Below are 288358 nucleotides of genomic sequence, written 5' to 3' on the forward strand. Positions count from 1 at the left end.
TCCCAATCATTACTTTTTGTGCCATTAATGTTCCCAATGGCTGGATGTCGTGCTAGTCAACACCTACCAAGTGGAAGGTTGGTGGCTAGAGCATCGGCTTCCCCAGACATTTCCCAAGTGTCTTTTAGCAGTATATTTACTCCTGAGCCTCCATCGATAATGGTGTTCTTCAACTTCTTCCCCATTATTTCCATCTTGATGACCGCCAGCTTCCTCCCAATGCTCATCGTCAGCAACAATGGATGACTAGCCTCATTCCCTTTGGATGGTGGTTTTCCTATCAATTCCTCCTCTTGTGGCTTAGATTGTTTTTGGATTACTCTGTCGTCATTGACTGTGTTGGCAATTGCCATCCTCAATTGCGGCATAGTTTGAAGAAGGTCTGCCACCTTGATGGCTATGGTTGTTTGTAGCACTTGCTAATGACGTACCTGCAGTTCCATTGGAGGTTACTCATTCCTTCGCCAACGCTTGTTCTACTTAAGCTCTGGCTTCTCGGAGTCGTTCCTTCTTCATACAAGCATCTGAGTACATCAACTTCTTCATTTGTGCTCTTGTAATTGCCAAAACTACCTCGTCTTGTTCCTCTACATCCAACATATTAATACCCTTTTGCTTTGGGTAGTCGGTGTCTTCATGATTCCCAAGTCCACACCATTTGCACAATAGTTGTATGTTGTCTTTCTTATTTTGGCAGTCTCTCACAAAGTATCCCCATTCACTACATTATCGACACTATGTGATAGGATGTCCTTTGGAGTCATACTATATTTGATTTCGCCCTTGATAACTACTTGGCGATGCATTATGTGGTTCCAATAGAGTGGACTCTCCCTATGTGAAGAGTACTTGTGTACTTCTTGTCTTCAAATTGTATGTGCACTCCTTGGTTGAATGCCCCAACACTTGGCAAATCTCACAAAACATATTTCTAGGACAATTACCTTTCATGTGCCCCTCAATTTTGCACTTAGTAGACCATAGTTCATTACATTCTTTATTGGTTCCTTTCTTGGCCTTCAATTCTTTCATCATTCTTAACATATTTCATTGAAGGGCCTGTACAGTTTTGGATTCTTCATCACTGCTACCTTCAATGTTGTCATTGTCATCGGTCTTCCTCTTCCATCAGGAGGAGGTTTTGTTTTCATTCTCGATGTCCATCGCCCGGTTTTAAGCATTGGCGTGCGAGGACGGAGGCACTACTTTCATCTTCTTGTGTAGTGAAGGGATCAATCCCTCGGTGAACCACCTCTTCAACCAGTTAGTTGGTTGGTTCTCCATCTTGTTCAACAGTTCTTTGAGCCTACGATTGTAAGCGTGTACACTCTCATTTTTACCCTGCTTGGTATTATAGATTTGTGCTACAATCTTGGTGTCATCCCTCAACAGTTTGAACTCCTTGAACAGCTTCTTTAGATCAGTCCATCTTGCCTTATGCTTAGCGTCAAGGTCTATGTACCAATCAATGGCAATCCCTTGAAGGGTGGCAGGAAACACCCTTAGCCAACAGTCCTTGTCATCTTGGCCATTCACCTCCCATATTGTTATACATGTCTTGTAATGGCGTACAGGATCCTCCGATCCAACCCTTGTAAATTTAGGGAGTTTTGGCTTCTCCTGGGTGTTCATCATTGTTTTCACTCGGAAGCTACTATAGGAGTCTTCAACTCAGGCTCCCTTATTCTTAGTTCCTGGTTTCTCGCCTACTTACTCCCTTGAGTGTCGGACCTGGGGGATTGTTTCGATCTCTACGTTCTGGTGATTTCCATGCACTCTCAACCATGCACACGTCCTCTATACATCCACCTCTAGCGTCACCAACACTTCAGGTTCTTCTAGGTGTGTTGGACCTGGGTGGGCTATTCTGACTGCCACGTTCTGGTGCTTTCCTTGCACTCTTGGCCATGCACACATCCTGTACATGTCCGCCTCCAATGTCCCAACACTCTAGGTACTTCTAGGCTTTGACTCGTCCTTGTGACTCCCTCCAGCCGAGGGTCGGCAGATCACCTAATCACTTGGTCTTGACCACCTTGTGGCCTCTAATCACTTTTATTAGGGTCTATGGGCATGAATCACTCAAGACTGACTCGACTTCTTTTAAGGCAACGGTGCTAAAGTGTTTATTGCTACAATTGATAAATTAAATATAGGAAATAATAATGTACTTGATAGTGCATACCAGACACAATAGTAAAATATATCTTTATTTTGCACATGCAATTATTACAGAGAAGAGACCAGGGATGGTCGGCCAAGGATTGCAATAGACCCGACTATACCGTACTACCTTCCTTGGCGGTATACAACATATTTAAAGGACCCAACGATTGCCAACAAGAAAATAACAATCAACCAAACGACACATTAACTACCGGAGAGTGACAACCCACTTAATACAATTAATTAATAGATTGGCAGATAACAAATATTTTCAAACATAACAATGGACATTTTATGCCGACTACAAGACTCATAAAAATGTAAATATTAAAATCTCATAAATGGTGAAGTGGGTCTTAATGAAAATTGGCCCCATAACTCAAAACGGTATTAGAAACATGTCCGTAGGACAGTTTTCCTCGATGCCTCATAATTTTTAAAATTTTAATGTTTTCTAGTATTGACTATACATGACAAGTTTGTACATGACAGAGCTCATAGATGACGACTTTGAGTTGAAACCATACTATTGCATATCCTAAATTTTTTGGACAAGTACACACTTCAAGTAAACCAGATTTGGATGTAATGTAAAAGTTCAAAATTAGTTTGTTTAAACATTGGGGCAACAGACATTAATGACAACCTTCTAACAATCTCATCCATACATCAATGATAATATACTTAAGCAAAACCCTTCTTGAGATGACTTTGACATCAATGATGACATCTCGAACAAATTTTCCGTGAGTTTGAAGAGTCGTGTTGTTATGAATAGGTGTGCCCTTTATTAACAACACTTGAGAAACATACACTATATAAAGTATCAAACAGTTCAAGGTTCAGAAAAAAAATAGGCATTGATGAGCTAGAAGACAAATTATCCATTTTAAGTTTTGAAAGTTTATGTTGATATTCTAAGACGTGCACCTTATGGAAGAGATTGGAGAACACTTCAATGTGTTAAAAATTGCAATCAATACACATGGGCAAATGCAATGGGTTGGCTCAGGATGGAAGATGGGTCAATAGCATGTGAGTGTGCATTTATTGGCTCGGAATGGAGTTTTCTACTATTGTTGTTCTTATTGTGGTGGTTTTGGTTACAGAGTTCATAAAGGCCTGTCCCTGTGCTGGATGAATGAGGCAGAAAGATTTGGTGGTCTTGTTTTGGTGACTGCTATCTTCGTGTTCTTGTATGGGGCCACCACAATTGTTCCTGCAAATTCTCCATTTGAGGAGGAAAGTGATTGTTTGCCAAAATCCTTGCTATGGCCTTTTATTGAAGTGGAGACGATTTGGGGGTTCTTGGAGTCTCTTGGAAAGGAGGGAGTTGGCCCTCTCTTAGTTTTAGTTGTTAGCGGCCTATTTTGGCCCGTCTGTAAGTGGCCTTTTTGGCCTTGTGTCTCAACACTGGTGGTTTGAGTTTGTAACTTGTCTTACTGCTTTACTAGTCTATGATCAATGTGTTGTTAGTGGCCTATTTGTCATTTGTGTTGTTAATGGCTTTTTGGCTTGGCTGTGAACGACCTTTTTTTGGTTTAGTCTCTTGGCCCTTGGGTCTTTGTGATAAAGTCAGTACCCTTGCGTTGCTGCTTTTAATATTAAAAAACAATCAATTTCACCTTAAATATACTATTATGACAAGTGGCACAAACACTCATTCGAGATTGTTCTACATCTTCAAAAAGTGTCATTATTACCAAAATAATGATTGCCCCATTGTGTAAATAAATTTGGATCATACTCCATAAAGAAAATAAAAAAGACCTGATAGAATCATTTAAAAGAAATTAACATTCAATAAGGAAACAAATTGGAGAAAAAGAAGTCCATATTATATAAGACAGGCAAAGGAGAAAGCCCACTACTATTGCAACTTAGAACCAAAAAGAAAAACTGTTTCAAAGTGCCTTATGTTCTATGTCTAAATACACAAAAGAAAATGGTGAAAAAAGGGAATATGGTATATATAAAATAAAATAAACGATGGCTTAATTTGCATGTTAACCCAATGTACTTTGATCACCATTATAGTGCTTCCCACTTCATTGAAAACTATTTCCCATCTATCTCCTCCATTTTGGTCATTTGACTACATGGTTTCCTAAGGCTTTTAGCTATTGCATTATCTCTAATCATTCTATAAGGTGCATGCTTTAATGTTAACTTGTTAAAATTCCAACTTGTTTCCTCCTTCATCCTTCCAAGCACACCAAGTGTGTTGTCACCTTTGACTATGGAATTTTTTTTTGACATACTCGATGCACACTACTTGCATAAAAAAATTTAAATTTCAAACCTCAATTTACACATACTCAAGCACACTACTATACTAATATAATTTTAAAAAACTTTGATCTCTCCCATCAGTTGTGTGTGCTAATACATGCTCCTTGACTCTCTTATGTCATATGTATTTGTGGTTAAATCCATTTCGTCTACAACTAGCTTTCCCATATCAAGATTTTCAAATTTAAATTCAATGGTAATCATTTTTCTCAAACCTTCTCTTTCCAAATTGAGAAATGAATGAAAAGCAAATTGAGTTTGAATAATAAGAATAATTACATCATAAGTTGATAAGCTCCTTGATTCTACCAATCAAGAAAAGATCACCTTCCTCATCAAGATAATCAATATCTCCCATGTGAAACCACCCAAATTGAAAGGCAATTTTATTGGCCTTTGGATTTTTCTAATATCCCTTTATAATGTTTTGTCATAGATGCAAACCTTTCCACTACTACCTACCAATTATGCCATGCCACTTTCATTGAGAATTGTGATTCCCAATCTTGTGGTTTTGCCAAAGGAAGTCAATCTATGCTATCCATAATGTGGCAATACGTAGAGTACAATATTTCAAGAAATTTGAAATGATCTCATAATTTAAAGTTGATTTGCCATCATTTTATTAAAATGTGTGGAAAGAAATTATTTTATTTGTGTTATCAAGCTTCCATTAGCACTACATCACATTTACCTCATTCTTGTTAAGGTTGGATAGCATATAACTTAGCCAACATGATTATACAACTTTTCTCCCTTTATGATATTGAGTAAATACTTGTCTTATGAATGGGGTGCAATCTATATTTCTTCTTGATGGGGCATTAATAGTTCCTCTAGGAGATACAACCTATAAATTATGCGTGTTTATCAAACATGAAGTTACATAATTGTAACCATCTACACTTTGGTTAACCACCACCCGTTTTCTTGTGAGGGTGCTACATATCAGATTGTGTGGCATGCTACACTATAGGATATATAAGATTAAAATTTGAGGATCTCTGCAACTATTAGAAATAATCCCAATGTGATAACACCCTAGAGTAGCATAGTTCTTTATGTTGAAAACACCACAAGACTGGGAGAGGGGGTGAATCGGTCTTGAGAAAATCCTTAAACCTTTTCAATCACAAACACTTATCAATTATCTTTAGCCTTCCAAACACATGAATACTAGACATTTACATGGAAAACTTGATATGGGAAAAACCACGGTCAGAATCACACTCACTATATGAATAATTGAATATAATGTTTTAGGCACAAGGCCAAGGAAGCTCATTGCTCTTGATTTGGACTTGTAGGCTAAGGCACACAATCTTAGGGAAATATACAATGGACTTGCAAGTTGAGATGTACGATCCCAAAGCAAAATAAAAATCTACACAAGCCACCAAAAGGACTCACTATATTTTGACGAGCATAGAGGAAAGAGGAATGAGGAATTGAAATGAATAAGGTCTCCTAATCATGAGACTATCCTTGAATCTCTAATTCAAGTGACCAATATCATGACAAGCACAACACACACATTTGCTACCTCAAAACTTTGTCATACTAAAAGATATGATCATCAAAGCTCATCACAAATTGATATTCGCACTTCGGCTTCCCACATACACTTCCACCTCACTTTCAATCAATCCACACACAAATTCAAACATCTGCACATCTATTTGCATCAGCTTATTCACCAAAACTATCAACTAGGTCGGTCATAAACAAAATAAACATAAATTACGCCAAGTCGGCCATCATGAGCAAGTATGTTAAATGCACTCCACTCTAGAAAATAAAGGGGACCCAAACATGTCACAACATTTCATCCTAAGTTGATTTCAACGAACCACACACAACAACACATCCTCCAAAGTCGACATTAAACCTAACATGTAGATAAGCAGTAAACCACATCAACCGGTTGGCCCAAACACATTATCCAATGCAAATGACTTAATGTGGATCTTCACACACCAGTAAGATCCATAACGACACCTTAAACAACCTCCAATATATATCTAGGCCAAAAGAGTATGATCCAAATAAGACGAACAAATTGAGTCAACCAGAGACCAACACAAATGATAACGTTAAACAACAAAACAACATAACTTTAGTTGCAGAGCAAATCGAAACTTGAACTTTGAACTAGAACACTGCACGAGCAATATGAGCATTTGCTCGAAGCCACAACACATGAAACAACATTACAGAGCAATGTAGGGCACTCTCCAAACTAGCCCTAATAGATAGCCTCACTATCATCAAATTGCAACAACCAACTTCACCATCTAAATTGTTGAGGATCTGAAAAAATAATAGTGCAACATTCACATAACATAGACATTAAGTCCAAAACAACAAGCCATCATATTCAAAAGTGGAGGAATGCGAAGCACTCTGATAAAGACTTTAAATACTCTTTCTCGTTCAACTTCCAATAATGTCACCTTCTGAAAACACCACATACTCACTCAATATCATCATCAAACATCAAAACAACATCTGAACGCTCATTTTCAGATCTTTACATATCAAGCAACAATCCACACACATCAAGTCGACGTCAATGACAATGTTGAACTCACATTGCTAACAGTCTGCCCCTTTGTCATTAATGGCAACACCAATGACAAACACAACTAACAACTTCCTCTTATTGTTCTCTTTTTTCATCAATGCACACAAGTTTGACATCAATGACAACACAATGCAAACTACCAACAATCTCCCCATTTGTCATTGATGACAAGACTTGTACCACCAATCAACAACTAGTTATCCAACTATAACTCTCTCCCCCTTTGACATCAAGGAAAAAGGACACAACACTTCAAACCATGGCTATCAAAGCAATTCTCCCCTTTCTGAGTCTATCTTTGATATCTGCAACACGCCCCCTATCAAGGTTATCTTTGTTCTATAATATTTTCTGGCAATCAAGATAACACAACTTTCATTGCTCCTCTTAAGAGCAACCACCACATCAATCTGGGAGACAAAATATAGACTTTGAATCTCCCCTTGGAAAGATGCTTTGCTTCTATGCACCTAGTTTGAAGTAGGAGGGGCAATAACCCCTAACTTTTGCTGGAGATACTAAAAAATATCCTTTGATAGTGTCTTGGTGAAAATATCTACAACCTAATCCTTTGTAGACACATTTCAATTTGACTTCCTTCTTTGCAAACTTCTCTCTTAAGAAGTGATATCAGATAGAGATTTGTTTAGTCCTTGAATGCATCACTGGATTCTTTGAAATGTTAATTGCACTTGTATTATTACACATAATAAGAATTGTCCCATCATACATAACCTTTATATCTTTGAGAGTTTGCTTTATCCACATTACTTGAGTGCAATAGGATGTTGTTGCAATATATTTAGAATCTGTTGTAGATAATGACACTGAGTTCCGCTTCTTGCTCAATCAAGAGACCATTCTATCTCCCAAGAAAATGCACGACCACTTGTACCTCTCCTATGATCAACACATTCGACCCAATCAACATCTGTGTAAAATTTCAAAGACAAATCATTAGCCTTCTTATATCACAACCCAAAATATAGAGTCCCTTTCAAATAGCTGAATATCCTTTTCACTGCTTTATCACGAGACCACTTTGGATTAGCTTGATGTATGACAACCAAACAAATTGCATGCATAATATCTAATTTTGAAGCACTCAAATGCAACAATCCACACCAATCATAGATCTATAAAGTTTCTGATCCACTATTGAAGATTCATCATCTTTGCTCAAATGACAACCAGTAACCATGGGGGTTCCAACTAGCTTAAAATTCTCCATACCAAACTTCTTCAACATCTCCTTGATATACATGACCTAAGAGATGAAAATACCATATTCTAACTATGCTTCTTGAAGACCAAGGAAAAATGACAACTCACCAATCATTGACATCTCAAATTCCTTCTACAAACCTCTTGCAAACATCATCATCTCCACCAAAAATGATATCATCAACATATACAACTACTATCAATAGTTGTCTTTCAACCTTGAAATACAAAATACTATTTGTGGTACCTTTCTTAAAGTATTGTTGCAGCAAATATCTATCCAACCTTGCATAGTAAGCTCTAGGAGCTCACTTGAGTCCATAAAGTGTCTTCTTGAGTCTGTAGAATATATCCAAAAAGTGCCTTATTGAGTTTGTAGACTATATCCAAATCTTCTGACAACTAAAACCTATTGATGTGTTTTTTAGAAACCTCTAACACAGAATAAAATACACAAAGTATTCTATCCTCTCTTGATCAAAATCTTCTTCGATGCTAAATGATGTGATCAACCAAGATGACTCCAATGTTTCTATAATCAGGTCATGACATGTGGATATATCAATTGGTTAATGTGATTGTTGGTAATCCAAGGGGACTTGCATTGAATATTTGAATGTTGAACGTTTGGATGTTGCTAGAACTTAGATTCTACCTACTTGCTTGGAAAATAAAATGGCAAAAGACATAAGGTTTGAGGAGTCTAATCTAATCCTAAGAAGGCAAGAGACAATGAGCGATTGAGTGAAACTCAACTAAGCTCTACTTTGCCATCAAAGAACAACTCTACAAGGCTAGTGCGATCTTCTAAGGAGAGAAAAATGATGTTCAAATCACCACCAACAACATAGACACCATCAAGACGATGCATATCAATGAGGCAAGTAGCAATTGAAGTTAAGCTCATTTAAGGATTCCAATTGACCACACAAGGGAAACTTACAATCAACAAATTGCTAGTAGTATGAATAAACGAATTTTACCATCAACCATTTACAATTCCTTTCATTCATCTAATCAACATGGAAACAAATGAGAAGTAGAAATCAAGCAACTTGTTGAAATGACACATTTCACCATATCTTCAATGAAAAGAGTACTTCCATTTACAACTATTAGCAACAATTTCTTGTTCTCCTACTATATTCTAACTTCTAACTTCTAATCTATCTATTTTTCTATTGTTGTTAACCCGCTATTAACTATTAACCTTTACAAATGACAAGAGTGAACCATTAATAGATAGCTCCTTGCAATGGGTGGCTTAGATTGATTCACAATCAATCGCCGAGATTACAAGATGAAAACCTTAATTAGAGTTTGTTACAACAACTCCTTCTAGCCAATGAGAGGTGCATTTAGGTTCAATATTGAATGGTGAACCAATAGAAAATGAGGTTAGGTATTGTGCCTCTATGGATGAGTTGGGTATATTGCATCTGGACGTGCTGATGTAGAACCCTTTTATTGGTTACTGATGACAAGAATGCCACCTCAACTTGCTTGGTAGACTTGATACTCAACATCACAAGCAAGTGTTGATCCCTCCAACAATATCTCTTGATACTCAACATCTCAAGCTTGCTCAATATGGTAATGATGATGGAAAGCATTGTTATAGTTAAGTCAATCCTCTATCTTTGCTTGCTTATCTTGCCTTGAGATGATTTGCCTTTGCTTTGTTGAAGTGTTTCTTATCTTGGGGTGATTGATTTCTCGTTATCCCTTATGTCGAGAATGTCTTGGAGCTTCCTCGATCTTCATTCGAACACCTTAGTGTTGTAAGCTTTGCATGTTACAGACCAATAACTTGTGGAGTAACCTCTTGTATTGTATCCCATCTTGATGTAATCTTGAATGTGTATCCTCAATCCTCGCTATGATTCTCCAAACCTGAAAAAAGAAAACATAATGAATCGTATTGATGAAGTAATAAAATGGACTTAATCCAACACACTCTTATCACATCAAAACATCATCAATTAAGTGTGAAAAAACCCCTTTCAAATCCAGAAATGTATTTTGCTATCTAGAAACATCTAATTCTGAGTTTAATTTTAGGTGAATTCTCACAAAATTCTACCTAGATTGCCTTCAAAAGTGGGCTAGAAATGAGTTCACAATCCCTCTAATCAGAATCACCAACCTTGAATGTGTATTTCGATCAATAAAATGATCAAAATAGTTGCAAAAATTGTCGCCTTGTAAAAATGAAATTCACTTTGTCCTCAAATGCAGATCAAAATTTTGATTGCTTTGGATGATGTTTTAAAATGAAATGAAACACCTCCTTTTATAAGCATTGAATGCTAAGGGTTGTATCTTTTCATCTTTACCTCATTAGGCCGACTTGATTGCACCTCAAATGTCCTTTTGAAAATTTAAAACCGAACCTCCTTCATTTTGGCGCTAATACTTCCTTATCCTTATTGTGGATTAGCATGGTCAAGGGAAGAATTTCGAGATATTTGATAAGCAAAGGAAGTTTTTCGTAGATCTTAAAAGGTAAAAGAAATTTTTTGGGGTTTCAAGAGGGCAAAGGAAGTTACCTTAGGCAAAATCGTAGATTGGAAGGGGCAAAGGAAATCATCATCCTAATCACCTCTTTCACCCAAGTCAAGCAAGATGCAACCTCATCAAAGGCAATATAACCTCAGCTATCCAAGAGGACTTTGTCATCCAGATCGTGAATTTTGAAGGGCAAAGACAGTACCCTTTAAGCAAGTCATGGGCATGACAGACCAAAGGAAATGCCAAAGACACTTGCCTTATTTGCTTAAGCTCTACCTCTCATTGCAAGAACATCAAAATATCACCTTCAATTAGCATTCAAACAACCCTTTTGTCCAAATCGAACTCTAAGAGGACACAATAAATGCACTCTAGGCCAGATCGGAGCTTGGAGGGGTCAAAGGAATCGATAGCAAAGGAAGGATAGCGTAGATCTTAGAGAGCAAAGGAAGTTTTTTGGGGTTTTGAGAGGGCAAAGGAAGTAATCTCCAACTCATTAGCTCAGCCTTCTAAGCACCAAGAAACCACAAAAAGCACGTCTTCCATTCAAATTTTTACTGTCTCATGCTGATCGGACATCTTAAAGAGCAAAGGAAATGATCCTTGTTTGCCACATATGGGTAAACGATTAAATGCAGAAAGTAAATGCACAAAACATAATGGAAATATATTAAATAACCAGTCTTTGTATTAATTCAACAGTCCATGTACATCAAGTGCTTATAACATTACATCAGACACGACTATCATGATGATACTAAGAAGGAATGGTATGCAATATATAATACCCGAAGGGGTGCGACCAACCGTCACGTCCAATTGCCCTTCGAGACAACTAACTAACTGACCGTTGTAACTCATTATTACCGACGACAACATAAACATAATATGACAACATAACATAATGATTATTCCCAACAACAATCCTAGCCAATTCGTGGATTTTGGGGGTCAAAGTAAATGACCCAAGGCTAGATCGTGGATTCAAGGGGTCAAAGGAAATGACCCAACACTTATTCAAATTTTTCTTTCATTTGTATTGTCACACTTGTATTTGCAAACTCGATAAGCTTTTCTTCTCTCATTTGCACTATATGTTTGCAGCAATTGAGGCTCCATTTGTATGTAATGAATTGACCTATCTAATTTTGATTGTCTTTTGCAATGTATCTTGTCAAGACAAATAGGTGCTTATGTGTTCATCCGTCTTAAATAGTTTGTTTGTACTGACAACTTAGTCAGTCATCACCTTTTGTTTTGCACAAGCAAGCCTGATCTACCCTTGCATAAACCAATCAAAATTTCTCCTTAGATTTGCATCTTCATTCGGTCCAAGACAAACTGTCAATACCATTATGAATAATGCACACTAGCTTGCAACTAATTGCATCAGATTTATGAGAATCTTTTTGCTTCTGTATCTGGTCTTTCATGTCTATCAACTGGTACCAAAATATAGGGTATTGACAAGCAAAAAGCTTTATCATTTCTTTTTGCAGAATTTCAATCCAATAAAGCCACCCACTTGCTCAACAAATTGTTTTGTCATGCTGAATCCTGATCCAGAAAGTCTAGAATTTGGAACACAACTTGTTGCTAATGAGTGTGGCTCAAATAACTTTGTCTGATCTTGAGAAGATATTCATCATCCTGAGGCAAATATAATGTTGAAAACTCTACATATGTCTGATCCAAACCTCCACTTAATGTTGTTTGCTTGAATTTGATATTGTTGATGTGGCTGATCAAGTTCTTGGAATTACAACCTTACTGCTTGCTGAAATCCTTATCTCTGCTCTGATTTTAAATCTCCAGTGTTTTATTTATGTGACATGTTTTTTACTTCAAAGGTTGTCAGATTCTTTTCTATTTGATTCATCTTTTCTTCCATTGCCTTCATCCATCCATCATCTTTGCAAGCCTCTACAAAGGTCTTTGGCTCCACCTTAAATAAGAAACAAAAATTTGCTTATTCACTAGCATTGGCTAGTCTTCTTCTAGTCTGAACTCCTCTGTCTTTATCTCTAATGATCTAATCTTCTGAATGATTCTTTTGCAGATACTTTGGAGGTGTCTTTGAAGCTTGTCCAGGTTCCTTCTCTTCTACATCTCATTTTGCTTTAACTTCCAGAACATCTCACTCTTCTACAGTAGAGGGGGTATCTTCTATCTCAATCTCAAGTTCCGAAGCAACCTGATTCCATTCTTCACTTACTCTAACATTTGTACTTCCCACAATCCTTTTCAACCTCATCTTGTAGGACCGGTATGCCTTGCTCTTTTTAGAGTATCCTAGAAATATTCCTTCATCAAATCTTGCATCAAACTTTCCCAAATCTTCTTCATCTCTTCTGATATAGCACTTGCTTCCAAAGATTCTAAAATATTTGACCGTAGAGATCTTCCAAACCATAGCTCATAAGGTGTCTTTGTATGATTCACTCTCACTTGTACCCTGTTAAGAATATAGATAGCAGTATGCACAACTTCTTTCCAATACACATTAGGAAATTTAGCATCTTTTAACATGGTTCTAAACATTTCAACAACAGTCCTATTTTTCCTTTCAACAACTCCATTTTGTTGTGAAGTCCTAGGTGTAGACAATTGTCTTCTAATACCATGCTCTTCGCAAAATCTATCAAATTCATTTGACGTAAATTCTCCACCTCTATCAGACCTTAAACATTTGATCTTAGCTTCTACTTGATTTTCAATCATAGATTTGAACACTTAAAATCTATCTAGGGCTTTTGATTTTCGTTTTAAGAAATTAACCCATGTCATTCTAGAATAATAATCAATGAGCAACATAAAATACCTTTCACAATTTAGTTATCTTGTCATTGTAGGTCTGCACAAGTCTGTATGAATCAACTCTAAAGGTTTTGTAGTAGAATACTCATTGTTTTTTAATTTGTTCCTTGTTTGCTTTCCCATCTGACATTCCTTGCACACTGTATTGGTAGGTTTGGCAATCTTTGGCAAATCTCTCACTGCATGAGTAGAACTGATTGTATATGGTGAAAATGGATAACAACAATAACGATATTGAAAGGCTAAATAGATTCAACCACAAAACCCTAGCCTAACAACAACAAAGATCCACCATAACATATGAAGATTACCTAAGACAATGCAAATCAAATGAAATCACAAAGATTATACCATCACATATCCAATAGGGTTTGGATCTCCATTCTTCCTATCTTCATTGATTTTGTTTGATATATTTGCTTTCAGATTTTATGTGCACAAGAGCTCAACAAAGAACGGAATGTGGTTGCAAGTAGGATCGCATATGCCAAGTAGTCAATTGATCAAGTAGTTAGGGTGATTGATTAGAATGATTGATTAGCCAGAGTTTGATAATGAAGAAAGCATCTCCTTATATAGAAGACACTATATGAAATGGAGGGATAAGATTGAGAGGTGTAAAAGGAGGTCAGCTATGATTAGAGGGTAGGTAAAAGAAATAATAAAATAATGATAGGGGTAGGTAGTGTATGAATTAAGAGATGAATGACATGTGTCATGGGTAGAAAAGGTTAATAAATTAATTAACTAAATAAAGATTTATTTAATTAATAGAAGAAGTGGGATCAATTAAATAAATAAGATATTTATTTAATTTAGGAAAAAGATAATTTAAATAAATAAATGTATTTATTTAAATGAGAAATAAGGCTAAAAGAGGATAAATGAATTAATTAAATAAATAAAAATTTATTTAATTAATAGAAGAATTAAGCTTAGATAATTAAATAAATAAAATTTATTTATTTAGACTGGACAATTTTGGGTGTCTACACTGATATTCACCACGTTCTCAAAATTAATGTGTCTCATTCTTTTGTGCCACAACCAACATTCACTATTTTGCGCCAACAGACAACTACTTCCTCTATTTTCCTTTATGTAATAGACATTGCCATTAGTTTTTATACCTTCTGCAAATAACCCTCCAAAATCTCATTTTTTGATTACACATCCAGACTAATGAAATATGGGATTGTAACCTTTATTGCACATTTGACTCACACTCAAAAGATTATGTCTTCAACCCTTAACATAATAAACATCATTTATCTTATGCTTACCATCAACAAACAAGCTTCCTTTACCATGGATATGTGCAATCTCTTCACCATCAAACTTCATTGTCCACCATCATAATTCTCAAAGTCAAGGAACCCCCTTTTGCCACCTATCATATGATTTGAACATCTAGAATCAATTATCCAAGCTTTAGGTTCTTCATTTGCATTTAGTGCAGTCCTTACAGTCATTGATCTTTCACTGTTCTCTTCATCATGTAGAGTACCAAACCTTTCATTATTCTTTTAATTTATAGCTAAAAATAACAATTCATCATTTGACTCATCACAATCTTCATCTTTAGATGAATGGGTCTCCATTGAATAAAAATTCTTCTTAGGCTTGTCTATGTCATTTTATATCATCTCTTCTATAATTATCCTTTCTCTTGTTATCATCATCAGGACTCTTATAGTTATCTTTCTTGAAAGTATATCTAACAACATAATGACCAATTCTTCCACAATTAAAACATTTAAAGGGCAACATACTTTTGTATTTTCTCGATCCTTTCTTTAGTCTTCTCACAAAGTTTGCTTCTTAATCATCTGGATCATAGTTTGTTTCAGGTACATCTCCAATCTTCTTGGTAGCTTTGAATATGTAACATCATAAATTGCACATTGTGCAATTCCACGTCACATAAGCACCTTCACTTTAAGCTGATTGGAATCATTTGTTACTTATTTGTCTTTTTGTCCACATGGATTGCCTTGTCAACTTAGAATTTGGCTTCTTATCAAACATGTTGACCGTTTTGTTGGTTGAAAATTTTGTACACTTGGGGAAATATACAAAATTGCGGTTTCAACCACAACACACAAGTAAAAACTCTCCTAATTAAGGGAAGGCTCCCCCTATCTAACTAAAACTGAAATAAAAACAGGATGGGACAGCAGTCTTCCTTCTTTCTTCAAGAAAGACAATATCCTTTTCTCTTCACAGAAAAGGATAGCGATTGAATATGAATAGCAATAACCACTTTCAAGTAAAATGAGAGAAAGGAAATGAAGTTTCCTGAAAGTGCAAAGACTTTCGTCACTTCCTTCGGGATGGGACAACAATATCAAGTTCAAAGACTTGACTATTAGAAGTCCTATCTACCCTTTGCTATACTAAATTTTACAACGAATAAAAGACAACAGCTCAAAGACTGGAATAATTTATTCTTTCAACACAAAGACAAGAACTAATGCAAGCTCAAAGACTTGCTTCTATTTCTCATCAAACAATAACTTTTCCCTCAAGAATAGACGCAAGCTCAAAGACTTGCTGCTCCTTCTAGATATTTCCTATTTTAATTAATCTTCTCTACTTGCAGCTCAAAGACTTCAAATCAGATTGGACTAAGCTCCTTTAGAGACACTTTGCATAGAATAAATAAAAAGAGTCAAACTCAAACTTGTAGCTCAAAGACTCAAAACTTGAGTAATGCTTCTTTATTATTCTTCAAAACCTTCAATTCACATACATAAGCTCAAAGACTTCTTGCTGTAAATTTGGCAGAGTTTTTTGCTTGCTTTCCCAAAAGATAAAGATTACAAAGGACCCTCTCTTCTATTTATAGGAGAGGAGGCTTGAGAAAAAGGTGGGAGGATCCTAACTAACTTGAGAAATTCCCTCAACCACCAAGACCTATTCAACAACTAATTATGACTTCATTAACTAACTAAGACTTATTCCAACTACAGTCCTAATCAGACACAACTTGTAGTTGCCTTACAAGTAATTACAAAAGTGCAAGTAAGGAGTTAACTTGCAATTACAAAAATGCAAGTGATGACAACTTGCAATTACAAAAACGTTTTTACTAGTAAACTTGCCGAAAGGGAAACTACAATTATGAAATTACAATTTTAAAATTTTACAACAAGTGTTAAAAACACTTAAGTTGCACCTCTTGAAGATATGAACAATTCAAACTTCTGAATAACTTTATGCAATTCATCAGGATCTGGTTCATGAGTGTTCATATCCACCACCCTAGTCTTTACGATAACATCATGGCATTGGCATAGCATGGAGTTGCCCTTTTCCAATGCGGACCGGATTTCCTGCAACTCAGTTTGATACTTAATCAATATTTGAATGGAAGCGACTGAGAATTGCTCACTTCTCCATTCATCATGAATCTTGAGTTGCAGATCTGCAAGAACTTCTTCCTCAGGCAGCAACTCATCATTCTGATTTAAAATGTCGCAGGATGCCTTTTTACAACGGGAGGTAACATCTTGAAAGACTGCTTCACGCAACTTTAAGGTCTCATCAATTTCTTCAATGAGTGACGTGAGAACAAGAGATTTGTTCTCCAGAAGTTCCTCATATTCAATGTACATGACTCTGGAAGGAATTACGTCATGCACCTGAAGAATGCCCAACTGATGTTGAGGCATCTTTCACCAAGAAACTAAATTTCTCTCAACCTTCTCCAAATTTAGTTTGAAAGCACCCAAGATTTGATTCAACTTATCTTCAATGGTTTCCAATTTAACCATTGTTTCAAATACCTGTCTTATGACTTGTGAACATAAGTCATGCAATTGATCAACCCAGGTGTCTAAGGCTTGAACCTTTTGGGCGGCTCTCTCGATACCTTGGATTGGTTCACCGGCCTCAGAAGAAACAGGCACTTGGCCTTCTCCATTTGAAGGTAGAGTAATACTTTGGATGGCTGCCATGAGTCTTTGATTCTCTACTTCCAATTGATCTTTCTTGGTCAAAACCTCATCATACCGTTGTACCAATGTAGCCACTGTTTGTTGAGCATCATGTTTGACAACCTCATGAGTTTTCTTACCCAATTGCACTTTGGTGATCCAATAATCAGCTGCTTGCATTTCTTCAACTGGTTTATCTGATATTGGTTCAACGATTTCTGCCACTCTCATCTGATTTTCATCAACGATCACCCTCGAAATTGTCTTTGCCCTCTTAATAGCTTTAGGTTTTAATTGTTTCAACTGTTGGTAGTCAAAGGCATCAGGTGAGATCACCTGCTTCTTCCTCTTTGTAGTGAAAGAACTGAGCCATGGAGGTAAAGCCATTAACTCTGATTCTGGGATAGAGGGAGAAGCAGTTTCTGTTTGAACAATTGTGGTGATCTTGGGAGAAGTGTCCGTCTGGATAGCCACCATAGTCTGCTGAGTGACGACAGGATGTGATGAAGATGTCATGAACTCATCAAAACAGGTCATAGAAGTATCAATATCAGACACAGGTACATATGAAGGATCATTTGAAAAGATATTCAACAAATTTTCCTTAGAACGACCTTGAGATGGTTCTGTTGCTGAAAGTGGAAGGACGTTCTACAAGAGATTCTGAAACTGAAGGGGCAGATTGAGAGCTCACATCTATCACAGGAGGAAACATGAGTACCTCAACGGGAAGTAAAGAAAAATAATTATGTGGGGACTCTGTAGAAAGCGACTGAGGAGCATTATCAGATTGAGTTTCTTCCTCTGAAGCTTCAGGATCAATCACATGAATTTCCAACTGTGGCTTCTCCTTGCCTTGAACTATTATTTCCTAAGGAGGAAGCACCATTGCATGGTTGACTCGCAATTTAATCCTCATACTAGAAGAGGATGCACCTTCTTTATTGTCTAGTTGAATTTCAAACTTCCGCCCAAGAGGACCTGTAGAATCATCTTCTTTCCCAACCTTAATCTTAAGGAGCTTGACACCATTGTTCTTAAGCCAGATATTGGTATTGGCAAGAAATGACTGAAATCTATCCAAGATAGAAGTGCCTTCCTTATGGGACCAATGGATAGAAGGAAGTGGAGCCTCATCAACATTTTGATTGACAAACTCAGGATCAAGAATGTTGCCATCATCAATCATCCCTTGTGGCACGTTCACAAGGTTTAGATCCACAATTTGTTCTGCAGTGAGTCAGCAGTAATCCATCTTGCGAATCTCCTTTTCGGTACGGAGATCAACCTAGATATCTTCTATCCGATGTACATGGATGAAGGTCTTCTTGATGTTCTCCTTCATGCCTTGGTAATCGAAATCAGCTCTAGGTTTGAATCTTTTGAGTCTAATTTCCTGCAACTTGGTCTCCATAGCCTTGGCCTTGATTGAAGTCATTAGAGAATATTGACCAATCTTCAATGGGTTGTTGGAAGAAATACCCATGCCAACCTTGTGCTTAACTGACTGATGTGTATGCACAACCATGATCTGCCTTCCCAATTCCATGAGAATAATCTTATTTGTTGGGTATCGTGGGAGCATGTAAGGCTGCCCGCCATAGCATCCAACTCTCATGTAGGTAAAAGTTGGAAACTGGAGAAACAAACAACCATATTCTTTCACCCTTTCCCATGCTTCATCTGAGACTCTTTTGTTCTTCAGGTTCTTGTCAAATTGACACAAGTAATGACCAAAGAAAGCGCCCTGAACCCTTTTGAAATGAGACCTACTTGATCTTAGAGGCAATTGATCATAGTATTCCCAAACCGGTACAAGCATGCGGTCACCCTTGGTGGAAAGACCTGGGAAATTTCTAAGTGACGCAACAATATACACGAGATATGAATTCATGTAGAAGGTGAAAGTAGTAGAGACGACTGCAAGTTGTTCACACAAAGCATCACTGATGATCTCACCCCAACAGATGTGCTGAGACTGCCTTATTAACATAATAAATTGGTACATCCAAGGTTCAAAAACATTGGAATGCTCCAATCCCAACATATGGCTCAGAAGAGTAATAGTATCACCGATCTCATTCTTGAAATCAGATCAATATAACTTTGCCCATCTGGTAAGCACAGTGCAAGGTTCATGAATCCATTTGTTGATATGATGCTTACAGTCTTTCTCCCTTTTGGCAAAGTATTCAACTACACTTTGCTTGGAGATCTCTATATAAATGGTTTCAGAAGGTATTTTGAAAACCCTCTCTATAACTTCTGCATCCAGGCGAATAATCACTTCTCCATCATCATTTTTAATAACTTGTGTCTCTTTATCAAAATGATGGGCACATGCTAGAACAAATTCTGGTTCTAGGGCAACAACTGGAAAGGATGTGGCATGATGGATATGGCTGTCCAACAACCGTTGCATATCCCTCTCCTTCGGATCTTCAATCCTTTGTATGAATTCAGACATGTCAACATGCCCTATCTCAGTATCCTTGATATGATCAAGGGAGGAGGAAACCTGTGACTGCAGAACTTCATTTTGATATTTATCATACCTGTATTTCATCTTTTTTGGAGTGGGAGATGATGGTACACCTGTCATCTGGAAACAACTGGAAATGCTACAATGTAAATCCAAGAGTATCAAGGCAACATCAAAGTCAGTACCTTTCAACATTTTTACTCCTCCAAATGGGAAAGTTCAACTTTTGTACTTTGGCTTTGTGAGAGGAAATATAAGAGGTGGAAAAAATAAGCTTTTGACTTATTTCGAGTTTTGAAACATGTTTTGCAAGTACACAAGAAGGAAGTACAAACGTGTAATCAGGTTTCCAAATTCCGAATGCAATTATACTTGCAAAACACGAAGCATGAATAAATGGAAGGAGAATGAATTTTCAGTTTGGAAGTTGGGAAGAACACATTTGCAATTGGTTTTCTAAATCCAAATGCAAACTTATTTACAAACTGAAAATCGAAGGAATGGATGAAAAAATAGTATTTAGGCAAGTAGGAAATGGCGAGGATGATAAGTACGGATGAGAGAATTGGAAACGGATAGGTAAAAATGAATTTCAAGAAGATCACTTGGAACTTTATCATGCCAAAATGAAAAGAACTTTCAACTTGCAATCTGGATTTCAAAACCCGAAATTGGGAAGAACTTGATTTTTTTGTCATTGAAACTTGATTTTTGGACTAAAGAAGGTTAAGTTTTTGTCCAAAAAGGGAATAACACATCTTGAGGTAGAACTTTTCACACTTGCAAATTTCTTTACAAATTGGGAAGAGCACATCTTTCTTATTTTGAAACTTGATTTTTTTTGGACCAAAGAAGGTTAAGTCTTTGTTCAAAAAGGGGAAGAACACAAATTTTCCTCTTACTTGCAATCGGGTTTCTAAAACCGGAATGCAAGTAAAGAAGGAGAATTACAAAGGGGAAGAACAACTTTACTTTACAAATTTCTTTGTAAAATGGGGAATTTCCTCTCATAAACCCGTTACGAACATAACCAAAACTAAAACTAAACAAGAAAATGCAAGGAAAGAAATAAGAAAGAAATACAAAAATAAAAATTACCTTGAAAGGTTGAGAAGAAATCCAAACTTGGAGAATCAACCCAACATGGAAGATGATGCCCTTTAAATAGAATTTACACAATGGGAAAAACTTAGCCACGCATTGTGACAAAAGCAAAACCGATTTGCTATGAAAATGCCAAGGAAGTAGTTCGAAATTGATTTCATTCATCATTAAATACAAGACAAAGCAAAAACGATTTAGGATTGAAAGCATACCTTATAGGCAAAGAATGCATTTTTGGCAAAAAAACGTGACTGGTTTTGAAGGCCTTTTTGCAAATCTGAAACCAAAAATGTGCATAAAATGGTTTGATAAATGCTTAGAATCCAACGCATTTATGGTTGAGTTAAAAACGCCTTAGAAATAGATGGATTGAAACCCCCAAACCATGGCAAATCGCATAAATGCATGATTAAGAAAAAATGCTTTGAAGAAGACAAATGACGAAAAAATGGTTTAATGAATGCATGGAAAATGGGTTTGAATCCTTCAAAGTTGCAGCAAATCCACACTTGGAAGGAATCCCTACATTTCCTCCAAAAAATTCGAACCCAAATCAGCTTGCAATGGCATGGAAGAATTTCGGGTTTTGGAAACAAAACAACAAGTTTTATAAAATGTTCATATTTTTGCCTCTAAGGCAAATTTCGGGTTTTAGAAAAGAAATTACAAGTTAAATTACTTGTAATAGGGAAATAGAATTCCCCTTACAAGTGATTTCACTTAAAACATGTAAAGGGGTTTTAAAATCCCATTTACAAGTTTTATTTTAACATTATAAAAATAACTTTAAGTTACAAAGACATGTAAAGGGTTTTAAAATCCCATTTACAAGTTTTAATTTAACTTAAAGTCAAACTATTGGTAATGGGGGTTTTAAAACCCTCATTACAAGTTTTATAAAAACTTGTAGTTGGAGAAAAATTCCCCTACAAGCCAAAAAAAGCTTCAAGGGGGTTTTGAAAAACAAATTACCAGTTACTGGTAATTATCGAAAAATTCCCCTACATTGAAGCAAAAACATAGCAAACGGATTCGAAACGTGACGAAATTCGAAACGTAGCTTAGGGATGGATCAACGATCGATCCAGTCCAAGGATGGGGTAAATTTTTGCCTTAGGAAGCGTGCCATAGAGTAAAATTTTTCATTTTTTTTAACAAAAATTTATATATGATAGTCCAATTTTTGAAATAAAAAATTGAGGACAACACGTTTGACTAATAGATTCTAGCGCGCTGCAGAGACCTCTACGCGTCGTGCTAGCATCTCATGAATATGTCAGTCTGCAAGTGGTCGTTTGAGCATTACGCTTGTACCCGGAAGAGTTTGTAATGCCTGTGTTTGCAACCACCGACGTCAGGATTCTTCCTTGAGCGCTATATCTCACTCATTTGAGAGTTTTTTGGGACTTCTTGATCACTTGGTGAATTTCTTAAGTTCTTGTTACGTTTTCTACATCTTTTATAGTTTTCTATCAAGCATCCGCCATTATCGCAATCTTCAAAGAACTCTTGGGACTCAATTCCGCTCATCTAAGTGAAGGTTTTTGAGTGCTAAAGGAGAGTTTCTCTCTTTCTTTCTCTACTTGCATTTTCATTACTTCTATCTAGCATATCAATCACTCTATTCAATTTATTTCATCTTTATCTCTTTCTTTCAAATTGTGGCTATCATCTGGGTCATCCGTGGAGGTGGATAAATCGAAACGAGGTTCTGAATGAGGCAAACCTCTAAACACAACCCCCAACATTTTCCCTTTTTATTTGTGTGCAGATTTGTGATCAAGGGAAGGAGCTTACTTTGTTGGAGGCTTCAATTGTGGATCAATTGTGAGTTTCCTTCACCTTTTCTCTTTCTCCCTTTAGCTATTCATGTCATGTACTTGTTAAGTTTACTTATCATTATATTGCTATCTTAGTCCTACTATTGCATCTATGTCCATTATACGATCTTTGTACTCCGCTTGTACAGGGCATTAGCATGTCGCACTGGTGTCCCAGTTTTGCATGTTTGTCCCAAAGACAGAGGCTTAGCAGAGTTGTCCAAAAGTTTTGTTTGTGGTTTGTTTGCTTAATATTGAAGTTTGCATCCCCTGGCTCATCTTTAGCGCCAATTTAAGTGAGGTAGAGCAAAGGTAGATTTGCTCCTCGAGGCTTATCACTTCGAGGGTGGCAAATATCATCCTCTACAAAATACAGCTTCCTTCTTAACATTGTGTTGATCTCCAAATTTTGATATCTCAAAGGCAGAGATTGATCCGTAGAGCTGATCCAAGGTATATATATCCATATTATGACTTTCCTCAATAGCATACAACTTAGGTCTATAGGATATAGATAGTGTTCTCATTACTTTTCTCACAACCTCATTTTCTTCCATAGTTTTGCCAATACCTCTAATTGAACTTACTATCTCATTCACTCAGTGCAGGTAACTATCAATGTTCTCATCTTCAGACATCCTTCAAGCTGCAACACATGAAACAACAATGCAAAGCATTCTCTAGACAAACCCTAATAGATAGCCTCACTTTTAGCAAACTGCAACAACCAACTTCAAAACCTCAACTACTGAGGATCTAAAAAAATAACTGTGCAACATCCATAGAAATAGACATTAAATCTAGAACCGCAAGTCATCATCTTCAAAAGTGCAAGAATGCAAAGCATTCTCCCTTAAAGACTTTAAATACTCTTTCTTGCATAATTCAACTTCTAATACTGTCACATTCTAGAAACACCACATACTCACTCAATATCACCGTGAGACATTAAAACATCATCTAAACACTCATTTCTAGACCTTTACATATCAGCCAACAATCGAAACATATTAGGTCGACATCAATGAAAACACTAAACTCACATCGCTAACGCTTTCAATGGATTGATAATGTATTATCAATTTACTGACATACACAAAATTGAAACCATGGTATTAAAATAAAATCAACCTGTAACTACTCATGGCATGCTCGAAGGACTGTGCGTTATAGATTTAAACAATAGAGCAGAAAGTACACAGTCGAAAACCAATAATTATTTGATTATTGTCTCACCTTGAGTAAATGTCATCACATTGGGTGATCTCAATTCTAATCATTGTTCCATTAACAGATTTTTGGGCCTATGACTTGTAACAATGATAATACCAATCAAATTTATATTTTTGGAGTGACGTAGGAGTTCACAAGTGTTTTCATTTGATATTGCCTTGTGTAAAAGACATTTCCCTTGCTTCTACTGTGCAAGGTGACTTCAATTAATGCAGTCCAACTCTTCTTTCCTAATGCAGACCTTTGAAACTAGCCACCTCTAATTGATGGCAAAGCTTGTGGATAATGCTAGTCACTTAAAATTAAGTTGGGCTGCACATTTAACATTGCTCAATGTATACGAGAACTTTCATACTTGGGTCTAATGGGAATGCATTAAGTTCCAATACACTCCTCTAAAATGATCTTAGCAAAAATATAATAACTTGAGTAGGGTTTTCATCCTACCTAAGGGCGTAGTAGTGGGGGTTTCATCCCAATCCAACAAATTGTAGAGCAACTTCAAATTGTTAACCTCCCATACCTAAAACAAGAGGGATGAAGCTACCTATATACTATAGTCCAGACCAAGAGCAGGACAACCTAGGAGTTTGAATTTTCCCTTTTGGCACCAATACAAACAAGAAGTTGGCTAAAATGTTATTATTAAAAATTATTATTATTTTATTTTATAATATAATGCTTAAAAACACTCAGTTGATTATAAAAAACCAACATTTATTTAAGCCCAACAAAAGGAGCATGACACTATTAAGAGCATTTTTACCAACAAGACTAGAATCTGAAAAATTTGTATGTAGAGTTTGCTAAATCACATGAGTTCAATGAAATATTATTTTTGAATGGAAGAGTCTAAATAAAGGTCGAGTAACAACATAGAACAAAGTTGAGCCCATTATGACTCTATTACTATAATGAAAATAAATTTTTGGGACTTAAACGATATAGCAAAATCCCTAACTCAAGTAAGAATGAAATTGGTGTTACATGTCACACATGGAAGAGTGGCTCTTTATAACTAATAAGGAATTCACTATTCTTTGTTTTTTCTTGGACATCTAATTTGATCAAGTAGAGATGGATTTTATGGTCACCCACAATCAGGGGTGCCTTAAGGTTTCAAGTGCATTTACAATGCCATCTTTAGATTCAGGGATCTTGGTGCAAGCTAAGCAAAGGGTGGACATGTTTGACAACATTATGTTCCTTAGTCTAGTTGCTTATTATGGAGGTTCAATTTTGGGTAGCGTTGTTACAAGGAAGGGTTCAAACATAGTAGTAGATTTAACTGGATGGGGTATTGATCCTTTAGTGAGGTGGGTAGATGGGATGCTTGTGCGTAGTTGGTGGTTGGTATGTTCCACTTGTGATTTTTTAGGTTGTAGTTCTCTCAGGTTTGGGTTATTTTTTGTTGTCTTTCATTTTCGATCAGTGTGGTTTATTTTGTAACAACTTGTTGGTTTCTTAGCATCTATTTTCTTGATAAGAAAACATCCCTATAGATCCCCCTCTGATTAACCCAAAAAAAAAGATGCAAAGAGCCCAAGTTAAGTTTCTCTTCCTCTATCCTTCTTCTATCCAACAATAAATTTTATGACCAATTGTATTAAATGTTTTTTGAGTTGCCATAGAAGTTGTTTGCTACGCAAATTCATTTCAATAACTAAACAACATTGTCCAAGGATAATGTCAACTATTAGAATAATGTTTAATTATTAAAATATAAGGCTTATAGTTGTAATAAAGTCACCTTAGTGGCAAGTTTTATTTCTATTTTTTTAAGTTCACTTTTTAGCTTTAAGTAGATCATGTAACAGTTGGTTCCGGATTAGCTATGTATGTTTTTTTGATAGGCGTTCTCAGTGATCCAAAACACCGATAAAAAAAGCATACACAACTAATTGAGAAGAAACTCTTACAATATGGACTATGGAAAACTTATACCTATTAAATCATGTAAAGTTTATTCATTTGAATGATTTCATTCCCCAATCTCTATATAAGGAGATGAATCTCATCACAATTGTATCCTCTTAATTAATATTGAAATATTATGTTCTATAACTTTTTGCAATATGGTATCAAATTAGGCGGTCAAGTGAAAGGAAGTTGAATCTTGTGGAAAAACTCGTGCGGGTTTCAAGATTAAATCATAAGTTGACTTTTTTGTTCGGGCAGATATTTTTCAAAGAATCATGTAAGAAATTTCAAACAAATTTGTTTGCATGTGCTTGCATATCATTACATGTAAAGGATTCATCATGTTTAAAGTTCCAAGTATTTCTTTCATTATATTTTTTTAGCCTGGCCAACTTTTAGGAATCTATTAGAAGGAATTGCATATTGTTAAAGGCTTGTGGATTGTAGTGAATGTTTTATGTGATGCTTTTATGCAGATCAACGTCCTAAAGTTATTTAAAATTTCAGCAACAAGTTGCTAAGAGTTTAGTTTTATTACATTTTTTGAAAATGGAAACACACTTGGTTTCCATGTCGAAGATCCTCCATATGCATTTCCAGGACAGCCTATAAAGATTACTATGTCAAATGAATTGCACGTATTTTAAGAACTCCACACTTTGAAGACATAAATGAATCCAATATAGATAAAACTCAAAATGGATGGTTGCCTAGTTAGCTTGGGAGATTGTGATCTTGAGAATTACTCTTACAAGGGTTATGAGATAAACAACTTGATGGAGCACAATATGGATTGTTGTCCAATGGTTCAGGAGATCTATGATTCAATATTTTGAGGTGATAATGTGAGAACTCAGGAATTCAGCTTGGGAGCTATACCTTTACGAAGGCTCAAGTCAGCTTGATGGAGTTCTACCTGGTGTATGGTCTTTTTGCAAAGAAAAGCTTCTAAAGAATGGCATATTCATGGTTCAAGATGTTTCTAGTTTGTGATGTTTTGTTTTTGGTGAAGTAAACCTTAAGAAGGGGCATTAGAATAATATTAAATTATTAAAATAAAGCTTACAGTTGTAATAAAGTCATCTTAGTGACAAGCTTTATGTCTTTTTTTTTAAAGTTCACTTTTTAGTTTTAAGTGTTTATCCATTTGGATGGTTTCATTCTCCAATCTCTATGTAAGGAGACGAACCTCATTGTAATTGGATCCTCTTAATTAATAGAATATTAGAATATTGTGTTCTATTAATTTTTGCAATATCAACTACTTTCCTTTGAAAAGAACAATATTATGTCGAATTTCTGTGAATATAATTCAATCAATGTAGACATAGACTGTGAAAGTTGCATTCCACAATTAAAGTTATTTTTCTAATTAAGATATTGCTTCAAATTGAAAAGTGTAAACAAAATAAACTTTGAGAATTCATCTAGAGCTACAAAACTCCTACTAGCTAAGTAATTTTCTAATCATAAATTTACCTGTAATAAAATAATGACTAAATTTTGGCTTCTTGGTGCTTCTCACGTGGATGGATCATATACCATATTATCTTAACGATCAGTTTGTGAAATACCTTCTAAATGTAGTTGAGTGAACTGGGAAGTCATACTTCAGTCATTAAAACATGCCAATTGAAATTTTTCCACATGTTCTCAGTTTGATTTAGAGCCTAACTGTCAACACTATTTCCATTTTCTTTGAGATCAAAGTATCTCCATAACAAACCTCCAATAAGATTGTTTAGGGAGTGAGCAGCTATTGGTACAATGAGACTTGAGGAAGAAACTGCTGCAAAGCCATATACAATCCCAACAAAGGAAGCCCTGAACAGATGACAGAACCATCCACAGTATCAGAGGAGAATGTCATTAAATGTTCCATGCTAGAATTCATTATAACCTCATTCTGGTTTCTGAGTCACTTTGACCTACTTTGGTCGACTGAGGAGATTAATATATTATATAAATTATTTCTTTTTATACAGTTGCCTTTTACTTTATAATCATTAACACTTCCATTTCCATGCACAATCACCGAAAAAGCTTGGAAAAAAGGAAAATCTCAACCATGAAAGTTTGACTGCACAGATGTGGTTTTTAGATACATGTGCTAATCATTAGATGATATTTTCTGAGTGAAAAAGTCTTAAAGATATTCCAACAATTGAAAACATGGTAAATGAAGCCCAATTCAATGGATATATATTTTACCACAATGCAAAAGCAGATTTCCTGCCCCCTCCTAAATGCAAGGCTCCAAAAGTTAATCCCACTACCGTCACACCCTTCCAGTCAATCCCAATGATAGGAAGCAACGCCCCACGAAAAAGCAGTTCCTTTGATAGAACAAAATTAATGTGCACAAAAGAAAAAGCCATTGAATTTAGCTATCCAAAAAATTCATGCTAAGATATAAACTCCAAAACAATGAAGATCTACAATTTTAACCTTAATTTACCTCACCAATGCCAGGCAAGAATGACACAACAGCATAATCCCATATGTCCAAGGACCCAAGCACCTGGAAAAGAAACAGAAGTAAAGACAAATCAGAGATCTAGACACTAATGTGATTACAGTGAGGCAGAACTTTCTTACAATAATGAAAAGCATCATGTCATTTAAAAGATCCTTCAAGAGAGTCCAACATTATAACTAATTAGAACCAAAGAAACAGCTGTTAAATAAATGGCTCTCTAAAATTTGGCTATGCACTGAAGAATTTTACAAAAGACACAACCCATGCCACAAAATTTCATTTGAGAAACCTGGTATTCAAGTCATGCTATGAGGAGAAACGAAAGTATTATATTGTATCTATTGGATGCAGTCTTGCATCAGATATTGTGGAAAACTGATCCTGAGGAAAGTTTATTATCAAAGAATGGGTAAATGCAATAAATGATAGAATACCAAGAGACACGTGTTGCCTCTTCCAAGCACCGACTTGGAGAAGCCCAACAGTCACTCATTTGTCCACTTGTTATTAACCATCCCATTCTAAGTGTCCACATGTGGGCAAAACTATATTAAATAATTATGTCCATAAGTCACCTTTACAGCTGCTAATGGAACCCATCACCCCTTATGAATAAATTAAAAACAATAGTGAGAATATTGTAATGTCCCCATTTTTGGCCCAAGTATTCAAAGGGAAAATAGTTTAATTAATTAAATTTTGTTGTCAAAATTGATATTTTTGAGCAACTTGTGTTTAATTAATTATATTTATAAGTTGAAAATTTTATTTTAATTGAGTGACTTTGTCTGGTGCCAAAAGTAAAATAAAATAAATTGCTTCTAAATATCAATTAATTCTAGAAGCTTATTATTAAAAGTGAATTTAAATTAGATCTTTAGAAAGTTCCTGTAAAGATTATGAAAACCATAGTTACGGAGATTGAATAGAATTGTTCAAGCACAACCTAGGATGAAAACCTTATGATGAAGATCGGGTTCGGTGGTAAAAGATCTTTCCTAGTTGATGCTATGAAATCCATTCGAGGTTTTAGTTTGCATGAAAAAGACTTGCACGTGGAATCATACAAGTTTCACACTTGGGTTGAATGATTGAAGATTTATAGATTGTGAAATCTAGCAGAAAAGTCAATTTATATGAGTATTTGATAAGGATTTCTGAAAATTGGTGCCATATTTGGATATTGATGTTGAGTGATGGAATATCTTATTTCTAGCCACTATATTTTGTTCTACTGTTGGGAAATAGCATTTGCTTGTTGGTGCAGCCATAACCGGTGGATCCTCAAACAGAACTAACCGGCTCATGCAGCAAGAGTAACACAACGGAAGCAACAATAAAACATTGAAAGATTACAGAATCAGATCATATTATCATCTTATAACCTCCGGTTATCATCATACATTCATCATAGAACATCCGGTAATCAACCAGTTACATGCAGGCTAACATGCCAGATACAATCCATCCGGAACTCTCAAAGTCATCCGGATCTCTAATCATGAATCTAAATCCTCATTCTGATCTCTACCCTACAAAGGATTACATAACACCATATATATACCCTTCGGAACATATCCGGGTTGGCCACAAAAGATTACATTTACCAATGCAGGAAAATGAAACGTGTAAATATGTAATATCCCAGTTTTTTTTTTTTGAATTTTTAACAATAAGAGATACAAGCAATCACCACAACCCGTTAAGGTTAGAGAAATAATCCAAACTGCTGAAAGGGAACCCTTCCACCTTTTGTTCACCGAGAGCCCAGTCTAGGAGGGTGAGAGCATACGGTGTTCCGAGGATCGTTAGCAACAATAATCAAATTGAAATTACAATGCCTAGGTGGCAAGCCAACCCCTTCTGCTTATCCAGTAGGATAGAAACCAAACTCTTGGCGGTAAACCGGCCAAGGGAAAATGACAAGAAACTGAAATTCAATCACTCTACCGCATATTTCAGCGAGAGGACATTACATTAAACTATCACTCTACCGCATATTTCAGCGGGAGGATAATTGCATTAAACTAACACTCGACCACTTATTCAATGGGAGGACTGAGTACATAACTGAATTTCAAAGTAAGAAGGCGGCTAAGCCAGCCTCTTCCACTTATGCAGTGGGAATTACAAAATAAGGTCAGCAAGAATGATTGATCAGTTCTACTGAACAACCTTACAAAATTAGAGATGAAAGAAGGAGAGTAATGCAGATTTCTATAGCAAGAATATAATTCTATTACTATCAATCTGCAAGCTGAAAGTACAAAACAGCAGCCCATGGAAACACCCAAATGCTCATAACTCCATCATTTTTCATCCAATTTGACTCAAACAAGTCCCAAACCCACCGTAATTCACTCACAACAACAACCAATCAAAACCACAACCCAAACAACCCAACAATTATTTGGCACACATCCCAATGCAAGCACAAAACCCAACGCTAGATCTAGGAAGTTCAATTTTGTCTAGAAAAATCATTGCTGAATTAAACTTGCTAAAAACTTACACAATGTATCGCCATGGCTAGGAAGGAAGGATGAGCCAGTACCCAGAATGATGGAGTCGCCTGGTTAAGAGGTGTGAGAAAAATATACTTTCAGCAATCCTATGACCAGCAACCAGAAAACACTCAAATCCCACATAGAACACTCCACAATCTGCAACTCATTCACCCACAACACTAGGAACAAGGACACAACTAGGTACTATCTTTCAAGTATGAAACTGAGACTTAGCTAGGAAGCCATACTTCGAAGCTCAAATTTTCTATAGCCAAACTGGTAGCATAACGATGCAATTTTCAAAGATTTCCCAAATGAGAGCCCAAGGCTCTTATTTATAACTCTTCAACAACCAAAATCAAATGCAAATTCCTCCAAACGCCACTCCTTCATTTGCATTTCATTTCACCCAAGTGTAGCGCCACTTTTCATAAGTCAAACCTCATGCCAAAAGGAAAGGGACCCACGTTAATTACTTGGCAAACAATGGAGATGCAATATAACATAATATTCCTCTAAAATATTTCGCCATCCCATAGTACACATGAGTTTCGCCAAACACTTAGGATAAAATAGGCATTAATCCCAATTTTAATAAATCAGTTGCAAATAATCAGATTAATTAAATATTAAACCTTAGGATAAGGAAATAATATTTAATTATGTCGCATATGACTCCCGTACTGATTATTAACACAACTAAGATGAAACTGAGCCCGGACGACCACAAAACTGCTGCAGAATCAGAGCCCTGTCTACTGCCAAAAATAGAATTTTGCCACACTGCCACTTACTAAAAATAGTAAGTCAAGAACTAATGCTCAGAAAAGCGTGATCATCGCGTCCAGAGGCAAAACATGGAGAGCTCAGTAGGACAGTAACACCAGATTGGCCATTCCCTGACTTACTAAAAATAGTAAATTCTTGTTTCATCAATGTTGGACCCCTAATTCTTCATTCCACCTAGCCTACGGGTCTCATGAATAGGCTAATGGACCACTGGAAGGTCATCAGTGAGAAGGGGACATTACAGTCCGCCCTCCCCAAAATTGTTTGTCCTCAAGCAACTGTAAGGCTGGATGCAATAAAATCTCCTCATTTTCCCACGTAGCATCCTCTACTGGTAGATTCTTCCATTTGATCAAGTATTCTCTGATCACTCTTCTCCTCAAAGATCGTTCCCTGAATTCAAGGATAGCTTCCGGAACAGGAACCAAAACCAACTCTCCCTCCTCATCAAGCGGAGGTAACTCAGCTGAAGCAACAACATTATGTCCCAAAGCCTTCTTAAGGCAAGACACATGAAATACGTTATGGATCCTGTTGCTTGCTGGTAATTCCAACTCATAAGCCACTTCTCCAACCCTTCTGCTGACTCTGAAAGGCCCATAGAATCGAGGCTTCAATTTCTCAACCCCACTCTTCTTGAGAGTAGATTGTCTGTAGGGCTGGAGCCTCAAATAAACCATGTCGCCCACCTCAAAGGTGCGCTCAATTCGCTGCTGATCAGCATATAACTTCTGCTGATTCTGTGCATGCTGGAGATTGTCCCTCAAAATCCTCAAAATATCTTGACTTTGCTTCATCATATCCTTTGCCTGAGGGGTTCTGCTATCACCAAATACCAAGCCCGCGAAGCTAGGAGCTTCATAACCATATAGTGCCATGAATGGTGACATCCGAATGGACATGTGATAGGAAGAATTGTAACAATTCCCCTAGGTGAAGCCATCTCACCCAAGTATTTTGCTGCTCCGAGACATAGTTTCTGAGATAACCTTCCAACCACTTATTCACTATCTTGGTCTGCCCATCAGTTTGAGGGTGATAACTAGTGCTTGGAGTGACCACAATACCACACAATCTGAAAATCTCCTGCCAAAAAGCACTTAGGAACTTGCTGTCCCTATCACTCACAATGTTCTTTGGTAAACCATGTAATCTGAACACCTCGCGGAAGAACACTTCAGCAACTTGTGCTGTTGTAAAAGAGCTGGTGATGGCGAAGAAATGAACAAACTTTGTAAGTCTGTCCACCACCACATAGATACTATCCTTCCCTTGAGCCCGAGGCAGCCCCATGATGAAATCCATGGAGATACTCTCCCATTTTTGACCAGGAATAGGCAAGGGTTGTAACAAACCAGCTGGTAGAGTGTGCTCATCTTTGTTCTTTTGACATGTAAGACACTCCTTAATGTACTTCAAAACATCACTTTTAAGTCCCTTCCAAGAGAATCTCTCCTGGATCTGCCTATATGTTTTGAAATAACCTTGGTGACCAGCAAGGGGGATGTCATGGAAAGTCTTCAAGATCTTCTCTTTTAACTTAGATTCGGCTACTATGAAGATTCTTCCCTTGTATAGTATCAATCCCTCAACCAATTTGTACCTTTCATCATGAAAAGTACCTTGTATAAGGCTGGTTGCAAATTGATTTTTGGCATAATCAGCAAGCAACAACTTCCTCCAATCAGCAGTAAGCTCACAAAGTGAACTTAAATGGGGCCTTCTGGACAAAGCATCTGCCACAACATTGTTTTCCCCCTTAACATATTCAATATCGAAATCGTAAGCCTGCAACTTACTCACCCATTTATGTTGTCTCTCATTTAAATCCTTTTGATGCATGAAGTGTTTAAGACTATTGTAATCAGTCTTAACAATGAATTTACTCCCCACCAGATACTGCCTGAATTTTGCAAGGGCATGCATTATGACAAGCATTTCCTTGTCATAAATGGAATACAGTCTCTCCAGACCTCTCAACTTTCTGCTCTCAAAGACTATAGGATGCTTATCCTGCATGAGGACTGCACCAACACCTTCTCCAAATGCATCACACTGTAGCTCAAATGGCTTGGTGAAATCAGGTAATGCTAAAACAGGGCAGGAACTCATGATCCTTTTAAACTGCTCAAATGTTGTTTGTGCCTTTTCGGACCATTCAAAAGCTCCTTTCTTTGTAAGATCTGTAAGGGGGCAGCCAACTGAGAATATCCCTTCACAAACCTCCGATAGAATCCACACAACCCCAAAAATCCCCTCAAATGTGTTATGTTTTCGGGAGTAGGCCAATCAATGATGGCTCTAATCTTTTCGGGATCCACCTTCACACCACCAGCACTGATAATGTGACTGAGGTAGAGCAACTCTTCCATCCCAAACTCACATTTGGACTCCTTGGCAAATAGGGACTCAGATTCTAATATGCCTAACACTTCATCCAACTGCTGTGAATGTTCTTTCCAAGATTTGCTGAATATTAGGATGTCATCAAAAAATATCAAAACAAACTTCCTTAACTGTTCTTGGAAGATTCTGTTCATGCATGACTGAAATGTAGCAGAGCATTAGTCAAACCAAAGGGCATGACTAGGAACTCAAAATGCCCAAAGTGGCATTTGAAACCAGTCTTCTCCACATCTGAAGCTATCATTCTAATCTGATGGTACCCCAATCTGAGGTCAATCTTGAAAAAGAACATTACCCCATGTAGCTCGTCAATGAGCTCATCAATTCTCGGAATAGGATACCGATTCTTGATGATCTTCTGATTCAGGGCTCTGTAATCAACACACATGCGCATGGTCCCATCCTTCTTTCTCACCAAAACAACAGCCGAAGCAAAGGGGCTTTTGCTAGGCCGTATGTAACCCATGTTAAGCAATTCCTGAATTTCTTTCTCAATCTCATCCTTCTGCTTCTTCGGATATTGGTAAGGAGTAGTCATGACTGGCTTAGCTCCTTCCTCAAGCTCAATAATGTGTTCGGCACCTCTTTCAGGAGGCTTGCCAGGAGGTGGATTTTCGAACACCTTGCTTCTCTTGGTTATCAAAGCTTGAATGTCTTCAGGATAATCTTTGTGCTCCTTTTGTGGTTCTGAAGGCATGACCATGATCTTGCTTCTATCCTTGATCATTGTTGAAATATCTGAGGAATAGCTGCCCTTATCTACCAATGGATTGGAAGGCATTATCAAACACTCTGCTGCCCACTCCACCTGATTATGGCGGATCAGCCTTTCCATTCTTTTCAAGGATACAACTTTAAGTCCCCCATGCGACATTCCTCTCAAAACTACCTTCTTCCCTTCAGACATGAATTTCAGCTCCATGGTTTGTAGGTTTAGTGTGATCTCACCAAGAGATCTCAGCCATTGAATCCCAAGGACTGCATCAATAGTCCCTCCAATACTCACCACAAAGAAATCATCTCTAATTTCATGATTTCCCAACTTCAGAGACATGTTGGAAATCATTCGGTTACAGGATATAGTGGAGCCATCTGCTACCATGACTTTGAAGCCCTCAACTTCCTCTGCCACTAATCCCTTTTTTGCAACAATCCTCTCATCAATGAAGTTGTGTGTTGCACCTGTGTCAATGAGAGCAATGACACGATGCTCTCCAATCACACCCCGAACTCTGAAGGATTCATTTTTGTGAATACTCGAGAGTTGAGCAACCACTCCTCTATCTTCTGACCCAAATTCAGGCCCTTCAAGAGCCTCTTCATACTCGCTGTCCTCAACTTCAGTTTGCTGTTCTGAAATTTCAAAATCTGATCCATCTTCGGAATAACATTCCATCTGATGCAAATTCCCTTTTCCATCGTACCTTTGTCCGGGGACCCAAGGTTCTCTGCAAGAATAACATTGATTCTTTCTCCGGAGCTCTTGACGGAGCCCGTCATCCATACACGGAGGGAACCTCTTGGTCTGATTCGTGAACTTCTTCTTGTCCTTTCTGAAAGGGAAAGGCTTGGACTGAGTTTTACTCTTTGGGGCAGCCAACTCCATGCTTCGAGATTTTTTCATAGCTTCTGCCAGGGTGGGTGGATCAAAAGCTTTGACCCATCCTCTCAATGGTTCTTCAAGTTCTTCAGTGAAAAGGACAACCAACCGCTTCTTTGAGATGCTACTCACCATGACTGTCAGGTTTTGGAATTCAGTCACGTAAGTGTCCAATGAACCTTGCTGCCTCAGTTGTGCAAGTTCTCTAAACTTCACCTCTGGATCCCTGGTGTCAAATCTCTCAATCAGCTTGTTGGTGAAATCAGCGTATGTGGTGACTAAGTTGTGACCAAGGGTGACCAACCCATGGTACCACCATTCGTGGGCCACTCCATCCAAGTGCAAGGTAGCAAACTTGATGGCGTCCTCCTCCGGCGTCAGTCTCAAGGACAAGTAATTGTCCAACTTCTGTACCCATGCTCTAGCTGTACTCTTAGCACTTCCATCAAAGTGTGCTAAGGTCACTCTTCCAAGAGCTTGCTGGAAATCTCTTGGGGCAGCAGACTTGTAGTCATTCCTCCTTCCTCTCTTCATTTTTTGATTCATGAATTGATCCAGAGTTAGGATATCTCGGATCTCACCAAGCAGGGAAGCATACTCCATGTAGTTGTTTCTTATTTCATCAGCTGTGGGTATCTCTGTTTCAATTTGTTGTACTTCTTTTGGCAAAAAGACAGGTTGTAAAGGCCTTGGGGCTGAACCTCCATTGTTACTCCCGTTGTTAGTCCCGTTTCCATTGCCTACAGGAGCGTTAGAAGTGTTGGCTTCCGGACCATTGTTGGGTTGACTAGGGGTCCCAACAACGTTTTGGTTAAGCTTGGCCAGCAGTAGAGACATCATGTCCATCATGGTAGCAAATTGTCTATCTGCCTTCTTATCACGTGCCTCATTCGGGTCTGTGGTCCTATCTGCCATTGAATCCACTGAATCTAAAGGATCTATATCCTTTCCTCTGTTTCACAGTACTTCTAAGAAAGTATCATCTTCCGGCACTATTGGAACCTGAAACTGCTATCTCTTCTGCTCTCTGTTATAGTATCTGATGTCTCTGTCACTCATGGAGACTTTTGAACCCACTGACTCTCATAGGCTGGTAGGAAAACCAGCTATGATACCACCGTAATATCCCAGTTTTTTTTTTTTGAATTTTTAACAATAAGAGATACAAGCAATCACCACAACTTGTTAAGGTTAGAGAAATAATCCAAACTGTTGAAAGAGAACCCTTCCACCTTTTGTTCACCGAGAGCCCAGTCTGGGAGGGTGAGAGCATACGGTGTTCCGAGGATCGTTAGCAACAATAATCAAACTGAAATTACAATGCTTGGGCGGCAAGCCAACCCCTTCTGCTTATCCAGCAGGATAGAAACCAAACTCTTGGCGGTAAACCGGCCAAGGGAAAATGACAAGAAACTGAAATTCAATCACTCTGCCGCATATTTTAGCGAGAGGACATTACATTAAACTATCACTCTACCGCATATTTCAGCGGGAGGATAATTGCATTAAACTAACACTCGACCACTTATTCAATGGGAGGACTGAGTACATAACTGAATTTTAAAGTAAGAAGGCGGCTAAGCCAGCCTCTTCCACTTATGCAATGGGAATTACAAAATAAGGTCAGCAAGAATGATTGATCAGTACTACTGAACAACCTTACAAAATTAGAGATGAAAGGAGGAGAGTAATGCAGATTTCTACAGCAAGAATATAATTTTCTATTACAATCAATCTGCAAGCTGAACAAAACAGCAGCCCATGGAAACACCCAAATGCTCATAACTCCATCATTTTTCATCCAATTTGACTCAAACAAGTCCCAAACCCACCGTAATTCACTCACAACAACAACCAATCAAAACCACAACCCAAACAACCCAACAATTATTTGGCACACATCCCAATGCAAGCACAAAACCCAACGCTAGATCTAGGAAGTTCAATTTTGTCTAGAAAAATCATTGCTGAATTAAACTTGCTAAAAAATTACACAATGTATCGCCATGGCTAGGAAGGAAGGATGAGCCAGTACCCAGAATGATGGAGTCGCCTGGTTAAGAGGTGTGAGAAAAATATACTTTCAGCAATCCTATGACCAGCAACCAGAAAACACTCAAATCCCACATAGAACACTCCACAATCTGCAACTCATTCACCCACAACACTAGGAACAAGGACACAACTAGGTACTATCTTTCAAGTATGAAACTGAGACTTAGCTAGGAAGCCATACTTCGAAGCTCAAATTTTCTATAGCCAAACTGGCAGCATAACGATGCAATTTTCAAAGATTTCCCAAATGAGAGCCCAAGGCTCTTATTTATAACTCTTCAACAACCAAAATCAAATGCAAATTCCTCCAAACGCCACTCCTTCATTTGCATTTCATTTCACCCAAGTGTAGCGCCACTTTTCATAAGTCAAACCTCATGCCAAAAGGAAATGGACCCACGTTAATTACTTGGCAAACAATGGAGATGCAATATAACATAATATTCCTCTAAAATATTTCGCCATCCCATAGTACACATGAGTTTCGCCAAACACTTAGGATAAAATAGGCATTAATCCCAATTTTAATAAATCAGTTGCAAATAATCAGATTAATTAAATATTAAACCTTAGGATAAGGAAATAATATTTAATTATGTCGCATATGACTCCCGTACTGATTATTAACACAACTAAGATGAAACTGAGCCCGGACGACCACAAAACTGCTGCAGAATCAGAGCCCTGTCTACTGCCAAAAATAGAATTTTGCCACACTGCCACTTACTAAAAATAGTAAGTCAAGAACTAATGCTCAGAAAAGCGTGATCATCGCGTCCAGAGGCAAAACATGGAGAGCTCAGTAGGACAGTAACACCAGATTGGCCATTCCCTGACTTACTAAAAATAGTAAATTCTTGTTTCATCAATGTTGGACCCCTAATTCTTCATTCCACCTAGCCTACAGGTCTCAGGAATAGGCTAATGGACCACTGGAAGGTCATCAGTGAGAAGGGAACATTACAAAATAGGTGGGCCCCAAGAATGAAAGAAATTCCTCCGGAAAAGAACAACCAAGAAGTGTGGATCAACAGGAAGGTCGACCAAGGACTTAGGAACATCTAGCAAGACCCAAAATAGATCCACACGCCAAGAAACCACTTAGGAAAAGAAGAAATCTCCAACCGGTAAGTCCAAAACTGCTCCGGAACCCAGAAACAATCAAGCCGGAAGCAATATCTTGCCGAAAAAGAATCCAAATGGATTGAGAATCTGGAATTAAGCACGTAAACAAGCCTGGAAACCGAAAATCTAATCTGCAATGAAAAGCAAGAAACTACTAGAACATACCGATAGGAACACACAAAACTGCACACTGAATTGAACAAGAACTAAACTGAAAGGAAATATTTTTGGTTGATGCAAGATTGCTCATAGACCAGGGATACTCCTGCATCACTTGTTGAGGCATGGGTTCATGACATAGATGGTGGGTGAGTGATTGCATACATGTAGCTGCCATTTTCTTTGTTGAATATTGGAGATTGTAACCACGGCTAGGCATGAGTGTTGAAGATTGAGCTATTGGAAAGATCAGGTTTTTGGTCATTGAACCTTCCTTGTTGGTGTGGTAAACTTCATGTGTTGGTCGCATCCCAAGGAAGAGCACATCGCCTTCTTTATTTGGTGATAGAGGCTGAAATCACAGTTTTGTCTAGCCACCAAGGCAGAAAGGATAGACGCAAGCTTTTTAGGGAGATGTGTGAGACTTTAAAGAGCTATTTGGCACCAAGCTTGATCATTTCTGGTGTCTTCAAACTATTCCAATTTCTGTAGACCTGATTTTTCATGTACAAAAATCGTTGAGTGCAAACTACAATAAAAAGGTCAGATTTTGATAGTTATATATCTTTGTAATCTGTTATTTTACTGCAGCATTATGTATGAAATTCTCTTTGGCATCAGCTGTTACTTTGTTATTACCATCTCTCATTCATGAATGTCAAAGTTTGGTTATATTTGTTCATATACTATCATTGCAATACAATCTCAATCGTTATACACACAAACTGTTTTTCAAAATGTCTAGTCTCTAAACATTGAGCGAGAGTGAAAAATTGGGTATAAATTGGCAAAGGATTTTACAAATATATATTACAAATTATTTTCCCAATACACCCTAAGTTCCTAAGGACACTTTCCAAGGATGTTGGAACCATGCACTATGACATAGGATTTACAAGGTAGATGGCACCTTAATGTTAATGCATAATAGCTTCGGTAAGATAAATGATTGAATGAGAGATAAATGAAGTCTCTCATTCAATCATTTATCCTATCGATAAACTATTAGGAAAAACTTCAAGCTATTTCATTTGATGATCATTCTTCATTTGTATATGTTCAATCTACTTAGTTCGATCAATGTTCAAACTATCATAGCATAGTATACCGATTAATATCAGTTTGCATTATAATTGTGATCACCGATTATTATCGGGTTAACCAAGTATCCCGATTTATATCGGTTGATTTATTGACAGTAAACTAATGATGGTTATTGGGATTAACCGATTGCTTTCGGGTGGCAAAGCATACACCGCTTGGTATCACTTAAGCGATCACCAATTAGTATTGGTTAATAAGTTACATAGACACTGATTGGTGTTAAATAACAAGTTACGTAGACACCAATTGGTGTCAAATGATAAGTTACGTAGACCCCGATTTGTATCGGGTTGTTGATTAATGTATACACCGATTAGTAATTATAAGTCAAAGGGTGCGATCAAGTAATATCTTGACCGGTCAAGGCATTGCTTGATCCTCCCCTCTTGCATATATATATTAATCGATATTTGTGAGAAGATCATCGAAATCAATAAATGCTTCTCTCACCTGCCATACAAAAGAAGATAATCAGATTTATCATATAAATATATAATACATAGATCAAGAAAATATAAACTAGAATATATCTTGCATATTGAATTGAGAATTGAACATCATTTACATGGTATCAGAGCTATAGTTAAATCGAACCTAAGGCTGTTCAATTTTGTGGAAAATTCAAAACAAGCATATATTTAACATCACAATTCTTCTAATGGCTAGCGCTATCAAATTTGAAGATAGACTCGGAGGAGGTGATGACTTCTCAACATGGAAGTTCAGAATTCAAATGATTCTAAAAGAAAATAAAGTTGAATCATTTGTAAAAACTGAAACTGCAGAACCTGAGACTGAACCTGACAAAACAACTTGGAGAGAGGGAAATGAAAAGGCCATCAAAATCATAGTTGATGGGGTGAGAAATAATATTATGCCTATCATAAGGAAACATGAAACAGCCTACAACATGTTCAAAGCACTTGAAGATGCATTTGAGACGTCTAATGCCAGTAGAACCTTGGCTTTAAAAAGAGAAATAAATCACATAGCCATGATCAAAGGAGAATCAATCAATGCCTACTTCATGCGAATATCAACCCTAAGGGATGAACTAGCAACCCTTGGATATGAGATCTAAAGCAAAGAATTAACACTCATTGCTCTAGATGGGTTGGCTAGCATATGGGAAACATTCATCCAAGGCATTAGTGCAAGGGATGAATTTCCAAAATTCGATAGGCTAAAGGCTGACTGTCTCCAAGAGGAATCAAGGCAAAATAAGAAAGGGATCAAGCAAAAGAATATAGATGAAGATCTCCAAATTCTAAATACAAACCCAAACAAAAAAAGCAAGAAGAAAAAATTTAGAAAGAGAAAGGGTCGTCACGGCAAGAACACCTTCAAGAAGGACCTTTCTCAGATTCAATGTTACAGATGTGACAAATTTGGGCACTATGTTGCCAAATGTCCAAAAAGAGCTAAGCAACAAGCCACATTTGCCAAAATAGGAAAATCTAAAAGGGAAGAGGACCCCAAGAAGTATGTACTCTATTCACCACTCACAAGCCAAGCATCAAACAAAGTTAATTTTTGGGTGATCGACAGTGGCTCATCCATACACATTACAGGATTCAGAGAAGTGCTAGACTCCATGAAAGAGGAGAATGATGAGGAAGTAACTATCGAGATGACTCTACACATCCAGTCAAAGGAGTTGGAACCTACACCATCAAACTAAAGTCAGGTGTATCATTACAACTTAAAGGAGTACTATATGTTCCAGACACCAAGAGAAACCTAGTCTCAATATCAGCATTGGAGGACAATGGATACAGAGTGACCCTCATGGACAAAAGAGTGTTGGCTGGGCCAAAGAATTCATCCATCAAGAAACCTAAAACTATTGGTCAAAGACAAGGCAACTTGTATGAGCTATTCACAGAGCCCAACCTAGTCCTAATCCATGAAACTACAGATGCTAATGAAGTCTGGCATAGAAGACTAGGCCACCTGAATTTTAGAGCTTTATAATCAATGGGAGACCTTGTCACAGGTTTACCTAAGTTAAAGCAATATCATTCAGGGGCATGCAAAGGATGTGCCCTAGGTAAAAATACTAAGGGTGCTTTTCAAAATAGTACTAGGAAAACAAGTAAAATTTTAGAGTTAGTTCATTTTGATGTATGTGGACCCATGTCTGTACCTTCTTTGGGGGGATTTTTGTATTATGTAATATTTGTTGATGACTAATCTAGGAAAACTTGGATCTACTTTCTGAAATGTAAAAAATCAGAAGAGATCTTTAATAGGTTTAAAGAATTCAAATCACTAATAGAGAACTACTCAGGAAATAAAATTAAAACCCCAAGCATTGATAATGGGGGGGAATACACATCAGAATTATTTAAAGAGTTTTGTAAAAATTCAGGGATTAAGAGGGAGTTAACAATACCTTATATTCTGTAAATTGAACATCATTTACATGGTATCAGAGCTATAGTTAAATCGAACCTAAGGCTGTTCAATTTTGTGGTAAATTCAAAACAAGTATATATTCAACATCACAATTCTTCTAATGGCTAGCGCTATCAGATTTGAAGATAGACTCGGAGGAGGTGATGACTTCTCAGCATGGAAGTTCAGAATTCAGATGATTCTAAAAGAAAATAAAGTCGAATCATTTGTAAGATAAATGATTGAATGAGAGATAAGTGAAGTCTCTCATTCAATCATTTATCCTATCGATAAACTATCAGGAAAACTCCAAGCTATTGATCTTTCAATTGATGTCCAACCTACTTAGTCGATCAATGTTAAAACTATCGATAATCATATCATAGCATTGTTTGCATTATAACTATGATCACCGATTATTATCGGGTTAACCAGGTATCCCGATTAGCATTGTTTGATTTATCAACAGTAAACAAATAATGATTAACGGGATTAACCGATTGTTATCGGGTGGCAAAGCATACACCGCTTGGTATCTAACTATTAGTTAAGTGATTGGTATCGGTTAACAAGTCACGTAGACACCAATTGGTATTGGTTAACATGTCACGTAGACACTGATTGGCATCGGTTAACATGTCACGTAGACACCGATTGGCATCGGTTAACATGTCACGTAAACACCGATTGGCATTGGATACTAAGTTACGTAGACCCCGATTAGTATCGGGCCGTTGATTAGAATAAACACCAATTGGTAATTATAAATCAAAGGGTGCGATCACGTAATGTCTTGATCGGTCATGTCTACATGACCGGTCAAGGCATTGCTTGATCCTCCCCTCTTGTATATATATATCAATCGATATTTGTGAGAAGGACATTGAAATCCATAAATGCTCCTCTCACCTGCCATACAAAAGAAGATAATCAGATTTATAATATAAATAGATAATACATAGATTGAGAAAATATAAATTAGAATACATCTTGCATATTGAATTGAAAATTGAACATCACTTTACATGGTATCAGAGCTATAGTTAAATCGAACCTGAGGCTGTTCAATTTTGCGGAAAATTCAAAACAAGCATATATTCAACATCACAATTCTTTTAATGGCTAGCGCTATAAGATTTGAAGATAGACTTGGAGGAGGTGATGACTTCTCAGCATGGAAGTTCAAAATTCAAATGATTCTAAAATAAAATAAAGTCGAATCATTTGTAAAAACTGAAACTGCAGAACTTGAGACTGAACCTGACAAAACAACTTGGAGAGAAGGAAATGAAAAGGCCATCAAAATCATAGTTGATGGGGTGAGAAATAATATTATGCCCATCATAAGGAAACATGAAACAACCTACAACATGTTCAAAGCACTTGAAGATGCATTTGAGATATCTAATGCCAGTAGAACCTTGGATTTAAAAAGAGAAATAAATCACATAGCCATGATCAAAGGAGAATCAGTCAATGCCTACTTCATGCGAATATCTACCCTAAGGGATGAACTGGCAACCCTTGGATATGAGATCCAAAGCAAAGAATTAACACTCATTGCTCTGGATGGGTTGCCTAGCATATGGGAAACATTCGTCCAAGGCATCAGTGCAAGGGATGAATTTTCAAAATTCGATAGGCTAAAGGCTGACTGTCTCCAAGAGGAATCAAGGCAAAATAAGAAAGGGATCAAGCATAAGAATATAGATGAAGATCTCCAAGTTCTAAATATGAACTCAAACAAGAAAAGCAAGCAGAAACAATTCAGAAAGAGAAAAGGTCGTCACGGCAAGAACACCTTCAAGAAGGACCTTTCTCAGATTCAATGTTACGGATGTGACAAATTTGGGCACTATGTTGCCAAATGTCCAGAAAGAGCTAAGCAACAAGCCACATTTGCAAAAATAGGAAAATCTAAAAGGGAAGAGGACCCCAAGAAGTATGTAATCTATTCAACACTCACAAACCAAGCATCAAACAAAGTTAACTCCTGGGTGATCGACAATGGCTCATCCAGACACATTACAGGATTTAGAGAAGTGCTAGACTCCATGAAAGAGGAGAATGATGAGGAAGTAACTATCGGAGATGACTCTACACATCCAGTCATAGGAGTTGGAACCTCCACCATCAAACTAAAGTCAAGTGTATCATTACAACTTAAAGGAGTTCTATATGTTCCAGGCATCAAGAGAAATCTAGTCTCAATATCAGCGCTGGAGGACAATGGATACAGAGTGACCTTCATGGACAACAGAATATTGGCTTTGTAATGTCCCCTTCTCATTGATGTTCTTTCAGTGGTCCATTAGCCTATTCTTGAGACCCGTAGGCTAGGTGGAATGAGTAATCAGGGTCTAGCATCGATGAAACAAGGACTTACTATTTTTAGTAAGTCACGGGATGACCATTCTGGTGCCACTGTCCTACTGAGCACTCCTTGCTTTGCCTCTGGACGCGATGATCATATTTTTCTGACCATTAATTCTTGACTTACTATTTTTAGTAAGTGGCTGGGTGGCACATTTCTATTTTTGGCAGTAGACAGGGGTCTGAATTCTACAGCAGTCTGTGGTTGTCTGGGCTCAGTTTCATCTTGGTGGTGATAATAATCAGTGCGGGAGACATTTGCAACATAATTAAATATTATTTCCTTATCCTAAGGTTAATATTTAATTAATCTATTTATTGGCTACTGGTTTATTAAATTTGGGATTAATGCCTGTTTAATCCTAAGTTTGGGCGAAATTCAGTTATTTTATGGAATGTGAAATATTTTTAAAAGGGATATTATTTCACTTTACATCGCCATTATGTGCCTAAGTGTCCAACGTGGGTCCTCCCCCTTCTTGGGCATGAGTTTGACTTAGGAGAATGGGTGCTACACTTGGGTCCACATGTAAGTGGAAATGAAATTCAAATGCAAGCGAGGAATTTGGAGGGATGTCATTTGAATTTGATGAATGAAGTTATAAATATGAGGCTTGGGTTCCCATTTGGATCATCTTGAAAATCTGTAATGTTATGCTGCCGGATTGGCGACAGAACTTGAGGCTTCGGAGTGGGTCTCCCTAGTGCTACCCGGTTTCGTACTTGAAATACAGTACCTAGCTGTGCCTTGTATTCCTCTACTGTTTCCAAAGCTTTGCCATTGACATCTTGGTGTTGCAACGATTCTATACTTGCTGGTTTTGCCTGTGGCTGAAGCATATTTTTGCTCACATCTCTCTGCTAGAGCGTCTGACAGTTATGGGTATCAATCCTATCTTCCTTCCCAGCACTGGCGAATAAGTTTGTAAGTTTTTAGCACGTTTGTTTGAGTTTTGAATTAATTATGCAAAATCGAAATTCTTAGTCTAGGCGTGGGTTTTCTGCCTTGCATTGGGATGCGTGCAAAATAAATAAGGGTCTTGTTGGGATGTTGTTTTGATTGGTTAGCATTGCATATGTTGTACGGTGGGTTTGGGACTAGTTTGAGCTAAATCAGATGTAAAATGAGGGAGATATGAATATTTTGGCATTTATCTGGGCTGCTGGTCTGTGTTTCCAGCCTGCAAATTTGGTTGTAACAGAAATTTATACCTTTACTACAGAAATCTGCATTACTCTCCTTCTATCTTTTATATTATTGTTGTTTGCCCTCTCGAGTGAATAACTTACGACATAAAGAACATAACGCAGAATAATGCCGTAAATAGCAGACAAAGTATATCAGATGTTCTATTCATAAATAAGTGTTTGTTACAAGTTACATTCCGAAGTATAAAAGGGTACCGAGGGGGTGCGAGCGCCCAACCGTTGCACCGCGACTTCCACCCCTTAGTTGCCAACTAACCAAAACAATTACACATAATTAACTAATGTTATTCTCGTGTACCATAATGCCGCCAACATCATCCCCCCCAAAAAGAAAAGTCGTCTCCAAGCGACTTACAAAAATGGAGATAATGCAACCTATACAATATATCTGAAAGACTAGGGAGGGGGCTGAGAAAGCGTCCCTGAAGCAGAAGTGTGAGATGTCGGTGTCTGGGTCGCCAAGCGGGCACGAAGCTCATACACCTGCTGAGTACGTGTAGCCACATCCCGTTCCACCACCAGTACCTTCTCTAAAGCTGTCTTCACCATGTGTGCGGCTTCCAGCAACTCCTCTTTTGTATCCACTGCCTCCATCGCGCAGACCAACCGAGTCTGCTCGGCTGCCAGACGAGTCTCTACCTCGACCTTCGCTACCCGGGTCTCAATCGTCTCTGTGCGGGCCATCTCTAGCTGTGCCAACAACTGCGCCCTCTCGGCTGCCCATGAGGCCTGCTGACTGGCCACCTCTCTCTCCAGCGCTACTCGGGCAGCCTCCCTGACTACAGACTCCTGCTGTGTACACCTCAATGTATAATAGGCATCTCGGTAGACCTGCTCGATCTCGCGGACAACTGCCGTCACCTGACTCTCCACAATGGGCTGACGTAGCCTCCAAGCCTGGAGCATCTCCTCTGTCTCCGCAGTCGGCCACCCCTGAGACTCAAAGCAGGTAGCAAAGGCTGTCGGGCAGCCCACTCGCATAAACTGTAAGACCTGCTCTAGCTCCACCACCACCTGCTGCAATGCTTGCGTCTGGGCGGCGGCCACCACCCGCCTACCCCTCGTCACCATATCAGCCATGTCAGCGAGATAGGTCTCAACATCCTCCCCCGTCTGTGCCGAAGGCTGTGAAGTCCCTGGTGGAACGGTCACTGCTATATCCTGTTGTGAAGGTACCGCCTCCGCCACTGAAGGTGCACCATCTCCTGGTGCCTGCCCAGCAGAGGCGACCTCCCCCGCCTCGTTCCCCACTGTGAGTCCATGTGCCTCCCCTGACGAGTCATCCAAGTCGACTACCTCCGCTCCAGTCTCTCGACACGGTGAGAATACAACAACTCCCTCCGACTGTGCCAGTGTCATCTGAAACCGCTCTGTGAGCCAGCTCTGCATAGCCTCGAGGTCAGCACGCATCTCCGTGACCGGGGGATGGTTCGCTATCATCGGCTCCTCCAACAACGAAGCAGAAACAGTCACCACAGCGTCACTACCCATGACGTCCAACCGCACGTGAGGCTCGGTATCCTCCACCTCCATCGGCCCCTGCTCCTCAACGACCACTACCCGATGCGGTTACTCCTCCGTCCCTGACTCTGCCATGTCCTCGATAAGTGCCGCTGTGGTTGGGCCCGACGGTGCTCCCTGGTGCTCGTGCTGGAGGGGACCAAGTGTAACAGGCGTATGGCTCTACCCGAAGGCCGGAATACAGGTGCCACCTACTCTAGATGCTGGCACAGTCGTGCCCATCGGTAATAGAGGTGGGGCAAACCGGACTCGTACAAGCTCCTCCATTGCTTGACTGCTATCGTCCTCCTCATCTTCCGCCTCCAAATCCTCCGTGCTGCTAGAATCCCTCCCGCTGTCAGGCTCCCCTGAGGCCGAGGCCCTATCCACCGCCCGTTTCCGCTTCACGGAAGAGTGCCCAATGTCCAAGTGCCTCCAATACATTATTGGAGGCTCTCCTGCTGTCAACGGTCCCTGCGGCCGTACCTCCAACTCGTCCTCCGGCACTACTTCCCGCGTGGCCTCCAGGAATAACCCTATAGCGTAATGAGGCATATAGAATGTGCGATGTTGGAGCATCAAAAACTCATACATACGCTCTGCCGGTAACGCGGCCCAGTCATATACGATGCCATTCATCAGCCCATTCATCAGCATAATGTGAGGGAGGGCAATGTCCGACGCCCTACCCGACCCTGTCAATCTGCTCTTGATAACATCCATAATGCATCTCCAGTGGCCCTCCACAACAAAAGTCTTACGGATTCCACGACTCTTCGTGGCTCTAGCCACGCTATCCAACTCCGCTGTCGTCAAATTCCGGGAGACTAATTTAATCCACTGCTCCTTCTCCTGTGTCATCTTTTTGGCCTTCAAGTCTATTTTCTTGCCCTGGCTGCCCGGAATGCTGAATACCCTTGTGAAATCCCCTGCTTTGAAGGATATAGTGACATCCCTCCGGAGGTATTCAAACGTCCTGGTGCATGTATGTCTGTCGAAGGTGTCCACCATGAAGCGTAGGGCACCCTCGTACTCCCAGATAGGGAACACGGGCATCTGAATAGCCCACTCTACTTGTGCCTTCCGGAGGTTTTGCTTTACCAGGTCATTATCGGGGGTGTCCTGCCACCATTTTCGGCATTCCAATCCATTCAGGCCTTCAAAAGTAACATTCTGTGGCGTCACTCTGTTTTTCGCACTTGCGGCAGCCTGTGGTGCTTTCTGTTTTTGTTTTTGCCGAGCGCTGGCATCCATGGTGCCGCCTGCAACACGTACTCCTGAAGCTAAAATCCTGATATTGCTACCCCTATCCCTCTGGCCGCTACTGGAAGAAGCATGCAGCTGTTTCTTCCAACTCCTTTTCCCTGTTGAATCCATCGATCTCCCTGTAAATGATTTGTTTAGGAAAAATCTACCCTTCGTAACGGCCCTCTTTTTTTGGTTGCCGCCGTGCGGCTGCTTCTTTTTCTCTCCTGTGCGTGGCCTGTGTGATGTCTTTTGGCGTGGCTGCGTGGGATTGTGCGGGCGTGGTCTCTTTTTCCCCCTTGCTGTGCGTATTGATCGGGCCGTGCGGTGTGCGGTGCGGTGTCTTCTTCCTCCGCGAGGGGTTTACTTGCCAAGGTTGGGCTGTGCAGTGTGCGGTGCGGTGTCTTCTTCCTCCGCAAGGGGTTTACTTGCCAAGGTCGGGCTATGCGGTGTGCGGCTTCTTCCTTGTTGCGCGGGGTGTTTTGTTCTTCATCGGCGGTGTTTTCATCTTCCGCGGGTTGCTCGATGACTACCTTCGGTGGCCCCACCGTCGGTGTGATCACCGCACGATGGTTCCACCGCACAATGGTTCCACCGTCGGTGGTTCCATCGTACGGTGATGCCACCTTCGGTGGTCCCACTGTACGGTGGCCACTTTCTTTTTATCTTTTTATCTTTTTTTTTTTTTTTTTGTTTAAATTTAAATTCTTTTATTTTTCCTCCAATTTTTCAATTTTTAGCGAGCTGACTGACTGGAGGGTCCCGGTTCCCTCCGTTCGTGATAGATCTTTAATTTTGACCCGTTGACTGCGTCTGGTATCTCCTTCCCGTTCAGCGTCCACAACTTTATCGCCCCGTTCGTTTTGACCTCACATATCCGGAAGGGCCCTAACAATGGGACTTTGAATTTCCCAGCTTTAATTTCGTTCTTCCCATTGAATTTTAACACCAGCTGTCTGGGAGTAAACTTCATTCGCCGGAGGTGCTTGTCGTGCCACACCTTCCGTCTTTGTTGGGCTGTTTCTGTCGCCCACTGAGCCATCATCCTTCATTCGTCCAATTTGTTCAAAGCGTATAGCCTCTCCCTCAGGCTTTCCATGTCGCCAAGGCGATTATCGATGGCAATCCGTAGACTCGGCACCATGAATTCAACTGGCACCACGGCTTCTTGTCCATACATTAGCTGGAAGGGAGTCTGTCCAGTAGTTACCTTGTAAGTTGTTCGGTATGCCCAAAGTACTGACGGTAGGCGCTCCTCCCAGTCATCCTTCTCCACTCCGCAAGACTTATATATCACCGACATTATTATTTTATTTGTGGCCTCCGCCTGGCAATTGGCACGTGGGTAGTACAGGCTTGAAAATGAGTGAAAAATCTTGAAGTCTGATGTCAACTGCCGTATGACATGGTTCACGAAGTGGCCTCCCCGGTCACTGGTCAACTGAATAGGTATACCATATCGTGTAATGATTTGTTCATAAATAAATTTCGCTGTGCTTACTGTCGAATTATCTTGGAGAGCCCTTGCCTCCACCCACTTGGTCAAGTATTCTATCGCGACTATAATGTACCGGCACCGTCGTGTGCGGCTGGCCTTAAGAGGACCCACAAAGTCGAGTCCCCATCGCTCAAAGAGTTCTTGCGCATGCGACGGGTTGAGGGGCATGAAGTCCTGCTTCAGAGGTTTGCCCGCCTGTTGGCAAGTGTCACACCTCACGACCCACTCCCTGGCGTTGTGATGTACCGTTGGCCACCATAGTCCTGCGAGAAGCACCTTTCAGGCTGTGGTGTCTGGACCCATATGTCCACCTGCGGGCCTTCGTGTGCCTCCCTTAGTACACTCGAGACTTCTTCCTCCATGACACAACGCCTTAATATCTGGTCCGGCCCCATTTTGTAGAGTAACCCGTTAATGAGCGAAAAAGTCTTGCTCCTTAATACGAGCTTTCTTCATTCCCCTGGAGGCATACCCTCCGGAAATCGGGACGTCGATAGGTACTCTCCAATCTTTCTGTACCATGACGGGAGTACGGCTATTTGGAACAAGTGTGCATCCGGAAAATCGTCATTTACTCCCTCTAGAGGTTCCCCCGACTTAATCCGGGACAGCTGGTCGGCTATGACATGGCTTCGCCCTGGTCTTACCACAATTAAAAATGTGAACTCTTGTAGTAGCAATAGCCAACGACTTATCCTCCCCTGGATAATGGGCTTGTTTACTAAATACATGAGCGCCTGGTGATCTACGTAAAATGTGAATGGTGTGGCCAGGAGGTAATGACGGAATTTCTGTACAGCATAGACCATACCGAGTGCTTCACGTTCTGTGGTACTATAGTTTTTTTCCGCCTTCGAGAGCAACCTGCTAGCAAAATAAATGGGGTGGTCCAGCCCGTGTCCTCCTACTTGGGCTAATGTAGCCCCAATGGCATAATTTGAGGCATCCACGTGAACGTGGAATTCCTTATTCCTATTCGAGTATGCTAGTATGGGTGCTCCCATCAACCTTGTCTTTAGCTCTTCAAAGGCCTTGCTCTGTGGCTCTGCCCAAATGTATGGTTCCCCTTTCCTTGTCAACTTATCCAACGGGTGGGACACCTCAGTGAAGTTCTTGATGAACCTCCTGTAGTACCCCACATGACCAAGAAAGGACTTTACCCCCGTGACGTCCGTAGGAGGTTCCATTTCTACTATTACCCGAATCTTGTCCGGGTCCATTTTCAATCCTTCTTTACACACAATGTGTCCTAGCAATCTTCCCTGTGGTACCATGAATCTACATTTCTTCGGGTTGAGGGCCAATCGTGCCCTCCGACACCTCTCCAGGCACTCTTCGAGAGTTTTTAAGTGGATGTCCTATTCGCTGTAAATAGACCAATCATCCAGGAATGCTTTGAAGTTCCCCACCGACATCTTGTCGAAGATGTGCAAGATGATGCGCTGAAAGGTGGCAGGCGCATTGCATAGACCGAAGGGCATTCGGTTGTATGCGTACACACTATCCTCCACCACGAAGGTTGTTTTCAGCTTATCTTCCTCCGCGATGGATATCTGGTTGTAACCAGAGAACCCATCCATGAAGAAATAGATTTCATGTCAAGCTACTTCCTCCAAGATGCTGTCTGTGAAGGGTATGGGAAACGGGTCTTTAACGGTGACAGCGTTTAGGCACCGGAAGTCTACACAGATCCAGATCTGATTGGCCTCTTTCTTGAGGGAAATCACAATGGGGGACACCCATTCGCTTGTCTGCACTCTGAAGATTATGCCCGCTTCCAACATCCGCTCAATTTCGTCGTTCACCCGTACAGCATAATTTTTGTTCATTCGGTACGGCTGCTTCCTCACTGGCTGGGCTCCTGGTACCAACGTTATTCGGTGCACACATAGCTCTGGGGGCACGCCCTTCAAGTCCTTGTATGTCCATGCAAAGACATCCTTGTATTCAAGGAAAATTTTGAAGGCTACGGCCTTCAACACTGGATTCCAGTCATCTCCGACAAGGATGGTCTTGGGGTCACTTGTCTCCCCGAGATTCATTTCCTTTAACTTGGCTTCCTGATACTTAATAGGCTCCCCCTTCAGGAATTGGTGTGCCGGCGTCTCATTCACTGCTGCCTCCCCTTCCTTATACTCGCCATATTCTGGGGGAAATATATCTGGTTCTTCTTCGATGCTCAATACATTGCACGAGGGTGTAAATAGTTCATAATCTCCCATTTGCCAATGGAAGAGGCCATTTAAGGAGTCCCCATCATCCCCTGAGCATGCCTCCAGTTCTAACACCCCTTCATCACTAGGCTCCATGCGACATCCATTTCCACCCTCCACTAACTGGTGTCCCTCAGATTCCGAGTCGAAGGAAGAGGCTAACTCCTCGCTCACCATTTGCGTACGGAGATCGATTACGTACTTCCTCCCGACGTTTTCCAAAGAAAGGGTATTCCGCTTCCAGTTATGGTTCGCTTTTGCTACAATGAGCCACCCCCGCCCCAGGATGGCGTCATATCCTTTCTGCTTCAGGGGGATTACCACAAAATCCAGCACGAATGGCTGCGTGCCAACCATCACCTGCTGGCCTATGAGGGTACCAAGGGGTTTAATCCCATGTTGATCTGCCCCTAGCAGGTTGAACGTAGGGGGCCAAAACGTAAGCTTTCCCAATTTTTTCCATGTCGCTTCTGGGAGTACATTTACTCCTGACCCTCCGTCCACAATAGTGTCTGTTAAGGTAGTCCCTAGTATACCCATTTCTACCACCGCCGGGTGGCGTCTGCTGTTGACTACCAACAACATGGGGTCGACCACGGGGCTCACGACCTCCCTAAGCCCGGGGTTGGTTGTGGTGCTCACGACCTCCCTCGTTTTTACTTGTGGGAGTACAGAGTTTAAACTAGCCGTTTTAAGCTGCAGCATAGTCTCCAGGAGGTCTTGAATTCTCACGGGTACCTCTACCCTTCGTCCGTGGTGGACTTGCTGTCTGGTGACTGTTCTGTCCTTGTGCGGCCATTTCCTTTGTGATCTCGTTTCTGGCCTCTCGCACTCTCTCGGTCTCCGTGTGGGGATTTGGGTAGGCAATCTTTTTAGCCTGTACCCTTGTGATTGCCAATACTTTTGCCTTTGTAGGTTCTATGTTTAGAAGGTTTACACCAGGCTTCGGGCAATTTGCATCCTCATGGTCGCCTAGCCCGCACCATCGGCAGAGGTGCTGAAGGTTGGCTTCCTTCGTGCAATCGCGGGCGAAATGTCCCCACTGGTTGCAGGCCCTACATTGAATCATTGGCCGTCCCTTGGCATCATACTGGATCTGGTTTCTGTTGTTGCTATTGTTATTATTTCTTCCGCCGCCGCCTCTATTATCCCGGTATCCTCCAGATGATGCCGTTGTGTTAGTCTGCTGGCCCGTACCCGCTGGTGCAGATGTTGTGGCCTGCTCCGTGAACAACACCTGGTTCGTGCTTCGGGTTTTCATGTTGTATGGGCACTCCTTGGTGGAGTGTCCCATCACTTGGCAAATCTCACAGAATGCCTTCTTCGGGCAAGTACCCTTTGTGTGTCCATCACTCCTACAGTCTGTACACCACACTTCATTTTCTTCCGTCTTACTTGTACTCCCTTTCATGGCTTTGAATTCTTTCAGCATTCGTTCCATGTCCTTTTGGAGGGCGTGTACCTTTTTACTTGATTCGCCCCCGCTACTGCTCTCCCCGTCAGAATCTTCATCATCGTCAGATGAATATTTATTACTTTTCTTCTTCCTTGATGTTTTGTATTCGCTTTCTAGATCCATCGCCCTGTTATAGGCGTCGTCATATGACGTTGGGGGTACAATCTTCATTTTTTTCCGTAGGGAGGATTTCAATCTTTCCACAAACCATCGTTTTTTTAAGCCCTCAGCAGGTTGGCTTTCCATTTTACCCAAGAGTTCTTTTAGCCTCCGACTGTATGCCCGTACTGTCTCCTTAGTACCTTGCTCGGTACTATATATCTCTGTTACAATTTCGTTGTCATCACAGAGCAACCGAAACTCCTCCGTGAATTCCTTCTGTAGGGTAGCCCATGTGGCCACTTTTTGCTTATCTACATCGAAGTACCAATCTATGGCGACTCCACGTAACGTGGCTGGAAACTGCTATACCCAGTCATCCTGGTCTGTTACTCCGTTGGCAGACCAAATGGTTTCACATGTACGGCAGTGCCGTAAGGGGTCTTCCTTGCCGTCCCCTGTGAACTTTGGTAATTTTTGTTTGCTCGCCATCCCTGGTCGTCTTCCTGGAGGCAGTTGTGTCTGTGTCTGTGGCCCTACGCTGCTTCCTCCGGTGGTGTTGGTGGTGTGTCCTGGAGGTACAGTGTTTTGCCTGTCGCGTGCAGCACCTACACCCGTACTGTTGCCCTCCCCTTCGCTCTGACACGCTCCTACTCCTGCTTCCCGTTGGTGATCTTCACTCCGTGGCGTAAGGGATAAGTTCCTAAACTGATCCCGAGTCTCCTCGACTAGATTTCGCCGTAACCTTGTTTCTTCTGAAATTCTTCGTGGCTCCACGTCCTACGATGATCTGGCGACGTGTAGAAATTTCTGTCGGCCTCTGCACCTTCCGTGACACCTCCTTGGTTCCCCTCGGGCCCCCCTTCGGTAGGTCGTCCTTCAGCAAGTTGCCTCAGCCTCCGCCTACATTGTACTTGTTGCTCCAGAATCAAAGCCCTCCGCGCAGCCTCCCACTCGTTCATTTCCGGTTTTCTATTTCTATCTTTATTCAATAGGTTTGACATTAATTGTCGCACATTTCCATAACTCTCAATTCTTAGATCAAAACATGTCTTTATTAATTCATCTGCTCAAGTACAACTCGTGTCAATGACACTTTTATTTGAAAATAAGAAGTTCACGGTTCAATTCCCTCCTGGCCTGGCACCATCTCTTTCCGTTTCCCGTCGGCAGTTCTCTTCGTAGCGTTGCAGGATTTGTTGTCGTCGCTCTTCCTGGGCAATCTCCTCCAGGCGGGCCTGTTGTGCCAGCGATGCCTGTGCAAGCAACCGGGGGAGGTGGTTCATCAACCGACTTACTGACGGGCTAACCTCCAGCGCTGTCCACATGGCACTTGGTGGGATTTCTGCCTCCGCTGCTTCTCGTTGAATGTATGTCTGAATGGCTACCTGGAGCAAAATTGAAAATTCTCGCGTTGCCATGTCTTCTCCTGTGTACAGTTCTGTTCGGGCGTCGTCGGCCTCCGGGTTTACTTCACCAACGGGTAGGCTTATTATGTCTGTGCGCCATCCATGTCTTCCGTTCCCGAGTTCATCTAGGCAGCGGCGCCAAATGTTTGCCCTCTCGAGTGAATAACTTAAGACATAAAGAACGTAACGCAGAATAATGCCGTAAATAGCAGACAAAGTATATCAGATGTTCTATTCATAAATAAGTGTCTGTTACAAGTTACATTCCGAAGTATAAAAGGGTACCGAGGGGGTGCGAGTGCCAATCGTCGCACCGTGACTTCCACCCCTCGGTTGCCAACTAACCAAAACAATTACACATAATTAACTAATGTTATTCCCGTGTACCATAATGCCGCCAACAATTGTAAGGTTAGGTAGTAGTACTACTAACCAGTTCTCTCTTTGTAATTCTCATCCCGCTGAATAAGTGGAAGAGGCTGGCTTGCCGCCTGATATGCAATAATTTGTAATTTTCAGTCCTCCCGCTGAATAAGTGGTCGAGTGATAAGTTCAATGTTTTTGGTCCTCCCGCTGAAATATGCGGTAGAGTGATTGTTAATGTAATGTCCTCCCGCTGAAATACGCGGTAGAGTGATTGAACTTCTGTTTCTTATAATCTTTCTCTTGGTCGGTTCACCGCCAAGAAGTTTAGTTTCTATCCTGCTGGATAAGCAGAAAGGGATGGCTTGCCGCCCATGCAATTGTAATTTTCAGTTTTTTTATTGATGCTGACGATCCCCGGAACACCGTATGCTCTCACCCTCCAAGTCTAGGCTCTCGGTGAACAAAAGGTGGAAGGGTTCCCTTTCAGTTGTTTTGCTTATTACTCTAACCTTAACGGGTTAATTGTTGTAGATGAATTGCTATTGGCCTGAAAAAACAAAAAAAAATTAGAGGGATATTACAGGCTTGGCCAAAGAATTCATCCATCAAGAAAGCTAAAACGATTGGTCAAAGACAAGGCTACTTGTATGAGCTATGCAGAGAGCCCAACTTAGTCCTAATCCATGAAACTACAGATGCTAATGAAGTCTGGCATAGAAGACTAGGCCACCTAAATTTTCGAGCTTTATCATCAATGGGAGACCTTGTCACAGGTCTACCTAAGTTAAAGCAATATCATTCAGGGGCATGCAAAGGATGTGCCTTGGGTAAAAATACTAAGGGTTCTTTTCAAAATAGTACTAGGAAAACAAGTAAAATTTTAGAGTTAGTTCATTTTGATGTATGTGGACCCATGTCTGTACCTTCTTTGGGGGAATTTTTGTATTATGTAATATTTGTTGATGACTACTCTAGGAAAACTTTGATCTACTTTCTGAGATGTAAAGAATCAGAAGAGATCCTTAATAGGTTTAAAGAATTCAAATCACTAATAGAGAACTACTCAGGAAATAAAATTAAAACCCTAAGAACTGATAATGGGGGGGAATACACATCAGAATTATTTAAAGAGTTTTGTAAAAATTCAGGGATTAAGAGGGAGTTAGCAATACCTTACAACCCTCAACAAAATGGGGTAGCTGAGAGGAAAAATAGGACAATCGTTGAAGCTGCCAAAGCTATGATTCTTGATTAGAATCTAAATGTCAATCTTTGGGCAGAAGCAAGTAGCACTGCAGTATATATTCAAAACAGATGTCCTCACTCCCATCTTGAAGATAAGACCCCTGAGGAAGTCTTTACTAAATCAAAACTAGATATTAGCCACCTTAAGATATTTGGATGCCCTGTCTATATTCATGTACCTAAGGAGAAAAGATTAAAATTAGAGCCTTTTGGAAAAAGGGGAATCCTTATAGGATATAGTGAAACCTCCAAAGCCTACAGGATCTATACACCTGGTCAAAAGAATATTGAACTAAGTAGGTATGTGATCTTTGAAGAAGACTTAGCCTTCAAAAGAGCCCAAAGCTCTCTAGACCCTGAAGTCTATATCCCTACCCCTAGCATAGATAAAGATCCTACTCCTGAGCTTCAGAGGGAGAATCCTGAGGAAACTATAAGTGAAACTCAAAGTCCACCTAGAGAAAACCTCAAGAAAAGACCACTATGGGCCACCAAGACTGTAGCAAAAGCTCAGAAGTTTGTTGCTCCTTCAGGAACCTTCAGGGAAAGCAAAAGGCCTAATAAATTTACTAGCTCTGTTGCCCTTATGAATGATCTCTCTAAAGCCGAACCAAACAATATATCAGATGCACTTGAACATCAAGTATGGAAGGATGCCATGTCTGAAGAGTATCAATCCATTATGAAAAATGATGTTTGGCAGATTGTTCCTAGGCCAACTAAGAAATCTGTTGTTTCATCTAAATGGCTTTTCAAGATCAAGCATGCTGCAGATGACAGTATTGAAAAACACAAGGCCAGATTTGTAGCTAGAGGGTTCTCACAAAGGGAAGGAATAGATTATGAAGAAACTTTTGCACCTATTGCCAGGTATACATCAGTAAGAACTGTATTAGCCATTGCAACAACAAAGGGGTGGAAGGTACACCAGATGGATGTTAAGACAACATTTCCAAATGGTGAGATCTCAGAAGAAGTCTACCTAGAGTAACTTGAAGGGTTTGAAATTCATGATGCAGAGTCTCATGTGTGTAGACTCAAGAAAGCTCTCTATGGGCTTAAACAGGCTCCCAGGGCCTGGTATGAAAGAATTGACACCTATCTCTCAGGACTAGGCTTCTCTAAGAATGATGCGGATCCTAATTTCTACTACAAAAGAAATAAAGGTGATATGTTAATATTGATTTTATATGTTGATGACTTATTAATCACAGGAAATAATCACCTTATAGATCAATGCAAGAAAGATCTATCCAAAAAATTTGATATGAAGGACTTGGGTCTCCTTCATTACTTCCTAGGATTGGAAGTATGGCAGAATTCTGACAACATATACTAAACCAAGGAAAGTATACCTTGGATATTTTGAAGAGATTCAGAATGCTGAACTGTAGGTCCATGACCTCTCCTATGGAAGCCAATTAACATAAACTCAAAAAAGTAGCAACAGAGTCACAACCCACTGACCCTACTCAATACAGACAGATGATTGGGTCCCTGATGTACCTGGTAAATACAAGACCAGATATCTGTTATGCAGTTAATGCTCTAAGTTAGTTTATGTGTGAACCTAAGGAGATACACCCGGTTGCAGTAAAACACATCATGAGATACCTACAAGGTACCCTAAAACTCGATCTCAAATATGAGAAAGTTGATATAGACCTACATGGATTTACAGATTCAGATTGGGCCGGAAGTGTGACTGACAGAAAAAGCACTTAAGGGTGTTGCTTCAATCTAGGTTCAGCTATGATATCTTGGATCAGCAGAAAGCAGTCTTCTGTAGCTCAAAGCTCCACCGAGGCAGAATACATTGCAGCTTCTATGGCTGCCCGAGAGGCAGTATGGCTTAGGAAGTTGCTTGTGGGGTTGTTTGGAGAACCTATGAAACCCACTGTTATACATTGTGACAATCAAAGCTGCATAAAACTTTCAGTAAATCCAGTGTTCCATGACAGATCCAAGCATATTGAGATTCCATGCCACTATGTGCGAGATATGGTAGACAAAAATGTGATACAATTAGAATATGTTTGTACAGGAGATCAAACTGCAGATATTCTGACCAAACCTCTTTCCAGAGTGAAGGTTGATCACTTCAGAAAAGGTTTAGGTATGATAGAAAGGTAATTTGCTTTGTAATCTGTATTTACATATCAATAAGATGTTTAAAGTGTAAACTTCTTTGTCATGATAGGACATTTTGGATTTTATCCCCTGGGTTCATATCTAAGAGGTGACGATCTCTGAAGATAATGAACACTTGTATGTAGACATTATAAGGTGACGATCTTATGATGTCCAAACCAGTTATCATGTTGGATCTCTGGTGTGTCATGGATGTGCCATGATTATGTTGTGGTAAAACATTTGTATAAGATGTTAGTGCACATACCACAACTTCGATAAGATGAGAATTTAATCTTTTCTCATATAATTATCCTTAAGTATTGCGTGTTTAGGCAATACTGATATCACATGCTTAGGTGATATCCTGTCATCACAAGATTGACATGATGGGCATTTGTATCACGTTTTTAGGTGATACTACATATCATGTGATTAGGTGATATGATTTTCTAGAAAGTCAGATTGTGTACCAACCATCATTTGAATTGTGATGCTTGATATATTGTTTTCGTTTATCTTACCTAGCTAAGAGGGAGTGTTAATGCATGATAGCTTCCGTAAGATAAATGATTGAATGAGAGATAAATGAAGTCTCTCATTCAATCATTTATCCTATCGATAAACTATCTGGAAAACTTCAAGCTATTGATCTTTCAATTGATGTCCAATCTACTTAGTCGATCAATGTTCAAACTATCGATAATCATATCATAGCATAGTATACCGATTAATATCGGTTTGCATTATAACTGTGATCACCGATTATTATCAGGTTAACCATGTATCCTGATTTATATCGGTTGATTTATCAATAGTAAACAAATGATGATTATCGGGATTAACCGATTGTTATCGGGTGGCAAAGCATACACCGCTTGGTATCTAACTATTAGTTAAGTGATTGGTATCTATTAACAAGTCACGTAGACACCGATTGGCATCGGTTAACATGTCACGTAAACACCGATTGGCATTGGATACTAAGTTACGTAGACCCCGATTAGTATCGGGTTGTTGATTAGAATAAATACTGATTGGTAATTATAAATCAAAGGGTGCGATCAAGTAATGTCTTGATCGGTCATGTCCATAAGACATGACCGGTCAAGGCATTGCTTGATCCTCCCCTCTTGCATATATATATCAATCGACACTAGTGAGAAGGACATTGAAATCCATAGAGCCCTTACAAAAAGGTACCCATACCCATAAACGGAGGGTAAATATCAGCAACCACCCAAAAGGGGAGCAATAACTACCTAAAAAGGTAATTAAATAAAGCTATCCATAATAATTCAAAAAGTGCACATGCACAAAGTTTTAAAGTTTACAGTTGCCTGGTAGTCAAATATGAACTTTGGCCAAAAAGTGACTTTCAAATTTAAAAGAAAAAAGTACTTTAGGAAAGCACTTTCTCTTTTCCAGCTCTAGATTCCTCGGTGATGAACTCGACCTCGTCATGCAGGTACTCTCCCCAGCTATCCCGATCGGCTGCACACTCTACCCGAACGTAGTCCTGAAATCTCAGGCATAACTTGAATAATTTGGTTGTCAGCGGCATAGGTGGATTGAACATTTTGTAATGGATACCCTGAAGGAGGCTATCCAAATTCTCTAGCTCCTCTCTCCAGTATGACTTGTGATTTTCAAAACATGATATGTCTGCTTGAAGCCCAGCAACAAAATCTAGATCCTCTACGGAGTAAGTGACCCTGGGATTAAGCCTATCCTCCCACTGTGGTTGCACTTCACTATCCTCCATACTATTTTTCCAACCGGGAACCATGGATTTGAGGATCCTTTCACCAAGGTCCTTCACATTTGATAAAGTGTCATCGCACTTATCATGCATCTTATTGATATTATCCCTCATGTCGTCCTTCATGCTGAGGGTCCAATACCACTCTTTGAAGGTATTGACACTATAAGGATTTAGGATAGTATCAATAGCAGGGATCTGAGAGCAGGTCCAAAATAGAGCCCTAATAAGGGGCAATGCCCTGGCAATCGCCTCATGAGTGTTATAGCATTCTTTCTTTAGCTTACACATTTTGATAATAATGGCTTCCCTATGGGGCAATGCCTTGGCAATCGCCTCATGAGTGTTATAGCATTCTTTCTTTAGCTTACACATTTTGATAATAATGGCTTCCCTATGGAGGGCCATTTCGCGCAGATCCTTGAAGATTTGCTCTCCTCTTTCTTTAATGCCTCGCATCCACTCTTTGACGGCCTTGGCAGTATCTCAGACTCCTTCAAATTCTGTGGTGGTCCTCTGTGCCAATGCTGTAGGGGGAATGTGGGATTCAGAAGCATTATGCAATGGTCTTAGGAGTTGATCAATGTATCCCTTAGCCTATTCAGCACGGACTCGATACATGTTCTTTTCAGCTGTTATCTCTTCGAGTTGTCTGAGCACGTTTTGCATGGAGTCTTTGAATTCCTCCCTTTCCTACTCCTTAGTGGCTCGTCCGATGGGGACAGTTGTGATGCTATAATCAGCCATTGTAACTTGATCTGCTAGCTTATTGACAGGCGGGTGGCAATATGAAGGGTACGGTTCCTTTGCTCATCATAGGTTATCCGGGAATATGCCTTAGGCTTTTTCTTTCCCTTGGCCTTGGCTTGGTCTATGCGTGAGAAGATGTCCTCCAAGTCAATGGGTGGCTTGGTGGCTGCCTTACGCTGAGCTCGAGCAATTAACCAATCTTGAGGTACAGTCTGGGTTGATGATATGGTTAAATTGGCACTCTGTTCTTTAATGTTTTCAGCCAGCTCATTGCATATTTGCAACTACTCGATTAATGGAGGAGTGGAGGAAGTGTCAAGTTCCTTGCTCGCAACTGAATTCTCTCCCACTTCACTGAACAACTGTCTAGTATTTTCATGTGATGGTTGCTCTTTTGTCCTTTCAGGCTCGCGGGTCTCATCTGTCAACAATGGAGTCATCCTTGGCAGTATTACGTAGCTGTAATTCATGGCGGCTCTGCTAGGTGGGTTCATGCATCTCCAGTCCCTGAATGGATGGAATCTCTCCTTCCTCCACTTGATTATTAGGTTCGGTGGGTTCAATGGCTCTTACCTCGGTATCTAGCCTGTCTTGTTCAGGAGGATCATCAGCTCCGAATGCCTCGATATCGCTCTGGGAAGGTGGAGCAGGTATATAATCTAGTTCAACTACATCATCAGACGAACTGGGGTCCTTTGATGATGAAGTGACCTCTGGTCTCCTAATAGGGATCTTTTCCCTTCTTGTTCTTTTAGATGTCCGAATCCCTCTGCTGGCCTTAGCCTTCTTCCTTTTTTCAGGCTTTTCAACCTCTTCCTTTGGTGCACTGGATGTTCCCTCATCTTCAGAGGACTGAGAATCAAGGCTACCCATCATCTGGTGGGTGAATTGGACTCCCTCATGAATCAGTCGCTCAACTTGCTGGTGCAACCACTGGTCAGTGTATTGGGGCTGCCATAACCGCCTCAAAATCAGTGATTGGATCCTGCGACCAATCGATGCCTGGCAAAAGATGTCTTACCGCCTCAAATTCCCAGACTTGTAGGCAATTTCCTGAATCTGTTAGTTGATCTGAGACCCGACGGTATTCATAGAGTCGCATTTGCTGCACACTCAGCCTTGAATATTCGCGTCGTCAGACTTCATAGTCATCAGAGCAATTCTTCCAATAATCTTCAATTGATTCCTTTGCTCTGTATCGCCTGCCATAGGCTCTCTTTGCCAGATTGTCGTGATCAAAGCATTTCCTTGGAAAATGCTCTTGTAGGCCGTAGGAGGCTAGTTCTGCAAAGGATTCCTCTGCCTGGGTTGTGTTCTTTAGATGGACATCAAGGTTACCTATAATAATAGGGAAGGTGAATCTAGACTGCTTCTTGTCTCTGAGTAAATTGTTCGCCGGATGTGACTGCCTTGCGACTTCCAGGAGAACTATCTTGTCGATTGGGTATCACGGAAGTCGGAAAGAACCACCCTCAAAGCCAGCTATCCAAATGTAGGAGAACCTTGGGAACTGGATGAACCAGGCACCATACCTCTGGAGAACCTTGGGAACTGGATGAACTAGGCACCAGATGTAGTCCTCCTTGCATCAGCCTGACCAGGCGCATTGTGAAGGCGTCATTGACGCACTCATACTGACCAACTACATAGGCAGGGCTGTTCTTTTCCCTTTGAGCTATGTCCTGATAGTGTAGTTGTGGATAACAATCATATACCTTCACCTAATTGGGTCCATTCCCAATTTCATCCTTCATGATTAAACCTGGCAGTCGCTGGTTCCTGGCGAACATGTAGACTAGATAGGATGTCATAGTGAAGTACTTCTTTGCCTCGAGTTCGATCAATTGGGTATGAATGTTGTCACTTATGATCTGGGCCCAGTCAAACTTGGATTTCCCAACGAAGACCTATTCTGTGAAGCAGAACATCCACTCTTCAAAGTAGTTGGATTGGGGGAGCCCCATAATCCTGCTGAGCAATGTGACCATGTCTCCATGCTCGTTGTGAAAGTCGCTCCTAGGGGTCTTTTTCCCAATCCTGATGCTTGGAGGTCTTCTCTCCTTGTACCACTCCTCATTTATTAGTGTTCTGCATTTGGTAGGGTTCATATCATACACACCTGCGCCTCATCTATAGTTGTTGCTATGGGGTTGTTTGGGAGGGGAATATTAAATGCGTCACCAATGGCCTCAGGAGTGAAGTCAGCAAGGACCATATTCTCGAGGAGCACCAATTTGGAGTTTGGTTGGTAATGTCGGGCAGCCTCTACTACTAGCTCATAGTTTTGTACTTACGGGGGAAATTCCGTTGCTTGGGCGATTCCACTTTCCATCATCCGCCTAGGCTTGCCATAGGCATTAGGGGAGAAAACTCGGTCCCTGAAATCTTGAATATCAATATGCCCCAAGTCAGTATCACCTACATTTTCCTAGACACTCTGAACTTTTGATTCCCTCAGTCCTCCTCTCTGATATTGATACTTCATCTTTTCGACTCTGCGAGGGATATTTGACTTGGACGCTCGTGATGTCTCGGTTGCAGCAGGTGTCTTTGATGATTCTACCGCCGATTTAGGCATTTATCCTGCACAGCCCGATGCGGATTACAACGAAACGAGGCGGTTTAGATAAAGGGATACGCCAGCATACAAAGACTAATTTGAAAACCGAATTTTAAAGAATAGCATGATACTTTTAGCTAAAAAGCTTGATTGATTTAGACATGAATATTTATGAAGCTTTTCGACTACGAATTTATTCATTCGGCTACGGTTAAAGGATTTAGGCGATTTCGACTACTGAATTCAGACTTAGGCATTCTAGGATCAATTTTCAAAATGGACGAAGTTTTAAAATTTTCCTAAGTCTGAAAATGCGTTTTCTGGTTAACTCATGCAAACAAACTCTGATTTCAATTGCGTTGCTTGACGTCCTATAAATGGGAAAAGATGCGGTTTTAAGATTTAATCGTTTTAATCAACTTTTGCACACACATCTATCACATTCTGCATATATTTCAAACGATTTCAAGAGGGACAAGGCAAACTTACTTGGCGAAATGAATGGCGTGAATCCGCACAACTTGCCTTGCAAGAATGATTTCCTTTGGATTCGAAAAAAGATGCCTCTTATGCCCTGCATTTTGCAAAGACAAACTCACAATTTATAAATTTGGAATGGGAGAGTTCTTGTAATTTCGAATTTCAACGGTTAATTCCCTATTCCCAATTTTCGCGCCTAAGGTTTGGAGAGAAAATGCAGCTTAGAAACACTTAAATTTAGCAATTTATTACCTAGGTTGGAATGGCGATTTTACCTCTTGTGTGATTTTGAAATTTACTTAATCACCTTCTTCCGCGATTTTACCTTGGGCAATTTTGGCTTGGGCGTGATTAGGTTAAACGCAATTTTGAAAAGGGGGTGCAATGCTAAGAAATCGCGATTTTGAGCTTTGAAGGGCTTTTAGACTTCACGCCACAACATTCATGCGATTTTGGGCGAATTTCAGAGAATGGGGAAGGGTTTGAAAACTTCGACGATTGGAGGTCTCTTTGAAAACTTTGCAAAAACCACGACTTCCTTCAGTTGCCGAACTTCGACGATTCGGTGCCTTTTGCAAACTACAAGCTTCGCATGATCTCTAGAGAGTCTTCCAATTTTAACTTAGCAATTTTCTGTATGGCGCGATTAGGGATTATGACGTGGTTTACAAACTTTTGAAATTGCACATCCTTGCAACTTCGGCAAATAGAGAGAGGGTTTGAAAACTTCGGCATTTGGTAGGAGTTTGCAAACTCTATAAACTTTACACTTTTTCCCCATTGTGCGATTTTCGGGATTTAGAGGCATTTTGCCAACTTCAGAGTTTTTAGGAGTTTTTTCAAACTTTTAACTTCACTCGCTTATCCTCCGAAGTGGGAACTTCGGCAAATGGGAGGTTCTGAAAACTTGGGACTTTTAAGGCATTTTCCAAACTTTGGCACTTTTGAGTGCTTTGCAAACTTTCGACTTTCTTTCACTTATCGCTTGGAATGCAATTTTCGGCGTTTTTATGCAATTTTCAAACCTTTTAACTTTTACGCACTTATGATGCCATTTTCAAGGTTTTGACCCACTTTGCAAACTTTTCAACTTTTGCGATTTACCTCCATAATGCGAACTTCGGCGATTGGAGGAGGATTGCCAACTTCGGCGATTTGGAGAGGTTTGTCAAGTTTATACTTTTTAAAACTTATCCCTTATATTGCGAATTCCGAGGTTTTGACCCACTTTGCCAATTTCGGCACTTTAGAGTGCTTTGCAAACTTCGCACTTTTTAGGCGTTTTTCAAACTTCGGCATTTTTAAGTGCTTTGCAAGTTTTGAAAACTTTTAATTTTTTACGCACCATTCCTCCAAATGCGAATTTCGGGGCTTAGGGAGGATTTGAAAACTTTTACTCCCTCTCGCAATTACCCTCTGATTGGCGAAAATCGCTATTTTCATCCATTTTGCAAACTTTCAGAAACTCACGTAATTTCTTCCTTAGTGCAAATTTCAGGATTTGGAGGAGTTTTGAAACTTTAAACCTTTTGCATCCTTTTGTCTCTCCTATATCCTTGACGAAAAATTGACACTTTGGGTCCTCATGCGACCTTCAGACGCTTTATCCTTTTACTTGGCGGATTTCGCCAGTTTCTATCATTCTACGCCTATCTCAGGTGATTTTACAAGTCTGAACGATCTCTTGGAATTTCAATGCCTTACGGCTCAACTAACTTTGCAAACTCACAGGGTTTTGCTCATAACTTCATCCTCTCATGGACTGATTACGGGCACGCTCAAAAGGATGCGAGACACCCCGCGCGGAACTCAACACGGCGAAGGCGAAAAGACCAAAAAAAGGAAAGGGGACCCTGTCGGCGACAGGGAGTGTGTGCAACGCACAATAGTTATGTATGCTGAAATACAAGGGAGACTTACGCTCAACTGATATTGATCACAAGTTAGAACTAAGACGAATATAACAATGAATGCTCTTTTTTTATTTTAGATTTTTAGTTTTGGACTTCAAAAAAAGGATAAAAAGGATGAGGGTTTAGAATTTATGCTACTCCTATGAACTCAAGAGACGGTAAAGACTAGGTGAAACCAATAACAACACTTTGTTTCGCCACACTAGGACAACTACGCAAAGCAGGTGCAATCTTCTATGGTTGTGCTCAAGATTTTCATACTTATGAATAATACCATCAATCGAACAATATTTACTCAAAGTAGAAGTTAAAGCATCCACATCATAAGCTCAAGCTAACTTTACAAATTGAACAAAAATCATCCATCCAAAGAAAGTATGAGCTAGAGTTTCACCAATCTAAACTATCAGATCCTTCATTCATCTAACAACTTTGAAAGTAAAATTTACTCCAAGGAAATCTATTCTATTGTTGAAGAAAGTATGTAATCATGCAACCACTTAATAACAATAAGACTTCAAAGCAAAATCTGCAAATGAACTTTTTATTATTCAAGTAGCTCTAAGCAACAATTTCATAAATCTCTCCACAACAAAATGAAATGAGAGAATGAAAATTTATATAGAGTTTCTGAAAACAAATGAAAGGTTGAGATCGATCTAAGATCAAGGGCTGAGATTAAGACAACACAACCCTAATTAGGGTTTCCCAAAATAACATCAAAGACAAATATTTGCTAGACAAGTGGCGTGAAGAGCTATCTCCTAGGAAGGCACATCCCTATCCTCGCAAGTGGCAGTGTGTTCAACGAATTTGGACACGATCAGGCCGACCTCTTCCATGGTGACATGTGGCAGCATATTGACCCTGAATTCCCATCCATCCAATTCATTTGCACACACTGCAAAAGCAATCTCCCACTCCAATTCTTGTCTTTGTAAGGCATCTCGGATGGACAAGAAATTCGAAGCCTTAGTCAAATTCTGTTTCAAGACTGGTCCAGTGATGGCAAAGAAAATTTCTTGAGTTCTGAGCTTTAGACTTTCCAACTACATTTCATTTTCTTGGATGGTCTCCTTCTCAAGTAAATCTGCAGCTACAAGGAAAATATTATTCTGAATTTCTTTTATTTGTTCTTCAGCTTTGACATCATTGCCTTCACCTTTTCCAAGACTTTGCTTCGTGCAACCAACGCCCAATGCCATGTGTTGAAATCATATGCAGCTCCTGCTGCAATTATCTTTCCATCAATCAATTCCTGTTTAGGAATCCCTTTCAATATTCTAAGGCACGGGATAATTCTGTCCTGAACGTCTTGAAGGTCAGCCCATGCTTCTGCCATGCTTGCAATTCTAGAGAGTAAAGAGGAAGTTTGTTCATATGTCAGCATCAATTTGTCCATGAATATGGTTGTTTCTTCTCTTTTGCTTGCCATCCATTCTTTAGTCCCTCTTGCTATCACTTTTTCTTCTTCAAAATTTTCAATCGCTTCTTGAGAGGAATCCAAGAGTGGAGGAGCTGATGGATTGGCTTGGTTAAGCGGCTTGGTCAAGTGCTGAATGTATTCCTTCAGGTGCTCAACTTCCCTCTTGTATTCTCTCTTCTTTCCTACCTCTTTGTCTACTCTTACCTTCATGGAAGCAACTGAATTGTCTAAGTCTTCCACCTCTTGACCCTTTGTAGTTGGTACCAAGTCAAAAGTGGTAATTTCATAATCCTGATGAGTAATATCTTCTTTTGACTTGTCCACTTTCAGTACAGCAATTTGGACCATTCGGCAGGTTGTCTCATCTCTCTGGATTGTTGAAAACTTCTTGGTTGGCTTCTTTGTTGCAACCTTTTCCGACCTAGCCAAGAAATCGGTTGTGTCATCTTCATCCTAGACTATTTCCATAGGTACCTTTATCTTCAATCTTTCCCTCAACCAATCAGAAATCATAGGTTGTTCAATGCCTTCTTCTTCCTGATTACTTTCCTCACATGGAATATTTTGAACTCCTTTAAGAGCGGAGATCATTCCCTTTTTAAATTCCCCGTCCAAAATTTCCATCTCATTATCTGATTCCAATATTTTTGTATCTATAGGAGACGGTGGTTCTTCCTCCTGCTGGATTGACATTACATTTCCCTCATGGATTGGAGAAGGAATTTTTATTTCATCAAGTGGTTGATCATCGTTCACATTCCTGGATGATGCAGAATGGGATGGCTCTGATGATCTGATCTTTGCTTCTTTTGAATAGGTTGCTCAACGTTCTTTCCTTTTGTCGTCAAAGAGCCCTCAACTGCTTCCCTCTTTTAACGAGTTGATACTTTCAATTGGCTCGCCATTTTGGGATGCTTCCACATTCAAAGAATATGACTCCATTTTGCCCATCAAGTTATAAGTGAGGGTCAAATTTCTTCGCCTTAGCACTTGGACTTGCTGATCAACCCACCACTGTGAATATTTGACAACTGGCTGCATCAAGGTGTTTACATCTGCGAGCTTTGGTTTTGACAATCGTACAGGAGGAGGCCAATTTTCATCAAAGCGCGGCTGAACATATTCTCCATCATCCTCTAACTAATCTGGCACACGGAAGAGATCAGTTGTTCTGATCAAGCTTACTGGAAATCTAGACCATAATCTTTTCCTGATGTCATACTCATCTGCAACATTCGCCCAAAAATCTTCCGAATCAACCCTATGTCTATATCTTTCTCCATTCATCGATCCAATATGATTGTGTGGATCGAAATCAGCCCTAGATCAGTAAAGTGTGAATGGATACCACTACATCTCCAACCTAGCACTCTCAGCTACCTGTGTTGTTGGACAAGACTCCAGCATATTTCCGATGAAAAATGGAAAGGAAATGGCTGCTTTTTGCTTGGTTCTTTGGAAGCCTTGATACGTTTCCAATTGCCTCAAAACTTCTAGCAAGATCATTCTATTAGTGGGATAGATTGGAAGTTGATAAGGACATCTGGTAAATCCATGGACTCTTATGTATGTGAATCTTGGAAACTAGATAAACCAGGATCCATACTTGCTTATCAAACTTTTGGCTTCCTAAGTGAGCCTCTGATGAGTTCCTCCTTGTAATGTTCTAGTGATATACATCAAGAATGCATCATTTACCCACTTGAAGTGGGCCTTCTCGCTCAGCTGCAGCTGCAGATAGCAATCATAGGACTTGAATTCGTTTTCACCATCGCCTACTATGCCTTTACAAATCAATCCAATGTATCTGTAGTTTCTTGCCAATACATAGACAATGTAGGAGCTCATGTAAAAGGACTTCATCCTTTCCAAATTCTTCAGTTGTTCATGAAGATTATCACTGCTTATTCGGGACCAATTGAACATTTTAACCCCTGAGGTGATCTCATCAATGAAGTAGTACATCCATGTTTCAAATGGCGCACCCTGAGGGCTGCCCATTACTCTATTTGGTAGTAAGATGATGTCACCATATTCTTCTTTGAAGTCCGTGCACAACAGCTTCTTTGGTACTTTCTTGAGGCTGGGCCTTGGCTTCTCTAGCCACAACTTATTGACATTTGTTGCATAGAGTTCAAGCTGGTCCTCATAAACTTTTTGGGTGTCTTCTTTGGTTTTATAGGAAGTCCCGTTGTAATTTGGTATCTGTTGTGACGTTTTCACACATCGCCCCATTGCAAATGGGGACCCATGTTTTTTGCTTTTTAGGGTTTGTTTTCTAGGTTTTTAGGGTTTTGTTAGCTAGCCTTTGCATTTTGAGTATCGCCCAAGGGATCACATGGATAAGTAAGTCCGGCTTGAGTAAGGTCCTGATCCTGAAATTTGGCTAAGTCTGGAATGTCCTGATCCTGAATTTGACTAAGTCTGGAAACTGAAAAACCTCCAAAAACTAGATTTTGCAATATAACTCCTGGAGGTCTGAAACCACTCTCAAACATCCTGAAAGTATATATGGAATATAACTTAAAGTATAAGAACACTTATACTTAAATGTTATATTCCATAAAAATTATCCTGATAGAGAGTGCGAAAAGTCAAATTTCGCTCGTGTCCTTCTCCAAGGGTCCAGACCGAAAAGCGCTCCTGTCCCTCTCCAAGGGACCAAGGCGAATCGCTCCTGTCCCTCAGGAAGGGACCTGAGCGAAAATACTTATTTAAGCCATTCCTGACCGTGTTTGGACGAATCGAGACATCAAAGGCATGGTGAAGGATGAAATGAGCATGATAGAGCATCCAGACTTGATCAAAAACAACGAAATGATGAAGTTTTTGCCTAGAGGGTCAAATTCGCTCCTGTCCCTCACTGAAGGACCAGAGCGAAATTCTTCATAAGGTACGATCTGGGCAAAGATCAAGCAAGTTTTATGTTTGAAGGCAAGAAAGGAGATGAATTGAACCCATTGAAGACAAATTGAAGATTATCAAACGTCAACAAGGGACCCAAATGCCCAAGTTCGCTCCTGTCCCTCTCCAAGGGACCAGAGCGATTTTTGTCTTAGACAAATTTCTTGCCAAGTTACAATGAATTCCAAGGCATGGATGAATGAAAGGGGACATTACGAGACCGTTGAAGATAAATTTGGAAGTTGGCGAAGTGTGATGGAGACTACAAGTACAAATTCGCTCCTGTCCCTCTCCAAGGGACCAGGGCGATATGATGATTATATTGCCTTTTCCTCCAAGTTCAATCACTCCAAGTCAAGGTGAAGGGTGGCGTGGACGTTTTAAGGCATCTCATTGAAGAACAAAGCATCAAAAATTGCCAAAGATGAAGAATTTGCACCAAGACATCTAATTCGCTCCTGTCCCTCAGGAAGGGACCAGAGCGAAATTCTTATAAAGGCCTAGACTTTGAAGGTTTAACACATATCAAGCGACCAAGGAGGATCGAGAGACTTCATTTTACACGATGATAGCAATGGCAAGTTGAAGAAGGCAAAGACAAGCTCAAAATCTTGAAATTCGCTCCTGTCCCTCTCCAAGGGACCAGAGCGATATTGATCATATTGGCCAAATCTCTCAAAAAATTACGTTAAGTCAAGGTTTTGCGAGGTCATACAAGGTCTAAGGTGTCTTGAAAAGATGATATACAAAGGTTTTGAACGTCAAAAGGCTATCATTTGAGCTAAAGAACTTATATCGCTCCTGTCCTTTGGACAAGGACCAAAGCGATTTCTATTAAAACACTCATGCTCCTTCAAAATCAAGACAATGCAAGGGTGGGCAAGATCGAGGACGCCATTTGAAAGATAATGAACGAGGAACAAAGGTTGAAAGGTGGCAAATTCTAGCTAGAACACATGGATCGCTCCTGTCCCTCTCCAAGGGACCAGGGCGATATCACATCTTAAAGACATTCCTTCGCACAAACAAGTCAATCAAACTTGAAGGACCTAGCTAAAATGCCGATTTGAACGTAAGGATCAAGATTTTGGACGTCAAAAATGCAAGGATCAAGACCAAATTGATGGATCGCTCCTATCCCTCAGTCAGGGACCAGGGCGATGAGGTACGTATTATTTCATTTTCAAAAATTTGGCGCTCAAACACATTTCTTTAAATTTATTTTAAATGCTAAAATCGATGGATTGCAAATTTAATTAAAAATGGCATTTAAAATTTGCGCTTGATATTTATTAATTATTTTTGCCTTTATAAAAATCGAAATTTATTAATTTAAATAATAAAGGCATTTAATAATTAATTATTAATTAATAAAAAATCAAATGAGGCGCTTGATTTAAAATTTGTTTCATTTTACAAGGGTCGGCCTTTTAAGTTTATTTTAAATTTGTCTTATTTACCAAAGTCGGCCTAAGATCAATATGAAGGTAAGCGCCTATAAAGGGAAGGTGGTTTATTCATTTCAAATCATCATTTAACATCCTTCATTAGCATGCGATTTGGAGAATACAAAGGAGGTGCGAAATTGTCATTCAAGAGGAGGGCGCAGACATCATCAAAGGAGTGCGAGCTTAGTCTCAAGTTGGGCGAACTTGCCAAAGACCACGTCAAAGATATCCTCAAGGGTGATGAATTGATAAAGGGATCGTTCATTTAAAGGAGATCACGTTGAAGCCATCTAATTTTGATTTTGCCTAGGCGATTTCCTTGTTTTTGCATTCTAGAGTTAGTTCTCAAGAGAGGTATGGCGATATGGATTTATTGTTTTGATTTTGAACGTTGATCGTCATAGCTTAAATTTTGAATTCATAGCTCAATAGTCGTTTTTAGGAAATGATTAATAAAGGACGTATCATTAAGTTTCCTAAAATTTGCTCTCTAATTTATGTTATGTATTGCAAAATCATGGTACTAATTTTGAAATGTTGTGTAGGCATCAAATGGAGATCTCATCAAAGAAAAAATCAAGCCGGATCAAGGACGGTCTTCGCCGGGACGATCAAGCCAGGACAGGGGCGACCTCTTTCAATCCAACGTTCCAAGGCGAGGTACATCATCATCTTGCAAATCAAGGACAAAAGGAGTTAGAACAAGAGTTAATTAAAGCAAGCCTCTCAACGACATCAAATTGAATATCTAGCAAGTTACAAGTGTCAGATGAGGTGGCGTCCTAGTCATCATTTCTCCAGTCAGTGTGGTCCATCTCAGCATGTCCAGATTCAATGTACTTAACTCATGGAAGGTGGCACAAACTCCGATGTACCTACCCTGGCTATCCATTGGTCGATTTTTCTAGAAGGGACATGTGTCCAAGCAATACAATTTTATCATTGGTCAAGCATTAAATGTTATGTAATGGTTGTAACAAACCCTAATTAGGGTTTTCATTGTAAAATCTTGGCCATTGATCTTGAATTGATCTAAGCCACCAAATTGTATTGTGGGCACTATATAAGCCCAGGCATTTCATTTGTAAAGGCTAATTAGCAATAGCTAGAGAGTTAGAATATAGTTGATAGAATAGCAATTAGAGTAGAATAGGAGGACAAGGCAAGAAATTGTTGCCATTGATTGTAAACAAACTCCATTTTCATTGAAGTAATGGTGAAGTGTGTCGTTTCTTGCAATTTGCATGGTTTCTTGTTGAGTCTTCAATCTTAGATGGTAGATGATTAGATGAATGGAGGAAATGTGATTGATTGATGGTGGAATTCGTATATCCATACTACTAGCAGTTTGTTGATTGCAGACTTGCCTTGTGTAGTCAACTGGAATCGTTCAGCTTAAGCTCAATTTCAATTTGTTGCCTCTTCATTGATATGCATCAACTTGGATGGTATCTATGCCTGCGGTGATGATTTGAACATCATAAAGCTTCCCTTAGAAGATCGCACTAGTCTTGTGTAGATGTTCCATTGATGTCAAAACAAGATCTAGTTAGAGTTTCATCAAAAATCAAGTCATTGCTCCTACATTCTTAGTATTAGGATTAGATCCTCTCTTCGCCCTTATCCTTTTTTCATTTTTTTTTTCAAATCCAAGTTAGTAAGAGCCTGTGTCCAGCAAAGCAGATCGGAAGTTCAAACATCAGATGTAAGTCCCCTTGTGATTCCAGCAAATCACATCATACCACGGCGAGCTTATCCACATGTAGAGACCCTACTAAAAGGAACCTTGGAGTCATCCTAACTGATCCTTTATGCGAATCTTCAGCAGTTAGAGACTTTTTCTCAAGAGAGGATAAGATACCCTTAGGTATTTTATTCTGTGTTAGGCTGTGTACAAAATACACGTCAACAGTATCCCAAATGCTTCTTGAATGGCTAACTCTCCAAGATGAACCAATATTCTCCCATCTGGCACAACGATTTGTCTTTCTTGTCATTCAACCATAAGCTCGGCACATTCCATGGCTAGTGGAAATACAGTTGCTTAGACGATGCCATTTCTCATCATCCGGCGAGCAATAGGTATTGGCAAAAATCCATCTTGCCCATACATTCTTCTCTTGAAATCTTTGAAGTCCACTTGCCTGAGGTTGGTATCTATGACATTTTTCCACTTGGAATTGATCTTTGACTCTGGCTACAACCCTGTACTGGCGAACTTCATTTGAGTCTTTCTTGAAGGTCCTCCCCTTTGGTGGTCATTAACCTGCGAAACACATGAAAATTTAACATTATTTTCGAGAAAATTGAAGATTCTAACTGTGATTTTTGGACCTTTTACTAAAAAATTTCACCTTCAATCTGTCAAAAATCTAAATTTCTATGAAAAATCAGACTGAAAACGGAAGAATTTGGCTAAATACTTAGTGTTGACATGTCTAAAATCGCTGAACTTGCGACTTCATCCAACCAACGCAAAATAGAATGTACTCGTCGAGTATCCTATCCTCTCTTGAGATAAGGAAATCCCTAATGCTGTTTCGATTTGATCAATGGGGACGACCTCAAGGTTTCGATTGTCAGGTCTTGACTGCAGGATATCTCAACGATCGATGTGATTTGTTGGGAGCACAAGGGGACTTACGATTTGCAACAAGCCAGTCTGTTGTGATTCTCAGACTACGAAATAAAATCAAAAGGGAAGGGTTCAGGAAGCCTAAGGACAAGGATGATAACAGTTGATGTAGTGGGCAGATAGATTTCGATAAACCAGTTCTTGTTTCGCCAGAGCTACCCTCACAACTAGACAAAAACGGTGCAAGCTCCAAGGGATGAAGGATTTTCAGATCGGAGACACTCGTTTTAGGCACCCTAAGACGAACACCAACAGTTGAACTAAGCACAGTTTGGGTTCAGACTAACCATGCACGATGACCTACAATCAGCAGACCCCCAATGGTATGAACCGGAAATGCATCAAATACCCCTCCACACTTCACCATTAAAATCCCTGCACTCTAAAATTAACCAGCTAAAAGAAACCATGCAAACAAACTAAAACAAAGACAACAAACACCATATTTCAATGTTCATATATTTGCTTTAGCTGCCATTACAACAATTTCTACAGCATCTCTATGCTATGCTTAAAATCTAATCTATTCTAACTTCTAAAATCTAACTACAAAATTCTAACCAACTGTCTGACTATCTAACAAAAATCTCTAACCCTTTACAAAAGAAAGGCCTCTGCCTTTTATAGAATTTACAATATTGAATCGAAGGCTAGGATGGACTGCGTCCAAGGGTCCTGATCTGCCTTCCAGAAGCTAGCAGCTTTAACCTATGCCCAATCAATTCTCAGTAATCCAACCAACTATAATTTCAACTACCTACAACTGTTTTGGCATTATTTTGAGTCTATCCGGTAGTTGGACATAAATGTCCACAAAAATATCTTGCCCGGGACCCATAGGCAGTTTTTTTAATAAAACAGTTTCAGTTTACAGAAACTGAACTTTCGGAATTAAATCCAGTTGTGTGCTTTCTCTAAGAACACATGCTTTGTAGCATTCAGAGTGTTCGTTGGTCTTTGGTGGTGAACTTTAACTTGTTGCCCGGGTGGCATGCTTCCCAATGCTTCATCGCTTTGATCTTGCGTTGCATCTTTTATCCTCCAGCTTCCAGCACCTGGCCTTGGTTGCGATCCTTCTTCGATTTGCATTTTCAGGCCTTTGCCTGGTTCTCTGTGATGGCGTCCTACGACCTACAAACCATTAATCCCATTTTAATAAATTAATTTGAAAAATTAAAATTAATTTAACAAACATTAAATTTAATGCCTGGAGGGTGATTTGAAAATTTCCCAAGTTTAACGCTTTTACTCCTTCCGCGAATTTAGTTGTCCCTGGCAATTTCGGGCAAGAGGGGCATTCAAAAAGTTTTTAAAAAGTTCATACTTAGACGTTTTCGAAATTCGGCCTAAATGGCACTTCCACAAACTTTAAGTTAACGCCTTACTATTTTATTTTCACATTTTCAAGGGGGTTTGAGAGCAATTGCAAGGTTTTAAAACTTTAACATCGTGACTTCCACGCTATATGCGAACTTCGGCGAAATAGGATAGTTTGCAAACTTTAAACTTCAAAACTTTACGCCTTATTGGCGAATTTCGGGATTTTGGGCACTTTTGCAAACTTCGAAAATTTTGGGCGCTTTTGAAAGGTTTAAAACTTTGACATTTACCCCCCTTTATGGCAAATTTCAGGATTTTGGGCACTTTTGCAAACTACGGAAATTTTAGCCACTTTGCAAACTTTGGAGATTTTAGACTTTTTGCAAACTTCGGAGATTTTAGACTTTTTGCAAACTTCGGAGATCTTAGCCACTTTGCAAACTTCAGAGATTTTAGCCACTTTGCAAACTTCGGAGATTTTAGCCCTTTTGCAAACTTCGGAGATTTTAGCCACTTTGCAAACTTCGGAGATTTTAGCCACTTTGCAAACTTCAGAGATTTTAGACATTTTGCGAAGTTCGGAGATTTTAGCCACTTTGCAAAGTTCGGAGATTTTAGACATTTTGCAAAGTTCGGAGATTTTGGCCACTTTGCAAAGTTTTAAAACTTTAACATTTTTCCTCCTTTCAATCTCCCTTTGGCGAAAATCGCCATTTTGGGTCTTCTGCGACCTTTAGACGCTTCATCATATTTGGGGGATTTTGCAAGCTTCTGCCATTTCTCACCTAACTTAGGCGATTTTACAAGTCAAAAAATAAAAGGGACACTTTGAAGCTTCAAACTTAGCGTTTTACCAGCTTAAGTGATCTTTTGAAATTTTAACGCCCGAACGTTAAACTCACCCTGCGGATCCCAGGCTTACGCTCAAAAAGACACGAGACACCCTGTGCAAAACTCAACAGGGCAAAGGCGAAAAGACCAAAAAGAGGGGGACCCTATCGGCAACAAGGAGTGTGTGCAACGCACAACACTTAGTAGATTTCACAAGAATAAGTGAATAAGACAGAAGGAGGGTGTAAGTAATCAGTCAGACTCAGATTTTAAACCTTCAAAATTGTACTTTTGATTTAAAATTTGTCTTCAATTCTGAAAATTGCGTCTTCAACTCAAAAAAGCACTTTATAAACTCAGAAATTTTATTTCTTCAAAAATTATTTTTCAAAAATCAATCTTTCATAACTTCGAGAGAGAAAAAACCACTTCACAATTGAACTCCAATCTTCAAACTTGATAATGAATTTGAAAGTGACAAGTTGAATAGATATAGAGTTGAAGAGTTCAATTCTTAGAAACTTCATGTTTTTTTTGTTTTTTTTATTATTTTTTTCCCTAGGTTCATCGAACTTGGACTTGTTTTATCTCTTCCAAAATGGAAACTCAATCTTCTCCTCAAGCAAGTTGGCATAGAACCTTCTAGATTCTTCTCTTGAATTCCAAAAATTTTGTTGAACTTATTTTCCGTTTGAAAATCATTCTAATTGTTGGATTGATTTTTAACCCTCCTTTCAATTTTAATCAATCTTTCAATGGTGGATCCCATGTGCTTCTTGTCCAATTTATTTGTTCTTTAGCCATTTCTTCTTTTTCCTTGGCGAACTTGATCATCTTCATGCCAATTTGTTCTAGGCGAACTTCTTATTTTTCAAGCCATTTGTCATTGATGGCATGGCGAACTTTATTTGAACATTATTTTTCACTTTGGCATACTTCACCTTGGGCTAACCACCTTCACATTCATCCTAGGCGGACTTCATGAATGTTAGGCCTTCACAACTTCATGCCATTTTACCTTGCTACCTTCAATTTCTCCTAGTCAAACTTTGTAGATGTCTAGCCATGTGTAGGGAAGACTTTAACCTCTTCAAGCCATCTTTTCTTTCTCCTTGGCGGACTTCAAACTTGCTTTGCCATCTTTCTCTAGTCTTTTCTTGGCAGACTTTACCTTGGTTTGGACATCATCCTAGAGGGCGGATTTGTTGGATATTGTGCCAGACAACTTTGGGTGGGCTTCAAGACCTCATAGGACATCCTTGGGCAGGGTTCAACCTTCATGTGCCATGTATAGGGCGGACTTGAGCTTGGCTGGCCAACTTCACTTCCAAAGGAGGGCGGATTTTGTCTTCTTTATTCCATTCCTAACCTTTCTAGGCAGACTTGACACTTAGCAAGCCATTTGCATGTGCAAGGTGGAATTGGAGGTTGGTTTGCCATCTCCCCTTGGGCAGATTTGACCATGCCTTTGGATGTTGTCTTTGCTTAGGATGGCGGACTTTGACATTGCTTTGCCATCTCCTTCTTGCCTAGATCGGACTTCAAGAGTGTTTAGAGAGCCTAGGGCGGACTTGGCCATTGGCTTGCCATGTCCTCTTGGACGTTGTCTTGGCGGACTTCACCCTTAGGCGGCCATCTTACTACCTTGGATGGGGCGGACTTTGTGTTTGGCTAGCCATCCTTCTTAGCTGGGGCGGACTTTAGGCTTCATTGGACATCCATGGGTGGACTTGGAGAGTCTTTTGCCATTCCCTCTTGACTCCTTTCGCCATGTTTGATGATCACGTCCTTGGTACAAACACTTGATAGACTTTCTTGTTCAACCATGCATGCTTATCTGGAACATCTGGAACAAACCCTTGCTTGGAGATTTTAACCTACTTTTTACACTTGGAGACAAAAAAAATTTATTCTGAAGACATGAATGTTGATGCCATGACCTGTGGGACCCAATCCTAGGTCTACTTTCAAAAAAGCAAAAAGCAAGCCAAAAAAGATGCTTCTTGGATTGGTCCCAAAGTGGCAAAAAGCAAAAAAGCAAAAAAGCAAAATTCCTTAAAAATAGGAAGGTGTCAGAATTGACCCTAAGCAATTGCAATTTTTGTCCTTCGAGTCTTCTAAGCACTTTGACGATGTCCTAAAACTGTTTTGAGCATGAATTCCCTAATTGACTCGAATAATTTCTCAAAAACCCTAACTCTAAACTCTCAAAAAATAAAGGCTTATGAAATTGCAAAACTAAGACAAAACCCTAAAAAGCAAACTACTTCGGGTCCCCATTTGCAATGGGGCAATGTGTGAAATAGGTCACAACACTACCTAGTCAAATGTTATTCTTAATTTAATGGCAAGGCCTAGACATGTTTTAACTGATGTCAATTTGGCCTAGATACACAAAATGTAAGTTCTATACTCATATTTTCACATTATTCAATGTCATGTCATATGATGATGTGATAAAGAATTTTAATGTTACCATATACAATGTCATAAAGGATATCATTACTTCTCTTTTCTTGTTTAGATGTTTTGTTTTGCCCCTACTCTAATGACATGTAGGCCTTCTCTAGGATCTAACAGCACTCATCCAAGGATTGTCTCTCTTGATGAATCCAAATTTTCAAGAAATGGCTAATGATTCTCAATAGCCCCTCTATAGTTTATCGAACAACTCAATAATATATTGCTTGGTTTCCCCATTTCTTCGTTTCCCTATACTTTCTTCTAGAGGGTTTGTTGGCAATTTCCACATCCATGTATGTCAAGAAAACAATAAGCTTTGTTTTTTTCTTTAAAAGTTTAAAAGATACACTAACCTGTCTTTTTTATGTGGTATATCATGTAGCCTCAACTTGCTACATACCTGTTGACGTGTATTTTGTACACAATCAAACACAGAATAAAATACCCAAGGGTACCTTATCCTCTCTTGAGTAAAGCCTCTGAATGCTGGAGATATCGCGAAAAGGATCAATCAGGGTGACTTCAAGGTTCTTCGCTGTAGGATCTCTACGTGTGGATAAGCACCAGTGGTCGTTGTGAATGTTGTTTCTTCAAGGGGTCTTACACACTTTGAAAGCTGGTCCGTGTTGCCCTATCTTGACTGCAGGGACAGGATTTTCCCTAGTACTAACAAATTCTCAAAAAAGATCAAAAGATAGGGTTTTCAAGAGATGAATCCTACTCTAATCCTAAGAATGACTCAATGTTGGCTAGACTTGGTAAGATTCTACCAACTTCAGTATTGCCAAGGAATTACAACTCTACTAGAATTGATGCGATCTTCTAAGGTGATTAGTGGTTTTCAAATCATCAAGGATTATGGATACTATCATGAAGATACATATCAATATTTCAATAATGATTGAATGTTCAAGCAATTTCAATATCTCCAGTCCACACAAGGCGTCCTTACAATCAGTAAGAAGCTAGTGGTATGGATATGAATCTCACCAAAAATCAAGCATAACACTAGTCCTTCAAACTTAAATACTACTTCGACTGAGAATGATTCAAGAAGATAAACAACCATGAAGATAGCCACGAGTATTGCAATAAAACACCATAACTTCAATATTTTATTGATCTCAAAGCCAAATGGACAACAATTGTTCAAAATTCTTTCTTCACTACTCAATCTTGCTACAAAATAACTTTCTCTCTAAGCTCTTCTAATTTCTCATCTGATCTAATATCTTCTTCTAATTTCTAATGACAAAATGAAAATGAGTGAGGGTATATATAGCATCCTCAATTACAATGAACGGCCTAGATCGAAAGAAGATCAATGGCTGAGATTCTGACACCTAAACCCTAATTAGGGTCTATTACAAAAAGTTCCCTTTTTAGATGAACATTATTAAATGCATAGCCAAATATTTAATTGGCACAAAAGTCGAGGAAACATAGACCAATGATAATTAAGATGCCACATCATCTTATAACAACCTTTCCTTTAGAACCTTGTTCCCTTTCCTATGCTCTTTCTTAGCATATCCAACGAATCTGGACACAATTCCTTCGATCTCAGTAATAGGAATCTCGGGAACATTCTTCATTCGTTCCTCCAAGCGAATGACCTGATCAAAGGCAGTGAGAAGAGTTGTTTCCCATCCAAGTTCGAGTTCTTTGATCTTCTCAATCAGGAGCATGGTAGTGAACATCAGGTCCCGTTGCTCATCTATGATGATATTTTCCTCCTTGCAAAAGATGACCTTGATTCTATCCTCCAACTCTTGGATGTCCACATCTGTCTCAATCTCGATTCGTCGGCCGAGGATGGTACATAACACTTCAAACACTTTATCCTGAATTGGATGGATGACACCTTCAACTTGACCGCATTTGGAGCTGATGTCTTCAAAAAGGACCTCTTTTATTTGGAGCAGAGCTGACCACTATAGTAGGTTATGAGATCCTCCATCCATTATCTTTTCTTGTGCCAGTATCCGTCTTGGTGTTTGCCTTATTACTTGCAGGACAGGAATGATAACATCTCTAGTATGAGCAAAAGCGGCTACAGTAATCAATAAATTATGAATAATCTCAAGGACTTGGATAGCTCGATGGATTGTCTTCATCATCCTTGTCACAAACTCGACGGCTACTGTGTGGGATTTATCAATCCAAGAACTCATAAGCTGAACCAAGCTTTTGACCCTTTCTGCTTCTACAACTGATTCAAGAGGAAGTGCTTGCACAAGAGATACTGCTGGATCCTAACGTCTCAAGGGCTGATTGAGATGACTAAAGTAGCCTCTCCAAGCACCGACCTCTCTCTCAAGCCTCTTATTCTTTTCCACTTCTTCCTTGAGTTTGTCCTTAAGTGCCTCAAATGAGTCGGTTGCCTCATCCATTGCCTGTTCAGTAGTGAGTGGACCAAGCTCAAATGTTTCCACATGATACTCCTCTGCAAGAATTTCGTCTTCATACTTATCCACTACTGGTGTAGCTATTTGCAATTTCCTGGATCCTGCCTCATCTCTTATCATCTTGGACATCTTGGACATCTTGGTGGCCTTCTTCTTTTTCGTTACTTCTTGAGAATTTCCTATAAGGCTCTCCAAATCAATCACATTTTCTTCCTCCTCGAGCACGATCACCCTTGTCAGTCTCTCCTTTAGCCAATCTGGGATGGCGGATCTAGTCTCTCTAACCTGTATTTCCTTGAGCAGTGGTTCATCTTCTCGGAGAGGAGATGTCGCTTCATCATCATTTCCCTGATCTTCCTGTAGCTCATCAATTTGTAGAGGTTGACTTGATGAATGTTGAGGTGTTTGTCCCTTCTCTGGCTTATCATTCTGTACCATGGATTCCATAGATTCATCAATCTCAGGTACCATCTTCTCTTGACCTTCAGCTTGACTTGCTTTCTTTCCATGTCGAGAAGATGTGTCTGATGGGCGATCTCGATTGGCCTCTTGCTTCTTCTTGGAGGATTCTCTTTTCTCAAGTCTTTCTTTCCTCTTTGCGCCTCTAGGATGAGAAGTGTCTTCACTTATGCTTGCTCCTCCTTCTTCTGGTCTTTCCTCCAAAGTAAAAGTCATTGGTATGTTCTACTCTCTTAACTTCTGATGTTGTATATCCACCCATCTACGAGTACATGATAAAACTAGAGCCATCAAAGCCCTCAAGTCCAAAATCTCAGGCTCGTTCCAATCTATCTTCACTCTCTTATCTTCTTTGTCATAAGATGACTGGACGTATCTGCAGTTGTCCTAGGCTTGATCTGCTACTCTGTAAACCTTGCATTTTCTGATGAAATCTAAAGGCAATCTAGAATGCATCTTCCTTTTAACTTCTAAATCATTTGAGAGATTCATCCAAAAGTCTTCCACCTGAAACTCATGTCCGTACTTCCTAGCGACTGTCTCCTCCATATAACCATAAGGATCAAAATTCTCTCGTGGGGCAAAGAGGGTGAATGAATACAAGGCTAATTCCTTCTCTGCATCCTCTAAAGCTTGAGTATTAGGACATACCTCAATTGAATTCCCCAATATGATAGGTACGGGAACTCCATTTCCATGTTTGTGCCTGGATACCTTTGCACAAGCTACCAATTGTCTGGTTACCTCAAGTAACACTATTTTGTCTGTCGGATATCTTGGCAACATGTAGGGAGGTGAAGGACATCCCTGAACTCTGATGTATGTAAACTTTTGAAATTGGATGAACCATGCACCATACCTCTTCACAAGCTCGTGTGCATCCAGAGATAGTCGATTGTGAATCCCGCCTTGCAATATCCTAGTGATGTTCATCGTGAAGGTATCATTGACTAACTTGTAGTCACTTCCAGGTGGATGATGCAGATGAACATAAGAGTCACAAACTCTCACTTCTCTGGGTCCTCTTCCGATCACACCTCTATGAGGTAGCCCCGCATACTCGAAACTCCTAATCAAGGCATATATGACATATGAGCTCATGTGGAATGACTTGGTAGGCCTTAGTCTTCTCAACTGCACATCCAGGCTATTGCTAATAATTCTGGCCCAATGAAGTGTTCCTTTCCCTTGGACTATCACTTAAATGAAGAAGAACATCCACTTCTCGAAGTAGAAGGCTTGAGGAGCCCCTGTAACTCGATTGAGCAAAATTATCAAATCTCTGTACTCCTCCTGGAAATCAATCCTATGGGGTGTGTTAGGAATCTTGTTCAGACGAGGACGACTTTTGGGCAACCAATTCTTATTGATGAGGTTCAAACAGGTGTCAGGGTCATCTTCGTACATCGACTTGGCTCCTTCTAAACTTTTGTAAATCATATCTTTATGCTCTGGAAGATGAAGAGCCTCACTTATAGCCTCCTCTGAAAGGTAAGCTAAAGTGTTTCCTTCCTTGGATACGATCGATCTCGATTGTGAGTCATAATGGCGGGCACACTCGATCATCAGCTCATGACACTAGACTGCTGGAGGGAATCCTGCCGCCTTGATGATGCCACTTTCAATTATTCTCTTCGCGACAGGTGATGGCTTGCCAATGTAGGGGACCTCTCGAAACTTCTTCACACTGAAGTTTCCCAAGTTGGTATCTCCGATATTACTCCATTTGGACACAATCTTGGTCTCCAATTCTTCATTCTTCTGATCTTCCTTGATGAGAGCTGGACGACTAGTGGATGCTCCTGCCTTTGGAGTCGCCATCTTGACACCTACACAACATTTCACAATTAGCAATAAATCTTGAAGTGTAGAAATTAAACTTAAAAGGGAGATATAAGATTTTAATTAGGAAACTTCATGATAAATCTTGAGTTATCATTTCCTAATTAACCTTGCGATACTTAGATTTTTCCAAAACAAATGTTCAAAAATCAAATCTTCAACAAGGGTGTCAAGATGATTTTGCCATACCTCCTCTTGGGTATTAAACTCTAAGAAATGATGCAAAAATAGATGAATTTCGCTAGGCAAAGTGTAAGATCAAAGCCTTCTCTTGAATGAATTGCGCCTCTTCTAGCTTGGGAAGGAATAAAACTCCACCTCCTTCTAGTCTTCAACGCTTGAAAGAAATTCGCTCCAAGTACACCAGATTTCGCACCTCCTTCTAGCTCCCCAAATTCGCACTTAAGGCAAAGATTGAATGATTTGAAATGTGAAAAAACTCCTCCAATATATAGAGCGCTCACCCTTTTGCTCCCTCTAGGCCGACTTGGCAAAAAGAGGTTAAAAAATAAATAAAATTCCAAAAAAGGGGGCTGACTTGGCAAAATAAATCAAAATAAGGCCTTGAGCGCTTTATATTTAATTTTTAATTTAATAAAAATTAATTTTAAATGCCTCCAAGATAGAAGTTCGATTTTTTAAGGCTTAAAATTAATTTATTAAATGCCAAAATATTTTAATTTAATGTCAATTTAATCTTAATTTTCCAAAACGCCTCAAAATTAGCAATGTTGGCGATCAAGTGCAATTTGGAGAATATGAATTTTTAAAACAAGGCTTAGTGAGATTTCATGAGGATTTCGACCTGGACCCTCTCTGAGGGTCAGGAGCGATTTTTGAATCTTAGCCTTGAATATTTCACATTTTGACTTGAAAATCTCCTGGAGGGTAGATTGATATCTAGTTAACGCATTGCACTTCTAAACTGACATTTTTTATGAGGAAAGATAGGTGAAAATGTAAATTTCGCCCTAGACCTTCACTGAGGGTCAGGAGCGATTTTTTGATTTTGAGCTTTATTATCCACCATTTTTCATTGAAACTTCATTCATCACTTGGCAATGTTCCTCCTTCATCCATCTCATCAAACTCGCTTTGTTGTTGCAAGGTAAAATGAGGATTTTTAATAATTTCGCTCTGGGCCCTCTCTGAGGGTCAGGAGCGATTTTTCATTTTCTGACCAAAATCATCAAGTTTCAAAGGCAAAACAATATTCATCATGTTTTTGGAGGTCTCTTCGCCTTATCCTAACCTTGCCTTAGCACCATTTTGAAGAAAACATGCATTTTTTGAAAATCTCACTCTGGACCTTCAGTGAGGGTCAGGAGCGACTTTTTGGTTTTAGGCAAATTCCTTCATCTTTTAATCTTCAAATCACCTCCAAGGTATAACACATCACGTTCTCCTCTTGTCCAAGCAATATTTTGTCTCAATTCTTCAAACAAAGGAGAGAAAACTGGAAAATCGCTATGGGCCCTCTCTGAGGGTCCGGAGCGATTTTTGTAATTGCCTTCAAAATTTTGATTCTCAACGATTTCTTTTCACTTCAAGGCCTTTCAAACGTTGTTTCAAACCCATGCCTAACCCTAGCTTTCCTCAAACTTGGATGAAAAGTTCCCATATTAGGTTTTTCGTTGTGGGCCCTCTCTGAGGGTCAGGAGCGATTTTTGAATTTTAGGTTGATTTGATCTTGTGTTGATCCTCCAAGTTATATTCAACGGATAGAGCATGCTTTCCTTCACCCCTTCCAATCATAAAACATACTTTGATCTTGTAAGAATAGTGCATATTTGAAAATCTCGTTGTGGGGCCTCTCTGAGGGTCAGGAGCGATTTTTGCTACCTGGACCAAAATGCTTCACTTTTCACCTAAAAATCACTTTGCCAAGGAAGATGTCATCTTGTTCTTTGCTATGAATAAAAATTCATGTCCAAGAAAGGTCCAAAAATGTGCACACAAAGAAAATCGCTGTGGGCCCTCTCTGAGGGTCAGGAGCGATTTTACCTTTCCTGGGCAAAACTCCTTCAATTCATCATCTTTGATCAAGTCTGGATACTTCATTGTGCTCATTTCATCCATCCCCATGCCTTTGACATCTTAAGTCGACCAAATAAGGCTAGCAATGACCCCTATAAGATTTCTCGTTGTGGGCCCTCTCTGAGGGTCAGGAGCGATTTTTGTGATTTCCACAAGGTCCTTCATCGTTTCAGGTCAAAACCTCTTCAGGCGGGTGGAGAAAGTCCTTTATTTTCCATTTATGATCAAAACTTGGTCTCTTTCTATTGCAAAATGAAGGAAATCAAAATCTCGCTATGGGCCCGCTCTGAGGGTCAGGAGCGATTTTTCCCTTAGTTTCCAAAATTCACCATCTTTCACGTCTCCAAACCGTCCAAAGCATCAAGTCACATTCAATCATCCTTCCAGGAGACCCTGCGCAAAGCAATTTAGAAAAGTCAGTGACAAACATGACTTAAACAACATTTTCGCCCTGGACCTTCACTGAGGGTCAGGAGCGATTTTACCCTTTTTGGCCAAACTGCTTCAAATTTAAGTCTCAAACTGCTTCACAAGGCAAAGTCAGGTCATTTTCAAGGCCAAGAACTAGTTAGCAAGTCCATCAAAAACAAGAAATTGCACTCAGGATAAATTTCGCCCTGGGCCTTCTCTGAGGGTTAGGAGTGATTTGTCTGTTTTAGGCATCATCTTGCTTCAAAAATTTGATCAAAACTCACCTAGGCAAGAACACACAATTTCTCCTTCAAAAATGCTAACACTTAGCCAAAATTGGATTTTACCCTAAAAACCTTTATTAGACCTAACCTGAGACCTATTTGACTCTCCTAAAAGACTTACCTAATTTCAACCATCTCAATTCTTCGGGAGGACACTTAACAATTCTCCAAAATTTGACTGGACTTAGCCTGAATGACATCCAAAAGAACCCCTAAGGTTTAGCCCTAGTCCAGACAAACAACTCACTCACTCATAACCCTAAAAACAGAGAGAAGAACAAGCAGAGAGAAGCAAAAAACAAAGCAAAAAAGAGGGGGTCCCCATTCTAATGGGGCGATGTGTGAAATGGTCACAACAATACCACATGAAGAATTAAGAATAACGAAGTGTGCAGAGAAGAACAGAGGTGTTAGGTGAATCACTAAAAGGAGATATTTAAGTACACATGAGATTCAATGTTCATTTATGCAGGAGAATTGATCTGCTTTCCTTAATTTACATAGCCTATACACTATCTTAATGATTATTCTTTATAGTAATTTTCTAATTAAAAAGTACAAATATGACGATTATCATTTTAATCAAACAAATCCTGCGTGCTAAGGATTCAACCTTTTAAGGTTTTTCACATCAACAGAATTCTCGTCTATTAAAAAAAGTCTAACAGTATCATAACAATCTTCTAACTGTTTCCATATTGAATGTAAAGCTGCTGGAAATAACTGTGTTAAGTTGCATAAGCTTTATACTCAATTTTCAGGAGTTCTGAAACCCTCATGCTCAGTGTCAATACTGGCATACCTGTCTATTTGCTGCTTTGCTAGAATCTGCAAATTCAGGCCAGAACTTCAGGAGCACTTGCCGACATGCAGAGATCAACACAACTAAAGCCACAATTGTCTCAGCTTGAGACCATTCAATATCATCTGTAAGGAATATCACATAAGTCAGATGCCATCAGACATTAACAAAAGGTAAGATATAACGCATCCAAATATATGGTAATAAAATCATTCAAGACAGGAGAATACTTAGAATTATAGAACTACCCCAGACAAAAAATCAAAATATTGGAAATTCAACAGTATTTCCAACACGGGGGAAAAGAATCTTAGCCAACATATGTATTAGAATACCATTTGCTTATTGGATCAACTTAATAAATACAATTGGATCAAAAGAAGTCTGCACTTGCATTACAAAAATATAATTACATCAGATAACCATGCAGAGCATCACTCAAGCAAATTATAAAAACAAAGCAAAGCATACAATAAGTACATGCTCCAAAAATGCAGCATTAAGTAGCCAAAAGCCCATATAGTCAATGATAGTTGTATATAGCAAGCTTGAAAAACTCGGATTTTGCAATAACTCGGCAAGGCCAAAAAAAAATTAAAACTTGAGACTCGCCAAAACTCGGCGAAAAACTCAGCAAAACTCGGCAACTTTATCAAACATTTGAAAATACATTTTTTTTATATATAATTCAAAAACACACATTTACACCAAATTTGTATAACATATATGATTTCCATGATATATAAATCAAAGTTTTTTTGGTAATACATAGCAACAAATGCAAGTATCATAGCATAAACCAAAAACCAAGTGCAACATATGAATAAGAGTTCAATACATATCAACGTATCATAGTGACATAGACTCATAGAGTCATAGACCACAAAACAAGAACCTCTGAAATTCTGATTACATATCAAGTTCAAAGTTTGGTATCAATGAAAATAAGAAATCATAAATTGCATCTACGACTAAAGCTCAAAACAGATTGTGGCCGCTGGGTGGGTGGTGCTGAAGTAGTGGCAACATCCTCAACACTAACAGGTGCCTCTGCTGCATGATCAACCTCCTGCTCCTCCTCCTCACGTGCTGCCACTTCCGCATCCCATTCCTCTCCTGCCCTCTCCAACTCACTCGGCTGCTCATCAGTAAGGAATGGATCCAAATCATTATCAACATCATCAGAAGAAGCAACCCATTATGTTGCATATGAATCGATGTCATCCAAGTCAAGTGCTTCATGTGAATCTTGCCCTAACACCACCTTCTCATGCAATCGAATGTTGTACCGCACATAGACAAGAGCATTCAAGCATTGTTGAGTCAACCTATTGTGCTTTTTTGTGTGGATGTTCTAAAAAACACTCCAGTTGTGCTCACAACCAGAAGCACTACAAGGCGGTGATAATATGTGGATGGCAGTGGCACCATAATCTTCCCACCACAAATCTGCAAGGATACAAAATGTCATTCATAACTTGTAAAGATTTCAATAATCTTAAAGAGAGAAATAAATGGTAAAATTAAACATATGTTTTTTTTTACCTGGTCGTAAGGTGGCTCTCCTACGTTTGCAATCAGGTGAAGAAAACAATTCCCCTACAGCCTTCTTATAGCTCTGCAACTCATCAAGTATCAGGTCTCGAAGGATCTCATCATCAACTAATCTCTAAATGCATGTGTCAAGGCCAATTCTAACCTCTGCATCTGCTCTGAAACTCAGAGAGTAAAAAAACTTGCGATTCAAGAACTAGGCAGCAGCATGAATATGTTGGTGGAGTTGATGGTTCCACCTCCGATCAATTATGCGCCATATGGGTTCATTCTTGGTCTTGTTTGACCCATACAAGTGTTGAATCACCTCTTTGGCCTTATCCATGGCCTCGCATAGATACCCCATGGAGTTATGATCCCCTTCCACCATTCGTAGCACCCTCACCAACGGTTCCGACACCTAGATATAAAAAATCTAACAAAATCAATAGATTGAGATATTAGAAAATTAAATAATAAATCATCAATTAAAGTTTCAAAACTTACATTGATGATCTCCTCCACTATCTTGGCAAAATTAGTATAAAAAATGGCAATCACAATCTTCTCTCCTTCAAGCTTTGTAGCATAAGGACTCCCCAACCATCTTTCACTCACGAACATCCGCTTCAGGTTGGGCAATGTAGCAAGTATGCTCTGCAAGGTGAGGAAATTGGTAGCAAAACGTGTGACCCCCAATCGCACAAGATCCTTACCTTTAGTGTGCTCTCTCATAAGATTCAGGACCCATGTGTGATTGTAGATGTATTTAGTGATATTCCTTCCATCTTCAACCACTTTCTTTACCCAACTTAGTTTCCCTATGTCCTCAAGGAGCAAGTCAAGACAATGGGCAGCACAAGGGCTCCAAAATAATGTCAGATGTCTAGCCATTAGAAGTCTGCCGTCTGCCACATATGCAGCTGCATTATCAGTCACAACCTGGATGACATTCTGCATTCCCACATCCATCACCACCTCATCCAACATGTTGCACAAGGTCTCCGCCTTCTTCACTTCATTGGAGGCATCAATTGATTTTAAAAATACTAACTGTCCCCCTGAAGCAACTAGAAAGTTGATGAGTGTCCTATTCCTACCATTCGTCCCTCCATCAGAAAGAATGGTGCAGCCATTCTTTTCCCAAATAGTCCTTTGCTCTTCCACTAATGCATGAGCATTTTGGACCTCATCATGCAATAACGGTCCACTTACCTCATAACGGCTTGGGGACTTGAACCCCTTACCTGCCACAGTCAACGCCGTGACCAATTGGTCCCAAAATGGACTAGAAATAGCATTGAACGGAATATCATTGTAGATAAAAAATATAGCACACGCCACCTTGGCTTGTTGGTGAGCCTCTTTATTCCATGCAGTGCCGAGCAATCCAAGTTGTGCACCAAGAGTGTTACGTGGAATAAAGAAGTTTTCCATATTGCTGTCCAAAGTTCCCTTTGCTCGTATCCGTGGCCCAAGGGAAGAACTAGATGTCCCCACATCTATATGTGACCCTATGGAACTCAAATCTGCCCTTGGGGCTGCCATTGCCTCTGTTGTTCTCTTTTTTGTTGCCTTCCTTTGATCATATGCTTCAAGCGTTGCTATTGCATCTCTCGTAGCCTCTTCAATACATTCCGTACAGCTTGTGGTATCTCGGCATTGAATTTTTGCAAGGTGATATTTGAACCTATTAATGCCTCCTTTTACAATTTTTTTGCAATGGTTGCAAAAAACATGTCCTCGTTTTGGACCTGGTCTTCCATGTTTCCAACAAGGGTCTCTCTTTTTGTCACCAACTTTAACTATAGAAGTTGAATCCATTTGCTTTCAAAAAGATGAGGAAAAGAACCTAGCAAAAGAGAGACAACATTTACAGATCAATAACATTGTTAACAAAAAAAATCACGAACATCCAAAAATTACAATGACTGTATAACTGTATTTTATTTATAGTCATCTATTAATAGATGACTATCTAAAATTTAAAATTTTAACTAGTTGTGTATTTTTTTAAGTTTTTAACTTCAAATTTAAATTAAAATGAAATACACATTGACATTACACAGTTGAGAGTCATTTCAAATGACTATGTATTACACAGTCATTTCACAATTGATTGTGTAATACACAGTCATTAATTACAATGTACATTATTACACAATCAATTGAAATGACTATGTAATACACAGTCATTTGAAATGACTGTGTATTACACAGTCATTTGAAATGATTGTGTATTCACACTCATTTAAAATTTTAAAACATAGTCATTTTAATTGACTATGAATACACAATCGATTAAAATGACTGTGACTTCACAGTCAATGAAAATGACTGTAATTGTATACAATTACACAATGATCGTGTAATATTGTAATACAAAAATGAAAAAAAAAATACAAAATCACAATAGTTTTTTACAAAATACAAATCATACAAAAAATTAAAAACAAATACAACTTCAAATCTTGCTACAAATGCAAAAACATCTAAGAAAAATCGCGAATAAAAACCTGGCCGCGCATGCAAATGCAAACCCTACTAGAAATCGCGTGGCATTTTTTGCCTTCCGGAGTCGCGCGAAATGGAATAAAGACTTAGGTTTTTTTTTTGCCTGTGACTTAAGTCGCATTTTTCTCGCGTTTTTGGGCGGATTTTGGTGATTAACAGCGAGTATTCACCAAAAAAATCGTGGCGATTATATGAAAAAATCGTGCCAAGTTTTTCCACAAGTAACTCGCACGCCATTAGGGCTCGCGATTACTTGCGAGTTTTCTAATGGCTCGCCGAGTTTTGCATCTCTGGTATATAGTATAAACTAATTGAAAAGGAAAATCTTGGAGGATGCAGATATCAAATTTGATGCCCAAGTTCTTTGCACAAAATACCAATGCAAATTTCTATGAGCTCCTTGTTGATGGCAAAAATCATACTACTACTCTTTCCAATCAACACAAAATAGAATGCTAAGTATCCTATCCTCTCTTGAATAAGGAAATCCCTAATGTTGTTTTAAATGATCAAAGGGGACAACCTCAAGGTTCCAACTATTAGGTCTTGACGGCTTAGGATAACTCTGCAATTTGATGTGTTTTGCTGGTAAACACAAGGGGACTTACAAATGCAACAAGCTGGTCTGCATCTGTTGATACTTTGAATCTCAAGCTGGGGAAAATAAAAGCAAAAGAGACAGGGTTTAGGGAATTTATGGACAATGGTAGTAATGACTAGTGTTGCAGGTAGACAGATTTCAAATAACTAATCCTTGTTTCGCCAGAGACACCCTCACAACTCAACAAGAACAGTGCAAGCTCCAAGGGATAAATGGATTTTCAAACTATGGGCATTCATCCAGGCACCCAATTTTGGTGCAACCTGAGACAAATACCTACAGTTGAACTAAAAACAATAGAAGGGTTCAAACTAACCATACACAAAAACTTACAATCAACAAACCCCCAATGGTATGAACTTGAAATCAAATCAAATACCCCCCCCCCCCCCACACACTTCACCATTAAAACCACTGAACTCTAACTACTTAATCAGATGAAGAGAAACCATGCAAACAAACTAGGACAAAAAAACAAAACACCATGCTTCAATGTTCCATTTATCTGTTCTAGTTGCCATTACAACAACTTCTTTCCAGCAGTCCTATTCTACTCCTAATCTGTAACTATTTTAACCTCTAACTCCTAAAAATATAACCACCTAACCTTTTACAAAAGAGAGGCACTGCATTTTATAAGTTTAACAATTTGAATCAACGAACAGGATTGATTTCATCTAAGGGCTGCAATCTGCCTTCTAGAAGCCTGCCAGCTTTAACCCATACCTAGTAACTTCCCAGCTGCTCTCTCAACCACTTCCTCAGCTACCGGCAACTATTTGACATCAATTTGGCAGATCAGGTAGATGAGGAATATCTGACCTGTGTCCCTTTTGTTTCAAATGCACTAATGGGGTGTCACAAGTAGCTGTTTACAATATAGCACATGTTTTACAAATAGGAACTGATTTTCTGGAATCTTCTGCTATGTAATTTTCTGAGTTCTTGACTTAACTCGTTATCTGTCATTGTCTTCTAGGGGCTTGAAAAAATACAATCAATTTGGTCCTTTTGCACTACAATTGGTTCCTCATAGGCACTGCTCTGTCATCAGCATTTTGATCTTGCGCACTCCTTCAAGTGGTGTTGATCTACAAAAAAATGAGTTCAGGTGAATCAATCAGATCGAAAAATTTAAGTAATTTTAACAAATATTAAATGTTTTCAAGGCAATGTTGGGTTTCGTTTCGGTGAATAAGAGCGGAAAATGAAAGATGTTTACTTTTAAAACAATTCAAACCTTGATGTAGGAGCATCCTCGGTTCCTAGCAATCTTGCATCAACCAAAAACATTTTCTTTCATATTTGCAGTTTCAGTTTTCCTTTCTGTGTGTCCCGGTTTTGGCACACCGGCTTCCTGTGGAGTTGGATTCTTCTTGGAGACCTAACCACCCGGCTTGCTTTCTAACCGCATCTCATTTGGATCACTTTCCGGCAAGATATCGCTACCCATTTCCTTGACAGTTTCTTGTTACCGGTTGCCTGAGACCTATTCTAGTGATCTACCGGAACCCATTACGATGCTTCCGGAGCCTTGCACGTTGATCTCGATAGTTCTTGACATGTGGCCGACCTTCTACATTTCATCCTTTGGGATTTTCTGGAGACCGATCTCATTCATTTCTGCACGTTTGGGTTTTGATCCTTTTTGGGCCGACTTGATCCTTTGGATCAATATATATATTTGTAATCATGCTTTGCATTGTAGAAAATCATATTAGAGATAAAGGAGTATCAGATAGATAGTGCTTAGAAGATAGATCTTTCGACTCAAGGTCCCTATGAGACCTATTCTACCAGGCCTGTGTGCTGGTATGTTGTAACCTGGTTGTTGCCGGTTGGATCTAATTGACATTTCATGCAATAAAACAATATGTTCTGCACTTGCCTCCATCATGTTGAAGTGTCTAAAATCGCTGAACTTGCAACTTCATCCGACCAACGCAGAATAGAATGTACTCATCGAGTATCCTATCCTCTCTTGAGATAAGGAAATCCCTAATGCTGTTTCAATTTGATCAATGGGGACGACCTCAAGGTTTCGATTGTCAGGTCTTGACTGCAGGATAGCTCAACGGTCGATGTGATTTGCTGGGAGCACAAGGGGACTTACGATTTGCAACAAGCTAGTCTGTTACAATTCTCAAACTACGAAATAAAATCAAAAGGGAAGGGTTCATGAAGCCTAAGGACAAGGATGATAATAGCTGATGTAGTGGGTAGACAAATTTCGACAAACCAGTTCTTGTTTCAACAGAGATACCCTCACAACTAGACAAAAACAGTGCAAGCACCAAGGGATGAAGGATTTTCAGACCGGAGACACTCGTTTTAGGCACCCAATTATGGCGCAGCCTAAGACGAACACCTGCAGTTGAACTTCAGACTAACCATGCACGATGACCTACAATCAACAAACTCCCAATGGTATGAACCAAAAATGCATCAAATACCCCTCCACACTTCACCATTAAAATCCCTGCACTCTAAAATTAACCAGCTGAAAGAAACCATGCAAACAAACTAAAACAAAGACAACAAACACAATATTTCAATGTTCATATATTTGCTTCAGCTGCCATTACAACAATTTCTGCAGCATCTCTATGCTATGCTTAAAATCTAATCTATTCTAACTTCTAAAATCTAACTACAAAATTCTAACCAACTGTCTAACTATCTAACAAAAAGCTCTAACCCTTTACAAAAGAAAGGCCTTTGCCTTTTATAGAATTTACAATATTGAATCGAAGGCTAGGATGGACTGCATCCAAGGGTCCTGATCTGCCTTCCAGAAGCTGGCAGCTTTAACCTATGCCCAATCAATTATCAGTTATCCAACCAACCATAATTTCAACTACCTACTACTGTTTTGGCATTATTTTGAGTCTATCCGATAGTTGGACATAACTGTCCAAAGAAATATCTTGTGCGAGACCCATAGGCAGTTTTCCAATAAAACAGTTTTAGTTTTAAAACTGAATTCCTGGAATTAAATCTAGCTGTGCACTTTTCCTGAGAACGCATGCTTTGTAGTATCCAGAGTGTTCTTTGGTCATTGGTGGCGAACTTCAACTTGTCGTCCAGCGGCATGCTTCCCAATGCCCGATTCAGATCTCGCGCTCTTGCAGCGCGCTCCTACATCCTTTTCTTTTCCAGCTTTCAGTGCCTGGCTCCTAGTTTTCTGCGATGACGTCTTACGACCTGCAAACGATCATTTCATTTTAATAAATCAATTTGAAAAATTAAATAATTAAACTTAACAAATATTAAATTTTAACGTCTGGCCCGAGAAGTTCTTTGTGAGATGTATCTTGAAATGTCATTTTCTCTTCGAACGTGAAATCTGATCCTTAGTCTTAATGGTGTTTGGGCGATCTGAATCCACTAAAGCTTCTTGGTTGACTAGCGAAAAAGTGATTTTGCCCTATTGTTCAATTTCGGCCTACAAGCTAGTTTTGAAAATATCTAAGTTTAACGCCCCTTTCTACATTGGCATTTTCAGGCTAAAAGCCACTTTGCGAACTTGGTTTTAACGATTTTACCTTTGGCTTCTATTCGCCGAACTTCGGCTCAAGACGCGTTTTTGCAAACTTGGTAACTTAACACCTTTCTATTTTTAAAAGTTTTCCTTTATCTCCTAAAAATCGGCAAATATGGGGGTTTGGTAGGTTCTTCAGACTTCTAACTTTTGCGTTTAACCCTTAGGCGTCGAACTTGGGCGATTTGCTCTCCTTCAACAAACCTTCAAACTTCTTCGTTTTACTATGTCGCCGAAAATAGGGTGTTTAAAGCTTTTCGCAGGGTTTATATTTCGCGATTTTCCTCATTTATCAAACTTCGGCGAAATGCACCATTTCGCAAACCTTTAACCTTTTCGCGATTTTCCTCCAGGTTGCGAACTTCGGGTTTTGAGAGCTTTTTGCAAGGCTTTAACTATGGCGCTGCTGAAAATGGGGTTTTGCATCTCCGCAAGCCTTCATACTTCTTCACGATTTACTTTGCTTTGGGTCAGAATTCGGCATTTTAGACTTTATAATAAATCACGTTGTTGCCAAACTTCAGGACTTTCGGGTCTTTTCCAAACTTAAACTTCGTGACTTACTTGGTTAAAACTTTGGTGATTTTAGACTTTATGCAAACTTCGGCGAAATAGGGTCCTTTGCAAGGATTTAACCTTTTCGCGATTTTCCTCTTTTAGCGAATTTCGGAGAATGAGAGGCCTTTGTTTACAAAACTTTTGCAATTTCACCTTTAGCGAAAATCGGGGTTTAGGAGGCTTTTAAAAACTTCGAGGGTTTAGAGTCTTTTGAAAACTTTAAACATTGCGATTTCCTTAAGTTCGTGAACTTCGGCGATTTTCACACCTTCTGCAAACTTTCGAAACTTTTGACATTTACGCCTATAGTTGCCGAACTTTGGTGATTTGGGAGGTTTTTTCAAACTTTTTAAAAAAAATTGCGATTTAAGAGCCTTTTGAAAACTTTGGCGATTTTAGCCAGTTTGCAAACTTATAAATTTTTTGCAATTTATCCATTACTGGCGAATTTCGGGGTTTTGGGCTAGTTTGCAAACCTTATAAATTTTCGTGATTTATCCATTGTTGGTTAATTTCGAGGGTTTGTGACCTTTTTCAAAGTTTTGATATTTTTAACTTTTAACCCCCATTTGGCAAAAATTGGCATTTCAACGTCTTTACAGGCTTTTAAATCTTTCTTCACATTTAGATGACTTTGCGAGAATTGGGGGGTTTGAATTTCGCAATATGGCCCTAGAGGCCGAATTTGGTTTTAGCAGCACTTGACCCTTCATATCCCCTTCCTCTTTTGCAAGGACAGAAAGGCACAAACTGGGGGTCCCTGTCCAGGATGGGGATGGGTGTGCGATATGCACAACAAATGGTGACTCAGTTGGGAAATGTTCCTCAACATCTCAAGGATGACTATCCGGATTGAACCCCAGAATCTCCAGTATATACCCCACAAAACAACCCAAATGACAGAAGACAAATTCAAAGTAAAATGAGGTCGTGTTGACGTGTATTTTGTACACCATCATACACAGAATAAAATACCTAAAGGCATCTTATCCTCTCTTGAATAAAGTCTCTAACTGCTGAAGATTCGCATGAAGGATCAGTTAGGATGACTCCAATGTTCTGGTTAGTAGGGTCTCTACGTGTGGATAAGCACCAGCGGTATGATGTGATTTGCTGTGTCCTCAAGGGGTCTTACGCTCCGAAAGCTTGAAATTTTACTAAACTAAGAAGCATTTCAAAAAATAACAAAAGGATAGGGTTTTGCAAGAAATCTAATCTAATCTAACCCTAAGAATGACTTCGCGTGAACAAGTCTTGGCAAGATTCTACCAACTTCAATTTCGCCATAAAATAACAACTCAATTGAAATTGATGTGATCTTCTAAGGTAACAAAATGATTTTCAACACATCAAAGATCAAAGACACTACCACGAAGGTACATATCCAAGATACAATAATGATTGAAGTTTAAATGATTCAGGTATTCTCCAGTCGACCACGCAAGGCGTTCCTACAATCAGCAAGAAGCTAGTGGTTTGGATTACGAATCCTACCAAAGATCAAGTCTCACACTATGTCCTTCGAATTAACACACTACTTTGATTGAGCATGATTCAAGTAAATTGAACAACCATGAAGATAACCAAGAAAGTTGCAACAAAACACCACAACTTCAATATTTCATTGATTTCAAAATTATCATGTACAACAATTGCTTGAATTCCTTTCCTCAAACTCAATCTTGCTACAAAAGTAAAATTGCTTCTAAACTCTAATCTCTCTAATACATTAAACTTTTTCTCTAATCTCTTCACTATCTCTATTACAAATGAAATGAAAATGAGGGTATAAATAGCATCCTCAATTACAATGAATGGTCCAGATTGAAAGCAGATCAACGATCAAGATTATGACACCTAAACCCTAATTAGGGTTTGTTACAAATGGCCTCCTTTTTACTGAACAATATTAAATGCATAGCCAAATATTAAATTCGGCACAAAAACCTAGGAGACATAAACCAATGACAATTAAGATGCCATGTCATCTATAACAACCTCTCATCTAGAATCTTATTCCCTTTCCAATTCTCTTTTTTAGCATATGCAATGAATCTTGATACGATTCCTTCGATCTCTGCAATTGGAATCTCGGGAAGATTCTTCATACTTTCTTCCAAGTGGATGACCTGATCAAATGCATCTAGAAGAGCTGCGTCCCATGAAGATTCAAGTTCCTTTGTTCTTTCAATCAGGAGCATGGTGGCAAACATCTGATCATATTGCTCGTCTGTGATATTAGTGTCCTTGCAAAAGATGACCTTGATTCTATCCTCTAATTCCTGCATATCCACATCTGTCTCAACTTTGATCCTCCTGCCAAGAATGGTACGTAGAACCTCAAATACTCTGTCCTGGATCGGGTTGATCACCTCCTCAACATGACTGCATCTAGTACTGATGTCCTCGAAGAGAACTTCCTTCATCTAGAGTAAGGTGGACCACTGAAGTAAACTGTGAGGTCCTCCATCCATGATCTTTTCTTGCGCTAAGACCTTCCTTGATGTGTGTCTAATTACTTTCAAGACAGGAATGATAACATCTTTGGTATGAGCAAATGCGGCTACTGTTATCATCAAATTGTGGATTATCTCAAGAACCTGGATAGCTTGATGAATAGTCTTCATCATCCTTGTTACAAATTCTACGGCAACTGTATGAGATTTATCCATCCAAGTACTCGTACGCTGGACCATATTCCTGAATCTTTCTGCCTCATTAATTGATTGAAGGGGAAGTGCCTGCACTAGTGATCTAGCTAGATCCTGACGTCCCAAAGGTTCATTGAGATGACTGAAATATGTCCTCCATGCACCGACCTCTCTCTCAAGCTTTCTACTCTTCTCCATTTCTTCTCTAAGCTTGTCCTTCAATGCCTCAAAGGAATCGGTGGCATCATCTAATGTCTGCTCAGTTGTGGATGGACCTAGCTCAAATGTCTCTACATCATATTCCTCTGCTAAGATCTCACCTTCGTACTTGTCCACTGCCGGTGTAGCTATCTGCAATTTTCTGGATCCAGTCCCGTCTCTAATCATCTTGGACATCTTGGTAGCCTTTCTCTTCTCTGTCACTTCTTGGGAATGTCCAACAAGGCTCTCTAAATCAATCACATTGTCTTCGTCCTCGATCACAATCACCTTGGTTAATCTTTCCTTCAACCAATCTGGGATGGCCGATCTTGTCTCTTGAACCTGAATTTCCTTATGCACTACTTCTTCTTCTCTGGGAGGAGATGTTACTTCGTTATCTTCTTTATCTTCATCTAGCTCATAACCCTGGAGAGATCCAACTGGTGACCTTTGCGGTGCCTGTCCTTCTTCCTGCCTATCGTTCTGTACCATCGACTCCATGGATTCTTCCACTTGAAGTGTTCTCTTCTCTGGTCTAGAAGAAGTACCGGATGAACGATCTCGGTTGGCCTCTTGCTTCTTCTTGGAAGATTCCCTCTTTCCAGGTCTCTCTTTCCTCTTCGAACCTCTTGGATGGAGATCGCCTTCACTTGCACTTCGAAGGTTACCTTCATTTGTATTTCTGGGATTAGGATTACCTTTGCTCACACTAGCTCCACCTTCGGCTGGTTTCTCTTCCAAAGTGAAAGTCATAGTTATGCCTTGCTCTCTCAACTTCTGATGCTGTACATCAACCCATCTGCGAGTACAAGACAAGACTGGAGCCATCAAAGCATCTAGATCCACGGCCTCGGGCTCATTCCAATCTAACCTTATCGATTTGCTTTCTCGGTCATAGGATGACTGGAGATGTCTGCCACTGTCCTGAGCTTGGTCGGCCACTCTGTAAATCCTGCATTTCCTGATGAAATCCAAAGGCAATCTAGAATGCATTTTTCGTTTCACTTCAAGATCATCTAAGAGATTCATCATAAAATCTTCAATTTGGTACTCATGCTTAAACTTCCTACCGACTGTCTCCTCTAAATGTCCATGTGGATCAAAGCTTTCTCTCAAAGCAAAGGATGAAAAAGAATACAAGGCTAACTCCTCTGCGTCATCCATAGCTAAAGCATTGGGACATACCTCAACTGAATTACCCAAAATGATAGGTACCGGAACTCCATTCTCATGTCTGTGTCTGAATGCCTTCGCATAAGCTGCCAATTGTCTTGTTACTTCAAGTAACACTATTCTGTCTGTCGGATATCTCGGCAACATGTATGGAGGTGAAGGACATCCATGTACTCTGATATAAGTAAACTTCGGAAATTGGATAAACCAAGCACCATACCTTTTTACTAATTTCTATGCATCCTGAGATAATCTGTTGTGAATCCCACCTTGCAGCGTCCTTGTGATGTTCATCGTGAAGGTATCATTAACTAGCTTGTAGTTGCTTCCTGGCGGATGATGCAAGTGGACATAGGAATCACAAACCCTGACCTCGCCGGGTCCTCTTCCAATCACTCCTCTGTGAGGTAGTCCTGCGTACTCAAAGCTCTTGATCAAGGCATAGATGACGTATGAACTCATGTGGAAGGACTTGGTGGCCTTGAGTCTCCTCAACTGTACGTCCAAGCAATGGCTAATCATTCTAGCCCAATGTATTGTTCCTTTCCCTTGAACGATCACCTGGATGAAGTAGAACATCCACTTCTCAAAATAGAAGGCGTGAGGGGCTCCTGTAACTCGGTTGAGCATTATGATCAAATCTCTGTACTCCTCCTGGAAATCAATCCTGTGTCGTGTGTTCGGGATCTTGCTCAGGCGAGGACGACTCTTGAGTAACCAGTTCTTGTTGATGATGCTTAGGCAAGCATCTGGATCATCTTCGTACATTGACCTGGCTCCCTCTATGCTCTTGTAAACCATATCTCTGTGCTCCGGAAGATGGAAAGCCTCACTTATAGCTTCCTTTGAAAGATACGCCAAAGTGTTTCCTTCCTTGGACACGATCGTTCTGGATTGAGGATCATAATGACGAGCACACTAGATCATCAACTCATGACACTGTACTGCTGGAGGGAAGCCGGCCGCCTTAATGATGCCACTTTCAATTATCCTCCAGGCGACAGGTGATGGCTTGCCAATGTAAGGGACATCTCGAAACTTCTTCGTGCTGAAGTTACCCAAGTTGGTATCTCCAATGTTGCTCCACTTCGACACGATCTTGGTCTCCACTTCTTCGGTCTTTTGATCTTCCTTCATGAGAGCTGGACGACTGGTGGATGCTCCCGCCTTCGGGGTCGCCATACCTACACAACATTTCATAATGAGAGACTAGATCTTGCAATATATATCATAGATTAGAGAGTAAATTTTAGGAAACCTCATGATAAGTCTTAGAGTTATCATTTCCTAAAAAACGATTGAGTTACTTGGAAATCAAAATTTCAAAATTCAAAATTTAAGCTATGACGATCAACGTTTCAAAATTAAAACAATAAAACCAAATCGCCATACCTCACTAGAGAGCTAACTCTAGAATGCAAAAAGAATAAAATCGCCTAGGCAGAACTGATATTAGATGGCCTCAACGTGATTCTCTCTTCAAGTTAGCAACTTCGCCACCTTTTGGGATATCTTTGACGTCCTTGGCAAGCTCGCTCAAATGGAAACTTCAAGTTCGCACCCCCTTTGGGTAATAGTTCGCACCACCTTGCTTGAAAACGAAATTCGCACTCTAACACACAATTCGCACCTTCCTTTGTCTTCTTCAAATCGCATGTGAAATGGTAAAATGATAATGTGAAAATAACGATTCACCTCTCCTTTATAAGCGCTCACACCTCAATTACCACTAGGCTGACCTTGATAAAATTAGGCAATTAAAAATGATTTTTTTAAATAAATAACAAGGCCGACTTCCATAAACCAATTAATACCAAGCGCTCCATTTAATTTTTAAATTAAATAATAATTAATTATTAAATGCCATCATTTTTTATTAATAAATTCGATTTTTACAAGGCAATAATTAATTAATGATCAAGCGCAAATTTTAAATGCTTTCAATTAAATATCGATTTTCCTAGCATTTAAATAAATTCAAAACTGTGTTTGAGCGCCAAAATTTGAAGATGAAAAATACAAATCTCATCGCCCTGGTCCCTGGCTGGGGGACAGGAGCGATCTACCATTTTAGTCTCGATCCTTGTGCTTTTGACGTTCAAAATCTTCATCCTTACGTTGAAGTTGGCATTTTCGCTAGGATTTTTGAACTTGAGTGTCTTGCTTGTGTGAACGAGTGCCTCCAGATGTGATATCGCCCTGGTCCCTTGGAGAGGGACAGGAGCGATCCTTATGTTTTTACTTGAAATTCTTCGTTCTTGACTTTGACTCCTCGTTCATTGCCTCTCAAATGACGTTTCAAACCCTTTGCAACTTTGTTTGTCATGATCTTCGAAGGATAACAAGTGTTTTAGTAAATATCGCCCTGGTCCCTTGGAGAGGGACAGGAGCGATCCTGGTGTTTTCTCCTTGATTTCGCTTCTTAGATCTCAAATCTCCATCATAAGGCGAATAACAATGTTATTTCTTCATTCCACACTTGTCTCACTTGACTTCTACAAGGCGTATTTGATTTTTTTGGAAGATTATCGCCCTGGTCCCTTGGTGAGGGACAGGAGCGATCCTTGTGTCTTGGCTCAAATTTGCTAACTTCTAATCTTTGCTTCTTGTTCATCACCTTCCAAATGGCGTCCTTGATCTTGCCTATCCTTGCCTTGTCTTGATTTTGAAGGAAAATGAATGATCCTATGCAAATCGCCCTGGTCCCTGGCTGAGGGACAGGAGCGATATTATCTCCTTAGCTCAATTGATGGTTTTTTGTCGTTCGAAACCTTTGCATATCATCTTGTTAAGATGCCTTAGACCTTGCGCGACCTCGCAAAACCTTGACTTGGCATGAATTTTACATGAATTGGCAAATATGGTGGATATCGCTCTGGTCCCTGCCTGAGGGACAGGAGCAAACTTCAATGTTTTGAGCTTGTTTTTGCCTTCTTCAACTTGCAATTGCTATCATCGTGTAAAATGAAGTCCCCTTGATCCCCTTGGATACTTGAAACGTGATCAACTTTCGAAATCTAGGTCTCCATGAAGATTTCGCTCTGGTCCCTGCCTGAGGGACAGGAGCGAACCTAGGTATTTAAGTGCAAATCCTTCATTTTGGCGGTCCTTGTAACTTTGTGCTTCATCAAGATGCCTTAAAACGTCCTCACCACCCTTCTCATTGACTTGGAGAGGTTTGAACCTTTTCACTCATCCATGCCTTGGAATTCATTGTAACTTGGCAAAAAAAATTGTCTAAGACAAAAATCGCTCTGGTCCCTAACTGAGGGACAGGAGCGAACTTGGGCATTTGGGTCCCTTGTTGACGTTTGGCAATCTTCAATTCATCTTCAACGAGTTCAACTCACCTCCTTTCTTGTCTTCGAACATAAAACTTGCTTGATCTTTGCCCCGTACATGCCTTATGAAGAATTTCGCTCTAGTCCCTGGGAGAGGGACGGGAGCTACAATAGACTTCGCCATGGTCCCTGACTGAGGGACAGGAGCGATTTTGGCATTTTGGTGCATTTTTCTTCATGTTTGTGTCTTCAAATTATATTCATCTGGTAAAATGTACTTCCTTGGACCTCTTCAAATCATCAAGTTGTTAAAATCCTGCAAGGACAAAGCAATATTTGATTTTGAGCTCCGATCCTTCACTGAGGGACAGGAGCGATTTTGCTTCTTGAGGCATTTCTGTGTTCGTGAAATTCTTCAATTTATATTCAACGGACAGATCACGCCTTTCTTTACCATTTCCATTCGAAAAATCATCTTGATCCTGCAGAGATAGTAAGATTTTTGAAAACGAGCTCCGGTCCTTCACTGAGGGACAGGAGCGATTTTGCTCCTACAGGCCAAAATATCATGATTTCACAAGTTTAATCATTTCACAAGGCAAAAACAAATCATTCCCCATGCCCAGGATCAAATATCAAAAAACTCAAAATTTAGGTCAAAATTACTCAATTGAATAAAATCACATTTTCATCATCAACACTTAGACAAATTAAGACTCTGCAGTCAAAATTCCAATTGAAAATAGACCATTCTGGCGAATTCATTCCATTCAAAATTGCATCCTACAAAAGGAAGTTCAAAAAGCTCTCAAAACTGACTGGACTCTGGCCTGAAAAGACAGTAATGGAAACCCTAAGGCTTGACCCTAAATCCAGACAACTGACGAACTACCAAAACCCTAAAAAGCAAAGCGAAAGGCGAGCAAAAACGAGCAAAAAGAGGGGGTCCCCATTTCAAATGGGGCGATGAGTGAAATGGTCACAACAGGTCGCAAACTGAATCAAGTCACCAACCCTGAGAAATCAAGTGTGTGCAGTGAAATTCATTCTGGCTTAAAGAAGGTTGAGATATCATTGTTTAATTAATGCAAGTTACGTAGAGCGACTCTAACTCCAAAAGCAACCTGGATATAGCCCCGCTGCCAACAAGTGTCTATAGCCCCGACGGAGTTATCGCCTGTAAGCTCACAGAGATTGCTCTGTTTCCAATAAATTCCCTTATTGAAAATCGGCAGAGGTGTTTGCATTCCCAAAGCCAAGCATTTTGATATTTCTTTGTTTTTCAATTTCTTTCTTTTGATTTTTCTTTTACTTTTCACTTTTCCACCTTGGCTGGTAAGAAGTGAAGCCTACGTGGGATTGAGCGTTACAGTGGTCGCTGAAGTAGAGCTTCAGATTTTTCACTTGCAATGACCTCCCTTTGATAAAACGACAGACAAGTGATTTTAAGCGTTGAAAAGTGTAGTGATCATAACGTTGGTGACAAAATGCAGTAAGCAACTAAATTTTTAGAATGACTAAGCATTAAACCAAATGAGCTGACTACAAAGGCAACCGTCAATTAGGTGCTCTACCAAAGTCGGCTTCCAAGAAATGAGCCGGAAAAAACTTTCCGACTTCGTACACCAGTGCTGGGAAAAGCAAACAAACCCCTTCAAAAACTGATAGGGAGACAACCCCTTCCGAAAGGACATCTACACTACGAAAAAGCAGAAAACGGGGAAACTAAACTAAAATAAAAAACGAACAAAAACCTAAACTAACTATGTACAAGAAGAGACTGATTGTACAAAAGGTGGACTATATGCATGCGTTCCCGATCCATGATGATTTTTCAGTATGTGCAGCAGTAACAGGGCACCGGGAATGGTTCTCAGTTTGGCTTGTTTGTCTTTGTATTCTGAAAAGAAAATTTTCAGTTGGCCACTCTCAAGTTTAACCAAGGCATTAGGCAAAATTATCAATTGAGGAAGTTCATTAGGTCCGTGGTTAATCCATTTACAGGTTGTTTCCCCAGAATATTCAAAATTGAATTGAAAATTTTCATAATTAACAGCAGGAGGGAAAGAAACAACTTGGTAAGTTTCTGAGTCATGCAGAGTATTGTACGGTGGGTTGTGCGGCGGGAAGGCTTCAACAGCTGTATTAGGAGGTCGCCATTGGTGGTGCGGCATCCCGATAGCATCTGGTGTATGCAAATCAGCATCACATTCCACATTAGGTTGCGCACGCTGAAAATCAGTCTTGAAACCGAACTCGAACTCAGGAAAGAGAGGTGCATCATTTGTCAGTGAATCCTTAGGTTGTATGAACAATGCGGCCTTATGCACTTCTATCAGTACGTCCTCAAACAACAGGGACTCTTTGATTGATTGGTCCTCAAAAACGTCCTCAACAGAATCCTGGACTGCATCCCCCATTGGTGGGGCTGCTGCAAACTGCTCTTCAACCTGTGGCTGATCCACAAAGCTCCCTTGATCATCCTCTTGAACACTGTCCTCATCAGTTGCAGGGATAATAAATTTATCTGCTGCCTTGGTCTGATTGACTGGTTCATCTTGCTCAGCACTTGATAGCTCCAACTTAACATCATCAAAAGGTGTGGTGCTGTATTGATTTTGCGATCTTCTGTATTCATCTGCAGCGAGGTAGGCACTCCACACTTTGCTGGCGATGCTCTCCTCTAGATCTTCCAGTAGTCCAAATTGGGCTTTAACTTGACTAACTGCCTCCATACATAGCGAGCAGGTGAACTCTGAGTGTGGGGTGTGGCGAATTCTGCACCACCAAGGTGATAACACGCTCTCCAAGTGTAATTCCTCATCAAGACCAAACCAGTTCTCAATCAAATTCTTGATTCTTGTAAATTCCTCGATGTTGGACAGAGGACTGGGGATATCCGACTGTACGATTGCCTCTGGTTTGGGGACATCCCAAAAGAATATTTATCCCTGTAATGCGAGCTCAACCCTTGACAATCATGTCAAGCAATTCAGTTCACCGTGCGTTGTGGTGTCATGAATTCTGCTGTGAGCTGCAGATGCAAATTCGGACAGCTGCCTTGGATAGAACTGCAGAATTAGCTCTTGCTGGATTTGGAAATTTCGAACTGTACACAGTCTTCATGAAATGGCTGACTCAACATACTGACTCAGAAATATTTTATTGTATTTTCAGATTTTCTGATTTTTTGGCTTTTTTGGTTTAACAGGGATCTTGCATATCCCGAATATAGCATTTAAAAGGTCGATTAGACTCAACTTGTTGCAAGGTACCTTCCAAAGGCCCTCCTTCTAGCGCCAATTCTGTTGACATGTCTAAAATCGCTGAACTTGCGACTTCATTCGGCCAACGCAGAATAGAATGTACTCGTCAAGTATCCTATCCTCTCTTGAGATAAGGAAATCCCTAATGTTGTTTCAATTTGATCAATGGGGACGACCTCAAGGTTTCGATTGTCAAGTCTTGACTGTAGGATAGCTCAACGGTCGATGTGATTTGCTGGGAGCACAAGGGGACTTACAATTTGCAACAAGCTAGTCTGTTGCGATTCTCAGACTATGAAATATAATCAAAAGGGAAGGGTTCAGGAAGCCTAACGACAAGGATGATAACAACCGATGTAATGGGTAGACAGATTTCGATAAACCAATTCTTGTTTCGCCAAAGATACCCTCACAACTGGACAAAAATGGTGCAAGCTCCAAGGGATGAAAGATTTTCAGACCGGAGACACTCGTTTTAGGCACCCAATTCTGGCGCAGCCTAAGACAAACACCTGCAATTGAACTAAGCACAGTTTGGGTTCAGACTAACCATGCACGATGACCTACAATCAATAGACCCACAATGGTATGAACCAGAAATGCATCAAATACCCCTCCACACTTCACCATTAAGATCCCTACACTCTAAAATTAACCAGCTGAAAGAAACCATGCAAACAGACTAAAACAAAGACAACAAACACCATATTTCAATGTGCATATATTTGCTTCAACTGCCATTACAACAATTTCTACAGCATCTCTATGCTATGCTTAAAATCTAATCTATTCTAACTTCTAAAATCTAACTACAAAATTCTAACCAACTGTCTGACTATCTAACAAAAATCTCTAACCCTTTACAAAAGAAAGGTCTCTACCTTTTATAGAATTTACAATATTGAATCGAAGGCTAGGATGGACTGCATCCAAGGGTCCTGATCTGCCTTCCAAAAGCTGGCAGCTTTAACCTATGCCCAATCAATTCTCAGTTATCCAGCCAACCATAATTTCAACTACCTACAACTGTTTTGGCATTATTTTGAGTCTATCCGGTAGTTGGACATAACTGTCCACAAAAATATCTTGCGCGGGACCCATAGGCAGTTTTACAATAAAATTGTTTCAGTTTTAAAATTGAATTCCTGGAATTAAATCCAGCTGTGCACTTTTCCTGAGAATGCATGCTTTGTAGTATCCGGAGTGTTCTTCGGTCCTACATCCTTTTCTTTTCTAGCTTTAAGTGCCTGGCTCCTGGTTTTCTGCGATGACGTCTTGCGACTTGCAAACGATCAATTTCATTTTAATAAATCAATTTGAAAAATTAAATAATTTAACTTAACAAATATTAAATTTTAACGTCGCCTAGCCCGAGAAGTTCTTTGTGAGATGTATCTTGAAATGTCGTTTTCTCTTCGAACGTGAAATCTGATCCTTGGTCTTGATGGTGTTTGGGCGATCCGAATCCACTAAAGCTTCTTGGCTTGCTCGCGAAAAAGTGATTGTGCCCTATTGTTCAATTTCGGCCTACAAGTTGGTTTTGAAAATATCTAAGTTCAACGCCCCTTTTTGCATTGGCATTTTCGGGCTAAAAGCCACTTTGCGAACTTGGTTTCAACGATTTTACCATTTCCTTCTATTCGCCGAGCTTCAGCTCAAGATGCGTTTTTGCAAACTTGGTAACTTAACGCCTTTCTATTTTTTAAAGTTTTCCTTTATCTCCCGAAAATCGGCAAATATGGGGTTTTGGATGGTTCTTCAGACTTTTAACTTCTGCGTTTAACCCTTCGGTGTCGAACTTGGGCGATTTGCTCTCCTTCAACAAACCTTCAAACTTCTTCGTTTTACTATGTCGCCGAAAATAGGGTGTTTAAAGCTTTTTGCAGCGTTTATATTTCGCGATTTTCCTCATTTATCAAACTTCGGCGAAATGCACCATTTCGCAAACCTTTAACCTTTTCACAATTTTCCTCCAGGTTGCGAACTTCGGATTTTCAGAGTTTTTTGCGAGGCTTTAAGTATGGCGCTGCCGAAAATGGGGTTTTGCATCTCCGCAAGCCTTCATACTCCTTCGCAATTTACTTTGCTTTGGGTCGGAGTTCGACGTTTTAAACTTTATAATAAATCGTGTTGTTGCCAAACTTCAGGACTTTCGGGTCTTTTTCAAACTTAAACTCCGTGACTTACTTGGTTAAAACTTCGGCGAAATAGGGTCCTTTGCAAGGATTTAACCTTTTCACGATTTTCCTCTTTTAGTGAATTTTGGAGAATGAGAGACCTTTTTTTACAAAACTTTTGCAATTTCACCTTTAGCGAAAATCGGGGTTTAGGAGGCTTTTGAAAACTTCGGGGGTTTAGAGTGTTTTGAAAACTTTAAACATTGCGATTTCCTTAAGTTCGCAAACTTCGGCGATTTTCACACCTTCTGCAAACTTTCGAAATTTTTGACATTTATGCCTATAGTTGCCGAACTTTGGCGATTTGGGAGGTTTTTTCAAACTTTTAAAAAACAAATCGCGATTTAAGAGCCTTTTGAAAACTTCGGCGATTTTAGCTAGTTTGCAAACTTATAAACTTTTTGCAATTTATCCATTACTGGCGAATTTCGGGATTTTGGGCTAGTTTGCAAACCTTATAAATTTTCGTGATTTATCCATTGTTGGCGAATTTCGGGGGTTTGTCACTTTTTTCCAAGTTTTGATATTTTTGACTTTTAACCCCCATTTGGCGAAAATCGGCATTTCAACGTCTTTACAGGCTTTTAACTCTTTCTTCACATTTAGGCGACTTTGCGAGAATTGGGGAGTTTGAAGTTCACAATATGGCCCTAGAGGCCGAATTTGGTGTTAGCGGCACTTGACCCTTCATATCCCCTTCCTCTTCCGCAAGGACAGAAAGGCACAAACTAGGGGTCCCTGTCCAAGACGGGGATGGGTGTGCGATACGCACAACACATCATATCTATGTGTTTACATTGTGTTAACTCTTGCTGACCCGTTTGGACTAATCTCTTTGAGGCCCCTCCTAGCCAATGACTGCTTCAAGTGGTATCAGAGCGAATTTCGTTTCGTAGGATTGCGTGTCCTGAATTTTGTTGTAGGGTGGCAGATTGTGGATCGGACCTGCAATTGCAGAGGACTAGCGTGGATCAATGATGCGAAGAGGAACTAGGAATGGTTGAGCGTGTGGGAATGCAGACACTATTGTAATGGAGATGTTGCGAGGAATACCAGCCCGGTTAGAAGCCGTGGAGACAGCCCAGAGAAGAGGCCGACATGTTGAGGATGTGAGCGAGATGAAAGAGAAGAATCCCCGACAGAACAAGTAAACCTACCGGAAGTTGATCCGGAGTAGGAAAGGTTTTTAAGGGTTTTGAGTAGGGCGAACACTAAACCTCATTTTACCCCACCGGAATATGATGGGAAGTTAGATGACCGGTTTGGATTGATCTCTTTGAGGTCCCTCCTAGAGGTGTCTGCTTCAAGTAGTATCAGAGCGACGTTTCGTTCCGGAGGATTGCGTGTCCTAAATTTTGTTGTAGGGTGGCGGATTGTGGATCCGACCTGCAATTGCAGAGGACTAATGTGGATCAATGGCGCGAAGAGGAACTAGGAATGGTGGAGCGCGTGGGAATGTAGACCCTGCTGTAATGGAGATGTTGCGAGGAATAGCAGCCCAGTTAGAAGCCGTGGAGACAGCCCAGAGAAAAGGCCAACATGTTGAAGATGTGAGTGAAGATGAAGGAGAAGAAGCCCCAACAGAACAAGTAAACCTACCGATAGTTGATCCGGAGGAGGAAAGGGTTTTAAGGGTTTTGAGTAGGGCGAACACTAAACCTCATTTTACCCCACCGGAATATGATGGGAAGTTAGATTCAAATGAATTGTTGGATTGGATCTTGGAGATGGAGAAATATTTTGACTTTGAAAACACTGCAGAAGAGAGAAAGGTGAAGTATGCCTCTACTCGATTGAAGGGTCATGCATCTCTTTGGTGGGAGCACTTGCAAGTTGATAGGCAAAGAAGAGGTAAAGAAAAGATTAAGACATGGGATAGGATGATTGCTAGGTTAAAATCAAAGTTTGTCCTGACAAATTATCAAGTAGATCTGTTCCGGAAGTTGCAGAATCTGAGACAGAAGGAATCTAGTGTAAAGGAGTACACCGAAACATTTTACAAGTTGAACATCAAATCCGGACATGTTGATGATGAAATTGAACAAATTGCAAGATATCTGAATGGATTGCGGATGTCTATACACGGTGAACTCAGTATGATCAAATTAGAGAGTGTTGAAGAGGTTTATCAGTATAAAATAAAGGCTTAAGAGAATTGAATAAAAGGCATGAGCAAAGATAGAGAGGTAGAGGTGGAAGGTTTATCGGAGGAAGATTTCGAGGAGGAAGAGGAACTAGTACGGATCAAAACAAGGACAAGGAAGTAAGCAAAGAAGGTAATTCATACCGGAAGGATGATAGAAATTTCTACCGAAGGAGAGAACCAAATGGTTACCGGAATGAGAACTTTGGAAGACAAGACAAAAGGACATTTAGAGGAACCTGTTTTAAATGTGGAGGAGAAGGACATCGTGCATTTGAATGTAAGAAGTCAGAGACTACCAGAAGAGCGGCAGTGGTGGAAGAGAACCCCACCAGATAGAACAATAAACCGGAAGATGGAGAACTGTTGATGATGAGGAGAGCTTTGTGTCATACCGGAGAAGATAAAGAACCCTTACAGAGGAAGAACCTGTTCAAGACCAAATGTAAGGTATCCGGTAAGTGTTGTAAAGTTGTTATTGATAGTGGTAGTTTGGATAATCTTGTTTCAGAAGAGATGGTGAATAAGTTGAAATTGGAAAGATTAAAACACCCTAAGCCTTACCAGATAGCATGGATTCAGGATGAACATAAGTTGTTAGTAGGTGAACAGTGCTTAGTAAAATTGAAAATTGAGAATTACCATGATGAAGTTTTGTGTGATATTATGCCTATGGACATTTGTCATCTTTTGTTGGGAAGACCTTGGCAGTTTGATAGACAAGCAATACATGATGGAAGGAAGAATACATACACCATTGCAGCCAATGGGATGAAGCAAACCTTGTTGCCTTTGGAGGAACATTTGAAGAATGAAGTTTGTTCAAATACCAGAATCTGTCTTGTAGATGGAAGGAAGTTCATAGATGGACTGAGACATGAGAATGTATGTTTTGCCTTAATTCCTAAGAGGACTAAGAGACCGGAACCGGAAGGAGAACACCCGGCAAAGATAAGAGATTTGCTGACAAAATATGAGGACATCATTTCAAATAATGTACCTGATGGATTGCCACCTGTTAGAAGTATTAGTCATTGCATGGACTTAGTTCCCGGAGCTAGTTTACTGTTTACCTAACAAAGCTGCACACCGGTTGACACCGGCATAGAATGAAGAACTAAATAGACAAGTGCAGGAACTGTTGAAGAAAGGTTTGATCAGAGAAAGTTTGAGCCCCTATGCAATACCAGCAGTATTGGCACCTAAGAAAAATGGAGAATGGAGAATGTTGACTGATTCCAGAGCAATAAACAAGATCACAGTGAAATACCGGTTTCCCTTGCCTAGGATGGATGACATAATGGACTGTTTGAGTGGAACAAAGTACTTTACAAAGATAGATTTGAAGAGTGGATATCATCAAATCAAGATCAGAGAAGGTGATGAATGGAAGACTGCATTTAAGACCAATGAAGGATTATATGAATGGTTGGTGATGCCTTTTGGACTGACTAATGCACCGAGTACTTTCATGAGGCTGATGAATGAGGTTTTGAAGAAATTCTTGGGTAGATTTGTTATTGTAAACTTGGATGACATTCTGATTTTCGGTAAAACAAAAGAAGAACATTTGTTGCAGTTAAGACAAGTTTTGCAAAGGTTGAGAGAAGAAAAGTTACTGATCAATATCAAGAAGTGCACTTTCATGAAAGATGAGTTAGTCTATTTGGGCTTTGTGATATTTGAGGATGGTTTGAAGATGGACCGAAGAAAGTGAAAGCCATTGTTGAGTGGCCTACACCAGAAAGCATTGGAGAGGTAAGATCGTTTCATGGATTGGCTAGTTTTTACCAGAAGTTTATCATAAATTTCAGTTTAGTTTGTAATCCTATGACTGAGACCATGAGGGGAGATAGGAAGGAATTCAAGTGGACCACCGGAGCAAACAAAAGTTTTGAGTTGTTGAAACATAAAGTGCCTGAGCAGCCTATGTTGGCTTTACCAGATTTCAATAAGGTATTTCAAGTAGATTGTGATGCAAGTGGAACAGCAATAGGAGCAGTTTTGAGTCAAGAACAGAGAGCAATAGCATATTTCAGTGAGAAATTGAATGATGCCCGGAAGAGATATTCAGTATATGATCAGGAATTTTATGCCATAATTCAAGCCTTGAAGAAATGGAGACATTACTTGCTGCCTAAGGAGTTTGTGTTGTATACAGATCATCAAGCTTTGCAATATTTGAGCAGTCAGAGTAAGTTGACTCAGAGACATATGAGATGGGTAGAGTTCTTGCAGAGTTACACCTTTGTGTTGAAACATAGAAGTGGGAAATCTAACAAAGTTGCTGATGCATTGAGTAGGAGAAGGAATTTGCTGACAGAGATGAGAGTGACAGTATTAGGTTTTGAGGATTTGAAGACCTTGTATGATGAAGACCCGGATTTTGGTGAACCTTGGAAAGCTTGTAGAGAACCGGTTATGGTTGATAGGAGCAAATGGTTGGATTACTTCATTTAGGATGGGATGTTATTTAAGGGAGTTCAATTGTGCATACCTAAAAGTTCCATGAGAGAGAACCTGATAAAAGAGAAGCATAGTGGAGGTTTAGCTGGACACTTTGGCATTGATAAAACAGTTGCATTGGTAAGTGAGCAGTACTTTTGGCCCCAGATTCATAAAGATGTTAAGAGATATGTACAGAGTTGTAGAGTTTGTCAAGTAGCAAAAGGTAGTAGTCAAAATGCGGGATTGTATAAACCTTTGACAGTACCGGTAAGACCTTTGGAGGATATAAGTATGGATTTTGTACCTGGTTTACCTAAGACACCAAGGGGGAATGATTCAATATTTGTGGTAGTGGATAGATTTTCAAAGATGGCCCATTTCATACCTTGTAAGAAAACATCAAATGCATTGCATATAGCATACCTGTTTTTCAAGGAAGTGGTAAGATTGCATGGATTACCTAAGAGCATAGTTTCAGACAGAGACACTAAGTTTGTTGGCTATTTTTGGAGAACACTTTGGAAGAAGATGAAGTCGGATTTGAAGTTCAATTCTACTTTTCACCCACAGACTGATGGATAGACAGAAGTAGTTAAACGGAGTTTGGGAAATTGAGATGTCTAGTAGGAGATAAATCCGGAAGTTGGGATTTGATCCTTGCACAAGCAGAGTTTGCCTATAATAATTCAGTGAATAGAAGTACCGGAAAAACACCTTTTGAGATTGTTACCGGAGTGCATCCTAAAGGAATAGCAGAATTGAGAGACATTACCAATGAAGACTGGAAGAGTTCAGAAGCAAAAGAATTCGCAGATCACATGGAAACATTGCACATTCAGGTTAAACAACATTTGGAAGACATGAATAGCAAATACAAGAAGAAGGCGGATGAGAAGAGGAGACATAAGGAATTTGAGGTTGGCAATGAAGTGATGGTCTATTTGAGAAAAGAGAGATTCCCGGTTGGAACTTATAATAAGTTGCAGATGAAAAAGTTTGGACCCTGTAAGATCTTGAGAAATTTCAGTTCTGGAAATGCATATGAAGTGGAGCTACCGGATAGTCTAAATATTTCACCTATATTCAACATTGCAGATCTTCATGAGTACCATGAACCAGAATTCAGTGAGGACAGTATTGCAGACTTGGAGAAACAATTTCCCCGGAAAGAACCAAATCAAATTGAAGAGATTTTGGATAGTAGGATCGGGCGTAGTACCCGAAGCAGTCAGTACAAAGAATACATTGTGAAGTGGAAGAACAGACCAATGGAAGACTCATCTTGGATTTCTCAGGCAGAGGTGGACCGCCTTGGTTTTCCTCTGACCCCAGCAAAGTGAGAGGCTCACTTTCTATTAACCCCGGATGTCTGATGCAGGAGCATCCTCGGTTCATAGCAATCTTGCATCAACCAAAAACATTTTCTTTCCTATTTGCAGTTTCAGTTTTCCTTTCTGTGTGTCCCGGTTTTGGCACATCGACTTCCTGTGGAGTTGGATTCTTCTTGGAGACCTAATCACCCGTCTTGCTTTCTAACCGCATCTCATTTGGATCACTTTCCGGCAAGATATCGCTACTGGTTTCCTTGATAGTTTCTTGTTACCGGTTGCCTCATACCTATTTTGGTGATCTACCGGAACCCATTCCGATGCTTGCGGAGCCTTGGACGTTGATCTCGATAGTTCTTGACGTGTGGCCAACCTTCTACATTTCATCCTTTGGGATTTTTCGGAGGCTGACCTCATTCATTTCTGCACATTTGGGTTTTGATCCTTTTTGGGCCGATTTGATCCTTTGGATCAATATATATATTTGTAATCATGCTTTGCATTGTAGAAAATCATATCAGAGATAAAGGAGTATCAGATAGATAATGCTTAGAAGATGGATCTTTCAACTCAAGGTCCTTATGAGACCTATTCTACCAGGCCTATGTGCCGGTATGTTGTAACCCGGTTGTTGCCGGTTGGATGTAATTGACTTTTCATGCAATAAAACAACCTGTTCTGCACTTGCCTCCATCATATCTGTGTTTTTCTGTTGTATTAACTCTTGTTGACCGGTTTGGACTGATCTCTTTGAGGTCCCTCCTAGCCGGTGACTGCTTCAAACCTCCTTTACTTCATTTCACTTTTGACTTAAGACCGGGCCACTTTAAAGGGAAAAGTTAGGCAATTTAAAACAAAAGTGCCAAAATGTTCTTTTCATGATTTCACTTATGGTTTTCTTTTTAGGGAAAACTTCAGCGATACTAGGCCAATTTGTTAAAAAAAAACACTTTTCCTATCTAATCCCCCTTTTCACTTCACCTTTAACTTAACTTGTGGTCACTTTGAGGGAAAAAATTCAGCATTTTAGAAGGAAAAGAGCAAGGTGTTTTAAAACACCCCCCCTTGTTTCTTTTAACTTAAAATTTCGCATTTAAGGGGAAATTTCGGCGATTGAGGATGAAAGTGCACAAAGGGTGATTTAGCAAGGCTTGATATGAGAAAGGCAATTATGTTTAATCTTTGAAAATACCCAAACCCTTTCCTTTATTATTTTCATGGCATTTGGGAAATTTTCGGTTATGAAGGCATGGTGGAGGCTTCGATTTTTTTTATTTTTTATTTTAAAAGGCTTAGCACTTTGGCATACTCGAGATTATTTTTGGCGATATTGGGCATTGGTGGATGTATTGAAAGCCTATACTTTGATCCTAAAAGCCCAAACTTTTACCCCTTGCACTTCAGAACGAATATTGGACAGGATTTTACTGGCGATTTTGAAGACGGGAGAATGAATAAGGCACTTGAACTTATTATTTGCTATGTCCCAAGCAATTCAAAAGGCAGGATACTATCATGTTGTCCTCAGCGTTTTTCACGGGGTTTGCAGAGAGCAATGAATTCATAAAAAGTTTGGACTTTCTCTTTTTACCATATAAATATTGCCTTGCTCGTTTGACATTGGGCATATTTCTCAGCGGTAGGAGGCAAAAATAAGATTTTCCCCTTTCAAAGCAAAAACAGCCGAGTTTCGGTATTTTGACAGGGATATCTTCCGGTTTCTGAGGCACAAAAGAGAAAAACACTTTGATTTCTAAATCGACTCCCTCTTGTTGTCAGCATAAATTGCCTATTGTTATGTTTAATAATATTTGTTATCCGACAAGGTATTAATTAATTGTATTGAGTGGGTTGTCAATCTTGGGTGGTTATGTGTCAGTTGGTTGACAGTTGTGTACCTCTCGGCAACCATCGGGTCCTTTAATTATGCCATGTACTATCAAGGAAGGAAGATGGTATTGTCGGATCTAGTGTAATCCTTGGCCGACCATCTTTGGTCTCTTCTCTGTAATAATTGAATGTGCAAATAAAGATATATTTTTTGCCGTGTCTGGTACGCATTGTCATGTACATTATTATTTCCTGTACTTAATTTACCAGTTGTACTAGCAAACATTTTGGCACCGTTGCCGGGGAAGCAGATTTGACAGCATGCTAAGACTGCAAGAAAAGGGGGGGTTCTTTGGTGCTTTGGTCTGCATATTCATTGGGTTTGTGAAGACATTATGGGCTTCTAAAAAAATCGAACTCATCTTACCCAGATGATCAGCACCTGGCACTGCATTGGGACTACCACTCCTTTCTCCACATGGGCTAGCACACTACGAAAGGGGGGTCCCCGTCAAGGAGATGGGACAGTGGTGCAATACACACAACACTTCTCTTTAAATGTTCAGAAGCAATACAGCCCACCAAAACAGGCCTTGTCACAGTCAGCACCTAATTACAACCTACAGTCACATAGATACTGCTATTTAAAGATCATTAAATTCTCTCTTAAATGGCAATAAAGGCTGTTACAAAACTATAAAAGCATACCTTTCTGATAAAATGCAAGAAAAGATGGTATGTTTTTCATTCCATTGTACAGAGCTTGAGGTGTATATATCACACGCTATTCATTTTGCCAAGAAGACAGACGCCTTCTAAATATAAATATATTAAATCAAGAGAATAAGAATTTCCACATAGTATTCCTGTTCTTAGATATCCATTCTCTGCAGATTTTTCACTCTGCCATGATGTGACTCAGAACGCAAGAAATATACTCGTCTGTGAACTCTAGGTTCAAATTTCTCATGAATTTCAGTAAAGTGTGCAATCAAAATTCAACTACAAACATGAGTTTGCAAGCTTCTCTATAAAAATTAGGAGAAGTCCATTGTTTGGAAAAACATTAAGTAGTTAATGGAGTCTTACATGGCATTGTCCTTGTACAATCAGGAAAAGACAATCCTCCTTCAGAAATAACGTGAGACACCTGCAGAATCCATTGTGTGATGAACAGAATTTTGTATTGTTTCAAATTCTAGACAATTATTTATTTCAGACTGAAACTTCTGGACTTAAACCAATTATCTATTCTTATAGGAATATAAACTTCAAAAGTAAAATAATGCAGTTTATTTTAAGATTATCTTCTATCTACAAAATATGCCTTAGACTACATGATTGTAATATTTCTAATCACAAAAAATGTTGAAATGTGACAATTGATGAGTAAGTTCGAGTTTCTAATGATTGTTTACAGATAGAAATTGCAGGCAAGGCTACCTTCAAGATTGAAAATGAATAATAAACCCAACGAATCCAAGGCTAAGATAAACCACTGCTCTCAAGAAATCATTTGTTTTACAATAGACTTCTTCAATAAAAATTGTCCTTTCCAAGCTTTCAAGATATTTTTCAGAGTGTATATTAAAAGTTAAAAACATCTATAATATATTTATAGCTTCTATATCTTCTTAATTTAAACCTGTATAAAATTATTCATTTGTTTAGTACTAAATAATTAATAAATAAAACAAAAAAGAAACTTGTTTCATCCATCCCATCCCTTAGTTACAAACGTCAAAGATGAAAAGTCATAGGATTTTAGGTCAGCAGCTTCATCTCACAAAATCATTTTTTTTATTTTTACTTATTATCAGCTTAAGCATCATTCATTTACTTGTGGTACAGTTCAATAGTTTATCAAGATGCCTGCACTATAAATTTCCTTAAATAATTTCATTGTATGTCATATTCAATTGAATTTTAACATCAGTCTTGCCAATAGATGTCGAAATGTGTACTATTCTTGAGTCCATTGTAATAATTGATAATGGCACTAGCAATGCATGCAGCTTTAGGGTTTCACTTGCATTCACCTGGTTATTATTGATACAGAGTGTGGTTGAATCTCATCCAATTTGTTACACTCCTCTAAAACATTGAGATATTATTGTCTTCTCTCAACTCTGCATCTTGTTCTTCTTTTTAATAGTGCCTAAGATAATCTCATATCAAACAGAGAGACCTTTAAATTTACACAATAACTCGTAAGAGCTCAAAAAGTCAGACCTACATCATATGACCATATATGCAACCTAACCTAGAGATAACTACTCTCTACTAAAATGTTGATATGCAACATTACAACATGTTCAAAGTAAGCTTAAACTTCATACTCTATTGGAACCAGCTGAAGAACCATTGGCAATTTGTATAGAGGATGTGATTATATTAATAGATCCTGTAATTAGTTGAGAGGATCTTATTGTAAACATCTTAGGAGTTACTGAAATTGGATAAGTAGCTACCCTGATCAAACCAACAGCCATGCACCAGGAGTGAGAACTAGTACAACTACCTAGGTGACACAATCAGTTAGGATATTGCTAGGACCCGCTTAATAACCATTCCAACCAAATTGCAAATCTTTACAAACAATTTGAAATCTCTTAAACAATGTCCCCTCCTATCCAACCAGTGAAAGTCCTTAAAGAGTGGATACACTTAATTGTGAGTTGGGGTGACATCATCTCTTGTTGGAGTTTCTAGATTCAACTTTTCATGTTTAGCCTCAGGTAACCTTATGAAAACTTTTCCTGCAGGATTACATTCTAAGCAATCATTAAAAAAAATTGCACATGCATTTATTGCAAGCTTGAGGAAATTAATCTGATTTACATGAGATCAAAACTGGAAAAGCTTTGAAGAGGAAGTACTTATAATTCCAAATTACAGATAATATAAGATTGATCAATCCAATTTTTTACTTTCATTTCTGTAATGTCCCCTTATGTTAAAACTTGGGAAGAAGGGAACAATTAACTCACAAAATCAATTGTAAGAGACTTCTTTCCAAAATAACTCTAATAACACTAAGATAACTGACGCTACTTAATTACAAAAATGATAGATTATGATTTACAATTGATACCACTTATAATATGATGTTATATGATATATTATTTATCAATAAGATAAAGTATCACTGCTATCTCTGGCATATCGATGAAATTTATGCAAGGATAAGCTCTGCTATATATCTGATCTGCATTTCTGCTATAACAATATGAATTGTGCAATCAATGTTGTTGATAGCTTTCTCTGATATGGCACTAAGGAATATGCTAAAATCTGCTTCTATCACTTATAGTAATGATGTATCTGGCCGTTCCTGATCTATCTTTATAAGTATGCAAATATATTCAATATCGCTTACACCGATGTTATTGCTGTTTCTGATCTGTACCTTATATGTATGCAATTGTCTTCTCCCTATCGCTTATAGCGATAATATTGCTGTGTCTAATATGAACTTTAGAAATATGCAAGATGGTGGTGCTCTTCCTGATTACTTTCCTTAATTATATGCAACCTGATTTGCCAAAGGCGAGTGCTCACTTGAGCAATCCAATAAGGATGAATATGTAATAAGAAATAATCAATGATGTCTTTGAGAATGGAACTGATTCTCATTATATATCTTGCAAAATTGAATAGCTGCATCCTTTGATTTAAGAGACATATCTCTTAATCGTATCTCTTCATGAACATTCGTTATTTGTTCTAATCGCTGCCTAATTGGGAAACTCTTCATGGTAATCACACATCTTAGTAGATGATTAAATGGTGATTAGTTAATCATCATTTGGCATCATTCTTTGTCAGCGATGATGATGGCTAATCTTTATTTTGTTTATCCTCAATCTCTGATCGATGAGGATTGCTGTTAACCTATCCTTGATGGAAACATCGATGGACTATTTAATGCAATATCTGATCCTTCTTGATAAGCAATTGTTGATGATCTTGATGGACGATATGATGCACTTGATGTTAAATGTAATCTTATGGTCACATCGATATATGGAATTACTGTTTATCAAGATTGCCTGCTCGATGTCACTTAACTCAAGACCCAGATCATATGAAAGGATGAGTAGCATTTGGACAAATTTGATCACTTCATCTATGTATGCTTCTGTCAAAGGTGTCTTGCTCAATCTATATCAACTATGGTAAATAATCTCAACAACCCATCTCACTGTCTATCCTTCAATTAATGTCTTATGAAGATGCTTGATGAAAATCATGAAGTCTTATAAATAAGACAATTTTCCTTGATAGGATTATTGCTTCGGCTTTCATCTTTATATCACCCATAATGCAACTGGCTCTACCATCAAAAATATACAAACCTAACTGTTTGAACTATTAATTGCTATGTACAACTCTTACTTCTATTTGCTAACTTCGTGGAAGTGTCCAGGTCTGCCACACCTTGATCACACATGTTTTAATGCTGGATTGCTTTCATGTAAGGATGGGGACATCACAATTTCCTAGGGGAACAGGCAATTCATGAGTGTGGAGGATATTTTAGCAGGAATTTTATGTATGTGGTGGTTAGAAGCATATTATAGGTTGGTGACAAGGCACAAGTCTTTGGATATCACCAACGTAAATAACAATGAAATTAAACAAATGACATTCACACTTATCTCTTGCACTGTATCCCAATATGCTACCTCTCAACTATACTCTTGCACTATGTCCCAATATGCTACCTCTCAACTATCACCAATAGGTAGTCAGTTGAGATGGTTATACAACTATGCAAATAATGGATTCTGATATAAATTTTATGTACAAATTTTACGCAATGTAGTTTAGTTCAAAAATGAATGATGAGATAAGTTAGTGCTGCTCTTTAATGTGTCAGTCTTTACATTTTAGTTAAAAATAGTATAGATACTCATTCTATGTCATAGACATAGAGATGAGAGTGTAGTACAAAGAGTTAGCTAGGAAATTCAACACGGTTCAGAATGGAACTTGCCATTATTATTGAGATCACAATATATGTCGTTCTTAATATAATGCTCCTTGTGAACTAATCATAAATATGGAATATCACTTAGTATAATGTATGGGAATAGGTTTCGCAAGATCATGCATGCAAACTAGGAACTAAACCTATTTCACAATGATTACATTAGAAGGAGGATGGATCCACTAGGCTCAACCTCAAACTTATTAAGAAAGGATTGGGCACAAGGTGAATTCAGTACTCCTTGATTGAGTTGAATATGAGCTATGGAAAATAAGAGAATTGAATGTGAGTAGGGTTAGAAGGTGCAAAACTGACACTAAATAGCATAAACAAGTAAAATCAAAACTAATAATCACAGAACCAACCCAGATCAGGAAAGGGGATGCAGAGAGGAATCTATCACAGAAATCTAAGTTAAAATACATTGGACAATGGTGCCTAGGGCACCCCTATCCAAACAAATGAATTTCTAAGCACTGAACTGGATCTAGGCCTCAGAAACACTGCACAAGCTCCCTATCAAACCTGAACCTAAATTAGGAGGACAATGGCGCCCCAAGTGCCCTTGTCCAAGACAATGGAACTCAGAATGCCCTAGCCTAGGTGGTTTTTCATAAGCTTTTGAGAGGTCCTCTATCTCCAAAGCCTGAACACATTTCCATTTTCGTCTATGTCAGAAACCTGTAGCTGAACCTAAATTTGCACACGAGGAGAAAAATGGTGTTTGGGGGTTGTATAGAGGTTGACTAAGTCAAACCACGAGTTAGGACTCAACCCTTTCATGTGCCCGTCAGTTCTGCATTCAGTACACCATAAATCGCCTTCCTCGGTTTTGCTCGTGCTCCCCTTCATTGTTTTAAATTCTTTCATCATTTGCTCCATGTCTTTCCGGTGCGCTTGGACCTTCTTGTTGGATTCCCCGCCGCTGCTGCTTTCTTTTGAGGAGTCATCTTCATCGGACGAGGTTTTGTCCTTCTTCTTTTTAGATGTTTTATGTTCACTCTCCAGGTCCATCGCCCTGTTGTACGCATTGTCATAAGATGTGGGCAGTACAATCTTCATTTTTTTCCGAAGGGAAGGCCTCAATCCTTCCACAAACCATCTCTTCTTCAGCCCATCTACTGGCTAGCTATCCATCTTCCCCAACAACTCTTTTAGCCTCCGGCCATACGCGCGGACCGTCTCCTTTTTACCTTGTTTTGTACTGTAGATTTCAGCCACAATTTCATTATCGTCTCATAGTAGCCGAAACTCTGCTTGAAATTATTTCTGTAAGTTAGCCCATGTAGTCACCTTTTGTTTATCTATGTCGGAGTACCAATCAATGGCTACTCCCCTCAGTGTGGCCGGAAATTGCAGCACCCACTCTGCCTGGTCCACCACCCCATTGGTAGACCAAATGGTCTCACATGTAGGGCAATGCTGTACGGGTCTTCCTTCCCATCTCCGGTGAACTTCGGCAAATTTTGCCGATTCGCCATTACGTTCCTTGGCAGTGGCCCGATCTGCCCCTCGAAACTCGAATTTGACCCTCCAGGAACTCCTCCTTGTTGACGTGTCTGGAATCGCATTGCTGCAAACTCCATATGGCCAACGCAGAATAGAATAAACCAGTTGAGTATCCTATCCTCTCTTGAGATAAGGAAGTCCCTAATGCTATTTTCTACGTTTGATCAAAAGGGGACAACCTCAAGGTTTCGTTTGTCAGGTCTTGACTCCGGGATTTCTCAGTGGTTTGATGTGTTTATGCTGGAAACACAAGGGGGACTTACGGTGAGATAGGCGATTGATAGATGAGTTCCCTGGGATCTTTATGATCTTTCTTATCAAATGATTTCAGTTGAGTTGATACTGTTTTCAATGGGACTGCGAATTCTCTTGATAAAAAAAAAAGGGGAAAAGGAGGGAAGGATAGGGAGAGAGAGATACATGAAATATAAATTCTAAGATAGCAGATTCAGTAAACAGACTGACACCTCCAAATAACTAGACTAAGCATCACCAACTACTTGAGCACAATATTCGCATAAATCTAGTGCAATCTTCAAAGGAAAATAGGATTTTCATGTTATCAAGTACAACATTAGAACTTTTACATTCATAGTGAGTATTCAATAACCGAACTAAGCATGTGAAAGGTTCAGATTAACCATGCAGAGAGAAAGGCAATCAGCCATTCCCTAATGGTGTGAACTGCGAGGATTTTGTCGGATGTTTGTTTGAAAATGCTATATAAAGGAAATAAACATAACTGAAAAAATTTCTAAATTAATGAAGAAGGAGACCATGCACTCACAAGGAAATTTGGAAACAGTCTTAACTTTGCATTAAATCCTGTAAATTTCGCCAGAGCCTTTGCAACAATTCAAGAACTTCTCGTAAAATAAGGGAAACCAGTCCCCTTTAAATAGGCTCCAAAATTGGATAAATGGCCCAGATCTAATCTAAACAAGTGGGCAAGATTCATCCATAAAACATGGTTGCCCATATCCATAAATGAGAGGCAAATATCAACAACCACCCCAAAATGAGTAATAACTACCCAAAAAGGATAATTAAAACTCATCCAAAATTATCCAAAAAGGTGCATTCATAAAGTTTTACATTTTAGTTGACTTGAAAGTCAAATATGACCCATTTGGCTAAAAGTGCACTTTTCAAAATTTAAAAAGGAAAAAAGTGTATTTTTAGGAAAGCACTTTTTCTTTTCCAGTTTCAAATCCTTTTATCAAAAACTGACTTTCTTCATGCAAATATTCCCGCCAGAGATCTCGACCTGCCGCATGCTCCTCACGAACATACTCCTGGAATCTGATACATAATTGGAAAAGCAGACTGAATGGAGGCATAGGAGGATGGCGAATTTTATATTGCATGCCTTCGAGGTATTGGTCTACCTGCTTCAGACCATCTTGCCAACTGGAACGATTACGCTCAAAGCACAACATGTCCGAATGGAATTGACCGGCAAAGCCTAGGTCCTTAGTGGAATAAGTGATCTTATTTGTTCCCAATCTTTCCTCCCAGTCTGGCGGTATCACTTCATCGGATTGGTCATTTACCCATCCCGAAACCATTGATCGAAGGATTATCTTGCCAAGTTCCTGCATGGTTTTCAGAATTACCTCGCATGCATTGTGTTCTCTATCGATGATTTCCTTCGCATCATTCTTCATGTTGATAGTTCAGTACCATTCCTTAAGAGTGCTGATGTTATGAGGATCTAGGATGGTGGGTAATGTAGGAATCTGTGCATGGGTCCAGAAAAGAGCGCTCATGAGGGGAAGAGTAGTGGCAGCCACTTCCTGGATGTGGAGGGATTCCCTCTTTACCTCTAATAACTTAACCAAAGTGGTTTCTCGGTGGCGAGCCATTTCCTTCACTTGCTCAAGGATTCGTTCTCCCCTTCTTCTGATGCCTTGTATCCATTCCTTGACGGCCCTTGCGGTGTCCCGTACTCCTTCAAATTCTGTTGTGGTCCTCTGTGCCAATGCTGTCAGGGGGATGTGGGATTCGGAGGCATTGTGTAATGGTCTCAGGAGTTGATCGATGTACCCTTCGGCCTACTCAACACGAGCCTGATACATATCCTTCTCAGCTATTATCTCTTCAAGTTGCCTAAGTATGTTCTGCACTGAATCCTTGAATTCTTCTTTTTCTTGCTCCTTAGTGGCTCGTCCAATGGGGACAGTCGTGATGCTATAATCTGCCAGTGTAATTTGATCTGCTGGCTTGTCTATAGGCGGGGTGGCAATGTGAAGAGCATAGTTCCTTTGATCATCTTTAGTCATTCTAGAATATGCTTTGGGCTTTTTCTTCCCCTTAGCTTTAGCTTGGTCTATGCGCGAGAAGATGTCCTCCAAATCAATAGGTGGTTTGGTGGCGGCCTTGCGCTGGGCTCTGGCAATTAACCATTCCTGAGGTACAGTCTGGGCTGACACTATGGTTAAATTTTCACTCCATTCTTTGATGTTTTCAGCCGTCTCATCACAAATTTGCAGCTGTTCTATTACCGGAAGGGTGGAGGAGGTGCCAAGTCCTTACTTGCAGTTGAACTTTCTCCCACTTCACTGGACAATTGTCTGGTGCCTTCATGTGATGGTTGCTCTTCAGTCCTTTTGAGCTCGCGGGTCTCCTCTACCCTTTGCTCTCCTTCAACGGTAGAGTCATCTTTGGTTGTACTATGGAGCAGCAGTTCATGGCGGCTCTGTTGGGTGGGTTCATGCACTTCAATCCCTTGAAAGGATGGAATCTCTCCTTCCTCTATTTGGTTACCCGATTGGGTTGATCCAATGGCCCTTAGCTCAGCTTCTAGCATGTCGGGTGCGGGAGGATCATCAGTTCCAAATGCATCAATGTCACTTTGAGAAGGCGGAGCAGGTATATAATCTAATTCCACTACATCGTCGGACGAACTAGGGTCCTTTGACGATGAAGTGACCTCTGGTCTTCTTATAGGAATTTTTTCCCTTCTCGTTCTCTTGGACGTCCAAGTCCCTCTGCAAGCCTTAGCCTTTTTCCTCTTCTCAGGTTTCTCAATTTCTTCTCTAGGTGCACTGGACGTTCCTTCATCTTCGGAAGACTAAGAATCGAGGCTACCCATTAAGTGGTAAGTGAACTGGACTCCCTCATGAATTAGCCTCTCAATCTGTTGATGTAACCATTGGTCTGTATATCTTGCTGGGGCTGCCATGACTGCCTCAAAATCAATGATCGGGTCCTAGGACCAATCCACGCCTGGCAAAAGATGCCTTACTGCCTCAAATTCCCGGACTTGGAGGTAATTCCCTAAATCTGTGAGTTGATCTGGGACCCGACGATATTCAAAGAGCCGCATTTGCTGCACACTCAACCTAGAATATTCACGTCTCCGGACTTCGTAGTCATCAGAGCAATTTTTCCAATAGTCTTCAGCTGATTCCTTTGCTTTGTACCGTCTGCCATAGGCTCTCTTTGCCAGATTATCGTGATCAAAATATTTTCTCGGAAAATGCTCTTGTAGGCCATAAGAGGCCAACTCTGCAAGGGATTCCTTTGCTAGGGTGGGGGTCTTCAGATGGGCATCCTGGTTGCCTATAATCATGGGGAATGCGAATCCAACCTGCTTGCTTTCTCTGAGTAAGATGCTGGTCGTACGTGACTGCCGTGCAACCTCCATAAGAACTACTTTGTCGGTTGGGTACTGTGGAAGTCGGAGAGGGGCACCGTCAAAGCCCGCTATTCGGATATAGGAGAACCTTGGGAACTGGATGAACCAAGCTGTAATGTCCCATTCTTATTGATGCTCTTTCAGTGGTCCATTAGCCTATTCCTGAGACTCGTAGGCTAGGTGGAATGAGGAATGAGGGTCTAGCATTGATGAAACAAGGACTTACTATTTTTAGTACATGGAATGGCCATTTTGATGTTACTATACTACTAAGCTCTCCATGTTCTGCCTCTAGACGCGATGATCATGCTTTTCTGAGCATTAGTTCTTGACTTACTATTTTTAGTAAGTGGCAGTGTGGCACAATTCTATTATTGGCAGTAGATAGGGTTCTGATTCTGTAGCAGTTTTGGTGGTCGTCCTGACTCAGTTTCATCCTAGCAATGTTAATAATCAGTACCAGAGCCATATGCGAAATAATTGAATATTAATTCCTTATCCTAAGGTTTAATATTTAATTAATCTGATTATTGACAACTGATTTATTAAAATTCGGATTAATGACTATTTTTCCTAAGTTCTTGGCAAATTCATGTTTATTAAAGAGATATCGAAATATTGAGAAAGATATTATATTTTTTTTTATAACTTATCTCTAATATTTGCCAAAGTGCGTGGGTCCTTGCTTTAGCATGGGAGTTGACTTGTGGGGAATGGCGCCACTCTTGGGGTCCACATGTAGTGGAGCGAAATGCAAAGGAAAAACGCTGAAATTCAAGGAAATGGCATTTGGGTTTGAGGTGTGTGGAGTTATAAGTATGAGACTTGGGCTCCCATTTTGATATCTTTGAAAATTGCATCGTTATGCTGCCGATTTGGCTACTGAAAATCTGAGCTTCGAAGTTGGCTTCCTAGTTGAGTCTCAGTTTCATACTTGCAATATAGTACCTAGTTGTGCCTTTGTGTTCCCATTGCAGATTGGTTAATGAGTTGCAGATTATGGAGTGTTCGATGTTGGATTTGACTGCTTTTGGTTGCTGGTCGTGGGACTGCTGAAAGTGAAATTTGCTCATATCTCTTAACCAGGCAACTCCATCCATTTGGGTACCGGCTCATCCTTCCTTCCAGGCTATGGCGATACAATGTGTGAGTTTTTAGCATGTTAAAATGAGCAATGAATTTAATAGATAAAATCGAAATTCCTAGGCTAGGCGTGGGTTTTCTGTTTTGCATTGGGATGTGTGCAAAATAAAAATGGGTTTGTTTGGGATGTGGCTTTGATTGGTTGTCATTGCATTTGATGTACGGTGGGATTGGGATTGATTTGAGTTGATTCGGGCAAAAAATGAGTGAGTTATGAGTGTTTTGATGTTTCCATAGGCTGCTGAAACTGTACTTTTAGCCTGCAGATCAGTGTAACAGAAAATTACAGTCATGTTGTAGAAATCTGCAATTATTCATCTCATCTCATCTCTATATTGTAAGGTTGTTTCAGTAGTATTGATCATCCCCTTCTTTCTGCTTTCTTGTGTAATTACCCATTGCATAAGTGGAAGAAGCTAGCTTGCCACCTTCTAAGTTTTGTAATTCAGTTTTGTAATCAGTCCTCCCACTGAATAAGTGGTTGAGTGATAAGTTCAATTCAATGGTCCTCCCACTGAAATATGCGGTAGAGTGATAGCTTAATGTACTGTCCTCCTGCTGAAATACGCGGTAGAGTGATTGAACTTCAGTTTATTGTAATTTTCCCTTGGTCGGTTTACCACCAAGAGCTTTTGTTTCTATCCTGCTGGATAAGCAGAAGGGGCTGGCTTGCCGCCCATGCATTGTAATTTTCAGTTTGATTATGATTGCTAACGATCCTTGGAACACCGTATGCTCTCACCCTCCCAGTCTGGGCTCTCAGTGAACAAAAGGTGGAAGGGTTCCCTTTCAGTTGTTTGGCTTATTCCTCTAACCTTAACAGGTTATTTGTTGTGGATGAATTGTTATTGGTCTAAAAACAAAACAAAAAAATTACTGGGATATTACACAGGCCCCGTATCTCTGTACTAGAATAGTAGCTTGCTCTGAGAGCCTTATGTGTAATCCTCCCTGCATTAGCCTGACTAGGCGCATTGTGAAGGCGTCATTGACGCGCTCATATTGGCCAACTGCATAAGCTGGGCTGCTCTTTTCTCTCTGAGCTATATCTTGGTAGTGCAGCTATGGGTAACAATCATAAACCTTTACCTGACCAGGCCCATTCTCGATTTCACCTTTTATTATCAAACCTAGCAGCGGCTGGTTCTTGGCGAACATGTAGACCAAATAAGAGGTCATAGTGAAGTATTTCTTTGTTTCAAGCTCTATCAGCTAAGTGTGGATGTTGTCGCTTATGATCTGGGCCCAGTCGAACTTAGACTTCCCAGCGAAGACTTGCTCTGTGAAATGAAACATCCACTCTTCAAAGTAGTTGGATTTAGGAAGTCCCATAACCCTGCTGAGTAATGTGACCATATCCCCATGCTCATTGTGAAAGTCACTTCTTGGGGTCTTTTTCCCAATTCTGGCGCTTGGAAGCCTTCTCTCCTTGTACCACTCTTTGTTGATCAGTGTTCTGCATCTAGCCAGATTCATATCATATGCCCCCTGTGCTTCATCTATAGCCGTGACCGTGGGATTGTTTGGGAAGGGAATGTCGAATGCATCACCAATGGCCTCAAGAGTGAAGTTGGCGAGAGTCATATTCTCGAGGAGCACTAATCTGGACCCTGGCTGATAATGTCATGCAGCCTCTAACACTAACTCATAGTTCTGTACTGCTGGAAGAAATCCCGCCGCTTGGGCGATGCCACTTTCCACCATCTGTCTAGGCTTGCCATATGCGTTAGGGGAGAAGACCCGATTCCTGAAGTCTTGGATGTCAATATGGCCTAGGTCGGTATCACTGACATTGTCCCAGATGCTCTGAACTTTTGACTCCCTCAATCCTCCTCTTTGATACTAATACTTCATCCTTTCAAATTTGTGTGGGATATCTGATTTGGATGCTCGCGATGTCTCGGTTGTAGCGGGCATCTTTGATGATTCTACCGCCAATTTAGGCATTTATCCTGCACAGCCGGATGCAGATTACGAGGCGATACAAAAGAAGTAAGGCGGGTTAGATAGAGAACACTCCAGCAATCAAGGATTAATTCGAAATTTAGATTGGAAACAGAGTGACATTGCTAGATGAGAGCTTGATTGAGCAAAACATTTATTCATGAAGCTTTTGGTCACGAAGCTATATTTAAGCACTTTCTGGATTAATTTTCAGAAGGGACAAAGCTCGAAAAGTTCTCCTAAGTTTAAAAAAAATGCAATTTCTAGTTTAATCTTAGGAGCAAATTCTAATTTTCGACTGCTTTGAATGACACTTTAATAATCGAAAAAAAATGTGAATTTTGAAGACTCAAGCACTCTAATCAATTTTGCACAGGCATGCATCCAATTTAAAAAAAAAAAATTCAAATGATCAAGAGAGACAAAGCGTACTTACCTGATGAAAATGGATGGCGAAAAATTGCCCGACTTTGCTGCGCAAAGACGAATGGATAGTTCTGCAAATTTTGGAATTTCAACGGTTATCCTTCAATTCAAATTTTCGCGGTTGTTGTTTGAAAAGAATTTGTCATTTTTAGACTAAGCGATTTTACCTTGGGCAATTGGTAATCTGAACTTGAATGTTTGGAATGGTTTGTGTCAGCGTTTTACCTTGAATGCAATCTATACTCTCTGGCTTCCCTTTCAAAATCGAACGCGATCCTTCCTTACGCGAAATTTGGCAGTATGGAAGGGTTTTACAAATTTTGAATTCCTTATTTGCCCTATGCATTGCAATTTTGAGGATTTATGGCGAACCTCGGAGCTATGGTGTTGTGATCTTCGAAGGAATGGAGGGATTTTGCAAACTTAAACTGCGCTTTTCGCACCATTTGGCTTGTCACCTAAGTTTGGCGTTTTTGGACGATTTTGCAAACTTTAAAACTCTCTAATTCCACCCTCACGCAATACTCCCTCTGTTCGCGATTTTCGGCACTCACGTAGCCTGTGCAAACTTCGAACCTTGGCGATTTTGGAAGGGCTTTCCGTTTTTTGCGAGTTTATATGGATTTTCCCATTTTGCCCTTAGGGTCCGAAATTCGGCCCATAAGGCAATTTTCGGGGTTTTTAAAACAAGTTTGGGCGCTTTAACGTTTGCGATTTTGAAAGAACTTCGGACCATGCATCGTTTTCTGCAACTTAAAATAAACTTCGGACCATTGGCAGACTTTGGAATTTCGCGATTTTAACATCTTTTGGCGAATTTCGGAGCTTTAACGATTTTGGCGAATTTATCCAATTTTCGGAGCTTGGGGGAGTTTTTGCAAACTAAAAGGTAATTTTCGGACCTTAAGGCCCCTTTTTCAACTTCAAAACAAATTCGGACCTTAAGCGCATTTTTGCGATTTGAAAGATTTTCGAAGTTTTAGACGTTTTTGCAAATTTTGGAGCTTTTCACGATTTTAGCAACTTATCCAAATTTCGGACCTTAAGGCATATTTTGCAAACTCATACAAATTTTCAAATTTCGGCCCCAGGGTCTGAAATTAGATGACTTAAGTGAATTTCGAACCTTTGGGGGGTCTTTTGCAAACTTAAAGGCATTTTTGGACCTTTTGCCAATTTTGTTAACTTCTGAATTTTTTGAGAATTTGACCCCAGGGTCCGATATTCGGCCCCCTGGACGGTTTTGGCGACTTTCTAAACTTTTGAAACTTTAAAATTTTGGCCTCTGGGTCCGAAATTCGGCCCATAAGGCAATTTTGGCGACTTAAGTGACATTTCGAACCCAAGACCAATTTTCGCCAATTTCGCAATTTCGGATTTCTTGGAGGTTTTGTGAACTTTAAGGCATTTTCGGACCCCAGGCCCATTTTGGGAATTTAACGAGTTTTGAAATTTCTCTCAATTTGGCCTAAAAGTCCGAAATTCGCCCTTAGAGCGATTTTGGCGATTTTAACTTTCTCCTCGATAAGCATGAGCTTAGGCATCTAGGCAAGTTTGTCAACCTTGGCATTTCGCCAGGAAATTTGCTCCTCCTTCACTAGCAAGCGAAAGTCAGAAGATTGCATAATGAATGTTAAATGTCATGCATGTGGAAAGTTTGGACATTTGACTAATCAATGTAGGTCAAGGAATGACATCGGATATGTCAAAGCAATTCAAAAGAACAATGTTACATGTTATGCATGCAACAAAATAGGTCATATTGCTAAGTACTGCAGAAGCAAGACTACACAGGTTAGCAATGATAAAGCAAATGAGAAAGGAAAGCAGAAGGTAGATGAAATACAACAAGATCACACCAAGAGATGGGTTAGAAAATCTGAAAAACCAAGTGGAGATGCAACAACACCGGTAACTACACCAATAACTCCACGGTAGAACAGAGCATTCCTGCACCGGCAGGAAATTCAACTGGTAACTGAGGCATACGCCTTAGGGGTTGGCAAATTCATTGCAAATCTTGCATATTCCCCGAAAGAGATCTGGAAAGAGATCTGGAGAGTGGTATTGATCATTGATGAAGGTCTATCCGGCATAAAACTGTGAAACCGGCATCCAATAAGGCACATCGCTAAAGCATTTATGGCAATGATAAATTAGGGTTTACTCCATGATAAAAAGGGAAAATGGACTCATTTTCACTCACCCAACACTCGAGAAAACCAAAGCGAAGCAAAGGCGAATCATAGGCGATCAAGAGCGAGCAAAGGCATTCCAAAGAATTTCCAGCAGTTATCTGAGAAGTAATCAAAATCTTTCAACCAGCGATCGTTATCCAGGTATTTCTTTGAAATGGCATCTGGATCATCATCTGCTCCTACTTTCATCGTGATTCCCACTGTTGTTGAGGTTAAGGATAGGCTTAGACCTGTTTTCAAGGAAGTTCCCCAAATTGCTATGAAGGAAGATTCTACTAGCGCATTTTCGAGGGTTCTCGATGGCGTGGTTTATGTGGAAGATGTCAGGGCCTATATTCACTGCACCTTGGAGAATTTAGATATTGAGGAAATCAAGGGAATGTATCAATCTGTGATACTAGGCAGCTCCAGAACAATCAAACCGGAATATCAAATCATTGAAGACATAGGGTTAACCGGAATCCTATATATACCAGAATTCAAGGATGAAGTCATTAGATATGTTCTGACCAGGGTCCATAATGAATTCATCTGGCTAGACCGGCCCCACATGATCACCAAAGAAGCAATTCAGGCGGTCACGGGCTTACCCAAAGTTGGACAGGAACCAGGAAAGAAGATCTCCAACACTGCGGTTGAGAAGCTCACCGGCGCAACCCATGATGGAAGATTGATGAGGGTCAACACCATCAAAGATATAGATGTGAAATTTGCCAACATGATCATCGGCTGCAAGGTAACTCAATCAAGTCGATTGAACTCTGTTGCCAGTTCTTGTATCCATGTTGCATATCAAATGATAAAGAATAATGAAAAGTATGACTTGTGTGAATGGTTAAGGAGTGAATTGATGTTAAATCTTGGCAAGATTAAAGGTGTTAAGAAAGGAACATTTCAATTTGGCAATCTTATTGTCTGCTTAATGTTGTACTTCATGAATGAGCTATCGGGTTTGGGAAAGAAACGTTGGGCTCATGACATACCGGTAGGTATGCGGATCAAAGATGCAATCACCGGTCTTGGCAGTAACAAGGATGAGAATTTTTGGGGCTACTTTAAAACTTTTCAAGAAAACATGAGACTGAGGGAAAGAATCTCCAAACACATTGTGGAGAAATACTCCACTGATATTTGCTTCATGGTAAAAACAGATGAGACACTCATGGAAGCAGTGGAACCTAGAACAATATGGGTCACTAAATTGGGGTATGAAGTTGATGACAGCATCTTGAAGCTATATGCTAAAATGCTGATTGATGCTCCTTTGGATGATAAGGCTGAACACTTTGGCACTACAGTGGAGAAGACTCTTGAGGTTAAAATTGGTTTCAACAAGAAACGAAGAGAAAAGAAGATAGACAAAATGTCTACATTTTCTCAAAATGTAATTCACAGGATAGATACAGAACTAGGTTCTGGATCTAAACCGGTAGATCAACCGGCAGTAGCTAGTGCTCTTAAGGTAAAGAGGCCTGAGACTTTCATTTCTTCTATCACTTCTGACTCTGATCCAGAGGATAATCAACCTCTTGCATTCAGAAGGGTATAGAGGAAGAAAGTTGGCAAGCCTCCAGTAGAAGAGAAGAAGGTGGAACCAAGGAGGAAGCTAGTAAGAAAGGTAACAACAACATCCACACCTCCGGCAAGGAAACCTACTCAGAAGAGGCAGCCTGCTCCATCCGCTCTTGCAACCCCCAGCAAGAAGAAAAAGAGTGTGATAGATGAAGCAATTGAATCTGGTCATGTTACCATCATCCCCCCAATGACTTGTGCAGAATTGATAGATGAGGTAACTAAAGATGGAATTTTAAAGAATGTGTCAAATTTCTATGAAGATTTAGATGATTATGAACAAAATGAAATGGAAGAAGCAATTTTGTTACATTTAGACATATATAAGAAGGCTTTGGTAGAGATTTTGAAGGAAATTCCTTTATCATTGTATAATAAGTTAGATGCAAGGAGATTAGATGCAATCAGGAGGGACAGAGAGATTAAAGAAGTTGAACTTTTGAGTATGTGTGGTTCTATAAATAATGAGGAAATGAAAAGATGTATAGAAGTTGCAAATAGAACAATCTTTAGCAACAAACCCCGGCAAATAAGCTTAATGATAGGTAGAGTCGATGAAATAATAAAAGACACCAGAGATGATTGGGCTAAATTCTTCCAAATGAATCCTGATTTTCTCACTTCTCAAGCAAAATTTGCTAAGGCAACAGCTCCCACCATTCCGGACAAATCTAAAGGGAAAGGAATTTTGGGAAGTTCAGATCAAATTTTGAATGAACTGGTAGTTAAACCTAAAATTGATGAGAGTGTACAGACTAAACTGGCAAAGACTACATTTGTACAGTCTGAGCAAGGTAAAATAGATAATGTACAGGATACTGATAACATTGTGGATAATACTCCACTGGCAGTAACAGATACTGCACCAAGTGGCAAAGCCACCGGTGCAAAAGAGGATGAGAAAAGGGATACACCGGGAGAGGATAAGGAAAAGGAGACTAATAAGACACCCAGTACCATACCGGCAGTTGATTCCCCAGCAAAACTTTTGGCAATTGACATTTTTCAAGTTGAGAAGAAATCAATCACAGAGATGAGTCCCACAGAGCTACTGATGATGGCTACTCAAAAGCTAATGAAGGAAGGATCTGCAGACAAAGGAATAATAGCTCAGTCAATAACAATTTTGCATAGATTGATTCCTGATTGTATGATCGAAAATGAAGCAAGCCCTTCCGGCAAGCTTAAGGCATTGACAAAGCACATATCTAAAACTTTCAATCATTACAATAGATTTTCGACAAGAAAGCACTTGAAAGATTTACTCTGGCCAAGAAAGCCGCTTTTGACCAAATTATTGAGACAGAGAAGAGGAAGGTTGAAGAGAAACTTATACTTATTCAAAATTCTTTGAAACAATGTACTAACATCTATAGGGTCTATTGTAATATAGAAATTCTTACAGCAAATGTAGATAAGAGGATAAAGGAGTTACATGAACAGATTGCTAATATTGTTAATTCTTTTGATGGACTAACTTCACTTACAACATCTATTGATGGACATATTTTGACCTTGGAGAACCAAATTTTTGCTTTTGAAAAGGAAAGAGACAAGATTATTCGGAGAGCAAGAAATCTCAGAGGTTTGGTGAGTCCAAGATTGGATTCACTTGGTGTACATAAGAGTGAATGTATGGATATGCTTTCGAAGCCCACACCGGCAGAAGTCACTGAGAAAGAAACACTTGCACATTTACTGAGTGGACTTGTATCCATATCAGAAACATTCAAAACCGGTTGGGATACCTATGTACAATTGCTAGAGAAAGCTTACCCGGAAATCTTGAAATTGGTCAAGCTCCGGTAAAGTAATCTTTAATTATTCTTTCAATTCTTTCACTGGTCTTTGGCATTGATGCCAAAGGGGGAGTATATGTATGTGAAAAATATAAAATCCTAGGGGGAGGATATCAAATAGAGTATATTGCAAACAGAGTCAATCAGCTTAGGGGGAGCATGTTTCAATTGAACTGACAGAGAATCCATTTTTCACATGAGTGTTGCCATCAATGCCAAAGGGGAAGATTGTTGGCAATTGACACATTGGATTCATATGTTGTCATTGATGGCAACAAGATTCTATTGAAGGCATATACCGGCAGATATAGGCATTGGAGTAATCAAGGTCATCATCAGCACCGGCATCCATCACTTCAGTGAAGCCAACATCAGTCTAGGATCCGAAAGGTTTTATTTGTAAAGTCATTTTGTTATTATTGTATAAGGCCGACATTGAATATCTTTTGTATTGTAAGCCGACATAAGGCATATTGTTTGTAAAGGGTATATAAGTCAATCTGTTAGGTCATTTTGATATATGAGAAGGTAGTAGAACTATGTAATGCAAAGGATATGTATGTAGGTCATTTGTATGCAAATGTTATGTCATGCAAAGATCAGTAGATGGTTTGTAAAGCATTCTTGGAGGAAAGGAGATACCGATAGAAGGGTTCAGGGTTTATGAACCGGTACAGAACAAAGCTATAACCGGAACTCTTTTTGGCATTGCAAATGCATTTTGTGAGTTCATCATTATTGTTTTATCTCAGCAGAAGCTTGTAGTCAGTGAGACTCTTTTGTGTTGAGCAGTGTGCCTTCCTGCATGTGCAGGCCCCCATGCTATGTAACATCTTTCATATGGCTAGTGAATTGATATTGTGGGTCACAAATCCCACCGTGGTTTTTCCTCTTTGAGGTTTTCCACATATAAATTAAGTGTGTTATGGTGTTCATTCATGTGGCTGGTTTATTTACTTCATGTTATGTGTTTCCTCATTTACCGGTTTAAACGTGTATGTTATAAAAAGTTAAAATCTTGTGTTACTAGCAGAACACTAATTCACCCCCCCCCCCTCTCGGTGTTCTTGGATTCATTCTATTCCAACAGACTATTTAGACACATTCAAGTATGATATGCCTTACTTTGTTTTATTGGTTCATTTATTTTGTCTTTTTTAGGCAAGGTGAAAAAATTCTTTCTTGTACTATAAGTCTGATTTTATACTTAAGTTTTCATATCAATATAAATTGAACCTTTTTTTAATTAAATTTGATTCATGGGTTTCAAAATGAAAAACATTGAATGAGTGTCTTCAGGATTCATCTTAAAATTGCACTAAAAACTGTGCTGTAATAAACATGGTTTGAAGGTGTACACAAGTGCCTATACAATGGCATGAGATTTAAACATCAGAACTGAGAGATCAGTACACCGTTAGAGCAGATGAAAACTTTAGTAAGGATAAAAGTAAGCTCAAAGTGTTGGTGCCTAAAAAGATATTCAAAGAGTTGGCTTATGTACTGAAAGGCATATGTTGTATTTCAAAATAGATGATTCTTTTACGTGTATTTCTAAGCTGCCAATGGGTAATAGATTTTGATATGCCAGATGAGAAGGAAAGGTCCTTCTGCTTTTTGTTACGACTCTAAGTTATGGTTGTATTTTTGTTAGCATTCCATTGCCTCCTTGTGTTTCGATAAGGAATTGAAAGTGTGAAAGTATTGAAGCCTGAATTTCATCTCCTAATCATATCGCATAGGAGTTGATTTTAGAGAAAAAGAAAAATTGTGTGTTGAAAATAATATTTTGGTTTAACATGTGAAGTTTGTGAAGTGGTAATATAAGAGGTCTTCTTGGTGTGTCTCCATCAGTAAAACTACTAGGAAACTCCTGTTCTATATTTCCCTATTTACAAATATATCTCTGTGTGTGTATTTGAACCTTGTGAGCTCACAGGTATTTGTGTTTGTGCTCATGCAGGTGGTAGCAGCCAAAAAAACAGAATGGAAATGATAATAGAATTGGAGAAGGACCAGATGTGTTATTAGGATAGATGGAACATTGAAATCAAAGAGCAATTCCTGGACAAAGCATACCATGTATGAATGCCTTTATTACTCTACAACTTGGTAGCAAATCAAAGGGGAAAATTTTTACCTGTCTAGGGAAATTTATATGGAAAGTAGGCATACAAATGCTCAAACTAAACTAAGAGACCACCTATCCTTCCAATCTGATTTTCTCTTCACATGGCATTTACTCAAAAGAAATTTCTAGTTTCTGAGGTTTTGTATAGCAATCATTTTTGGTCCTACATACTGTTATTACCTTCTGGATATTAATTATTAGCCTATGCTACTCTATTCAAAAGATGACTTCCAATAAATGCCTTCAAAACATACTCACGTCTGAAAAGCTAATCAAACCTTGAAAAGTATTATGATGAGGTGCTTCTAACTCTGAACGAGTGTATTTATAAAGCAAAGTACAGCTCTTTTGCATCTATGCCCAAAAGTGTACAAATTGGATGTTATTTACGATAACTTAAGGGAAAAGTTGAAGTGTATCTATTAAGCAAAGCATGTTGCACATATTCTAATCAAGAGTTTAAAATACAAAACACATACATCAACCTGCACGATTCCACTGTTAAGAATCAAACCTTGATCATCATATAAATCTAGAATTAAGCCTTATCTGATGCCTCAATAGATCCAGGTTTAAGTGATATTTTGTATAGATACACGGTGTCATCTATGACATTTACCCAGAAGATTCTATTGCCAATTGGATAGACAGAGATTTCATCAACAAGAAGATTGCAAGAGCTTAAGGGATTATTTATACATCATATCCTACAGGATTCTTTGAATAATTCAAATGAATCTCTTGATCTGTAAGAACTCTTACTTAACTCTTATAGGAGAACCTTCAAGCCTCCCTCCAGTGCAGCTCACCCAAGGATATTCACAAAAGTCATTTGACAACTATTTCCACCGATTAGTAGAGCATTGACAAATTATGAAAACAAGACTAGTCCATGTGCATTCAATTTGTATTTTTCACTTGACAAATAGAAATTTGTGCAGCCAAATAACGTAGATTGATTATTGCCCTATACAAAATACTCTTGACGGGAGATAGTATTATTCCTTCCCTGTCATCCATTGCAGCCCAATAAATTGATGCCTTAGAATAATTTATCTTGAAGCTCGGAACAGTATTGCAATAAAGCTAAATATCTCCTCATTACAACAAATTTCAGTATAGTCTGGCGGATTTGTAATTTAAAATTTTCATACACTGGAATTGCATATACACAATGAAATATGAAATTTGAGCTATCTCCATAACCTCATATGATTTCCTCTTAGATTACTGCTTGATGAATTTTAAAGAAACCTTTATTAAATTACAGGATACTAGATGATGAGGACAACACGAGGATGAGATTAATATGACAAAAATATAACTAGAGAATCTAATGAGAATATTTTAGTGCAATCATATAGCAAGTGCAATATGTTGATACTTAACTGGCATTTCCCATACTTCACAACCATTGACTTCCTCATCAAATATACACAACTGAGCAGAGGGATACCTGTCGAATAGTTAAACCAGTAACAGCAAAGATTCCAGAAGTGATTGTACAAGCTTTAAGAACAGCATCTCTTCCAGGGGTGTGTAGAGAACTATCCTTGGATATAACCTCTGCAGATGATTCTCCATTCTCAATAACCGTCCCAAGCTTGTGGTTGGGATCTGAGTTTGCTGAATTTTGAAGGAAATTCACTCCATTCTCCTTTTCACTTACAGTGGTATTGCTTATTCTTAGATGCAAAGTTTTTGGTTTCTGCTCCTCTCTTCTTGTTTTCTTCACAGATTTATGCTTAGATGAAGTTATAATCAAAGCTTCAGCAACCTGTGACATTAATTGAGAGAAAATTGTTGATACACTACCAATTTGAGTGTAGTCAAATGAAGCTGCAGAATGAAGCAAAATATACTTTTCATGAAATATGTACTTATTTGCTTATATAAGTGTTTCTTTATATAATAGTATGCCCAATTTATAATACCCAGCAACCAGGACTACGCAAAACTGCATTTAGTATATGATTACAACAAATTAAAATCGCAAAAACTAATCCAGTGAATAACATATTTACACAAGCTGGTTTAAACGTTCTACCTTACGATAGCCAATAGAACTGGTTTTCCTCTTTACAGGTGGGCCAACTAAACTTGCTTTGTTATCTGCACAAGAAACTGTTACAAAGAAATAATTTGAATTTGACCAAATATACTTTTCAAATTTCATATCATTTGAGTGACTCTCCTAGTTCCAAATGAACAATAATAAAAAACAAGAAACCCAATAAGAAAAGAAACATAATTAGAGGAAAATCATGAAAAATTAACTAAGAACTTCTAATTAAAAAACAATTAAGACATCCAATAAGACCCCAAGAAAATTTATGACACATCAATGAGCATATGGGAGCCGAAGGATGGGGTTAGGCCCACTTTCTGGCTCAAAATGGATTTGGGCAGAAGGATGGGGTTAGGCCCACTTTCTGGCTCAAAATGGATTATGAGCAAAAAGATGGGGTTAGGCCCACTTTTTCGCTCAAAATAGATTATGAGCAGCAAGATTGGGGTTAGGCCCAGTTTCTGGCTCAAAATTGATTATTGGCAAAAGGATGAGGTTAGACCACTTCCTGGCTCATAATGGATTATTAGAAGAAAGATGGAGTTAGGTCCACTTTTTGGTTCAAAATGGATTATGAGCAGAAAGATGGGGTTAGGCCCACTTTCTGGCTCAAAATAGATTGACCAGCAGGATTGGCATTAGGCCCACTTTCTGGCTCAAAATAGATTGACCGGCAGGATTGGCATTAGGCCCACTTTCTAGCTCAAAATGGATTATGAGAAGATGGGATTAGGCCCACTTTCAGGCTCAAAATGGATTATGAGTAGAAAGATGGTGAAATATCCCCTGCTTATATAGGACTAAGATTGCAAGGAATATTGTCAAACAATTAGCTAACAGCCTGTTGTTCTAAGTCTCAGTCTGTATAACCTGCGTGTTATGCGGTTTGCTAGGCAGCTAGATAACTTGCGTGTTATGCTGTTTGACTGTTATAGCTCAAGGAATATTAGCAAACAATTCACATACACTCTTTAAGCATGCTGGACTGAGTTATCAGTCTGATAACTTGGTGTGTTATTAATAGGTAATGCAATTACAAATGGTTTGTTGTGATATCTAACTGCAATAATAACTCTTTAGGTCCTTAACAATGCATAGAGATGAATTTTCAATGTCAAACATGCACCTACAGCCAAGTGGCATATTGACAAACATTTGGCATGCATACTAAGTAACTAATATGAAATAGACAGATGATCATATAGAGACATGCATCTTAATCTCCTTTATTATATGCAAACATTGATTACAATTGGACAAGTAGATATTAGGTGTTTTCAGAATAATGGCATTACATCAGCAACATACATATATATATATATATATATATATATACTTATTCAACACAAATTCATATAGAACCTGGTAAAAGATGGTGCCCTACACTGGAAATGAAGAAGCAAGCAAAATCCACTGAAAAGAAAGACCTCTATGATGCCAAAATCGCCCCCTTCCCAAAATTGCCCCTGTTACAAATGTGCTTCAGACTGGAAAAATATGACAGCTTCTACGAGCTTCCTTAGGCACCAAAAATGGTCGATGTCCTTCTCCAAGGTGAGTGCTTTGATCAGCAAATGAAATCGCTGTCCCAAAATGCATAAACAAGTGAAAATCGTGGGTTTTTCCCAACCAGGTTTGTGGTCTGAAAACTGTCTGATAACAAATGATTGCCAGCCAATAAATCTCCCTTCAATCACTGAAAATTATTGTTGACCTTCCCAAAGGCAGCGCTACAAACAAATGATAACTTCGATGCTTGAACAAGGTGGAATGAGCACAATCGTGGGTATGGCTGAATGGTTGAATTAGCATCAGACCTGATTCTTTTTTCCTGAAAACCATTCCAAATTACATCCAAATTGCCCTTAGGAAGATCGCCTTATTCATATCACTATAAGTGAGGGCTAAAAGAGACAAATCATTACTTTCCCAAAACTGATGTAAATCTGAAAGTTACTGTGATTGACTTCAGATATGAAGTAGGTGTAATCAGCTCCTTAACAATGAGGTCCTTTGACCTCCAAAGGTCTCCAAAGTCTAAGTTTGAATCTAGCAAGTTGGCCTTTGGCCACCAATGAAGCACAATCGAGATGGCTGAAGTATCACCTCCTTAATGCAACCCCTCGAGAGATGTTTCACTCCCTCGGTTATGCTATCAATGGGAGTTTTCGTTCCCAAAGACAATATTCTGCAGAAACCCCTTGGCTCTACAAAACTCAATCATTATCAAAATCAATTCCCAAGCTGCCTTGAAGATCAACTAGATCTCCCTTTATACTTTTTCAGTCCATCTCTAGAAGCTTCTAGAAATAATATTAAAATATTACTTCACTTAAGTGACTTTATGATATAATATTTAATTAAGTCACTTTATTAAATTAATTAAATATAAAGTCATCTTTTAATTTTTAATTTATTTGATAGCTTTATAAATAATTAACTTTATACCATTAATTAAAATAATTAATTAAGCTATCCATAAAAATAATAATATTTTGGACAACTTATTATGCCAAAAAGGGGCTCTGCAATGTCTCTGTCTGCTTCTGCCATTCCTCAAATTGCTTTCCCTCAAACAATGGCAGGTTCGTTTCTTGGTCTTCTCACCCCGCGGATCGGTGTTAGGGGTAAAAACATATGTTAGTATGAATAATAATTATAAGTGTGTTATGTGTGGTTATGTTTTGTTGTTGCCGAGAGGTTCCTATCGGGTAGTTGGGAGTTGGTGACGGTTGGCCACTTTTGCCAACCGTCGGGTCTATATATTGTTTGGTCGGAACCTCGACAAGGGAGATTATGTATGGACAATTATGGACATTGGAATAAAGATATAACTTTCTGGTCTAATTATTATCATTTGTCATTTATATTATGATGTACAATTGTTCTATTCCATGAATACTTGGTACGTGCAGGAACTACTGTGTTATCTGATTATTCACCAACTATACGTTTAGGACTAAACATTTTGGCGTCGTTGCCTAAACGAACCTGGAGATAACCATGGCGGCAGCTGGAAGCAATTAATGGACCGACCATTTAACCAGCAATTAATTGTCGTGGACAGCGACACGCACGAAGAAAGTACCACGGAAGAGGAACGAGAGGATCAGTTGATGGCAGACTTGGAGTTGTGGGACATGTCTGTTGTCCTCATTTTTGTTTGCAAAAATGAAGGACCACTACATGAAATTTTTGTGAAAAAAATGAAAAAAAATTACTCTATGGCACGCTTCCCGAGGCAAAATTTCGACTAATCCTTGGACTGGCTTAATCCTCAGTCCATTCTCAAACTGTGTTTCGAATTTCGTCAAATTCTGGGTTCGTTTGCTATGTCTTTCCTTCAATTTCGGGTTTTAAAATCCCGACTGCAGGTGGAGAATTTTCTTCAAACTGCAAGTTTTAATGATATTCATTGTTTTGGTTGTTGTAGGGGAATTTTTAGCTTATTACATGTGCATCTTTATTAAAAGATGTTACTTGCAATTTGTTTTAAATTTCCCTTTCTTGTTTTTGTCTTTTTTGTTGTTTTTTGGTCTTGTTTAGTTAAAATAGGAATTTTTTTACTCAATTACAAGTAAACTTGCAGTTTGGTCAAAAAACCCCTACTTTAATGGTTTTTGCATGTAATAGGGATTTTAAATCCCCATTACATATATGCAAGTATTTCTAACTTGTTGTAGGGATTTTATTTCCCTTTTACAAGTAATTAAAACTTGCATTTTGCTCCAAAAAACCCGATTTTGCCTTCCAAGTGCATTTTTGACAATTTTTAAAATTGTCATTTCCTCCCAAAAACCCGATTTTGGCCTAATAAGTGAAAAAGTAAAATTTTTAACTTGCTATTTGTCTTAAAAAACCCGATTTTGGCTTGTAAGTGGAAAAAGTGAAATTAAAACTTGTTATTCTCTCCCCAAAACCCGATTTGCATTCCCTTGTGCAAATTTGAACTTGTCTTTTGCTCCAAAAAACCCGAAATGCAAGGAAAAACGATTTTTGACCATTTCAAGGCAAATTTTGTGGAGAGATTGTTGGAGGAAGGAGGCGTTTTGGTTTGCATCCTATTTCCATGCATTCTTGGACACCTTTCGTGACATTTGGAGGATGCATTGACTGGTTTTTCGCCCTAAATCAGCAACCACGTTTTTCATAAATGCCACTTTTTGAGGGATTAAATCTTCAACAAACTACAAACTCCTAAATCGTTTTGCCCTTTCTCACCTAGGCATGGAGTTTGGGGGAAGTTTTGAGCTATTTAATGATGTCGTTGAAGATTGAAATGGTGGCCACGTTTTTCTTCACGTGATTCCTTTGGCTACGTTTTGCAACACTTGTCTCCATTTCTCCTACCCCTACTTAGGCATTTTGCTCCAATCCTTTTGGGCATGCTCTCACATTGGCACTTTGATCTTCCAAATTTGGGATTGCTGCTTGTTGTGCGAATCGCACACCCATCCCCGTCTTGGACAGGGACCCCCCAGTTTGTGCCTTTCTGTCCTGTCCTGAAATTTGGTTAAGTCTGGAATGTCCTGATCTTGAAATTTGGCTAACTCTGAAAACTGAGGAAACCTCCAAAAACTAGAATTTGCAATATAACTCCTGGAGGGCCGAAACCACTCTCAAACATCCTGAAAGTATATATGGAATATAACTTAAAGTATAAAAAAGGAGAAAGACATATGGAAATGTCACTTATACTTAAATGTTATATTCCATTAAATGATCCTCCGGGGAGATCTGGGCAAACTTGCCCAAGTGCCCAAGCTCGCACTTCTTGAGGAAACGTTTAAAATCGCCCAAAATGCCCAATTTCGGACCCTGGGGCCAAAATGTGAAAAAGTTCAAAAGTTGCGAAAATGCCCCAGAGGTCCGAAAATCACTTAAGTTGTCCAATTACGGACCCTGGGCCAAAAAGTGAAAAAGTTGATAAAACTGGCAGGAGGTCCGAAAAAGTGAAATGTTGCAAACGTGCCTTCAGGTCCGAATTTCACTTAAAGCACCAATTTCGGACCCTAGGGCCAAAATTCGAAGTTTCTTCTAAATTTCCAAACGCGTTTTTAGGTTCGAAAAGTGAAAACGCGATTTTGCGAAATATGTTACAAGGTCCGAAAACCACTTAAGCGCCCTCATTTTCGGACCCCTGGGAAAGGTAAAACGTGAAGAGTTGCAAAGTGGCCCTTAGGTCCGAATTTGCCTTTAGAATTTGTGAAATATATGTAAGCTCCGAAATTTGCAAAAGGATGGCAAGGTCCGAAATTCGCCTTAAGTCCTCAGACTTCGGACCCATGAGCCAAAAGTGAAAGGTTTTGAAAATTCAAAAGTTCAAATGCTCCAAATTTGCAAAAACGCCAAAGGGTCCGAAATTTTTTGCAAATTTCAAAAGGTGCCCTCCGTTCTCCGAAATTTACCAGAAAAGCATGAGAGTTAGAGTTTTAAAATTTGCAGAAGTTCTCCAAACCTCTAGAATCGCGCCATAAACCCATTTAAAACGTCCAAGACTCCAAAGGTAAAATACGCAGAAATAAAAAAACCAAGGATCAGATTTCACAATCGAAGAGAAAGAGAAGCATTTTCAAGATACATCCCGCAAAGAGCTTCTCAAGCCAGACGTCGTAACTAAATTTAATGTTTGTTAAAATTAAATTATTTAATTTTTTCAAATTAATTTAATGAAATGAAGTTGGTTGATCGCAGGACGTCATCGAAGAACCAGGAGAAAGACCTGAAAATGCAAATCAAAGAAGGATCGCAATTCAAGGCCAGGCGCTGAAGATTGAAAAAGAAAGATACAGTAGCGCAAGAGCAACCGAGCATTGGGACCCGTGCCGTTGAACATAGATGAAGTCCACTGGCGAAATTGGAGGCAAAAAGCAAAAGAACACTCTGAATGCTGCAAGTTTATGCATTCTCAAAGAAGCACACAGCTGGATTTAAGTCCAGAAATTCAGTTTTAAGGCTGAAATTGCTTTATTGTAAAACTGCCTATGGGTCCCGTGCAAGATATTTTTGTGGATAACTATTCCCAACCACCAAGAAGATTGGATAGACCTGAATTAAAGCCAAATAGTGGCAGGTAGTTGAGATAGTTGCTGGTTGGATAACTGAGAATTAATTCGGCATGGGTCAAAGCTGTCAGCTTCTGGAAGACAGATCAGGACCCTTGGATGCAGTCCATCCTAGCCTTCGGTTCAAAATTGTAATATCTATAAAAGGCAGAGGCCTTTCTTCTGTAAAGGGTTAGATTGTTAGAGATTGTTAGAGATTGTTAGAGATTGAGAGATTGTTAGAAAAGGGTTAGAAATTGCTAGATAGTTAGATTTTAGAGTTAGAATAGGTTAGATCTTAGCAGTAGCATAGAGATGCTGCAGAAATTGTTGTAATAGGCAGTTGAGATCAATATATGAACATTGATTTGGTGTTTATTGTCTTGTTTTCATCCTGTTTGCATGGTTTCCTTCAGCATTTTAGATAGATCTTTATGTTTTGGGTGTGCAGGTATTTGATAGATTCGGGCTCATACCACTGAGGATATGCTGATTGTATATCCTTTTGTGTGGTTAACTTGAGCCTTCGATTGTGCTTAGTTCAATTGCAGGTGTCCGTCCGAGCTGCGCCAGAATTGGGTGCTTAGCCGTGCGTCTCCAATCTGAAAATCTTCCAAGTTCCTTTGAAGATTGCACCGTTCCTGCAAGGTTGTGAGCCATTCTGGCCAAGCAAGAATTGGTTATGTTGAATCTGTCTACCCGCATACCCGTGTTGTTAGTTTTAGATCTCCTAAACCTTTCCTTTTTCTCTTTATTGCGTAATTCGAGAATCACAACAGACTAGCTTGTTGCAAATCGTAAGTCCCCCTTGTGTTTCCAGCATAAACACATAAAGCCACTGAGAGATCCCGCAGTCAAGACCTGACAAAAGAAACCTTGAGGTAGTCTCCTTTGATCAAACTTAGAAAACAGCATTAGAGACTTCCTTATCTCAAGAGAGAGTAGGATAATCAGTCGGCTATTCTATTCTGCGTTGGCCGTATGAAGTTTGCAGCAATGCGATTTCAGACACGTCAACACTGCTACATTTATCAGTTTGGGGCATTTTTGCAAAAACGTGTTAAGGGTTTTGGCATTGCGGATTGCTTCTATTCTTGGTCTTCCTTCTTTTTTCCAAAAATTGGTTGCATTTTTGGAAAAGCATTTGCATTTTCAAGAAAGGTATGTTCTCTTTCCTTTATTTCCTTCATTTTATTATTTTCTTGTTTTCTTAATTTTCGTTCTTAGTTGCATTTTTTTTTTGGCATGTGTTATTCTTCCCCCAAAAATCAGTTTTTGTGAGAGGATTTTTCCCCTTGGTATGCAATTTTCGAATTGCATTGTTCTTCCCAGAATTCCCTCTTTACTTGTATTCGGGATTTTTAATCTCGATTACAAGTTCGCTGGAAATTCCTGTTCTTCCCCTACGGTTAAAGAATTTAACCATTTTTTGTTAAAATTCCAAATTAAAAAATGTGAAATACCCCTCCCTTGCAAATTCGGGTTTTGAAAACCGGATTACATGTTGAAGAGTTCTTCCCATTTTCATGAAAATGACATTCCCGGATTTTCCCATTTCTATCCATTCATGTTCCCCATATCCGTACTTTCCGTTTCCGTCATTTCCTTCAAGTCAAAATCTCATTTTTCGTCCATTTCTCCATTTTCGAATTTACAAGTGTACTTGTATTCAGGTTTTAAAACCCCGATTGCATGTATGTCCTTTCCAACTTGTATACTTGCGAAAATTCTCCCAAGATCCGAAATTGGTCAAAGTCAAGATTTTCCCATTTCTACATATTTCCCCTCTTCCTCTCACAAAATCGTGAAATTCAAGAATCAAAGTTTTACCCATTTGGAGAAGGAAGAATGATATTTGCAGCTGACTATGATGTTGCCTTAACTCTCTTAAGTCTTCATCACAGCATTCCAGGTTCACAATCAATGTCAGATTTGTCGGCATCTCCAACTCCAAAGAAAATGAAATAAAAATATGACAAATATTAGAATGAGGTTGCACCTTCCTAGGTTTCTTCTCCTTTGGACCGCATCAGAGACACGGAGATAGGGCACGTTGATATGGCAAAATTCGTCAATAGGGTAGAAGATCCATAGGATAATAACTTGCAACGGTTGTTGGACAGCCATATCCATCGTGCATCTTCCTTCTCGATGGCTGCCCTAGAACCTGAGTTCGTTCTTGCATGCCCCCATCATTTTGACAAGGAATCAAGAGTCATCAAAAATGATGATGGTGAAGCTATAACTCGTCTCGATGTGGATACAATCAAGAAGGTCTTTAGAATACCTCCTGCACCTGTTTATATGGAAATCACCCAAGAAAGTGCAGCGGAATATTACGTGAAGAGGGAAAAAGATTGCAAGTGGCACATCAATAGGTGGATCCAAGAGCCACAACCTTCCTTCTCAAGGTGGGCAAAGTTGTACCGTTGTGATTTCAAATGGGAGATAGGAGACACCATCACTCTTCTCAGCAGGATGATGGGCCTTGAACATTCCAATGTCTTTGAGCCATGGATGTATCAATTCATTATGTTCATACGGCAGTCACATCACATTTCATGGGGCGAAGTCATCAGCGATGCCTTGTGCGAACAACTTGCAACAGTTCCTGCCACCATGACCTTCTTCATGAATTCCTATTTGGTATATTTAGCAGCATCACTTAGACACTTTCCAAGTCTTTCTACCAAGGGTGATCGCTCACTTATACTAGTTTGGGAATATTATGACCAGTTGCCATTGAAACCCAGCAGACTGCATTTCAGAAGGGTCCAAGATGCATTCTTCGGATATTTCATGTGTCTGTTTGACAGAAATCTCAGGAACAAGAGAGTATCAGATGAGGCATGGGTCAAGGTGTCTGAGTATGGATGTTTGTCTCTGCAATTTCCCACCTTCACCTATATGAGGATAGGATGCTATGATGGTTAGCCATACATGCTTCCGAGATACCCAACCGATAAGATAATTCTTATGGAGTTGGGAAGACAGATCATGGCTGTTCACACTTTTCAGTCTGCTAGACACAAGGTTGGAATGGGGATCTCTACCACAAACCCATTGAAAATTGGTCAATACTCACTTGTCAAATCTGTGAAGGCTAAGGCCATGGAGGCTGAATTGCAGGAAATCAAGCTTAAAAGGTTTAAACCTAGAGCTGATTTTGATCATAGAGGAATGAAGGAGAAAATCAAGAAATCCTTTGTGCATGTTTATCGCATTGAAGACATCTGGATAGATCTCCGCGCAGAAGCCGAAGTCCTCAAGATGGATTACTACAGGCTCACTGTTGAGCAAATTGTTGATTTGAACTTGGCAGATATCCCACAAGGGATGATTGATGACAAGCATATACTTGATCCTGAATACACTTCACGGAGGGTTGAGGAAGCTCCACTTCCTTTGATCCAATGGTCGCACAAGGAGTGCATCTCCATCCTTGACAGATTTCAACCTATCTTGGCCAACACTAACGCATGGCTGGAAAGTAATGCTGTTAGACTTATCAAAATCAAGGTTGGTAAAGAAGATGATTCTACAGGGCCTCTTGGACAGAAATCTGAGATTCAGATTGACAACAAGGAGGGTGCTTCATCTTCGGGCACAAGGATCAAGTTACGAGTCAGTCATGCAGTAGTGCTTCCTCTTGAGGAGATGACTGTTCGTGGGAAGGAAAAATCACGATTCCATGTTCAGATGATCGATCTGGATAATCCAGAAGAGGGGCAGCAATCTGATGATGCTCCTAAGTCTCCAGTTTCAGACTCGCCTCATGAGGTCATTCCTCCAGTTTCCATTGAGACGCCTCTTTCTCCTCCTGATTTGCTTATGGATGAGTCTCCTCATAATGCAATTCCCATTTCAGCATACGAGCCATCTCCTAATCATCAACAAGAAAGTGTGTTGAAAGTTCCTGAAGATATTCCTACTTGCATCCAGTTATCAGAAATTGATACTTCCACTTCTGGTTTTGAAGAATTCATGAGGCAATCTTCATGCCCATTGGTAACTGAGCAAACCGTGGTCGCTATCCAAATAGATATTCCTCCTAGGATGACCACGGTAATTCAAACAGAAACTGCTTCTCCTTTGCCTACGGCTGCTACTGGAAGAGAGTTGATGACTTTGCCTCCATGGCTTAGTTCTTTTACCCCGAAAAGGAAGAAGCAAGAAATCTCACCTGATGCCTTTGATTACCAGCAACTCAAACAGTTCAGATCCAAAGTTGCTGAGAAGGCCAAGACTATCTCTAGAGTAACTGTTGATAGCAACAAGATGAAAGTAGCTGAAATTGTGGAACCTATTGTAGATAAGCCACTTGATGAAATGTCAGCTGCTGATTATAAGGTTACAAGGATAGAGTTGGGCAAGCAAACGCATGAGGTCATTAAACATGATGCTCAGTTTTCTGTTGCTTCACTGGTGCAAAGGTGTGATGAGCTTCTAGCGAAGAAAGACAAGCTAGAAGAGGAAAACCGACAGCTTATGGCAGCCATTCATAAAACCGGCTGCTGAAGGGAGTAACTCCATAGGTTCTTCTGGTTCCCAAGAATCGATTCATGGAGTGGAAAGGGCTGCTCAAAAGGTACAAGCACTGGATTCCTGGGTTGATCAACTTCATGATCAATGTGTACAAGTAATAAAAGACATTTTTCAAATAATGTCTAAACTAGAGACCATTGAGGAGAAAATGGATCAGACTTCTAACACTTTCAAAAAGAATCTGGAAAGTGTTGAGAAAAGTCTGACAATCTGGCGTACCATGCCCCAACAACAGCTGAGTATTTTGCAGGAGCATGCCATCATCTCTTCCAGGGTCATGTACTTGGAATTTGAAGAACTCCTGGAAAACAAGACCCTTGTTCTTAAATCCCTCATTGAGGAGATCGGTGATGCAAGGAGATTCCGGGGTGAAGTTTACCGAGATATTGTCTCACATTGTGAAAGGGCCTTTTGCAACATAGTAAGTCAGGATGGAGAGCTGATTCCAGAAGAAGAAGTTCTTGCTGATTTACAGATGAGGATTCATAATGAATGGAGGAGCGAACAATTCTCGACAGCTTCGATTCAAGCATTGATGAAACACCAAGCCTTTTTGCATGAAATCTAGTCTATCCTGGATAAAAACAATTATGCGCTCCTCCGCTGTCACGACACTATTGCGAAGACTATGGTTGTTGCCAAGAACACCCATGAACTGAATCCCAAGGAACTACAAGCGAGCATCCGGAAATTTCAAAGATTTGTGTCTTCACAAAATGCAACTTAGTTGTTTTTCAACACTTAGTTGAATTTTCCCTCTTTTGTAATCTTTAGTTGTAATTTAGTTTTGGCAAGTTACATGTAAAAGTATTTTTTGTAAAATGCAAGTTACACATTACTTGCACTTTTGTAATTACATGTAAGGCAACTACAAGTTGTGTCCGATTAGGACTCTAGTTGGAATAAGTCTTAGTTAGTTGGAATAAGTCTTAGTTAGTTGGAGTAACTCTTAATTAGTTAATGAAGTCTCTGTTAGTTATTGAATGAGTCTTGGTGGTTGAGAGAATCTCTCAAGTTAGTTAGGATCCTCCCACCTTTTTCTCAAGGCTCCTCTTCTATAAATACTTGAGGTGTCCTGTTGTGACCATTTCACACATCGCCCCATTAGAATGGGGACCCCCTTTTTTTCGCTTCTGTTTTGCCTGTTCTTCTCTCTGCTTTTAGGGTTTTGGGTGAGTGAGTTGTCTATCTGGGCTAGGGCTAAACCTTAGGGGTTTCTTTTGGATGTTATTCAAGCTGAATCCAGTCAAATTTTGAAAGTTGTTAAGCATCCTCCCGAGGATTGAGATTGTTGATATGAGGTAAGCCTATCAGGAGAGTCAGATAGGTCTCAGGCTAAGTCTAGATTGAGGGTTTTCAGGGTAAAATCCAGTTTTGACTAAGTGTTAGCATTTTGAAGGTGAAATTGTGTGTTTTTCCATAGGTGAGTTTTGATCAATTTTTTGAAGTAAGATGATGCTTGAAACACAAAATCGCTCCTGACCCTTGCTAAGGGTCCAGGCGAAATTCATCCTGAGTGCAAATTCTTGTTTTGAGAAGGCTTGCTAACTGGTTCCTGGCCTTGAGAATGAACTAACTCTGCCTTGTGAAGTGATTGGAGACTTAAATTTTGAATAATTTAGCCAGAAAGGGTGAAATCGCTCCTGACCCTCTCTCAGGGTCCAGGGCGAAAATGTTATCTAAGGCATATTTGTCACTGACTTTTCTAAATTGTTTGTGCAAGGTCTCCAGGAGGGATGATTGGACGTGGTTTGATGCTTCTGAAGATTTGAAGGCATGAAAAATGGTGAATTTTGAAGGCTAAGGGACAAATCGCTCCTGTCCCTTGCTGAGGGCCCAGGGCGAAATTTTGATTTCCCTCATCTGGCAGTGAAAGAGGACAAATTTTTGAACATGAATGGAAAACAAATGACTTTCTCCACCCGCCTGAAGGAGTTTTAACTTGAGATGATGAAGGATCTTATTGGAATCATCAAATTCACTCCTGTCCCTTGCTGAGGGTCCAGGGCGAAAAAAATTTATTAGAGTCATTCCTGACCTTGTTTGGTCAAATTGAGATATCAAAGGCATGGTGGAAGACAAAATGAGCATGATGAAGCATCCAAACTTGATTGAAGATAATGAAATGATGGAGTTTTGCCCAAGAAGGGTAATTTCGCTCCTGACCATCTCTGAAGGTCCAGAGCGAAATTCTTTATATGCACATTTTTAGACCTTTCTTGGACATGAACTTTTATTCATAGCGTGAAACAAGATGAAATCTTCCCTAGCAAAGACATTTCATTATGAAAGGTGAGGCATTTTGGTCTAGAAGGCAAATTTCACTCCTGACCCTCTCTGAAGGTCCAGAGCGAAATTTTCAAATGGCACAATTTTTTGCAAAGTCAAAGTGATTTTTACAATTGGAATAGATAAAGGCAAGTGTGTTTTACCCATTGAATATAATTTGGACGATCAACAAGGAGGCAATCAACCCAAGTTTGCAAAGTCGCTCCTGACCCTCTCCAAGGGTCCAAGGCGAATTTCTAAGTTTCTCTCCTTTCTTTGAAGAATTAAGACAAAATCTTGCTTGAATGAGTGAGGAAGGGTGTGTTTTGACCGTTGAAGATAATTTGGAGGGCTAGCAAAAGATGGATAAACTTGAATTTGCAAAATCGCTCCTGACCTTCACTGAAGGCCCAGGGCGAAAAACCTAATATCCAACCTTTTCCTCCAAAATTAAATGAAGCTAAGCCTTCACACAAGTTTGAAACGATGTTTGAAATGCCTTGAGGTGGAATTGAGATGCTAAGATTACAAATTTTGATGACAACAGGGAAAATCGCTCTTGACCCTCTCCAAGGGTCCAGGGCGAAATTTCCCAATATGCCCACTTTCCTTGCATTTCGAGATGATATTTTTGTTTCCAAGACTCAAAAGAGAGTGGAGAATTTGAAGTTGGAATGATCAAGAATTTGTGCAAAAGACTCAAATTCGCTCCTGACCCTCACTGAAGGTCCAGGGCGATTTTTACAAAACCAACAACTTCCCTCCAAGATTATGCTAAGGCAAGGTGGTGCAAAGGTGGAAAAGGTCTTCTAAAGCGTGGTGAACAAAGATTTGACTTCAAAACTTGATAATCCTAGGCTAAAATACAAAAATCGCCCCTGTCCCTCACTGGAGGCCCAGAGCGAAAATCTTTGGAGCACCTATTTTGCCTTGCAAAACAACTTAAACGTGTATAAGAATGGATAAAGGAGATCATCGCTTATCCCACAAGGAGAATTCACAAATAAAAGGATGAAGGATTGAGAGCAAAAGTGAAAAATCGCTCCTGACCCTCTCTAAGGGTCCAGGGCGAAAAAATCCTAATAGCACTTTCCTCCTAGAGATCAAGTGAAATTAAATTCAAAACTCCCATTAAGAAATGCCATTTAAATGCCTAAATGAAGTCTTGGACAAGAAAAATGAGGAATGCAAGGCCTAAATTGAAAGTTCGCTCCTGACCCTTGCCAAGGGTCTAGGGCGAAGTTAGTGGCATTCTTTATTTTTACCATATTTGAGCATTAATATCCTCCAAATTGTATTAAATGCCAAAATTGCTAACTTCGAAGCATTTGAAAAAATTGAATTAAATTGGCATTTAATAAAAGATATATTGGTATTTCATAAATTAATTTTGAGCCTTAAAAAATCGATTTTTTATTGTAAAGGCATTTAAAATTAATTTTTATCAAATTAAAATTAAATATGGAGCACCTAAGGTCTTATTTTTATTTATTTTATCAAGTCGGCCCCTCCTTTTTGCAAATTTATTTATTTTTTTAAGCCTATTTTGCCAAGTCGGCCTAGGGGGAGCAAGGTGATAAGCGCTCTATATATTGGAGGTGTTTTTTCATCATTCAAATCATTCACTCATTGCTTCAAGTGCGAATTTGGAGAGCAAGAAGGAGGTGCGAAATCTGGTCTATTTGGAGCGAATTTATCTCAAGTGTTGGAGACTAGAAGGAGGTGGAGTTGATTCTTGTGAAGACTAAAGGAGGCGCATTCTATTCAAGGGAGAGCTTTGATCTACATTTTGCCTAGCAAAATTCACCTATTTTTGCATCATTTCTTAGAATTAGTACTCAAGTGGAGGTATGGCGTAATCACCTTAACACCATTGTTGAAGATTTGAATTTTGAGCTTTGTTTTGAAAATTCTAAGTTTGACGTAGTCAATTAGGAAATGATAACTCAAAATTTATCATGAAGTTTCCTAATTAAAATCCTGAATCTTCTTTTCTACTCTATATTTCTACGCTTCAAGATATATTACTAATTATGAAATGTTGTGTAGGTGTCAAGATGGCGACTCCAAAGGCAGGAGCATCTACTAGTCGTCCAGCTCTCATGAAGGAAGATCAGAAGAACGAAGAATTGGAGACCAGGATCGTGTCCAAGTGGAGCAATATCGGAGATACCAACTTGGCAAACTTCAGTGTGAAGAAGTTTCGAGAGGTCCCTTACATTGGCAAGCCATCGCCTGTCGCAAAGAAGATAATTGAAAGTGGCATCATCAAGGCGGCCGGTTTCCCTCCAACAGTCCAGTGTCATGAGTTGATGATCGAGTGTGCTCGCCATTATGACTCACAATCAAGATCGATCATATCCAAGGAAGGAAACACTTTGGCTTACCTGTCAGAAGAGGCTATAAGTGAGGCTCTCCATCTTCCAGAACATAAAGATATGATTTACAAAAGCCTAGAAGGAGCTAGGTCAACGTATGAGGATGATCCCGACACTTGCCTGAATCTCATCAATAAGAATTGGTTGCTCAAAAGTCGTCCTCATCTGAGCAAGATTCCCAACACACCACATAGGATCGATTTCCAGGAGGAGTACAGAGATTTGATAACTTTGCTCAATCGAGTTACAGGGGCTCCTCAAGCCTTCTATTTCGAGAAATGGATGTTCTACTTCATCCAAGTGATAGTCCAAGGAAAAGGAACGATTCATTGGGCTAGAATTATTAGCCATTGTCTGGATGTGCAATTCAGAAGACTAAAGCCTACTAGATCATTCCACATGAGCTCATATGTCATATATGCCCTAATCAGGAGTTTCGAATATGCTGGGCTACCTCACACAGGAGTGATTGGAAGAGGACCTAGAGAGATGAGAGTTTGTGACTTTTATGATCATTTGCATCATCCACCTAGAGGTGACTACAAGTTAGTCAATGACACCTTCACGATGAACATCACCAGGATATTGCAAGGTGGGATCCATAATCGACTATCTCTAGATGCACAAGAACTGGTGAAGAAGTATGGTGCATGGTTCATCCAGTTTCAAAAGTTTACATATATCAGAGTTCATGGGTGTCCTTTACCTCCCTACATGTTGCCGAGGTATCCGACAAACAGGATAGTGCTACTTGAGGTGACTAGACAGTTAGCAGCTTATGCAAAGGCATTCAGACACAAGCATGGAAATGGAATTCCCGTGCCCATCATATTGGGGAATTCAGTTGAGGTATGTCCTAATACTCAAGCCTTGGATGATGCAGAGAAGGAATTGGCCTTATATTCATTCACATTCTTTGCCTCGAGAGAGAATTTTGATCCTCACGGTTATATGGAGGAGACAGTTGGTAAGAGGTACAAACACGAATTTCAGGTAGAGGACTTTTGGATGAATCTCTCAAGTGATTTGGAGGTTAAAAGAAAGATGCATTCCAGGCTACCCTTAGATCTTATCAGAAAATGCAAAGTTTATAGGGTAGCAGATCAAGCACAGGATAGCGGCAGACATCTCCAATCATCTTATGACAGAGAAGACAAAGCTGTGAAGATAGATTGGAATGAACCTGAGGTTTTGGACTTGAGGGCTTTGATGGCTCCAGTTTTGTCATGTACTCGCAGATGGGTGGATGTACAACATCAGAAGCTAAGAGAGCAGAACATACCAATGACTTTTACTTTGGAGGAAAGACCAGAAGAAGGAGGAGCGAGCCTAAGTGAAGACAATTCTCATCCTAGAGGCACAAAGAGGAAAGAAAGACCTGAGAAAAGAGAACCTTCCAAGAAGAAGCAAGAGGCCAATCGAGATCGCTCATCAAGCACATCTTCTCGACATGGAAAGAAGGCAAGTCAAGCTGAAGGACAAGAGAAGACGGTGCCTGAGGTTGATGAATCTATGGAGTCCATGGTACAGAATGATAAACCTGGAAAGGGGCAAACACCTCAGCATTCATCAAGTCAATCTCCCCAAGTTGATGAGTTACATGAGGAGAAGAATGATGATGAAGCGACATCTCCTCTCCGAGAAGATGAACCATTGCCTAAAGAAATACAAGTAAGAGAGACGAGATCTGCCATTCCGGATTGGTTGAAGGAGAGACTGACGAGGGTGATTGTGATTGAAGATGAAGATGATGTAATTGACTTAGAGAGCCTTATAGGAAATTCTCAAGAAGTAACGGAGAGGAAGAAGGCTACCAAGATGTCCAAGGTGATCAGAGATGAGACAGGATCCAGGAAATTGTAGATAGCTACGCCAGTAGTGGACAAATGTGAAGGTGAAATCCTTGCAGATGAGTATGATGTAGAAACATTTGAGCTTGGTCCCCTCACTACTGAACAGGCACTGGATGAGGCAACCGATTCATTTGAAGCACTTAAGGACAAGCTTAAAGAAGAAATGGAAAAGAATAGAAAGCTTGAGAGAGAATTCGGTGCTTGGAGAGGCTACTTTACCCATCTCAATCAACCCTTGGGACGTCAGGATCCGGCAGTATCTCCTGTGCAGGCACTTCCCCTCGAATCAATTGGCGAGGCAGAAAGAGCCAAGAGCTTGGTTCAGCTTATGAGCTCTTGGATTGACAAATCCCACACGGTAGCTGTTGAATTTACAACAAGAATGATGAAAACAATCCACCGAGCTATCCAGGTCCTTGAGATCATCCACAATCTAATGATAACTGTAGCCGCTTTCGCTCACACTAGAGATGTTATCATTCCTGTTCTGCAAGTAATCAGGCAAACACCAAGGAAAATCCTAGCACAAGAAAAGATAATGGATGGAGGAGCTCATAACCTACTTCAGTGGTCAACTCTACTCCAAATGAAGGAGGTTCTTTTCGAGGACATCAGCACCAAATGCAATCAAGTTGAGGGCGTCATCCATCCAATTTAGGATAAGGTGTTTGAAGTGTTATGTACCATTTTTGGCAGGAGGATCGAAGTTGAGACGGATGTGGACCTCCAAGAGTTGGAAGAGAGAGTTAAAGTCATTTTTTGCAAAAATGAGAATGTCATCACAGATGAGCAACAGGATCTAATGTTCACTACTATGCTCCTGATTGAGAAGATCAAAGAACTCGAACCTGGATGGGAAGCTGCCCTTCTCACGGCCTTTGATCAGGTTATCCACTTTGAGGAGCGCATGAAGAATATCCCCGAGATTCCTATTGCTGAGATTGAAGGAATTGTGTCCAGATTCATTGCATATGCTAAGAAAGAACATTGGAAAGGGAATAAGATTCTAGAAGAAAGGTTGTTATAGAATGATGTGGCATCTTAATTATCATTGGTCTACGTTTCCTCGACTTTTGTGCCAATTAAATATTTGGCTATGCATTTAATAATTTTCATCTAAAAAGGGAACTTTTTGTAACAAACCCTAATTAGGGTTTAGGTGTCAAAATCTCAGCAGTTGATCTTCTTTTGATCTGGGCCGTTTATTATAATTGAGGATCCTATATATACCCTCACTCATTTTCATTTTGTCATTAGAAATTAGAAGATTAGAGATTAGATATTAAGGAGATAGATAGTTAGAGCTTTTGGAGAGAAGAAAGTTATTTTGTAGCAAGATTGAGTAGTGAAAAAAGAATTTCAAACAATTGTTGTCTATTTTGGCTTTGAGATCAATAAAATATTGAAGTTATGGTGTTCTATTGCAATTCTTGTGGCTATCTTCATGGTTGTTTACTTTCTTGAATCATTCTCAGTCGAAGTAGTATTTAAGTTTGAAGGACTAAGTGTTGTGCTTGATCTTTGGTGAGATTCATGTTCCAAACCACTAGCTTCTTACTGATTGTAAGGACGCCTTGCGTGGTCAACTGGAGATATTTAGATTGCTTGAACCTTCAATCATTATTGAACTATTGATATGTATCTTTATGGTAGTATCTATAATTCTTGATGATTTGAAAACCACTAATCACCTTAGAAGATCGCATCAATTTCAGTGGAGTTGTAATTCCTTGGCAATACTGAAATTGGTAGAATCTTACCAAGTCTAGCCTACATTGAGTCATTCTTAGGATTAGATTAGAATTCATCTCTTGCAAACCCTATCTTTTGATCTTTTTGAGAACCTGTTAGCTTTAGGAAAATCATGTTACTGCAGATCGAAAACGTAAGGCCCCTTGAGGAAACAGCATTTACAACGACCACTGGTGCTTATCCACATGTAGAGATCCTACAACAAAGAACCTTGAAGTCATCTTGATTGATCCTTTTTCGCGATATCTTCAGCATTCAGAGGCTTTACTCAAGAGAGGATAAGGTATCCTTGGGTATTTTATTCTGTGTTTGATAGTGTACAAAATACACGTCAACATGTCCATTGTGATTATCATCTTTTGGAAAGCAAGCAAAAACTCTGCCAAATTTACAGCAAGAAGTCTTTGAGCTTATGTATGTGATTGAAAGTTTTTGAAGAATAATAAAGAAGGATTACTCAAGTTTTGAGTCTTTGAGCTACATGTTTGAGTTTGAATCTTTTTATTTCTTCTATGCAAAGTGTTTCTAAAGGAGCTTAGTCCAATCTGATTTGAAGTCTTTGAGCTGCAAGTAGAGAAGATTAATTAAAATAGGAAAATCTCTAGAAGGAGCAGCAAGTCATTAAGCTTGCGTCTATTCTTGAGGAAAAATTATTGTTTGATAAGAAATAGCAGCAAGTCTTTGAGCTTGCATTAGTTCTTGTCTTTGTGTTGAAAGAATAGATTATTCCAATCTTTGAGTTGTTGTCTTTTATTCGTTGTAAATTTTAGTATAGCAAAGGGTAGATAGGACTTCCAATAGTCAAGTCTTTGAGCTTGATATTGCTGTCCCGTCCCGAAGGAAGTGACGGGAGTCTTTGAGCTTTCAAGAAACTTCATTTCCTTTCTCTCGTTTTCATTTGAAGTTGTTACAATTATTATACATTTTCTTGCTATCACTTTTCTAAGGAGAGAAAAGGATATAGGCTTCCTTGAAGAAAGAAGGAAGACTGTTGTCCCATCCTATTTTTATTTCAGTTTTAGATAGACAAGGGGAGGCTTCCCTTAATTAGGAGAGTTTCATACTCGCGCACTGTGGTTGAAGCCACAATTTTGTTTGCTTTCACGACTGTACAAAATTTTCAACCAACAGTGTCAGTCACGCAGTACGTACGGCAAGAGGCTCAGGAGAGAGCCGTCTCGGAAGGTATGGTACGTGGTGAACTCACCGTCAGCACCCTCGTCTTTGACCTACTCGGAAGTATTCCAAGGTTACTCGCCAGGAATTTGATTGCACTCCAAGACCAAAGGGAGGAAACGGCAAAGGAACTTCGGCGGCAACAAGTTCTCCGACGGTATGAGGAACGAAGTCGTAGGGAGGAAGAGGAGAGGGAGGCCAGTCAGCACCGTACCTCTGGCACTTGATGCCCCTACGACCGAACAAAGACAGACGTACCACTGCTACTGAAGGAGTAAACGAGGGAACTATACGGTGGCCTCTCTGCATAAAAGAACAAGCCAACAGGAGACGGCGACTGAGAGAGGTTGCCAACTCAAGGAGTCCGGAGAAACACAACAGAAGTCGGAGTGTGAATCGGAGTCATAGTTGGGAGAGGCAAAAACCGTGTATGTGGAAGGAGTTGGCCGAGGTCGACAGGAACCTGCCACTTCCAGACGTAGCGGAGGAAGATCTCGCCAACCAGGGCCCACACTCAACGTCAAGTGAAGAAGACTCTAGAACCGAATCACAAAGCACCCAATCGGAATTTTCCGAGCAAGGAGAGGAGGCGATACGAGACCTGCACGAGGAAATCGCCACTATTTTCGAAGCAACGTTGTCCGGCATTAAAAACTTGTCCTTGTCGGAGGGCATCAAAATAGGAAGATCGGATCCGGAAACCCTGGGAAGGATGGACTATAGAAGTGAAGGTGACCAAAGCCCAGTTGGCAGGGGCCCAACTAGACCAGGAGCGTACGGTACCCTCCGGACACATAGTACCTTCCTGGTATATAGCCATTTCCAGGGACAGCATAAAACCGCACAGAAAAGAACGATGGCACACACCCCAGAGAAACAAAAACTTCCAAAATTCATGGGCGACGAGTCAGAGGACCCCGTACGGCATTGCAAGACATGTGTCACCATCTAGGAAGCAAATGGCCAGGACGACCAAGACTACTGGGTGAAGGCATTTCCGGCCACCCTGCGAGGAATAGCTATTGACTGGTACACGGACCTTGATGCTCAGCATAAAACATCCTGGAGCAATCTGAAGAAGGCCTTCGAGGTGTTGGTGTCTGTTTTATCATCTACCAAACATTAGGATAGGATACCCGAAGGTATTCTATCCTCTCTTGAAAAATCACTACTGATTCCAAGGTCTATATGTGCGAACAAATGACTTTAGTGGAATAGCTTCTTGGGTAGTGTATGCTGAAATTTTCAAGGGGGGCTTACGTTTAACAAGTATTCTTGAACTGTTGGACTTAGATGGATTTAGCAATTTTTAGGCTCTTCTTCTTTTTTGGGGGATTTTCTGGGATTTAGACTTTCAAAAGAAAGGGGAAAAGAGATAGGGTTTAGGAAGGCTAATCTAATCCTACGAATTCTGGAGACGATATCAACTGGATGCTTTCGAGAAACCAAACCTTGCTTCACCACACTAGGGACAACTACACAAGGCCGGTGCAATCTTCAATGGGTTGTGCTTATGATCAAGATGTTGTGATGCACAAGGGATGGGCTCAGACTAACTTTGCACAGTAGAATGGAAATCATCCATTTACCAAAAGTATGAGCGGAAATACACCATCAATTGATACTTATCAAATCCTTCATTCAAATTAACAACAATGAAAGAAAATCTAAATTATTTCTAACTAAGTGTTGAGGCAATTGAAACCATGCAAATCATTCAAATAATAGAGATTACAAAGCAGTGCACATGATATATATTATCTGGAAATGACCTTAAGCAACAATACATCAAAAACCTCACCCTTTTCAAATGAGGGGAGGCAACCTTATATAGTTTCTCAAAAATAAATGAATGGCCGAGATCAAACAGTGATCAAGGGCCAAGATTGAAAGTCCTAAACCCTAATTAGGGTTTCCCGAAATACTATCAATTCAAGCAAATGAAAGAGTGACAAGTGGCACAGCTGCTAATTTTACTGAGGTGAGTGGCCACTTTCCTCTTTCAGAGATTCAACGTATCTAGACACCATGAGCTTGACCTCCTCCATGGTGACACTTGGCAAATTGCCAATTTCGAAGTCGACGAGATCCACATCGTCGGTGCACATAGCAAGGATGCCTTCCCACTCCACTGCTTGGGTGAGGAAGTTGTCATCGATGGAGAGGAAGTTCGCAATCTTAGAAAGATCGCCTTTGTCAATCATCCCTGAATCTCGGAAGAAGCTTGTCTGAATCCTGGCTCTCAGGTTCTCTGCTTGTAAATGTTTCTCCCTTAGGCTTTCCTTCTGCCAGATCTCTGACGCCACCCGGAATACCTTGCCCAGGATCTCTCTAACCCTTGCCTCTGTCTCAAAACACTTGGTCTCGGATTTCTTCAGGGCTTCAATCCGAGTGACCAGAGCATAGTACCACGTGCCGAAGTCGTACATATCTCCTGTCTGTATGATGCCTGCATCCACTAAGCTCTTCTTTGACATGCCTCGAATAACCTTTAGGTGAGGGAGTATTTCATTCTGAATTTCATCCACTTCTTCCCAATTGGATGATAGATCCTGGATATGATCAATCAACAAAGAAGTTGCCTCATGCACTGATACTAAGTTTTCTACCAAGGTGTCAGCACGTATCACAGCATCTGAAATCCACTCCTTTTCTTGAGTGTACGATCCCTTCATCTCATCATAGTCCTTCATTGATCCCTGTTGAAGAGGCTGTGGTGGAGTAGCTGGGACTTCATGGTTGAGCGGGCTGGTAAGATGGAGAACATACTTCCTCCACTGTTGGTTCTCTTCTTCCACTTTCTTTCTCTTTTCTTTCTCATGAGCCAGCCTTGTCTTTAGAACATTACAGGAGTCGTCAAAATATTGAACCTCCTGGTCCTGGGTAGGCTTACCCATCTCTATGGTGGTGATCTTGTAGTCATTTGTGGTGACATTGTCCCTAGTCTTCCCTTCTTTGGGCACTACTATCTAGAATGTCCTGAATCTCGCACTGTCCCTCTGAATCAGGGAGAACTTCCTGGCTGGTTTGGGCGGTTTAGCTACGGCGGGCTCATTCACCTTCTCCAAGAATGCTGCGGTAGCCTCCTCGGTTGAGTGGACCTCCTTGGGAACCTTGGCCTTTATTCTTGCTCTCAGACAATCAGGAATGGTTGATTGTTCTAGAGTATTCCAATCAAACTCATCGTCTGCTTCTCCTGGGTTCGCTGGTATGCCATCCAAGAAAATTATAGGGGCTTCATCCTACCCCCTGTCTGGAGTTCGGAAGACCTTCTCCATCACCTTCTCAACTGGCTGAGAAAGCACTCATACTTCATCATCACTCACATAGATGTTTATCTCTTGTTCCCCAATTGTACTCTGATCAGGCGCAATGGAAGCAACACTTAGGATGGAGTGACTTTCACTGGATTCTCTTCTCTCAACTACAGCCCTTTTCCTTGTGCACTTTGTGGAGCTTCCACCCAACTCCTTTCTCTTTCGAGATCCAACACTTTCCGGATTCCGAGCATCACCGGCGGAGGTACAAGGGTGGACGGACAGAGTATCATCCACTCCCATTAATTCATAAGTTAGAACCATACCTTTGGCCTTCAACTGTTTTGTCTTTTCAGATGCCCACCACCTTGAGTATTCAACCACTGACCTCATGAGGTCTGCTAGATCTGATTTTTCTCCCTATGTCCAATCTATCAAGACTAAAGGTTCATTCTTCATCTACTCAAAACCCGGCTGCTAAAATTCTAGGCTTTCTTCCACCTGATCGGCAACTTTGAACACTTTCATTGCTCTCACCATACTTAGAGGAATTCTTGACTAGAACCCCTTCCGGATCTCGAAACTATCGACTACATTAGCCCAGTAGTCTTCCAGATCTAGTCTGTGCTCAAACGTTGTCCCTTCGATCTTCTTTATCCTCTAGAATGGATCGAAATCTTTTCTTGCCTTGTATTGGTAAAAGGGATACTAGGCCAGTTCTTTCTCAGTGGTAGCTGCAACTTGTGATGATGGACATGTTTCCAGCCCATTACCAATTGTAAGTGAGGATGTGCCTGCCTTCTTCTGCTTATCCCTTTGAATCACTATATACTCCTCCAATTGTCTCACAACCTCGAGCAACACCACTCGGTTGGTAGGGTAAGCTGGAAGCTTGTATGGAGAACCAGAGAATCCCTGAATTCGGAGGTAAGTGAACTTTGGATATTGGATGTACCAACACCTGAACCGACCGATGAAGTTCATAGACTCTTGAGAGAGCCTCTGGTGCAGGCCACCTTGAAGGGTCCGAGTAATGTGCATCAGGAAGGCATCATTCACCCTTTTGAAATGGAACTTCTCCTCCATATGGAATTGGGGATAGCAATCATATACCGGAAATTGGTTCTCCTTGTTCCCAACTTCTCCTCTACAAGTGAGACCTCTGTACCTGTAGGTCCTGGCTAAAGAATAGAACAAGTAAGAACTCATGAAGAAAGTCCTATTTGCCTCCAGATTCCTTAGCTGGCTGTCTAAACTGTCGCTGATCATACGGGCCCAGTCTATCATTTTTACTCCATTGATTATTTCATTAATGAAATAATACATCCAGGGTTCGAATGGAGCTCCTTGAGGATTTCCTATTATTCTATTGAGCAAGACGATCATGTCCCCAATGTCCTCCTTGAAGTATGCTCGTACTAGGCTCTTTCTCTGGAGTTTAGAGGCGCCCTTCCTCGGCTTGTCTAACCAGGAATGATTAACTATGGCATCATATTCTTCCAGGTGATCATGGTACAGACTGTCAGCTTCATCCTTGGTCATATATACTGTGTTGTGGTACTCAGGGATCCTGAAGGCCTCTCTGATGGCCTCATCGCTGACATTCGCCAACACTCTTCCATCAGGTGCAACAATATCCTTACTGATGGGGTTGTAGTGTTTGGCACATTCAACTACTAGTTCATTGCACTACATGGTGGGGAGGAAGCCGGCAACGTGCACGATACCACTCTTCATCATTTTCCGCGCAATGGTGGTAGGCACAAGGTTGTCCAGACCAAACATTCGTTTCTTAAACTCCCTTAGATTGATGTGTCCGAGGTTGGTGTCGCTGATGTTCTTCCACTTGGAAGTCATCCTTGACTCTGGAGGAGAATCTTTATCTACCTGGAACTTCATGGTGCTTAAGACCTGCAGATGAATGATAAAACTTTAAGTTAGAAAAAATTCTGCAGAATTTCGAAAAAAATAACGGGGCCGTAAAATGGCTAAGTGTTGGAAAAATTTTCCATTTTTCACTCTCATACTTAGCCACAAAAATTGAATTTTCATCTTTAGACCCTCAGCCTTGAAGCTGGTTGAAGTCACCATCAAGTGTTTAAAACTTTCGAAAATTTTCATACTCAGCCAAAAAAATTGAATTTTCACCTCCAGACCCTCGGCCTTGAAGCTGGTTGAAGTCACCATCAAGTGTTTAAAACTTTCGAAAATTTTCATACTTAGCCAAAAAAATTGAATTTTCTTTCTCCAAAATCATTTATTAAATTCTAGAAAAATATTCAGAAAATTCACAATTTTAATTTTACCTCTGACTTGGCTAGACTTTTCTCCAAAATATTGAGAAAATTCAGAAAAGATGCCTCTCTCTAGAAATCTGTAAGCCTTCTACCAAAATATTATCTGGCTTCCAGCAATATCTAGAATTTCCTCCAGATGATCTTCAAACTGACATACTTTACTAAGCTCTCCTTAGTAATTTTGAACTTCTTGGTGTAATAATGAATTTGATAATGAAGTATTTGTAGACAAGTTTTTAAGAAAAACCCCTAAAATCATCCAACCCATACTTCTAATTCTAAAAAAAAACTTTCCATTTTGATTTAAGTTTGAAGATATTCATTAATCCTCCAATATTCCCTTTCAAAAAAAAAAACTTTCCATTTTGAATTAATATCTCAATAAATTTTTAATATTCCCTCAATATTCTCAAAAAAACATTCCATTTTGGATTTATTTTGAGGATTTTTTTTTTATTTAGATATTTCTTCATTTTGGATTTAATTTTGAAATCTCTGTGGATTTTGTGACATCATGTTGACTTTGTTTGACCTTCCATGTGTAGGTTGATTTTTTTTGAATTTATCTCCATCTTTTCAAATTTTGGCGAACTTTGCCAACCTCTCCAAGGTATGGCGAACTTTGGCTAGAACTCCTTCATGGCCTCTCTTAACGTGAAAATTTGACTAAGGCATTGGGGCAGACTTTGATGTTGACTCCTCCATGGCCTCCTTTACCTTGGTGGACTTTGTCGTAGGCACCTTCAAGGTCTCCATCATCCTAGCGGACTTTGGCTATGACACCCATGGACCCTCCTAGCCTATGGCGGACTTTGGAGGTTGCTCCCAACACTTGGCAAGCTTGGGCAGACTTTGTTGTTAGCTCCTTCATAGCCCCTCTTCTTGCTTGGGCGGACTTTAGGCTACACTCCTCTTGCTTGACTTAGCATCTTGGGCAGACTTCTAGCAAGGTTTCCACATGACTATGGCGGACTTTGGTGTCTTCTCCATCTTGGGCAAACTTCTAGTGCTTCTCCTCATTGGGCGGACTTTGATCACTCCTCCTCCTTAGCCTCCCAACCTTGGGCGGACTTTGGAGAGTGCTCCTTCGTGACCTCCTTCATGGCTGGGCAGACTTTAGGCTACACTCCTCTTGCTTGACTTAGCATCTTGGGCGGACTTCTAGCAAGGTTTCCACATGACTATGGCGGACTTTGGTGTCTTCTCCATCTTGGGCAGACTTCTAGTGCTTCTCCTCATTGGGCGGACTTTGATCACTCCTCCTCCTTAGCCTCCCAACCTTGGGCGGACTTTGGAGAGTGCTCCTTCGTGACCTCCTTCATGGCTGGGTGGACTTTACCTTGGCCTCTTCATGGTCTCTTCATGGCTGGGCGGACCTTGGAGTTACCTCCTTCATAGCCCCTCTTCTTGCTTGGGCGGACTTCAACCTTAGCCCCCACATAGCCTCTTCAGCCTTGGGCGGACTTTTAACTTAGCACCCATGTGACCTCTCCAACCTTGGGCGGACTTCAACCTTTGCTCCTCCGTGGTCTCCTTAGGTGGGGCGGACTTTGGAGTGGGCACCCATGTGACCTCCAAACTCATGGAGGACTTTAGGCAAGGCGCCCAAATGACCTCCATTAGCATGGCGGACTTTAACCTCAAAACCCACATGACCTCTTCATCCTTCGTGATAGGGTTTGAACCTGCAAAAACACTTCAAAACTTTTGTTAGCCAGACTTGGAAGAAATTTCAAAATTTCACAGTTTAATCTAATTTAACCGGATTAACTTGAAATTTGAAATCCGTGCTTATAGGTGGATCATCTGAAAAAGCAAAAAGCCTAAAATCTAGGGATTTTAGCTTTTTAGGTCAAAACTTGGAATTTTCGAGATCTGGTCGGAGCTGGTCAATGGTACAAGTGTAAACCTTAGGTTTGCATCCCGAAAAAAGCAAAAAGCCTAAAATCTAGGGATTCAGCTTTTTTAGATCAAAACTTGGAATTTTCGAATTCCGGTCGAAGCAAGTCAATGGTACAAGTGTAAACCCTAGGTTTGCATCCCAGAAAAAGCAAAAATCCTAAAATCTAGGGATTCAGCTTTTCTAGGTCAAAACTTAGAATTTTCGAATTCCAGTCGAAGCAGGTCAGTGGTGCAAGTGTAAACCCTAGGTTTGCATCCCAAAAAAGCAAAAAGCAGACATCCCTAAAAAATAGGAAAAACTTTCTAAAAATAGCCATACCGGGGATCAGGGCAAAAATGCCAAAACGAAACTTCCTAAAAAAATAGGAAAAAGCAAACTTTCTAAAAATAGAAAGTTGTCCAAATTCGTCCAAATCAATTGCGATCTTCGTCCTTTGGCCTCTCTAAGCACTTTGGTGGCGTTCACACTTCGGAATCACATAAGTTGCAAAAAATTAACTTTCAATCGTCAGGGCCTGAAATGCTCTGAACTGGACAAGGCTTGGTGAAACTGCAGCAAAAGGTCACAGGATACTAACAAAATCCTAGAAAGCAGGAAAAGAGAGGGTCCCCATTTGCAATGGGGCGATGTGTGAAAAAGGTCACAACACGAGGAAGAACTCAAACTTCTACGGGATGACAACGAGATTGTGGCGGAAATTTACAACACCAAACAAGGAAAAAACGAAAGTGTGCGCGCATATAACAGAAGGCTGAGGGAATTGCTTAATGAAATGGACAACCAGCTGACAAACGGCCTCAAGAAGCGATGGTTCGTGGAAGGATTGGTACCATCCCTGAGAAAGACGATGAAAGTAGTCCCTCCGCCATCGTACGATGAAGCATACAACCGCGCCATGGATATTGAAAGTGAAAACAAGACATCCCGGGGGAAGCGACGGACCAGTGATGGTGACAGCACGGACGAAGACAGTGACGGGGGATCCAAAACCGTGGAAGCACTCCGGAAGGATATGATGAGGATGATGAAGGAGATAAAAGGTGACAAAGAAAGTGGTAGGGAAGGAAAAGAACTATGGTGTACTGACTACAAGACTGAAGGACACACTAAAGGAAGTTGTCCCCGTAAAGTTTTCTGTGACATCTGCCAAGTAATGGGACATTCCACTAAGGAATGCCCGTACAACTTGAAAGCACGAAGCACACAAGTGCTCTACACCCAACCCGACCAAGCCACACCACCGGCGACACCACCGAAGCCAACATCAAACTCTGATGCCTCACCTGGAGGGTACAGAAACAATCGAGGGGGTAACAACAGATCCAATGATAACACACCAAGGAGCAGAATTCAATACGACGGGAAGGGGCGACCCATGATTCAGTGCAGGAAGTGCAACGAATGGGGTCACTTTGCCCGAGAATGCCAAAACGGAGGTGATGTAGGAAGTTTGTTGTGCAGATGGTGTGGTCCAGGAAATCACGAGGACATAGATTGTCCAAAACAAAAAAGGGGTGAACATGCTCAATGTGGAGGGATCAAGAGAAGAGGTACTGGCAATCACAAGGTTGCAGAACAAGAAAGCCATGTACCCGAACCCTCACACAGAAAAAGAAAGACTCCAGGAGGCAACGGCGGATATCGAGCGGGCGATTGCTGGAGAGCGGAGGGCCTCACACCTGGTTGTCGATACACCAGTCCGATCAAAACCAAAGAAGAATATCATCAAGCAGATATTACAAACCACAATACCCGTATGGGTGTCGGACCTTCTACAGACCATGCCACAGTTAAGGATGGCTCTGACAAATAGAATCGAGGACACTACCATCGGTCAGGAAGACCAAACGATGACAAAGTTTGATATGGACCCAGTGAAGGGATCCGGTACAGATGCCATGAACCCTATGCTACTAGCAGTGGGCGTCGGACAGAAACCCGCAGTGGTAGAGATGGATATATTGGGACAAAAGCTGACAAACACCATTGTTGATGGTGGGTCCGGAGTCAACGTACTGCCAAAGGAAACTTGGCAGAACCTTGGCAAGCCGACTTTATGGCCACCAACCTTCCACCTGGTCGGTGTGGATCAACACGACATCAAACCCCTTGGCACCCTCATGGCACAAAAGGTGGTAATTGGGACGCAACACTTCCTTCTGGATTTTGTAGTCATCCCTCTGGAAAGGAAAGCGTACGACGCTCTTCTAGGAAGGGGTTGGCTGATCATGGCCAAAGCTAACCATAACTAGAAAAGGAATACGCTTTCAATAGAGAGTGATAGTCATAAGTATGTAATTGATATAAGGAACCAATCCGTTAGCAAAGAGCTCACGTCATCGGACTCCAACTCGGAAGATTCAAATTGATGGGAGTGGGGTTCTGCAAGAGGCAGAGGAGGGAAAGAACCCGACGAGGAAGGAGTGTTGGAACTGGACTAATGTTCTGAGGATGAAACCAGCTCACTGGCAAGACTTTTTCATTGGCAAATGGAGGACTATGAGGTCTTCCACCCAGAGTGTCACATGCTTCAAATATGTGAGATAGGAGAATCAAGCGACGAGATAGAAGAACAATCCTTTTCCTTGGAGTGCAGTAGATACCAAGAGGGAATGGCACGGATGGACGACACGCCAACCCACCAGTTTGAACGGGATAAACCCATCAAGTACGAGGAAAGGGATGTGAAAAAAATCAATCTAGGCAAGGACGAGGACCCGCAGGTGATACTCGTAGGGGATGACTAGAACCCCGTACTAGATCACTCGTACGTTGTACGCCAGTTGAGGGAGTGTTTGAGTTATCTGTACAACGTACGGTCGACAAAGAAGGGAGAGTGGCAGTGTTTGAGTTATCTGTACGGCGTACGGTCGACAAAGAAGGGAGACTGGCATAGCCCGTACGGTGTACGACCTGCAAGAGGAGGAATACCGTACGGCGGAACATTGCACCCACAGAAAACTAAGTCATACGATCTTGTACGACTAGCAACGGATAAAGGTGAAAGACCGTACGATCAGAAAACAGACATATCGTACATGCAAGATCCGTACAATCCCTTCCTTCGCGGTGTTTGTACACGTAGGGAGCAGTTGTATGAAAAGTTTGAGAGTATCTGTGTAGAGATTTGTGCCATCCATGTGAAGCTGAGTGAAGAGGTTGCACAAGTTGAAGAGGCCGTATGACCAAGGAGCGAAAGTGCACGAGTTAATCCGTACGGTGTAGAGGCAGCAGTCAGTCCAATGGTCCGTACCAGTATGGCAAACCAGACAATGGTAGAGGAGGCCGCACTAGGGAAAAAAGAGGTCGTCGTACAGGTAATTGGTACTAGTACGACATGTTCAGGTACTAGTACGACGAGCACTAATACAGCACCAGCAAGTATTGGTATGATTCCAGTAGGAACTGGTACGTTTCCAGCAAGAACTGGTACAGTACTTGCATGTACTGGTACGCCAGGTGCTAGTACGAAAGGTTCAGGTACTGGTACAACAATCACTCGTACCAAGTCGGAAGGACAACTTCTGGTAGAACAAATTCATGTTTTCTTCAAGCTGAAATACAAGACATTATACATGTGTCGTCAAGCTATTAGCCTATTCCTGGATGCCATACGCGTGCAAGTAACACCGAAAATGTGGGGAACTTTTGAACCTCGAAAATGGGTTGAACCAAATAAACCCACCATGTACTACTACATTCACCTGGACATCCTTGGCGACACAGTGCAGCCCACACGGAAGAGGAGCAAACTAGACGCATCTGTAGAAATTGAAGAGGTTAGCAGCGCAGAGGATTAAGAGGAGGTGGAAGAAACAAGAGAACAAGAAAATGGGGATGAAGGGTTCCACCTGTGAGGACACACCGCTGTAGAGGAGGAAGAGGAAACAGAGTCATGGCAGCAGGAAGAAGATGAAGAGGAGCAACAGGGAGGATTGCGGGAGCAATGGAAGAGTATGAGGGTGAAATTTACACCCTCGAAACTAGCCTCGGCACACCTGGTACCTCAGGAGGCGCTTGCAGTAGGTAGCTTAGTGGGAGATGTACGACCAGTGGGGGTGTTGTTCCTGAAGATTGGAGAGGGGGAACCGCCGGCACAACGAAGGGTATCGTTGCCACAAATCAGTTTGGCCGTACTTGCAGCAAGAGTAAAAACTGGTACGGTGGTAGCAAAAACTAGTACGACAGCAGCAGAAATTGGTACGACTGCAACAAAAACTGGTACCCGCGGCAACAGAAACTGGTACCGCGGCCGCAGAAACTAGTACGGCGGCGGTAGAAACTGGTACGGTGTCGGCAGAAACTGTACGACAGCAGCACAAACTGTACAGCGGCATTATAAACTGGTACGGCGGCAGCAAAAACTAGTGCGGTGCCAACATGTACTGGTACTGTGCCAACATGTACTGGTACTGTGCCAACATGTACTGGTACGGTGCCAACATAAACGGGTATGGCAGGAATTGGTATGGTGCCAACAAGAACTGGTATGGTGTCAATAGGAACTGGTACTATGCCAACAGGAACATGTATGGTACCAGCAGAAACCGGTACGGATGACTTGGAGGCAGAAACCGGTACGGTACCAACAAAAACTGGTACGGGTGACTTGGAGGCATTAGCAGCCCAAGTGGTAGAGCTCACCTTACAGCTGGAACAAAAAGATAAAAAGCTACTGGAAGCTGCTCACATGGTAAAGAAAGCACGGGAACGACAGCTGTTGGCAAAAAAGAACCTGAAACTTCAGGCCGGACAGCAACCTCCTCCTGCGGCCACTACAGGAATGCCTCCTCCCTCTTCTGGGTCTTAGCTATATTTTATATAATTCAGTTTCTCTTGTCTAAGTCGTCTGGAAGACTACGTTTTTGGGGGGGCTAATGTTAGGGGTAAAAACGTATGTTAGTATGAATAATAATTATAAGTGCATTATGTGTGGTTATGTTTTGTTGTTGCTAAGAGGTTCCCGTCGAGTAGTTGGGAGTTGGTGACGGTTGGCAACTTGGCCAACCGTCGGGTCTACATATTGTTTGGTTGGAACCTCGGCAGGGGAGATTATGTATGGACAATTCTGGACATTGGAATAAAGATATAACTTTCTGGTCTAATTATTATCATTTGTCATTTATGTTATGATGTACAATTGTTATGTTCCATGAATACTTGGTATGTGCAGGAACTACTGTGTTATCTGATTATTCACCAACTATACGTTTAGGACTAAACAATCGGTCTTGCAAGCCTTGGCGCAAGGATTTTGTTAAAGGAAGGAGCCTGTCCTTTCTCCGAGGCATTGTGTTCGGGATCTAGGGCACACAGCGCTTCCTATCTGGCCCCTCCTCAACAACTGAATCCTTGGCCACCCCCACAATGCAGATCGATTTTGCAACATGAGACATTGGGGTTTGCTCAGGGGGTTCCTCACAGACCTGCAGTCTCTGTTAGTCGTTTGACCGTTATTCCATATATTTATTTGGATAATTTGGCTAGTGATAGGGAGGCTTTTCTTCAGGATCATGCTTTGATTTGTAGATTTACTAAAATTTGGCCAAAGATAAGCAACTTGCATGTGTGGATTCAGGATTATTGGAAAGACCGATTGATAGATGAGATTTGTATTTTTCCCTGTGCAAAGGGGTTTTTTATTTTGGAATTTGAATCTCTTGCAGACAAGGATTGGGTGCTAAAAAATGGCCCTTGGGCTCTACAGGGAGACTTCTTGTGTATGAAACCATGGTATCTGTCATTTGATCCCTGTACTGAAACCTTCTCTTCTGCATTTTTTTGGGTTTGCCTTCCCTATCTTCCTTTTCAGTTTTGGGAATTAGATTGTTTACAGGCTATTGGCAATGGATTAGAAAGATATCATTGTAGTTCTGAAGAAACAATCAACAACCAAAATTCTACCTGTGCACGAATGTGTAGAAATGGACCTTTCTAAAGGGCTTCCGGCAGAAATTTCGTTGAAGGTGGGAGGACGTTGTTGGGTGCAACCAATTGATTATGAAAAAACAGCCTTTCAATGCAGAAAATGCTTCTCGATTGATCATTTTACTCCTAAATGTCAAAAGACTACTATTCATGATGTGGGAATTTGGAAACAGTGGCAAGGCCTCTTAGTGGATTGGGGTAGAGCCCAAACACTATGTTGTTTCCCCCAATGGTTCCAAGTTATCTCAAGATGATCCAATAATCAAGTCTTCTCCTCATGGATCGATTGCGCAAGGCCTTGAAGGGCCTCCCCCTCCTCCATTGGATTATCAAGTGGCTACCAATGTGGATGCCAATGAACCTATGATTTCTTTAGTGGGAGACTCAGTTGCCTCTTCTACGGCAATTGAGGTATGTCCAAAGGATTCTTACATCTCCCCTTCGCACTTAGACCTGGATTGGACAGAAGTAAAGAGGAAGAAATCTTCAATGTCTTCATCTAGGCATCTTATGACTCTTAGATCAGCAGTTAGAGAGAAGTATTCACCAAAGAAGTGATAAAATGTTGCCCATCATTGTTCTAGGTTTTAGTTTATCAATGATAGGGCACCCGTATTAGAGGGCTGAGACATCTTAGATAGTGGAAATTAGGATAAATGTAACTCTCATTTATCTTCTGTTGTTCTGTTTAAGGCTAGGAATTTGTTTGTCAGGTGATTCCACTATGTCAGCCTTTGCACAGGATTGGTGGTTTCAGATGTAACCTTTGTTTCTCAGATTAATGAAGGGAGCTATCCCCACAATGATAGCACTTGCCCAAAAAAAAAAGAAAATTTTGGACAGCTTAACTAATTAAATTAATTAATTACTCTTTCTGCAAAGATGGGGACATTACAGATGGAGTTAGGCCCTCTTTCCAGCTCAAAATAGGTTATGAGCAGCAAAATTGGGGTTAAAAAGAAGGGATCTAACAACACATGTATTTGTGTGTATACTCCATGTATACATATATTCATATGTATACTTAAGTATTTATGTGTATACTCTGTGTCTACATGTATTCATGTGTATACTTTGTGTTTTTATGTGTATGCTCCGTGTTTGGTTCAGATATGAGAATAACCAGAGTAAACAGATATGAGTTGCATTTGAGATCATATATATGTGTCATGCTTCTAATACTCATCTCAATATATGTTAAGATCACCCTTGCTTTAATGCAAAGAGATATCCATGATATTGTGTAAACGTTGGAATACAAATCTCCAAGGTTGGGTTTGGGACCTTCATGATTTAGTTCAAGAAATAGAAACCTACATTGCTTGAGGACAACCAATCTTGGGAAGGGTGGACTGTCATGCCCCTCACATAAACCATAGTTGCAGCAATAATAAAACCCTGGTCGCAGCAGTCATGAAACCTAGTTACAGAACTATGTAATTGAAGTCTTCAAAAAACACAGGTTATAGCCTTATATAAATTAAGCTAGGGCTTTCCAAAGAGTAAAGGGTAAAAATTAAATGAAAGGCTCACAGGAATAAATTATATTATCATTTCCTTGATAGAGGGCCGACTTAGATAAAGAGCTGTTATCCTTTATTAAGGTTGACCAAAATATTAAATTATACAAAGCTTAATAATTAGGGCCAACCTCTCTCATAAAGACGCACCTCTTGGGCAGGGTATAAGTAGAAGATAAAATGGGAGAGGATGGGGAGGAGGGAAGAAAAATATTGAATAATATAATAGCAGATAAGCAGAGGTAAATCTTCAAAGCAATAGGCAATAAGTAGCAGCAATAATATATTAAAAGCTGCGATTACAGAAAGCTAGGACAGCGAACCCATTATTCATCTAAGCAGCGATCTAATTAAGCAGCACTTCTATTATTACAAACAGCAGCAATAATTAGTTGAAAGCAAATACTCCAATCTTGGTTAAACAGCAATTAACACCATTAATATACACCAGTGATTAGGATAAAAGCATCTAAGCAGCAATTAAAGGATGATAAAACAGATAACATATTGTTGCTGATAAATTTTATAGGGCAAGATTTAGGGTAATTTCCCAAGTGAGGACATTACAAAATGTCCAAAGCTGTATGGACCTACATGGCATGCCTGATGATGATCGAAAATTCAGCAAATATGCATATGTGGCATAAAACATTAAAAAATATGATCTTCAACTAATATCTCCAAACATAAAAGTTGTGCCAACCTCTTAGGACCCCCATATGATGTTACATTTGCCTTTTGCCTTTGGTCAAGTGTCACTATTGTGTAAAATTTAGTTCTTCTTCCTATGATAACAAGTTTGCCACTTCCTTGTAGCAGCAAACGTGAGTTTGTCGCAGCAAATTGTGTGTTCATCCTAGCCAACACTTGTTCACAGCAAAAAAAATTTGTCAAAGCAACAAAATTGTCACCTACCAACGAATTCATCACTGATTTGTACACCTGATTTTCCTTAATTGTGCAAATGCATCTTCAATTTTAGCTTATGTTTAGCCCAGTTAGATTGGGAAACTCTCTCTTTAAACTCCCATTTGTTCTCACATCTATTGATAACATAATTTTAGATAGCCAAGGGTTCCAGATCTTTGCAAGTGGGCATCCATTGTCAAGAATTTGAGACCATTGCAATCTTTTGAAGCTCTTCCAAATCTTTGCACAACTTTGTCCAGCCACTGCAAGCAACCATCATTTTTCCTCTAGGATTTCTTCTTTAGTTTGCCAATTCCTTTGCTTTTGGAGATTATTACAACTAGATTTTGATGCAATGGAGACAAGACAAAGAAAAGTAACACATGTTAAAAATGTAAGTGATAACGAAGAAGTTGAAGACTAAGAGCTTGAAATAGAAAATATAATGGATGAACTTAAAAGCAATTTTTGAAAGCTATAGTAAAGATGAGAAGTTGGATTCCCCCTGTTATGGCGGAAGCCTAAGCCTTGAGGAGCTTATAGAATTGATAACAAATATAGAAAAAAATTTAAAATAATTTGATAAACGATCCTATGAAGGTGAAGTTTGCTTGCACTAAGATCGAAGATCGTGCATCCTTGTGGTGGGATCATCATGTACAAACAAAAAGACAAAGGAGAGGTAAGGAGAAAATCAAACCTTAGGATAGGATAGTTTCCAAATCGAAGACCAAGTTCCTACCATTAGACTAGATCATATGAGTTTACCAAGAAATGTAGAACCAAAAGAAAGAAAGAAGAGATGTATGTAAAATACTAAACAGACAGGTTCTACAAGCACACTATTTGGATTGGCCATTGAAAGGATGATGAAGAGAATATTTCAAGGTATGTTAATGGAACTCTGTATCTCTATTCAAGATGAATTTGATATGTTCAAAGTGGGATCAGTGCAAGAAGCCTACCAATGTTCTTTGAAGGTGGAAGAAAAGTTGTCAAGGAGGTAGCAAAATAATTCAAAAGAAAAGGGAAGGTTCTCTACAAGAAGAGCCCATTCAAACAATGGTACAGGGCAACATGAACAAGAAGGTGAATCAAGCAGCACTTCTCAAGATATTAATTTCAATCTAGACATGAGGAAGAGAGAATTCTTCAAGAGGAAGGGCTACTACGATAGTGGAAGAGATAGAGGATTCATGAGAACATTTTATGAGAGCAGAGAAGGTGGTCATATGTTATAAGTGTGGAGAAGTTGGTCATAGCACATTTGGCTGTCCATAGACATAGTAGAATAGCGGTAGAGAAAATAAGGCAAGGAAGCATATTACAAAAGCAAATGAGAACCGTGTTCCTTCACCCAAGCACATTGAAGAACCAGACCATGGAGAATCTTTCATTATAAAGAGAGTTGTTGAAACTAGCTAAGGAAGAGTATGAGCCAATAAAAAGGAAAAGCCTATTCAAAACCATATGTAAATCCAAAAATTAATGCTGAAAGATAATTGTTGATAGTGGAAGCACGGATAATTTGTCGATGTTCCATCAAGGTGCATCCCCTCCACAAAATAGGCATGCATTTGAAATGGGGACATCTCTAGGATGTGGAGGAGACATCCCCTTTCTATCCATCCACCATCACCACCAAAGAGGAAACATTTCCAATATATTCCCTTCATACAAGGGTTGTTTCTAAGATGCCCCCGGTTGGGGATGTTGATGGGTTGCCAAGAAGCCCTCAAGATGACATGGGGACTTCATGAATTATCTCAATTTTCTCAAAAAATCCAAGATATCCCCATGAATTGGGCATGCAAAATTAAATATATTTGAAGCATTTTTTAAAATCTAATCCACTAACCCTAACCCTAAAATGTTAATGGGCCCAATCCACAATCTAAATCCCCATCAATCATTGAGCAAAAGGAAGAGGAAGACTTCAATCATCTTCATTTATCAACCTTTGAAAGCATTCATCAAGCCTTAAAGGTAAGACTTCACACACACACACACACACACACACACACACACACACACACACACACATATATATACGTATATATGTGTGTGTGTATATATGTATATATATGTGTGTATATGTGTGTATATATATGTATATATATATATATATACACACATATACACACATATATATACATATATGTATACATGTTTGTATATTATGTATGTATGTATGTAAATATATATATATATATATATATAGAGAGAGAGAGAGAGAGAGAATTATATTCATAAATCACCTTAGATATTCCATGACAAAGCTTTTCAAATGGCCAAAGCATGAATAAAGCAAAAATAAAGAAGATCCAAATAGGATTGGCAAGAAAATTCCATCTCCAAATACACCCCAGAAAAATGGCCAAATATTTGAGATTTTGTAAGCACAAAGGTCTCTAAACAAAACAAAGCTTATAAAAACAAAGTTTCAAACATAAAATTGAAATTAAAGAAGTCAATGATAGTAGTTCAATCTCTCTGTATAGAGGCACCAAATGTAGTGACAATCTGCAAACTAAAGCTACTATAAAGGCAAGGATAGCTCACAATGTCTGATCATTATGAACAAGATGAGTAAGTGTTGTGCGTTGCACACACTCCCTGTCGCTGACATGGTCCCCCTTCCTGTTTTGAGCTTTCCGTCTTTGCCCTACTGAGTTTCGCGCAGAGTTTCTCGCGTCTCTTCGAGCGAGTCCGCGACTGATCCGTAAAGTGACGATGTCAGAGAAATGAGCCGATGAATCTTCCCGGCTAGTCTAGCTCTCGGGCGTGAACGCCAAGAGTTTGTTCGAAGTTTTGAAAATCGCCTTGGGTAGGCGTAAGGTAGTAGAAATTGGCACACCCCGCCAAGCAAGAGCAGTGCGCCTGAGGGTCGCACGAAGACCAAAGTCGTCGTTTTTCGCACAAGAGCTATGAAGCAGACTGCATAAGGTTTGTCGCCGTGATGTTTATAAGATTTGAATAAGAGATGATTTTCGCCTGCTAATGAACAATCGAATTGCCTGGCCAAAATGCCTTAGAATTCTGAAGCCTCCTAAATCCAAATTTGTGGAATCTGGCAAAGGGCTAGTCTGAGGTCTAACGTTTCGCGCAAGTTTTCAAAATTGCCTAAGGGGCAAACTTCGGACCCAGAGGCCCAAAGGGATTAAAATTCCACTAAGTTAAACTTGCCAAAATCGCCCAGGGGGCCGAATTTCAGACCCTAGGGCGAAAATTTCAAAGTTTGATGCTTCCCATTTGGTCCGAAAATAATGTAAAAAGCCTTCAAGTGTTGCAAAAGATGATCCCATTTGGTCCGAAAATCGCTAAAAAATGTCCAAATTTGGACCCTGGGACGAAGGCTGGAGGGTGTAAAATGCTAAGTATTCCCAATCGGCCTCCAGGCCCCGAAAACGCCTTAAAACCCCTATTTTCAGACCCTAGCTCCGAAATTTGAAAAATGGCAAACGTAAAAGGTTGCACGAATATAGCGTCCAGGTCCGAAGTTCGCCAAAGTGCTTCCACCTCCGAAATTCGCCTTAAGTCTTCATTTTCGGACCCTGGAGGACAAAGGGAGAGCGTGTAAAATTTGAAAAGGGACGCACTTGGTTCGAAATTTGCCAAAAGTGCTCCCAGCTCCGAAAATCACTAAACAATTATATTTTTGGACCCTAGGAATGAAGTTGAAGAGAGTAAAAAGCGTTTAATTTTGCGAAGGACCCTTTAGGTCCGAAATCCACCTTAGACCTACATTTTCGGACCCGTGGGATTAAAATGAAAACGCGAAATGTTTCAAAAGTGCTCCCAGCTCCGAAAAGCACTTAGAGCCTATTTTTGGACCCTAGCTCCGAAATGAGAGACAATGAAAAAATCGCGAAAGATGCTTTGGGGTCCGAAAATCATTTAAAATCTTAAAGCCCTCATTTTCGGACCTGGGAGCGAAAATTAGAAAAGGTGAAAGTGTTACAACTTGCTAAAAGAAAATCACGAAGGGCGCTCAAGTCCGAAGTTTTTATTTGCGAATAAGGGCGCCTTGACTCTTGAAGTCGCGAAAATCGCGAAGGATGGCATAGTTTAAAAGGTTGGCATAGCTTGCGAATTCATTCAAATCCTCCGAAGTTCTATTGGAAAACACTCCGAGTCCTCCGAAGTTTTTTTTCAAATCGCCAAAACCCTTCCTTGGGTAGCGAATGCATCTAGCGTAAACTGCGAATAGCGTTGGAAGTTCGAAGTTTTTTATAGGCGTTGAGCTCCGAAATTCACCAGGAATCACCAAAATCGCGAAGGGCGCCGTGACTCCAGGGTTTTGCAAAGCCTGCAAATAGCGTTCGAGCTCTGAAGTTTGTCTAAATTCACGAAATACACTTCACAACCCCCATAGCCTCAGCAGATTGAAAAATCGCAAACCCTCCAGCTCGCAGAAGACGTTCAAGCTCCGAATTTTGAAGGGGCAAAAGCACGCACATATAGGCGTTCAGGTCCGAAGTTTTGAAAAAAGCAAGGTATGCCTTAAGGCCCAAAAATTCCAGAAATCCCCAGAATCGCGAAAGGTGTTGAATGCTCCGAAGTTTGCAAACGAGGAAGTGTTAGGTCCGAAGTTTTCCCCAGGCTCCAAGCTCCGAAATTCGCCAGAGGCTTGCAAATCGTGAAATGTAAAAACATGAAATTTGCGAAACTTGCAAGGAAGAAAACGCAGTTCAAAAAATTGCAAACTCTCCAAGGTCCGAAAATAAGAAGGTAAAATGCTGCATTAACTCCTCTCGATCATTTAAATTCAGATTGCCAATTACCCGGGGTAAAACCATTTAAAGATGATAAATTCTCTTTTGTCCAGCAACCGCGAAAATTTAAATCAAAGAGCCATTAGAATTCAAACTTTGCAAGATCGTCCGTTCATTTCACGCGACAAGGTTGGGTAATCTCTCGCCATCTGCTCCCATCAGGTAAGTACGCTTTGTCACGTATGATCATTTGAAAAATCTTAAATCGAATAGACAAATGCGTGAAATTTGATCACAATGCTTGAATTCTTGAAGTCTGCATCTCTTTTTCATAAAACGTTGTTCAAAGCACTCGAAAATTTAGAATTCACTCCTAAGACTTCACCAGAAATTGCATCTCTTTTCAAACTTAGGAAAATTTCCATGCTTTGCCTCTATTGAAAATTAATCCAAAATCCAAAAATGATAAGTATAAATGCGTAGTCAAAAATCTTCATGAATATTTTGGTTTCAAATTGATCAAGCTGTTAGCTAGAAATATTGCTCCATGTCCAAACTAAACTTTAAATTAATCCCAGCATGCTAGAGCGTTTTGCTATCTAACCCGCATTACTTTTCTTGTATCACCTCGTATTCTGCGTCCGGCTATGCAAGATAAATGCCTAAATCGACGATGGAGTCGTCAAAAACGCCCACTGCAGCCGAAACCTCACGAGCATCCAAATCAGATATCCCGCGTAAGGTTGAAAAGATGAAGTATCAATATCAAAGGGGAGGATTGAGGGAGTCGAAAGTTCAGAGCATCTGGGACAACATTGGTGATACTGACCTTGACCATATCAATATTCAGGACTTCAAGAATCGGGTCTTCTCACCCAACACATTTGGCAGGCCTAGGCAGATGGTGGAAAGTGGCATCGCCCAAGCGGCGGGTTTTCCTCCAGCAATACAGAACTATGAATTAGTAGTGGAGGCTGCCCGGCATTATGAACCGAATTCCAGACTAATGCTCCTGGAGAATATGACTATCGCCGACTTCTCTCCTGAGGCCATTGGCGATGCATTTGACATCCCCTTTCCAAACAATCCCACAGCTACAACCATAGACGAAGCACAAGGGGCATATGATATGAATCCAGCCCGATGCAAGGCACTAATCAACGAAGAATGGTTCAAGGAGAAAAGGCCTTCAAGCACTAGAATTGTGAAAAAGACCCCCAGGAGTGATTTTCATAATGAACATGGGGATATGGTCACCTTACTCAGCCGAGTCATGGGACTTCCTAAGTCCAGCTACTTTGAAGAGTGGATGTTCTATTTTACAGAGCAGGTCTTCGCCGGAAAGTCTAAGTTTGACTGGGCCCAAATCATAAGCGATAACATCCACACTCAATTGATTGATCTCGAAACGAAGAAGTACTTCACCATGACCTCTTATTTGGTCTATATGTTCGCCAAGAACCAGCCACTGCCAGGATTGATAATGAAAGGTGAAATCGGGAATGGGCCCGGTCAGGTGAAAGTCTATGATTGTTACCCCCAGCTACACTACCAAGATATAGCTCAGAGGGAAAAGAACAGCCCGGCTTATGCAGTTGGTCAGTATGAACGCGTCAATGACGCCTTCACAATGCGCCTGGTCAAGCTAATGCAGGGAGGGTTACACATAAGGCTCTCAGAGCAAGCTACTACTTTAATGCAGAGGTATGGAGACTGGTTCATTCAGTTCCCAAGGTTTTCCTACATCCGGATAGCTGGCTTCGATGGTGCTCCCCTCCAACTTCCACGATATCCAACCGACAAAGTAATTCTTATGGAGGTTGCAAGGCAGTCACGCCCGGCCCGCATCTTACTCCGAGAAAGCAAGCAGGTTGGTTCACATTTCCTATGATCATAGGCAACCATGATGTCCACTTGAAGACCCTTACCCTAGCAAAGGAGTCCCTTGCAGAGCTGGCCTCTTATGGCCTACAGGACCATTTTCCAAGAAAATACTTTGATCATGATAATCTGGCAAAAAGAGCCTATGGTCAAAGGTACAAAGCAAAGGAGTCAATTGAAGACTATTGGAAGAATTGCTCTGATGACTATGAGGTCAAGCGACGTGAATATTCTAGGCTGTGTGCAGCAAATGCAACTCTTTGAATACCGACGATGTAATGGACACCCCCTGTTCGGCACTAAATTTACGTCCTGTTTACTTAGTGTAATTTTGTCAAACAGTTGGCTTGCAAGCTGACTATTGGATTTTTTTGGTTCTTGATTTGCAATAGGATAAATTGGATAAACTGATATATTATTGTAAAGCTTTCAAAGTTTATTCAATATAAAAACAACCAGACATATCAAATACCAAAAACAAGAAGATTAATGCTGATGGTATTTATTTAATTCCAACTTCAAGCATACAAATCAGATCTGAAGAACATTACAGACCATATGATAATAAACAAATTCAAACCTGAACTGCACAAGTATAGAACCTGCTGAAACACTGTTCACACACTGTAGCTGCACTATTCACGGCACTGTAGCATGTTTACTATTCACGCGGCACTGTAGCAAAACACTATTCACGAGGCACTGTAGCAAATCACTATTCACGTGGCACTGTAGCAAAACACTATTCATGCGGTACTGTAGCAAAAACACTATTCATGCGGTACTGTAGCAAAAATACTATTCACGCGGTATTGTAGCAAAATCACTATCTTCAAATCTGCACTTTCAAACCCCTGTAAAAACTTCATGCGAGAGCACCAGATGAAGTCCAATGTGTTTCCTAAATGAAAACACCATTTATCCTCCTGACTGTGTCTTTCAACAGCGAAGAGAATGCTAGCAAAGAGGGATTCTGTCCTCCAAGCCCAATAATCAGATCTCTACGAAATCCAACAGCATAACATTAATCTCATCCCAGCATACCCCAAAAGAGAGCTCTCAACCTCCATTTATATCTTCTTCCTGGATGCAAAACACTTCATTTCCTAAATGTGGGATAATACATTTTAGAATAAAATATTATTTCCCACAATGTACACATTAAAGGGAACTTTTAATATTTTAAACATTACTTTATATTCCCAACCTTATAATATAACGATAAAGTTAAATATTTAATTTAACTTTACACTTTATCGTTAAATATTAAAACATTGTTGATAATCTCTTTAAATCATTGTCGCCTTCAAACATTTTTACTGGTAATTATGCCAACCAGGGAAACACTAAAAATTTCAAGTCACTGCTTGGGGACTAACTTACTATAAATAGTAAGTGTCTAGAAACCCTGTCAGAGCAGCACCGATTGGCCTGAAACTGAAAACACCTAGGCCAAAACACCTCAGGATCCCACCAATGTCCTTGTTAGCCTTCGGGACCATGTCAGAATAGGCTAACGACACCCCATATCATGTTGCGCTAAAAAGGGGACATTACAGTCCGCCCCCCTTGAAATTGCTTGTCCTCAAGCAAATTCGGTCCTGAATGTTGCAATACCTGCTCATTCTCCCATGTAGCATCCTCATCTGGCAGGTCTCTCCATTTCACCAAGTATTCCTTAACGATTCTGTTCCTGAGTGTCCTTTCCCTGACATCCAGAATAGTTCCGGTTACTAACACAAGCTTCCCCTCCTCATCCAAAGGGGGTAAATCTGCAGAAGGCACTACACTCTGACCAATGGCTTTCTTAAGCCTAGACACATGAAACACATTGTGCACCCGACTGCCCTCTGGAAGCTCAAGCTCATAGGCGACTTCACCCACTCTGCGAATCACCCTGTAGGGACCATAAAATCTAGGCTTCAACTTTTCAGCTCCGCTCTTCTTGAGTGATGACTGTCTATATGGTTGTAGCCTCAAATACACCATGTCACCAACCTCAAAACTACGCTCCACCCCATGTTGATCGGCATACAACTTTTGCTGATTCTGTGCCTGCTGTATATTCTCCTTGAGCGCCCTCAAGATGTCCTGACTATCCTGCAATGAGTCTCGGGCTTTGGGTACTCTGCTATCCCCCAAGACTATGTCAACAAAGCTCGGCGCCTCATAGCCATAAAGTGCCATGAAGGGTGTCATCCTGATAGACATATGATATGTCGTGTTGTAACAATATTCCCCCATGTGTAACCATCTCACCCAGGCCCTCTGTTGTGCAGTCACATAATTTCGCAGATAACCCTCAACCCACTTATTCACAATCTCTGTCTGACCATCCGTCTGTGGATGATAACTAGTGCTGGGTGTGAGCTCCGTACCACACAACCGAAAGAGCTCCTGCCAAAAAGCCAAAAAGCACTCAAAAATCTGCTATCCCGATCACTCACTATAAACCTGGGCAACCCATGCAATCTGAATATCTCCTTGTAAAAGAGGTCTGCCACCTGCGCTGCTGTGTAAGTAGATGGTATAGCGAAGAAATGGGCAAACTTTGTCAAGCGGTCTACCACAACATATATACAATCTCGCCCTTGCACTTTAGGTAGTCCGGTGATGAAGTCCATGGATATGCTTTCCCACTTCCTATCTGGAATGGGCAAAGGCTGAAGCAACCCTGCAGGAAAAGTGTGCTCTCCCTTATTCTGCTGACATACTGCACACTCCACATATCTCTGCACATCATCCTTAAGTCCCCTCCAAGTAAACCTTTCACGGATCTGCCTGTAAGTTTTGAAGATCCCAGGATGTCCAGCTGTAGGCGCATCATGGAACGCCCTTAAAATTTCCCCCTTGAACAGTGATGTAGGAATCAAATAAATCCTATCCTGAAATCTGATCAACCCATCCAACACCATATACCTATCATCATGTATGGTACCTGCAACTATCCTAGAAGCCCAAGTATCCCCTGCATACTCTGCTATAATCCGATCTCTCCAATCCCCTGAAATCTCAACTAGAGCGCAAACATGTGGTCTCCTGGATAAAGCATCGGCCACCACATTCTTCTTCCCTTTGACAAACTCTATGTCAAAATCATAAGCCTGCAATTTAGTGATCCATTTTTGCTGCCTGTCATTAAGATCACGCTGGCTCATGAAATATTTTATGCTATTGTGATCAGTTTTGATCACAAACCGTCCACCTACTAAGTATGATCGGAATTTGGCCAATGCATGCATTATGGCCAACATCTCCCTGTCATAGATAGAATAGCTCCTCTCAACACCTCGGAGCTTCCTACTCTCGAATGCAATGGGATGTTTCTCCTGCATCAATACTGCCCCTATCCCATCACCTGAAGCATCACACTGAAGTTCAAATGGCTTCGTGAAATCTGGTAGAGCTAAAACCGGACAAGATGACATCACTTTTTTGAAGTGGTCAAAACATCGCTGCACTGCTTCTGTCCATACGAAGGCTCCCTTTTTAGTGAGGTCTGTCAAAGGTGCTGCAGTCTGTGAAAACCCCTTAACAAACCTCCTGTAAAACCCACAGAAACCAAAGAACCCCTTAAGCTATGTGAGGTTCGTGGGAGTAGGCCAATCTACTATAGCTCTAATCTTTTCAAGGTCTACTCCAACTCCATCCGCACTAATAATATGCCCAAGGTATAGTAATTCTGTCATACCAAACTCACACTTAGACTCCTTGGCATATAAAGACTCTCTCTCTAGGATAGATAATACCTCCTCCAAATGCTGTGAATGTTCCTCCCAGGTCTTACTGAAGACCAAGATGTCCTCAAAGAAGATCAAGACAAATCTCCTCAACTGTTCCCTGAATACCTGGTTCATACAACTCTGAAATGTAGCGGGTGCGTTGGTTAGTCCAAATGGCATAACCATAAACTCAAAGTGGCCATAGTGACATCGGAAGGCTCTTTTCTCAATGTCCTCTGCTCTCATCCTGATCTGATGGTATCCGGATCGCAAATCAATTTTGGTGAAGAAGCATGCCCCATGCAACTCATCAATCAGCTCATCAATCCTAGGAATGGGATACCTGTTTTTAATTGTTTTCTTATTCAGTGCGCTGTAATCGATGCACATGCGCATTGTCCCATCCTTCTTCTTTACCAGAACTACAGCTGAAGCAAAGGGGCTTTTGCTAGGCCTGATGTGCCCCATTTCCAACAACTCCTTAATTGCCTTCTCTATCTCATCTTTATGTTTCTTAGGATGACGATAAGGAGTGATCATCACTGGTTTGGCTCCCTCCTCGAGCTCAATAACATGCTCTGCACCCCTGTCAGGAGGAACCCCATGAGGAATATCACTGAATACTTTGGCATGTCTGTCAAGAATCTCCTGTATATCTAGTGGATGACTCTTCACCCGAGGCTCCAGTGAAGTTGGCATAACTAAGCACTCTGTTGCCCACTCTATGTCATTATGTCGAAAAAGTCTCTCCATTCTCTTCAAAGAGACTACCCTGCAACTCCCATCTGAAAGTCCCCTGAGAACAACAGTCCTACCCTCATGCTGAAACCTCATTTCCAACTTCGCTAGGTTGAAAGTGAACTCAACCAGCGATGCCATCCATGTCATATCGAGGATGACGTCGTAATCTCCCATGTCCACAACATAGAAATCATCCTCCAACTCATAGCCATCTCCAAATCTAATGTGAAGATTTGAAACCTTCTGAGTACACAATAGCTTTTGGCCATTAGCCACCATGACCCTGAAACCATCATGCTCCTCTGTCTGTAAACCTCTCCTGGCTACCAACTGTGTATCTATAAAGTTATGTGTAGCCCCAGTGTCAATGAAAGATATCACTTTCTGCCCCTGAATAGTACCCCTGACCTTAAATGTGATTGCCTTTTGGGCCCCTGTCAAGTGTTTACCTCACTGGGTAAACAGGAAGAATACAGAAATCGAACAGCAATGTACAATGCAAATATAAAAGAAGTACCAGAATAAGCTTTCCATTAATGTCAAAGGATGTTCATATTATATCTGTCCCAACATTACCTGCCCTCTAACACCCGGAGGTGGTACAATATATGACTGCCGAAGGGGTGCGACCCAACCGTCGCGACTCCAACTACCTACCCGTCGGCTAACTAACTATTGATAATTAACATTACTAGCTATACACTTTTTCCCAATAACATCATCCCCCCCAAAAAAGAAGTCGTCTCCGACGACTTACAACAAAATGGAGACAATGTAATATAAATATACAACCAAGTGAAAGTCAAGGAGGGGGCTGAGGAAGCGTCCCTGAAGTCGAAGGGTGAGATGCAGGTGGCTGGGCTGCCAGGCAGGCGCGGAGCTCATAGACCTGCTGGGTGCGTGCTGCCACATCCCGCTCTGCTACCAACACCTTCTCTAAGGCATTCTTCACCATAAGTGCAGCCTCCAGTAGCTCCCTCTCCTTGGTATCGGCGGACTCCGTCATGCGAACCAACTGAGTCTGAACAACATCTAACTCCTGCTGGATGAGACTCCACGCACCCTGTTCCTCTGAAAGACGGGCGTCCACCGCAACCCTCTCTGCGCGGGCTGTCTCAAGCTGTGCGACCAACTCTGATCTCTCGGCTGCCCACGAGGCTTGTTGCCTAGCCATGTCCTGCTCTAACTCCACTCGAGCAGCCTCGCGAACTACGGACTCATGCTGTGTCTGGCGTAAGGTATAGTAGGCTTCCCTATAAACCTGCTCAATCTCCCGGACGAGAGTCGTCACCCTACTCTCCACGACGGGCTGAGGCACACGCCAAGCCTCCAACATCGCCTCCGTCTGGGTAACTGGCCACCCTCGTGCCTCAAAACATGAGGTGAAAGCTGCGGGACAGCCCTCTCGCATAAACTGGAGGACCTGCTCTAATTCCTCCACAACCTACTGTAGAGACCGTGTCTGGGCCGCGGCCACCACTCGCCGACCCCTCGTCACCATATCTGCCAGATAAACCTCAATGTCCTCTCCCTCTAGCCCCGATGTAGGTACAGGAAGCCCACGTGGTAACTCAAAAGTCTCCTCAACCACACCAACTGCATCCTGCTGGCCCAGAACACCTTCTCCAAGGACCTGTCCCTCTGCTGGTGCCTGCGTCTCCGCCGAGGAATCCTCCAGATCCACCACCTCAGTGGGAGGCTCTCGCCGAGGTGAGAGTACAGCTGCTCCTACGGGTGGCATCACCGTCATCTGGAATCTCTGGGTCAGCCAACTCCCCATAGCCGCCACCGATGGAACTGCACTCAACACCTCTGACCCTCTCTCCCCCTCGGAAACATGTCCCGCGACGGGCTCCTCCAACAAGGAGGCCGCAACCATCACCACTGCATCGGATCCTACGACATCGAGTCGCACCTGAGGCTCCGTCTCAACTATCTCCTCTGCCACGCCTCCCTGCGGTGGACCACACAACTCTGCCGTGCTGTCGATACATGCCTCGGCTGGTATGGTGGAAGGTGCTGCGGCCGGCTGCACGGGCCTGAGTGTAACGGGCGTGCGGCTCTGTCCAAATGCCGGAATCGAAGTACTGCCCGCGGATGACCCCACAAGTGTGCCAAGTGGGAGTGTGGATGGTGCAAACAACACTCGCTCTCCGGCGGGCTCCATCCTCCCCTCGTCTGTGGCCCGACTGCTACTGTCATCCTCGTCCTCCGAATCCTCAGAATCCTCTGCACTGCTGGAAGTTTCTCGCCCACTATCTGGTTCTGCTGCAGTGGTCTCTAATACCCGTTTCCGCTTCGCGGAAGAGTGTCCAATATCTAGGTGTCGCCAATGCATGATAGGAGGCTCACCCTCCGCCAAGGGTCCCTGTGGCCGTATCTCCAACTCAACCTCTGGCACTGCTTCTCGCGTAGCCTCCAAGAACAGTCCAATGGCATAGTGGGGCATGTAAAAGGTGCGCTACTCCCTCATCAGGAATGCGCACATCCGCTCTGATAACAAGGTAGCCCAATCATAGACGACTCCGTTCATCAACCCGTTCATCAATACTATCTGTGGTAGAGCGATGTCTGATGCCCTACCCGACCCTGTCAACCTGCTTTTGATGACGTCCATAATGCATCGCCAGTGACCCTCTGCGACAAAGGACCGGCGCATCCCACGACCCTTCGTGGCGTCTACGATGCTCGCCAACTCTGCAGGGGTCAAGTCTCGGGACACTCGCCTAATCCAATGTTCCTTTTCTTCCCGTGTCATCTTCTTCGGCTTCAAGTCCACTTTCTTGCCATGTATACCTGGGATGCCAAATACTCTGGTGAAATCTGCAGGTTTGAAGGATATGGTGATATCCTTCCCCAAATATTCAAATGTGCTCGTCCGTGAGCGGCTATCAAAGGTATCAACCATATATCGCAATGCTCCCTCGTACTCGCGAATGGCGAACACAGGCATCCGTATAGCCCATTCTACCCCTGCTCGGCGAAGACTTGTTTTCACCAAATTATCATCCGACGTCTCTTGCCACCATTTCCGACATTCCACCCCATTCAATCCCTCAAAAGTGATATTCTGTGAAGTGGAAGTGTTCTTCCCTCGTACAGTGGGCTGTTGTGGTGTTTTTTTCTTCTGCCTGTCTTCCATCGTGCCGCCTGCTATTCGAACACCCGAAGGGAGAATACGTGCATCCGGCTTCCTATGGCTGCTATCCTGCAATTGTTTTTTCCAGTTTCTTTTTCCCGCAGACTCCATTGACCTGCTAACCGCTTCTTGAGTTGCCCTTGTCGGATGGAAGGCACCTAACTACCTCCTGGCAGGTGGGCCGTACGGCTGTAATCCTCAACTACCTCCGGCTAATAAAATGCTCAAAACAAATCTTCGTCCACCTCCCGCACTACACCGCACGGTAATTTTGAAAAATCCTTGCGGCTGCCAAGTTCGGTTCAAGCCCTTTGGGCTTATTCTGGTTCAGCGACTGATACTAGCAGCTCGCGGGATGTAACATGCAAAGGTCGTTTGCCAAAATACAACACGCCCTAAGCCTACCGTAACTCCACGGGATACCCCTTCGGTAGGCGGCGTTGTTTCTCCCTTCGGTAGCCAGTGTCTGTTAGATCCTTCGGTGGCTTCATTTTATTCCCCTTCGGTTCGGCGTGGCTGTTCGGTAGGCGTGGCTGTGCGGCGTTTGTTTCCCTCCCTTCGACGTTTTATCTCCCTTCGTTCGGTAGGCGTGGCTGTGCGGCGTTAACCCTGTGCGGTGCCTTTGTCTCGTGCGGTGCCTTTGTCTTCATCCGGTGCCTTTGTGTTGGCGTTAACCCTGTGCGGTGCCTTTGTGTTGGCATTAACCCTGTGCGGTGCCTTTGTCTTCATCCGGTGCTTTTATACCCGCGGCTGCCACCGCACGGTGGCTTCCACCGTCGGTGGTGCCACCGCACGGTGGTGTCCACCTACGGTGGTGCCCACTGCACGGTGGTGTCCACCGTGGGTGGTGCCCACCGCACGGTGGTGTCCACCATGGGTGGTGCCACCACGTGGCCACCGCACGGTGGTGCCACCACGTGGCCACCGTGCGGTGGTCCTTTTTCTAACTTTTTTTTTTTTCAAAAATTTTTTTTTTTCAATTTTTTTTTTTCAATTTCAAAATTTTTTTTCCAATTTTTTTCAATTTTTTTTTTTTTCAAATTTCTAATTTTTTCTTTTTTCCATTTTCATTTATTGCCTGACTGCGACTGTGCGCCTCCTGTCGGGCTGCTCCTGCGCGCTTCCACCCTCTAGTGATACACTTTCAGTTTCGACCCATTGACGCCCTCTGGAATTTTCTGTCCGTCGAGGGTCGAGAGCTTAACGGATCCATTGGCTGCGACCTCTTGGATCCTGTAAGGGCCTAGCCACTTCACTTTAAACTTGCCGGGCTTAATCTCGTTCCTTCCATTATACTTCAGGACTAATTGGCCCAGCGTGAACCTCGCCCGCCGAATGTGTTGGTCATGCCAGTATTTCTTGCGTTGCTGGGCCACGTCTGTCACCCATTGTGCCATCGTTCGTCTTTCATCCAACTTATTTAAGGCGTATAGTCTCTCTCGAAGGCTTTCCATGTCGCCTAGTTTGTTGTCAATGGCGATTCTGAGACTTGGCACCATGAATTCGATCGGCACTACAGCTTCCTGGCCGTACATCAATTGGAAAGGTGTCTGCCCGGTGGTTACTTTGTAAGTTGTGCGGTACGCCCAAAGTACCGAAGGCAGACGCTCTTCCCAGTCTTCCTTTTCCACACCACAGGATTTATAAATTACCGACACGATGATTTTGTTGGTTGCCTCGGCCTGACCGTTTGCCCTGGGATAGTACGGACTCGATAGAGAATGAAAAATTTTGAACTCGGTTGTCAGTAGTCGAACAATATGATTTACAAAGTGCCCCCCTCTATCACTTGTCAGTTGAATCGGTATTCCGTACCGGGTGATAATCTGTTCATAAATGAATTTCGCCGTGCTGACGGCGGAGTTGTCTGCCAACGCCCTGGCTTCGACCCATTTGGTCAAATATTCTGTCGCCACGACAATGTATCTACATCGTCGGGCGCGACTCGGTTTTAATGGACCAACGAAGTCTAACCCCCATCTTTCGAACAATTCTTGAGCATGCGCCGGGTTAAGTGGCATGAAATCTCTTTTTAATGGTCGCCCAGCACGCTAACATGTATCACAACTTGTCACCCATTCTCTGGCGTCATTATGCAGTGTCGGCCACCACAAGCCAGCTAGTAGGATCTTCCTTGCTGTCGTATCCGGTCCCATGTGCCCTCCAGCAGCCCCTTCATGGGCTTCTCTCAATACTCCTGGGATTTCCTCTTCCAAGACGCATCGTCGTAGGATCTGGTCAGGTCCCATTTTGTAGAGAAGACCATTTATAAGTTGGAATGTTCGGCTTCTTAATACAAGTTTCCGTCTTTCACCTGGTGGCATTTCCTTCGGAAATGTTGATGTTGACAGATATTCCCCCACACTCGTGTACCAATGAGGAAGGATGGCAATGCGGAAAAGATGGGTGTCCGGAAAATCCTCGCTAATGCCTTCGGCCGGCTCTCCCGACTTGATCCGTGATAGCTGGTCAGCTATGACGTGGCTCCTGCCAGGTCTGACAATGATGTTGAATGTAAATTCTTGTAACAGCAACAGCCATCGACTAATCCGCCCCTGGATGATTGGCTTGTTCACCAAATACATCAACGCCTGGTGATCCACATAAAATGTGAACGGTGTCGCCAATAAATAATGTCGGAATTTTTGGACGGAGTATACCATGCCGAGGGCTTCTCTCTCCGTCGTGCTGTAGTTCCTCTCCGCGTTTGACAAGAGTCGACTTGCAAAATATACTGGGTGGTCCAGCCCGTGGCTGCCGACCTGTGCCAGGGTGGCCCCTATGGCGAAGTTGGATGCGTCGACATGTACATGGAACTCTTTGTCCCAGTCTGGGTATGTCAAGATTGGCGCACCCACCAATCATGATTTTAACTCTTGAAAAGCCTCTTCCTGGGCCGTCCCCCAGACGTACGGCTCCCCCCTTCGTGTCAGCTTATCAAGTGGGTATGATACTTGGGCAAAGTTCTTAATAAACCGCCTATAATACCCGATGTGTCCAAGAAATGACTTGACGCCGGTGACATCGTCGGGCGCCTCCATCTCTACAATGACTCATATTTTGTCAGGGTCCGTCTTCAGTCCAGCCTTACAGACGATGTGCCCTAGTAATTTGCCCTGAGGCACCATGAATCTGCATTTCTTAGGGTTTAGGGCGAGGCGGGCTCGTCGGCATCTCTCCATGCATTCGCCAAGTGCGGCCAGATGTGCCTCCTCCGTGCTGTAAATGGACCAATCATCCAAGAATGCTTTGAAGTTTCCTACAGACATTTTATCGAAGATATGGAGGATTATCCGCTGAAAGGTAGCTGGCGCATTGCACAACCCGAATGGCATCCGGTTGTATGCATAGACGCCATCTTCTACGACAAAGGTGGTCTTCAATTTGTCCTCCTCTGCAATGGAAATTTGATTGTATCCGGAGAATCCATCCATAAACGAATAAATTTCATGACCCGCAACTTCCTCGAGAATGGTGTCTGTGAATGGTATGGGAAACGGATCTTTAATTGTGACAGCATTCAAACACCTGAAGTCTACACAGATTCTTATCTGATCGGCCTCCTTTTTCAAAGATATCACAATGGGTGATACCCATTCACTCGTTTGGACCTTGAAGATAATCCCTGCTTCCAGCATGCGGTCAATTTCATTATTTACCCTGGCCGCATAATTTTTGTTCATTCTGTATGGCCTCTTCCGTACGGGCACGGCTCCGGGAACCAAAGGGATCCGATGTACACAGAGTTCTTGTGGTACCCCCTTGAGGTCCTTATATGTCCAAGCGAACACGTCTTTGTATTCTGTAAAAATTTTGAACGCCGCCGTCTTTAAGACGGGATTCCAGTCGTCGCCGACCAGAATATTTTTCTGTTCTGAAGTTTCTCCAAGGTTTGTAACTTGAAGTGCGGATTCTTCATACCTTATGGGCTTACTTTTGTCAAACTTGTGCGCTGGTGCATCATCCACAGGGACATCCCCTTCCTTGTATTGTCCGTACTCTGGCGGAAACTCGTTCATGTCAGGTCCTTCAATCCCCAACATATTGCACCCGTACAATAATTCATAGTCTTCCATTTGCCAATGGAAGAGCCCTCTCAAGGAATCCGTCTCATCCTCAGAACAGGCTTGAATTCCTAAGATGCCTTCATCATTTGGTTCCCTGCCCTCCTTCCCTTCGTCGGTATCGTCTCTGTCGGACTCTGACTCCGACGCCAACTCTTCACTGACCTGTTGAGTTTTGAGGTCAATGGTATACCTTCGGCCAGCCTTTTCCATGGACAAGGTGTTTTTCTTCCAATTGTGATTTGCTTTGGCCACCACCAACCAGCCTCTGCCGAGGATGGCGTCGTACCCCTTCTTCAATGGGATGACTACAAAATTCAGGACGAATGGCTGTGTTCCGATTGTCACCTGTTGCGCCATGAGTGTGCCCAGCGGCTTGATGCCGTGTTGGTCTGCTCCAAATAAATTAAAGGTGGACGGCCAGAGAGTAGGTTTACCCAATTTTTTCCATGTTTCCTCTGGCAAGACATTTACTCCCGACCCGCCGTCGACAATTGTGTCGGTCGGGATGGTGCCCAATATACCCATTTCCACCACTGCTGGGTGTCTACCATTGTTGATCGTCAGGGTTAATGGGTCTGCTGCTGTCTCGCCAAGGTTGTCCTTGCCATGTATTGGTTGGCCTACTGGGGTTACTATTGCGGATTGCAACAACGTCGCTCGCAAGTGCGGCATACTTTCAAGGAGGTCCTTCATTTTGACAAGTATCTCGACCTATAACAGTTGGTTTATAATGTTTGTTTCTCCTTCAGAGCGAGAAGTACCCGCCAGCTTTTGTGCACCCTTGCTCCTCAACATCTCCTTCTCCAATTCCGCTCGTGCCTCCAGTGCCTTTTGTTTTTCCGTACGGGGGTCTGGATAAGTGGCTGCTTTCGTCTTGGACCTCGTTATGGCGAGTGCATCCTCCGTTTCTACATTCAATAGGTTCACGCCAGATTTGGGACAATTGCCATCATCATGGTCCCCGGGACCGCACCACTTGCAAAGTTTTTGTGGTGCGTCCTCCACCGTACAGTCTCTAGCGAAATGCCCCCAGTGATTGCAAGCTCGGCATTGTATCATCGGCCGCCCTTTAGCGTCGTATTGGATTCGGCTTCTATTATTCGTATTGTTATTATTGCCTCTTCCTCGCCTGTTGTTTCGGTAGCCGCCAGACGAGGCGTTGTTGCTCGCAGGCTGGGACGTGCCGGCTGACGCAGATGGTTCTGCAAAGAGAACCTGTTGGCTACGAGTCCTCATATTGTACGGACACTCCTTGGTAAGGTGTCCGGCAATCTGACAAATATCACAAAATGCTTTTTTCGGACAAGACCCCTTGGTGTGTCCGTCGATACGGCAGTCCGTGCACCATAACTCCCCTTCGTCGCCCTTGCTTGTGCTTCCTTTTGTTGCCTTTATCTCTCTCATCATTCGCTCCATATCTTTTTGGAGAGCCCGTACCTTCCGATTAGAGTCGTCATCACTACTATCACTTTTGTCCGAAGAGGAATCATCGTCCGTCGAGGATTTATCTTTCTTCTTCTTGGACGTCTTCTGTTCACTTTCTAAATCCATTGCCCTGTTATAGGCATCCGAATATGAAGAAGGGGGTACTATCTTCATTTTTCGTCTAAGGGATTTCTTTAGACCTTCCACGAACCACCGTTTTTTCAATCCGTCTGCCGGCTGGTTCTCCATCTTTCCTAGCAGCTCTTTGAGCCGCCGGCTGTAGGTTCGGACAGTCTCGTCCTTCCTCTGTTTCGTGCCGTAGATTTCGGCTACGATCTCATTATCGTCTCTTAGGAGACGAAACTCTGCTTGAAATTCCTTCTTTAGGTCTGCCCATGTGCCAATTTTAGCCTTATCCGTGTCCGAAAACCAGTCGATGGCTACGCCCCTCAGTGTTGCGGGAAGCTGTGTTACCCAATCGTCCTCATCGGTAACACCATTCGCTCCCCAAATTGTTTCACACGTGCGACAGTGGCGGACAGGGTCTTCTTTCCCATCCCCATGGAACTTTGGAAGTTTTTGTTTTTGTGCCATACCTTGCCTTTTTACTACTGGTGGTGGCTGTTGTCCTACTCCTGATGGGTCAGATCCTATAAGGGGTGCTTGACCGCCGTGCCCCGGTGTCCCTCCGACACTCCTGGCAGCCCCGGTGTCTTCTCCCTCTCCTGCCTCCTCCCCACTCCTTGGAGTTTTGCTAGCCTCTGGTGTGTGTGGCAAGTCCCTCAACTCCCTCAACTGAGTTTGGGTACACTCTATCCTGCGGCGGGTTTCCGCAAGTAACTCCTCCCGACTCCGTGGGTGGCCTCTGGCCTCACCGTCCCCTTCGGAGCGTTCCTCCTCTCTTCGCTTATACCTCTGTCGCCTTTCCGCTTGCTGTTCAAGGATCAAGGCACGTTGGGCTACTGCACGTTCATCTATATATTGTTGCTTATTTTTGTCTTTATTCAGTGTATTGGGCATTAATTCCCAGACCGCTTTAATGACATAAAAAGTAGAACACTTTTATTCATTCATAATGTGGTAGACAAGTTTATGCCAACAATATGACATAATTATTACAATAAGTGTTCTTTATTCCGTCCCGTATGGCTCACGGTTCAAATGCGCCTGGCGCCATCTCGTTCTACTTCCCGTTCCTCGTACTGTTGCAAAATTTCTTGGCGTCGCTCCTCCCAGGCAATCTCCTCCAGGCGAGCTTGTTGTGCCAACGATGCTTGTGCTAGCAGTCGAGGGAGATGGTTCATCAACCGATTTACCTCCGGACTCACTTCCAACGCTGTCCACACGGCACTTGGTGGGACTCCTGCCTCGGCCGCCTCTCGTCGCACGTGGGTCTGAATGGCTACTTGGAGTAGAATCGAAAATTCTCTCGTCGCAGTGTCTTCTCCTATATAGAGTTCTGTTTGGGCATCGTCGCCCTCCGGATTCACCTCACCAACGGGTAGGCCCATTGTGTCTGTGCGCCATCCGTGTCTCCGTGTCTCCTGTTTCAAGTTCGTGTCGGCAACGGCGCCAAATGTTTACCTCACTGGGTAAACAGGAAGAATACAGAAATCGAACAGCAATGTACAATGCAAATATAAAAGAAGTACCAGAATAAGCTTTCCATTAATGTCAAAGGATGTTCATATTATATTTGTCCCAACATTACCTGTCCTCTAACACCCGGAGGTGGTACAATATATGACTGCCGAAGGGGTGCGACCCAACCGTCGCGACTCCAACTACCTACCCGTCGGCTAACTAACTATTGATAATTAACATTACTAGCTATACACTTTTTCCCGATAACATCAAGCGTGCCAACGATCTATCATCCTTAGGAATGCTACTCTCCTCTATCGTGTTCCCCTCATCTGAATCGGAGTGCTGATCCTCCCCCTCTGACTCTGACTCCTCTGCTGAAAAATACTCCATTTGATTTGCCTTAGCCTTGAGAGGGCATTTATGAGATAAGTCCCAAGGCTCTCTACACTGGAAGCACAGTTTCTTCTTTCGAAGTTCATTCAAGGTTTCACTGTCTAGTCCTTTTGATCCTTCTTTGGGTTTGTTATACTCTTTCTGAAATGGTTTTTTGTCTTTGTCCTTGCGGTAGGAAGAATCTATTGAATGGTATTTTCCTTTGTATACCGAAGGGGCTAAATCTCGTGCCTTTTTAGTTGCTTCTACTAAGGTGAGTGGATCATGTCCCTTCACCCAACCACGTAATGGATCAGCAAGCCCATCACAAAATAACACCACCAATCTCCTGGGAGAGATATCAGTAACAAGTACAGACAAACGCTGAAACTCGGCGATGTAAGCATCCATTGAACCTAACTGTTTTAACTGTGCTAGCTCCTTGAAATGTAACTCGGGATCCCTAGTGTCAAATCTCTCAATCAATCTTTCTATGAATTCCTCATAGGATGTAATTTGATTATGCCCCAAAGTCACCATGCCATGATGCCACCATTCATGCGCAACGCCGTCCAAATGCATAGCCGCATACTTGATAGCCTCCTCCTCAGGCATAGGATTAAGCTGCAAGTATGTATCTACCTTCTGCACCCAAGCTCGTGCGGTCATCTTCCCTGAAGCATCATAATAAGGCAAGGAAAGTTTTCCAACTTTCTTTCTCAGCTCAAAATTCTGATTCCTCCCTCCTGCTCTAGGCATATGTCTCATCCTCAAGTCCATATAATCTCTGAGGGAAATATCTGCCTGAAACTCGGGTCCACTGGCCTCCCAGTCCCTCCTGAACTGACCCTGTAACTCAGTAATCTGCGGTTCGTTCACTGGTAAAACCGGATCCCTAGGTGGGAAGGTCGGTAGAAGAGGTCTCGAGCTCGCTGTTCGAGCTGGGCGTGCAACATGTCTAAAGTTATCCGCCTCATTCCCATTGTTGCCATGTCCATTATTGCCATTAATGTTATTCTCGGGGCCATTGTTGTTGCCTCGGCCTCCATTATTATCATCGCCCCTATTGTTATCATTTCCCCCATTGTTATTGTTTCCATTGTTGGCATCACCTGGATTAATATTGATGCCCATCTGTCTAGCCATAAGCTGCAACATCATGTCCATTCGCCTATTCTGCTCCTGCTGCATACGCTGCCCTTGCTCTAATGTACCCAGTAACTGTCTGAACATTACCTCTCCCTGATCTGGACCGGTATTCCTATCATCTCGATCACCCATACTGTTGTCCTGATCAAAGAATATCTCCTCTATGTCTGTATCAAGGTTGAAAAACTCGGACTCGGCAATGACTCGGCAAGCCCAAAATTTTTAAAAAACTCGGGACTCGCCAAAACTTGGGGAAAAACTCGGCAATACTCGGCAACTTTATCGAACATTTTGAAAATACAATTTTTTTTAAATATTATTCAAAAACACACATTTACACCAAATTTGTATAACATATATTGATTTCCATGGTATATAAATCAAAGTTTGAGTTAAATACATAGCATAAACCAAAAAACAAGGGCAACATGTGAATTAGAGTATTGTATATGACAATATACATATTAAAACATATATAGGACATTTATATATTTTATTAATAGGACATTTATATATTTTATTTATATACTCTAATTCACATGTATTAGGATATTTATTAATACGTTTTAACTTTTAATATGTATATAATACCCACAGTAACATATATAGGACATTTATTAGGAGTACGACATTTATTAATACGTTCTAATATAGGACATTTTATATATTTTATTTGTATACGTATTATAATACCCACAGTAACATATATAGGACATTTATTAATAGGGTATTATATGCGTATGTTATTGTGGGTATTATATACGTATTATATATGACAAAAACAATGTCATATATAATCCTTAAAATGTATTACAAAAAAAATGTCATATATAATCCTTCAAACCGAAACGTATTACCCAGTGGGCCAGTATATTAATACGTATATGAAATCGATATATAACCTGCAATCATGCCTGCAATATAGCCCTCGTCCCTTGGATTTTCATCTGCAATCTTGCCCTAGTCGCGCGTTTTTTTCATGCGTCGTGCCTGCAATCGCGTCGTGTTTTTTTCCTCTCGTCGCGGCTTGAAATGAAATAAAATTGACCCCTTTTAGGTTTTTTTCGACTTTAACACTTTCGTATTTATTTTCACACCGTTTTTTTGCCCGCATTTTGGCGATTATCAGCGATTTTTGCAAGATAAACTCGCCGCAATTTTTAATAAAACCCGTCTGCGAGTATATCCGCGAGTGAATCGCGGCCAACTAGGGCTCGCGAGTACTCGCGGGTTTTCCATATACTCACAGAGTTTTTCATCACTGGTCTGTATGACTGGATTCTATGTCCACCTGCACGGATGAACTAGACTGCTCGCTCTGTGAGTTCAAATTTCTGTTTTGTCTTGCTTTGGTATGGCGGAAGTTATAAGGCCCCTGTTGCATGCTTAAACATACATGCTTAGCATGTTTTTTAATTCATTAATTTCTGATTTTAGTGTTTTGATATTTTGTCAAACACTTTTCCCTCTATCCAGCTGTTCCAAAGTCTCTGTAAGACCTCCACAGGATGGCAGGACTTATAGCTCTGATACCACTGTAATGGACACCCCCTGTTCGGCACTAAATTTATGTCCTGTTTACTTAGTGTAATTTTGTCAAACAATTGGCTTGCAAGCTGACTATTGGATTTTTTTGGTTCTTGATTTGCAATAGGATAAATTGGATAAACTGATATATTATTGTAAAGCTTTCAAAGTTTATTCAATATAAAAACAACCAGACATATCAAATACCAAAAACAAGAAGATTAATGCTGATGGTATTTATTTAATTCCAACTTCAAGCATACAAATCAGATCTGAAGAACATTACAGACCATATGATAATAAACAAATTCAAACCTGAACTCCACAAGTATAGAACCTGCTGAAACACTGTTCACACACTGTAGCTGCACTATTCATGGCACTGTAGCATGTTTACTATTCACGCAGCACTGTAGCAAAACACTATTCACGCGGCACTGTAGCAAAAACACTATTCACGCGGCACTGTAGCAAAAATACTATTCACGCGGTACTGTAGCAAAATCACTATCTTCAAATCTGCACTTTCAAACCCCTGTAAAAACTTCATGCGAGAGCACCAGATGAAGTCCAATGTGTTTCCTGAATGAAAACACCATTTATCCTCCTGACTGTGTCTTTCAACAGCGAAGAGAATGCTAGCAAAGAGGGATTCCGTCCTCCAAGCCCAATAATCAGATCTCTACGAAATCCAACAGCATAACATTAATCTCATCCCAGCATACCCCAAAAGAGAGCTCTCAACCTCCATTTATATCTTCTTCCTGGATGCAAAACACTTCATTTCCTAAATGTGGGATAATACATTTTAGAATAAAATATTATTTCCCACAATGTACACATTAAAGGGAACTTTTAATATTTTAAACATTACTTTATATTCCCAACCTTATAATATAACGATAAAGTTAAATATTTAATTTAACTTTACACTTTATCGTTAAATATTAAAACATTGTTGATAATCTCTTTAAATCATTGTTGCCTTCAAACATTTTTATTGATAATTATGCCAACCAGGGAAACACTAAAAATTTCAAGTCACTGCTTGGGGACTAACTTACTATAAATAGTAAGTGTCTAGAAACCCTGTCAGAGCAGCACCGATTGGCCTGAAACTGAAAACACCTAGGCCAAAACACCTCAGGATCCCACCAATGTCCTTGTTAGCCTTCGGGACCATGTCAGAATAGGCTAACGAACCCCATATCATGTTGCGCTAAAAAGGGGACATTACAGTCGAGTCCCAGATCAGCTCACGGACTCAAGAAATTGCCTCCAGGTCAAAGAATTTGAAGCAATAAGGCATCTCTTGCCAGGCGTTGATTGGTTACAGGACCCAATCACAGATTTCGAGGCAGTCATGGCAGCCCCAGCAAGGTACAGAGATCAGTGGTTACATCAGCAGATCGAGAGGCTAGTCCATGAGGGAATCCAGTTCACTTACCATTTAATGGGCAGCCTCGATTCTCAGTCTTCAGAAGATGACGGAACTGAGAAACCAGAGAAAAGAAAGAAGGCTAAGGCTTGCAGAGGGACTCTGACGTCCAAAAGAACAAGGAGAGAGAAGATTCCTATAAAGAGGCCAAAGGTCACTTCATCCTCAAAAGATCCCAGTTTGTCCGACGATGCTGTAGAATTGGATTGTATACCTGCTCCGCCTTCCCAGAGCGACATCGATGCATTTGAAGCCAATGATCCTCCTGCGCCCGATAACCTAGACACCGAGCTAAGAGCCCTCGAGTTGATCGAACTGGGTAACCAAATAGAAGGAAGAGGAATTCCATCCACCCAGGGGGTCAAAGTGCATGAACCTACTCAACAAAGCCGTCATGAGTTGCTACTCCACCATACAGCCAAAGATGACTCTACCGTCGAGGGAGAACAAAGGATAGACGAGACTCATGAGCTCGAGAGAGCTGAAGAACGACCTTCACATGAAGATGTCAGGTAGTTGTTCAGCGAAATAGGGGAGAATTCAGCTGCAAGCAAAGAGCTTCACACCTCTTTCACTCCTCCGTTGGCAGGACAGTTGCGAATCTGTGGTCAGTCGGTTGAGAACGTAGGAGAACAGAATGCTGACTTGACCTTATCGTCGACCCAAACAGTGCCTCAAGAGTGGCTGATTGCCAGAGCCCAGCGCAACGCCGCCACCAAACCACCCATTGATCTAGAGGATATCTTCTCACGTATAGATCAGGCAAAAGCTAAGGGGAAGAAAAAGCCCAAGGCATATTCTAGAATGACCATAGACGAACAAAAGAACCGCACTCTTCATATTGCCACCCCGCCCGTAGACAAGCCAGCAGATCAGATAACACTGGCAGATTATAGCATCACAATTGTCCCCATCGGACGAGCTACCAAAGAGCAAGAAAAAGAAGAATTTAAGGATTCAATGTAAAATATACTCAGGCAGCTCGAAGAGATCACAGCGGAAAAGGACATGTATCGGGCCCGTGCTGAGCAAGCCGAAGGATACATCAATCAACTCCTAAAGCCATTGCACAATCCCTCCGAATCCCATATTCCCCCGACAGCATTGGCGCAAAGGACCACAACTGAATTTGAAGGAGTTCGGGACACCGCAAAGGTCGTCAAGGAATGGATGCAAGACATCAAGAAAAAGGGAGAGCAGATCCTTAAGGAGGTGAAAGAAATGGCCCTTCATCGAGAGCTCACTCTAGTTAAGTTATTGGAGGTAAAGAAGGAATCCCTTCAAATGCACGAAGTGGCAGCCACTACCCTTCCCCTCATGAGAGCCCTTTTCTGGACACACGCGCAAATTCCCACATTGTCTGCCATCCTGGATCCTCATAGCATCAGTGTTCTCAAGGAATGGTACTGGACCATCACCATGAAGAACGACACTAAAGAAATTATTGATAAAGAAAGTGACGCATGTGAAGCAATTCTGGGAAACATGCAGGAACTAGGTAAGACCATCCTCCGATCAATGGTTTCAGGATGGATAAACAACTTATCCGATAATGCAATCCAGCCGGACTGAGAAGAAAGATTGGGGACGGATAAGATTTCCTATTCCACTAAGGACTTGAGTTTTGTTGGTCAGTTCCATTCAGACATATTATGCTTTGAGCGTAATCGCTCCAGCTGGAAGGACGGTTTAAAGCACGTAGATCAGTATCTCGAGGGCATGCAATACAAAATTCGCCATCCTCCCATGCCTCCATTCAGTCTGCTCTTCCAGTTGTGTATCAAGTTCCAGGAATACGTTCGCGAGGAACGGGCAGCAGGTCGTGATTTATGGCGGGAATACCTGCATGGCAAGGATCAATTTCTAGAAAAGGAGTGTGAGACCGAAATAGAGAAAGTAATTTCTCAAAAGCGTTTTTTTCCCTCCAAATCTTAAAAGTGCACTTTTGCACAAAAAGGTGACAGTTGACTTTTGGTCAACAAATGTAAAGCTTTATTTGATGCACCTTTCTGGATTATTTCAAATTGCTGTAATTATCCTTTTTTGGGTAGTTATTGCCCATTTTGGGGTGGTTGTTGATATTTGCCTTCCATTTATGGATATGGGCAGCCATGCTTTATGGATGAATCTGGGCCACTTGTTTAGATTAAATCTAGGCCATTCATCCTTTTTGAAGCCTATTTAAGGGACTGGTTTTCCCTTTTTTTGTAAGAAGTTCTTGGATTGTTAAGAAAGCTCTGGAGAAATTTACAAGAATTAATGCAATGAATTAAGACTGTTTTCAAGTTTCCTTGTGAGTGCACGGTCTCCTTCTTCACTTAATTTAGAAATCTTTCAGTTATGTCTATTTATTTTACATAGCATTTTTCAATCAAGCATATGATAGAATCCTTACAGTCCATAACATTAGGGAACGGCTGATTGCTTTTCTTTCCGCATGGTTAATCTGGACCCTTTCATGCTTAGTTCGGTTATCAAATACATACTATGAATGTAGAAGTTCTAATATCGTACTTGATAATATGAAAATCTAGTTTCTCCTTTGAAGATTGCACTGGATTTATGCAAACATTGTGTTTAAGTAGCTGGTGATGTTTAATCTAGTTTCCTGGAGGTGTCTGTCTGCTTGACTGAATTTACTATCTTAGTTAGAATTTACAGTTCATGTCTCCCTCTCCCTCTCTATCCTTCCCTCCTTTTTCCCCTTTTTATTTAGAAAATCTGCAGTCCTATCAAAATAGTATCAAATTAACCGAAATCATCCGATAGAAAGATCATAAAAGTTCCAAGGAACTTATCTACAAATTGCTAGTTCAACGTAACTCCCCCTTGTGTTTCCAGCATAAACACATCAAGCCATTGAAAAATCCCGCAGTCAAGACCTGACAAAAGAAACCTTGAGGTAGTCTCCTTTGATCAAACTCAGAAAACAGCATTAGAGACTCCCTTATCTCAAAAGAGAGTAGGATAATCAGTTGGCTATTCTATTCTACGTTGGCCGTATGGAGTTTGCAGCAATGCGACTTCAAACACGTCAACAATAAGCTAAAAGGCTTTCTCAAGGAGTATGATCTTGTTCTCTATAACCCACATGGCAAGACAATCAACAATCGACTTCTATTCTCTCATAATGCAAACAAAGAAAATTGCTTCAAACTGAGGATACGATGAAGAATCTACTCAACTAATATTCCAAGTCTCCAAGAGTGCTCCTAAGATCTTCTCCATAAAGGATAAAGGAGAGAAATCATAATAAGGGAAAAAATTTCACATACAACTTTAGTCCATCCCAATTCACAAGCTTTTTCAAGGGCACCAAGAATAGCACAACCTTCCATCTAATTTTTAGTGTTGATCCCATAACAACTGAGAAGAAAAAAATATTGACCCATCCTTATCCTGACCAACTCCTCCAATCCCCATAACTCTAGGGTTTCCATAGGAAGAAAAATTATTATTTATTTTGAAAAGGATTGATAAAGAAGGTAACCATGGACCAACATTGCCCCAATTGATCAAGGACAAAACCAATGGAATCATGAAATGTTAAGTGTTATCTTGTTAAGAGGCGGCTTTAGGCCTTTCCCCTTTGCATCCTGCCTTCGTTTCTTGGAGTCTGTTGGTCCCTTCTAGACCCCGAAATTCCGGACCTCCTTTCCTTCCTTTCCTCCTTTCCTTCTAGACCTCGGAATCTCAAAATCCCAAAATTTTGAACCTCCTTTCCTCCCTTTCCTCCTTCCCTTCCAAACCCCAGAATCCCGGAACCCCAAAATTTCAAACCTCCTTTCCTCCCTTTCATCCTTCCCTTTCGAACCCCGGAATTCCAAACCTCCTTTCCTCCCTTTCCTCTCATTCCTCCGGACTCTGGGGTTCCTGACTCCTCTCCCCTTCCAACGTTTTCCTGAGGGCCTAACGTCCGACTTCCGACAACTTGCGACACTTCCAGATGATGTGATCAACACTCAAGGATCTTAATGTAATGTCCCCTTTTCCGCTCTAGTTTGTTTTGGGGACTTGTTGACATGGCTAAAATCGTATTTCTACAACTCTCTTTGGCCAACGCAAAATAGAATGTTCTCGCTAAGTATCCTATCCTCTCTTGAAATAAGGGATCCCTAATGCTGTTTTAGTTGATCAAAGGGGACAACCTCAAGGTTCCAAATGTCAAGTCATGACTGCAGGATTGTGTTTTGCTGGTAATACAAGGGGCCTTACGTTTACAACAAGTTGGTCCGCTGCGGTTCTCAGACTGCGAAATAAAAACATAAGAGAAGGGTTTAGGGATCCTAAGTGCAATGATAGGAACAGCTAATGCAGCGGGTAGACAGATTTCGACAAAACCGATTATTGTTTCACCAGAGACACCCTCACAACTCAACAAGAATAGTGCAATCTCCAAGGGGATGAAGGATTTTCAGACTAGAGATACTCATCTAGGCACTCAACTCTGGCGCAGCCTAAAACAAATACATACGATTGAACTAAACACAGGTGAGGTTCAGACTAACCATGCATAGTGATCTACAATCAGTAGGTCCCCAATGGTGCGAACCTGAAATGCATCAAATACCCCCCACAATTCGCCATTAAAACCATTGAACTCTACTTCTAACAAGCTGGAAGAAAACCATGCAAACAGAATAAAACCAAAATAATAAACACCGAATCAATGTTCATATATTGATTTTAGCTACTATTACAACAATTTCTACAACAGTTCTATGCTACTCCTAATAATCTAAATACTAAAATCTAACCTTCTACAAAAACTCTAACCCTTTACAATAGGAGGCATCTTACCTTTTATCGATTTTACAAATTGAACCAGAGGCCAGGATTGACTACATCCAACAGTCTTGATCTGCCTTCTAGAACTTGGCAGCTTTAACCCATGCCCATTTAATCCATAGTTATCCTCCCAACCATATTCTCAACTACCTACAACTGTTTGGCATCAATTCAGGTCAATCCAGTAGTTGGAAATAACTGACCTGTGTCCCCTTTGTTTAAAAATGTCTTGAACGGGGCCCATAGGCAGTCTTTACATTAAACAATTCAGTTTTGCAAACTGACTTTCTGGAATTTCTTCCAACTGTGTAATTCTAAATTTGCACATTTTGAGTGCTCCTGCATGTTCTTTGTCTTCCGCCTTGAGGGTGGATCTCAACAACTTGTCCGGTGGTGGCGCGCTCCTCCGTATTTCATCGCTTCGACCTTGTGCTCTGCGGCGCGTTCTTGCATCTTCACTTCCAGCTTTAATCGCGATCATGCCTTCAATTTCAGCTTCAGGTTGATGCCTTAGCTTGTTGATTCTGCAAACAACCAATTTCAACTTCGATTAGTCATTTGAAAAAATTAAATGATTTTAACAAATATTAAAATTTCCAAGGCTCAGAGGGAAAAATAAAAATATCCATTTTTTAAATAAATCTTGGATCCCCTCTATTTTCATTTGCACTCAATTGGGCGACGAAGGGCAAAATTCTGCCCTTTGGAATAAAATGTGAAAGTTTCTTTTCTTTTCGCCCTTTCACTCTTGATAAAAATCGCCCTCAAGTTTATTTTGCCCTTTTTATGATACAAAACTTGGCTATTTCAGAAGTATTGAGTGATTTTTTTTTGTTTTGAATGCCTCCCTTTGCTAGGTGAAATTTTGGGCTTCTAAGTAACATTGAATCGCGCGACTTCAGTTCTAACCTTTCAAAATTCACATTTCACCTTGCACTGATGATTTTCGGGCTCATTGGGGATTTGGCACGATCTTAGCTTAGCTCTAGTCGCACGATCCTAACCCTTTTACCTTTTCGGCCCTTGAAGGTTAAAATGCGACTTAGACTTGCTCTTTGGTTTTTCGGGCTGAGAAGTCGCTTTGTGCGATTTTAACTTTTTGTTCATTTTCGGCTCTTTTGAGGTGCAATTGCAAACTCAGGCTTGTCTTCACCTTTTTCGGCTCATGAGCCGATATTGTGAACTTTGGCTTGTTTTTTGGTTTTTGGCCCTTTAAGTGACTTTGCGCAACTTTTTTCTTTTGAATGATTTTCGACTAAAAAAGAAGACCCTCCTGCGCGACTTGGTTTGCTTCTACTTATTTTCGGCTCAATGAAGACCCCTCTGCACGATTTGAACTTTTTAAGTTTTTTCAGCCTAAGAGCTTAAAATGTGAACTCGGGCTCTTTTTTAGTCTTTTGAGGCTTATTGAGACGATTTTATCGATTGGCAATCTCTTGACCTTTTCGAATTTCGGTTTTTGGTTCTGGTTTAGAACAAACTTCGGGTTTTGATACTTAACGCCTAACTTGCCTAGTCGGGCATTTTGATCTTTCTGAGCGATTTGTTTAAACGTCCATGCCTTTTGCCAAGTTAAACTCGACGATCCGGGTGAAATGCACGATTTTCCTTCTGTTCTTACGCCCCTTCAACAGACGTCCAAACTTGGGCTATGAGAGGGATTTCGTTTGCAAATTCGAGTCTTTCTCACTAAATGGGTGATTCTAGGAGTCGGAGGCAATTTGGAAGATTTGGAGACAGTAATAAAAAACGAACATCATTCTACAGACTTCTCTCTCTCTCTTTCTAGCAGGCAAACTTTCCAAAAAAAAAGAGGGGGTCCCCTAAAACAGGGGTGTGTGTGCAAGCACAATAGGACTGATGCCCAATTTCGAGACCCATTGGTCAATTAGAGGCAGAATTAGAGTTTCCTATTTTCTAGGAGGATGTTTTGGCATTTTTGGCGGCTTGCATGTTGGACTTTTATAGTTTTGATTCTGGATTCCTTCGGGGTTTTCAAAAAGCTTCGCAATGATGGTGCTTGCATAGCAATCAGTGGAGTTTGGTAAACTTATTATTTTTAGTAAGTGGGGGCGAGGACAGCTCATTATTCTAGGTTTTCAGAGAGCTTTGTGATGGTGTGACATGCAAATGAATCTAAAGCCTTTTCCGGACTTACTATTTTTAGTAAGTTGCAACGGCTACTCGGAATGTGGTTAAAATGCATTTGGACACACTTATTATTTTTAGCGGTATGCTATTTTTAGTAAGTACTATTTTTAGCAGGGTTTCAATAGGTCTGTTCAAATGGTTATTCCGGCAGGTCAGTTTGAGCAGTTGGTCTTCCAGCATTTTCTAGAGCTATTTTGGCAAGTCTGAGCTTATGTTTAGCGAATTCGTGGTTGAGGAAAAATATTTCATAAGTGAATTATTAATAAGGCAAGATGGATGCCTTAGGAAGAAAAGGTTAATTTTATGAAATAATTCACTTATTTACTTTGGGCGCCATAATGCACTTTATTGATATTTTTTATAAAATGTCATTTTCAAGACATAAGGTGGGTGTCCATTATGGGGATATTTCATTTAAAGATTGTAACCTTTAAAGTGTCCAAGCAATAATTGATTTTGGCGTCCCTTTTGGATGAATGTATGATTTAAAATAAAGGCAAATATTATATTGCTTTGGGTGTCAAAGTTGGCATTTGACTTCATTTCATTTCATGTCAATTTGGAGGGAGTTGAATTTGAATTAAAAGCATTTCAGTATCCCAAAGAGCAATGATCCTCTTTCTGGATTTTTAGGGATGATCAAAAATCAACTTGTCCTGAATGGTGAACTACATTTAGAAACCATATTGCTACCATTGTGGTGTAGGATTCATAATGCACCCCACTCTGAATTTACTTGCTCATTATGCAAAATGGCTATCAACCAAGTCAAATATCAGTTTGGATTGCCAGCCTTATCTAAGGAAGAGTGTATTGCGAATAGATCTTGGAGTGCACACTTTGCAGCCGAATTTTGAAGAACATATGAACAAGGCGTTGCTACATCAAATGACAATGAAGAAAGCCAGTTACAAGTTGAGGACACAAATCAACCTGATGATCAACGTATAACAATGAATGAAAGCTCCCCATACCTTGCACCTAAAGAAGAGTACAATGGAATGAAATTTGAAGGAACAATTGAAAATGTTCAAATAGAGATAAGTGGTCATCAAAATGTTGAGCAAGCAATAAAGGAAGAAGGTGATTCATTCCTACTACAAAAGGAGGTCCTTGAGAATGAAATACAAGAAGTTTCAAGTAGCAACCTTGAAGGAGAAGACAATCAAGTTGAGATGTTGAACAAAGAATTGCAAGTTATCATAAGTGAGCCCAAGTATGAAGAACAATTTGATGGGGTGCTCAAAGACATCATCACCATAATGCTATTCGAGGGGGCGCTGAAAGATCTCATGGCAGAAATACAAATGGAATCACTGCCAAAATCTTTTCAAGACAAACAAGTTATTGCGAGCAATGGGATTCATCATCAACTCCGGCCTCCCAAGACATTGCTTGAGGATGAACTACCACTAGAGATTGTATTTGACCCACTAGAGGAAATTTTTGAAGATCAATTATTTAAGGAGACTCTCATTCTTGAAGATATGCTCACGAGATTTCATAAGGACTCATGGTTTATGCAAGATAGCGAACCTGTTGTCACCACGGAAGCGAAGAACAAAGGGCTATTCCAAGGGGTGTTGAGTTTATTTAAGAAGAGCTTGCAAGTGAGGATCAACATGTTGTGGATGCTCGTGGAATGGTACATCACCAATGGCAACCTCCTAAAGCAGTTGATGATCTCTCTTCTTATGATGTGAAGGTGGAAAGCACGCGAGAATTCTTATTGGAGCCCGAAACACGCTAGGTTGTCTCTTTTCTTAATCCTAGTTTCGAAAGCTATTTTGATTTTAATTATGGGGGTTTTGGGAAAACAACTTGCATTTGGATAGATCATGGACCTAATGAATTGCCTCAATTGCTTATCTTGCATGAGGAGTTGATTGAATATGAGAACTGCATGGTGAGAACCTACTTCTCCGAGTTTAAGGATGAATTTGCTCGATTGCAAACTATCACCTTTGTCATGCTCATGTTGCATACCTTGGGAAATCATGTAAAGTCATGTGCATATGTCGCTTATTTGAGTCATGTCAAGCCTAGAAGTCTTGTATATAGCTTAGAGTAGGTTTTCTTTCCACATGTTTTAGCTTAAGAGGTTTTGAGGAGCCTTGCTGTTAATTTGCCTTGAGTCATTTGACTCATGAGCTTGGGTGGCTCAAATAGTTTAGTTGTTTGCTTTCTTTAATTCGTTTTGGTTCTAGTTTTCCTTAGTTTAGTTTGCTTTCGTGTGCTTTAGTATAGTTTTCTTTGGAGTCGGTCATTTTGCTTCGCTTAGGTGTCCTAAGTGAGAGCCTTCAGTTGTGAGAAAGGAGTTTGCGTTGTTTACTCACATGCTAGCACATTTTGGATCTTATGTTTGGTCCATTTCCTAGATATCTACTTATGAAGTACTTTTGAATCTGTGGTTATTCCTCTCTAGCTTTATCATTTGGTTAGGACTTGTATTTGACTTGGAAGAGAATCACTTTTTGTGTCTTGCTACCAACATCGTTTGATTACTATATCTTTACACATTAATAAACTCCGAGTCATTATGGCTTTCCAGGTGAAGCCATGATTAGTGAAAAATGCAAAGTCTTGCTTCAGCGTCACTGTAATCATCAAACCCAAGTGAGCTTCATTGCTTACAAGCCAAAGGAATTGACGGAATATGAAAAAAGAGAGCAATATCAAAAGAGAAAAGATGAAATGAAAAAGAAAAGATCAAAAGAAACGCAAATGAAAATGAAGTATCAAGATTGGCTATGGGAACATGCGAGTAACTCCATCGGGGCTATGGACCCGGCTAGCAATGGCAATATTCGTGAGATTACAGCGATAACCTCGTCGGGGATATAGAGGTCCAACTGGCAACGAGGCTTTATCTGGGATGCTTATGGAGTTTAGACAAACTATGTAGCTAATCATGATGGAACTTGGAAGTTATGATTGTCTTGTTGAGAGGAAATGAATACACTTGCACACACATGGGTAATCAAAGACTAAGTGCCTTGATCCGGTTCATGATTCTTCTTCCTTTTGAGTATATTTCCTAATCTCTTGATAGGTTGGGTTGAATCTTCCAGAGGTTCTAAGTATGGATTGAGTCTTTATCTTTGAAATGTTCAGGAACACTTATCCAAGGTGGTGCTAGATATTGTAACGTTTTCACACATCGCCCCCATTGCAAATGGGGACCCCCACATTTTTTTGCTTTCTAGGATAGTGGTAGAGTCTTTTGATATTAACCTTTGTGTTGAAGAAGCCAATGGGTCAAAATTTAATCAAGACAGGTTTGTCTCTTTAGGATGAAGTGAAGGCAGTCAGTTATCAAGGCTTTGGTAATGAATGACTCATCTTTTGCTTGCAACACTAGGGATGAAGTGTTAAATTTGGCTAAGACATGAAAATTTACTTTGATCGCCTCAGCAACTGAGGCATTGACAGCACTTCCTTTGCCCAGCCAAGGTTTATGACTTCTACTTCTCCCAACACTGCCAATGGGTGCCCAAACTCATTCACTCCCATCTCCATCCCTCATAATTGCCATCACCATTTCACCCTTCCATTTCCTATCCTCCACCTCCCCTTTCATTTCCATTTTCCCTCACTCCCTCTCATCTCAATCCATTTCTTTCCATTCATCTTACCCTTCCCTTCACCTACCTTCCTTCGTTTCTTCCCTTCCATCTCCGACCATTTCCACTTCCCCTCAATGCCTTCCATTTCACACCATATCCTTTACCCACCTACCTTCCTATCCACCATCTACCTTCCCATTACCCTTTCCTACCTTTACCTTTACCCCGCACTACAGCTTCCACCTCCTTCCACTTCCCTACCTTCACCTACCTAACCCTCTTCCCATCCTAGTATACTCATCCACTACCCCTCACCTACATTTGCACCTACCTATATCTTCAACTACACATACCTTCACTTTCACCTGCACCTACCTATATTTTCAACTACATATACCTTCACTTTGACCTACACCTACCTTTGCCTACACCTACATCCTCTACCCTCCATCTCACACCTCTTACCCCTCTACTTTCCTTAGCATCCCTTCCCACACTCTACCTTTCTATCCTCCTACCTCTACACCCCTTAGTCTACCCTTTCCCTACCTTCCTACCTTACCCTTTCCATTTCCATCCCCTATCCTAAACCACCCTCTATTTAGCCTAAACCTACCCTTCCATCCTACATCCTAACCTCCCTTCACTAACTAGCTTACACCTCCCAACTTCCATTTACCACACCTCCTAATTCCTACCTTACCCTTTACCCCCCTATTCCCCTAAGCTTACCTTCTATCCTACCCCATCTCCTACATTACCCACACACCCTTTCCACCCTACCCCTACCCCACCGTAGCACTCACTTTACCCCTCATTTCCTACATCCTACTCCTCTTATCCTTCCCCCTACATTCCTCCCTTTTCCCCACGTAGCAGCTTCCCTTACCACTGCTCTCACATTCCTTCCACCTCACATTTCTCTCCCTCTCTACTGTATCACATTACTTGGACCCCACAAAATCTAAAATGGAGATTTAAAAGTTTTTTTTAAGGCATAGAGCATTTCCTTTGACTTCCTTTACTACCGTAGCCTTGCTTAGGTCACACTAATTAAATAATAGATGCAAATAAAGTCTCCAAGGAATTTCATCCACCGATAGCACTTCTTTTGACTGTCCAAATCAGCAATGCAAGGGATGATTCATTTCCTTTGCTCCCTTGATGGAGCGGACACATTTCCTTTACTCCCTTGATGGAGCGGACACATTTCCTTTGCCCTCCAAGAGCAGCGGCTGCACTTCCATTGCTCCTTCATAGGAGCGGACTTACTTCCTTTGCTCCTTGAGAGGAGCGAACTCCCTATCAATGCCCAAATGACCACGCCAAACAACAATAAAATGAACATTATTAGCACTAAGGATTTGATTAAAGAAAATGTTCAACTATACAATCAAGTCGGCCTAGGGAAGTTGTAGGGAAAAGTGGTGACCCTTAGCTCTAAAACGCCTATATAAGAAGGAATTTGGATTTCATTTCAAACATAATTTACCATGCAAAGCAATCTGCACTTCCAGACAGAAGATTTCATTAAGGTAGCGATTTTGCATTTAATTTTGATCATTTCATTTGATCAAAATTACATTCGAGGAAATTGATTTTGGAAGACAATTTGGAAAGAAGACATTTTTCTTTACTTTAAAAGGAGAATTCTGAAAATTCACACAGCAGTACATCAGAAATAACTTGAAAATCGGAGATGAAAATCTAATCCACAAATCAGACTTAAGATAGTCATTTCCAAGATTAATGTTTTCTTTGTTCTTGCAGGTCTAATACAACATGAAGAAGTCAAAACGCCAAAGTATAAAGGAAAGATCATTCAATCGCACCAAGGAAGAACAGCAATGTGAGGAGTTCATCACATTCAAGGGTTCATCAAATATCAAAGATCAACATCAAAAGTTAGGATGGAGATGAATAACATCAGCATGTAGAACCTAGATTCAGCAACAAGAAAACATCAAGGCAAGATTCGCACTACAAGGAGGTGATGAGAAATCAAGGGTTCCACAACAAGAAGTCAAGAACAACACTAAGGAATGACAAAATTAAGACTATGAATAAGGGAAGATCAATCATCACCACATTGAGCACGTGAATAATGTTGAGTATCAAGAGATATTGCTCAAACATTTTGTGTTGATCTACCAAATACAAGCAAGCTTGAGATGTTGAGTATCAAAAGATATTGCTCAACATTCCTTCACGATAGAGTATCAAGTCAACACTGCAAATCGAGGAGGTATCCCATGTCCAAATGCGATGCACTTGACTTACCCTTGGTGGCACAAACTCTAATGTACCTACCCCCACTATCTATTGGTCAAATATTCAAGAGAAGAAATGTGTCCAAATATTGTAATTATTTCATTGGCTAAGAAGAGTTTATTGTAACAAACCCTGATTAGGGTTTCATCTTGTAATCTCGGCCACTGATCTCAAATCGATCTAAGCCTTTGAATTGTAATGAGCTCTCTATATAAGGCTCAAACTTCTCATTTGTAAAGGTTAATAGCGAATAGCAAGTTAGTAGCCTAGAAATAGTTAATAGTTCAACAATAGTGAATATTCGATAGATGTTAGATAGCAAGTAGTTAGAATAGATTAGGAGAAGAAGAAATTGTTGCTAAGGCTTGTAAATGGATATACTCTTTTCATTGAAGATATGGTGAAATGTGTTATTTCAACAAGCTATATGGTTTCTATTTCTCATTTGCTTTCATGTTGATTATTTGAATGATAGAGTGTTGTGCATGATTCATGGTGAAACTTCTTATCCATACCACTAGCAGTTTGTTGATTGCAAATTCGCCTTGTGTGGTCAACTGAAACCCTTAATGAGTTTAACTTCAATTGCTAGTTGCCTCATTGATATGCATCGTCTTGATGGTGTCTATGTCATTGGTGGTGATTTAAACATCATTTTGCTCTCCTTGGAAGATCGCACTAACTTTGTGGAGTTGTTCTTTGATGGTGAAGCGGAGCTTAGTTGAATTTAACTCAATCATTCATTGTATCTTGCATTCTTAGGATTAAATGAGACCCCTCAAACCCTACATCTTTTGCTCTTTTAATTCAAAGTGAGTAGTTAGAAATCTAAGTTCTAGCGATTCAATCATTCAAGTATTCGACGTAAGTCCCCTTGGATTACCAACAATCACATCAACCATTGAGCTTATCCACACGTCAAGACCTGACATTAGGAACCTTGGAGTCTTCCACTTGATCACATAGCTTAGCATTTGGGAGGACTTTGCTCAAGAGAGGATAAGATACTTTTTGGTATTTTATTCTATGTTTGATTGTGCCTAAAAAACACATCAACAAATACCAAGACACACCACTTGCTACTATGCAATGAGGGGTACTAGTGGTTTACAAGAGCCCCAAAATTCTCTTTTTCCATCTAGTGCAGCAAAGCCTAAGGGGAAACATTGGTGACAAGTTCTCGCGACCTGGTGGCAAAGATGTTTAATGTTCAAATGAAAGATTAGGCAAATGATGTCGTTAGTGAATACTTGTTTGACAGTGGAATTATTTGCTTGTTCCCCTTCCTATAAGGAGGTTGTCACTAAGATTATAAGAGGCATTCGTATGTGCCACCAAGGGAGACAAAACTAAGGACCACAATCTTAGATAAGAACTATTAGAATATTAACACTTATGGAGGAAATGAAGGCTACATGGGTCATGGATGGGTGGATGGACATAAGGCATCATCCACTCATCAATATTATGTTGACATATATAGAGGGCTCTTATTTCCTTAGGGTTGTTGATTTGATCAAGGCACAAGAAAGATACCAAGTATCAATTTCATATCCTTAGAGATGATATTGAGGAAGTTGGCCCTAAGAATGTGCAAATAAAAATGACTTCGCAGCAAAGCATGAATGATTATTGGCAAAGATGATTCATGATAACATGGATTCCTAATGACACCTACCATTGTCTTTGTCTAGATTGACTTCGTAAAGCCTCCAACTATCAATAAAAGTTGCACAGTTTTCTTGGTTGGTACTATTTCCTCAAACATTTTGTCAAACACTTAGCAATCATAGAAGCTCCTTCAAGATTCATTAAGAATCAAGCAAGATGGAAGGGGAGTTTCAAACTACTGTAAATGTTGTCTTAATGGTTTTCAAACAAGACAAAACTATTAGATCAATTGGTGGAAATCATTCTCCCAATCAGTCATGTGGCATTTAGGACCAATAGTGTGAACCCAAATCCCTACAAATATGAGGATGTGGGCAAAAAATGTGAGCAAGTTGTTCTTGAACAGAAACGTACCCTAAATCATTAGTAGAGGAAAATATTTGGGCAAGAAAGAGAAATAAATGAAAGAGTAAGGACGTGTTGGTGTGGTTTTTATGCATGCTCAACTCATAATACAATACCCAGAGATATCCTATTCTCTCTTGATCAAAATCTTCTATGTGTTAAATAGCTGAACTATGTGATCACAAAGACGACTCCAAGGTTCCCAAATTCATGCGGATAGTCTCAGTTGGTTCGTCGTGATTTGTCGGTAATCTCAAGGGGGACTTACATAATTGTTCAAGGAGTTAATCAATCTAAAGATTCTACTGATTCCTAACTTTCTTTTTTGAGATAATTTTGCAATAAGTTTTGTTCAAAGTTTTGATCAATCCTACTTCTACTAAGACTCGGAAAAAAAAGGAAAAAGGGTGAGAGTTTCGGAAGATAATTCTAATCCTAATCTAATTCTATGAACTCTGGGAACAAAAATTGCAAAAGTGGATTTTAAACCAGTTCTTGTTTCGCCAAATTTAACAACTACACAAGAATGGTGCTATCTTCTAGGGAATTCAAAAGATTTTCATATCACTGATATTCACCAACATTTTCAACAATGAATATAGCAATAGAAGTTAAGTTTTCATTTACTAGTTCAACCTAACTTTGCAAAATAATTGAAAATCATCCAATTATAAAAAGTATGAACACATCAACTCCACATTAAGCAATTTTATCAAATCCTTCATTCAATCTATCAATTTGTGTGATGTCCCCAGTATAATTAAATAATAAATTTAATTACTTTATTGTAAGGCCCCAAATTTAATAACAAATCTTTTGGGCCCTTTATTTAATTAGATTAGGCAAGTCTTAGTTTGGTCGTGTCGACCCATTTGTAACCCTTTGGGAAGTTTTCCGGAGCCCATATATATGGTCGAGTTAGTCTTTGTCATAGGTATGCAGATTTTGGTATTTTTCTCTATTGAACGAATTCTTGTTGGAGTTTTGTTATCCGCCATTTCGGAGGTGAAAGACCCTCCGTATTTGGTATTTGCAGTTTCGGTGAGATTCACCCCTCACCCTATTATGTTCTGTGTACTCGTTCCGGATCTGGCAAATCTTGAATCTCAACATTGTTTACTTTCTCCAATTGCATATCTATTAATCTGATATACATGCATAAGTGATTCCTAATATTCAGAATTCATTACTTACGTAAGATCAACCCCTTCACCGTACATCCCCACCGTACCTTCCCACCATACATCTCATCCCACCGTATATCTCACCTCACCGTACATCTCACCCCACCGAACATCATCACCGTACATCCCTCACCATACATCTCACCCCATCGTACATCCCCACCGTACGTCACACCTCCACCGTACATCCCCACCGTACCTTCCCACAGTACATCTCACCTACACCGTACGGTTCCACACCCTCACCGTACGTAGCACCCTCACCTGCAACCTCACCTCCACCGTACACCCTTACCCTCACCGTACGGTCACACCCCGTACATTCACAATCTTGTCGTACATTGACAAAGGAACATTTCAGTGGTATCAGAGCTAGTGATCTTGCCAGCCAGTCGTGTAGTGGATGCAAGTGTACACTAGGAGGTACTGTTCGGCTGATCGAATGGGGGAACCACAAGACTCTGCAAGAGAAGTCATGGCACTATTAAGGGAGCTAACCAGAAGCCAAGCTCAGCTCAACGACACCATAACCAGAGGGGAGCAACGACAACAAATCATGGAGGAAACCTTACGACAATTGGCCTTGGGAAAAACAAATGGAGAACAGAATGGGCAAGGCAATGATTCGGTCACTGGAAGGTCAAACATCCAACGCTCACATTCACGGCCGCTGATGCCGACTTTTCCTCAGAAATCAGAAGCGCCACACGGGGAGCAAGAACCCACCTTTCAGGAGATGCAAGCATATTTGAACCAAGATTGGAGGGATGCAAATCTCGAGGGGGGCATATCCTTCAAGGCTTATGCTGAGCTCTGGATGAAATACTCGGGCAGCAGAAGTCGGGGCTATTATGGACACTATAACAATGACATCAAGCGGAAAGTTGGCAAGATCAACCTGTCATCCTTTGATGGGACCGGAGCAACCTCGACACGAGCTTGGGTTCAAAAAGCAAATACCTACTTCCAACTCAACCCGATGCCTGAAGATGAAGCTATCAAGTTTGCAGTACTTCACCTGGAAGGAGTCGCACAGTAATGGTGGCATCATGGAATGGTCACCCTCGGCCATGACCAGATAACTTCCTATGCTGACTTCACGGAGAAGCTCATAGATCGATTTGATGGGAAGGATCCCGAACTCGATTTCAAGGAGTTGGCGCAACTAAAACAGTCGGAACCTATGGACAGTTACATCACGGAGTTCCAGAGACTATCTGTGTTGGTAACAGACATCTCAGCGCGGAGATTGGTGGTCTTGTTCATGGACGGATTGATGGAACCTTTGAAAGGTTGGGTGAAAGGGTTCAACCCCAGCACGCTCACGGAAGCAATTAAAAAGGCCCGTAACATGGCAACATCTTCCTCTTCCAGAAATTTTGCACATACCAAACCACCTTTCGTTCTAAAGGAGAAGGATAATAAACCTTTCCAAAGAGGTCATTACTGGATGAAGCCACAAAACAGGAGCTCAGAAGGAAGAAGCTTTGTTTCACCTGCAAGGAGCCATGGGAACCAGGACACTAATGTTTAGGCCAAGGAAAGATTCACTCTATTGAAGTGATGTCTGATGGAGAAGAGGAGCCTGAGGGAAGCGAACCACCAAGGGAAGGGTCTGCCGAAGAAACCAGCCTGGCGGAGAGAATCTCCACATTGGTACAGAGGGGAGGCGTCATTGCCACACTGGCGGGTACCCCAAGGTGCAATGTATTTAGGGTACGTGGTACACTCCAAGGGCAACGAGTCCTGGTTATGCTCGATAGTGGGGCCTCGCTCAACTTCATAAACTCATCACTCATCACCCGAAGGGGTTTGCGTACAAAGGAGCATGAAGGGTTCGATGTCAAGGTGGCAGGAGGCACTCTCCTATCATGCACTCACTTGGTTCCGCAACTGAGCATCACCATGGGAAATTACACGGTGACCGAGGATTTCTTTGTAGTAGATTTGGATGACACAGATGTCATAGTGGGCATTCAATGGATGGAGACCCTCAACCAATACACGTAGAGCTTCAAAAGGATGGAGTTCTCATTCGAGGTAGATGGCAGGAAGGTGGTTCTCAAAGGAATGTCGAATGGCGGCCCGAGGGAGATTTCCGCCAAACGGATGGAAGCCATCTTCACACATGATGAAATAGTCTGGGCAGCACATTGCTTGATCTCGACAAAACCTATGAAAGAGCAACCGACTTACTACCAGGTTGAGCAACTTCAATCGGTTTTGGATAAGCATAGTTTGGTCTTTGTTGATATTCCACCTGGTATACCCCCACATAGAGGGTTTGAGCACACCATCGAGTTGGAGGGAGCAAAACCCGTTATCACCACACCCTATCGCCACCCGAAGAAGTTCAAAGAAGAGATAGAGAAAACGATCCAGGAACTCCTCAATAAAGGATGGATCCCGCCCAACTCTAGCCCCTTTGCGTCCTCGGTGGTACTGGTGAAGAAGGACAGAACTCTCAGAATGTGTGTTGACTACCATGCACTGAACAAAAAGACTATCAAGAATAGATACCCCATTCCCAGAATCGATGAGTTGCTGGACGAACTACATGGCGCAGTCTATTTTTCCAAAATTGATCTCCGCTCCGGCTACCATCAGATCCGTATGAGGGAGCAAGATGTGGAAAAGACAGCCTTTCGTTGCCATTACGGACACTATGAGTTCTTGGTCATGCCGTTTGGATTAACCAATGCTCCGACCACTTTCCAGTCCTGCATGAACCACATCTTCAACAAACAACTGCGTAAGTTCCTACTTGTATTCTTCGATGACATACTCATCTACAGCAAGACCTGCGAGGAACACTCGGGACATTTGAATGAAGTATTGGGAATTATGAAATCACAATCATTGTATGACAAAAAGTCCAAATGTGAATTTGGAATACCGAGGTCCTGTACTTGGGTCACGTCATCAGCGCCCAGGGGGTACAAGTTCACCAGGAGAAGATTCAAGCAATTTTGGATTGGCCTCCACCCAAAACTCTCTCGGAGCTGCGTGGATTTTTCGGGTTGTGTAGTTATTATAGAAGGTTTGTGAAAGGATTTTCACAACTTGGTGCACCACTAACAGATTTGACAAAGAAAGGATCCTTCCATTGGACTGCGCAGGCGCAACACACCTTCGATAAATTAATAGAAGTTTTGAGTACGTGTTCGATTCTAGCACTACCTGACTTCACTCGCCCTTTCATCCTGAAGTGCGATGCCTCAGGTGAAGGCATTGGAGCGGTGTTGATGCAAGACCATCACCCCATTGCGTTCGAGAATCGGAAGCTTTCGGGAGCTGAGCGGTTGTACTCCATCTATGACAAGGAGATGCTCGCCATCATGCACACACTGACGAAGTTTCAACAATTCCTCGTCGGGGCAAAGTTTGTCATACGGACAGACCACAATAGCTTGCGATATTTCTTGGAGCAGAGGGATCTGAATGAACAACAACAAAAGTGGGTGAGCAAAGTCCAGGCATTTGATTTCGACATTGAATATGTGAAGGGAAAGAATAACGTGGTAGCCAACGCCCTGTCAAGAAGGCCTACCAGATGTTCTCTATCCCAAATTTCGGCGGATTGGAAGGAACACCTGTTGGTTGAATACTCCAAGAATACTTTTGCCTGCGAACTAATAGATGGTCAAGTGCAGGATGACCAATACATTGTGGTTGACGACATCATTTACTACAAGGGCACAATTTATCTGGTACCTGAGTCTAAGATGAAGGAAAAGATTCTGAAGGAAATGCACGACTCTCCCTTGGCCGGACAACCGGGATACTTGAAAACCTACAGACAGATCCGAGAAAGGTTTTCCTGGAAGGGACTTAAGAACGACGTCCTGCAGTATGTGCGGGAATGCGCCACCTGCCAGCAGAACAAATCTGAGCACACCTTACTGGCCAAACTGCTGCAACTACTGCCAATCCCCAACCAGAAATGGGATAGCATCTCGATGGATTTCATTACTGGGCTCCCCAAAGTGCAAGGAAAGGATTGCATTTTCGTCGTAGTTGACTGCTTGACCAAGTATGCCCATTTTTTTGCAATCCACACAGGATACCAAGCAGTTCAAGTGGCCGAGTTGTTCTTCTGTGAGGTATTCCGCTTACATGGTCTACCGCGAAACATAGTCAATGACAGGGATAGTCGTTTTTTGAGTACCTTCTGGATTGAGTTATTTTGGTTGGTAGGAACAAAGTTGTCGCCCAACACGAGCTACCATCCGCAGACAAACGGACAGAAACAAATGGCTAGAGGGTTATCTCAGGAACTACGTCTCAGCTCAACAGAAGGCTTGGGTTCATTGGCTACATTTGGGTGAACATTGTTACAACACCACCTATCACATGTCGATAGGCATGCCACCCTTCAAAGCACTGTGCGGTTATGAACCTTCTTCATTTGTTGATCTGGCATTGGGAGACAGTCCTACACCGAGGGCCAAAGATTGGCTTCAGGAGAGTTTAGACATCCTGACATCTCTCAAAGATAACCTACAGAAGGCTCAGAACCAGCAAAAGATGTATGTCGACTGACACCGGGTTGAGCAAGCTTTTGAGGTGGGTGATCTGGTATACCTCCGACTTCAACCGTATAGACAATCCTCCTTGAAGACAAGTGGTAACGAGAAGTTGAAGTCGCGTTTCTATGGACCCTACAAGGTGGTTCGGAGGGTGGGCGAAGTTGCCTATGAGTTGGAGCTTCCTGAGGGGAGTCAAATTCACAATTTTTTTAACGTATCATGTCTCAAGAAGGTCGTCGAGCAGCGCATCACAGTGTCCAAGGATTTGCCACCCATCGACAAGGAAGGAAAACTAATTCTGGAGCCGGCAGAGATCATCGAGGTCAGAGAAAAGAGGTTGAGATCACGCACAATCAAGGAGTTCCTTGTGCACTGGAAGAATCTACCCATCGAGGATGCCACCTGGGAAGGCGAGCAAATTTTGGAGCATCCAAGCCTGCAATTACTTGAGGGCAAGCAATTTTTGGCTCGGGAGGATTGTGATGTCCCCGGTATAATTAAATAATAAATTTAATTACTTTATTGTAAGGCCCCAAATTTAATAACAAATCTTTCGGGCCCTTTATTTAATTAGATTAGGCAAGTCTTAGTTTGGTCGTGTCGGCCCATTCGTAACCCTTTGGGAAGTTTTCCGGAGCCCATATATATGGCCGAGTTAGTCTTTGTCATAGGTATGCGAATTTTGGTATTTTTCTCTATTGTGCGAATTCCTTTTGGAGTTCTGTTATCCGCCATTTCGGAGGTGAAAGACCCTCCCTATTTGGTATTTGCAGTTTCGGTGAGATTCACCCCACCCTATTATGTTCTGTGTACTCGTTCTAGATCTGGCAAATCCTGAATCTTAGCATTGTTTACTTTCTCTAGTTGCATATCTATTAATCTGATATACATGCATAAGGGATTCCTAATATTCAGAATTTGTTACTTACGGAAGATCAACCCCTTCACCATACATCCCCACTGTACCTTCCCACCATACATCTCATCCCACCATACATCTCACCTCACCGTACATCTCACCCCACCGAACATCATCACCGTACATCCATCACTGTACATCTCACCCCACCGTACATCCCTATCGTACGTCACACATCCACCATACATCCCCACCGTACACCCTTACCCTCACCGTACGGTCACACCCCGTACATTCACAATCTTGCCATACAATTTGGAAATGAAATCTATTCTAATAAGAACCAAGAAACCATGCTAACTTGCAAAAGTAGACAAAAATTCACAAACATTTTGAACAATGAATTATGTCTTAGTACTTAAGAAGTATCACTACAACAATTTCTCTAAAATTTCTCTCTTTACAAATGAGAAGAGGAGGGTTTATATAGGCACCCCATTACGAAGCAATGGCCTAAATTGATTTAAGATCAACGGCCAAGATTAAAACATCAAATACTAAATAAGGCAAGCTAAAATAGATATCCAAGATGGATCAATGAGAAATAAACGACTAATAAATCTAACTTTCTTCTAGAAGTGAGTGTCCCTAATCCTTTTCCTTAGCAGCAAATTCAATGAACCTAGTCACTATGGTGTCAACTTCTTCCATTGGGACACATGGCAAAATGTCAATCTTGTATTCCATCAAGCCCATCTCATCTTGACATGTGGCAAAAGTGGCTATCCAATCCATTTCCAGTTTTCGAAAACCATCCTCAATGGACAAAAATGAGAATGCCTTGCTGAAATGTTTCTTCTGGATTGGATTTGCAGAAGTGAAAAAGTTGTTTTGAACTTTGGCCTTCAGGTTCTCTACATCCAAGTCCTTGTCTCAAACTCTTTCCTGCTTAAGCACATCGGAAACTATGAAGAAAACCTTGTCTTGGACTGTCTTGATTGTTTCTTCTATTCTGGCACCATCCATCTTCATTCTCTCCAAGACTTCTCCAGCCACCAAGGCGTGATACCATGTGTTGAAGTCAAATGATGTTCCAGCATCAATTACATTTCCATTGACTAAGTCATGCTCAAGGATTCCTTTCAACACCTTCAAACATGGAATTGTCTTTTCTTGGACAGTTTGAAAATCTTCCCAAAATTCAGCTATGCTCTAGATTCTATATATGAATGAAGAGATCCGACCACAGACTTGTGGCAATTCTTCCATGAATTTGATGGCCTTGTCTGCAACTTCTGTAATCCATTTCTTGGCCTCTTGAGCTGCCATCTTCATACCTTCAAAATTCTCAACTAATTCTTGCAGAAGAGTCAAAGGTGGAGCGATAGCTACCTCTTCTCTCCTAATAGGATTTACCAAATGTTGGATATAATCCTTCAATTGTTCATTTTCCACTTTGAGTTTGTTTTCTTTTCTTCCTCTTTCCTTAGCCTTTCCTTTATTGCATTGACTGAATCATCTAACTCCTAAACTTCTTGTTCCTTTGTAGCAGGACCCATGTCCACAATCATTAATTCATAATTTTCAAGAGTGATGTCTTCTTTTGTTTTGTCAACCTTTGGAATGGCCACCTACACTGAATGAGATCCTATGCCATCCTTATGGATTAAGGAATATTTCTTTGCTTTCTTCTTTTCCACAAGTCAGTACAATCTGGCTAAGAACTCTATTGAATCGTCCACTGGTTGGACTTCTACAATAGCTTTCTTTTTCATTCCTGCCAATAACCAATCTGGTACTATTGGCTATTCAATGCCATCATCTTCTTCATTCACATGATTCCCTTCACTTCCTTCAATTCCCCTGAGTGCGGAAATCATTCCCTCCTAAAAATCTTCTTCCAAGATATCAACTTTAATATTCTCCAATTCCTCATCCATTACTGTTACTGGATTATTAAGGCCATCAAGAACAATTTGCTACTAAACTGGTTCTTCATTTGGTTTATCATTGGATTCTTCACAAATTGGAGGGGGAATTTCCATCTCAACTTGTAAATTGTTTGCAACTAGAGCTTTGCCCTTATTTGTGGATGATCCAACTTCTTCAACCAAAGAAGTGTCGATAGAGGAAGATGCGTTGTTTGCTTTCTATTTCTTACATATAATTTCCTTCTCTGAAGTCTTCTTTCTTCTTGGCCTTAGTGAACTCTCTATTGTGTCCCTCCTTTTCGTGGAATTTCCACTTTCTGGTTTCTCAACATCATGAGTCGCTTCATCCTTATCGAATGAACAGGAATCCATGTTTCCAATTAAATCATAGGTAAAGGCAATATTCTTCTCTTTAAGCTTGAGAGTTTGCTGATCCACCCATCACTTAGTATATTTCATGACTCGCCTCATTAATGTATCCAAATCTGAAAGCTCAGATCCAGACCAATCAGTTGCGGGAAGAGGTTTATCTTTTTCTTCTTCATAGCACGGCTCGGTGAAATTTCCATCATCCTCTAGCTGATCTAGTATGGGAAAAAGTTCAATTGTTCTGATCATGCTTACTGATATTCTAGACCACATTCTTCTTCTTATTTTATATTCATCAACTGCATTGGCCCAGAAATCTTCAAGATCAACTCTGTGTTTGTACTTCCTTTTGTTTATTATCCCAATATGGTGATGGGGATCAAAGTTAGACACTAATCAATGGAAGGAGAATGGATACCACTGCATTTCCACATCCACTTTATCAGATGTCTATGCTAATGGACATGATTCTAACATCTTTCCAATGAAAAGAGGAAAATAAATTCCAGCCTTCTTGCCTATTTGAATTTTCTCATATGTATCCAGCTATCTAATGACCTCTAGTAGTACCTTTTTATTTGTTGGTATCTTGGAAGTTTGTATGGGCATCCTGTCAATCCTTGGACCCTCAAGTATGTGAATCTCAGGAATTGGATGTACCAAGATCCAAATCTACTTATTAAATCTTTGGCATCTTGCATCAATCGTTAATGAGTGCCTCCTTGAAACATCTTGGAGATGTAAATCGGGAATGCATCATTGACTCTTTTGAAGTGGGATTTCTCATGTTCATGCAATTGCAGATAGCAATCATATGCTTTGAAGTTTGAACTAACCATCCTTGTTTCCCACAACGGCTTTGCAAATCAATCCCTTATATCTGTAACATCTTGCTAGCATGTACATGACGTAAGAACTTATGTAAAAAGTATTCGTGTGCACCATGTTTCTCAGCTGCTCATCAATGTTATCACTGATTATCCTTACCCAATTTATCATCTTGACATCAGTAGTGATTTCATTGATGAAGTGATACATCCAAGGTTAGAATGGGGAGGCTTGAGGACTTCCTGCAACTCTATTTAGTAGGAGGATGAGGTCTCCATACTCTTCTATGAAATCTGTCCGAAAAAGTTTCTTAGGCTCTTTGGAATAATGAGGTCTTGGTTTATGCAACCACTGCTTGTTAATTACTTTAGTAAAAGAGATAGGTTCTGCTTAAAAAAATTTAGGGCTTCCTCCTTAGTCTTGTATATGGTAGAATGATAATCCGGAATGCCAAATGCCTCTTTGATGGCCATCTCTCCAAGGTAGGCCAGCACTCTACCATCAGGTGCCACAATTTGTCTCTCCTGGATGTTGTAATGTTTGGCACATTCTATTATCAACTTGTAGCATTACATAGCTGGAGGAAATCCAACTGCTTGGACAATTCCATTTCTCATCATTTTGCGTGCTAATGATGAAAGAAAGCAATCATCAAGCCCATACATTCTCTTCTTGAAGTCATTGAAGTCCACGTGGCCAAGGTCGATATCTCCAATCTTTTTCCACTTTGTCATGATCTTGGACTCCAACTGTGGTCCCTTGTTTTTGAGCTTCATTTGTGTTTTTCTGGAAATCCCTCCTTGAGTTGACATCTACCACCTAAGAAACGTGAAAAATTCCTAAGAAAAATAATGGGGTTTGATGCTTGCTTGAAGGATTTTTGAAGGGGAAGTTATGATTTTACTTGTGATTTAATTTTTTGAAATCAGACTGAAAAATCAGACTTAGTCAAGTCTGATTATGAAATTAAAACTAAAAATCAGACACGAGAAATTCTGGAAATTGCGAAATCAAGTCTGATTATAAAATTTTCTACCTCCAAAATTGGAAAAAGCATAAAAAGCAACATTGATCTTAACTGAAATTCAAAGAATTTGAGATGCAAAGTTCTTGTGCAAGTCTGGAAAATTAGAAATTCAGACTGAAAGAAGGAAATTTTGAAGTGCGAAAGAGACTGTGTAATGGCTGCCCTGTTTTGCCTTTTTTTTTTTGTGATTTAGAAATGTGTTTTTTGCTGTTTTTTGAGTTGTTGCAATGCTTCAGAAAATAGAAATGACTTGCAACTAATTACCGAAAATAGAGACTTTTCATAAACTGAAATGAACTTGCAAATTACAATGCAAGACGCTGAACATTTTATATTTTTATTCTGACTTCAATATTGAGTTTTTCCTCAAAATAGCAACAACCCAGTACATTAAATATGCCCTATTATCTAAAGCAAACATACCCAGAAAGAGATTTTGACTTTGACAAATAGTTGTTCCAGCGACCAGCCATGAAGAATTCTTCAAAATCCACACACCACTCCAAAGATGAGTCCCATCATGCAATAGGAGTGTTGATGAGTGTGCAAGTCTAGGACGCCACAAATGGAAGTGTTTTGACACCCAATCCCAGCCGAATTCGTCCACAAAACCCAACACTGCTCTTCCGCAAGTATGGCCCAGCAATGTAAATCTAGTCCAGCAATCAAATGTCTCAACTCCTCTCCCTTGGCCTGAATCGTCCCTTCCAGACTTGTATAAATCTGCTACTTGTATTCAAACTGAAAATGGCACTAAACCTTGCTCAAAGATCTTACTTGTTCACAAGCAACTAACTAAATCTCCAGACTGTGTCTTCCAACAGCATAGAGATTGTCGTTTATGAGGGATTTCGTCCTCGCAAACCCTTGAGAAAATATCTCAGCAATTTCATTCACAAATTCATCAACCAAGCATCCTGAAAGAGCTCTCAAAACTTCTATTTATTCACTCTCCAAGGAAGTTGACCCAACTCACAGGCAATGTGGGATAATAGTAATCACTTTTATTTTAATATTATAATCTCCTCATTAAGGCTCCCATGTACCTTTTAAAAGAAAGGGGACATTTAATTCTTTTAACACTTAACTTTATGGTCCCACTAAAGTTATTAAATAATGATAAAGTTAAATACTTTAATTTAACTTTATAACTTAAACTTTATTGTTAAATAATAAACATCTCCGATTAGAGGTAAATTGCCCAGTCGGTATTCAACTATCATCATTGACATTGTTGACATTCAAGAATGCACTGAAAAAACCGAGTCACTGCCCTAGCCAACTGACTTACTAAAAATAGTAAGTCCCCCAAAACTGCATCAAATACACTTGGATTAGCCTAAAACTGGAAATGCCTAGGCCAAAATATCCTCTGGATCCCTTAAACATCCAAGTTAGCACACGGGACCATGGAAAAATAGGCTAACAACGAATCACAAATTAACTGACTAGAAAGGGGACATTACAGACTGAAATTCTGAAAATTTGCCTTGAATCCTTCATAAACTTGAAAATTTTGATGAAATTCCTTAAATTGCTTTAAGGAATTGCTTCCAACTTCATCTCCAAATGTAGGAATTAGTCTGAATTCTCCAAGAAATTGTTTTGCACCTGCTATTTACTTCGAAATTTGCCTTTGAGTTTGAAAGAGATTCTTTCTTGAGCTTCAACTTTCAACTTTTGAGAGGCAACTTGTGAGTTGAATGAATGCCAATGCTCATGTTTATAAAGAAGTTGAACCTTTACTTTGCTTTGTTTTTTTTTGTTTTAATGTTTTATTGGAAATGAATTCAGTCATGTTATGGACACCAAGTTAAACCTTCCCTTTCTATCTTTTTGCTTTCATGTCCTCAATGGCAGTTTCTTTTTGCTTTAATCTAGAAGCTTCTTCCTATGGCGAATCACATCTTGTTTTTAACTTTTTTGCTTTAATTCCTCATCACTTAGCCAAAATTTTCAAATTCTTCTTTTCAACACTTAGGCGAATTCTATCTTGATTTTGACTTTTTGCTTCAATCCACAACACTTAGCCGAATTTTCTCATTATCCACCTTGGGTGGACTTTGCATGAGAACAAGGAATTTCTTCCAATGCATATAGGGTGGACTTTGGATGAGAGGAAGGATTTTGCTCATGTGCTTGAGCGGACTTTGCCCCAAGTCAAGGAATTTCCTTACTCCTAGGGCAGACTTGGCATGCACTTATGGATTTTCCTCATTCTACTAGGTGGACTTACTACTTGTTTGGGAATTTTCTCATGTTGCCATACTTAGCCAAATTTCTCACCTCAACCTTGGGCAGACTTGGCACTCGGTTGAGGATTTTTCCTTGATTCCAAGGCGGACTTCACATATGTTTGTGGAATTTTCCATGTTTGCTTAAGGCGGACTTGACATCAACTTGAGAATTTCCATCATGGAAGGGCGGACTTGACATGAGAACAAGGATTTTTACCAAGCATAGGGCAGACTTCATGATAGCACAAGGATTTTTCCAAGCATGGGAGGGCGGACTTGGTATGCATTCAAGCAATTTCCTACCATGCTAGGGCTGACTTGCATTAGGAACAAGGAATTTCCCCATCTCAAGGGCGGACTTCATGTGACACAAGGAATTTATTCCTTAGGCTTGGGCAGACTTCACCATTAGACAAGGAATTTTTCCATGGATAGGAGATGTTGGTGATTGAACAAGGAATTTCTTGCCCCAAGCTTGAAGCTTAGCCACTTTTCTCGATCTTCAATTAGCTTTTTGGAAATTATCCTCTGTATTCAAAGATGGTTCCATACCTGGTTTGTTCTTGATGAACCCTCTTGGGTTAACATTTTTCCTGACTCGATGACCACCTATGACCCTCCAAAAGCAAAATAGCAACTTTCTATTTTTAGGAAAAAAAAAAAAAAAAAAGAGCAAGTTACCGGATTGGCCTCAAAATGCCAAAAACAGAAGTTTCTATTTTTAGAAAAAGCAAATTTCCTAAAAATAGGAAGGTGTCAAAATTGATCCCGAAAAATTGCGATTTTACTCCTTCGACCTATCTGAGCACATCCGTAGCTCTTTTAACCATTCCTTCTCCTTATTGATTTTGATGACTCCTCCAAAATTTGAAAAACTTGACTCATTTGTAGAGGCGAGAGATTGGAGACAAAATCCTAAGACGCCAAAACCCTACCCTAAAAAACAAAAACAAAGGGGTCCCCATTTGCAATGGGGCGATGTGTGATTACGTCACAATATTACGTAGGCAAGAAGAAGCAGACCATCTTAAGCAAGAAAGACATTGAGGAAACCAGAGAATAACTAGAAGGCAAAGAACAAACAGATTTTTTTCCATCCCATTTTTTCTATTTTGTAATAGTGGCTCTTTCTCAACATGATTGTGAGCCATTTAAAGGCATATTTTCAGTATTAATACAAATCGCATTGTTGTTGTTTTCATAAGCGATATGTATGCTATCGAGGATTGTGTGGCTGCAAGGTTTAGGTGGTTGTTTAGTTGAAACCCCTTCCCTAGACTTCACCAACTCCCAAAAGTAAACAAGCCTAATTTGGTCCACTCGCTAAAGAATCCCTTTTGAGTCTTTAATACTCTTGTCCCTACTATATTTTCCCATTTTCCAAAGTTTATGTTATGGCCCCTTTATCGCAAATCCAAATGCAAGGTTTCCCAACAACACATCTCCTTAAGTATGTTGGGTCCCTAGACAACTCTAGCATCAAAGGTTACAACCAATGCCTCTTACCTGCTAGAATTCAAAACACACTAGTCACCGACTATATTAAACTTAGGGATCCTAGAAAATTCTTTCTCCCTCCAAGTGAATTAGATTTGATTGCTTCACATTTATTACCAGCCAAAAAATCTTTGCTAAGGCCTACAGAGTTCTCGTCTATATTTGAGGATTTTAAGTCTAAGTTTCCTTTTGAGTTGCCTATTCCTTTTGCCCCTTCTTGTAACATTTTCCTTGCCCACAAAGGAAGCTTCCCTCTCTTCGGGCAGTAGGAATCTTGTCTATAGGCCTACAACATGTCCCTATCATTCTTAAGTTTCTCTCACAAGAAATACCAGCCTCTAAGCTTACAACCAGGCTTCAACTAGTAGTCTAGCACAAGAGAAAACTTCAAGAATATTAAGCTGAAGAGAGTCAGAAACCAGTTGACAAGCAGTCACGTGAAACACTAGTTAGGTAAAGCCACAAAATACTCTGGTTTTCTAGCATTTTCCTAGGTGGAGATGCAATGCTTTGGTAACATATACATTTGGAAGCACTTCGTTTTGTTTTAACCTAAAAATCCAACATATCAAGATTCATGTAAAACCTTCAACTATGTGATCTTTCAACGCACAAAATTCCAACTACTCTAGAAGGAATTTAACTTTCAATTTTCAAATCATGAAATCAAAAATTGTATACAAACAATTTTTCAATGCTCCCAAAATATAAGAAGCGTGTGCAAAAGTCATAGTGAAAGACATAGTATACTGCAGAAAGCCTTACAAAGATATTTTGGAATTGTAGAGGTTACCCATGGAGGAGAGGATCCAGGTTGGGGCCCATAGCAGAAAGGAAAGACATTATTCTCCTTACAGAAACACATAAACATGATGGTTGCAAAGTTCCAAACTTTGAAGGGTACAATAAAAATTTTGTTTGGAATGGATGGAAATAGGTAAAGGAGATGGAAGGATGTTCTAATAAGAGAACCATGGGATGAAATAATAAAAGTGGAAAAAAAAGGACCCGAACAAGCAGTTTATATGGCTGAAAATAACAGATAACGAGGCAACAATTAGACTGGTTGTGTGTTACTTGGCTCCAAAAAGCTTGAGGTTCTAAAAGAAGAGTAATCTAGATGGTGAAGGCCCTTACGCGGCACTAAAAATGGACATTTCTGTTTTCAGCACCTTAGGAGAAACTGTTCTAATGGAAGATTTTAATGCAAGGACAACCAATGATCAGTCTATACAGTTGGGCAGCAAAGAAAGTGGCAACATCAATCCTTTATGGTTTAAAGAAAATGTAACTAAAACTTGGGAAAGGAACTCACAAGATGGCAAGGGAAATGTGTCACACTTTGGAGTAGAATTACTTGGGTTATGTAGCTTTTTCAACTTGGTTATCTGAAATGGTATGAAAACTTGGCCAAGATGTGGGGGCATTACTTGTAAAACATATAATGGACAAAGTGTGGTGGATTATGTGATATGTTCAGAATTCTACTTCTAGATTGCTAGAATTCAATATTGAAAGTAATCATATGGAGTTAAAATCTGATCATATTGTAATGTCCCCTTTTTGTAACTGCCCTAGTTTTTGCCCTTTATCAGATCTGCTCTTATTCAATGCTTCTGCTTTTGGAATGGACTGTTGTATCTTAGTGTGTGACAAACTCAGTCTATTCTGCTCCTTTTATCAGATCAGATTTTGCAATTGATCGTTCTCAAATCTGAAAGAAATCTTCACAAAATTCTGCCTTAGGACTGCTCCAAATATGTGTCTGATTTCTGCTCATGAATGTCTAAGATTTTCTGCTCATAGGGTCTTCACATATCCTCCATTAATCTGTTCTTAGTCTCAAACTTGCAATGTCCCTTTTCTGGATTGCCTTGTAATCGCAAAGGTGTAGATGTTATTGTACAATCGCCTTGCTGCTTGTATGGTTATTCTGGATCTGATCTGATCTATGGTGATCTCACTAGATGCTTTTGATTCCTTTCCTTTATATGTCTCAATGTGATGGAGAGGTCACACCTCTTCATCATGTATGCCCTTTGGCAAGAGACGTATCCTTTCACCATTAGCCCCCATTGAAAGAGTGCAACTCTTCATTATTTCTGCCCTTTGAAAGGGACACAATATTTCACAATCAGATCTGCACTTCTGATTCCCCAAATTATCCCCCCTTCAAATGAGTTTTGTTCTCCCTTTTATACTTCATATTTGGGGGAGTCACAACTTATCATTTCATGCCTTTTGACCATTCATTAACTTAATCAAATTTTAATTATATATTTTTTAATATTTAAATTTAATTTTTATGTTTATTCTTTTGTATTTTAATTTTTTATTATTAAATTATATTTCAAAGTGGAGACATTACACATATGCCTCTTCTTGTTAAGTTTGGCATCCAGTCTAGCTGCCTACAAGGAGAGCAGAACAACACAATCACATAAAAACCCATTCACAAGGCAAGATTCTCATGAACCAGGAACTGCTGCACTTAAACAACATCTTCAAATGGCAAAAACCAACATGACATACAAGGAAAACAATGAAGGAAATGAGTATCTCTGCAGCAGCATGTTGATCCCCCTAATCCACAAGACATTGAAGGTGTGCAACAGATCCCGGCCTAAGAAGAGTGCCTTACACACCTTCCCAACTAACCCTTGGTATGATGAGGATTGCAAAGCTGAAAAGAGATCCATCAAAGAGAATGAATCAAACAAAGAAAGCAAAGCAAAGTATGAGAAATTGATAAAATGTAAAAAAGAAAGCTATGTGATTTCAAGAAGGGAAGAGTTAATTTCTTTGGGTAAGCACAAACCCAAAGGCTTTTGGAGAGAGCTGCAACAAAGGAGAAAACAAATGAAAAATTATATCACGGAGGATCAATGGCTGGTTTATGCAAGACTCCTTTATGAACGGACACACGAGAAAGGAAGCCTCACATGATTAGCGCATCAAATGAACTCGTCTCCTTAGAAGATGTCAAGCAAGGAATAAAAAAATTTGCTAGTGGCAAAGCTCAAGACGTCAATGGGCTGAAAGCTGAATTCTTAAAGTGGGGAAAAGAGCTTTTGGCTCCTCACATTAAAAAAATCTTTCATGTCAGTCAAAGTGGCTTTCCAAATGAGTGGACAACCAGTGTGGTTATCCCTCTTCACAAAAGTGGCGATATTAATAATCCTTCTAACTACTGTACTATCATGGTCAATCCTATCCTTGGCAAGCTCTTTGGGGGCATGATAGAGCATAGAATCAGCAGTTGGGCTGAAAAAGAGGGCAAAAGAGCTAAAGGGCAGGTTGGTTTCAGACCAAAGCATTCTACCATTGATCACTGCATCACTCTTAGACACTTCATTGAAAAGGTTTGGGAAATTCAAGAGGATGAAGGTTTTTGTTGCTTCATCGATTTCAAAAAAGCCTTCGACACTACCCCTAGGAACAAACTCTAGATCAGAATGGAAGAACTTGGGATTCCCAATCAACTTAGGGCAGTGGTACATAAACTTTATGAGCAGGTTAGAGCTAAAATCAGAACTAAGGAGGGAATGTCAGAATGCTTTGCAAGTGACATTGGTGTCAAACAAGATTCAACTTGTTGGGTATGTAGTGAAGTTACTTTTATATGCAAATGATCTTATTCTCATTGCTAAAACTGCCCAAGGTTTGAGAGATCATTTGAAGGCTTTTGAGCTCTTTTGCTAGGAAGTTGGGATGCAAGTAAACACCAGAAAAAACAAAATGAAGATCTTCTCGCTGAAAAGGAAGAAGCAGTAGGATAACTTCATATTTGAGGGGAACTCGTTGGAGATAGTGGAAGAATACAAATATCTGGGAATTGATTTTCACAACAAACTTAGCTGGGAGGCATGTAGAACAAAAAGGATTCAAGGAGGTTGGAGAGCATCTTACCTTTTGCAGAATAGATGCAGGAAAACAGAGTTATGGGATTGGAAAACCAAGAAAACACTTTTTCGTTTGTTGGTTACGTCAGTTATCTTCTATGGCTGTGAGGTTTGGGGGAGCAGCAAGTCAGACCACAAGTGGAGGAAAGTAGAAAGAAATTAAAAGCATCTAATTACTAGCAATCTCAAAGTCAAATCTATGGTTCCATATGAGATTCTTTTGGCTAAAGAAGGAATGTTTCTGATAGAAGCATCAGCGATAATTCATTTTATAAGTTACTTTAAAAAAGTTGAAAACATGGATAGACATCACTGGCCCAAAATGGCCATGGAAGAGGAATCAAACTGAAGAAAGAAGTCTTGGATGAAACAAAACAGCAAGTGGATGGGTAAGTGGGGCATTAAATTGCATGAATGCCCCAACACAAATAAAGAGATAAAGAAATTCATATTAGAAAAATTTAGGACTGCCATGTAGTCAAATCACATTAATTGAAAAAAAGCTCATTATGTCAAAGAGTTCAGCTCCCTGTGGGAACATGGTGAAAAAGATTATCTGAGGGTCACAATCAAAGGAAAAGCTAGACTTTTAGTGGTGCAGCTGAGAACTGGTTCACACCATCTTAGGTGTGAGACAGGCAGATGGACGGTCCCAAAAGAAGAGAGATGATAGAATCTGCATTTTCTACAATAAAAGGGTGATTGAAACAGAATGGCACTTTATCATGGATTGTGCTACTTATGAAGACATCTATATGCAATTTAAAAATGATTTGGAGGTTAGTAGTCTAAATGAGCTATTTAAGGAGGCAAGACTTCACAAAACTGCTCACTTCTTGATTAAGATTCACAATAGAAGAGAAAAAGAACTTGAAAATTGTTAGGGGTTTTGACTCTTAATCCCTCAGACTGCTGATCTCATGGACGTTATTAATATTCCTTCAATTCAATTCAATTCAACAATAAATTCAGAAATATGGTGAAAATGAGACCAGGGACAATTGACAATAGGGTGCGTCCATAGGTTTTGAACCTATGTTCAGAAATAGAACCACAGTCTAATCCTCACGCTGCAATGAGGTTGCACCAAAACTTGGGAGACAAAAATAGTAAAGACTCCAGCAAGCTGACCAACAAATTTCAAAAGTACACTGTACACCATGGCGTAGATTCGCTCACATATACGTTAAACAAATCTTCAACGTTCCATTCTGTGCATGCGCCTTGGAAAGCTCGATTCCAATAGTAAAACCCCAACAAATCAAATAATTGTGCGTCAATTTCAAGAACCAGAAATCACTAGCCAATATTCATAAATTGTTCTTTTTGTAATCTGAGGTGCCTTCTACCCCAGTGCAATGTTTAAAGCGAAGACTCAAAGAGAGTGACCCAGGTTCAAATCCGCCCGCCATAGTAACCAGTAGAAATAAGGCAAGGTTGTGAACTTGTGATGTAACCATTGTATTTATAACAATGCAATCAAAGCTTATCCCTAGAACTTTAAAAGACGACCAATAATCTAAAGATTCACCAAGCCTAAATAAATAAAAACATATTCACAGGCAGAAACGTTAAGCTGCGCGTATCTTTGCAGTCGTTTTCAGAGTTCTCATCTTCCGTGATAGCATACGACTTAAAATCTGGTTTTCCTAATCCAGTCGAAATTCAATGATAACATAGAACTTCTGTGAACAAATAAACATAGTGCTGAGACAAGAAAAGAATGAACTTAAACTTTGTCTGGAACAAACCAGCGAGCACAGACCCGCAGTTTGTATTTCTAGTAGCAAATAAGTATGCTAGACCAGTAATCTGGTAAATAACTGCTAACAATTCGTAGTTTGTATTTCAAGGAGCAAGTATTCTGGAGCAGTACTCTCCTATAACTATTAACAATAAAATGTGTGTTCATTTTAAACAACTATTTGCAAAGAATAATGAAAAGGCGATTTGAGGATGAGCCACCTGGTACAGAGAAATGCAGGGAGGAAAGAAAACTGCAAGACATTATTCTTCTCTTCCAGAATCCTTTAATAATCAGCAGAGGATAGAAAATTTGAAATTATCTCCCATCTTCCCTGCTAAAAGTTTGGTGGACCTTAAAATTGGGATCAACAAAAACAAATTCTGTATGGAAGGGTAATTATATTGTCAAACAATTGCCAAAAAAGGATTTAATAAGGATTATATTCGTAGTGATTTTATTCATTATGTAAAAAAATTACTAGTAAGATCTTTTATAAATTTAGATTGGATGAAGGAAATATTGTCTAAAGGATTTTTTTTAATGGTGAATTGATTTATGTGTATTTTTATTAAATGATTAAGATATAGTATTTTTTTAAAATTAATCATTATTAATATAGTTAATATTTAATTTGATTATAATCATTAAAAAATATATATTCAATTTGATTATATTCAAAATAAATTTGTCAAAATATAAAAATTATTTATTTATTATAGTCTTTAAGTAAATAAAATATTATATTTTAGAAACTATTTTGAAAGAAAATAATTTTAATATAATGATGGTGAAGACTTGTTTGTTTGAAATTTTTGATATTTTGGAATTTTTGCAATTACGTCATTTAACTAAAATGACTCTTTGGTTGTATTCCACACCTTTTAACTAAAATGACTCTTTGGTTGCATTCCACACCTTTTAGAAAGCTCTCATTCTTTCACAAATTGCATAACATAGAAATTTGAGGACTATAAATTAAAGGTAATATTTAGCTACAAATGTTTATTTTACTTGTCAAGCCATAAAGATGTGATATGTGTCAACTTATGGACCAAACTCAAGAGTCCTTGGTGTACATGAGTAAGATCCCTTATGCCTACATGAAGCCACATCTAATGCCATGTAATTGCAAAAAATTGTTTTGATTGGTTACACCAATGTAGTGGAATGTATGTAGAGAATAATAATATGTAAACATAATAAACAACTTCCTTCACATCCTTCATTGTCAACCATTAGAGGCAACTTTAAACTATAATCATTTTATCTTGTATTCACTCATTACCTTTTATTGTTAAGGAAATGGCATAGCTCTCGAAAACTTGGCATTCATAGCCCTCTAAAACTATGTGGTCATCAATGATAATCAACACATGAAAGGTGCTACCACCCAAACTATGCGAGAGGGTCCCAAGGTGAGGCACACAATCTTGTGAGGTCCACGTGGAGCACCATAGAGATAAAAGCATTTTTTTCTCACCACACATACAATGAGGTGGCAAATTTAAAAATCTCGTTTTACGGGTGTTCGAATCAATTATCATGTGGAGGACAACAAGACAGGAGACTCCACATTTTCTTATCATTTTAAATATTGATTGGAGGTGGATCATGAGGATCCTAAATGGCAAATCTCAATTGTACTAGTGTGTACACACCATGTCATGGGATCACAAAATGGATTACATTTTGTCTATTAATGGTCACATCATCCATGGTCCCTCATAATCCACTACCAACCCATTATATTAACTTCAAGTGATAGACCTTTTAATTTTGTGTACTACAATATTAATATTCCACGAACACTTCATACTAACCCTCTTGTTCTAGAAAGATCATTTACTTTAATACCAAAAGTTGTTCACTTTTTCTCTCATTTAGCCATAGCCTCTAGTGAGTTTATTTTTAGGACTCTTTTATAGACTTTTATGCTTTAGTTGCTACAAACTTTACCTTAAAAGCTTGACACTTTCTACTAAGAAAATTATTTAATAAGTATTAAAGTATGTTTTCATATGGATGATAGATAATATATAAATGCATAATTATGTATGTTGTATTGCATTTATGTGATTATTATTGTGTGGAATGTTTCTATATACTCATATGTTATTGCAGCAAAGCAATTGGATTTCATGTGGATGTCTTGTAGCCATCGATAGCAAAGCTAGAGATACTTTCTATAGCCCAAGGAAACGGAATTGTTATGCCCTGCATAACACACTCCAACTTTTCGCTTCCTGAGTTGGGGCCCCCTTTCTGCTTCGCTTTGTCTTTGTCTTGTTTTCTTTTCTTTCGCACTTCAAAACCTCAAATTCTTGGGATCCTGAAGTGCATTTTGGTCCTTTTGTTTCTTTTGCTTTGTCTGACTTCGGAATTTCGGACTTCCGAAACTCCAAAGTCTTCGTTGTTTTCCGTTTTGACACTTTGGAACTCTGGAATCTCGAAGTGTCGCTTGGTTGTTTGATTTTGGAACTCCATAACCCTAAAGTCCTGAAGTCCTGTGCTTGCTTCTCGGAGCCTCGAGATCCCAGAATTCTGGAATCTTGGGTTCTCTCTTCGTTTTGTTTGTTCCTTCTTCGGAGTTTCAAAACTCTGAAGTTCCGAGGTTGTTCTCCTTTTGACCTCCACGACCTCGGGATCCCGAACCTCCGAAGTCATTTTCATGTCATTGCGTGTTGTCGTCCGTGCGTCCTCTTGTTGGTCGTTGTTTCGTCTTCGTCATGTGTTTGTCTTCTTGTTCGTCATCATTGTTGTTGTCTTCGTCAGTTGTTTCATCTTCTGTAGCTTGTAAGCTTGGTGTAAGCGTAAAAGATTCTCAAAATCCAAAAAAATCGAAAAACCCTAAAAATCATAAAATCTGAAAAATCCAAACAAATCGAAAAAATTTGAAAAATAAATAAAAATTGAAAAACCCTTTGAAAACAGTAAAAAAATCAACAAATTCCAAAAAAAAAGAATTTTAAAATTTATTAAAATTAAAATTAAGTATCAAAATTCATAAAGTTTGCATTAATATTTTCGTTACTTTAAAATTGAAAATTGATTTAAATTTTAACTATGTTAAAGTTTTAATCAATTTAAATTTTAAACATATTAAAAACATTAATGTAAGTTTTTAATTGCATTTTAATATTTAAAGTTAATTTTAATAATTTTTTAATAAGTTGCAATAAATTTAAAATCAATTGTAAAGTTAAAGTTTAAATTTAGTTTATTCAATTCATAGTTATTTTGAAATTTAAATTTTATTTAAATTTTAAGATTTTTATAAATTAAATAATGCTAAATTTGAAAATTAAAGTTATAATTAGTTTTGAAAATGGAATAAAGAAACTTTTTTTTTTTAAAAACAAGTTCTACCTAGGGGTAGTACCCATTATATTTCCACCAAAAAACTTACAAAGGGTGAAGGAGATGCTCTCCTTAAACCACATCCCAAAGGGATCAGTTATACAAATACTTAATCCCATTGCCCATTACCACCAACCTATCTCCTACTCCTTCAAGAAAGAGATCCACATTTTCCTGGAGGAAGGCTTCCAACCTTCCCATGTTGTTTTCCTTTACAATGCCAGCCTTGAAGATGGACCAAGCCTTCTGCATCTTCTTCTTTTTCCCTTCTGCTTGCAAAAAGAAGTACCCCAGCATGCATCCATCTGTCGAATTGGAAACTATCTCATCCAAGGCTCTCATTACCTCTAGGTATATCCCTTCCTCCACCGTCCTACGCAGAATACCGTTCGCTGATATAGTGTGGCCCAGCACCTGAATGATTGGCTGGAACAGATCTTCCATTAGTCAGTTGTTGTGGGCATGACCCCCAGACCAGTAGTCGGGTCCCAAAATGTCGACTACCGTGTCTTTCTCCTGCTCGTTTGCCTTCTTAAACAGTCGCTCCACCTGCTCCTCAAGCGATTCCTCCAGTCCAGAAATCTTGTTGCACTTGCAAACGATGCCTAAATGATTCGCCATTCTCCCTAATGCAAGAAAAGAGACCAAGAATGGGTCTATAAATAATACTCTCCATTGGTCTACCGTCAACGCCACCCCATCCAAGGAAGCTTGAAATGATCTGACTATCAGACAACTTGTTTCCATACGTACTGACATGAAAGAAAACTTGCCAAAGCCTCTCTCGGTCTTCCTTTAAATCCACTAGATTTCCTTCACGGATCCCATCACCCTTTGCCTGCGCCGTCGAAAACAACCCAACTATCCAACTCCAGTCCTCGTGATAGATCCTTTGTCCCTGGATATGATTTCCTGAAGTACAATCAACATGGTCTCAGCCCTGCCAAATTCTCTGACCGAGCCTTCCTCAATCCCCATATTCGCCAATTGGTCTGCGGCTTTGTTTCCCTCCTGAAGCATGTGTTGAATGTGATATTTGCTAAGGAGAGTCAAAAGAGAATTTATCCTCGGGATCCAGGACGCTAACCGCCAGTTCTGGAAACCGAACTTGGACACACCATTGAGGATGATCTGAGAATCTCCTTCGATAATGAGTTTGTCTATCCCATTATTAACACACCATTGAAGCCCTACCTCCAATGCAACAATCTCTGCCACGTTGATGGTAGCTATGCCAACCAGACCCGAAATGGCATGCACCACCTCCCCAGCCTCGTTTCTAACGATAGCTCCCACACCACTCCGACCTAGATTACCCCTACTAGCTCCATCAAAATTAAATTTCTTCAACCCTACCGATGGGGCCTGCCACGAGGCATTTTTTCAGAGTGCTTTTCTATCATTTAATTTGTGATCACTAATCTACTTGAAGGACCAAGATTTATCCATATCAAAATCCCACTTAGCTAAAAATTTGTAATTCACTCCTTGGATTCTGCCATTGATAACTTCCTCTATCGCACTCTTAATCTTAACCAAAAGGACATGAACTTCCAATGCTTCGTCCTTGAAAATCCTCCTATTGCGTTCCTTCCAGATATGCTAGACTAGCATTGATGGGCTGACAATCCAAAGAATTCCCCATTTAGAGAATCTACCTTTGGTCAGCCAAGATAAAAGAAAGTCCTTTAAGGTTAAATTTTTAACGGTGGGGAAGTGCAGCAAGTCTAGAAGCCAATCCCAACATTGACTGGCAAATGGGCACCAATAAAGGAGATGATCTGCCGATTCCTCCTGCTGCTTACACATGATGCACCAATTTGGCCCCGAGATCCCGATCGATTTCAATCTGCTGCCAGTGAGAATTCTACCGTGGATAGCAATCTATAAAAAGGCCCCCGCTTTTGGTAGAGACCATTTGCCCCAACATGAGGTTGAAGGCCACTTACCATTCCTCTCTCTCTTCCTCTGAAGCTCGTAACCAAGATTCACTTTGCAGTTCCCCGATTTGGATGCACTCCACAGCAGGCTATCTTCTTCCTCTGAGGGGAACACCTTTTTAGTCAGGAGAACATCTAAGAGCCGCTTGTGGTTTGCTTGATGTCATTCCCCCACACTCTTCCATGTCACAGAGGACAGGTTGGGAAGAGTTTGGAAATAGTCAGCCACCCACGGCCCAACAGATGCTTCAATTTAGTTGACCCAATCTTTATCTTCAAAAATGTCTACTATTGGCTCATCCACATTCCAAGAATCGCGCCAAAATCTCGCTCTTTTACCATTGCCAATCTTCCAGGTAAGATGTTCCGTGAGCAACTTACGACTTTCCCAAATGAATTTCCAAAATGGAGAACCTCTTGCTGAATTGGCCACTGTCAAGATTTTGTTGGGAGAATTGGAGTCAAGGTATTTCGCTACCAGAATTCTGCACCAAAGTTTCTGAGGATATTTGAACATCTTCCGAGCCAACTTGGCTCCTAAAGCCAGATTTTGTAAATTCATCTTTCTAAGTCCCGCCCCTCCTTCATCCTTAATCATACAAGCAGTGTCCCAATTAATCAATGGAATCCTTTTGGTTTCCTTCGAACCATCCCACAGGAATTTTTTAAGCAAATCGTCTAGAGCCAGGGAAGCTCTAGTACTTAACCTATAGCAAGACATGTAATAAGTGGGGATGGCCGATAAGACTGCCTTAATCATTTGAATTCTCTCGGCCTGCGACAACCACCTGTTTTTCCAGGATGCCGCTTTGTGTTGACAATTGTTAATCACCTCCTCCCACGATTTGTTGTCGACTCTTCCAACAAAGAGTGGGACACCAAGATAGGTAGTCGGAAATTCTCCCAGCTCAAACTCCAAAATTTCTGCAATTTTAGACTTGATCCTTCTATTGGTGTTTAGGAAGAAAACCATAGATTTGTTCTTATTCATACATTGGTCGGAGCATAACTCATAGGAATCAAGCACCCTTCTGATAGATTTTGCCTCCCTTTCTGTAGCCTCCCCGAAGAGGATTGTATCGTCAGCAAATTGGGAGTGAGAGATAGGCTCCAAATTTTCATGAATGGGGAGATCCCTCTCCACAGGCCTAGACTAACCTGCTTTTTAATGTTTCTCCCCATTACTTCTTGACTCTTGACTAATTGCATAGAATGGATGGTCTCCCCCGCCATCAGAATGTTGTCCACAATTTCCCTACCTAGAACGAACCCATGTTGTTCAGTTGAGATGATCTTATTAAGTAGAGGTTTCAATCTATTAACCAAAGCCTTCGACACAATCTTGTACAAGGAATTGCACAAAGAGATCAAGCGGAAATCCATCATAGTCGAACAATCTTGCTTTTTGGGGATCAAGACTATGACTGTGTTGTTCAATTCTCTGACAAACTTACCTTTTCTCCTGAACTCTTCCGCCACCTTGAAAATATCTTCACCCATGAATCCCCAACATTTTTGGAAGAATTCCGTTGTAACACCGTCGAGCCCAAGAGCTTTGAATGGGGGATTATAAAATGTGGCCTTTGTGATTTCTTGAAATGAGAAGGGCCGCATTAACTGTGTGTTACCATCTTCTGAGACTAATCTGGGGATGACATCCAACATGGGAGAAGGAAGCTAGTCTGCATGGCAATCCCCTAGGAGAGCTTTGAAATGATTAACTGCTATGTCTTCTATGACCTCCGCCTCCTCCTACCAGACTCCAAAACCATCCTGAATATGGGCAATCCGGTTGTTAGCTCTATTGACCTTGACATAAGCATGGAAAAATTTTGTGGTCAAATCTTCTTCTTTGATCCAGCGCTCCCTTGATTTATCCCGCCAGAAAATTTCGTCTCTGAGCAAAAGTTCCGACAGTTCACTTTTAAGTTGTTTTTCTCTGACAAACTCATCATTGGACATACCTGCTGAGATGATAATTTTGTTCAGATTATCTAACTCAGATTCCACTCTGATCTTTTCTGCAAAAATATTCTTGAACGAAACCTTGTTCCACTCTTTGATTTTCTTCTTAACCATCTTGAGCCTTTTAACAAAGCAAAAGCTCGGGGTGCCTGAAAAAAGATCACTTTTTATCCACCATGATTCCACATTTGGCAGAAAATCCTTATCTCTCCACCACATACTTTGGAACCTAAAACTCCCTTTGTAATTCTTATAGACTTCCTGGGATCTTAATTGGACCGGGAAATGATCTGATAACGATAATGGGAGAATACGGGAGTCCAAGTTGAAAGCAGAATCCATCCAGTAGGGCCCTACAAGAAATCTATCCAATCTTTCTCACATTCTTGCAAGATTGGCTCTCCTATTGGTCCAAGTGTATTTATCATTCTTTGGAATGACATCAAAAAGGTGATTCGTGGTCACGAATTCCTTGAAATCTTCCATCACCTTGTTGGACATTAACAATCCCCCTTTCTTCTCTTCTAGATCAAGCAACGCATTAAAGTCCCCTGCTACAATGACTCTATCTTTGTAAGTGGAGTCAATCTTGTCAGAAATGTCCTTCCACACCTTCGCTTTCTCCTAAGTCTTTGTCGGGCCATAGAAATTGACTAAGGGAAAAACCACATTATCTATCAAACTATGAACCACTCCAAAAGTCCAATGCTCAGATTTATCCAACTCCGTCACCTTTATCTTCTACGGGTTCCAGAGGATTCCCAATCCCCCGACAGTGCCTTTGGCTTCTTGAAAAAAGCCTTCCCATGAATTGCAAGAATGAAGAAAACTAAGAGCTTTGTCCATACATAATTTAGTTTCCTGGAATAAAATAATATCACTGTCTGCTCTCCGCAACGCTCGTTTAACCAAGCGTTTCTTGTCAGGGGCAGACATTCCAAGTGGTGATCTTCATCTCTCACCAAGGGAGGCCCCGACTCCCTTGGCTTTTTTCATAAACTCAAAAACATTTATGATGCCTTTCTCCTTGGCTCTATCTTCTCTTCGTTGCTTATTTGATCTTCTCCCCCGACTCCCCTTGGCCTTACCTAGCAAAATATTAGCAGATTGGCTAATACATCTCTGGTCTAGATTGTCCAAAACATCCTCCTGAAAGGAATCATCATCGGATACCCTATCATATTCAATTTCTATGTCAAAACAACCTTTCTTTTGTAAAAGACTCTTCGTCGTTAGTGGGTTATAATCTCCCTCCATCTCCACATTTCTGCCTGTCCCCGGACATTCTCCTTAATTGCCATTTCTCTTGGACGCCCTAGGCGTCGTTGATTTCTGGAGAATCACCTTCTCTGGAGAAACGGTTGTCATAACCACCTTACATTCTCCAACAATTTGAACCCACTTTTTGGCCGGTTTACTAATTCTAAGACAGAACCCTGCACCATGATCCTTCGACTCACCTTTCTCCCTGTATGGAAAGGGAAGTTCAACCTTGACCTATTGCTTCCATCATCTTTCACCAGCCTTGAGGTAAATGGCGAAAGGAACCTTTTTGATCGCTGCTATCTTGATCCTAGCATACAGATAGGAGTCATTCTCAATAATATCTTCATCCACTTCCAACAACGTACCCAACGATCTTCCTATGCATTCCAGACTAGATTCCCCCCAATACTCCATTGGAAGATTATACAACCTAATCCAAATGGGTTCCTTGTACACTGCTAACGGAACAAGATCAAAATTAAACTGCCATGGTTGAAGATACAGGTGGGCCGAACCGAAAAACCAGTTTTGTTGGTTCAAGATCCTATTTCTAACCATTTCCTCTCTGAAAACCACAATAACGAAACCTTTTGGGATGAACTTCAGAACAACATCTTGACCCCAATCTTCTTTGACCCAGGCCCTGGTTTGCAGTGTAGAGATCCTAGCCTCAATGAATCTCCCAATGACCGCCATCTCACTCCACGGAGCAATGTCGTCTTCAATTTCTTTCAACAGGACAATATCCATCTCCGGTTCACTGCTTTTGGCCTGAGAGAGATTATTGGAATTTTCCCAAGGCCTCCTCCTCTTACTTCCCTGGGTCTCTCTTCTGAAGCATCATAGAATAAAGTTAAACTTTTAAAAGTTTAGGAAATAAATTTTAAAACTTTCGAAGTTTTAAATAGTCAAACAATGCAATCTTTCAAAGTCTCACACTCCCAAATATCCAAAATGTGAAATGCAAAGAAACTAAAAACAATTTCCGAAATTCCGGACCTACCTCCCAAGTGCCCAAAACGCTAACACATTCCAAAACTGGAACCTCGAAATTCCGAAACCCCAAAGATTCATAAACCCTAAAAGTCAGTCTGAAATTGTGAGTGTCGAACCCAACCATTGGCAATGCGGGTAGACGTATAGGGAATGACCAAGACCCAACGCAAGCCGTAGAACAATGCGAAGGTGAGGAACATAACGGTGTTCAGCGAGAGCGATGAAAGACCATACTCCAAATGATACGGTAGTGTGATGCACAGCTAAAGAGACAAAGGCAAGCTGCAATTATCAGGCAAAGAGCTTGACAACCAAAAGAAAAGCATTTATGCAAGTAATTGGATGCACAATGACCAGTGGTAAGTGGAGGCGTGGGGTCATTCTAGAGCAAGAATGAGTGGAGCCAAATTTAGGGCATCGATGGAACTCGCAGACCGATCTGTTGTTTTATTGATTAAGCATTTTGGATGCTGCAGATTAAGTGATGAAAACATGTAGACGCCCCGGAGTTTCGGACCTCCGAAGTGTGGAGGAATCAGCTTCCCAAAGCTCAGAACTTTGTAGTTCCGAAACCCCGAAATCATAATGAATGCAAAATTCAAAATGAGTAAAAGCGAAATGAAAGGTAATCGGGAACTCCCGACTCCCGGAAAAAAAATAAAAATCATATCATTTAAAATTCGGAACCCCGAGAGTCCGAAATCCCGGGCTGTGAAGCAATACAAAATTCCAAGGCTCCAGATACCGAAAGTCCGAAGTATTCAGAGCAAATAAAAAGAGGTAAAATCCAGAATCCCGGACCTCCGATGTTCGCAGAACTAAAATGATGGAGCTTCAGACCTCGAATGTCCGAAACCCCGGACTCTGAAAGCTCTCATTTCCAAAGCTCTGTGGTTCCGAAATTTGGAGGTGTGAAAGAGCCAGCGAATAATGTGCAACGCAAAAACATGGAAGTCGATGCATATAACAAGTGACTGCAATACGATTTAAGCTACAAGAGAAGAACCCACGACAATGAAGAGTGATTCGCGGCCTAAAAAAGCGAAGAAGATAGGATATCAAATTGTTGTCTTGAAAGCGAAGTGAAGAGAATGTCGATTGCAGAAATGGAAGGCTCAAATCAAAAGCAGCAAGGCATGAAATTTCCGGATGTAATTAGCAGTGGTTAAAAGTGCAATAGAAAGAAGCTTTCACACAATCCCAACAAAGTGCGCACCATATAGGGCACTTCATCGTATCAAAATTGGGCACCAGAATAATAATGATATGTGGGTTTTTTGTTTGAGCATAATGCAAGGAATTAAGAGATTAAAAAAAGCTAATAAGCAAAAGGAAGATACCCATGATTTCAAGCCATGAAAAACGATTCATTAAATTCTCTTTATTAACATTTCATGGTTTTCATATATCCCACGTATTCCTTTTACTTTGAAATGTCTTTATTAAAATGTTTTGCCATATAGGCTAATTTAGTTTGGAATGAATTTGGTTTTTTTGAGGATTTGGGTTTTTTTGAGGATTGGGTTTTAATAACAAAATAATTTATAACTTTTGTTTATAAATAAATTATCTTTTGTGGTGCTCTTTACACGAAACAAGGAAAGTTTGGTGGGGTCATGAAAAGAGAAATCTTATAAGAGGGAGTATTATTGTATTATTAATTTTTAATTTATTTTAAAAGTTAATAAAGTTTAGATTATTTTGTTATTCAAATTCACAGTTAATTTCAAACTTAATTTAAAGAATGTGAATTTATGATTTATAAAATTACTTTTATTTTACACATTTAAATGAATTAAAATTTTTTTTTAATTATTGTTCTTTTAAATGTGTAGATGGAACACATGCTAAACTGGAGTTTGTTTGGAGCATGAAGAAAAGCTGATTTAAAATGGTTTTAATTTGCAAATCAAAAGGCACCCAAAGTAGAACTCGAAGTGGAACCCAGGCAAACTGGAGATGAAGTGAGAAACTTGGTAAGAAAAAATTGCGATGCATGGTGGACTCAACATCAAAATTGGAAAGCTCTTGTTTTATAAAAAAAACTTTGCATGGATAACTGGAGTTGGTTTTGGAGTTGCAAAAGGAAACTTGGTGTTTGCATGCACAAGTTGGGAGTTGATCTTTAGTTTCCAAAGAGGGGTTTTTTGGGAGAAATATCTATAAATTGGAGTCTGAAGCTCATTGCAAGGGGTTAGCAATTATGAAATCAGACTTTTCAGAATTAGGAATTTAGAACTTCAGAATAGCTTAGGAGTTGGAAAACTTTTGGAAAGTGGCTGAAGGTCATTCCAGATAGTTGTTCCTTTGCATTTTCATCTTAGTGTAGCTGGAAGCAACCTGATGTAAACAAAAATCAGACATTCGGTGTGACAATTCTGCTGAATAACTATCCTCATTCGAAGGTAAACTTATGAAATTTAATTTGATTTCTTGTTTATTTCAATTGTTTTCATTCATATGGTGAATGTTTTATCTCATTTTGTCTGGTTTAACTTCCTAAAACTGGAGAGAATCATGTTTGTTTCTCATTGATTTGCGCATTTCAATGGTGGTCAATACTAATACAAATGTGGTTTAGTAATTTCAATTTCTGAATTTGACTATGTTAGTGAGTTTAATTGTTGATTTGCATGCTAATGTATGAACACTCCAATTTCCTCCAGGTTTAGTTGATATTGTTAGATGGAATGGATGTTGAATATTTGTCATCCTCTTGCATCCCCTTTATCTTTTTTTATTTCTTTCTTGTCGGTTAGCTTAGTTTTAGTTTAGTTTTCTAACTTATGTAGATAAATCAAAATGTTACGAATCAGCAGGCCCCTTAACAGGTACGACTACGTCAACCACTGAGTTGCCCATCATCATCGAGACCTAATTATAGAGACCTTGGAGTAGTTAGTTTCCCAAAAGTTACTGCTTTTTTAGGAGAGGTGGTGAGTGTTCACATAAACTACTTGACTGTTGGTGAGTGTGTCAAAACACCTGTCAACAAGAATGTAGATTGGATGTTGAATGATGAGGTATTTTATTGAACAACATGTTGGCATTTGCATGAAGATTACATTGATGAACTTTTATGTTGTCATTGATGTCAATTGTAATCGGTATATGATGTTGTTATGATATTATTTTACAACCAGTAGGTGAGCTAGTGAAGGAAACCAATATTACTTAAGAAGCAGTGAGATCAATCGATAATCCTACCTGTTGATGTGTCAAACCCTAACCGATGGAGCTTGGTGAATCGGTTGTATTGGTTTATGATCACATGGTGAACATTAATGATTATACCATGTATGCATGTTGTATGTGATGAGTTTCAAATGGTTTGCGTAGAGATAACGGTTTTATCTTGGGAATAAGCGACTACATTGCATGGAGAGGAAACCGCGTGATGAGTTACATGAATCGATGAAGCGGTGATCAAGGAGCGATCAAGGTTGTCTTGAACAATGTGCAATGATTGCTATGTAATCTAACGATCATACTTGAATCGATTTGTTTGTAATCTCTATGAGATCTTAGGTTTGTGATGTGTCACCGACCTATTGTTTTGCTTATAAGGTTGATGAGTTGTTTTGTTGTAGTGTTGGCAATTTTGGTTTAGTGTTAGTGTGATTGATTGCCAAACCAGAAGGTTTATCCGCAGTATGTGTAAATGCATATAGGAGCATGAAAAGGATCTAATCAAGCAGAGTAGTGCTACTTACCAGATCATCAAACCCCTGATGTTCTCTAACAATTACAACAGTCAAATCCCTTAACTGGGTAAGCTTTAACAAGCTTAGTGCTATCTAAATCCTCTAACCAAGTGATCCATTAGCTTAGGTTTCAGATCCTCTGCCGAGGTTACTCTTAACAGGGTATTGCTTCTAATAGGGCATTATAGTCAATCCCTTAACCGGGTGGTCCCTAACAGGATTTGTTCTTAACAGGACTTTTTGTAAAGCTTTAATAGGCTTGGCTCCTAACAGGGCGAACTTCAAAAGAGTTCAAAATACTTTTGGGTATTCATCCCCACCGTGGTTTTTCCCATTTGGGTTTCCATGTCAAAAATCATTGTGTCAAGTGGTGAATGGTTTTTGTGGTTATGTTTGCTATGGTTAATTTGCTTAACTGTTAAATTCACTTAGATATGATAAGATGATAGGCAGTAATCTGAAATGTGCTTTTACTATTGTTAGTAAAGTATTTGAATGTTTTTGTTAAATGGTTTGGAAGTTTCAAAGTTGTTATACTATTATTTTGATATGCTAGTCAAACTGGTAAATTGTCAATGCTATTAAAGTTTGTAGTTCATTGTTTGAACCAGTTAGTTATGAGGTTGGCTTGTGAGATTGTTATAGAGGTTGGTGAAAGTTTTGTCAGTTTTCTATCTATTGATTCACCCCCCGCCCCTCTCAGTAGTTGTACGGATCCTTGTTGATTCATCATACCATCACAACACCAATAGACCCATCTAGCACATGGAATACCTTCACCATAATGATCTTCATCAAGTTTCTATTGTGTTTTACATTATGAACATTTAAGTCGTATCATGGATGGCTGGACAATCCTAATAGGACTCTACCTTTGTTTATGATTTCCTGGATTTAACATTCCTCTTCTTGAATATTTAGAATAACCGATAGCTAGTGTTAGTTAGTTAGGATAGGCTAGTCTATAAATGTGTCATGGAAAGACCACATATGATTAACAACACTTTTTGTACAAACTTCCCGTTGCAACATATCACTTTCTATGTATATTCAATTTTTATGAATGAATGAGAACATGAGTAGTTACTAATTTAGTTACTTTATTCACAATTAGTTTGAAGAATGCATTTACACCAAGTCAAGGCCCGCTTGAGGTAAAGAACCACTCTATAGTTCATTTATGTAATCTAGTTTAATAACTACTTTGATTTTGGCAAGTCTTATGATTCAGTTTTGATAATTTGTAGCATAGATTTATGATTTTGTATTTCTCAATTCCTATAGCAGTACCATCTCATGAGAACAAGCTTAGCATCGATTTATTTATTTATTGGTTTGATCATTATATATTGTTACTATAGTTAACATCTTTTATGTACATACAATTTATTTTAAGTAGGTGTTTTTCTGAGTAGATTGCAAGTTAGTTGATTTTCAAGGACTCATCAAATTAGATTACTCATAGTGCAGATAAGTTTACGAATATAGATTGATAGTTAAATTTACCTTATACCCCATTAGAGTTTGTTCAATGTATGATAAATTTATCTCTGAGTTATAGAGGTTGACTCAATCTACCTGAATTATCAAGTGGATATAGGGAACCCTACAATTTTGGTATTGTTTCCAATGATGGCATTAGATTATGAGACATTTTAGGTTGTTAGAAGAATTCTATGTTTTTTTAGGACTATAAATCTTTATTTTTCATACTTAGGATCATTAGAACTTAGTAAAAAACAAATACATTTTTCTAACAATGTGCAGGCCAATTGAATTGTGGACTATTTCTATTGCATGCAAATGAGAAGAGATCACCTTGTAAAGTTCTTTCTTGGAAATATTGACAAAGAGATCAATCCATCATGGAAAAAATACATCTTGCCTTTCATTCTCCACCAAAATTACCACCACTTCCCAGTCTAGCTCTAATTCTTTATTTGGCTCTTCATCATCCCCTAAATCTCAGTCAAACATTGAAGATACAAGGATTGATAATCAAGATAATGATACGACTATCTTTTTTTCCCCGTTGTGGACCAAGAGAGAAATGTTGCACTAAAAAATATACCAATTTCAACCCTTCTTGATTTCCATAGGTTCATGATAGAGGACCCAAATAAATTTCTCTTTGAATTTGATGTTCTCTATTGTTAGGAAATAATGTTATAAACCCATAATCATTAAATTCATTCCCTACATGACCTATGAGAGAAAAGCATGTATGCAAGCTTACAGAATAACCATTATGTAAAGATCAAATAGACAAGCCACAAGATAATACAATATATACCCTGGAAAAATCCCTTGTGAAGGAAAAGCTCAGCCTCCAAGATCATCCATACTCCATTATATTCTTCAACCATAAAGCAATACACAGCACTTTCAAAGTTACAATGAATACTCTTGAATTTTTCCAATGTATTCCCACGTGTCCAAGATTGAATCCACACATCCCATGCCATACTTCACAAATGGAATCCTTCAAGGGCCTTAATGCAATGGCAACCCAAACCACCAACCAACCTAAACTATTAAACACATGCTTGCTTTTATAGAGACAATCTCACATAAATACAACCAAGTGGTACACTAAGACCATGTGAACATAATACCATTGACCCCTCATTTAATATTGGGTACTAAGTTTTCAATTCATTAAAATATATTTCTCTGATATTAAATAATTAAAATTTAATATTACAATGTTACATTATAATTTATCAAGTGGCCCCAATAATATTCCAAATGAAATCTCTAGGTGATGCACATCCATCTAGGTTCTCTTAGGTGCAACACACACATAACATAATAAAATATTACAAATATTATGCAAGGTGTACACCACCTTATCCCAACATTCTCCTACGTGTATACATTACATAAGGGTCAATTAATTAAATGTATCATCATAGCCATACATGAAACCACATGAATCTCCAACATGCTCTCGTATCCATCAAGATACATGCAATAAAACCAAGTGACCACCATCTCAAGCAAGAAATCATCTCATCCTCCAACATGCCACCTATGCAAGAAAAGAAACAAGTTAGGGTGAAGATGCACCAATCCAAGAACACAAGCATCAAATCCAATGTGATAACAAACACTCCAAGCTATTGTTGTGAAGCAAAAACCCACATGATAAAAAATGGAATCCACAAAATGTGCCAATACATCCAACCATCCATAGCTCCTAATTATAAAAAATATCAGTATACTAATGCCAACGTCATATAAAACCATAAAACACAATCAAGCTCCCTATATAAAAACCTGTCAATGAAGAATGTACATATCCAAGAACTCCCACTACATGGGTAATACCAAATTTGAAACGAAGCTTAAGACATATCAAGCCTACCAATCAACACTCATATCAATGTGTGATAAGTAGATCAAAACATGAATTACTAAGGACAATCACAATGATCCACACATGTAACTCAAATGTTGCATACTCTCCCGCAATATGTCACCATCCTCCCAAATTATATGAACATGAATCTTATGGAAGAAACCATAGAATGAAGATAGACAACTTGTAAATCATATCCCATCCTTCTACCAACACTTCAAAGAAGCAACTATGTGTCAAGAATGATCTCCTCCAAAAAATCCCACATGAAAAACCATAACAACACCTTGAACCCTCTTCAATTTCTTAGATCAAACAAACATATATCATCTAACACCAAGATGGGTCTAAGCCTTCCATAACCAAGAAGATCAAACTCAAAGTAACTATTCCCGAAGAAGGAAATCAACCCACTAAACCATCTCCTAATATCCTCACAATGATATCATAATAACAACATATGCACAAGGAGATAACAAATACAAAACATCTCTCAAATGAATCCTCTCGAAGTGAAAATCCCCATATCTCAAGATATGTATCTATGAAAGAAAAGCATAAACGTAATGCACCTAAAGGAATAATGGGCAATACCTCTCAAGTGGTAAACTATCGAGTAAACCAAGGGTGGGGAATGAGAATATTCATCAAGATACCCAATCATCATGACTCAATCTAAGAAAAATCTACTCTCGAGTCCATACTAGGTGAAAGCTCCTTGGTCTTCTTTCCAAAACTATCAACCATCTCAACACATATCTCTAATCATAAAAGAACTCTAGCATCACCTAAGTCTCCATGTATTCATGAGCACATATAACTAATCAATCCACACCCAAACTCCCAATGCAACATAGTATCACCATGAAGTAATCAAGAAAATTATCATGTAATCAAACAAATAGAAACACCCAAGATCAATATCAAAGCTCCAATATCAAGAATCAAGAACATAAACATGGCATTATGATCACATGCTCCATATGAACATATCAAATAACTATACCATGACAAAACTCTAAACTAGTAATCAAGAGTATATCATGACATAATAGCCAACCATGATAAAATTTCAAATGAAAGCGTAAACCACACCTAAACCAAAGACTCCAAGAGTCTTCCATGGCTCCAAGATGTCAACCATTCTTGATCATCATGAAGATAACCATACTCTACTAGTGAACCTGCAAATGTGAAAGACCTTTCTACAACAACATGATCAATAGCTCCAGTCCCTTCAAAACTTGCTTTTCCTTTAATAAAAAACATGATCAATAGCTCCTCCAAACATCTGCAACATTAAAGAAGACCATACATCATCAAATGGTGAGTCCACATCACTACCAACAACTCCCATTGAATTGTGATATCGAGTTACACATGGCATCATGACAACCATCTCCTAAATGAAGATAATCTAGGTTTACACACACACAATTGAAAAGTCAATAACATCAAGTGTAACTATGATCTCTAAGTGAAGAAGATATATACAACTGTGTGTGTGAAAAAGTGAACCTGTAGTTGCAAGCACAACACTTCAATTAAGTCATTATATGCATGGTTAGTAATCAATAATCAATAAGAAATAAACCATAGCAAAGCGACTAATTGCCTTCTAAAAGATGCGAGTATAAGATTGCTCTCAGATTTTTATAAGCAATACCAGTGACTAGACTACACCAAGACGAAGGATTTAATCTATATGATATTAAGCTATATGGATGCAAGATGGATGAATAATTCAAGCAATAATAACCAATTTAAGCAATAATGGATGCAAGCAATAATGAATGTAAAATGGATGCAAGTAATCTAAAAAAGCACAATGATTTCAATGACTCCAGAGTGAAATTAGTGTGATAATAATCTCCAAGCGTGTTCTCAAAAATCTCTGGGGTGAATTGGAATGAGAGCTAAAGACTGAATTTATAGAGAATCACAAAAAGCTCAATTTAGGATTAATTGAAAATAATTGAGAAATCGGGTTGAGTTAACCTTGAGATAGATTCCAATTATAGTTTAATTGAAATGCATTCAAATTAGAAGTCCAAGTTGCATTGGAAAATAATAATAAATTAATTCCATGCACATCTAATAAAAATAGATAATTCCATGCACATATTTGATTCATTCAAGAAAAAGGTCTTTTCAATGCAACTGAACTTCTTTTTCTGAAAAGCTTTGAGTTCCAATTTTAGAGAATAATTCAATAATTCAATTAAATTACTTTTGTGATTTCAAGTTCTAAATTTAGAAAAAGAAATAATATCTCAAGTTTGATTTCTCTCTTAATTCAATTCTTTTTTTGATTTTTGTTTTGTTTCAATTCAACTCTTTGTAATAAATTAATTCATCTTTTGTAATAAATTAATCCTTTTTTCATGATTGAATGGCAAATTTATTAATTTAATTAAATATGCAAAGATATTTAATAAATTAAAATGGGATAATTGATCAAAATGATATTCTTGGAAATGATTTGATTAATTAAATCAATATTTAATTAATGTTGAGTAGTTGATTTGCCATGTGATTTTTGATAATTAAAGAATTAATAATGTGCTCAAGATTAATTTAATTGCCTTTGGTTAGGACCTTGGTGATGTTGTCGAGATTAGAGGCCCATGGTTTAGATGACCAATTTTAGGGTATTACATTTGCCCCTCTTTGAATTAATGTGCGAGCATCGCTTTGATTCAAAGAATGTGTGATGTCTAGGAGATGCTAGTTCTGAACTTGATTGATCATGAACTAGATAAAAAAGGAAGGTGTTTAGCTTGATTCGAAGCGATAAAGCTAAATGAGGTATGATTAAAGTGATACCGATCCTGAACTTGATTGAATTGAGGAGCGATCGAACTTGATTGAATTGAGGAGCGATAGAAAACAAAGATACTGAACTTGAAATTGATTGATCAAGAAGCAGATCTTACTGATCTAGAACTTGATTGATCTTAGATACAGTGAGTGATGATAAAAATTGATCTTGAACTTGATTGATCAAGACATGATGAGCGAAGAATGAACCGTTCATCTTGATCAAGAAACGAATACTGAACACCTGCTTAGATTTAGTGTGATCAAAGAAACTCTTTAAACTTTTGATTGAGTTTAAACGAATAATCAGTTTGATTTGAAGCGATGAAACTGATTAATGTTAAGAGATTAATTCAGATGAAAGACAAATATCAGCTTGATTTGAAGCGATGAAACTGATATGCCCCTTAGTGATTGATTGATTCAGATGATCGAGAGATCTCAACTTGATGTGAAGTGATGAAGCTGAGATGCCCCTTATCAATAATGATTGATTTTCTTTAATTGAAAAGATTTTGCTCGACTTTTCAAAAAATTTCTCGACTTGTGAGATGTGAAGTCATAAGGTCGTGAGTATGCCCCCTCGGGAGCGAAATTGAAAGATAGTGAGGGATTGATTATAGGCAATTGTGTGACAAAAAATAACTTATTTGAGCACAAAATGATCATGAGGATTTTTTTGAAAATTTTGGTGATGATTGATAAGAAATTGAGCGTAGAGTTGATTGTAATGTTGAGCATAGAATGAAATTGAATTAAGACTCAGTGTTTGAAATTGAGCACAATTTGAAGAAAGAATGAGCATTTGATGAAAAAAGAAAAAAATGCTAAGTGGTCAAAATTTTGAAATTGACTAGTAAAACAATCTCGAATTTCGATTTCGATCCCGAAAATGGAATCAGAGTAGGCATATTAGCTAAGGGTACAATTTTCGTGACCATCGGAGCAAGTTGAAAAATTAGGTGTTAGGCTATATATAGGACAAAAGTGTCATTTTCAATTCATTTTAACCCTCCAAGTTTGAAAATTCAAAAAGCCTTCTGCGAAGAAAAAATGGTGGTCCCTACTCGTCAGCATTGATTTGAGCGCCAGAGACATCACAATCGACCTCGAAAATACGAGCCAACGGTATGTGATCGATCTTTAGCCTCGTTATGTTTCCAATTTTGAATTTTTTTGTTTATTTTTCATGTTTTTCACGGATTTTGGGTTGGGTGTCGTGGTTTATCATGCGAGACAGGATCCTGTCTCGTACGAGAAACTGGCAAATTATCTTTTACCATTTAAGACCATTAGATTTGTCGTACGACAAGTCGATTAGGAGACCATTTTGTTGTGTGAAGTCCAATAAAGTGTCATTTGAGGTTGTTTTCTCGTACGAGAGCCATTCCTGACTCGTACGAGATTCTGTTTAACTGTGTTTTATTGTTCGAAAAACAGTGACTATTTGTGAAAGTGTAAACATGAAATTTTGCTTTTGCATTTGACTTATTTGGATTTGTGTGATGTTTAACTTCTCTTGTAGGCTCATGTGGAATGTTTTCTGATGATCGTTGGTGGGTTTTTTGTGCAGGTGTGCTTACCTCCTGTGCTCTTCAGATGTGTATATCCTCCCACTATGGCTTTGGTTCGTGATTTGTCTGAAGTCGAGCAAGCTCATATTGATGTGTGGCTTTACTCACCTAATGAGGTTACCTGATATCCGTGTGAACCACGGGATGCTGACAACGTTGGTAGAGCGATTTCATTTAGAGCATAATACCTTTCATTTTCTAGTTGGGAAGTTGACTATCACTCCCGAGGATGTGTACAGGATCCTTCGTATCCCTTTTGCTGGGGATAAGGTGGATTATGATACTGCATTATTACCTGGACTATAGGCTCTTAGGAACGTATTCAGGGATCTTGATATCTTGACTCGTTCTATGAGTTGGGATATATTGATGGGTAGGTACAGTGAGGAGTATGCGCTGGCATGTGTCCTAGCAGGTTTCATTGGTTGCTTCTTGATGCCAGACAGAGGGCAACAGGGTTTTCAGAGCGGATGGGGCCGTATGCTGGAGAGGTTGATAGAGAACCCTCAGAGACTTAGCTGGGACTCTTGCTTATTGGCCCACATGTATCGGGAGATGCATGAGATTGTCTACAGAGATGGGTGGAGCATGGCTACAGGGGTTTACATTTTATAGGTGTGGGCTTGGGAGCACCTTCCAGTTTGTCGGTTGATAGTCGATGATAGCAGAGAGCCTGGGCAGCCTATTATCTACAGGTATGCCGGATATATTACACAGCCCCATCTAGGCAAGACAGACTTCTAGCGACGACAACTAGATGATTTGATAGCTGTTATATGGAGACCGTATAGGGGGTTGGAGTCATGGGATGACTGGCGGGCGGTGCAGAGAGATCTTTTTTGTTACACGCCCACTGATTGGGAGATCGCAGACTGTTGTGGAACGATTCATCATTTCACGAGTGATGAGGCAGTATGGTCGGCTGTAGGGGATCTCTTAGGAGTATACAATGTATGCTTGATACGCTGATGAGGAGAGATAGGGATGGTCACCTAGGCTATCATATGCTTTAGCGATGCAGGAGCTGACAAGTTTACACTGGCTGAGGTGGGATTACTTGGAGGATATAGCAGATGCGGGGGTATTGCCCCAGTACAGGGATTACTTTTAGCAACATCCATTCCCTCGGTTTATGGATCCTGGAGAGCATGCTCCTTATATTGAGGATGTGGAGGATGATGCCCCTGCACCGGCACATAGACAGGCACAGAGACAAGGCCATAGGCAGGGACAGGGCCAAAGACCAGACGCTCAACGACGGACTAGTGGTGATCCTGGTGCTAGCAGCAGCCGAGTGCGAGCTGATGTTGGACAACAGAGGGGTGACAGTGGATCCCTTGGGAGAGTAGGCGAGGGGTTGGGTGGCGAAGAGGAGGAGCAAGCAGCTCCGAGGCAGGTCTGGCAGCAGCGGGATGAGTAGGGTGGAGCCACAGGTGGAGATGATGGCAGAAAGCTTGCGAGAGAGTAGGGGGCTGACATGGGTCGGTCGATGAGAGCACGCCTTGCAGAGCTGCAGTCAGAGTTGACAGTGGCTCAGACTCAGCTGGCGGAGCGAGACCAATAGCTAGTTGAGGTTAGGGCAGAGCGTGATCGCCAGATCACAGCATTGCGAGTCAAGTCGAGAGCAGAGATAGAGTCTCTTCGACAGGAGGTGCGGCTCCAGAATAGTAGGGCTGCATATTATATGGTGGCATATAGTGTTGCAGTTCTTGTTGCACAACAGGTGCAACCCTATTCACAGTATATGGCTAGATCGAAGGGAGCATAAGCACCGCGCCAGGATCTCGGGCATCAGGGTCCTCCTCCTCCACTAGGCGATGAGGGAGAGGGTGCCAGGTAGATGATTATTTTTGTAGCTAGGATATTTTTTGTAGACACACCCATTTTTTTGTAGCCGATACGATTCTTGCTCCGATGGGAGTTTGTACATGTCATTGGACATCATTTTGTACTCTTAGACTTGAGATGATATATATATATATATACGAGATCCGATTTGACTTCATTATACTTGTGTCAATTCGATTATGAGATGTTTCTATATGCTTTATTCTACATGTATGTATTTCTTTCAGCATGAATGTATGTATTGCAAATGATAATGAATGTTTATGTTTTTGTTTCTTTTCATATGCAAATAAATGAATGAAAATGAGTAGTGCAATTTTATTTTTTTCTATGCAATAAGATGAATGCAAATGATTTAATAATAAAATGAATGAATGAATCTATATGAAATGTTATGTATGCAACTAAACATCTCAAAACACAAGTACTCGATCGAAGAAATAATGATAAAAAAGACCACCTAGCGTAAGAAATGATCACACTCTCAGCTCTCATTCATAAGATAAGGAGATTATTACTATACCGAAATCACTCTAGATTCACAAAAATGCGGAATGAAATGTAAAATGATATGCGAAATGCAACCTAAACCTAGTCACTAGATTTAAAATACTTAAGATTCATCACTGAGCATAACGAACACAACATGAAAGTTAGAGTTCCTTTCTTTTTCAATTTGCAATGTTAGTTATCTTGTCCGCAATGACCCTTTTTTTGTTCATATCCTTGGACAGATTTCGCAGGGACCCGAATTGCATCATAAAGAAATTCCCTCAAAACAGACAAAGAAATGATATGGACCTCCCTGTAGCATACAAATGAGTGGAGTCGAGGTATGTGAGGCGATTTCACCTTAATGTGAAGGCTCTTATCACAGACACCCAGCTAATTTATATGTTTCCAGATCATCAGGATCATTCCTACAAGCATAAAACAAAGAAAATATTATGCCCCCAATCCTTGCTTCTCTTAGTCACAATAGACTTCCTCGAGTTACTCAAAGGGACAATAATCAAAAATTAATATAAAAAACAACATACAAAGAAAATTTTCATTCATAGCCCAAACTGTTTAGTAATTGTTTTCCGTTATGTTGTTTTGCTTGTGAACTCAGTGATAAAAACTCTGTAGTAGTCAGGAGACAGGTAACTGACTTGGAGTGGACAACCAGGTTTCACTGACAAAATAATGACTTGGTTGACACTGCTTAGGATATGTAATGTGCTTTGTCGAGTAACCTAAGACTAGGACATTGATCAGTTTCAAGTCATGAGGGTTCCAATGAGCCAGGATGTCACAAAAGTGACTAAAAATATGTACAAGCGAAAGCAAAAGATACTTGAAAGTGGGAAATGCCAACGTTGCGTTGATAGATGGAGTGCTTGAGTACAAGAGGCGCCTGTTTGCTAGGTTTTCACCTACTTGGCGGAGATTCAAATTTTTTTTTACCAAGGTGCTGGTTTGCTAGGTTTTCACTAGGGCAATTTTTATTTTTTTATTTTTTATTTTTTTGGGTTTCTTGAGGACTTTTTCTGATTTTTAGGATTTTTTTCAAGACTTTTTCCAACTGTACAAGTTTGCTGGAGCAGAGAGTGCTAAGTGAATAATTTCTTCAAGTGGATGGTGTTAATCGGTTCACAGAGCTATTCTCCTTTCGAGTTTGAGAGTTGATAGGCACCAGAGTCGAATACTGCAGTAACAATGTAGGGACCCAGCCAGTTGGGTTCAAACTTCCCTTTGTTGTCGCGAAACTGTTGATTTTTTGGATTTTCTCTCAGAACTAGGTCACCAACTTGAAATTCTCTTTCTCAAACTTTCTTGTTCTAGCCTCTGGACATTCTCTTCTGATACACTCTGAGATGATCAAACGCCACTTGCCGATGCTCATCCAACAATTCAAGTTCTTGCAATCTAGATATTCTACGATCTTCATCAGTAACAAGACCTTGCAACGAAACTCTTAGAGATGGTATTTCTACTTCAATAGGTAATATTGCTTCGGACCCGTACACTGAAGAAAAAGGTGTAGCCCCAGTAGGTGTTTTGATACTGGTTCTGTAAGCCCATAGTGTAGGATTGAGCTGCAAATGCCAATCCTTCCTAGACTTGTTCACTATTCTGTGCAAGATAGTCAGTAGGTTTTTGTTAGATGACTCAGCTTGTCCATTACCTAGAGGGTAATATACTGATGACCAGTGTTGCTTTATTTTGAAATTCTCACAAAGCTCGTCCAGATCTTTATTTTTGAATTGTCCTCCATTATCAGTCACGATGGACGAAGGTATCCCATACCTGCAAATTATATAGTTTAGGATGAACAAGGTGACTTGTTTACCAGTTGCTTTGATGAGCAAAACTGCCTCTACCCACTTGGTGAAATACATAGTGGCAGTTATGATGAATTTATGTCCGTTGGATGAAGCTGAATATATCTAACCAATGAGATCAAAGGCCCATTGCCGAAAAGGCCAGTGTGTTATAAATGGTATGAGGTCCCTTGCCGGGGCATGTATGAGATTTCCATGAAGCTAACATTTCTCACAAGTCTTAGCAAATTTAATGGTGTCTTTTTCCATATCTAGCCAATAGTAGCCGACCCATAATAGTTTTCGAGCTAAAGTAAAACCATTCGAATGAGATCCACAAATACCTTGATGGACTTCCAATAATGCACGTTTAGATTCTTCAGTTTCTAGACATCTAAGCAAAGTACCATCTAAACCTCGTCTAAATAAATCATTAGCTATGATAACATACCGCGAAGCGTTTCGAGTTAGGTTTCTTTTCTCGTTACGAGTAAGGTTTTCAAGGATAATTTGATCACATAGATAGGAATAGATGTGGCTGTATCAGGATGAGTCATGTCCAATAATAGAACAGACTATTTAGGTCTCAGGAGAATCATAAACAGGGTAATATAACTCTTCCACCAGGAAATCAAAGTGAAAAGTGGACTCCTGTAGCTCAGGTATAGATGCCAAGGTAGCCATAGCATCTGTTGCTCTATTCATTGATCTAGGAATTTGTTGGAATGATACAAAAGCAAAATACTTCTTGAAATCATCTACCATCCTCTTGTAAGGCATCAATTTCTCATCATGAATCTAATATGTATCATTGATTTGATTGATGACCAGCTGAGAATCTCCATAAATGTGTAATTCAACAACCTTCCATTCAATGGCTAGTTTTATTCCATTCACCAAAGCTTCATATTTTGCAATGTTGTTTGTGCAAGGGAATAGAATCTTATAAGACTTTGGAATTGAGTACTTCTAAGGAGTAATGAATAGTATGCCAACACTTGAACCATTTTGAGTAAAGGAACCATCAAAGAACATCTTCTAGGGTTGTTGAGTAAGATGCATTATTGATTCATCTGGGAACTCAATGTGTAGTGGTTGAGTATCCTTAAGTGGAGCTTCAACAAGTTGATCAACAATTACGTTTCCTTTTATGGCTTTGCATTCCACATATTCAATGTCAAACTCTGTAAGGATCATTACCCACTTTGCCAGTCGTCCGGTGAGTGTTGCTTTATTAAGAAGATACTTAAGTGGATCAATTTTGGCCACCAACTTGACTGAATGTGCAAGCATATAGTGCCTCAGTTTCTGTGATGCAAAGACTAATGCCAAGCATGCTTTTTCTATTATACTGTATCTCATTTCATAAGACACCAATGTCCTGCTGATGTAATAAATAGCTCTTTCCTTTTTGTTGTCATCCTATTGCGCCAGAAGTGCCCCCAGTGATGAATCAGTTGCTGATATATATAAGATTAGTGGCTCACCCCGAATAGGTGGCATCAATATCAATGGATTAGATAGGTACTCTTTTATCTGTTGAAGATGTTGTTCACACTGCTGATCCCAATTGTATATTATTCCTTTTCTCAATACTTTTGTAAAAGGTTGAGCCTTGTCTACTAGTTGAGAAATGAATCTTCTAATGGATTGGAGATGTCCCTGTGGACTTCTCATTTGACTGATGTTCTTTGGAGGCGGCATTTCCATTATAGCTTGGACCTTTTCAGGATCAACCTCGATGCCCTTCTTTGAAATGATATAGCCAAGTAGTTTACCAGATGTCACTCCGAATGCACACTTCTTTGGATTTAATTAGAGTTTGAAATTTTCCATTCTGTCAAGTATAGGACCTAACTCTTGAATATGCGTTGATCTTTTCATAGTCTTCACTAAGGTGTCATCAACATAATCTTCCATATTTTTATGCATCATATCATGAAAGATAGTTGTAACTGCTCTCTGATAGGTCGCTCCTACGTTCTTTAACCCAAATGGCATAACGTTCCAGCAAAAGGTTCCCCATGCATAGGTGAAAGTTGTCTTTTCTTGATCTCCAAGAGCGATATTAATCTGATTGTAGCCGGAAAATCCATCCATTAGTGAGTACATCTCATACCCAGCTATCATGTCGACTATCATATCAATATTTGGCAATGGAAAGTCATCTTTTGGACATGCTTTATTGAGATCTCTAAAATCTGTACAAACTCTGATAGATTTATCTGCCTTCAACACAGGTACTATGTTGGAAATCCATTCAGCATAATCTATTGCTCTAATAAATCCAGCTTTAAGTAGTTTCTCTAGTTCAACTTTGACCAATAGTGTGACATGCGGGTGCATCTTACGGAGTTTTTGTTTAACTGGTTTTACTCCTGGTGTGATTGAGAGATGGTGCATAATGAGATCAGGATCCAAGAATGGCATATTAGAGTACGTCCATGCAAAATTTATTTTCTTCTCTAAGAATAGCTGAGTGAAATCCTTCAATTCCTTTGCCGATAGTGATTGAGCTATGTGAATAATTTGTGGTGTCTCTTGATTCCCGATATTTATTGGCTGAGTTGGCTCGATCAATATGGAAGACTGCTCCTAAAAATGACTAGGCAGTATATAAAGTATCTCACCTTCAGGCACCTCAGAGAGGTTTTCACCTTTAGGTACGTCCTTTATTTTCTCTTTTTTAGATTTTGACACCGCCACTGTATGGTTTTCGCCATCAGGTCTTTTATTTTTATTTTTCTTGTTTTAGCGACTAAGATACTTGATATCCTCTTCAGTCATATTTTCACTCCGTTCACTGGTGGAAGATTTCATAGGTTCGACTGCATTGAGATAATAGGATAATGTATAGTCATTGGCAAAAGTAGGTATATCCATGGGTTGATTCTGTAAAGTACAGTCAATCAATTCGGTATGTATTAAGGACAAATTTTGGATAGGTTCAAGAGCATTCACGGTATTGTTATCACAACTGCGGATTGAAAAGTCAAGTTCCATAATGATACATTGCGTAAGTGCCTCGAGACCAGGAAGAGTCAGATCATGATTATTAAAGTTCACGTTAATATTTAATCGATCTAATCCAGTAGACATACTTGCAACGTCATTTACTATGTCAGACTGGACGTCGTGTCGTGGTTTAACAACAATAAGACTAGTAGACAACTTTTCATTCTTTGTATCAAATGATTCAAAATTTAAGGATGAGTGGGTATCATCATGAACAGGACTGTTATCAAAGTCCTCAGAATCATCAGAGTTATCGGATGAAGTTTCCAAGTCTCTGTCAGGTGATTTAGTAAGCATATGTATGGTATCAATACTAACATCTTTAATGCTACAAATTCCTTCATATTGTAGTTCATTTGTCATTTGTATCTAACACACCTGTTGACATGATCTCATTGTTTCTGTGATTTTCTTTCGTCTACTCCATTCAGCTTCTTCTAGACTGATAACTTGTTCTTGTTCTGCAGCTTCTAACTCTTCCTGTGTAGTGCTATAACTGATTTGTTCTATTTTAGGATAAGGACACATAGTTGAGAAGCTTTCTGGTATTGTTCCTTCTTTGAATGCTTGTTCGTAATTTGCTTGCCTCTTTTGTCTAATTTCTTGTATTTCCCTCTCTAGTTTTATGCACATCAGCTCTTGAGTATCATCTATGACACCACTAGATTCTTCTGGAGTTTCTGTAGCGGATGTGTCTGAAAGATAGTTAGGACCCCATTCATACTCGTTTGAATCAATCTTCGAATCATCTACTTGTTGTCTGCCAGTATATGTGACTGGAACTTTTAATGGTGCAAATAATTCTCTGATTCTCACAACTTCATCTCTTATATCCTCAAGAACCTCAACTTCTTGTATTATTGTAGTTGATACCATCGAAGCTTGAGCACTGAGTATTTCTTCTTTCTTGACCGTTGATTCCTCTTTCTCTTTTCTACACTTTACTTTTGTTTGTTTAGTGTCTGCTTCATGTAATGTTAAAGGCGATATCTTTTTCAAGCCTTTAGACTTAGAAACATGTTTTTGTTCAAATGTCCTTTTAGAATTGTATCCCAGTCTAGCCTTATCATGTGTGTATTTGGTTTGTAGCTGAATTGGTTCAGTAATACCTTCTTTTTGTTTGCCCAAAGGACCAGTACCTGAGTATGCCATGCGCTGAATCATTTTGTAACCACGACCATATTGGTTTGAGGAAATCTCACAATGTCGTACCTCCTCATTTGGACTATCTTCCTTAAAGAGCTAGTTAAGCACAACATCTTCTTCTATTTCATCCGCCAAGGAGGTAGAAGACTGTATGAAGAGACCATCATATATAGTATTCGGAACTAAATTTTGTATTCTCATAGCCTCTGATGGCTTGCCCAACTGTTTTGGAGATGGAGGGAGAGAAACTAATGATAGTATCGGTTCTATCTTGTAGCCATCCATGCCGGTATCTGTAATCTTCAATCTCTTTTCTAAGTCTTTCATCAATGTTTCTGGATCTTCATTTGGAGAGGTTGCCCTGTTATGAGGCACAAAAGTATCTGCACCTTTTGTCAATGCATTACAGATGACATTTGTATCAGCAAGAATATTGACTTTAGCTCCATTATAAGGAAACTTTAAGCATTGGTGACATGTTGATGGCACTGCCTTCATTTCATGAATCCATGGCCTGCCCAGTAATATATTGTATGACAATGGATTATCGAGAACTTGAAAAAGGACATCTCTCTCTACCGGTCCCACTCTGATTGGTAATGATACCAAACCTTTGGAGGTCCTCTCTTCTTCATCATAGGCTTTAATTGTTATTTTCTTGCCTGGATCAATGACATTTTCAGAGAATCCTAGTTGTGTAAGCAGATGATAAGTACAGATATTCAACACCGCGCCTCCATCTATCAAAACACGTTTAACTCTGTGTTTGTGGATCATGGCTTCAATATGCAATGGTTGGTTATGTGGATGATTTAATGAATTGTCATCTTCCTCAGAGAAGGTCAAATAGTGAGGTGAAGTCAGATGACCCACCATAGACTGAAACCGATCAATGTCTAAATCTTTTGGAACGTTGGTAGTGAGCAATGCTTTGTCTAGGATTTCCTTGTGAGCAGATGAGAGCTGTAGCAATTCAAAAATTGAAATTTGAGCATTTGTCCTTTTCAACTGTTCAACCACGCTATATCCAGAGGATGATGATGAGGTTAATCTTTTAAATTTATCCAAGGTTGATTCCTTTTGTTTGTTTGGCAAGGCTATTGGATTTGATGTTTCTTGAGCCGGTTTGGAAGAACTAGCTCCTTGGAGGGTAACTTTCTTTTGAGATCTGGTCAGAGCTTTTGCATATCGTGATTCATTTGCTTTATCTTGAACTATAATCACATTGCAATATTCTGAGTGTGAAGATTCAATCATGTTGATAATGTTGTCCTGGCTGGCATAAGCATAATTTACCTTGGCACCTCCTTTGGTCTTTTAGGAATCACCTTGTTCATAAGCAGGCAAAGGGTCTTTAGATGCTTTATGATCAACATTGGTTGGATGATTCCCAACAACAACTTTACTAGTGTCGATGAGATCCTGAATCTCGTGTTTTAGCTTCATGCAATTGTTTATGTTATGACCCTTATTCCGATGGAAGTCACAATATTCATTTTCTCTCCACCATCTTGGTTTGACATCCGGATCATATGGTCTGGAGTTATCTGGTAGTGTTATCAAGTTGTTTTCCAACAAAGTTTTGAAAGCAGACTCATATGATTCTTCAAGAGGAGTAAAATCACGCTTAGGTTTGGAAAGCCAAGGCTTGTCTTTGAACCATTCCTTTGTTTTCTTTGGCGGATTCTCTGCTGCAATCTCAGCAGCTTTAAGTGCTTGTGTACCACTAGCCAGGTTGAATATTGTGGATTTTGAGTTGGTTTTGATAGTGTCTACTACTCCATCATTAACAACATTCTTGTTGTTGTCTTTGGCAAATTTCCAATACTTGTTCTTCTCTTTAGAGCTAGATCCTATTTGTGTTTCTTTCCAAGGTGTGATATCCGCCTTCTTTATGAGCACATCTTCCATTCGAATGGCATTATCTACCATTTTGTTAAATGATGGGTGTACTTGCATTTGTATGCTATATTTCAGTTCAGGGACCAAGTTATTGACAAATATATCCATTTTCTCAGAGTCTGGAATAGGTCGTGGGTACCTAGAGAACATCCTTCTCCAGCATTGGAGAAAAGTAAGAAGAGATTCCCCTATTTTCTGTTAAGTATTACAAAGATCGATCATAGTCACAAGATATCGAATGTTGTATGAGTATTATTGTAAAAACAATTGGATTAGTTCTTCGAATGTTTTTATTCCTTTGGGTAGACTTGAGAACCATTCCATTGCTTGACACCTTAAACTCCTTGGGAAGAGACGCATGAGGTACATTTGATCGTGCATGAATTCCATACAAGCAACACTAAATTCCCTAACATGATCTTGAGGATCTGAGGTACCGTCATATTTGTCAAATTTTGGAATTTCCACTCGTGAAGGGAATGGAGGCATGTGTAAATTCTTGTCAAATGGAAAGGGACATATTGTTTCCAGAGAATATTGTTTAGGGGACTTGTCCTTATTCTTCAGCTATGTGAGCTATGTCCGCAAAGCTAGTAACTGTTTGTGTACCATGATTATAGGTGAGTCTTCCCTTTTAGTAACAAGTGTCTAAACATCATATCCAATAGGAAGTTTGGCACCTTGATTTGCTAGTTCTAAGAAATAGTCTTCCTTTTCTCGGGTCATGATAGTTTTCATCATTTTTCTAAAGTCTTTGTCTTTCTGACAGTCAAGGATTTCTTTTTCTAGAGGTTTAGCAGCTTCATCAATCTCACTTGATGATGACGAGTCATTATGATTTTTAGGAATACTACGGTCGTTTTTGTTTCCATCATTATATTTTGTCTCATGTATAGTTGGAGATTTTGGTTCATCAAAAATTGGTCCGCCTGATGACGATGGCATGTCAGTGAGGGGATCCTTCACATAGAATGGATTATCTTGATAAGTGAAGGTTTGTTCTTTTCCTTTGGCTTGTTTCTTACGAGAACTCCTAGTTTGAATAGACATTTTTATGGATTAGTGTGACCTAGAGTTGTTTTGTGATGTAGAGGTCAAGATCAATTTCAGAGCTAGTTGTTTTGTTTAGAGTATTGTTTGGGAGAAACAACTGAGATTTTGTCTGATTTCAGGAACGATCTATCATGTCTAAGACGTTATCCAAGTTGATTCTAAGCATAGTGTAAGATGCAGTCTGGTTTCAGGAATGATCTATCAGGTATAAGACGTTATCTAAGTGACTAAAATTTGATAGGTAGTTGATTGAACTAGCTGAGAGGTGATCGACCAAATCGTGCAACACAAATGGCAGAGGTACACTGCCTTGATCTGTTTAATGCTCAGGAAAATGATAATCAGTATTATGTTCGTTGTAAGCTATTTTTAGGCAAGTTTGATTGTTCTGTTCTAACAAAACCAGAGACTCGTACGATAGGATTTCTGGACCGAACGACAATTTAGCAACTATAGGACGACAATAATTCTGTTTCGTACGAGTTGTTGCCTCGTACCGTATGACAAATGGGCATGTGCAGGATGACAAAAGACTGAGAGCAGTTCTGTTTCGTACGAAATAGGATACAAAGCCAGATGATAGAATGAAATGACTCGTATGACACAGAATTGGGTCTAGAACGACAAACCAGAAGACTCGTACGACACAGGATGTGATATAGGATGATGAATTATCAGACTCGTACGACTGTTCACAGGACAGAGCCTAGAAATTTTGAGTTTTTATTTTATTTCAGCCTCCAAGAATGACTGCTTTATTTTCTTAGATTTCAATAAAAATAATACCCTAAAATTGGTCATCTAAACCATGGGCCCCTAATCTCAACAACATCACCAAGGTCCTAACCAAAGGCAATTAAATTAATCTTGAGCACATTATTAATTCTTTAATTATCAAAAACCACATGGCAAATCAACTACTCAACATTAATTAAATATTGATTTAATTAATCAAATCATTTCCAAGAATATCATTTTGATCAATTATCCCATTTTGATTTATTAAATATCTTTGCATATTCAAAGACAAGCCTTGGCTTTCCAAACCTAAGTGTGATTTTACTCCTCTTGAAGAATCATATGAGTCTGCTTTCAAAACTTTGTTGGCAAACAACTTGATAACACTACCAGATAACTCTAGACCATATGATCCAGATGTCAAACCAAGATGGTGGAGAGAAAATGAATACTGTGACTTCCATCAGAATAAGGGTCATAACATAAACAATTTCATGAAGCTAAAACATGAGATTCAGGATCTCATAGATGCCGGTAAATTTGTTGTTGGGAATCATCCAACCAATGTTGATCATAAAGCATCTAAAGACCCTTTGCTTGCTTTTGAACAAGGTGATTCCTCAAAGACCAACAGAGGTGCCAAGGTAAATTATGCTTATCCAGCCAGGACAATGTTATCAACATGATTGAGCCTTCACACTCAGAATATTGCAATGTGATTATAGTTCAAGATAAACCAAATGAATCACGATATGCAAAAGCTCTGACCAAATCTCAAAAGAAAGTTACCCTCCAAGGAGCCAGTTCTTCCAAACCGGCTCAAGAAACATCAAATCCAACAGCCTTGCCAAACAAACAAAAGGAATCAACCTTGGACAAATTTAAAAGATTAACCTCATCATCATCCTCTGGATACAGCGTGGTTGAACAGTTGAAAAGGACAAATGCTCAAATTTCAATTTTTGAATTGCTACTGTAGACACCCAAAATTGTCCAGTCTAATTAAATAAATATTTTATTTAATTATCTAAGCCTAATTCCTCTATTAATTAAATAAATCTTTATTTATTTAATTAATTCATTTATCCTCTTCTAGCCTTATTTCTCATTTAAATAAATACATTTATTTATTTAAATTATCCTTTTCCTAAATTAAATAAATATCTTATTTATTTAATTGATCCCACTTCCTCTATTAATTAAATAAATCTTTATTTATTTAATTAATTCATTAACCTTTTCTACCCATGACACATGTCATTCATCTCTTAATTCATACACTACCTACCCCTTTCATTATTTTATTATTTCTTTTACCTACCCTCTAATCATAGCAGAGCTCCTTTTACACCTCTCAATCTTATCCCTCCATTTCATATAGTGTCTTCTATATAAGGAGATACTTCCTTCATTATCAAACCCTAATGAATTTTGTGCACTTGACTACACTACGATCCTACTTGCAACCACATTCCGTTCTTTATTGAGCTCATGTGCACATAAAATCTGAGAGCAAATATATCAAACAAGATCAATGGAGATAGGAAGAATGGAAACCCAAACCCTATTGGACATGTGATAGTATAATCTTTTTTATTTCATTTGATTTGCATTGTCTTAGGTAATCTTCATATGTTATGGTGGATCTTTGTTGTTGTTAGGCTAGGGTTTTGTGGTTGAATTCATTTAGCCTTTCAATATCGTTATTATTGTTATCCATTTTCACCATAAACATTTTGGCATGCCCGGTGGGACTCTTGTTCCTTTTTGCATTTAACATCCTTGTTGCAGATTTTGTATTTTGAAGTTGCAGATCTGATGTTTTCGACAACATTTTGATATTCTCGCGTCTGCGTACTTTCAGATCGCGTTTTTTTATTTTCTAGCACGTCTGCGATATCTGGAATCACATCTATGTTATTGGCAGTATTTTATTTTTTGCAGGTTCTAGAAATCGCGTTTGAGTTCCTCAGTCGCATCTGCGGTGTTTTTATCCGCATCTGTGTCCAGAGGTCGCGTCTGCGTTCTGGAGCCGTGTCTGTGTCTCACATAACTGCATCTGCGTCACGAAGTCACGTCTATGTAGAGGTTAATTGTGTCTGTGTGCACCGATTTCAAATTTTGAGTTATTGATTTAGTTTTGGGTTTTTGTATTTAGGGTTTCAGATCTAGTTTATTTCGAGCTAACATTTTCATATCTAATAAAATTGGTGCAACTTGTCTTGAAAGCAAAATCGTTTGGCTGAAGGCCCCTATTTTCACAAAGTCTTTTGGATCTAAAATTTACCTAACTTGTGTGCTTGCAGGAAGGGGTGATTATTTCAAACAATCCAAACTACTAACAACTCTTTGTTGCAGGTCCTTGGCAAGGGTTTTTGGATTTTTATTGTGTGCCTTATTTTCATAGACTAGCAAACACTTCAATTGGTGCACTAAAATTGAATCATTGTCTTTTATGTCCTGAGCAATAGGCTCTTTTTGTTTAATCTTTAGAGGGCCTATCTTCCCGTGTGGTCATTAGGACTACTAGTGAGAAGAGAACGACCCAAGTGGCAGCGAGGAAAATCCACCTCTTCCGAACCATTATAAACAACTGTATTCATGGTGAAAAATATGGATAACGTGTGCTGATTAGTTCATCCGACACCATGTCTCCCCATAAACCCGTTTGATCAAATTTATTTGATCAGTTGTAGGGCATAACCCCTACCGGCTGGGAGCCTTCTATATTTACAGACCTAAAAGTGCCGCATGTATGGCCACACGAGTGGATGCCCTTACTAGCACCTTTTTGTTTTAGAGGCCCAAATCCTTCTAGTTGTTGGGGCAGGAGGTCGGACCTCTAGTAGCGGCCCACACACATACGGTTCTTAGTAGAGATACAAAGTTCACCACGGGGAGTTTTCGTGGGGACTGATGCTTGGCTGACCCGAGAAGTGAGTGCCGAGGGTGGAGCCAGTGAGGTCAAGCATCTAAGTATCCACTATGAATAGCGTAGCCTCGGGGGTAAAACCCCATGTGGGATCAACAACTATTGTCTTGGCCAGCCATAAGAATTGTGCTTGACTTATTTTAAACATTCAAACATTCAAGACCAAACAACAAAACATTGTGTCTTTTGTGTCTTCAAGTGTATGCAAAACAATTTTACATCAAACAACACACTTTTCTTGGAGTCATTTTGAGTCTAGACACTTACAAACATTGGGTCTTCATCAACACTGTGTCCTCTTGTCACGAAAAATAGTCAAACAGTCAGATTTGGTCACAACAAAAACAACTTCACAGATTGGAAAAATTGCACAAATTTTGCAGAAACGCGTTTGTGAAGGGCAGAAACGTGTCTGTGTTTCCAGAATCAACAACGCATTTTACAAAAATATCAGAAGCACATCTGTGTTAAACAGAACCACGTCTGTGTTAGGAAATCGAGTCTATGAAGTATACAGGCGTGTCTGCGCTCAGAATTGGAAAAACTTTTTCAGTCCAGAAAACAAACACAATCAGTTTCGGAATTCTTGAGCTTCCTAGGTCATTTCTCCAGGGTTCATCTAGCATTCAACCTGTCTTTGGGTCTCACATAGTCCATCATTGCTTCACACCTCACATTACATTCACATTTGTCTAAAATTGAGTCAAAAGGTCACTTGCTTGTCCTCATCATACTTTGTCAACATACTACATACAACAACACTTTGCTAAGTGGTCCCTCATCAAGGTCTATCACCTTTGGGTCTCATCTGGTCTTACTTAGAGTCAAGGTCAACTTACCTCATCAAGAGAAACTATCCTCTCTTTGGAAGCCACACCTACTCTACTACATACATACTTGGTCTTACACTTTGGACATTGCAAGTACACTTCAGATTCATTTACATTCCATCCAACTCTTGGTCTTCCATACTTTTTCCATTTTCATCTAGTCTCACACATCTCGGTCAATAGCTAGTTCATGGTTGAAACCCGTCTTCAAAAATCTAGGAGAGAAACTAAAGAGGCTCAAGAGTCCGCAAACATGAGTTCTGATGAGTATGACAATGATATCTTTTTCAATTCTGATCATACTACATTACCTGACATGGATGCCTATAGAAACATTCCAAATGTTGAGAACATGGACACTACAAACAACAATGCTACACAGAATGACAATATGGACAACTTTTCCATACATTCAGCAGATGTGGAAGAATCCATTATGAATCCCCATTTCAATCGATTGGTTGAGGAAATAATGAGGAGGGATAGACAATACTTCTTACAAATGATGGCACAAAGTGGAGCGAAGATACCTCATAATTTTGACTTGTCTCAAATAATGGAACATATACCTTTGCAACAAACTCACTCCAACATGGATCAAAGGAGGCCTAATAGTGGAGGAAATAGATGACCACATATGGTACCTGAATCACCATCATCTTTGTTTCAAAAACCAGAGTTCCCACATACACATGGTCAAGCATATGATACTCACCTTCGCAGACCATTATGGAAGTCTTATGCAGAGAAATATGCTCAATCACATATCAATGCTAAGGATCAACCACCAAAGCAATTGGATATTCAAAGGCATGCTCAAAATTTGGACACAAGGAAAACCCGTGTCAAATTTGGGGGCAACACATTAGAACATGACATGCCTGTAGAGTATGGTATACAGGGACAAAATAGATATGGCATTCCTCAACATGAATCTATACCAAGTGGTCCATATACGCAGCATCATTATAGACCTCCTCCATATGAACATGTGTATGATCAATATCATCCATATATGCAACATGCTCCTCCTCCTATTGGTGCCTCAAGCATGGGGTATGGTCCAAGAAGTCGATCTCCACCTAAGAGAAATTTGGAGCAACAAATCAGGGACTTACAAAAGAAAATGGAGGACATAAATACACTGAAGCCAACATACACAATGACAGACATATGTCCTTATCCATTTGACAAGAGCATTCCAATGCCTCCATTTCCTACACACTTTGTGACACCTAAGTTTGATAAGTATAGAGGAAAAAGGGATACTATGGCACACATAAGACAATTTTTCACAACTTGCATTGAGGTAGCAGCAGAAGAGACATATTTGATGAGATTATTCCCACAAAGCTTAGGTGATCAAGCTATGGAATGGTTCTCCCAACTCCCACCTGGTATTAAGTCATGGGGTGATCTAGCAGAGGCATTTATTCAACATTTCTCCTACAACATAGAGACAGACATATCAGTCACTACTTTGTGCAACACTAAGCAAAGGGATGGAGAATCTTTTGTATCATTTTTACAAAGATGGAGAAATCTAGCTAGCAGATGCTCTTGTGAAATTCCACAAAAACAAATGGTAGAGATGTTCACCCAGAATGTTAACAAAGACATTGCTATGATCTAAGGAAAGCTTGTTTGTCCACCTTCAAGGATGTCATTGAAAAAGGCTTAGCAACAGAGAAGGTCCTAATTGAACAAGGAGTCATTAAGATATTCAAGGAAAACAAAGATAACTTTAAGGGAAAAGACAAGCCAAGATTTTGGAATAAAAACAAGAACACAGTCAATGATGGTGTGGTTGATGCCAACACAGTGCGACCCAAATTCATTTTTTTTGGATCAAGTTCTACAAACAATCAGGTGAATACTCAAACAACTTCTAAATCACGAAGGAAGTATACCCCATTAGGAGAACCACTTGAGTCAGTTTTCAAAAAGCTAGTGGCAAACAAGGTAATCACAGTTCCAGATTTTCCTCCATATTAACCGAAGGTTAAACCAAATTGGTGGAATGATGATGAATATTGTGAATTTCATAAGAGCAAGGGACATAAAACAGGAAATTGTCATCGACTGAAGAACATCATACAAGATCTCATTGATAGAGGTGACATTGAGATTGAGGGACACTCATCCAATCAAGAACATGAGATGTTTAAGGAACCATTCCCAAAACATGACAAGGGAAAAGCTAAAGCCACAGATGACCAAACCAACTATACCAGAGCAACCTATAACTATGATTCAACCATCAATCACATCTCGATGGACAATTATGTCTCTACCATTATCATCAAGGACAAAAACCCTGAGAATTCTACCCGGAGACCCAAGATTATCCTAAAAGGTGTTGGATCTTCTTCCGAACCTACCTCTGAATGTCATGTTACAACTTGTCGAGGTAAATTCATTTTGCAAGGTGCTCCAACCAAAAACACCGCTTCCTCATCAACCAAACCTGAGTATGACCTTGTAGAACAGTTAGGGAAGACACCCGTGCTCATCTCCATCCTTGAACTTTTGTGCATATCCCCCGCACATAAAGCTATTCTTGACAAAACCTTGAGAGACACTGTCATTCCTACTGATTTGAACGTGGACCAGTTTCAAGCCATGGTGGGATACCTTTCCATTCCACACTCCCTTACATTCATAGAAGCCGATGATGCCTCAATAAGTCAGCCACGTAATGCACCGTTACACATTGAGGCCTTCATACACAAACATCGAATAAAACGAGTCCTGATAGATGGAGGAGCAGGTCTAAACATTTGTACATTGAGCACTATTAAACAATTGGGATATTCTGACAAAGCTGTGAATTATACAAATCAAATCACCATCAAGGCATATGATGATGAAGAGCATTCATCCAAGGGCACAGTCACCTTACCTCTCAGAGTTGGGCCAGTTACGAAGGATGTGGTTTGTCAAGTTTTGGATCTAGATCTTACTTATAACATATTGCTAGGACGTCCTTGGATTCATGAAATGAGGGCAATCCCATCCACATATCACCAATGCATTAAGTTTCCTAACAATGGAGTGGAAGTAACAGTTAATGGTGATCCTAATCCGTTCATATACTGCAATAATCTTAGATAAAAAACAGAGACCATCATTCCCAGTAATCATGAAGTTGATCCTTCTTCAGCATACATTGATCCTGAGTCATTAAAACCTTCGACATCAAAACAAGGTGAGCTTAAAGGCAAGTTTCAAGACAAGGGCATGGGGGAATACATTTTAAATAAGACCATGTACTTACGACAAGTCATGAGTTCCCCAAAAGAATATGGAAGACCACATCCTAACAAGCAAGTATCCATCATGGTACTCAAATGGGACCCTACTACCTTTCAAAGATATGGCGAATTGGAAGAGGAAGAATTATACAAAATGCTTTACAAAGACATTGAAGATGACACACAAGATCACATTAGTCTACCATGTGAGAAATATGGCAAAGGCTTCAAGATTCTACAAAAATTCGGGTATGATGGAAAAAGCCCTCTGGGGTTACGAAAGGAAGGCATCCTTGAACCTTTACAACCTGAATTGACTTTCAAAAAGGAACGCTCGAAAGGACTTGGTTTCTTGACTTCCAAGGTCCACACTCAAAGCACAGAAGAAGCCTTACAAATCAAAGCTGCCAAAATTCAACAAGAGGATCGCTATTCCACATACTCCAATGAATGGGAATGGGGTTCAGACAAGTCTTCCAGTGACTACGAGCTCACCGAGATATTCAGAGAACCAGATGAACCCACAGAAGAAGAGGAATTTTATAAAAGATTCAAAGTTGGTCAAGAAACAACCAATGAGGATTCCACACAGTCCTTGTCTCAAGGTCCTAGGTTGAAATCACATAGGATGAGAACGCCTGTCCTAGAATGCGCTACTAGTGATGATAATTTGGATTCGTTCGCTGTCGAGACTGATGAGGAGAGTGCCATCGATGACCTCGATAATTACCTTGACATACCCAAATATAACTGCATCTTCACTCTTAGCCCCACTAACCTTGAAGACATTAACGACCTTCCCCTTGTTCACCACCAACTCATTGACTGGGATTATGAAGGACCTACACAGTTTGACACATTCCAAAATGATGAAGCTTTTATTGACTATCTTGGCATACGAGATGATCTTCCCCCTGGGGACCATAAAGCAGGATACACTATAGAACTCAATAGCGTGGCATGTTTTTGTGAGGATGTCGGACCTTCTAGTTGCAAAAATGTGAAAATAAGAACAAACCAAGGGTCTTATGGTGAAAACCACACTGTGGCGCTGTCTGACCCCCAAAAAGTAAAAAGAAAGGATGTATCTAAGGGCGAAAACCTCTCTGAGGCACCCAAAGATGGAAGGCTCAACATTCTCCCAGCATCATATGAGGAAAAGTCATCCATGTTGGTAGAGGAGACTATCAAAACAAACATTTTTACAAAAGAGGTTCCACACAACATATTCCTGGCTCAATCGTTGACAGAGTCAGAAAGGTCAAAATTCATAAGTTTCTTCAAAGAACGACAAATCAACTTTGCATGGTCATACGCTGATATGCCTGGATTAGATTCGGATTTGGTAATGCATCATTTGACAGTTAAACCGGGGGCAAAACCAATGAAACAAAAATTAAGAAAGATGCATCCACAAGTCGCATTACTAGTCAAAGCAGAACTTGAGAAATTATTGGATGTCAGATTCATACGCCCAATTGATTATCCTGAATGGATCTCCAACTTAGTGCCTGTCAGTAAACCAGATCACAACATCAGAATTTGTACAGATTTCAGAGACATCAACAAAGCTTGTCCAAAGGATGACTTCCCATTACCAAATATTGACTTGATTGTTAATCTCACAGCAGGTCATGAAATGTTATCATTGATGGATGGATTCTCTGGTTATAATCAAATAAAGATCATGCTCGAGGATCAACACAAAACATCATTCACTTATCCTTGGGGAAATTTCTACTGGAATCTCATGCCCTTCGGGCTAAAGAATGCAGGTGCTACATATCAAAGAGCCATGACTACTATCTTTCATGATCTCATGCACGTAACCGTGGAAGATTATGTCGATGACCTCTTGGGCAATCAATAGACAAAAATACACATTTGGACATACTTTCAGTCATCTTTGATCGGTTGGAAAAATACAAAGTAAGATTAAACCCCAAGAAATGTGTCTTTGGAGTAACCTCTGGGAAGCTCCTAAGATTCATTGCATCCAAAAGAGGAATCGAAGCTGATCCAACAAAAGTCAAAGCCATCTTGGAGATGCAACCACCAAGAAATATCAATCAACTTTGATCTTTACAAGGCAGACTCCAGTCCATACGAAGATTCATAGCACAACTTGCAGATAAGTGTAATCCTTTTCAGCACTTGCTACATAAAAACATCAAATTCAAATGGGATGATAATTGTCAACAGGCTTTCCAGACACTCAAAGATTATCTTTTGAATCCGCCAGTTCTGATGCCACCAGTTCCAGATCAGCCTTTGTTACTATACATATCAGCTACTCCAACAGCACTGGGGGCACTCTTAGCACAACAAATTGCTGAGGGCAAAGAAAAAGCAGTATACTATATCAGTCGCACATTGGTGGGATATGAGCTAAACTACACACCAATTGAGGGTGCATGTCTCACCGTGGTCTTTGCTTCCCAGAAATTATGATATTACATGCTCACTCATAAGACTAAGCTGGTTGCAAGAATCGATCCATTGAAATACCTTCTCAATAAAGCGACACTTACTGGGCGACTAGCCAAATGGGTAATGATCCTGAGTGAATTCGACATCGAGTATATGGACAGAAAAGCAATAAAAGGACAAGCCATTGCAGATCAATTAGCAGATGCTCCCATGATAGATGATGTTCCTCTAAGTTCAGAATTTCCAGATGAATCCATTTTAACAATGTCACATGCAAAGCCATGGCAACTGTACTTCGACGACTCATACACATAGCATGGGGCAGGAGCCGACATCCTCTTTATAACTCCTCAAGGGGATTCTATACCAAAATCATACCACTTATCATTTCCTTGCACTAACAATATAGCGGAATATGACGCATTAACAACTGGATTACGGATTGCAGTTCAGTAGAAGATCCAGGAACTTCGTGTTTTTGGGGACTCTCAATTTGTAATTTGTCAAGCAACTGATGATTACCAAACAAAAGATGAAAAATTAATGCCTTACAAACAAATGGTGGATGACCTGAAACAACACTTCACAAAGATAGATTTTGAGTAGATACCAAGAGAGCATAATCGCGCCGCAGATGCCATGGCTACAATTGCTTCACTGATTGATCTACCTCCAAATGAGACCCGCTATGAGTTCTTGGTGGATAACCTTTTGGTTCCTTCATATGAAATCATTCCTACTGAGATGATATGTGTTGTCGGTCCCGAGTCCCAGTTATATGGTTCAATTTTCACATACCTTCGTGACAATACCCTACCTCCTGATCTATCAAATAACTAACGTCGCACTTTCATTCGCCAATCCTCTCGATATGTCATTTTAGCTGATATCCTATACCAACGAGGTCTAGATGGCACTCTTCTTAGATGTTTAGAAAGTGACGAAGCTCAGATTGCGTTACGTGAAGTACATGAAGGGATATGTGGTCCACATGCTAGTGGTCCTACCTTGGCCAAGAAACTCATCAGGACTGGATATTATTGGCCCAATATGGAAAAAGACTCATACCAGTTTGTCAAGAAGTGGAAGCAATGTCAAATTCATGGAGGCCTCATACATGCGCCAGCACAAGAACTTCAACCAATTGCATCTCCTTGGCCCTTTTGTCAGTGGGGACTCGATCTCATAGGAAAGATTCACCCTCCTTCTTCCAATGGTCATAAATTCATTATCACTGCCACAGAGTATTTCACAAAATAGATTGAAGCCGTGCCTCTCACACAAGTCACTGGAAAATAGATTGCTACGTTCATCCTCAACTATATCATTTGCCGATACGGTATTCCTATTCCCATTATCACTGATAACGGGCACCCCTTCAAAAATTAGGATGTTCGTGAACTCTGTGACCACTTCCATATTTCCCATCATTTCTCCACACCATATTATCCCCAAGGTAATGGTCAAGCTGAGGCGTCTAATAAGACAATCCTTAAAATCCTAAAAAAGACAGTCGATGACGCTTGCCGTAATTGGCATATCCAACTTAATCCTGCACTTTGGGCATATCGCACAAGTGTCCGCACACCTACAAGAGCTACACCCTATTCACTTGTCTACGACACTAAAGCCATCTTGCCTATTGAGGTCGAGCTACCCTCTTTACGAGTCTCTTTGCAAAACATTATCATTGATGAAGACTATAGGGTCTCTCGCTTACAAGAACTGGAACTACTGGATGAACGAAGACAAACTGCTTTTAATCATCTCAAGGCTTACCAACAACAAATGAGTCACAACTACAATCACAAGGTTAAGCCTCACACATTTGAGGTAGGTGATTTGGTTCTCAGAGAAAACCCCAAAAATCAGTAAGACAGAGAGAAGAAGGGCAAGTTTGAACCAAATTGGCTTGGTCCTTACATCATCACAACAGCATATGGATCTGGTGCATATCAGCTCTCAACTACAGAAGGTGAACCTTTGGAGGATCCTATCAACAACATGCACCTTCGCAGGTTCTACACATAGCTCTTTGGAATATCCTAATTCAAAAATACAAAAAAATCAAAAAATTTCAAAAATACAAAAAAAAATTATAAAACAAAAAAAATTGTTACTTGGTGAAAACCTGGCAAATAGGCGCCTTGTGACACAAAAAACATTGAAAAATCAAAAAAAGTAAATAGAAATAATTTCGTCCAACGGTGAAAACCACTTCGGTGGTGCCCCAGGCAAGTACCATGGTGAAAACTGGGTCACCAGCGCCATGTGTAGAGACATTGCTCCTCCCTCCTTCATGATTCTCTTTCATCACTTCACTTTGCACACACTCACAACCTATTCATCCACAATAAAATTACCCATTCCCATCATGGCTTGTTATTGATCTACCCAAGATTGGTTAGCCATTCATAATAAATCTCCCTTTTCACGTCCCTTTCCATCCATAATAAATCAGATCCTATCTGTGGTTAAGGCAAATATTACGTCTAGTGATGGGTGTGGAACTGAGAACATCACATGTTTCGAGGAGTACAGTTTCTTCTAGCTTCCTTCAGTCTATCCACGCATAATTCACAATAAAGCAACATTTGCATCACAGATCTACAATAAAGTTTCATCTTCTCTGCAATAAAGTATCAGTTTCATGGATTCAGTCAGTTTCAGATGAGACACAGCAGCAACAATGGGCTTCAACAAATCAAATCTTTCAACAGACTTAGACAACATTACAGTTCAGTGCTATCTATCCTTTTTGTGAAAGTAAACATTGTGACCACAATCAAATAAGACTTATACAAGTGACAAGAGACACTAAACTTGAGGACTACAGTGGATGTTGGTGTCGAGTCTTGGTTTTCTTTTGATTTCATCTTTTTTGGTGACATGTCTTTTAGCTTTTCCGGGATGTCTCTGACTAGAGATTCTATCTCCAGGATGTCTTTGACTAGAAAGGCGAGGATGGGGTATCGTCACCTATTTGTATTTGCTATCTGTGGATTGTCTCTTAGTAATGCTATGACTTGTCCAAGGATATGAGGACACTGTGAGTCTAGTATGAACCAGGGCATTCTTTGTTTGTGACTATCTTATCTCCATGCAAACAGGTACAATGACTTTCTGGGTCGAACATATGCCTCGATTGTCATAACCTATTTTTCCATAATAAAGCTCAATGATGATAACGCACAAGAAGCTCTTTCACTTTCATATCTTCTATCTTTCATCCCCCTTTCTTGATTGACTTCCATCGTCCTTCTCGAGTCCGCATAGCCTGCTATCACATGATTGAGTATAATGACACACCAAAAACATTTGCATTTCATGTAGTTGCACCTGCATTACCACATATAAACATTTCATACATACATATAGATATCACAACTGCATCACATCCTGCACACAACACATGTTAGCACATTTTACATTTGCATTATCATATTCATCTCCATTACATACATTCACATTTACATTTGCATACACATGTAGAACATAAAAGAACAAAAAAATATATTGCATTTCCTCATGTACATATTTGCATCCATATCATAAGCATCACATAGAAACATACATCATGAAACATCTCATCACATAGGTACACATGCATATAGCTGCCGCAAAGATGAATCATCTCATATATATATATAAAGTGTCATGATACAATGATGTCAAAATCATATGGCTACAATCACCCGAAGGTGTCTACATCATCATAACAAAATGATACAATACTGATACATAGGGAGCCCTCTACGGCTATGATGAACTCCCTCCCTTGGAGCTGCCTAGCCTCGATGGAATCTAAGCCCTCGAAGGACCCGCCCCAAGATCATCCCTCCTATCCCCTCTATCTGGTGGCGGTGGAGGACCCATAACCCCACCACTAGATGCCTGTCTCCTCCGGCTCCCTCCCATAGTTGTTGCTGTTTGCGATGGTCTATAGAAGCTCCTTGCTTGCTGATCAGCTGGCACCGCACCATAATAGAGATCCCACCAATAACTGATCTCCTCCCCTGCCCGCAAAACATAGGCATATCTGGCCCCTGTGTCCTCTACTGCCTGCCTCCCAGCCCTCTGTGCTGTCTCAACCTTTGTGTAGTGCTGAATGGCCCGATCCTTCTCCCATTTCCGCTCAGTATCTCTGAGCCACCTCTTGAGCCTATTCCTCTCTCTCTCCAACTCCTAGATCTCATCTACCTGTCCCTGGCAGATCTCCCTCAGCTCTGTCAACTCATCCTCCTTTGCCTTAGCCCCCTATGGCTCTGCCTGTGGCTCCCCCTCTACGGGTGCCTGCCCCTATGCCTGTGCCTATACTGGTACCTGTCCCTGTATTTATCCCTGTACCTGCACTTATCTGGGACCCTGTGCTGCTGGCACCTATCTAGGACCCTATGTTGCTGGCATCTGTAGTGGTAATCCACCGCAACCTCTCACCACCCGAGCCTGCCTGTCCTCTCCACCCTCCCTCCGCGGTGCCACCCTCCTCTCTCCAACTGCCCCCCTCCTCCTCCATCGGCCTCTGCCCCCATCATCTCCATCATCATCCCCATCCCCACCACCATCTCTATCTAGTAGCTCTCTGGGATCCGTCAGGCGTGGGAATGGATGCTCGACCCAGTATGCTGTGTACTCGGCATCCATGCCGACATCCTCAATCTCTGGCCACATGTCCCAGGGTAGGGGCATCATCTCTACTAGCTGTGTCACAACCTGATCATATGATAATAGGGGCCCAAATTGCGCCTGATCCCTGATGGTTCGTGCATACATGCCTGAACCCCTTGGCATTCGCTGAATCCTGCCGAACTGCCTACCCACCCTATCTACTAGCTGCCTCTCCAGCACATAGGGAATCTGCCCAATCAGGTACCTGCTTCGGAAGGTGTAGGGAAGCTTTACAACATCGTCCTCCCACTGCTCACATCTCAGGTATGACCTCCATATGACCATGTCAATATCATCAATCACCCGCCGCTAGTGCTCTACCCTACCAATCCGTGGCTGCAAAGTGATCATGTCATACAAGTGTACAAAATTGTGCCCATGGCCTCTGCCTCTGAAATGTATCGGTCTCATCACTGGCAGATGCTCATAGGCCCACACCTATAACAATGTGACCCCGCAGCCCAATCCCACTGACCCGTGGTATACAAACTGATGCAGCTCATAATACAGGTGTGCTAGCACACATGGTCCCCAAGCATATCTGGTGTGCTGTGTCACCAGTGTCTCCAATGCACCTCCCCAACCCATAGCCAACCCTCGTGTCGCTCTATCAGGACACAAGAACCCAGTGATCGCTCCTCCTATCACTACTGGCAGCACCAATCCTGTAGCAGTCATGGTGTCCCAAGCCACATGTTCAGCCCTCATCTCCAGTCCTGGGTCTTGGAACACTCATCTCAGGGCCTCCCTATCTCCATCTCGATCGTACAGAATCCGCTCACCGTCGATCGGTATCCTCAAGATCCTATATACATCCTCAAGGGTGGCTGTCATCTCACCCATCGACAAATGAAATGTACAAGTCTTGGAGTGCCACCTCTCTGCCAATGCAGTCAGCAGTCCCATGTTCGCCCAAAACTCAGGCACATATAGAATATGTCTTAGACCCATAGCCTCAATCGCAGCTCACTCCTCGACGGTCAGCTCAAGTCGCAATCTTTGCATCGATGGGAATCTCTCCCATGACTCCAACATAAGCAAATACTCCTGCAGTCAAGCAAATCAATCATGTCAGTCATTGTGGCATTCAATGTTCATCACAAAATGCTACTTTTTATCTAAGTGCATATGGTTATCTATCCTAGTGACACTCCCTGTTCATCACAAAGTGTTGCTATTTATCTTAGTGGTACTCCCTGTTCATCACAAAGTACTATGTGTTTGGCACTCCCTGTTAATCACAAAGTGCTGCTCACATTTGCACTCACTATTCATCACAAAGTGCTGCTCACATTTGCACTCACTGTTCATCACAAAGTGCTGCTCACATTTGCACTCACTATTCATCACAAAGTGCTGCTCATATTTTAGTACTCCCTGTTCATCACAAAGTACTATATCTTGGTCCTCACTATTCATCACAAAGTGCCTTGATCTATCTTATCCTAGGGCCTATGCTTGAGTGAATCCTCTTGAGTAGTTTCCTAATTAGCAACGTATGTTCTATCATAGAATTGTCAATCCTAGCCCTATTTGTTATCCTAGTCTTCCCTAGAGGACTTGCTTGAGTGTATCCTCTCAGCAGCTTATCCAATCGACAACGTATGTTCATCACAGAACTGGCGATTTGACCTAGAAGACACAAATTCACATTTTTTGGACACAAACGCACTTACCTGACATAAACGCGCTTGAAGACTGCATAGACGCGCCTGTTTTACACAGACGTGCCCATGCTCTGCACAGACACGCCTGGGCGACACAGACGTGCCTTCTTGGTATAAACGTGCCTACACATCACAGACACGGCTGCATTTGGCACAAACGCATTTTCCATCATAGACGCGCCTGGCACCAACACAGACGCGCCTCACGAGCATAGACGCGCCTGGCACCAACGCAGACGCACCTAGATGTTTTTTGACATTTTTGGACCCTAACCTAAAGCACATTTATTGCCCTATCTACCATGCGTTAATGACAACAATAAATGCATCAAAGTACAAGGAGGTTTTGCGAAAATTACCGGCTCTCCTACCTCTGCTGGCCTCTAGAATCGGCGAACGCGGTCAAATCTACGAACAAAGGCCATCGCTGTTGACTGTTGTTGCTCTTTTCTCTCTCTGCACTCTACTCTCGTGGATGTGTAGATGACAATGAGGATGTATTTCCCCCGTGGTCTATCTTATAGACTACCCTAGCCCTAGCCCTCGTCTCCCGAGTCAGTCTTCTTTATCCCGTGACTTTGTCACTTTATCCGGTCAGTCCATTCTAGCCTTTCTTTCTTATCGAGAGATTGTCTGCAATCTTTTCAGACATTTTCATCCAATCTCTCGAGGGGGCATATCATTCCCATCCTGGGGCAACTCTGTATCAGTCCATATTATCTTCTTTGAAACAATGCGACAAGCCGCATTGTCTCAAAGAGGGGCAAAATGTAGACACCCAAAATTATCCAGTCTAATTAAATAAATATTTTATTTAATTATCTAAGCCTAATTCCTCTATTAATTAAATAAATCTTTATTTATTTAATTAATTCATTTATCCTCTTCTAGCCTTATTTCTCATTTAAATAAATACATTTATTTATTTAAATTATCCTTTTCCTAAATTAAATAAATATCTTATTTATTTAATTGATCCCACTTCCTCTATTAATTAAATAAATCTTTATTTATTTAATTAATTCATTAACCTTTTCTACCCATGACACATGTCATTCATCTCTTAATTCATACACTACCTACCCCTTTCATTATTTTATTATTTCTTTTACCTACCCTCTAATCATAACTGACCTACTTTTACACCTCTCAATCTTATCCCTCCATTTCATATAGTGTCTTCTATATAAGGAGATACTTCCTTCATTATCAAACCCTAATGAATTTTGTGCACTTGACTACACTACGACCCTACTTGCAACCACATTCCGTTCTTTATTGAGCTCATGTGCACATAAAATCTGAGAGCAAATATATCAAACAAGATCAATGGAGATAGGAAGAATGGAAACCCAAACCCTATTGGACATGTGATAGTATAATCTTTTTGATTTCATTTGATTTGCATTGTCTTAGGTAATCTTCATATGTTATGGTGGATCTTTGTTGTTGTTAGGCTAGGGTTTTGTGGTTGAATTCATTTAGCCTTTCAATATCGTTATTATTGTTATCCATTTTCACCATAAATAGCTACAGCTCTCATCTGCTCACAAGGAAATCCTAGATAAAGCATTGCTCACTACCAACGTTCCAAAAGATTTAGACATTGATCGGTTTCAGTCTATGGTGGGTCATCTGACTTCACCTCACTGTTTGACCTTCTCTAAGGAAAATGACAATCCATTAAATCATCCACATAACTAGCCATTGCATATTGAAGCCATGATCCACAAACACAGAGTTAAACATATTTTGATAGATGGAGGCGCGAAGCTGAATATCTGTACTTATCATCTGATTACACAACTAGGATTCTCTGAAAATGTCATTGGTCCAGGCAAGAAAATAACAATTAAAGCCTATAATGAAGAAGAGAGGACCTCCAAAGGTTTGGTATCATTACCAATCAGAGTGGGACCGATAGAGAGAGATGTTCTTTTCCAGGTTCTCAATATTCCATTGTCATACAATATATTACTGGGCAGGCCATGGATTCATGAAATGAAGGCAGTACCATCAACATATCACCAATGATTAAAGTTTCCTTATAATAGAGCTGAAGTCAATATTCCTGCTGCTACAAATGTCATCTGTAATGCATTGACAAAAGGTGTAGATACTTTTGTGCCTCATAATAGGGCAGCCTCTCCAAATGAAGATCCAGAAACATTGATGAAAGACTTAGAAAAGAGATTGAAGATTACAGATACCGGCATGGATGGCTACAAGATAG

The 288358-nt window shown here is 40.1% G+C and overlaps 1 protein-coding gene across 4 annotated transcripts; it reads right to left on the minus strand.

Moving 5' to 3' along the window:
* Nucleotides 1-27437: 27437 nt before the first annotated feature.
* On the minus strand, nucleotides 27438-237755 carry LOC131066366 (uncharacterized). Of its 4 annotated transcripts, none has more exons than XM_058001114.2 (8): nucleotides 237572-237754; nucleotides 140838-140902; nucleotides 140247-140567; nucleotides 118525-118585; nucleotides 88191-88315; nucleotides 28550-28612; nucleotides 28303-28427; nucleotides 27438-27915 (listed from the first exon to the last, which is right to left on the minus strand). In XM_058001114.2, the coding sequence occupies exons 1-8, from the start codon at nucleotides 237612-237614 to the stop codon at nucleotides 27762-27764; spliced, it is 957 nt and encodes a 318-aa protein (XP_057857097.1). In that variant the 5' UTR covers nucleotides 237615-237754; the 3' UTR covers nucleotides 27438-27761. The 4 variants fall into 4 exon arrangements, 3 of the variants coding, with proteins under 3 accessions (XP_057857097.1, XP_057857096.1, XP_057857098.1); XM_058001113.2 differs by having other exon boundaries at nucleotides 140838-140914; nucleotides 237572-237752; XR_009111653.2 differs by having other exon boundaries at nucleotides 27779-27915; nucleotides 28555-28612; nucleotides 140838-140914; nucleotides 237572-237755.
* Between the last annotated feature and the right edge of the window lie 50603 nt (nucleotides 237756-288358).

The sequence above is a fragment of the Cryptomeria japonica genome, chromosome 3, assembly GCF_030272615.1.
Source record: "Cryptomeria japonica chromosome 3, Sugi_1.0, whole genome shotgun sequence".
In the NCBI taxonomy this organism is placed as follows: Eukaryota; Viridiplantae; Streptophyta; class Pinopsida; order Cupressales; family Cupressaceae; genus Cryptomeria; species Cryptomeria japonica.

What these genes read in the sequence shown, in the direction of transcription:
- LOC131066366 (XM_058001113.2), bottom strand. Translation starts at nt 237,614, where the DNA reads ATGTCTTGCAGTTTTCTTTCCTCCCTGCATTTCTCTGTACCAG. An exon ending in GTTCTATTGGCTATCGTAAG is followed by an intron (nt 140,568 to 140,837) that starts GTAGAACGTTTA and finishes TTAATGTCACAG; the next exon opens with GTTGCTGAAGCTTTGATTAT. An exon ending in CTGGTTTAACTATTCGACAG is followed by an intron (nt 118,586 to 140,246) that starts GTATCCCTCTGC and finishes TGGATTCTGCAG; the next exon opens with GTGTCTCACGTTATTTCTGA.